We start from the raw sequence: 286,817 nt of genomic DNA on the forward strand, positions 1-286,817 counted from the left end.
GTTTTGTCCAGAGACCCATTAATTAGCTTCCTAAATAGTCTCCCTGACTTAGTTCTTCCCCAGTACATCCTAGACTGCCTGTCATGTTAATTTTCCTAAAAATAGCACTTTGATAACGCTTCTCTCCAACAACAAAAAAAAAAAAAAAAAAGAAAGAAAATCACAATGGCTCTGAAAGACGAGATTATGAGTGATGTTTATCTCCTTCTTTATACCTTTCTGGGCTTTTTTTCTGATTTTTCTACATTAAAGGTATATTCTTCTTATTATAAAAATTTATTGAAGATAAAACTTCCAAATGGTTCCCTCTTGCCTATAGGAAGGCCCTCCATAGTGTGGCCCCCACTGTCCTCTCTTCCCTCTAGACCATCCCCACCCATCTCTGCACAGACCGAGCCTAAACTCTGACCCACACGTTAGTGGGAAAGTCTCCCCTGGATCCTACGAAAGAAAACCAGATGGGCCGGGGCAATTCCAAGGCATGAGGGGCTACAGATGTAGTCGGATGGAAGATGTGTTAAAGTCGCAAATGTGACCAAGTAAGAATCCCCAAAGGCAGACACTTGAGTCTCCTCACATTCTAAAATTCCTTCTCCTCACTCTGTTATACTTAATTTGCGTTTGGAATGTTGCACTGATTTCTCTCATTGCTGACTTTTGTAATGCTAGCGTGGTCATTGTGCTTTCCTATTCAACAAACCATAAGAATTCTGAAATGCAAGCCCTCCTCTGATGATAAATGAAATTGATTTTTAAAAAAACATTTGGATTCACCAGAAACAACTGCCTCAACACTTGTCTGAACTCCTACCTAATTATTTTTGGGGCTTTGGGCTAGGAAGCAAATTGCATTATATTCTTCTAAAAGTATATACTTAACAGAACCATCTGTAATCCCTTCAAAGCAATCTTTGCAAGTCACTACTGGAATACATAATGTTATAAATTCTATTAGATCATAGAATTACAGGGCTGGAAGTGATCTAGAAAACTGCCAGATCATAGAGCTGACAGATCCCCGCTGTCTTCAAAAACCGCATCTTAACTAGGCCAGAAAATAAATGACCAAATGTATTTGTTCCAAAGTGCCTTCCTGCTTCCACCTCCCCAAAATGTAAAAAGATTTTCATGTTGAGTGAGACCAAGCCGTAAACATGTAAATTTCAAAAGGGAATTGGGAAGAACTTTCCAGTGCTACGATCCATGATTATTTCCCTTACTATGCACATTCGTAGGAATCACGTGTAAATACTCTGAGGCCAGCCCCACCCTTTCCTCTCCTTTGGTCACTAGGTTATCAGACGGGGTTAGCCGGGTAGCCGCCAGGAGCCAAATCTGCTCAACTGAGTTGACCCTACCACAAGTTCCCATGACAGAAGCCAGCAGAAGAGACAGACCGCTGTGTCATTTCTATTAAAACAATGGCTTCTTATCACCAAGGCCAGGTTCATTCTAATTTGGGCAAATGCTAAGAAGCATTAATAGGGTAAAGGCAAGTCAGGCCCTGTCTTAAAAGGAAACATTTATTAAAACTCCAGCCTCGCCTTTGTTGCCACCACTCTCCCCACCCACCTGCTGGCTTTTCCACCTCCCTCCTCGGACACCCAGACTCATAGAACCTTCCACCACCCCTCAGTCAGAACAGCCCCATAAGATGTATTCAGCGTTCATCACTCAGCACGTGTTTTCTGAGCACCTTACTGCACTAACCACTTCGCGAGGCTATTCTCTCTAGTCTTCACGTGGGGGCTCTGACGTGCGTGCTGCGATGATCCTCATCCAGCTGGTAACGTGCTGCACAGAGAAGTTAAGTAATTTACCCAAGGTCACAAAGCTTGTAAGTAGTAAATGGAGCAGAGACTTGAACCCGGCAAGTCTGACTTGGGTGGCCATCCTCTGAGGCTGCCTCATTCAGCCTCCTCGCAGGCCTGATGCCTTTCCGTTGCCAACAGCAGTGGTGCTACATGTTAGGAAGAGGTAGAACGGCCTGACCTAGTCTGGGGGTCGGGTATAGCTTCTCCGAGGGCGCGGCATTGGAATTAGGGCCAGCAGTTAGGAGAAGCAGCCGTAGAAAGGGGTACGGAGGAGCATTTCAGCCCAGAAAATGAAGTCATTCATGCATTCACTCATTCATTCAGGGTGTGATGCTGAACTTCTGCTTTCTTGGAGGCATTGGCGTCTGCAGCCTCTTCCCTGGGCAGGAAGCATTGGTTGATATTCACGTACTCATTAACCTGTAAATATTTATTGATCCCCATGCTGTGCCACTGTTAACCTAGGGAATCATCCGCTGCCGGAGGTTGTTTGGCAAATGGATAAGAACCTTTCCTTTCTTCCTGAGATGTTCATGGGAAGGTTACTTGGCAGGTGAGGCCAACTCTGGATGAAGGCCCTTGACTTGATTTACTGGTCACTAATACGCTTTTCAAGGGAAGAGGCCAAGTGCTAACGGGTGGTGCGCTCAGGGTGCAGAGCCACGGGCGAGCCAACGTGGAGGCCCCCCTGTGCCCCTGGGTTCTGAGGAGGAGGCTATCCCAGAGGACAGACAGAAGCGATGGCTCCGCCCCCGCAGCCTGGGACCGCCCAGTGTTTGATTCACAGACTCAAACGTCAGACCACGCGGGAGGCTTCTGCGACGTGTTCTGTGTTGCTCTAGGCGTGTTCACATGCGTGTGCTCATCGTGTATAAATGCATCCGTTGTGCACCTTCTGTATCTTTCTTACACTTGAATTTACAGGTTTATTTAAAACATCAGGCGATGCAATTTACTTTCTGGTTATAATAAGCATTACGGGAAAAGATCACATGTGAGCTGGCAGGGACCTCTGAGAGTGGCTAGTCCAGCATTTATCAAAGTGTGTTCCATGGAACCCTGGCCCCAAGAGATGTTCTACCAAGAAGAAATGGATTATGGGTTACGGGTTATGACAGATGCTGCATACTGTTGATTTTAGGGGTTTGAGATATCAGCTCCCAAACGGAGCTCACTGGTCTCCACACGTCCCTGTCACCCTCACCTCATAAATACTCTCCACGTCAATATCACTCGCTCCGCATTCCACGCACTAGTACCAGTATCCCTCAATGGCACAAACCAGAAACCTGGGTATCACTTCTGACTCCTCTCTTTCCCTGACTTCTTTCAATGACATCTCCAATTTTTTTCTCCAATCTGCCCACTTTGGCCCCGTTTTCACTGCCATCATCCAACATCACCAGCATCTCCTCTCTAAAACACTGCAGACCCCTAACGGTTCTGTCTCCATTAACCTATTCTCTCCAAAGCAGCCAGAAGAATGGATCTCTGCAAAATGTAAACATCACACCCCTAATTAAAATCTTCAGTAGCATTTTGCTCCCCTGGGATAAAGTCCCAAATCCCCCCAAAAGGCTTCAGAGGTCCATAGTGATCTGGCTTCAGGCTGGATTCTCACCAGTTTCTCGGAAGTTCCACGCACTGTCAGTTAGGAACATGTGCTTTTTTCTCTGCCACTCCCCACCCTTACCCTGGGCAGCTCCTGCTCACCCTTCAACTCTCAGCACTCTTTGTGGGCTCCCCCTGCCATGTGTTCTTGACACCCCTTTGCAACTTCTCTGTAACTGACCAGGGTTTGCTCAGGTCTGTCTTCTGCACAGTATGAATTCCACTGCAGAGACTGTGTCTGGGCTTAGGGGCCCTACCTCTTGTGATCATGAGTCACTCAATAAACGCTTCTGAATAAATAATAATATTAAAGGTAAGATAAAAGAAAAAACCCTTTCACACTTTATATAACACAGAACTTCCTGAACATAACTGTCTACAGAATTCCTTTCTCATTTAGCCCAACAAGATTGTACTCCTCAGAATACTCGGGGGGAAAGCAGATCCAGTCCAAGTTCCTCATTTTACAGAAGATTCTGAGGCCCAGAGAGGTGAAAACAATGACCCAAAGTCATCTAGCATGTTAGTTCTTGAAAGAGTGCAGTTTGTCCTCAGAAAATAACCTACAACATAGTAAAATTTAACTTTTTTTTAACACTCCCTGCAGGGGTTTTAAAGCCAAGAAATACCATAGAAATTAGAAATCTTAATTAAGATAAGAGGGAAGAGCCAGGCAAGGAAGATGAGAAGCTGGTCTCTCATCACTCACACTGAAATAAAATTGATTAAAGAGTTAAATGAAAAATAAGAGCAAAACCTAGTAGAAAACATAGGGGAATATTTAACTGAATTATCAACAGGAAGGACTTTAAACTTAAAAGCAATGGAAGAAACCATATAGGAAAAGATGTGACAATGGAAAATTAAACTGGGTGTGGGCCACCTGGCCGATTCAGGACTTCTTTCTCTACATGTAAACATAACTGGCTATATCCCACTAAGTAGCTTAAAAAGAAAAGAAGGTATCATTAGCATAAGTCCAGGAAAATACAAATGCTTTCGATGACAAGAAAGGAAAAGAGGGCACAGATGCAATGTTGGTCAGTTATCAAAATTATAACTCTTGAGAATCAAACTCGATGGTTATTAATTAATGAATTTAAGTGAACTTTTACTGAGTGTGCATGACACATGCCAATCATTAGATTACATGCCTTTGACACCTGCAGTAACATCTTTGAGGGAGAGAAAGATGCCTGGGGTAAGAAGCAGCATTTAGGCACCTGTTCTACCTTTTACAGGATTTGGCCCTGAGGAAGTTATTTACTTTCTCTGATTTAACTACCTGATGGAGTTGTTTCGAGGGTGAAATGAGATAATCCTAGTTAAAGCTCTTAGCACAGTGCTTGGCAGGGAGGTAAATCTCAATAAAATATTAAAGAGAGCCAACTTAAGTTGGGTTCTGCAGATCTAGGTCTAAGACCATTTCTATAAAGATCTAAGGTATACTCCTCTCCCCCATGCACCTCATTAACCTCTTTGATCAGTACTGATATTTCACGGTATTTCCTTTAGGTCAGCAGGGGAAGGAAAAAGTGTTCCTCCTGTCTTTCATGTTCAGTTTCTGGGGGCCTGTGAATTAAGCCCAACAAAAGACAGGACAGTAAGGGGGAAGAAAGGAGAGTTTCCTTATGTGTGTAGCGCTCATACATGCAGGAGTAATCAATGAGGAGTAACTCAAAGGGGTAGTTAGAATTTGGAGTTTATACACCTAACTTAGTAGGGGGAAGGGAGGGGAAAGAAAAGGCTACTATGGGAAGAACAGAAGGGTTTATTTAGGAAAGGCAAACAGGAGAACAAACAGGAGAGAAGGAAGTTTGTGATAATGTTTGTCTATGTGGGTTTGAGTAGTCTTTCTCTCTTCTTCAGGGCCATAAAACTCCCCCGGAGAGGACATTTATGAGTAGACCTGCCCCAAAGAGGGAATTTAGGGCAGCCTTATTTCCCCGAAGTTGCCGCTTTGGGTCAGATAAGGGAAACTCCGAAACGGCTTCTTTCTTCATCTGTTGACTCTCAATTGTCCTCAGCTCAAAATAATTTTATGCCGAAGTAGCATATCCTGATTCCCTTCAGGTCTGATAAGTATAACAAAAGGGGGGAAAAGCTGATGTGTGCAAACCAGTTACTAAAGATAAAGACACGAGTACTATAATATAAATGAGATAATATAAAGAAAAGTATAAATGATTATACAAACTGCAATGATTACTATTATGTAAATTCCCACCTCAGTCAAAAGACAAAAACCCCCAAATTTATAAGGATGTCACTAGGGCAATTATCCACATCTAAAATAGAGCATTTGACAGCATTCCTAATGTCTTTCTTAATCTATTAGCCTTTCCTAGATTATATGTATTTTTAAAAATCATTGAGTCAGCTAGCTTAGACTTTGGAAATCTCTAAGCTTCTTGTACCATCATTTTCTCTAGGACAATTTTTCAATATCTTGTCTTAAATTTGACGATTTCTCCATCTTTCTGAAATTCTCAACCCAGCCCCAATATTCCCAATTTCCCAAATTTTTCTCACTAATCATAATAGGTAATTAGGAAGTCAGCTTGGGCCTTTTTCTGAACAATTTCCTGGTTTTGTCTTTACAGGAAGAAAGAACAGTAAGTTACTAGGAAAACCCTAAGAAATATGTTGAATAAGAGCTTTATTTTGAGTAAATGCAAGAAATCTATCAAAGTTGCCCCAAAAGGAATTTTTTTTTTAACAACGACAACCAAAAAAAGCAAAACTATCCTTAGAAAAGATTCAGATGATGCCAATATTCCAAAGGGCTTATTTCTTAAATCTAGTTCATATTTTAGTTTCTGGGTATAATTCATATCTGACACATAAAACCGAGGTTCAGTCCCACTTCCTCAGCCGAAACCCTCTCCCTTAAGGAAAATAACTTCATGTTTTTGTTGGCAATGTTTTTTATGTGCAAAACACTTAAGTGTGGGTAATCTCTCAGTTTGTCCTTCGACTTCCATTATAAATATTTGAAGCTTCGAAAGTTCACCAGTGGTTTGCATTTTCCCAATCAGTTGTTGGAAATAAATACCCCCGCCCCCATGGTAGGTTGAGAAAAGGTGAGTAATTTATGGGTGATGTAAACCATTGAAGAACTCCCAGAATAGGAGTTTAGCACACACGGAGTTTCCTGGGTGGTATCTTTACCCGAGGGAAAGAGGAAGTCTTGCTGGAACCACCTGTTTGACTGCTGTTGACTCACTTTTAATCCCTAACCAGTAGAGACCGGGATGTAGACATCGGGATTTCTGGGGGAAGGGGTTCCTAATGATGAGCCGGAAGGTGGTACCCGCCAGCGCCGGGAGAGGGACCAGCAGACCGGCGCCCCCTACCTGCCTGCCTGGCCTCGGCGCGCTGGGCGACCGCACGGTCCAGACCGGCCGCGTGCTCCTGAAACTGACACGACACTGACAGGACGGCCTGCCAGGGCGCGCCCGGCACTGGGGCCCCAGGCAAGCGCGTGACTTGGTTTCCTCGTCATTCCGCGCGGCCCACCCGGTCGGGCGGGGCGTGGGCTCCCAGCCAGGTGGGCTGTCCTCACCCAGGCGAACCCGCCGCTCCCGGAGCCCGCGTGGCTGGCAGCCGCCCGCCCGGGTTTACTTTCATATTTAGCTAGGCGCTACCCACAATGCATTTGTAAAAATGAAATGCAAAAGAGGTTAGTGGTTAACATAATCCTTACAAACACTACTTTTAACAAGAGCGATTTGGGTTTTTTTACATCGTATTTAATCGGGAAGTTGAACGCATCTTATTTTTCATGGTTGTGACATGGGCCATGAAAAGTCTCCTTACTTAGAAAAGTCTCTGGGAAGGAACTATAAATAATCGGAGACCTATTCCCGCCCACAGTTGGTCCAAAAGTTGTGGGTTATCACTAATCTGTTTGACGTGGTCTCACGCCACAACTACGTCTGACTTTGTCTTTTGCTTTAATCAAGAAGCAGTAATTGGTAGTGTTTACATAAATTAACCAAAATGCAAATTTAAGGAAATTTTTAGTTTATGATGTAAAAAGGAAAAGACTTTGTAAGAACAGCTTGCTTAGGACTCACAGACATAGAGAATAGACTTGTGATTGGCAAGGGGAAGCAGGGGGAGGGAAGGGGGAACTTGGAGTTTGGGATTAGCAGATGCAAACGATATATTATATATAGAATGGATAAATGACAAGGTTCTACTGTACAGCACAGGGGAACTATATTCAATATCCTGTAATAAGCCATAATGGAAAAGAATATGAAAAAAATAAAATAAAATAGGCTGCTTGCTTACAAGTGTTTTTTTTTGTAAAGTTAACTTTCCAGCAGTATTTATGCATTCACTTTCAAAGTGCCTGGGGAAAAAAAAAACTAATGCAAAAAAAGCAACTTTGTTTTAATTAGCTTTAAACTTACCAAAGAATGTATCGGTTTTTAGAAATCTTATATTGAAAATCGTTAATTCATGGTTAAACAGCAATGCGTTTCTTATAAATCAGGAAAAAGGAGGGGAAAACCAATTAAAGAAGCTTCCTTTCAAAGCTGCATATGGCATGATCTCGTATGTCTGTGTATGTGTATATAAATACGTGTGTGTTTGTAGATGGATAGAAAAAACCTGGAAGGTACACAACACATTATTAACAGTGATTACATAACTCTAGGGAGTGGGATTTCAGGTGAGGGCATTTAAAGAAACTTTCAGAATGAAAAAAGGTACAGAACGTTTGTTGCCAAAAATGCAGTATATTTGTAGGTGTCTGTGAATGAGTAGATAATGAACTTTGGATTGTTTGTTTCACAACAAATATAATGTACATATGTTCACAGACCCAGATGGATACCCAATTTAACACCAGGTGGGAAAGGAGGTGTAAGTCAGTTTCTGCTCTATGGCAAGACTTCCTGACTCCACATCGTCCATCATTTCTGTCTGCGGTTGTCAGCCAGCAGATGTCATCTCTTTGCTTCAACTGTTGTGATGAGTTAGAGTTTATAGTCAGATTCAATCAACAGGTTCCAACACACTGGCTTTCCTCATTAGCAATGAAACTTGACTGCTTTGTTGATTAATACGCACCCTCTGCTGTAAACTTGTTTGGGAAAAAAATCGTGAAAAAAGTTGGAGAGAAGGTTCTGTTTACTAAATCTTGATAGAGGAAAAGGGCATCATTTGTCAGTAAGGATGGTTCTCAGCTGGAGAACACCCCTAGCTCACACTCTCAGGCTGGTGGCAGCTTGTTAAAAACGGGTGCTTTGTGTCAGTCAGCCTTGCTGAACTTAATATTAAGTTAATTTCTGAATTTAAAAGCATTAAGCCGACTGGTAGTCTAGAAATGTTAGAATACCAGAATCTTGTTCAGTGTTATAATCCTGATAGGCAGTTCCATATCTATTTCAGATGACTAAAAAAATCTCTCAGAGGTGAGGTCCATTATGAGGGAAATGGACTAGAGCTAACCTTATCCTTATATAATTTCAACCCATGACCCAGGCCCAAGATGGCAATTATTACGACCATGTTCTTAGCGTCAGATAATTTTTCCACAAAAATATCTGTATCACGGGGAAAAAATGTAGCATCCCTAAAAAACAATGAAATTTAAAAAAACAATTGGAGATACATATGTATGTGTGTATGTGTGTGTGTGTGTGTGTGTATATATATATATATATATATAGAGAGAGAGAGAGAGAGAGAGAGAGAGAGAGATAGAGAGAGAGAGAGAGAGAGAGAGAGAGAGAGAGAGAGAGAGATCTTATTGAAATGAGTGTTATCTTTCAACCCTACCGTCTCACTTCAGGGATTTATGCAATGATTCTGCCTCCTGGTATTCATTCCTGTGTAATCACCTCTCCAGGAGTGAGACCTGAACTTATTGATTCATTTCTAAGGAAAAGAATAAGGCAAAATTATAGAGTGTCACCTTCAAGATTCGTTTCAAAAATAACTGTAGATTCTACTAGGATTCTCTCTCCCCCCAGCCCCATCTCCACCCCCGCAATTGCTCTGGGGGAAGCCAGCTGCCCTGTACAGAGCAGCCCTATGGAGAGGCAAGGAAGGCTGTTTGCAGTCAACAGTCACTCAGGCCTGAGGACATGTGAGCCCACAGCCATGCAGAGGGCTTGGAAGTAGATGTCTCCCCAGTGGAGCACTGAGATGAACACGGCCCTGGCTAACACCTCCGGTGCAGCCTGGGGAGAGAGCCTCAGCCTGAGCGCCAGCTAACCATGCCCGGATTTCTGACCCATGGATAGTGTGAGAAAAATGTTAGTTGTCTTAGATTGCTGCGTTTGGGGTTAATCTGTTATACAGCCATAGATAACTAATATGTGTCCTTTACTAACTGCTGCCATTGCTTAAGCATCTTTGGAGCCCTTCTGTTTTGAAAGTTGCCTTCAGGGTCCAAGTGTGAGCCACACACGAAGATGGACTGCGTTACTTTAATTACACCTCGTGTTTGCCAGGAACATCCTTCCAGCCTTGTTCTCACCACATTCACCATCCTTGACTTTGACAGACTTGGGGCTGTTTTAAAAAGCAAATCTGCCTTCCAAAGAGGAAGAGTCACTGCCACAAGGAATACTAAAAACGAATATGCCACAGCTTCTGAAGACAATTTCACTTGGCTTCAGATACATTCTGACCAATGGCTACATCCCTGGAATAATTCTTCCAAGGTGATTATTTTGAAAGGGATGATACTTACTTTGGATATTTAATGCACAGATTACTCAGTGAAAGAGTTGTGCTGTGTTTATTTATTTAGTATCTAACAAACATGACACTTCCTACCAATAATTACTCTGTGCGGTAGGTGCTGTTATCTTTTTTATAGCCCAGGAAACTGAGGCAGAGAGAACTTGCCTGAGGCACACAGAGTAAGAGGCAGAGCAGGAGTGGAATCTGGGCAGGGTCTGGCTCAGGTCTTTGCTGTCCTGCTTCTGTTCATTCACTCTGTGTTCTAGTTGGATCTCACACCGTAACAGGGTCAAGACAATAACAAAGCAGAGTCAGATTCTTATTCATCGTAATAAAATTTCACCTCTACTCAGATAATATTCCAATTTGATGGGCTTAGGAAACGTACAAAGTACCAAATTGACGTTCCTTCATACATTCTCCTGTAAGAAGAAACCTTCATACGTTCTCCTGTAAAAAGAAAGGTTTCTTTTCCCTTAAAAGAAACCAGAACATCTGTCTTTGGTCAAATTTAGGAAGGTGCAAGTTCGAAAGAGCAAATTAAGATTTTGGTCTTTATGTAAAACCTGATAATTTTTTTAAAAAATTAGTAACATATCAGACTTTGGGTAGAACTTTCCACGCATTCGCGTGTGATGTTTCTGACGGAAACGCTGGCAAAGCTCACACCAGATTTGGAGTCTGGCTTCTGAGAAGAGGGCTTTTGCGGCAGCCACTCTGTCTTGACGACTGCTGGGTTACTTCAGAGAAGGTTCCTTTACTGATAAGCCTCCCTTTTCTTTTTCTTCTTTGGTCTCTGAGGGTGTCCAGCTGAGTGTATCTCCTCTAGCTATAACCAAGGGAAGTGTCCTTTCTGATTTGGCTTCCTGGAACGCATCTCTCCCTTCAGTCTGTTCCTCCTTCCTGAGAACCACCAAAGACCCTTGTTTATAGCTTTATTTTGTGTCGCCACTCAGCAGATCCTTTGTTGTCTTATAATAATTTGTAAATTTGTCCCCAGGTAGATTAGAACCCTTTTAGGGGTGGTTATGCAATTGTATTGGTTCCATTAGCCTCACAATGCCTGGAACACAGGCATTGCTTATTTTTAAAAATACTTAATGCTTATTTTTAAAAATGAATGAACTGTTTCCATTTCCAAGGAGCCATGTTATTACCTATAGACAGACAGGATCTAGGTTGGCTTCCGAAGTCATGCGAGCACCAGAAGATGCCCAGTTTCTGCTCTTCAAGCTGCTGCAGCCAACTTTTTAAAGATTCCAAACTGCTAGGAATATCAACGAAACTCAGCAGGACTGAGTAATGGTAGTGAACTTGACCACTTTGATGAGTTTCCAGACTACTCGTTATTGGAAACTATTGTTTAAGAATAGTTACTTGACTTATATACCTTTGTGCATTATTTAGCAATGTAAATAATTACCCTCAAGAACTTTCTGTGATTCCAGTGCACATTTTGTAATCCCTAAGAACTTGAATTCAGAAAGGATTCTGTGTATCCATGAGGTAACCCTCCTTTTCTCCTCTTTTTCCATCCTTTACATGGAGGCATAAACACCATCATTTTAATAAGGAGATTGTCAACAAATATTCACTGGCCCCTGCTATTGGCAAGCTCTGTGGCCAGAGACACACAAGAGAAACAACCTCTGTCCTTAAGTAGCCAAGTAAATAATGTATGTGATTTACCTGTACAAGGTAACACCAAAGTATGATGTAAGGTTCCCAAAGCACAGTTTACAGACAAGGAACTTCAGACTGGAGAGGTTGGGCGGCTCACCCAGAGATGCACAGCTGCAAAATGACCCAACCACGACTCAACTCTGGTTTTCTGATGCCAAGCCCAATGCCCCTGTCCCAAATGTGGATGGATATGTAGAAATATACATTCAGCCTGAGGAATGTTAAAGGAAAGAGTGAGACAATTCACGGCTTGGATAAAGAACTTTTATTGCATTTTAAAGAAAATTATAAGCATAATCCAATTTACAAGTAGGTTATTCAGTTCGTGCAAATGACTAAAGAGAAAGAAACTTACATAAAATTGTAGTAATATATTTAGTAAAGAATGCTAATGGCGAAAGAATGTATTTCCAAAAAAAGAACATATGCAACTTTTGGTCAACAACTGCTAATGGGAAACCCATGCCACTGTCCTGTGCTGCTATCAGGCTCAGTAGGATGTGCTCAAGGCTTATAGGTTGGCAGGAGGAAGCTGCAGTGGGGAGGGGGGACCCCCCCCCCTACAGCAGGGGACAGTGATCTCTGTGAGACCACACACAGTCACTTCAGCACCAAGAACAGATAGCTGGAGCATCTGGCAACAAGTCCCACTTTAGTGTTGCTTTCCTTGAAATAACTTGTCATTTCCATTTGCTCCTTTAGGAGGTAATAAGCAGGGATGAGGTCACATGCCTGTATCTTCCTGCTTGCAGTATGTACTCAATGGATATTTTTGATTAAATGAAAACCACATTCTACAGCACAGGTGCAGTCATGTTCGGATGACTTAACTGCTAATGTCTTGGTCTAAATGTCACATACAGAGAAAAGTTCTGAGCGCTAGGGAAGGTTGATAAGTTAAAACCAAAGGCTGTTGCCACTTGGTATTGACTGAATATTTGTGTACCCCCCCCAAATCCATATGTTGAGTCCCCAGTCCCCAATGTGATGGTATTTGGAGGCCATGCCTTTGGAAGGTGATTAGGTCATGAGGGTGGAGCCCTCATGAATGGGTTTAGTGCCCTCTAAGCAAAAACATGAGAGATGATCTCTCCCCCCACCATTCAAGGACACAGTGAGAAGACAGACATCTACAAACCAGGAAGAGAGCCCACACCAGGAATCAAATCTGCAGCACCCTGATCTTGGACTTCCAGCCTCCAGAACTGTGAGAAATAAATGTTGTCTAAGCCATCCAGTCTTTGGTAGTTCGTTATTGCAGCCTGAGACACGCCTCATCACATTCCATTTTTGCCACTTACTAGGAGTGTGATCATGCACAAGTTAGTATTTTGAGGCTCAATTATCTCATTGTTGTTAAAACGAGTGTAATAAAACATAGGTGGTAAGCACCTCCAAATCAGTCTTTTTTTGGAGTTGACACCAAAAGCAAAGGCAATAAAAGCAAAAATAAACAAGTGGGACTACATCAAATAAAAAAACAAAGGAAACCATCAAGAAAATGAAAAGGCAACCTACTGAATGGGAAAAAAATATTTTTAAATCATATATACGATAAGTAGTTAATATCCAAACTATATAAAGAACTCATACAACTTAGTAGTAAAAATACAAACAATCCAATTGAAAAATGGGCAGCAGATCTGAACAGACATTTTTCCAAAGAAGACATACAGACGACCAACAGGTATAGGAAAAGGTGCTCAACATCACTAATCATCAGGAAAATGCAAATTAAAACCACAATGAGGTATCACCTCACACCTGTTAGAATGGCTACTATCAAAATGACAAGAAATAGCAAGTGTTGGGAAGGATGTAGAGAAAAGGGAACGCTTGTACACTGTTGGTGGGAATGTAATTTTGTGCAGCCACTATGGAAAACAATATGGAGCTTCTTCAAAAAATTAAAAATAGAACTACCAATATGACCCAGCAATTCCACTCTGGGCATTCATCTGAAGAAAATGAAAAACTAATTTAAAAAGACATCTGCAGAACTACCCTGGTGGTGCAGTGGTTAAGAATCCGCCCGCCAATTCAGGGGACATGGGTTCGAGCCCTGATCCGGGAAGATCCCACATGCCGCGGAGCAACTAAGCCCGTGCACCACAACTACTGAGCCTGTGCCCTAGAGCCCCCGAGCCACAACTACTGAAGCCCGCACGCCTAGAGCCCGTGCTCCACAACAAGAGAAGCCACCGCAATGAGAAGCCCACGCAACGCAACAAAGAGTAGCCCCTGCTCGCAGCAACTAGAGAAAGCCAGCGCACAGCAGCAAAAACCCAACGCAGCCAAAAAAAAAAAAAAAAAACGCACCCCCATGTTCACTGCAGCAGTGTTTATAATAGCCAAGACATAGAAACAATCTGAGTGCCCACCAAAAGGTGAATGGGTAAAGAAAATATTATTCAGCCATAGAAAAGAATGAAATCTTGCCATTTGTGACAACGTGGATGGTCCTTGAGGGCATTATGCTAAGTGAAATAAGTCAGACAAAGACAAATACTGTATGATCTCACTTATATGTGGAATCTTAAAAAAGAAATAAGAGCTCATAGATACAGAGAACAGGTGGTTTCATGGGGTGGGAGTGTGGAGGGCAGGCAAAATGGGTGAAGGGGGTCAAAAAGTACAAACTTCCAGTTGTAAAATAAATTAGTCGTGGGGTTCTGATGCGCAGCACCGTGACTCTGGTTAATAATACTGTGTCGCATATTTGAAAGTTGCTAAGAGTAAATTCTAAAAGTTTTCATGAGACAAAAAAATTAGTAACTGTGTGTTGAAAGATGTGAACTAGACTTAAGAGTGGTGATCATTTTGAAATATATACTAATATCAGATCATTATGTTGTACACCTGAAAATAATGTTATGTGTCAATTACACCTCAATTTTTAAAAAATAGAAAAAAATGGATATAATAATAGTACTACCTCATAGAATGATCAGGAGGGTTAGAGACTGCATTTAGCACGGTCCCAAACAGCAAGAGCTCAATTAATGCTCTTTCACTACTATAATGATGATGATTATTCCCTGTTCTTTATTTCATAGACATGATATTTTTCTATATTGCAGCAATGACCATTGTTCTGGTGTAAATTAAATGTTTTAAATAATATTATCTGACTCTGCTTTGATGATCCTAGAGACAGATAAGGAACTTCTACGTAATCTGAGAGCCCAGGTACCAGGTGGGGCCAGCCTTATCGCTCTGCCAGATTCTGTTCACCTGCTCCTCATTGCTCCCAAGTCTATTCTCCCGTCAGATCCTCCACACCTGGCCAGCCTTGGCGTTTCACCCACCAACTCTGCTTTCCTCCAGCCAGCTCTGGGCCTGCGACCCGCCTAATCCGGCGGTTTCACCGTCCAGTCCTGAGGCCTCTGCCTGGCAAATGCCCTGAGTAAGCAAAAACTCACCTCCAACCAGCGCACCCCACCCTGGACCAGAGGGTCGGAGTCAAGGATTATCCTTGGAACGCAGTGTCCACATAAATGCCCCCCAAAATATACTTAAAACTTCCAGCAGCGACCCTTAACAATACTCACGGCCTTTGAACAAGGCCATTCCAGCTGGCTTTGAAGCCTCAAGGTGACAGGTGAGGAAGGACCGGGGCCACAGCGAGCCAGCGCGGCCAGCGCAGCAGCGGTGGGAACCGCTCCCCCGACGGCCGCCCCCTCCATCATTTGGGCCGGGAGGCGCTCGCATCCCATGTCACGAAGGAGGAAGGCGAGACGCGAGGGACAAACGCTTGCCCAGCAAGGAGCGGCAGGGCGGGGACAAGCCCAGATCCCGAAGCCTGGGTCCCTCCCGCCCCACCGCGGGCGCCTGCAAGCGGGAACCTTCCACGGGAGAGGTGTGTCCGAGGAACACAGGTTTGGGCAGAGAGAAAGAAACTAGCACCGAGGAGAAAGAAGATTTTTAAAAAGGAAAAAAGTTCCAGCCGGGGTCCACCTGCCAAACCAGAACACACAAAGCGCTCCTGTTTGGGTCTGCGGCGGTCCGGCTGCCTCACCTGACACCGGACGATTCCGCCGAATGGGTCACCTCCCGGGTCCGGATGAGCGCGGCCGCCGCACAAAGGCCGGCTGTTCCCTGCGGCCCGCGGCCCCGCGCCTGCCGCCCGCACCGCCCTCTCAGCGCTGGCCCGCCTGCCCAGCCCCGCGAGGTCCAGGTGGAACCTCTTCAAAGAGAAGCCTCTGGACGCTGGCACCCGAGGAGGCCGGTTTAAGCACCGCAAAGCCGTCCCACCTGCCCTTCCCCGGAGTTGCAGAGCCCGACTTGCCCGTCTCCTGGCCCACCTTAGCCACAGGTGGGCCTTCTGGAGGATTCCCCAGGCTGATGCCCCCTCCCCCCGACTGTGAATAACAAGTGCCGTCTTCAAAAACCAAGCCTTCTGCAACTAACACAACATTGTTAATCACCTATACTCCAATATAAAATAAAAAAAGCTTTAAAAAAAAGGATGAGGTAATCTCTATATATTGACTAAGATTCCCAAGATGTATTAAGCTAAAAATAAATAAATATTGCAAATAAAAGAAGCAACACACACACGCCTCCGCAGGAGTCTTGGAAGAAACACTGGGAAAAATATTTCAATGGATCTTTTCCTCTTTCAAGCTGGAAAAAAATGTTAAGAAACCTGCAGCTTCTTTGCAGAAGGCCAGGACGCTCTGGTTTCTTAGATAAAGTCCCTTTTCAGGGTCATTTCGGGTTGGGGGAATCCCATTTAGATCAGATATAGGGGTTATTATGGTGTTATCTACACCATGTGGGAATTTGTTTACTCAGCCTTTTTTTTTAAATTGAATGAAAGTCTTTAAATTCTATAGTGCTTTACAATTTTCAAAAGTTTCACACACATGATTTCATATAATCACATAATAACCCGTTTTTAATCCCCTATCTCTATATTGCCCCTCCCCCTTCCCTCTCCCCACTGGTAACCACTAGTTTGTTCTCTATATCTGTGAGTCTGCTTCTTTTTTGTTTAATTCACTAGTTTGTTGTGTTTTTTAGATTCCATATATAAGCGATATCATACAGTGTTGTCACTCAGCCTCTTTTATTCTAACTAGTTGAGCTTGCTGCAAGGAAGGGATGAGATTCCTAATTCTGATGTAAGCAGCACTATAATACTATCTAGTAAATATAGATATATAGATATAACAAAGGAAAAACAGACACTGTCCCAATAGATCACACTTTCGATTTTCAGTTTTCTTTGCTTATTCCCATATAATTCTCCAATAGGTGTGAGCACAGTATGATTTTGTTTTGTTCTCCTGCTGAACTGTATGTGTAAGTTTCCTTTGTACTACTCAGTCTTAATAATTCTCTGTTTTAAATCTGCATAACTTTCCATCTCTCAAATAGATGTATAAAAATATACTTAAAACATTTCCTATTCTTGGGTGTGCTCTGGGGGAATAAGGGTTTCTATGACTGGGAGGAAGGGGTAATTTTGGGCACTGCTTCCCAAGGGCAGCTCTGGGTGGGACAAGGGGATGTAGAAGAGAGTGGAGATAAGGATGGAGGAAGTAGACAAACGTGTCCTGGTTTTGCAGTTAGCCATCTGCATTCCTCAGGTTTAGATCAGACTTTCTTAACCTGGGTTCATGATTGGGCTTGGAGATCCATAACACCCTGACATTGTACACAGAATGTTTGTACATATGCAAATATGTGCAATTTTGTGGACATAGATGCATAACTTTCATCAGAGTCCCAAATAACATAATGATTTTTTAAAGATTTTAAGAACCACTGGTTTTGAGAGAAAAGATTCAAAGGGCCAAGCTCCTTTGAATCGCTAAGCTTCTGCCATCCCCAAAGATGCATCTGAAGGAGAGCATTGGGGGATGACACATTGGTGTGTGCCTTGGGCACTGGACATCACAGGCAACTTGTAATAATAATACACCTCCATAATTATGACACATTTAAGAAACTGAAAAGTGCTATGACTGGAGCATGTGAATAAAATTAGATTGGCATTCAGAGGAGAAAAGATTCCTTCAGATTGAGGGGAAAAGAGAAACAAGGGAGGCAGTCTTGCTGGGAGAGATGAAGCCTCAAAGATACTTTTAGGGAAGCATGTGGGGTGTGGTTTGATGTGGTGAGATGTGGAGGGCAGATCAAGTAAATGGGGGAGTGTGGAATAAAGAGGGGAGGTAGGTCGGGGCCAGGGAGTTTAAGATGTATCACTTAAAAACAAAACCCCAATGAAGGACTTCCCTGGTGGTGCAGTGGTTGAGAATCCGCCTGCCAGTGCAGGGGACATGGGTTCGAGCCCTGGTCGGGGAAGATCCCACATGCCACGGAGCAGCGAAGTCCGTGCGCCACAACTACTGATCCTGAGCTCTACAGCCTGTGAGCCACAACTACTGAGCCCACGTGCCACAACTACTGAAGCCCGTGCCTAGATCCTGTGCTCCGCAATAAGAGAAGCCACCACAGTGAGAAGCCCACGCATCACAAAGACCCAATGCAGCCCAAAAAACAAAAAATACCGACGACATTGTAAATCAACTATATTTCCAAAAAATTATTAAAAAAAAAAAAAGAACGAAACTGCTACCTCTGTGGCTTCACCTGTAGCTTCATCACCTCCTGCGTGATTGTTGTTTACGTAGTCGTGTTCTCCTCCTGCATTTTAGAAGAGACATCTGTTTATATCCTGCGCACAGAGATTTTTAGAGAGAGGAATCATATCAGAGAACTGCTTAGACGGAGCTGGCTAAAAATGCTTTTGGCCACAGAAAGATTCCACTTAAATAATGGTCTCCTTCCCTTCCCTGCCTTAGACGGCTGTAGTTATAAATCAGGCTGAAAGGGAGAGGGGAGGGCACAGAGCCACGAGCAGTTCTTGGGTCTGGTTGGAGAGCAGAGGTCTTGGGCCTTGGGGTGGGGGCGGCTCATGCCTGTGGAAGACAGATCCCAGGGAAATTAGGGAATTTAAACGTCATCAAAGGCAGCGGGGTGCCATGGAATGGTTTCCAGCATATTCTGAAGAAAAGCACAGGTTAGCACATGAAAAAAAGGGTTCTTCACTGGGAGCCCTGTGAACAAATGGCACATCTTCCTAAAGAATTGCTATTTTTCCAAGCAGGTCATAGCACAGCTGTGAAACAGATTAATCGTGACGTCTGTCCCTCCCACCTCCTCTTCAGACCTCCTTCCTGACTGCCCCCTGGTTCTTACCAGTGCTCATCTCCAGCCCCAGCAGCATCTCCTGGATGAAGTTTTAGGACCTTGACCTCACCATCTGTTAAATGCCTACTGAAGTTACATATATTCCTCATCTCAGCCATTTGAAACTCACTTCCTGGGTTTTGTGAAATTCAAGTATCACTTTAATGGTTATTTACACAATATTTTTCTTTAAATAAATTAATTTGTTTTACATAGATACTTCTTTATTTTTTATCTTTATTGAGGTATAATTTGTATACAGTAAGATGCACCCATTTTAATTGTGCTGTTCAAGGAGTTTTGACAAATGTATACATACATGAAATCACAACCAAGATGTAGAATTGTCCCATCACCACATAAAGTTCCTTCATGGCCCTTTGCACAGTCCCCCATCCTTAACCCCCATTCTATGCAACTGCAGATCTGCTTCTATTATCATAGATTAGTTTTCTCTTTTCTAGAATTTCATGTAAAGGAAATCATACTTTTTGTACACTGCTGTATCTGGATTCTTTTTTTCATTATTGTTCTTGAGATTCATTCATGTTGTTGCATCTATTAGTAGTTTTCCCCTTTTATTCCCAAGTAACTTTCCAAAAATACATTCTTCAAGAAAACTTTACATCTCCAGTAAAATTAGAAAATCAATATCAATTTCCATAAGTAAAAGGAACCATAAATATGAATACTATGGAAACAAAGTAATGTTTTAAAATTCTAGTGAGATACTGTTGCAGCAAGAGGTACTTTCCTTTTGCTTAAAAAAGAAGCTTAGCAAATGGGAGGTATTAGTGACATATCATCAGACTAAGATTTTCCCTCCTTGATGTAATCATAAGGATTGAAAGAAAGTTGGAAAGAAATAACTTTTCTCATTAGAGGGGTCAGTGCTATTTAAGTCTGTGTACAGTGCTACCTAAAGTTTCTCATACCTCACCATGATCTGGTGATATATATCCCATGCTTTGGGTATCCTCTTTCTACCAGTTAGGAATGTGTTGAGCTGCATGTAACAGGAAAGCCAAATAACAGTGGCTTGAACCCATGCAGACTTATTGTCGTCAGATCACAAGAAGTGTGGAGCTAGGCAGTGTCAAGGGCTGGAGCAATGCCCCACCATGTCATCAATACTCCAAGATCTTTTCTCTTTATCTTATGCCATCCTTTGGGAGGGCCTCTGTACTCAAGGTTTCAGGATGGCTTTTCCCACTCCAGGTACCAGTCCCCATTCCAGGCAGGAGGAAGGGGTGAAGTGTGTCTTCTCTCTCTTCTCTTTCCCCCTTTTCTGTTGTTTCACGCTAGTTTTAGTGGGATTAGAGAAGGAATTCAGACAAATGCATGTGTTCAGGCTACCATGTTAAACAGAAGTTGAATGCTTATATGTTGGTAAGAGATGTCTGAGACCAGAATGACCTTCCATACAAATGAACTGAAGAATCTTTCAAATGTGGGAGAGATGAAAGTAATTTTGGACTGGTCAGGCTTCCAGGAAATCCCAACTAGCCTACTTTGGCAAGTGGTCCCAATCATGCCTGAGAGATTATAAAGACGAGGATAGAGACGGTATCTTCTCTCTATTCTTCATCCTCCAGAAGGCTCAGCCCTTCACTTCTCTCAGCCCCAGATCCCAAGGAAATTTCATAATTCTTATTCCAATTACTTAAAAGAACTTTCTGTTACTGACTAAGCTCAATGAAGATGAAGTCAGCAAATGTTATGCCTTACAAAGTGGCATTTCCTAAGCATCCATATTAATCATAATCTTCACACGTTTTCTTCCATCCTTGAAAATTTCAATTCATTTTAACATTTAATATTTTAAACTACAAATGATTTAAAGCAGGAAAATTAAGATTTGACAGGCAAAGATAATAACTAAGATTTATTGATCATTTTCTAATCATTTTCATTCATTTTCTTCTGATTAATGTGGAATTTCTTACCTGGATTTTGGTGAGGGTGCTTATATCTAATCATTGAGTGGGATTTGGCCCCAACAACAAAACCATTGGCAAAAGACCATTTTCAGCATTTTATGGCAACTTCTACATCACAGCAGCAGTCTTTCTTAAGGTGAAGGATATGGTCATATTAAACTTGGCCTAACTATTTAACTTATTATAACTATCAGGGATTATTAAGAAAAGAAGAAGTCTAGAATATAACAAGTATGAACATTAAATGTATTCGTGGACGAACTGGGAGATTGGGATTGACATGTATACACTAATATGTATAAAATGGATAACAAATAAGAACCTGCTGTCTAAAAAAATAAATAAAATAAAATTCAAAAATAAAAAAAAACAATATGTATTCGTGGACGAGAAGTTCTCTAGTCAAAGCTCTAGATGGAAAGTGAATCTTCTGTGTAGTACTGCCCTCTGCTGCTGCCCTGAGTCAGGAAGGCATTTTGCAGATCATAGACAGAAAGACGATTAAAAAAAAAAAAATCAAAGCTCATTTTGTTGACATTAATTTTTTTTTTTGGCTAAACATTTGGCACAAATATGTTCATTATTCTTTTTTTCTGTGATCCCTGGATGTCCTAAAATATTTGTGAAGGACAAGAGGCTTCCATCTGGTAATTTGTTTCTATTTCCCATCATGCAACTATATTCATTTTGAATATCAGTTTGTGTTAAGCTGTTTAAAATCTAGGGAAAATCATCAGGAAATGCATTGCTTTCTGTAGCACTATATTGTATGGCTCATATAACATTAAAACTTTTTGAAAATTATTAAAACAACTCATCCTAAGTTATTTAGAGTAGCTACTTAAGAGATTTATATAATGAAAGTGAAAGTGGTTCTCTTGGCTGGTCCGATGGTAGTGGGTTACCAGAACTTATTAACGTTAGTGTCACTAAAGTTGGTATACAACCCCCCACTGCTAAATTTGACTAGCTTTTTACCTTTTGAGTTTGTATCCAATTAAAAAAAATAACTTTGCAAAATATTCATTTTTAAGGAAAAACAATCTAAAAAGTGCACTTATAACAACTAGGAACAATACCGTTCTTTTTCTAAGTTTCATAACAAGTGCATTTTTTTTTTTTTTTTTTAACCGGAAATGGACTTTTGCAGGTTTGAGCCTTTCATTTGTACTTAACCTGAATGGCAGTTTCCTATGGCTTTTGGGTCGGAGCACACTTCTCGTGTAGTAGCCCTTGGAGATGGGGCAGGTGCAGTATTACTGCCAAGGGTTAAAGCTTCCCTGGCAGCATGTCCAGGGTGCCTTTTTGCTCAGAAGGGAGGAGTTTTCAAGGGACCCGGTACAATCAGATCTGACTGTCTCCTCTGAGGACCAAGGCTCTCCTTGCCGTCATGGTTATCTATTGTTTGAGCTGCAAACCCTTGTCAACGATGAAGCTCTGTAAGCATCTCTCAGTAGCTCAGGCCTACCCACTGTGTTCAGAGGAATTTAGGGATAAGAGCTAAGGTGCAGGGCAAAAAGGAGAAATCCACAATTCTTTCCTTGACCCTTTCTATTATATTTGCTTTAGTTCAAAATAGTAATGATCATTTTTTTTAAATAATAAAACCAGCATAATCTGTCCTTTCTAGAGAACGAGACTGGCCATCAGAGCAAAGCAAAGAAAATAACAAGGGTGGTATCATTCCCCAAAGCTCCTGATTATGGAGGAAATAGTACATATATCTTTTTCTTTTTTCTGCAGTGGGGAAGAAGGGCGATGGTTGGCGGTTGAGTCACTGAAACAGAAATAGCCTGAGTCTCCAGAAACACCCCTTTAGATGATCTCTAGTCCAAACCCCATCATGATTTCAACTGCTAGACAAAGTTACAGGAAACAAAGAATTAAAGCAAATACGGATAATTGAGGCAGCCTTCCCATTGCTCCCCCAACCCTTTGCCCCTTGTATCCGACTAGTGTTTTCTCAGTTGCCTGGATCATGGCCTCTGCTCCTGGGTGTGTGGGTGTGTGTGTCGGATGAGCGTCCCAGAGACCAGTGCAGCAAGAGCGGTGTGCATGCCTCCGGGACCTGGGGTGAAGTGTGACCGTAGCAGCCACAGTGCTTCTCCTCTGCATGGTCCATTGAGGACTAATAATTGTGTTGAACTGGACATCAAACGTCTTGCTCTCCAGGGGCAGAATGGAAATTGATCCCTTGGAGAGACTATGCCTGTAGGGCCCACCTCTCTGATTCCCCTGCCCCATCTCTAAGCCCCTACCCACTGCCTTTGGCAAAAAACACCCTACCTTCCCCTCCAGGCAGAGTCCCCCATGCTGCCTTCATGCAGCTACTATTGCCTCGTATTCTCATTTTCCATCCCCTTTTCTGGCTCCCCAACTAGAGAGGGAGAGTGTCCTGAGTTCTTTCATCCGTGCCTTCCTTCTGCCTAGCACACAAACCCCCTCTTCACAGGTACACAATGAGTGTTTTGGGAATGACTGAAAAATTGAGTGAATAAGCATTTATTTAAAATTACTGACTGTAATATACAAAATTTTCCAGGTCTTGGTCTAGAAGTCAGTTTATTCCTAATGGGTGGGTGAAGTAAGTGGAAGGGCCCCTCTGGGAGCTGGAGCAGGTGGTAGAAGGTGTTGGCGAATAATGAGATTTAGGGGCTGGCAAGGAAAGCACAGAACGGAAACTGACGCTGCCGAAGACAACGCACTGGGGAGGCCTGGCGCTCTCTCCCCAGGCTTTGGGGCTGTAGCGATCAGAGGTGTGTTCACAAAGCCCTCCTCCTGACCCCACGCTAATCAGCAGCAGTGCAGAAGCACCTTCACCGGTTCTTCCCACCTTCTGGAAGTGGGGGGCAGGCCCCAACAAGTTTCCTATCAGCCCAGAGCCTCAGTTGGGGGCCATTTCCAGAAAGACGCCCCTGTTCACGCTGTGAGCTGCACCTTTCCACAGAGGGGTTCATTCAACAGCCCTGTGTCCACCGCTCTCACATTTACTCATTATATGCATTGCACTTTATCTCCAGAATAAAAGCCACTCAGAAAGTTTGTGTGTGCTTTAATTTTCAGCTCTGCTGTTCCATGGAGGCTCTGCAGGACACTCCTCAGTTAAGCTCTCAACAGCCTTCTTTCAGAATCAGTTCTTTTCCCTTTCCTTCTTTGCTTCTGTCTCTACAGAACGGAATCATTTGCTTCCCAGCGCACCAAGGAGTTAACAACAGAGGTTGCACTGGAAAGAGATAAAGGTGGCTCCAGAAAGCTGGATTCTTCTGTCCTGGCCCCAGGGGACAGAGGACACCTCCCCAGGAGCTGGGAGCAGGCCCAATCATGGTCACCACTAAAAAAGATCCCGAGACAGTAGCCTGAAGAACATTTGATTGGCTCTGTGTAGCCGCGACCAGCCCCTAGCCCCGCCCCACAGCAGACCAATCCTGTTTCATCCATTCATCCATCCCAGGATTTCATCCAATCCTGTTTCATCCATTCCCTCCTCGGATTATTTTGAAGCAAATCCCAGACATCATATTTTCTTCAACTGCAAATATTTCAACATAAAATTACAAAGGAAAATGACTCTTTTGAAAACATAACCACAATACTATCACTTACCTAAAAACTTAACAATAATTCCTTAATGTCATCAAATATGCAGCCTTGGTATTTTCCTGATTGTCTCATAATTTTGTCCAGCTTGTATTTTGAATTTGGATCCAAATAAGATCCAGACACCTTAATGGGTTAGCATGTCTCTTAATTCTCTGTAAAAATTTTTCTTAATTAAGGTATAATTCACATAAGATTCAACTTCCTAAAGTACACAATTGAGTCCTTTTTAGCATATTCACAAGGTTATGCAACCATCACTGCTATCAAATACCAGAACATTTTCTTCACCCCATATCCATGAACAAACACTCCCATTTTTCCCCTCCCACCTCGGTCCCTGGCAACCACTCATCTACTTCTGTCTCTTAATTCTCTTTTAATCTGTAGGTTTCTCCTCTTTCCGTCTTATGCAATTTACTTGTTGAGGAAACTGGGTCATTCGACTTCAGAGTTTGCACAGGTTGGATTTCCCAGACTGCCTCCCTGGGGTGTAGTTTACAGAGTTCCTTTGTTCTGTATCTCCTGTAAATGGATAGTGAGGTCTGGAGTCTTGATCAGATTCAAGTCGGATTGGGGAGGCATTCCTGGTGTTGTGAACGTCTGTAAAGAAGCACATGATGTAGGATTCTCTCTTTTCGAGGCGTTAACAGCTGTTGGTAACTGTTGCCCAGATCCATTGATTCATCCGAGGTCGCACAACAGTGCGGTTTTAACTCAATCTTCCCTTCTCTTCTGTGAGTTGGCATGACTCTATGAAGAGAAACTTTCCTTCAGCAACTATGATTTACTCTGAGGTGCAGCGTATTGCGTAAAAGCAGGATAAATGAGTCTTTTCCTCTATCTACAGTTTTGAAAATAATGAGTTTGTTTGCAAGCATTCTCCAAAGCTGATCAGTGAGAGTTGGTTGGTTGGGTTGTTTTGTTTTTTGTAGCATAATTATAAACTATGCGTTTAAAAATCTACTATAAATGTGGGAAAGGTAGAATGGGTCCAGATTCTGGAGGACCTTAAAATCTGGCAGAAGGGCATAAATTATGGCATTCAGAGAGCATTGTTAATTTCTGATTGAGGTGTTATTTTGCGAAATGGTGTTGAAGGAGTAATATTAGAAACGGCAACAGAGGAGAGGATGTGGAGAAAACCGAACCCTCCTACACTGTGGGTGGGAATGTAAGTTGGTGCAGCCACTATGGAAAACAGTACGGAAGTTCCTCAGAAAACTAAAAATAGAATTACCATATGATCCAGTAAACCCACTCCTGGGCATATAGCCAGACAAAACTCTAATTCAAAAAGATACATGCACCCCTGTGTTCATAGCAGCACTATTCACAATAGCAAAGTCATGGAAACAACCTAAAAGTCCATCGACAGATGAATGGATAAAGAAGATGTGATACATATAGACAATGGAATACTACTCGGCCATAAAAAAGAACAACCTAATGCCATTTGCAGCAACATGGATGCAACTAGAAATTATCATACTAAGTGAAGTAAGTGAGAAAGAGGACAAATTCCATATGATATCACTTATATGTGGAATCTAAAATATGACACAAATAAACCTATCTATGAAATAGAAACAGACTCACAGGCATAGAGAACAGACTTGTGGCTGCCAAGGGGGAGGGGGTCAGGGGAGGGATGGAGTGGGAGGTCGGGGTTAGCAGATGTAAGCTTTTATATGTAGGATGGATAAACAACAAGGTCCTACTGTACAGCACAGTGAACTATACTCAATACCTATGATAAACCATAATGGAAAAGAGTATGAAAAAGAATATATATATATATATATATATATATATATATATATATATATATATGTATAACTGAATCACTTTGCTGTACAGCAGAAGGTAACACAACATGGTAAGTCAACTCTACTTCAATTAAAAAAAAAGATATTGAGAAGGCAGCAGATGTCAGGACAGACTCAGGGTGAGGGCAGGGGATAAATAAACAAGAGTCACAAAGATCAGAAAGGATCTGTGGCTACAATTTGATGAGAGAGAATCAGCTGAACATGATTAGAAATGAGGAATAAAGGACACACATTTTGAAGAACAATTCAGACACTGCAAGTGATTGACAGGGTGTGGGAAACATGAACTCTCAAGGTTCAAACCAGGGGCAGAGAGAATGGTCATTCCTTGACTAAAAACAGGGAAGCTGGATGAGGGAGACAGTTCTGAAGAGAGAAGATCAGGATGATGGGGTGGGGGCCGGGAAGGTGGTTTGAGGTTAGAGTGAGACCTCTGTGTGGGAGTATCCAGGCATCGCAGGCGGGCATGGCTGAAGCCGGGAGTATGAAGAGAAGGATGTGAAGAGATTTGTCAGGGGAGAGACAGATACTCAAAGGGCTGGAGGAGGGAATAGGAGAGGATGGAGGGGGAGTTAAGGCAGGCAGCCCAGAGCCAGGGAGGATGAGGAGGGAGTCCCGGCTAAAGGTGCCACACAATTGGGTTGGGTTACGGAGAGTAAGAATTGAGACAGCCATTGGATTTGTCAAGACAAGGAACTGGAGACCCTGGAGAGAGGAGGGGGGTTTGGAGAAAGTTAAGGAAGGAATCTGTCCTGGATTTTATCTAGTGACGGACAGTCAGTGCACACTTCCATCCCTCTTCTATCTCACTCCAGTACCACCAAGGCTGGACACCAGGAAAGCGCACTTCACAGCCTCCTATGCCAGCAGTGGTCCAGGTGTAGTTTGGTTTCTGCCTGAGATGGACTGGAATGGGATCTGGAAATCATACAGGAGGTAGAAGCTCTTTGCCTCCTGCAATGGGGGAAACGCCAAGTTGGAAGGCTGTGCTTTGAGCAGCCACGCCCTGACCTCTAGGTAGCTTGGCATTCCTGGCTTTCTGGATCACGGCTATGGCCGTGAACCTGAAGGCAGCAGTGGTCCCACTCCCTTCCTGTGCTGTCCAGACCTTCCCAGCTCCCTCGGCTAAAGTCCTTCTGCTTGAAATTCCTAGCGTGGCCTGTCTCCAAGTGTCAGAGGTAAGGCGGTGAGTGGAGGGATTTAGGAATCAGCCTGTGGAGTTGGGAGGACCCAAGGCGATCGTCATTTTACAAGGTGGGGAAGACCATGCGTGTCTGCCGGTGGCAGGGGTGGGGGGAGGTTGAGGACGCACACAGGTGGGGGGTAAGTGGGGGGACCCGTGGAGTCAGGGACCACCTCGCTACAAATGCAAGGGAAATACACTTGAAACATACCTCCCACCAAGAAATAAGAGATTTGTGGGAGTTTTCTGATTACAAAAACGATACACATACATTATAGAAAAAAAAATAAACTGGAAAGGTGTTTGTTTTAAGTAAAAACAAACAAAAGAATCATGCACAATCAAACTCAAAGTCTTTGGCATCTTTCATCCTGGTTTCTTTTCTTGGCACGTTACTCCTGGTTGGGGCTGAGTGAAAGCACTGGTGAGGCTACTGTGTTGGCAGAAAAGCTCAGGTTTTCCTCTTGACTTCACCACAGCCCAGGGCTCTTTTTCATCCTCACAGGTTCAGGAACATTTTTGTCAGTCCCCGGAGAGGAAAGCAATAACGGTGCTCCCTGAGCCGGGCATGTGAGCCAGAATGCCAAGAGTTCCATCAACCATGGGAACTCCAGAGGTCACTCGGACCAGAACGCCATTAACTATCACAGCAACACCAAAATGATACACTCGTGGTGAGTGCACTAGTCTCCTAGGGCTGCCATCAAAGTGCCACACACGGGGTGCACTAAAACAACAGAAATTTACTGTCTCAAAAGTTCTGGAGACTGGAAGTCCAGAAGACGTGAGCAGGGCTGGGCTCCCGATAAGTCCCATAGAGGAGGGTCCTTCCTCGCCTCTTCCTGGCTTCTGGTACTGGTTGGTCAGCTGACCTTGGCCTTCCCTGCCTGCAGCTGCCCCGCTCCAGTCTCTGCCTGTCATTGCATGGTGGCCGCCCCATGTGTGTCTGGTCTTCATAGGGTGTTGTCCCCACTTCTTATCAGGACACCAGTCATATTGGATTAAGGGCCAACCCAACTCCAGTTCGATCGCATCTTAACTTGACTAATTACATCTTCAATGACCCTGTTTGCAAATAAGGTCACATTCACAGGTACTGGGGTTAGGACTTCAACATATTATTTGTGGGGGGGACACATTTCAACCCATAACGGGGAGCCAGGAGCCCCAAGCAAGTAAAGTGGCTGAATGACAAATACAGAGGTCTGGTGGCCAGGCGTCCTCTGCTGGTCAGCCCTTGGAGATTCACTGCCCACTCTGGGCTCCTCTGTTAGGCTCTGATCCAATCACAGTCTTTCCCCAAACAAGGAAGAGGACAGAGGCACAAGATTCCACTCAGCTCATTATAACCACAGCCTGGTTCTGCTGCCCTAAGTGGACACTCGAATTTTTCCATCATACTATAAGATAGTTCCTTAGTTTATGCTAATTGATGGGTTAATTTCTAACTGGGTGATTTTCTCTGACTTCCCTCCTTCCAAGAGTTTAGAAGACACCTCACTGTTACCCCTAGGTACCACTGACATCCATAACTCTAGAATACAGTTGACAGACGGAAGATCAGTGTCAATGTCACATGCATGGCGAACGGCTGGCTTTTTCAAGGAAACCAGCTTTGCAGCCAGGACCCTGCAGACAGCGAGCTTTATCGTCTTTGTTCCGGTTGAAACTCTGAGTAAATCCCTTATTCAAAATGCCTTGGTTTCTTAACTGCAAGAGGATGACTTGTGTGATACGCACTCACAAGTCATTTTATACCGAAAGTGGTCAACTTTGAGTGGGCCTGTTTTTTTGTTTGTTTCTTTGTTTTAAATAAAGAGATGAACTTTTTAGAACAGTTTGAGATTTACAGACTTATTGTGAAGATAGTACAGAGAGTTTCCAGATACCCCGCACCCAGGGTCCCCTATTATTAACATCTTACATTGGTAGGGTACAGGTGTCACAATTAGTGAACCAATATTGATACATTCTTATTGACTAAAGCTCCTACATTACTCAGTTTTCCCCTAACACCCTTCTTCTGGTCCAGGGTTCCATCCAGGACACCCCATTACATGCAGTCGTCATGTCTCCTTAGGCTTCCCTTGGCTGTAACAGTTTCTCAGTGCCCCTGTTTTTGATGACCTCAACAGATTTGAGGATTGCTGAGCAGGTGTTTTGTAGAATGTCCCTTCATTGGGATTTGTCTGATGTTTTTCTCATAATTAGATCAGGGTTACGAGTTTTTGGAGAAAGACCTCAGAAGTGATGTGCCATCATTACATTGTATCACCGTCACATACTATCACTATGACTTATCACTGTTGATTTAACCTTGATCACCTGATGGAGGTCGGGTTTGTCAGGCTTCTCCATGGGAAAGTTACTCTGTCTTCCTCTCCCTTTCCATACTGTCCTCTCTGGTGGAAAATCGAGTGGGCACGTTTCTGAATGCTGTTTATATTTTAATCCTTGCATCGCTCTGGCGGCCTGACTTCCCTTGGTGATAACAACCCACGTCTGCACACACACAGCACCTCCCACCCACACCCTCTCTGTTTGATGCCGCAGACACCTCTTCCATGCTCTTTCTCCTTTCCTGTGCACAGCTTGCTCTTGCGTCTTGCCAGTAAGTCTGTATTGCACTTTCAATGAATATCCTCATGACGCAAGGTCATAGCAAGTTTCCACGACCTGGGGTCATGAGGCTGTGAGTTGCTGAGGAAGGTTTGTTTGGTTTGTTTAGTGCTATCAGCTGTGACATATGTAGCAGCTAATTAGCACATCAATTGTCTGTAGCGTAATTATCACCTCAGTTAAATCATCAGAGCCTGCTAGCAAGTATCATTAAGTTTAAATTGGATCCCTGGGCAATGTTCTAATTACAATATTTGAATTTTTTAAATGAACTTGTAGAAAGATTAGTTTCATGCTGTACTTAGTGATTTCCTCCTATTGGACAGGAATATGTACAATGTACCCTTGAAGTAAATGATCATTCTTTCCTTGTAGCACTAAGGTGGGCTTATGAGTATGATTAATTAAAGTAATTACATCTTGCTTCTTACTAGAATATATTAGATTCTAATTATTATGTAGTACAGTACATATAATATCTAACATATAATAATATATTCATAAATATATTTAAATATTTATACATTTATAGGTAAGTATAATATATTATATAGAATATATTTTGTTATATTATATGTTTCATATTATATCTTATATTCTATATAATCTATTATAACATTCTATATTCTATATTATATTATACATTCTTATTGGAAAATATATATACATGCATATACATATATACAATATCGCCTTGGTTGAAAATCTGAAAGTTGAGGAATGGCAAGATGTCATTTCAGAGCAAGGTTAGATTACACTATGCAAAGGAGCAAAGGTACATAGGATATGAAAGAAATCAGACTACAGGGAAGTCATATTTTAGTTAAAATACAAAATGTAACCCTTGGTATTGGCCCTATGCTTTTTAGGTTCTTGCTGTGCAGGCGTGACAAACAGGGAGAGCCCGTTGAGAATGCGAGCCTTTCCAGGATGACCTTCCCCATGGCCACAGTGTATGGCTGGGCGGGCTGTGCACTACACAACTCCAGGGGGTGCCATTCATACAGAGACTGTAGTATAGACTACACTGAGATGCTCCAGGAGTTATACTATGAGGCTCTGGATCTCCCATACATTGTGCATGAAACAGGGAGCTTTTCTGAACACTTTCCTCATTCTCTCTTCCTTTTTTCGATTCATGGTACTCATGGGTTATTAAATTTTAATGATTTACCCATCTGGTATGGAATCTATTTGGATCATCCACACCTGAGGAGGGCAGTCTGACCATTTACCATCATTTGATTCTTTTGCACTACATCTTTGTTTTCAATCAGTCAACAAATAGGTATCAGCATTTCAGTCTATGCCTCCCCGTGGGCTATCCTTCTCTTATTTTGAAGAGCAGACGTGGAAAATCTTTTATCTCCTGCAATCTACTGACCCACAAAGCATATCAAGGTCTGCCAAAATAAAGAACCACTTAAATTCACACTGGAAACTTCTACATAGGTGTTCACAGCAGTATTAGTATAACAGTAAAACCCAAATGTCCATCAACTGCTGAATACAGAAACAAAATGCGATATGTCCACACAGTGGAATATCATTCTGCCATAGAAAGGAATGGATTGCCGATGCCTGATACAGCATGGCAGAACCCTGAAAACAGTGAAAGAAGCCAGACACAAAAGCCTACATATTGTATGATTACATTTATATGAATGTTCAGAATAGGCAAATCTATAGAGACAGTAGATTCATGGTTTGCCAGGGAGTAGGGGGAAGGGGATGAGGAGTGACCACTAGTAAATATGGGGGTTTTGGGGGGAGGGTGAATAATGATGTGTTCTAAAATTAGATAGTGGTGATGTTGCATAACTCCATGAATACACTACAATGGCCCGAATGTACACGTTAAAAGGATGAATTTTATGGTGTGCGAATATGTCAACAAAGCTATAATGAAGACTTTTAAATCATATTGGAATCACATAACTTTAGAGATGCATTTTAGAGGGCTCTAGACCAATTCCTCCTTTTACATTTGAGGAAAATAAGGTTCTAAAGCAGTTGATTGATTGCCAACAGTCACAATATGTTGATTGCTGCCTTGTGATTAAATTGTTATGGAGAAGGTGTTTTTGTGAGGGTCCCAATTACATATAAGTGGCTACCGGTGTATCCAGGAGATGGTCCTCACAGCAAACTACATCTCACAATTTAAAGTGCAGTTTTAATATACTCTCGAAGTTCTGCCATATTTATCGCAGTTACATACCCCCATCTCCCAGGAAGTTAGGATATTAAGTTGTTAGAATGTAAAACCCATTAACTGGCTCCCTTCCGATATTCCCTCCAGTAACTACACCGGCTCAATGGTTAGAGATAAATGTAAGACCTTCAGCTCATGCACTTTAAAAAGAATAAACCGTCAGAAACACAGAACTGTATTAAATTAATCAATACCATAAACATGTTAAAGGATACTTTAATCCCATTTCTAGGCCAGTAAAGACAAAGTTACAGAAAAAGGAGAGACCGAAGAAGGGAAATGAGACAAGAAGGACCACCAGGCGCAGTGGTTAAGAATCGCCTGCCAGTACAGGGAACATGGGTTCGAGCCCTGGTCTGGGAAGATCCCACATGCGGGATCAACTAAGCCCGTGCACCACAACTACGGAGCCTGTGCTCTAGAGTCCACGAGCCACAACTACTGACGCCTGTGCTCCAAAGCCCGTGCTCCGCAAACAAGAGAAGCCACCGCAAGGAAGAGCAGCCCCTGCTCGCCGCAACTAGAGAAAGCCCGCGCGCAGCAACCAACGCAGCCAAAAATAAATAAATTCATTAAAAAAAAAAAAAGACCACCAAAGATGGAGATAAAGAAAAGGGTCTCCTGCCTTTCAAAACCTCCTCCCCCTTCTGTTGAAGGAGCAACAGCTTCGAAACCCCTGCTGTGGCCCACCCCTCCCCCCATGACACGGGAGGTCTGGCCCAAGGTCATCTGGACCAATCCTCCTCCGCAGACCCTGGGGCCGTGACCTGCACCTTTGGCGATTTCTCTACTGTTCCTGCTGGGAGCATCGGAAGCTGAGCTGGAATGCCAGGGGAATCACTGAGGCAATTAACCCTGGAAATTGGGATTTATGGAGAGAACTCTCTTCCAGCTAAAATGGCACTGATTTTGTTAACCTTGGAGCAATCTTCTCCAAGGCCTCCCCAGTTCTAAAATTCCTCTCATCTAGAATCTTAAGAGCGGAAGGCAAGAGCAAACCACCACTTCATTGAGGAAAACTTGCTACAGGTTAGATAAGATTACAAGGCTCCCTGAGGACCTGAGGACCTTATCTCCACAAGGGCATAACATTTGTTTTTGGCTTTGTTTTTTTTAACTTTTTATTTCATATTGGAGTATAGTTGATTAACAATGTTGTGATAGTTTCAGGTGTACAGCAAAGTGATTCAGTTATATGTATACATGTATCTATTAAGGGCCTAACATTTGAGTCCAATAATCAAGGAGTCTATACTGGACACCTGCTGCGGGCCAGGCGGGGAAACTCATTGTTTACACTGATTTCAAAATATCTGAATAAATGAAAGGCTGGCATAGGGTGGGGTGTAGGGAAGAGAAGATGTTCCTGTTAGGATTGTGAGGTGGTTTTGTGGATGCCCCAGGTTATCAGTTACGCCTCCCCCACCCCTGCCCTTGTCCCTAACAGAGACCTCACTCAGCTCTCCACGTCTCCCTCACTGGGGCCCACTCACCTGGGGAAAGCAGCCCCCTCCCAGCTTTAGGGTTGATTTTATTTAGACCACTCCAATATGGTAATTCCAACTCCCTTACCAGGAACTGGTTCAGGGTCTCAGACCATCAGTGCATGGCCTTGACCTGGGTCTGGTGTTGATTGTGAGCTGGGCCCATGATCCCATCCTACTGACAAGAAAGATTTCTGCCCCATGGCCAGGGGAGGCACCTCCCTCCTGCCGGATGGGAACAAGTAAGCCTGTTGTCCCAGTAGCCAAAGAGGGAAGGCTGCCTGAGGACAAGGCCGACACATGAAGCAGAACTAAGAAAATTCCAGAGAAACTGAGCAAGGGCCCTGCCCAGACCATACCTGGAAACTATTATAGTCTCTAGACATCCTGTCACACGCATTTCTTTACTTCTTTGTTTTTTGTTTTTTTTAAAATTGTGGTAAGATATACATAGGTTAACTATTTTTAAGTGTACAGTTGAGTAGTGTTACCTATATTCACATTGTTGTGCAACCAATCGTGCAAAACTAAAACTCCATACCCATTAAACAACAACCCCTCATTCCCCTCTCCCCCAGGCCCCTGGCAACCACCATTCTACTTTGTCTCTATGATTTTGACGACTCTAGGGACCTCATATAAGTGGAATCATATAGTATCATCCTTTTGTGACTGGCTTATTTCACTCAGCAGACTGTCCTCAAGGTTCATGCATATTGTAACGTGTCAGAATTTCCTTCCTTTCTATGGCTGATCATTATTCCACTGTATATATATACCACATTTTGTTTATCCATTCATCCATCAAAGGATACTTGAGGGGTTTCTATCCTCTGGCTATTGTGAATAATGCAGCTATGAACAGGGTGTACAAATATCTATTCAAGTATTCCTCTACTTTTAAACATTTAATATTAGTTTGACTCTGATGGGCACGATTTGCTCCAGAGCTCAGTACTTGCTTGCTGGCTGTTGGGTCTGTATTGTAGTTCAAGTTCTGCCTCTAGCCAATCCTGTTCTCTCCCTTTCCTTTCACAAGTATTGATTCCTAATAAATATCTCACACCCCAGCTTCTTTGGAAATGCCCCAGATGAACATTTCCCTGCCTCTGTCCACCTCCCCCAACCTTACGCCGGCACTATGTTTGTGGGCATTGCGCTCACGGGGCTTTCGTCAATTCTCCACCTGAAGCTTCCAGGGACTGTCTCCTATGACTTTCTCAGAGTCTCTGAGAGAGGCAGGTGTTGGCACAACCAAGGCCAGCCCACAGCTTGTTTTGGCTGAATCAGCTCCTGTAGACCAGGGGTCCCCAATCCCCGGTCCACCTGGTCCGAGGCCTGTTAGGAACCGGACCATACAGCAGGAGGTGAGTAGTGGGAGAGCGAGCTCCGCCACTCCCCATTGCTCCCCATCACTTGCATTACTATCTGAACCACCCCCTCCCCCATCCATGGAAAAACTGTCTTCCATGAAACCGGTCCCTGGTGCCAAAAAGGTTGGGGACCGCTGCTGTAGACTTCCCATGTGAGAGCCAAAGCTTTTGACTCTACTTCCAACAGATGACATTAGAGGTCAAGAGGTCATTCCATCCATCCTTCTAGTCCACTTATGGCTGCCATGGTCCTTGTTTTAAGTGTTTTTTTTTTAAGCTTTTATTTATTTATTTTGGCCACACCACAGGCCAGGTGCGAGCTTAGGTGAGATGCAGGGAAAGCAATGTTTAGAGGGAAATTTATAGCATTGAATGTATATATTAGAAAAGAAGAAAGATCTAAAATCAATCAACTAAGCTTCCACCTTAGGAAACTAAAAAAAGAAGAGTAAATTAAATCCAAAGTAAGCAAAAGAAAAGAAATAATAAATATTAAAGCAGAAATCACTGAAATTGAAAATAGGAAATCAATAGAGAATATCAGCAAAACCAAAAGCTGGTTCTTTGAAAAGATAAATAAAATCAATAAGCCTTTAGCAAGGCTAACTAAGAAAAAAAGAGAGGAGATGTAAATTACTTATATCAAAAATGAAACAGGGGACATCATTACAGAGCCTACGGACATTAAAAGGAGTATTGTAAACAACTCTATGTCCACAGTTTGATAACCTACATGAAATGGACCAATTCCTTCAAAGACACAATCTGCCAAAACTCATACAAGAAACAGACAATCTGAATAGGCCTATATCTTTTAAATAAATTGAATCAATAATTAGTAACCTTTTGAAACAGAAAGCACCAGGCCCAAATGGGTTCACTGGTGAATTCTACCAAACATTTAAAGAAGAAATTACACCAATTCTCTATAATCTCTTCCAGAAGATAGAAGTAAAGAGAATACTTTGTAAGTCATTCTATGAGACCAGCATTGCCCTAATACCAAAACCAAAGATATCACAAGAAGAGAAAACTACAAACCAACATCTCTTATGAACACAGATACAAAATACTTCAACAAAATATTAGCAGATTGAATCCAACAATGTATAAAAATAATTAATCACCATGACCAAGTGGGATTTATTCTATGTATGAGAGGCTGGTTCAACATTTGAAAATCAGTTAACGTAATCTTAGGCTAAAGAAGAAAAGTCACATGATTATATCAATAGATGCAGAAAAAGCATTTAACAAAATCCATCATCCATTCATGATAAAAACTTTCAGCAATCTAGAAATAGAGGGGGATTTCATCAACTTGATAAAGAACAGCTACAAGAAACGTACAGTTAACATCATACTTAATGGTGAGAAACTTGAAGCTTTCCTGCTAAGATCAGGAACAAAACAAGGATGTTTCCTCTCACTAGTCCTTTTTTTTTTTTTTTTAATTTATTTATTTTCATTATTTTTGGTTGTGTTGGGTCTTTGTTGCTGTGCCTGCTGTGCCCGGGCTTTCTCTAGTTGCAGCCAGTGGGGGCTTCTCACTGCGGTGCCTCCTCTTGTTGTGGAGCACGGGCGCACGAGCTCAGTAGCTGTGGCTCGGGGGCTCTAAAGCACAGGCTCAGTAGTTGTGGCGCACGGCCTTAGTTGCTCCGCGGCACGTGGGATTTTCCCGGACCAGGGCTCGAACCCATGTCCCCTGCATTGGCAGGCGGATTCTTAACCACTGGACCACTAGGGAAGCCCTCACTAGTCCTTTTTAATATTATAGTGGGAGTCCTAATACAATAAGACAAGAAAAGAAATAAAACATACAGATTGGGAAAAAAGAAATAAAATTGCCTTTGTTCACAGATTACATGATCATCTATGTAGAAAATCTGAAAGAATCAACAAAAAAACTCCTGGAACAAATAAGCGATTTTAGAAAGGTTGCAGGATACCAAGTTAATATACAGAAGTCAATCACTTTCCTATTTATCAGCAATGAATAAGTGGAATTTGAAATTAAAAACATAATACCATTTACATTAGCGCCCCCCAAAATGAAATACTTAGTTATAAATATAACAAAGTATGTACAATATCTATATGAAGAAAACTATAAAACTCTGATGAAAGAAATCAAAGAACTAAATAAATGGAAAGATATTTTATGTTCATGGATAGGAAGACCCAGTATTGCCAAGATGTCAGTTCTTTACAACTTGATATACAGATTTAACACAATCCCATGAAAATTGCAGCCAGTTATTTTGTGGATATCAACAAACTAACTCTAAAGTTTATTTAGAGAGGCAGAAGACCCAGAATAGCCAACGTAATATTAAAGGAGGAGAACAAAGTCAGAACTGACACTACCTGACTTCAAGACTTACTATAAAGCTGTAGTAATCAAGATAGTGTGCTAGTGGCAAAAGAATGAACAAATAGATCAATGGAACAGAATAGAGAGCCCAGAAATAGACCCACATAAATATAGTCAACAGATTTTTGAATAAGGAGCAAAGGCAATACAACAGAGAAAAACAGCCTTTTTAACAAACGGTACTGGGACAGCTGGACATCCATCCATATGCGAAAAAATAAATCTAGACACAGTTTATGCCCTTCCCAAAAATTAGCTCAAAATGGATCCTAGATGGACCTAGAGATGATCATACTAAGTGAAGTAAGACAAAGACAAATATCATATGATATCACTTACATGTGGAGCCTAAAAAAACTGATACAAATGAACTATTTACAAAACAGAAACAGACTCACAGACATAAAAAACAAACTTATGGTTACCAAAGGGGAAAGAGGGGTGAGGGATAAATCAGGAGTTTGGGATTAGCAGATACATACTACTATATATAAAAAAGACAAACAACAAGGTCCTACTGTATAGCACAGGGAACTACATTCAGTACCTTGTAATATATAATAATGGAAAAGAATCTAATATATATTTGAATCACTTTGCTGTATACCAGAAACTAACACAACATTGTAAATCAACTACACTTCAGTTTTTTAAAGAAAGGATCATAGAGCTAAATGTAAAATGCAAAACTATAAAACTCCTAGAAGATAACACAGGAAAATAATCTAGGTGACCTTAAGGATGGTGATGACTTTTTAGACACAACATCAAAGGCATGATCCATGAAACAAATCATTGATAAGCTGGACTTCATTAAAATTAAAAACTTCTGCTCTGGGGAAGACACTATCAAGAGAATGAGGAGACCAGCCATAGGCTAGGAGAAAATATTTGCAAAAGACATTCATCTGATAAAGGACTGCTATCCAAAGTCCAACTCTTAAAGTGCAACAATAAGAAAGCAAACAATTCAATTTTTAAATGGGCAAAAGACCCAGACACCTCACCAAAGAAGATATACACATGGCAAATAAGCATATATGAAAAGATGTTCAACATCATATGTCATTAGAGAATTGCAAATTAAAACAGCAAGACACTACTACACACCTGTTAGAATGGTCCAAATCCAAAACACTGACAACACCAAATGCTGGTGAGGATGTGAAGCAACGGGAACTCTCATTCACTGCTGGTGGGAATGCAAAATGGTACATCAACTTTGGAAGAGTTTGGCAATTTCTTACAAAAATAAACGTACTCTAATTATGTGACCCAACATCATGTTCCTTGGTATTTACCCAAAGGAGCTGAAAACTTATGTCCACACAAAAACCTGCACACAGATGTTTATAGCAGCTTTATTCATAATTGCCAAAACTTGGAAAATGTCCCTCTGTAGGTAAATGGATAAACTGTGGCATATTCAAACAATGAAATATTAGTCAGCACTAAAAAGAAATAAGCTATCAAGCCATGAAAAGCCATGGAAGAAACTTAAAGGCATATTACTAAGTGAGAGAAGCCAATGTGAAAGTCTATATGCTGTATAATTCCAACTATACGTCATTCTGGAAAGGCAAGACTATGGAGACAGTAAAAGGATCACTGGTTGCCAGGAGTTAGGCGGGAGGGAGGGATGAATACTGGAGCACAGAGGATTTTTAGCGCAGTGAAATGACTCTGTATATTATAATGATTGATACATGTCATTAAACATTTATCCCAACCCATAGAACATACAACACCAAGAGTGAACCCTAATGCAAACTATGGACCATGAGCGATAATGATGTGTAAATTTGTGGGTTGTAACAAATGTACCACTCTGGTTCAGGATGTTGATAGTGCTGGGAGGCTGTACCTATGTGGTCGCAGCCAGTCCATGGGAAATCTCTGTGTATACTGCTCAATGTTGCTGTGAACTTAAAGCTGCCCTAAAAATAAAGTCTATTTTAAAAAGGGGGAAAAAACCCCAAAACACCACAGAACAGTGATTCTTCAGAAAAAAATACATTACTTGAGTTACTTCATTGTATGTCACCACTTGGAATTTTCATTTATTTAAAGTTTAATTGAAAATTAAATTAATTTAAATAAATTTTAAAGTTTAATTTCAAATAAATTGATTTAAATTGGTTTTAAATTTGAATTTGTTTAATATAAAATTTTAAACACACTATTTAAAACAGGGACACAGCAGGAACTGCACCGTATACTATTTGTATTTGGTAAGTGCAAATCTTAATTCATACATGAACTTATCTTACTGAATTTGGCGAAATCTTTAAAATGGACATTTCTTCCTTTTTTCAAATTGTTAATTGCTTGTTTTACAACTAAAGGACGAATAGAGGAAACTGTGATTATAACTGATTATTACATGAGTATTACTGAAAATAATTTTGACGCACAGAGAGAAGTGTTCACAATGACCCGCTCCGGGGGGTCCAGTAGTTGGTCCCTGATACTGAACCTGACAGTGACTTGCCCCAAAGCTGCCCTGCGCGCCCAGCTCTCACTGTTCGCTTCTGTACGACAAGACCCCCTCCCGCCCTCCTCAAAGCTACGGGGAAAAGGACTTGCACTTTGAAAAGACCGTGCAGCCAGTGGTGCGGGGCTGGAGGTCCAGGACCCTGGGGCCGCGCTGCGGGAGAAAAGCCAGGCAAGTTCCCAGCCCCGGTCTTCTGCCCGCAGTTACCACGCGCCTTATTTCTCCCAGGCATCATTTTTTAAAACTCACTGCTAATTAAACACATTTTTTGTTTTAGCCGCCGGGGACGAAATTCACTGTTTCCCTTTCTGTGAGGACAGGGAGGACCCTCCTCTCCCTCCAGGAGAGCAGACAGTCCCCAGTTCTAAAAACAAAAGCGCTTGCGGAGAACAGGAGGCAATGACCACGGAGACTGCGGGGCGCAGCGCGCCGGGAGCTCCCCGCCGCCCGGGCAGGAGGTCGGGAGCCCGGGGCGGCTCGGCTTCCTGGCCGAAGACCCCGGCTCGGGAGGGTGAAGCCCCGCAGCGCGTCCCGGGCGATTTCCCTGTATCCCAGCCCGAGACGCCGGGCGTGGGGTCCGGGAAGAGGACCGGGTCCGCGGCGTGGGGTCCGGGAACCCCGCGCGAGGCCGCCCCACGCAAACGCCCCGGCCCTTTGAGACTTAAGACAAACCGGGGGGCTCCCCACGCTTCACAGACCCGCCAGGACCCACCTTCGCGGTTCGGCGCCTTGGCCGCGGCTCGTTTTGCATGCAAATCACCCACAATGCTCTAGCAGGGCCGCCTGGAGCTGTTTGCATTCCACTGAAGAGGAAAAGCCTCCTTTCTTGACAAAGTTCATATGCTTAATGGTTTTATGTTTTAAATATACGGTTGATATATGAGGTGTATGTTTGTGCGTTTAAAAAGAAACCCCCGCCTATAGGTAATCACCATAAGCGTAGAAGAGATGGAATTCTAGAGCTTTATATAAGCAGCGGTGTGCTGTTTTACTTCGGCTGGTCCGCGTGCAGTGGTGTTTACAATTAATTGATCACAGCCAGTTACAGATTTCTTTGTTCCTTCTCCACTCCCACTGCTTCACTTGACTAGCCTTTTACCGCCTGGGGGAAATGGAGAATTAGTCTTAAAAGATTTTCTTTTTCTCTTTGTTTTTTTATCCTACAGGACAGCTAAGTACTAAGTCCGTTTCTTAAACACACCAGAAAATGCACTGTGCACGCCCGCCTGCCGGCGAGGATGACTAATGGACCGCAGCAGATGCCCCGTTCATGAGTCTGCACGGAGGACGCCGGAAAGGAGGTCCTCTTGTCTCCGGATTGTTCCTTGAGAAAAAGGAGAGCCAGAGGTTTGGGTGCCCTAGGTGTGAAGGAGAGAGAGCAAGAGGTTCATTGTACTGGCTTAAGCCCTGGGTCCACTAAGCTTTGCTTTTCTAAGAAAATGTAAAGATTTGGGTATGGGGGGGGGGAAAATGCGGGCTTTTGCAAATCAAGGATATTTTGGCTTCAAACTGTGGTGTCTGCAATGATAGCAGGATATACCTTGCAATACTGGGGGTATACTTATATACTAAGACTTGTTATCTGAAATTCAAATTTGACTAGGCATCTTGTATTTTATCTGGCAACCCTATCTTAGTCACACAAGTCTTACAAAAGAACTAACCCCAAACTCTTTCTTTTCTCGAGTTATTGTGTGAATCTAGGCTGGCCTCATTGTTTTGTTGGCCATTCATTATTGCTTTGCAGTTATTATCACCTGGTTAGGAATCTCCTGGAGACAGGATACATACGTCATCAAGACTGATGGGATTGTGGAGGCCGCTCACCTGTGGAATGAGAGCTTCCTAAGGTCGGAGGAGCTGACTCTGCTCTTAAGTTTCTTAGTTTCTCAATGTCCATGTCACACTATTCCATCAAGTACTTATCTCTCTCCCTCTCTCCTCGTCCGTCTGTCTCATTTATCATCTGTCCATCTATCTACCTATCTTTTTTTTAATTTTTCATTTTTTTGCAGTGCTTCTATTGACCAGGACACCACAGCAATTGGTTTCATGGATTTATTGCCATTGTTTTGTTGTCCGTTTTTCATCATGCGGTAGCGGGGAGAACTCTTGAAGAAGAAAGATAGGATTTTCTGGTCCTGCAAGTCATGAACTATGAACTCTGGCTGACCTTGAGCTGCCCGTGTGACCTCTCAGAAATTCAGTTTCCTCATTTGTAAAATGATAATGTCTGCCATACTCTCCTGAATGGGTTGCAAAGAATATTAAATAAAACAAATAATATTTGAAAATACCTTGCACCTTATAAAATACAAAACAAACGTAAGGGTTTTCTTTGGCACATACAGAACATTGACTGTGGCCATCGGCTGTTATTCTCTTGCAGGATCGCTTATTATCATTATTCCTCAGATACAACAGTCGTGTGTCAACTTCTGGTGTATGATCATATCATCATCAATTGGCTTGAACAGTCCACTGTGATGAAGGTGGTTCGCCTTCTAAGGGTATGCCCATTACCGAGGAAGCAGTCGGGTGCACAAGAAAGGGCATAGGATACAGACTTAGAACCCACACAGGGAACCCTGGCTTCCTGACCGTGGTACTCCTAACACCGCCTTACCTCTCTGTGAGGTCAACTAAACAAGATGGTTTTAGTGGAAGCGCCAGGGAAATCCAAGGTGTTCTCAACGCACCTTGGGTCGCCTGCACCTATAAGGACAAACCAAATAGTCTCCTTTATTATACACACATCTGTGACAGTTACACAGTACTACGCCTTGCTTCCGATGCTGTTAGGAATTTTCATTTCCATCTAGCAAAGGGCTAGGAAGATCACTGTTATGACCCCCAGTTTCAGATGGAAGAAGCTGGCTGAATGGCTTTCTCAAGGTTACACGAGAGAGTAAAGGCAGAACCAAGATGAGAAAGTGGCTCCAAGGCCCCACCCAGGAGTCCCACAATATACTCTGCCCTTCTCCCATTCTCTTCTCTATTTCCAGACTCTTGGACTGGTTTTTCCTCCTCCAACATGTTTTGAGAATGTTCATATCTCTATCTTCAGAACTAAAGAGTATTGTTGACTTTGAAATGTCTCCTAATTTTGTCTATTAAGTGTTGTATTATCAAATATTAATCTCTCATCCTGTTGATATTCAAAACATTTAAAAATCCTTACATATCTTTAAAGATGATTTCCTTTTTTTTTTTGCAAATGATTTAAAGAATGTAAAAATTAAATAAAACCCCACTCCACTAAAAAGTGGGAAAAATAAAATCCTTATTCACTCCCCACCCCATTACCCCATTTCCTTTCCTTGACCTCTTAGAATATATACTATCTTTACCATATCTATATATGTGTGTGTGTTGGGGCAGAGGAGGATTCTGTGATGGGTTTCCCCAAATTTATTGTTAGCTTCTGGAGAGAAAGGGCTATTCTAAAATTCTTTTTTTGTATTTCCAGCTCTTATCTCAGTGATAAGATAGTGTTAACTTTCAAATTTTTCACATTAAGATAAAAACAAGAGCAACGTATTTAATACCTATAAGGGGGGCGGCTCTACAAAAGACTAGTCAAGTGCAGTAGTGAGAAGGGGGGAAAGAGTAGAACAAGGAGTTCGATCTGTAACTGACTGTGAACAATCAATTGAGATAACTCACTACCTTCGGACCAGCCAAGACTAAAAGCAGCTGCGTACAGTATTTATAGCTCAAGTATTTGTTCATTTTTACCTTACAGTGATATTCCACTTGGCGTTTATGAATGACAACATTTACAGTATGTATGACATGCATCCTCTAACGATTCCCCCCCCAGGCATCTATTTATCAATAAATAGCATAAATGTATTTAACAAGAATCAGAAGCACTGCTGAGCATCCTGGGAAAGAGACATGCAAAATTAGCATCTCGTCACTAGGGCGTCTCTCCTCAGTCCGGTTTGTCTGAAGAGGCTTCGCAGGGGCAGGATCCGGGAGAGCTGTCCATTCAGCGCTGACCTCCTTTGTCTATTTACCACATGTGACCCTCGAGACAGCTCAGTGAGGTCTGGAGAAAACCCTGTGAGCTAGAGCAGATAAAGTCTTGTGCTTCTCCGCATCTGTAAACCCCGGCAGAGCCCCACACCCTGGAAGCTGCGCTCTCACATCTTGCAGTCTGCTCCCTTCAGAAGGGCAGAGGTGCCTCCTCATTGCTCAAGATCTTCTCCTCCTCCTTAAATCCCAACTGATAAAAAACAGAACCCACTACAGGAACGGGAAGATGAGTCATCTGAAACACTCAAACATCTTGGATGCTTCTGAGAATTTCAAAATTTAAAGAGACAAAAGACAGAAGCCGAAAGTCAGAAAGGAAGATGAATTTAAGTGAAGGCAAGAGGAACAGATTTCTGTAAAAGCATCAGAGAGACAAAGCTCAGAGAGACCTGAGGTTCACCCCCAATGCAAAGAATAGCAAAAGGACTGCAGGGCTGTGTCTGGGGCAGCCAGGTCAGGAATATTCCGGGGCAGAGGGGCAGCAGAGTTCTCAGCAGGAAGGCCACAGCAGGAGGGCAGGCAGCTGCGCCTTTGGGAGTTCACATCTCCAGGCCCAGACCAAACGCACCTGTTACCCATGATGTGAAAGCAGAATTGCTGGCTGCCTGTCTGACTCTCCCTCGTGCCTAGCCCAGTGCCTGGCACATGGCAGGTGCTCAATAAATGTGTTGAGTGAATGAGTGAGTGAGTGAAAGAGATGAAGGAAAATGAACAATCCCAGAAAACCAGACACAAGCAAATGTCCTAATTTTCAAGAGGGGAAAAATGAGAGTAAAATGTTCATAAATTACAATCTCTAAATAGATGTTGCTCTCCAGTAAAATTCTAGAATGGGTTATTTAGGAGGTGGATGTATATTGGGAGCCAATTGAAATTAACAAGAAAAAGTCACACATCAAAATAACTTAATTTCTTTTTGTTTCTAATTGCACTGCTTGACTTGACTAAATTGTTCCCATCTCTTCTTCTTCCTTTACGTCGTGGGCTGGAAGTCCACTCAACAACAGGATCAGAGGCTGCTGCTGGGGACTGAGGCCATCCTGGGGGGGGGGGGGGCGTCTCTGGTGCTGTCCCATGGGGCTGTTTCTTGGCCAGACCCTGTCTAACCTGTTTTCATCATTCACATGAACGAAACATCAAAGGCAGCTATTCAACTTTACTGAGGACACATTAGGTGATATGCTGTAAGAATCAGGAAGGCACCAGAGATTGACAGCGTGGGCTCATATCACATTATCTGGGCTTGAGTCCTAGTTTTCACCACCTACTAGCCATGTGTCTTTGGGCAAGTTGCTTACCTTGCTTGAGCATCAGTTTCTCCACCTTTAAAATGGGCATAATCAGAGTATCTATCTTGTAGGAGGTTGGGAGGGTAAGTGAGAAGCCATGGAGAGAGTTCACTCTGGCACATTAAGAAGTCCTGTAAGAAGGTTAGCTCTCAATGTTCAGAAACATTTTCCCAGGCTGAACAGATACAATCTAATGAGAAACTAATAGATACAAACTAACAAGACAACAGATGCAAATTAACAGCTGAAGTTTCCCTTCTCAGTTAAAACCAAAAAGAAAATCTGAGCAGGTACCAGATAAGAGAATCTCACATGGTAAAAATGCAAATCAGAGTGTCCCCCTGAGGTATGCTCTGGTCAGGTGGTACCCAGAGCCTAGGGCTCATTTTTTTTTAATTTAATTTTTATTGTTTAAATTGAAGTATATTTGATGTACAATATTATATGTTACAGGTGTACAGTATAGTGATTCACAATTTTTAAAGGTTATACTCCATTGATATTTATTATAAAATATTGGCTATATTCCCCCTGTTGTACAGTATATCCTTGTAGCTTATTTTATACCTAATAATTTGTACCTCTTAATCCCAGGGCTCTGTTTTTAAAAAGACATTGGCAAACTAGAGTGTACCCAGGGGAAAGTGACCGAGGTGGTGACATACATTTCCTCACACTTTCTTGACTTTGCAAAAATGCTTTCAACTAACAGTATCCCATTAGCTTTGGTCTTCGTGACAATCCTGTGAAGGGAGTAGGATTGACAATATTTTTCCTAGTTTTATAGCTGAGAAAAATGGGGCTGGAAGTGGATAGGGAGTTTGCCCTGTTAGTAAGCTCAGTGGTCCCACACAAGTCTGGAGGGGGGGAGTCTCCGATTCCAGGGCCAGCTCGACCCCCAATGTCCATCGTACTCCCTGCTTCCTGTCACCCCAGTGTCGAGGGGACCCTAGCTCCCCTGGCCCAGCTGGCTCAGAACCCTCCCCTGGGGCTCCCGTGGCCCTGGCGGACAGCCCTGCAGAAGGTGGAGGCGGCTTGGGGGCTGTCTGCCAAGGTTCGTGCCCCCTTAACCCTTGGACTTGTGGGCCTGGTCAACCACATGAGGTGCACACAATGCAGCCTGCAGGCCCTTCCTTCCCAGGAGGCCGTGTCCACAGGCTGGACCAGGGAGGGCCCACCTGCAGGGGCGCATCCACGAGGGTGATGCAGGGTTGCTTCTTAATGTTAAAGTAGACAATGGAGGTACTTTGTTGAAAACCTTTTTGACTGTGTCTGTCTTGAAGTTCTAATCAATTAAGTTATGGCAAAGAGAAGAGAGTTTGCCCTGATTTTATCAAAGATGCCTCTCCAAACAGTCCTAAAGTGCTTTACGAAAGCAGGATTTTCCCTTTTTCCTTTCTTTCTTTTCTTTTTTTCCCCATCTATGTGCCCTCCCAGGCCAGGTGAATTCTCTCAAACTTTTCTTCCCTCCCTTCACTCAAAATCTATCTGTGGTGGGTCCCATCTTTGCCACATCTCTTTCCCTCCCCCCTCATTTCCCAAGATGGGGCCCAACATCCAGAAAGATTATTTGTCCCAACAGGCAAGTAGTCGGGAGCCTGTGGTCACCACCACACACCTTCCCAGGTTCCTGGTTTTTCAAAGCCCCAAACCTGGGGCACGGAGGTCAGGAGACCTCCCTCACCGGGCCTCAGAGTTCAGGGAGGGCACAGCATCGACCCTCGTGTCTGAGCTGCTCTCACCCTGCTCACATGTTACAGCCCTGGATCATAGGGAAATAGACAGGGAACCAGAACAAACAAACAAACAAACCTGTGGAAATGACACTTAAAATTGTATGAATACCAGAAACTTGAGTAGAGAGAAATCATGTGTCTCCTGACTCACCGATATTCACCTGGGGAGTTAGCTGAAAATCAAACATCTCCCTTCTTTAGCCCCTCCTGCCTTTGAATTGTGAAAATAAAACTAAATAACAATTTTTTTTAAGTGAAATAGAAGACACCCCAGGCAGGGTTTCCACAGTCCCATGGGGGATCCATCTGACTTTGCACCCATCTGATGAGCTCCTGGGGTCTGAGTGACCCACTGCACGAGGACTGTGCACAGTCAGACCAATAATACTGGTTGTCTTAGTTGGCTCAGGAGCTATAAGAAAACACCACAGACTGGGTGCTTAAACAACAGACAGGTATGACTCACAGTCTGGAGGCTGGAGGTCCAAGATCAAAGTGCTAACCAATTCAGTTCTTGGTGAGGACTCCCTTCCTGGCTTGTAGACGGCCACCTTCTTGCTATGTCCTTACGTGGTCTTTCCTTGGTGAGTGCACATGGAGAGGAGGCTCTGGCCTCTCTTTCTCTTCTCATGAGGACACTAATCCCACCATGGAGGCCACACCCTCAGGACCACATCTAAACCTAATTACCTCCCAAAGGCCCCACTCCCAAATGCCATCACATTGGGAGGTAGGGTTTCAACATATAGATGTCGGTGGGAAACATTCAATCCGTAACACCGGTATCCACTTGGATTTGCTTTTTCTGTCCAGATAGCTGTAAAGGCTGGCGTGGTCCCAGGAGTGGGGATGGGCCCATCCGGGTGCTCCCTGCTCAGGCCCCTGAGATTGCAGCCCTCAGCCCCTCAGGGCACGTGTAACTGACACTCCCAGGCTAGAGCTGGAGCACTGGGTCCCCACCAGGGGGCCCTTCCTCCCCGAGAATCTGTGTCCGTGGGTTGGCAGCTTTCCTCTTAATCCCTCAAAACATGAAGGGCCTCCTTTCCCCCCAGTCCTACTCAAGGTGCTGCCACCTGCCAACCTGGTGACACTGGTGGGCACGGGGATAGGAATTTTCAGCGACTTCGGTGACTCCCTGATGCTCCCTAGGACGCTGTACCCCCCCTCCATCTCAGGCAGCCCTTCCTAACTCACACAGGAGAATTAAAAACCCATAAAAAATAGCCCTCCTTAGACTTCTCTGGAATTTGAATGGACTCGGGCTGGCCTTAAACACCTCCTTTACACAACCCCGGCTTCTGAGTCTTCTCTCCCTCACCCGTTTCATCCTTTTCATAGGAAGGCCCTCTCCTTTGTCCCCGCATATGTCTTCCTTAAAAACAGAGCCTCAGGGCTTCCCTGGTGGCGCAGTGGTTGAGAGTCTGCCTGCTAGTGCAGGGGACGCGGGTTCGAGCCCTGGTCTGGGAGGATCCCACATGCCGCGGAGCGGCTGGGCCCGTGGGCCACAACTGCTGAGCCTGTGCGTCTGGAGCCTGTGCGTCTGGAGCCTGTGCTCCGCAACAAGAGAGGCCGCGATAGTGAGGGGTCCGCGCACCGCGATGAAGAGTGGCCCCCGCTTGCCGCAACTAGAGAGGGCCCTCGCGCAGAGGCGGGGACCCAACACAGCCAAAAATAAATAATTAATTTAAAAAAAAGGAGCCTGTGCTCTGCAACAAAAACAGAGCCTCATAAGCTGGAGGGAAGGGCCACAGGTGCCAGCCTGGATGAACGGGGCCCCCTTGAGAGGTTCATGGGAGGTCACTGCCCTCCCTCCAGCCTGGCCCTGCCCATACCATCTTGCCTCCATTGGGGAAGTTTTCTCAAAGCCTTTCCGAAGAGCCAGGCCCACCTTTCTCTGACCTCCTATGTGGCAAGTGTGATTGTAAAAGCCCCTTTCTGAAAGCAACAGGCTCCTTCTTCACACCTTTGGTTTTCAAACCCAGAAGAGGGGAGCCAGGAAGGAGGGGCTGAGGGGGAGGCGGAGACCCCAGTCTGATCAGATCCTTCAGTCTGCAGGGCCCCATGAGGGGGCGGAGCCTGGCAGCCACGAGGTCAGAGCATCCGGAGCCTGAGACTGGGCTAATTCAGCGATGACATCGCAAGGCGCTGAAACAGGATCACTGACGGTAGCTCCGGACCCTTCGCAGTTTTGAATGATTGGAAGTGCCCTAGGCCAGGCCCGCCTCTTCTCTGGGCCTCAGTTTCCTAAAAAGGCAGGAGTTAGAAGTGCCAAGGCTCTGGTAGGAACAGCAGATGTGGGTGGGCTTGCCTCCAGCTAACCCCGCCCCCAGGGACCTTCCCTGACCTAAATCAGCCTTGGGGTGACCAAAAGGCAGTTCGGTGTGCTCTCGGGGCGGGTCAGAGAAATAATACGAAGGACTTTGACAAGTACAGCTGCACTGGGCACGTGCTGAGGTAATCCATGAAAGGGAGCACTTCTGCCCGGCCAGGTGGCCATTCTCATGTTCAAATGCCGTTGAAGCACAAACCATGTTGTGCACCTGGCAATCCACCCAAACCCTAAGAACTCAGCCCAAATTCCAACACCAGACTCAACTCTTCAGCTTTTCTAAAAGAACTCAATTTTTAAGCCTTTGTTACACTCAGGGCATCCTCCGTGCTAGTGATTTCTTGTGATTATAAAACAATCAGGAAAAAAAAAGTGTGTGGGGGGTAGGATTTATTTAGATCTGCAGTTTCTAACCAAGCCCAGCCCTCAGATGCCTTTTCTTTGGCCCACACAGTATTGATACAATAATCTGAATTAGATTCGACACTTAAAAATTAGGGGATTTCACGTTTAAAATGTCTGGCTTTTCTTGAAAAATCAGAATAGCACACCAGGCCCAGAGTCCTACAGGCAGCAAGTGCCCCCTTCAGGTGAGACACAGACTCTCAGGTGTGCCCTGATCACCACCACTCCCTATCGCCCGCATCCAGCTGCTTCATGCACGTAACTTACCACCCAGGGCCCTTGAACACTGGACTTTTCAACCTCTGAGCTTGAAGGCCTTTTAAGTCTCTAGAGGCATCAGTTTTCAATCCAACCTGAGCTGAGCTCACACTTCTTTTTTTGAGAAAAGCCAGAAGGAAGAGACAGAAGCTCGTTTTCCACATTTCTTCTCCAAGCCACAGCCACTGCTTTCTAAAAGGCCCTCTCTCAGTCTTTGCCAACAAGTGGTCCTTTGTTCTCCTCTCTCTGCCCCAGTATCTCCGTAATCTTAGGTGGGAACACGACGAATGTGAGAATCGTGCTCATTCTGTCTGGGGCTGAGCCACGTGAAGAGTGCAGTGAGTGGTGGCAGCTGAGGGGGACGCCGAAGGGGGAGGTAAGGGCAGCGAAGCCCTTCCCTGCCCGGCCGTCAAGCCTGTGGACCCAAGGATCTGAGGTTCTCCACCGGTTCATTCAAATGGTGTTTCATTCTGTGCTCGGCCCTGGGGGCTCCCAAATCTCACTTCAGCTTTCCCAAGTCCGGCGCTTAGCACAGCTGGCCAAGTGCCATGTGGGTAACAGGACAGACTTACAGTAGGAGCGATGTTTTACCTTAGTACAGGTGCCAGAGAATGCATTTTCAATACCTCTGATTCATCATAATAGGAATCAAGGAGTCACAGTAACGTGCCCCTCAGGGTTTAATTCCTTTGCTCCAGCTGAAGGCTGCTCTGAAGACGGGGGAAATACACCTGTAACGTTGCTACTGAAGTGCACCGAGACGGGCTCAAGGATCAGGCTTGTCCTTGGGCTCCTGGAGCACTTCCTGGCCCACATCCCCCACCCTAGGGCGGGTCCACATTGAGGGGGATGGATACAGAAGAGAAGGAAGGCACCAGTACTTCCTCGGGGCCTGGGGAAGGAGTCAAGGGCTCATGTGTTCTCGCAAAATGCACTAACGAGGCTTGGCACCAGGAGAGCGCGTCATGGTGGGGCCCTGAGGATCCGCGCAGGAGAGAAGCCAGGGCAAGTCCCGTCTGCTCCTGGAGCCTCCAGCACGCTGGTGCCTTACAGGCTCCAAGCTTCTTCAACAAGAACCCCATTGAAGCATCTTTTAGTTCCAGTATTTCCCAAGCCAAATTACCAACAGAATCCAATGTTAATGAAGCATGTATTAGTCTCCTTTATGAGTGTTCTGCCAACACATCTTGAGGGATGCTGGTGCTGTAGAAACAACACTGGTTCTGAGTTCTTGTTCTGGCTTCTCAATTTACTGTGTGACTTTGGGCAAATTATTATCTCTCTGATCTCCACTTCCTTTATTATGTGATGGAGGTCGTAATACCTGACCTGCCTATATTTCAGGTGAAATGTGATCATATTTGGAAGTTTTTGAAATCAGAAAGTATGCAGCAACCCTGCCGATCTGATTCCCTAGGCCAGAATTAGGGTTCAGGAATCTGTTTTATACACACACAGACCCACACCCTCCATTTGGGGTCTACCTGTGTCTGATCTATGGCTCCATCCTGGCCCATCAGAATAGGCGGGAGAGACAAAGAGATAAGCAGTCCCAACAAAAAGGGGAGAGGCCTCAGATTCAGCATTTCAGGGTGGCTGATATTCTGTGCGGAAACCTGTGCACACATTACGGCATTGGGTCCTCACGAATACCCTGCGAAGGAGGCTGTGTCTCTACCTTACAGTCAGGAAAACAAACTCTGAGAGGAGTTAAGTAACTTATGCAAAGCCACACAGCCTGAGAGTAGAGTCAGCCTGGGTTGCCGCTTTGATGACTCAGAATGGATGCTGGGTCCCAGGCACCTAGCAGGCACACGGCGAAGGCACCGATCATCAGTCTTATAAGACTTGCTACTGTTTCCTCTGTCCGGACCTCGCCAGTTTCCACACTTACTACACACACCACCAAGACAGCGACCATCGAACATTCCTCAAACTCGTGCAAAACACAAGTGACCCAAGAGACCTCTTTTTTTTTTTTTTTTTCTGAAACTGGGACAGTTGTGGGGGAAAAAGAGGTGACAGAACTGCTCTAGCTGAGATTTAAGAGACAAAACTAAAAGGCAGGCAGTGCTGATGATTCAAATGAACCAACTGCAAAATGATGTTTGAGAAAGTTGGGGGATCTGGACTGGGTACTAGATGAATTATGGCTTATTTTGGTGGCTGTGAAAAGGCACTGAGGCCCTGTAGGACAACGCGTTCTCCAGGCAGGGGTGAAACGACATCTTGGCTGTCATTGTGCGGGGGGGGACATGAGGGACTTCCCCAGCGGTCCAGTGTTTAAGACTCTGTGCTTCTAATGCAGGGGACACAGGTTCGATCCCTGGTTGGGGAACTAAGACCCCACATGCAGTGGGTGTGGCCAAAAAAGGGGGGGATACGAAAATGTAGCAAAATTTTGGTAATTGTTTTCGGTAAATGATGAGTAAAGGGCATCGAGTAGCCAATTCTCTCCGTTTTTGTGGATGCTTGAGATGTTTCATAATTAAATAACAAAAAGTTGATTCAGACACTGGATGTGATGATACCAGTCTTCTTGCATCCACTCACCCACCCTCAACCTCCCATCAGCACCGGCTGCTGCAGACCCCTTAACTGCTAAAGCCCACTCAGTACTCAAAATGCAGCCCACCCTCCTTGCAGCCGGCCCTGGCTCCCCTGCTTCTAGACTGGGTTGTCTACAAGGGAGATGCAATGGCACAACTGGGGTGGGGGGGAAGCACACCCCAGCTTCACATTTGCAGACACGTGCCCCCTTCCTTTCTTCAGCTGTAAAGTGAGCACAAGAGCACCTACCTTGCAGATCACTTACACTGGGATAATCGGGCAAACTGCTGGACACAGGGTCTGGCTTTTGCTAAATGCCCAATAAATGTTACCTGTTACTCCCATTATTAATCTTTCAATCTGATCACAGCACTTCCCTGCTTAAAACCGTCAGTGGTTCCCTGCAAAGTTCTAGAACAAGGTCAAACTCCTGACTCAGGGCACCCACCTCTTCCAGCCCCTGCTCCACCTCCTTTCGCATCACTGCTTCCCTCCCTCGCCTCTGTCCCTTTGCACCTGCCATGCCTCAACCTGGAAAGTTCACCTCCTCCTTGTGGCTCCGGGGTCAGCCTCTCTGAAGGGCTGCCCAGACTCCCAGGCTGGGCCAGTGCCTGCTCTCTGGGCTCCCACGGCGGGCACATCTTCACCCTGGCACTGATTGCACTGGACTGCCATCGGCTGACTCACCTGTCTCCTTTAGCAGCCTATCAGCTCCCTAACCAGCCTGGGGTAGATCCTCTCCCAGGGGCCTACTCTCTACAGTCAATATAGGGTGAGTTTACCTGACACTCCATTGGGCAACTTGGTTTCCAGACTGTATTTCATAAGAGGATACATTTTGACTTCTGCTTCAGGGCCTTTGCATTCACTAGGCATGAGTCTCCTGGGATCTTCTTAAAATGCATTCTGACTCAGCAGGTCTGGGGCCCAGCCCGAGATCGTGCATTTCTGACAAACATCCAAGTAGCGTCAAGGCCGCAGGTCCCGGGACACACTGAGAAATGACTCACTCCCAACCTCAGCCGGGCTCCAGCCAACTCATCCTTGGGTCTCAGCTCAAACATCACTTCAAAAAGGGCTTTCCCGACACCTCACTTCCAATGAGACCACACTGATCCCCTCCTAGAGCCCAGGCCTCACGTGTGCTGCGTGAGGTCTCCCAGACCAGCACGGGAGCCCCAGGCGGTGCCGGAGGGGTGTGCCTCTGGGTTGAAAAAAAAAGCCTCCAAGCCCCACACCCACATTTACTCCTGTGAGCTTCTGACACAAAGTCCCTGAGGGGGGCCTGCTTGTCCTCTGGAGGGAAGCGGGCATCCAGGAGGATGCAGAGGACTTCCTGCCACACTGGGGATTCTGAGGACTTGCCAGACACCTCCGCCCACCCTGGCCAGACTCAACTTGAAAGCAGATCATCTAGGAAGGCCCACCCTGGCTGCCCCTTCCCGTGGGGCTGCTCCTTGCCCCCCGCAACCCCTGCAGCAAACCCACCAGCCACTGCTCGAAGAGATGCCCCCAGCTCACGATTTCTGTTTCAGCAAAATTAGGAACAGTCGAGCGGGGACGGCACATCTTGGTGAATGAACTCCCGGAATGAAGCTCACATCACACAAATTGCCCAGAACCCTGAGGGCCGGTCCAGCTTCCCGTCCTGTCCTGTCCCCTCCTCCCAGCCCCCAAAAGTGCTCAGGGCCTTGCCCTCCATCCCTGCCCCCTCCCGACAGAATGCACCACTGCCCACCCACAAACAACCAAGAGCAGAGCCCATCGATGCCCCTACCCGGGTCGGGGTGCCACCCCACCCCTGGATGTTCGGGGTGGAGTGAGGCCACCTGCACTCTGCAGGCCGGGCAGGGAGCCTCCCCTCCAGGCCCGGCCTCTCCATCTCCAGCACGCTGAGGCTCCAGGGCGGGACCATGTGCTCTAGGACGGTGATGGAGGTTCATTTTCAATCCTTTCTTTATTCCATCACAACAGCCTACCCTATCCCCCTATCACCCTAAAGTCTCCACTTGTGCCCTAGCTCATCTCTCCTCGGCCATGGCGGTTCTGAAGAGGCGGGCGGCCTCCCGGAGGCTGAGCCTCGGAACCTGGCTCCAAGGGTCTGGGAGCACCTGGGAAACGCTCCCGCCTGCGGTCCTCGCTTTGGGAGGAGAAGGCACGGTGACGCCCAGGCCTGCAGAGATGCCGCTTCTCCCTGGACCGGGTGGCGGATCGGAGTCGGGCTGAAACGACGTCCTCGGCAGGGTGCTTGGCGACAGTTCTCACTTTGTGCCACAACAGGAAGAATAAAAACCAAACACCAACAGTCCCGTCTTCAGCTAACCATTCCTCAGATGACAATAAAATAAAAAGGAAAAGCCGACGTGATTTGGCAAAGGCTTCTTAAATTTTAAATTAAAAAAAGAAAAAAAATTCACACAGAAGAGATTCAACTTGTCTGCTTTGAAGAAATATATTAAAGAAGGTGAAAGGTTAAAAAAAAAAAAACCAAACCCCAAATAATGATAAAAATAGACGTATCCTCTGTAAAATTCTGGACTAATCTACTGAGTCATTCATATCTAATTCAGTATTCAGAGCATGAGGTGAAATACCAAAGTATAAAAAATTAAAACACAAGACAAACCAAAAACACCTTGAGAGACTGCCTTTGAGCAAGCCCACCGGGCTCGCAGCTGGCTCAGGCTCCACTGCCGAGTGCTGGAAGCTTCGCTGTCTGGTCCCTGCCGCACTTGCCCTGAGCAGACCCTCAAGGCCCTCAAAGTTCTTCCCTGGCCCTGCTCAGTTTTGTGGCATGTTCTTCTATAAACTTGCTCAAATGCTCCAGATCTCTGTTTCCGTCCTCAAATTTAATTGGGTTCTTTTTGTCCCCGCTGGGGGAGAAGTAGATGGTGGGGAAGCCCTCGACTTTGTAGCGGTCGTTGGTGACATCGTTGGCCGTGGCGTCCATCTTGGCGATGACCAGATTCTTGTGTCCCTTGTACTTCTTGCCCAGGGCTGTGTACACGGGCTCCAGCTGCTTGCAATGTCCGCACCAGGGCGCGTAGAACTCGATGAGGACGTCCTTCTTAGGGTCCATCACGATGGAGTCGAAGGTCTTCCCCACCACGACCTTGACCGGCCCCTTGTTGTTCTTGGGCACCGGCTGGGATTTGACAACTGGCTTCAGTTTTCCTGCCGAGGAAAGCAAGCAGAAGAGGAGCGTGAGAGCCGAAAGGCCCGGACCCTGGCGGCTCTGACCGGACCAGGCAGCGAGGCTGGCCTGACGTGCAGGACAGGGCACGTCAGACACTGCCAGGGCCAGGCAGGGCCTTGTCTCCAGAAGCCCACCCCCAGTTCTCTGACATCCTCTACTTTCCCAGTCCCTGCAAAGGCCAGAGAGGGTGCAGGTGGTGCCCCACAAGGCCTAGCAGACACTGGGTCCTGTTCAGTGAGGCCATCACAAGAGATGCTGCCGATGCAGAGGGGTTACTAGGAGGGTGGGCGCCGCGGGCTGGAAGCCACGGCGGGGAGCAGACTGAGCAGGGACGGACAAGGAGGTCTGCCCGCCAGCCGCCAGCGCTGGGGACCTGCGGCCACGTGCTCAGCCAGATCCGAAAGACACTCGGCTTGATGCCAAAGCAAGTTTCCCTCGTACGGGAAACTTACGTCTAAGTCCAAAAGCCTGTTGTACTTTACATATTTTAAAAATAAGGCTTCTTGAGATTTCCAAGACACCTGCCTTTTTTCTATTACGAAAAAAAAAGAAAGAGAGAGAGAGAAAGCAAAAGAACGGGGATTCTCCATCCCCATCTTCCCATCCCTCGGGTCCAGGAGGAAGCCTGGGCCAGGCCCCCGACAACAAGCCGGCGGGGCCGCGGAGGTGGAGGATGGGGGGGGATGGGATGGGGGGCCCACCTTTCTTGAAGGCGCTGACGAAGGCGCGGAGGGCGTCGGCGTCGAAGTCGTCGGGCTCCATGGCGAACCTGCGGCCGCCCTCGTCCAGGATGGCCGCGTTCACCTCCTCCCCACTCTCACTCAGCCCCAGGTCCTTCACCTCCGTGGCGAAGTCGTCCTCGTCGGCCACGGCAAAGGTGTACTCGGGGAAGTCCTTGGCCACCTCCAGGACCTTGTTCCGCCAGAACTGAGTGGCTGAAAGGGCACCGAGGGCCGTGAGCCGGGCCGCAGCGGCTGAGGCTCCAGATGCCGGGCGCAGATCTCGGACCAGCCTCGGGCCGCAGCCCAGGGCCCCCTGCCCGCAGGCGGGTCGGGGTTGGGGGCTGGTCTCGCCCGATCGCCCCCCCGCGTCTCTAATCTAAGAGGGCCCAACTCGACTCGAAGCTCCCCTCCTGCTCAAGCAGAGAGGGAAGGGGGAAGCGACACAGCCCGGGAGGAAAAAGCCCCTGAAGCCATAAGTAACCACACACCCCAGCCGCCAACCCGGGCCTCACCGACGCGGTAGTCGAAGCTGAAGTCCACGCCGTAGTACACGACCACCAGGGGGCGCCGCGAGTAGCGCTTGGCCTCGTTGGAAGACTTGCGGTGGCCGACAAGGGGCAGCGTGTGCCTCAGCACGTGCTCCTTGATGGCCGAGCTCTCCGTAGAGTCCTGCAAAAGGGGGCAGGTGAGGTGCAGCTGTCCGTTGCTGTCGACGGGAAAAGACATCTGCTCCAAGAGACGGGCACAGGGGCCCCACTCCAGTCCACCCAGTGATGCTGGGGCCCCTCCTCAGGGAACCCGAAGTGAGCCTCTCGGGCAACCGCAGAGGCCGCGTGCCCTTCCCTCTGGGTGGGGGCTTGTGGTCCAGGTCAATCAGGTTCTGCTGGGGGAAGGCCCGGCTCCCAGATGACAGCGGCGCTAACATGGGCTAAACTGGGCGCAGGGTCCCACCTTCCCCTGGTCTGATCCTCACAGCAGCCTGTCAGGGACACTGCACGGACGAGAAACACGGTGCCGTGATGTGAAGCGCCGCCTGGGCTCCGAGCTCCACCTGGAGAAAGCCTGCCCCTGACTAGCCGCTACACCGAAGCCGGGGGCAGGGGTGCGGGCAGTGTCTCTCAGGAAGACCATGGGGCCACACAGCTGCACGTGAGGGCGGCACGGCCACCCACTCTACAGGTGAGGAAACCGAGGTCCAACGAGGTGAGGCTGCCTGCCCAGCCGGAAGTGATGGATGACCACTGCTCTCTCCCCCTAGGGCCCATGTCCCATCTGCAGGGATGGTCAGGGAGGTGGCCCCAGGTGGCGCTGAAAAATGGCAGGCCGGGCCAGGTGGGAGGAGGCAGCAGGGACAAGGCAGAGGGCAGCTGGGCTGTGGCGTGTCTTTCATCTGGACGGCCCCTGGACCAACCGTCACTCAGGAGGTGAGCTCAAAGCCGAGGGACCCAGGACGAATGTGCTCCCGAGCTGAGCACCTGGCACCTGCGGGCCCGAATCTGAACTCAAGGCCAGAGCCCTCCTCGCTTACGTCTGCGGCAAACAGGCTATCCCCTCAGCACAGTGCTGCTTGTGCTGATTTTACACCTGGCTTCATCTTACCTGTCCTGCCCTTGTCTTCCCTTTGTCCTAATTTTTAAATCCATTTTTTTAAAATTGCATTTTATCTGTTGTGTCAATTTTTTACAAAGCAGCCTGAAATAATTTCTGCAACAAAGACGGTGTATAAATAATACCAAAAGAGCAAAGTAGCAGTGATGTGTACAACAGACTGTGGATCTCAACCTTTTCAGGTCAAGGACCCCTTCAAGAACCTACTGAAAGCTGCAGACAGCACCCTTCCCCAGGAGCACGCACACCACATAGAACTGTGCCATCAGGGCCCCTCTGTGGACCCAGAGTCAGTATCTCCGGATGCTAAAAAGAGAAGCTGGAGGGCAGGGGGCGAGATGAGACCACGCGCATGTGTCCTGGCTGGGGACGCATTTTCCCCTTAGTCTGCTCCTAACTGGTTGTGGGACCTCCAGCCTGTTAGCTCACTTCTCTGCATCTTTCTATCAAATAAAATATTTGGATTCAAGATGTAAGGTTTTTCCCAAACCTGAAGATCTGTTCAGTGGAGTGCAGGGCCCCTGTGAAGCACTTGGAACACCGAGCTGGACCCAGGCTCACCCTGGGCTGGGAACTCCCTCCGCCCCTCTAGAGGTGAGTGAGTCACCCCCTGAGGAAGACCGAGAGTGGGGGGGACACAGAGGAAAGAAAGGCCAAGTCCACATGCCATGTCCCACAGCGTCACCCAGTGAACAGAGAGGCCCGTCATCACTTCGTAGGCCTCAGCGCCCAAGCCACCTGGCGGCAAGTGAGGCTCGGCTCAGACCCAGCAGCCAGCACGTCCCGGCCAGGAGCCACACCAGCCACGCAGGCCGGTGCTGGCCTTCCAGGAGCTATAAAGACCGGGGGAACCCTTCTGGCAAAAGCAGGTGGAGCTTTGCCAGGGGCCAAGGCCCCACGACCCACCAGGTATGTGAGACCCCATCCCCCGACCACCATCCCTCCCGCGAACCCTGACCAAGAGACCTTCATGCCGATCGGATGCCCCGGGGCTGGCATCCCTCACCCACCTGGATGTCCATCACGTGGCTCTTGGGCTCATATTTGGACTGGAATTTCTCAGGCTGCATGATGACCAACTTCCCCGGGGAGACTTTCAAGAACTTTGCTATTTCAGTGCTGAAAGTGTGGTGGAATTTGTAATCCTCTCTCAGGTTGTTAGCTGAAAAATTAACACAACAATAAATACACAATTTACTAAATTGCTTAAATGATTTAGATTCAACTCACTACCCACATCAGTCAAAGCAAACGCCCAGAAAATAGTGTTATTAACCACGAACGCTGTGTGGACAATATCCAGAGCTTAAACACTTGAAAGGAGTCTGGATTTTAAAACTTGGTATAGATGTAATACCTTAAAATCTATATATCTTGGAATTTATTTTAAAAATAAACAATCTTCACAGAAAAACTTAGAGCTAATTTGTCAGGCGCTACGGTCGACTGTGGCCTCTGATGCTGAGAAGCACGTAACCCTAGACAGACAGCCCAAATCCTCCTGTGTCCGTCACAAGAACCCTCCATCCCCACAGGGAGTTTTCACACCCAGCACCCTTCACAGGGGTTTGACTGCTCCTCCTCGAGTTGCTGGGTGGCCTGTTTGTGGGCTGCGGTTCTTCTCCTACACATACTTTAAATCTTGGGAAACTCCCAAATGCAACCCCACTGTCTGAGGATACTCTAGAACAGGGGCTGACAATCTTTCATGGAAAGGACCAGACAGGAACTATCTTGGCTTTGTGGACCCCACGGTCACAACGACTCAGCTCTGTGCTGATCAGCGTGCAAACCATCCAGTGTGCTGTGTTCTAACGGGACTTACAAAACCAGGTGAGGACCGGATCTGGCCCGTGGGCCAGCTTGTCAACCCCTGCCCTGGACCCCACAGGGGGACCACCTCAGTCCCTCTGCTCTGTCCTCGCTGAGGCATCCAGACCCACCCTGAGCGGAGTGTGTGGTCCCAGCACTGGGTGAGGTGTCGCCCCACCCCTGAGGGCAGCCTCCGACTGGTTATAGGAACAGGCGGCTGAGGGCACAGCGCGTGTCTTGCAGGAGGCAGGGGGCAACCTGGACAAGCTCACAGCTTTTGGAATCTAAGACAGACTTAGACTGAAATCGTAATTTTCGACCTGCCAACTGCGTGACTTCAGGCCTGCCACTTACTCACCTCCCCGAGCCCCAGTCCCTCCTCTGTAGAAACAGGACAGGGCACCTCTCAGGCCACTGTAAGAATGAAACAAGGTGGCCCACCCAGAAGGCACACCCGTGCTAAGCCGCCAGGCGCCCCGGGTGTTTGTTATCAGGTGGCCCTGGGTGGAGAGACAGAATCGACTCAAGAACTTCCTGCCTGCCCTCCACGCTCACAGACCCCTTCCTCCCGCCAGCCTCCCGCCTGCTCCTGCCCCATCAGCTTCCCCGTCTGCATCCCCAGGACTGTCTCTGGCTCCTTCCCCGCAGTCTACACCCCAGGCCCTGTGCCCGTCACCCCTGCCTGGGCCTAACCCGACCGGCCACGTGGAGTCACACCTACGTCGGACTGGGAGTGAGGCAGCTGGACAGGCAGCACCCGGGCCCACCCAGATGTACAGCACCAGAACCCACGTTCTGACAAGATCCCCGGGGAGCTGCACGCACATACATGTGTAGGTTTGGGGACTCCGTGGCTGCCTGTGGCCCTGGGTGGGCTAGGGGACCCCTCTGCAAGTTTCTAGCACAACTGGGTGACAAGGTTACTGACAGAATCAGTGAAGACTGAGGAAGCACAGAGTTTAGCTCTACTGTAAGTTTTACAACGTTAATCTGCATTTGACAAACGCACGCCCGTGACTGCGCAGCACAGAGATTAGCGCTAAGTGGCAAGCAGATCATGATTACTCCTTCGAAGCAGAAGACCAAACTGTTTTGGCGTGTGCGACGTGGGGTGAGGGGTGGAGGGCACTCGGGAGGAGCTGATGCGGACCGAGAGGATCCTGACCGTCCCTGAAGAACCATCTTTTGTTCACGACCCAGGGACCCTCCGGGGAGCGAGGACGCCGGCCCCCACGGGACACCACTGACAGCTGCTGGGGATAAACTTTGCCTCCCAGACCAGCAAGACCAGCATTCACTGTGCGATCGGCATCCCCAGGCACTTTGCTAAGCACTTCCTCCACTTTATCTCAACTAACGTAACACCCTTCCACGTAGGACAGGTCACCGTGCTGGATGGGAGATCTCCGAGCTGATCAAGTCACTGACTGTGGTCACGGTGTTCTAACCACTGGCAGAGCCAGGACTCGAACCCAGGTCTGATGCAGAAACCCCCGCTTTCCGGTCAAGACCCTACCCCTGGCAGAGGGACTGGCTCTGGGAAGGGGCCCCTGGAAGGGGCGGGAGGTAGACAATGACCTTGGATGAACTTGACTGTGCCCCTCCCCTCCTCTCAGAGGCCAGGGGGGGGACTGCGCAGCCCTCTCATCCATTTAGTAAGAGAACATATCACCCACGTGCAATTAAAGCAACAGGGAACCAACCCCCAAGCCCAGAAAGGAAAGCCTGTTCCCACATATGCAATCTCAATTCTTCCATCAAGCCACCCCCTAAATCAATGCCCAGGAGTTTTATACAAAAGCAGCAGACTCCCCAACAACCTCAGGCGGCCCAGGCACGGGCGCCCCGCCCCGCCCAGAGGGCCACTCCTTACCGGCGTCCTGGTACTTCTGGTAGGCTGGGTCGCTCTCCGCCTTAAAGACCCCAACGATGATGACGTCGTCTCCATCCTTCAGGAACTCCTGGACCTGCTTCAGGGCCAGGATCTGCTTGGAGGGCGGCCCGGACTGCTCGATCATGTAGTCGACGATCCCTGGGAGCAGAGCACACGCCTGAGGGGCCGCTTGGGGCTGCAGGGCGCTGTCCCCACAGCTCTGCCGGCGCCCACGCGCCAGGAGCTTCCCTCCCCACTGAGGCCAGAGGACGCGGCAGTACCGTATTTTTCCCGTGGGCCGTTGTAATCAAAGGGCTTTCCCTTGCGGAAGATTTTCAGGGTGGGATAGCCGGAGACGTCGAACCTCTTGGCCAGGTCTGTCTCCGCAGTGGCGTCGACCTTCGCCAGAGGGATCGGGGGAGAGCGCTTGCTCAGCTCCTTGGCGGCCTTCTCATACTCGGGGGCCAGTTTCTTGCAGTGTCCACACCTGCGACAGGAAGCAGTTCTGTCAGGGGCCTGTTCTGGTGTGGATGCCACCTGCCAGGTAAGTGAAGCGCAGAAACCCAGCCTGCGCTCCCGGGTGACTGGAGAGATCCGGCCAACCTCGGGATGCCCCCGGGTGAGGGTGGGGCCCAGGCCTTCCCCAGGGGCCAGCAGGATGTGGCCTCCTCCTTCATGGGGGGTGGGGAGACGCACACAACACACACACACCCACACACACACGAGACCTGGGCGGACAGGGGTGTAACCGTGACATGGGGTAAGTCATGGGAAAGGCAAGACAATTTTCTTGGTTGGAGAGCTGGGGCAGGTAAGGATACCAGTCAGTGGTGACTTCACACAGGACGTGAGGGTGAGCTGGGACACGAGGAATGGGCAGGAAGTGGATGCAAGCCTGTGAAGGGGGGGGTGAGGGGAGGGGACAAAAGGCAGGAAACTGTAGGGACCCTGGGGCTCCGGCACAAGAAGGGAACACGTCTTGAGTGTAAAGCAAGGGTCAGGGTCAACTTCCAAGATTCACTCCAGAACAGTCGAGAGCAGAGACGAAGACAGAGAAAACCAAGGTTCAAACACCTCAGGAGGGAGGCAGCGAGGCTCGGGGGACAGCGGGCACTGCCCGGCGCACAGCCGTGTCCTCCAGCTCCCAGGGGCCCCAGATCGTTGGGTGGCCCCCCTATGTGGCCCACGTGGCTTACTCTCCCCTGCAGGCTCCACGCTTCAGGCCTACATTTTAGCCTCATCCTATCCCCCGGGAAAGACTCTGTGAAACCACTTCTCTCGGAACACGCAGCGCGCCACTCTGCCCACTTGTGCACAGCGAGGACTTTGCACCCGCCTGCTCTTCGGCTAGCCCTGCCTCACGTGCGGGGGTCTGTCCCTGCCACCCCCGGCCCGTGCCTGTACCGAATACAGGACGGGCCTGACCAGTACCCGATAACAGGAGAGAGACACCATCTTACCACGGGGCATAAAACTCCACCAGAATGATGTCCGACTCATTCACCACCTCATCGAAGTTATCTTTGGTCAGCACGAGCGTGACTTCTGGTGGAGGTGTCCAGGTGGGCTGGGAGATCTCTTTGACCTTGGCCACAATTTCTGGAAGAAACAACACAAGACTGAGCACATGCAGGCCCCCGCTCCAGGGGTGGCAGGTGGTGAGGGGCGAAGAGAGAGAGCGGGGCCACAGAACAGGACCCATCTGATTTCCTGAAATCCAGTCACGTCTACAGCCAGCACCACTCTGCACAATTAAGAGCCAGAGGCCCACTGTCTCCAACAGCCATCCGTCACATGTCCACTGGCACACGCACCCCCTGCAGACTGCTCGAGACAGGCCAAGCCCAACCCAACGAACGAGACTTCCGCTCCTACCACGCCGGGGTTCTAACTGCACTCGAACCCCGAGAGGTCATCTCCTAGTGTTTGACCACACATGCCTATTAATGGTTTTGGGGGCATCCTCTTAACTCGTACAAATACATATGTATTTAGACATGCACATCTAGCACTGGCACGTTACACGCATCATAAAATGTAACCAAACTGGAGAAAAATGAAAAGAGGAGCAGCGGCTCCCACGCCGCTCAGGCTGCACAGACCGCAAAAGGCCCACCTGTGGCCTGCTTCCCCGGAGATGGATTCAACGCCAGGCCTGGGACACTGAATATATTCTCGCAAAGCACTTTCCAAGTGGTTCTTAGGAGCAGCGGCTGCAAACTTTTTCTCTCCTTTTTTGCCATAGACTCTACCAAGGAGCCGGGTCTGAGACCCACGGCCGCAAAGCACGAGCTTTCAGACTGGAGCGCGCACAGCAGCACCTGCCGGTGCAGGCAGAGCCGAGGCCCTGGGGCCGTCAGCGCGGGCGAGCCCCATTATTAAGACGCACTGGGAGGGCTGGTGCCTGGGGAGGCCACTTAGGCAAACTCTGCTCTCAAGATTCCAAACTGGGCCACATCCCTAGCTGTCAGGTGTCAAGCGCAGACCTCCAAATATACAAGTCTGTCACGGGACAGACTCTCGCACCAATTCAAAGGGAACCTTGAGATCAAGTCCACATGACCTCACACTCTGTGATGAGGAGCCCAAGGCCCAGCAAGGGAGGCCCTTGGGGGGGGACACAGGGCTACGTGATGGCAATAAAGACCCCAAACCTATTCAGTGCTATTTCTACTATGCTATACTGGGAATGGAAAATGCAGCACAAAGCCATCTTTTTTTCTTAAGTGATTAAGAGATATGCTAAAGGCTACCACAATGTTATTTTCTCATTCATTTAATGAAACTTATTTAGTGTCTGCTGTGAGCCAGGCAGGGATCCATCGGGCCTGGTTTTAGAAACACTGGCTGTCTCCTCACACCAGTGGTTCCAATGTGGTTCCAATGTGGGGCTCTGGACCCGCAGGTTCGGCAAGCCCTTGGCGCTCACAAGAAACGGTTATTGGGCCAGACCTGAAACTTAGTGAATCAGAAGCTCTGGGCTGGGGCTTGACAGTCTGTCTTAACGAGCCCCCTCAACCCCACCCCACCCCACCCCACCCCCCGTGAGTCGGATGCAAGCTAGACATTCAGAAGCACTGCTCCAGCACACTACCAAGACCCATGACCTGTAACACACCGGCTCCAGACCTTGAGTTTCATGGTCGTCAATGGAAGAACATAGCCCCTCCTGTGCAAGGACAAGTTTATGTTGATCCAAGTTTCCGCGAACATTCCATCAGGGATCACTCTCTGTCCACTCAGCTTGGCTTCCTTTCTAATATCCAAATTCCCCTCCCATCACCCCCTCCACTTTCCCTTCCAGGGGGAGGGAACCCTGGCCCCGACTTCCACCAGCAGCTCAGGAGCCGCTCACCTTCCTGGGTCCTGGAGCCCTCGTAGTCGACAGCCTGCCCCTTCTTAAGGATCTTGATGGTGGGATAGCCACTCACGTCAAACCTGCTGGCCAGCGCCGATTCCGAGGTCGCGTCGATCTTGGCGACAGCAATGGGAGGGTCATTCTCCTTCAAGGTAGTGGCGATTTTTTCATATTCTGGAGCAAACTGCTTGCAATGCCCGCACCTGAGAATTAGATTTTGGGAAGAAGCAGCAGGTTAACTGTGCCCATGGAGACTTAAATCCAGCAACGCACACACAAACGGGGGCACTGGGACCAGAAATGTTTGCAGTTAACAAGAAACACAAAACAGGGGAGGCCAAGGCGGCTGAAAGTCAAACAGATCCAGGTTCGAAACCCAGCTCTGCTGAGGGAACATGCTTTCAACATCTCTCCACCCCAGTGTGAGGAGAAAACTCTTCCTGAAAGATGCTGTCTTTTCCACTCCTCTCAGAAGCATATGGCGGGGTTTTCCAGAGGCTACGTGACCGACGATGATGTCAGCATTCTGATGTTAACATGTAATAGGGCTATTGTTATTTAAAGATGACTTTGTCTATTTCTCAGTTTTAATTTCCGATATGGTAACTACTGATAAACATGACCCACGTAACAAGCTATTTGAGGTCCTCATTTTTTAAGTGTTAAGGGGTCCTGAGAACAAAATGTTTGAGAACGGCTGATCTATAAACCAGGAATGATGTAACCTCACAAGCCTGTCCTAAGGACTGTTTAGATACTTCTACGAAGCATCTCACACTATACTAGACAAACAACATAAGAATATCTTGACATTTTGTCTCCGAAGTGAACCAAGGAGGGCAGGAGAAAGGGGAAAAAGAAGACAAGATTATGAGATGGAAAAAACAGCAGAAGAGAGGTGGGGGGAAGGAGCCCAAGAGTCATGACTGGCTGCACCGTGAGGGTGAAAGATGGGAAAAGAGGGGCTGCTCCCCCAGGGCCCATGCACCTTTCCTATGGGAGGCCCCAGGGGCTGCACTGGGCAGCTGCCAGACTCCGGCAGGAGGAGGGGGTGGAGGGCTGAATCTGTAACGAGGGATGCGTCTGTCACCCACGCAGGTCTCTGTGTCATCACAGCTCGTTAGCCGCCCCCAGCTGTAACTAGCAGAGGACGTGTTCACATTTTTAAGCACTGGATCTGAAACGAGCGGGGCCCGCGGTCCGCGAGGGCTGGCTCGTTGGACGCTCGATGCAAACTGGCAGAATGCTGAGCTCCTGGCGCTCCCGAACCAGGAGTCTGGGTTCCTGCACCCGGACACTCCCACCCTGCGGGGTCTGGATGACTCTGAGGGGTCAAGCCTGGGACACAGAGGAACCCCTGGTACATCTGGCTGAGGGGGGCGGAGCGTGGGTCCTCACCACGGAGCGTAGAACTCCAGCAGCACCGTGTCTTTGTCAGCCACAAAGTTATCAAAGTTCGCGTCATTTAGGACCAAGACACCGTTTTCTTCCTTAACTTCCAAGTCGTCACCGTCGTCCTCCTCCTCCTCCTCATCTTCCTCCTCCTCGTCTTCCCCCTCAATGGCATCCTCTTTATTATTAGAATCTGTGCAGAAAATACCCAGACTGGTTAGGAAACTGGTGACCCGCCTCCTTAAAAATCTTCCTAGAGGGACTTCCCTGGTGGCGCAGTGGTTAAGAATCCGCCTGCCAATGCAGGGGACACGGGTTCGAGCCCTGGTCCGGGAAGATCCCACAGGCCGCGGAGCAACTAAGCCCGTGTGCCACAACTACTGAGCCTGTGCTCTAGAGTCCGAGAGCCACAACTACTGGAGTCCGCTGACCTAGAGCCCGTGCTCCGCAACAAGAGAAGCCACTGCAATGAGAAGCCCGCGCACCGCCATGAAGAAGTAGCCCCCGCTCGCCGCAACTAGAGAAAGCCCACGCGCAGCAACGAAGACCCAACGCAGCCATAAACAAATAAATAAATAACTTCATTAAAAAAAAAAAAAAAAAAAAATTCCCTAGAACCGAAAACCCTCAAAATGGTCATGAGTCCTGCGTGGTCCCTGGGGGCCACCACCACGCGACCTCGGGCCTCCCCGACCCCAGGAATTTGCATATTGGGTGGCCACTTAAGATTTCACTTAAAGGGAGGTCATGCCTAAAAGATGGTTGAAAACTAACTACAGGCCTAGAATTTAAAGTCTAAAAACTGCAGCAGGACTCGGAGGGCAGGACCAGCCCCCTCTCCAGATGAAGCTCTCCCTCCCCAGCCTTGCTCCGCATGCCTCCAGCCCAGGCACAGAGAACCGTCCCTCCTGCTCCCCACGCACAGATCTGACCCACCGCTCGGGGCCGCCCCGCAGCAAGGCTCCTCACCCACATCCACGCTGTGCGTTTCAGGCTCCTCACTTTGTGGGTCCCCCATGTCTGTGCTCAAGGGCCAGGCTACTATCACAGACGTGTTCCTCTTCCTCACCCTCTCTGCTTCCACAGGCAGGAAGGACTGCATCTAATCCCAACCCGCCCCCCGGAATGAATGACTGCCTGCCTGGGCCCCAGATCAGTACTAACAGGAAACAAGTACTGCTTCTCAACTTTTCCACCCTGGAGGTTACTCGGGCTGACTCTATAAGTAAAATATGATTCCCCACACTCTTCCCTTCACATTTCAACCTTTTGCTGAAGGATTATAACACCTGTGGGGCTATTTTTTATGTGTATGAGGTAAAAATGCCACCCCTTTCAGAAACGGATTAGGATTCCATCCTCCAGAATGAAAAGTTGAGAACCAGTACTTGTTTCCTGTTCGTACCTTTGTAGGACACGCTGCCTGGAAGCAAAGTACTCTTTCCAGAACGCAAGAATATGAGCACATCTTGTTATCGAGGTTCAACTGAATTTGTTGCTGAACTACAGGTACCAGAAATCCTGAACGGCCGTTCTCGTTACCCAGGTTCCCCAGCTGCTACCACGTCAGCAAACAGAAGTGCAGCCAGCACGATTTCATCAACTCCAAAGGCAGAATGTTTCAGGGCCAATTATTTATTTTTTGGAGATGCTTCCCAGGAGAGAAACCAACACTGACAGCAGGACTGAGGTCAGGGCTTGAAAACCTGCCCTCGGGACCCGGGAACCCCGGGACTTGCCCAGTCTTAGCCGCCCCTGAACGGATCCAGTGCTGGCTCTGCAGCTGCTCAGAAAAGCCAGGAGCTGGTCTGGGCAGGGTGGCAGCTTTGCTCGTTATCATGAAAATCTACCAATCTGCACACTAATTGTCAAAAGCAACCCAAAAACCCACCCCACCCCGCTGAGCCCCACTTTCCTCCACACTTGTCCCTTCAAACACCCACTGCTTTTTCCTTTCACATCCCCCTCTCCAACTTAAGGCAGAAGTCCCTCCATTGCGCGGGCAGGAGAAACGGCTCTAAAATCCAAAAAGAACACCCAGCAATTTGAGGAGTACATACCCAGCAGGCTCCCATGTTTCTTGGGGCAGGTTACCGGCCCTGCCCGCGGTTATCCTCCCACCCTCCCTGAGCTCCCCAGCCACCTCGCCACCTCCCTGCTCCACGTCAGGGACCCTGCAGGGTGGGAGGGCCTGCAGAAGCCCCAGGCCCCCGGCACAGTCAGCAGGAGGCTTGGGGAGAGCGGTGAGAACCAGGCTCTCTGGACGTGGAGGGGGCAGGACCCAGAGGAAGACAACCTGGGCTCAACCCCAATGCCGCCTCTCAGGGCTGTGGCCTCAGCTCGTTTCCTTACACTCACGTCACACTGAAACCCCTTCCACTGGTGACTGGCAGCCAACACTGTACACCCAGGTCCTCGGGAAGCCTAGGACCTAACACTTGAGAACCTCCGGGTTTACACCGGCCGGCTAGGGGCTCCCGGTACTTCTAGGAACACTGCCTACAACAAACTTGCAGGACAAGTACTAGCTGACCCATGCCGGCCTGCAGAACCCTGGTCACAGTGGCTTTCAAAAGGCTAGTTTGACCGCCCCTCACTTGAAAGTCCCACCCAAAATGACCCACATCGGGGCTGCAAACCCGGGGGCTTAATGTGGGGATGTCGTTCAGGTTCTCTGCTCCTGTCGGGGGCCTAGGAAGCGCCACACGCCTTGCCCCAGGTCTGGCTGCTCCCACGGCCCGGAAGGCCTGCTGTGGGCAGGCGGGTAGGCCCCAGGCAGGGCATCTCCACCCTCACCGCCTGCCTGCTCGGCTCAATCCAGGAATCAAGTTCACTTGCGGGCGGACGGAAAGACTGGAGGAGGGTTGGGAAGAAGGCTCGGGAGAGCTTCATGCTCTCTTCAGGCTAGGAAACACAGCTCGGGGAGGAAGCGGGACTCGGCTGTCTGCTCAACGCACAGGGATAAGGTGAATTTTACAAAACGGAAACGCAGAGATGCTTCCCTACCTACACACAGCCCGAAGTGGTCTGTAAGCACTACTCGTGATGGGCTCTCACGGTTAAATGAGGGTCCGTGAGTTATCCTGGGACAGAGCTCCTAACAGGGAACTCATTTCTTGATACTTTTTAAAAAACTGACTTTGAGTTTATATTTTTAAGGATCAACAAAATGGCAGAACATTCCCTACATAATTAAGGATCCTCAACAGCATTAAGGCGTGGCCCCCCCCTTTCCATTCCTCCCCAAGTTGCAGACAATCCCCAAGGTTGACTCCTCTGCAATTGGAGAACGTGCTGGCTCTATATTCCCACGGACTAAAACCCCACACATCCGGACAAGGAAAATATCTCAGTTTAATGGGGAGACCACTCTTCACTGGGCTTCACTTTTAAAGTTGGACATTCTAGGATAGAAATATATCCAAAGCGTTCCAGCCCCTTCTGGAAGGGTGCCATCCTCCTCAGCGTGTAGTCAGTGAAGCCTCTTGCATCATCTCCACACACTGCTTAGCCCACCCAGTAAGGCCACTCCTGAAATGTAGGCCCCTCCTCTAACCAGGTCACTGCAACCCCTGCCCACTCCCAGCAGGACATGTGACAACACGGGATGCTGCCCAGGCTGGACACCAGCGGCTCCTACAGCACGTCCTCATCTGCCTCCTCAGCTGGCCGGTCTTCCAGTCCCCACCAGGGAGGTGCCCATAAAAGTGGGGTAAATCTTTTTTTTTTTTTTTTTTTTAAGTATTTATTTATTTATTTATTTATTTATGGCTGTGTTGGGTCTTCGTTTCTGTGCGAGGGCTTTCTCTAGTTGTGGCAAGCGGGGGCCACTCTTCATCGCGGTGCGCGGGCCTCTCACTATCGCGGCCTCTCTTGTTGCGGAGCACAGGCTCCAGACGCGCAGGCTCAGTAATTGTGGCTCACGGACCTAGCTGCTCTGCGGCATGTGGGATCCTCCCAGACCAGGGCTCGAACCCGTGTCCCCTGCATTGGCAGGCAGACTCCCAACCACTGCGTCACCAGGGAAGCCCAAAAGTTGGTAAATCTTACCATTAGGTCAATACTGAATAGAAAAAGAGAAATTTGTTACCAGATATAACATCATTTAACTGATATTGTTTATGTGCCAGGCACCATGCTGAGCACGTAAGCACACTATCTCAACCCCCGAGGGAAACACATTACATGCACTTTACAGAGGAAGAAACAGAGAGCTTTAGTCACCTGCCCAAAGGCACAACGCTACTGAGTGGAGGGTCCTGACCGCTCAACTGCTATGCCATGTTGACACACAGGATTTTCTTCCCAGGATGCCCCAAGTTTTACATGGACTCGTTTGATAATTACTTCCCAGAAACGAAAAGATAGGGGCAACTGGACAGTTCCTCAGCACTGTACCCAAGTGAATTTCCACTTACTTTAAAATCTAAACCAATTCCAAATAAAAGCAAGCAAGGGACTTCCCTGGTGGTCCAGTGGTTAAGACTCTGCACTCCCAATGCAGGGGGCCCCGGGCTCCATCCCGCATGCTGCAACTAAGAGTCCACATGCTGCAACTACAAGAGCTCACAGGCCGCAACGAAGATCCCGCATGCTGCAACTAGGACCCGGTGCAGCCAAACAAATAAATAAATAAATAATAAAATAACTAAGATCCCGCATGCCCCACAGTGCGGCAAAAAAAAAAAAAAAAAAGGTAAAAAGCACGAGAGGCAAAAAAGGGGGAAAACCCCCTAAGGACTGGGACCATCTGGGGTAGAGGGAAGTGTGGCCCTAAAATAAATCGACGGGATGGGTTATCTGTGATAGAAGCTGAACGTGAAGAGCCAGGGATGGGAAAGAGTCAAGGTAACTACTAGAAGCCCCACCCTACCCAACCGCAGAGATTCCCGGGCTCACTCCAGAGGCGACTGCTTCCCAGGGTCTCCAGTGCATTAGTGACCTGGGACCCAAATGACAGACTCACTCTTCCTAACAGCCTTTGGTGTCCACCCATGTTTGCCACCCTTCCAGGCCTCTTAAGAATCCCCGCAAAACAGAATCACTGTATCAGAACCAAGACAAAGCTAGTTTGCTCTTTGGCTACGTTCCAGAAACTACCCTCCATCTCCACTGGTCCTCAAACTTTAATGTGCCTCCCAAAGTTTACTTTGCCCATGAATCAATGAAATGTTTAACATGCAGATTCGAGGGCCCACTGCTGCAGTCCGCTTGGGTGTATTTTGGGACTCTGTATTTAAATAAGCACCAGGTGATTTGGATAAAGGTCCTAAGACACTTGTAGGTGACACTACTCTCTAGTTCCTGTTGGCAGGTAGGTGTTCTTCTCACCAATCGCTGGTTTTTAACTTCCCTTTCTATGTGGGTAAAGACTCCTGAATCACTGACTTGCATCAAAGTTACTCAAGCTGTTTAAAAGAGTATAAAGTTCACAGTTCCTTTACACACTAACATTAGAAAAAGGGGTTTATTTATATTGGAACAAACTCAACAGGAAAAAACTCTAGTCACCTAGAGAAAGGCCAGAGAGAAAGAAGTTTAAGACCAGTAATGCGATGCCTTGTTCTCTAGAAATTAGCATTCTTTTCTTGACTAAAACTTTCTAATTTTCCAAGTTCTCTTACACCATTTGTTTTTAGATAGCCGATTTCAAAGAAAAATGCAGGAGTGATGACTAGTAGCTGCGAACCTTCCTCCCAGAGCGGGCGCTTTATGGGCAGGGGCCACACTCATCCTTAACTCCCACAACCCAGCGCAGTGACTGACACACACAGTAGGTGCTGAATAAATGCTCGCACAAGGAATGCTATCTCCGGTTTCCAAAAGATGCAAACCAAGCCATCCCTTTCTCCCTCAAACCAGAACCCTTGAGTTACTTATATCCAAACCTACAAACTACAGTTTTGAGACGTAAAATGCTTGCTGCCCGCGGTTGTCCCGAGAGCTCCCACTTGGGGCTTCATGCCCTCGCCCCTTCTCTAAAATCTGTTTTGAAACCAGAGGCCCCTCTCCCTTCACACTCCCTGGGCGTGTTAGCCTCAAATGCTGAACCAGTTCCCAAGCTCCCCTTCCCAGGAGCGGGCAGTCAGCCTGGACTCGAGGAAAATCTGAGCAGAACCAGGGCGAAGGAGCCGGCATGCAAAGAAGGCACTTTACATCCTCTCCGCGTTCAAGACTCGGTGGCAGCCCCGGCCGCTTCGCTGCCCTCCTCTCCCGGATCTCCCAAGCGATCCTGCCCCCGCTACCGCCCTCAAACTGCAGCACGTCGGCGGTCCGCGCGGCGCCCCCGGCCCACAGGCCCGGCCCGCCGCCGCTCACCTTCATCCGGGCCCTCGGCGCTCGCCGCTGCCAGCAGCTGCGCCAGGGCTAAGAGCAGAACGAGCAGCCAGGCTTTCCGGGGCCTCATCGCGACTGTGCGGAGCTTGGTCTCCTCGCGCCGGCGGCCGCTGGGCGATCCCGAACCTCAGGCTCCGGTCTCGCGAAGGGAAACGAGAGGTAAGGAAAGAAACCGCCCCTCCCGGAAGACCTAGCCGGCAATTGACTGGGGGCGGGGGAAGCCGCGGACCGGCCAATCCCAGCCCGACCGGGGGCGCGGGCCGCGTGCGCCGAAGTGCGCGTCCGAGCTCCGCAGCACCCAGATCCGTAGCACCGAGATCCGCAGCGCAGACCCTCCTCCCTGGCCTCCTCCGCAGGCCCCGCGGCTCCGGCGTTTAAAGATCAGAGCGCTAACGTGAGGTGCCCCCTTCTGATTGGCTGCGCCCCGGCCTCCAATCAGCGGCTGCCACTCGGTTTGCCTGGAGCGCACAGGCTGAGAGAGGGAGCGGGGGAGAACAAAGGCGGCGGGCAGGGGCCGGAGGGGCGGGGTCGGGCTACGCCTCGGGAGCGATTGGCCGGTGGAGCGGTGGGCGGGGCCTTGGAAATGCGAGGCGGGAGGGGCTCTAGGCTGCTGATCTGGGCAGGAAGAACACGTGTCCTTAGCAGAACGTTGGTGAGAGGGTACGTGTGCGCAACCCTGGGGGACGCTGGGGGGGGCTCAAGAGCGAAGCGGCGGAGGGGCCCGAACTAGTCTGTTGGTGGGAAAGAGAGAGAACGGGACTCCCGACTCGGCTTCATGTTCGTGGTCTTTTTGGTTTCTGCCTGCGCGAATGAAAGCTGGCGTTTCTTTCCTGGATTAAAACACAAATTGGCCTTGGGGACGGGGGTCGCATGCAGTAAAAGTGAATCTAGAACTAGGATTTGGGGAAGCTTCTCTCTAGGGTTTCATCTGTGAGCAGGCCACCAGGTGCGTGCCTAAACTTTGCTTCATGTTATCAATTTCTCCTGATTTTCTGCAAAAGTGAAATATCAGGCAATCTAAAGGTTTACACAAGTCTAAATATAGGCTTGAGGTTTTCCCTCTTGACAATTTAGGAGGAAAAAAACTAGGTTAAGATAGATAATGATTTTTGTACGTCAAGCCGTGATGTGTCTTAGGGTTTGAGATTTCTTTAACACCTGGGGATTCGTATGCCTAAAGAGCTACGGAAGACATATAGGTCAAATTAACAAAACTCGAGGGTCCAGAAGTATTTTTCTGTGTATACAGATTGTCAGGAAGAAAGAAAGCTAACTACTCACAGGCTTTAGTAATTAGAAAGTTTTTTATTTGATTTATTAAATTTAATAAATTTCTATTGAACTACTGAATCTGATGGTACTCCCCTCAGTTCTGTAGGGCAGGAAGACATTATTCAATTAAGTGTAACGACAGGGTGAGTATGCACTAAGTGATTTATCAGAATGCTCTGAATGTAGAATATCAAACAGTTGAATATCATTTTAAGAAACTCTTCAAAAAGATAGTGTGCCCAGCCAAAATTTTTATCTTTCTTGGTAGTTTCCTCTGAATCCTTATTAAACTGAGGATTGAGAATACCATTTGCCCAGATGTGGGACAAATACAACCAATTTCACTAAGACCCTTTGTTGATCCAAGGTATGAGAGGAAACCTCTCAAAATGCAGTATATATGTATGTATACACACACATATATATGAAGTCAGTATATATTACTTGTGAAATTAAAGTAATATTTTCTTTTTAAAAAACATTTAGAGCAATGAACAATGAATGAACAGTTCATTTAACAGCAAAAGATTAGTTTATCAAGTTGAAAAGCTCCTCATTTTTTCTTTATCCCCAAATATCACCAGATTTGGTTATATGGGTACAAGTAGGCTGGAGACCACTGTGTTCAGGGTCAGAATGGAGAGAGATATGTTTGTGATTATCTCCAAGATCTTCATAACTAGTTGTGAACATAGGAGGCTGCCTTTAAGACATAGAACTGGCCCCTGGCTTGTCCTCAGGGCTGCCATTTAACACTGTTAGGTTATGTTTATAGGTCAATTTGAACATGTGCTTCCCTCTTCTCCCAAACAGCACTCTCTAGAGAAGCGGCCTACGGGGAAATAATCTTCCCCATTTAGATAGTCTCCAGGTGGATCTGTGACAATATCATTACCCATCTTGGCACTTATGTCAGTTTTCACAAGCCAACAATATATGGTCAGAAAACTGTAAACTGAAACCGGGCAGCTGCACATCTGCATGCCCTGAATGCCTGAGGCTTATGATCAATCTTTTTGGGGAATTAAACCCTGTGGGATGAAACCATTTCTTCTATGTGCTGGAGAACTCAGGAATGGTCCTGACTGTCTTTCCCATGGTTCTGATATAGTCCCCTTCAGTAGAAAGGGGAAAGAAAAGCTGAAGTTTTCGGAAATAAAGGGATTTGTTTTCAGAAATCTCTGCCTCGGGGCTTCCCTGGTGGCTCAGTGGTTTAAGAATCCGCCTGTCAGTGCAAGGGACACGGGTTTGAGCCCTGGTCGGGGAAGATCCCACATGCCACAGAGCAACTAAGACCGTGTGCTGCAATTACTGAGCCTGCGCTCTAGAGCCTGTGAACCACAACTACTGAAGCCCACACACCTAGACCCCGTGCTCAGCAACAAAGAGAAGCCACCACAATGAGAAGCCCGCACACCGCAACAAAGAGTAGCCCCCGCTCACCCAAACTAGAGAAAGCCTGCGCACAGCAACGAAGAGCCAACGCAGCCAAAAAATAATAATAATAATAATAATCTCTGCCTCTTCAGGCAAACATTATTGTAGCCAGAGATACAATCTGCATGTACTTTTCTAGCTTACATTTTTAACTTAAAATCACATCATACTCATTTTCTCACGCTCTTACATTGTTTTCTGAAGGAATTGAGCTCTCCCTTGAAGGGTCCACCTTGACTCATGAAGATGAGAGACTGAAATGAGGTCCCATGCACACACTCAGACCTCCTTTAGCTGCTCAGGCAGCTGCCTGAGAATGCCTACCATGTTCGTTAACTCCATCCTGTTCATAGCTGAGACATGGTACTCAGACTCTATCCTTACCTTTTAGGATGTAATGATATTCAGCTACTGCAACTTTTATTGAATCTTCCAATAGCTTGGAGTATTTACTGCCTTTGATGTGATTCAAAACAGCAAAATGTTCACACTACAGGTGTGGCCAAACATTGAGAGTAAGACTAAGCCAGCATTTTTGCAGGAGATTGTCTGTGATAAAACATTCTTTCCAAGTTTGCAAATATAGGTAACTCGCACAGCCATTTTGTTTGTTTGTTAAGCCAGTGGTCTTGGCCACCATTTCTCATTGTTCTACGGTGAAAGAATTCTTGAGAAGATGTTTTAAGACTCAAACTGAAGTTATTTTAGTATTATTGTCACCAAATGCTAGGTTCCAGACATTTGGTAGCTGTTACGAAAGAGACCAATGCCCTTGTGGAAATTAAATAGTAAAACTTAAACACAGAATACTTTTATATTACAAACAAAAAATATTTACTGTGTTTGCTGTGAAAGGTTAAGAGGAGAGGCTCTGGAGTGAGACTTCACAGCCTTGAGTTTAGACCCTACCAACTTTTTACTCATTCAGTATTTATTGGGTACCTACTATGTGACTAGTGATTTTCAGTGTGCAATCTTGCATATATTTTGACGTATTTTTGCTATTTTTTAAAAGATTTATTTTTTATTTATTTATTTAATTCATTTTTGGCTGCATTGGGTCTTAGTTGTGGCACACAGGATCTTCATTGAGGCACACGGGATCTTCATTGAGGCACACGGGATTTTTCATTGTGGCGCGTGGGCTCTTCATTGTAGTGGGCGGGCTTCTCTCCAGTTGGGGTGTGTGGGTTTTCTCTTCTCTAGTTGAGGCGCACAAGCTCAGTAGTTTTGGCTTGTGCGGGCTTAGTTGCCCCGTGGCATGTGGGATCTTAGTTCCCCCAACCAGGGGTCAAACCTGTGTCCCCTGCATTGTAAGGCGGATTCTTTACTACTGGACCACCAGGGAAGTCCCTATTTTATGCTATTTTAAGTGACTCTTTAAATTTCACTTGAAATTAGAAATTTCAGATTCCTATTGTTCATTGAAAGTATGTAGAATACAATTGATTTTTGTATATTGACCTTGTCTCCTGCAACCTTACTAAACTCACAGCAGTTTTCGTAGCTTTGTTTGGATTCCATTGGATCTTCTACATAAATCATGTCATCTGCAAATAAAGACAGTTTACTTCCTTTTTGTTATGGATGCCCTTCACTTCTTTTACTTTCCTTATTTCACTGGCCAGAATCTCCAGTACAATGCTGAAGAGAAGTCGTGAGAGAAGATATCCTTGCTTTGTTCTAGATATCAGGGGAAGAATTCAGTCTTTCCCATTATTTGATGTTAGCTACAGGTTTTTAGCAGATGCACTTTTGAGGTTGAGGAGGTTCCCTTCTAATTCATAGTTTTCTGAGAGATTTTTTTTTTTAAATCATGAATACATCATATTGTTTTTCTTTTTTAGTTTGTTCATATAGATTAATATATTGGTTGGTTTTTAAAAGTTAAACCAACCTTGCATTCCTGAGACAAACTGCACTTGGTCATGACGTATTATCATTTTTATATATTGTTGGATTTGATTCACCAAAATTTTGTTAAGGGTTTATATATCTATGTATAAAAATATTGGTCTTTAATTTTCTTCTCTTGTTATATTTTTATCTGGCTTTGATAAATCAGTAATGCTGGCCTCACAGAATGAGTTGGGAAGTATTCTCTCTTTCTCAGTTTTCTGGAATAGTTTACCAATTCACTAGAGAATTGGTAAAATTCTCTAGTGAAATTTTCTTTGTGGGAAAGATCTTAATTATAAATCCAATTTCTTTAATAAATATTAAGGCTATTCAGTTTATCTACTTCTTCTCAAGGGAGCTTTGGTAATTAGTGGGAATTTGTCCATTTCACATAAGTTGTCAAATTTATTGTCATAAAGTTGTTAATAATATTCTTTTTTATGTTTTAAATAACTGTAGACTCTGTAGTGAGGTCACTTCTCTTACTGCTGATATTGATAATTTTTTAAAAAATAAATTTTATTTATTTATTTATTTATTTAGGCTGCGTTGGGTCTTCATTGCTGCACGCAGGCTTTCTCTAGTTGCTGCGAGCGGGGGCTACTCTTCCTTGCGGTGCGCGGGCTTCTCATTGTGGTGGCTTCTCCTGTTGCAGAGCACAGGCTCTAGGTGCGTGGGCTTCAGTAGTTATGGCACGCAGGCTCAGTAGATGTGGCTCGCAGGCTGTAGAGCACAGGCTCAGTAGTTGTGGCGCACGGGCTTAGTTGCTCTGCGGCATGTGGGATTCCCGGATCAGGGCTCGAACCTGTGTCCCCTGCGTTGGCAAGTGGATTCTTAACCACTGCACCACCAGAGAAGCACAATATTGACGATTTTTATCTTTTCTTTTTTATGATTAGTCTGGCTAGAGGTTTATCATTTTTTTTTAACTGGTCGAAGAGCCAGCTTTTGGTTTCGTTGATTTTCCTTATTGTTTTTCTGTTTTCTATTTCATTGATTTCAATTCTAATCTTTATTTCCTTTCTTCTGATTACTTTTTTTAAAAAATAAATTTATTTATTAATTATTTATTTTTGGCTGCGTTGGGTGTTTGTTGCTGCACATGGGTTTTCTCTGGTTGTGTCAAGCGGGGTCTACTATTTGTTGCTGTGCGTGGGCTTCTCATTGCAGCGGCTTCTCCTGCTGCGGAGCACAGGCTCTAGGCACGGAGGCTTCAGTAGTTGCAGCACGCAGGCTCAGTAGTTGTGGCTTGCGGGCTCTAGAGCACAGGCTCAGTCGTTGTGGCGCATGGGCTCAGTTGCTCCGCGGCATGTGGGATCCTCCCGGACCAGGGCTTGAACCCATGTCCCCTGCACTGGCAGGCGGATTTCTAACCACTGTGCCACCACGGATGTCCCTTCTGATTACTTTAGATTTCACTTACTCTTTTTTCCCCTAGTTTCTTAAAATGGAAGCTGAGGTAATTGATTTGTGACCTTTCTTATCGTCTAATGTAGGCATAAACTTCCCCCTAAGTGTGGCTTTATACCTTGAATTAGACAGGTGGAGATGGTGGATATAGGGGAGTCCATGCAAAGAATTGGAACATGAAGGATGGAAAACATAATATAGCTTGAATCTATAGTGAGAGATATTCTATGTAAGGGAGGCCCATGCAAATAACTGAAACATGGAGAATTTGGAGAAAGGCAGGTTATTTAGTAAACCTGAGATATAGTGGGAGGAGGTGCAACAAGGGATGAAGCTGGAGATGGGGGCCCAGAAAATAAAAGCCTTTAGCCTGAGGGCAATAAGAAGGCAGTGAAAATTTTTAAGTGGGGGAGTGGCATGGAATTATTTGCATTTTATAAAGATCACTCTGGTGGGCATGTGGCAGTGGAAGTTGACTGGAGTCAGGAACACTGGAGAGGAGATGGTCTATCCATGAGGAGATGGTCTATCCACGAGGAGATGCTCTATCCACGAGGAGATGGTCTATCCACGAGGAGATGGTCTATCCACGAGGAGATGGTCTATCCACGAGGAGATGCTCTATCCACGAGGAGATGCTCTATCCACGAGGAGATGCTCTATCCACGAGGAGATGCTCTATCCACGAGGAGATGCTCTATCCACGAGGAGATGCTCTATCCATGAGGAGATGCTCTATCCATGAGGAGATGGTCTTGTGCTAATCCAGGTAAGAGGTGGTGGTGATAGTGGGGATGAAGCAACGCAGGAATATTAAAGTGATAATAAGGAACTGGAATCAGTGTAAAAATTGGTGATTGACCAAGACATATGGGGAAGAGGAATGAAGGGTCAGTAGGGCAGCTAGTACTGCCTTTCAATGAGATGGGGAACAGACAAGGAGGAACATGTTACTGTCAGGCAGGGACGAGAGGAGGAGTGAAGCCGGGAATGATTTCAGTTTGGGGTGTGTTGAGTTTATGATGCCTGTGAAGCATCCAAGAAGAGAGCTACAGTAGGCAGGTGTAAACGTGGGTTTTGAGCTTAGGAGAAATGCCAGTATGTGATGGGTAAGTGAGCTGTGAGTGGATGAAATCACCCATGGAGAGGGTGTTGAGTGAGAAGAAAGTAGAGGATGAAAGTTTGGAAAGCAACATTTTAGGGATTGTCAGAGGATACAAGAGAGGTAAGAGTGATCACTTTGCTGCAAATGAGAAAAATTTCATGGAAGAGAGAACAAGAAGACAAGGAACAACAACAATGTATATTAGATTTATCAACAGAGAATAATATGCACTTTCCATGAGGTACTTAAAAGTAGTTTTTTTTATTGTTAAAAAGAGTTTAATGTTATTTGTGGAATATTTGGAAAGTACAGAAAGGTCTAAAGAAATATAAGAAGGAAAAAAATCCCAAAGATTACTACTGTGAATGTTGTAGTTCATCGCCTTCCAATCTTTTTTTCTATCAGTGTGCATATGCAGTACATATACCCACATTTTCTTTTACACACTGAGATACTACGTACCCAGTCTTGGGTGCTGTTTGTTTTTCTTTTTCCATTAACATATTTGAAGCATTTTCCCACTTTTGTAGGTACTTTAAAATAATTGGATAAAATACAAAAATAGAGATAAGATATGATTTTCTTTTTTTGGAAAGGAAACCCATTTTAGAGAAAAATAGGAAAAAAATCTTCTTTTTAAAGGTGTCAAAGGGAGACCGTGGGATCAGGTTCATTCTACATTTCATAACCGAACACAAGAAAGCTTTCTTAAGAGAGGACAGAACTGAGGGGGAGAAGTCTAGGAAAAGGGTAAAGGAGCTTCTTGAGTGAAGGGAGTTCACTGAGAAACTGCTCCATTTCCTAAGGAAGCCAGTATTGGCTGAGGCACGTGATATCTGGATACAGCCAGGGGCATTCTCAGACTAACAGATGTCAAGAGATGAAAACAACATTAAAAAAAAGAGAGATGAAACTGAGTTAGATGTTGAAGTAGCAAGTGATCTGTGCTATTATCGTGGCTCTTCGGGAACTCGCTGAATTTTTATTAAAGAAGGGCCTCGTCTTACAGGCTGGTATCACAGAATTCTACGTGCTGCCACTATGACAAGAAGACATAAGAAAAGGAATTCATGTAATCTCAATGCGCAGACTCAAATGTCAGTGCTCCAACTCTTTCTTACCCTAAAACAGCCACACTTTGATGCTCTTCAAATCCAAGCCTCCCAGAACGGGGGTAACTGCCCTTTCTGTCTTCTCCCTTTCCCCTCTGTCCTGGAAGAGTGAGCAGCTCTTGTCCCATTTCAATCTGGGATATATTGAGCCTGGTTTGGGAATAGTGTCGTTTTCTCACTTAGAAAGGTCACAATGAGGTGGATTCGTTTCCTTGAGCGTTATGTCTGAAAGCACGTCCAGGGGTGCCAAAATTCCCATATTTTACTAAAGGCACAAGATACTGGGAGAGAGAAAATCAAAACAAAACCCAAAAAACCTGAGGACCCTTCAATGCCAGGAAGGGGAAATAAAACCATCCACACTCCAGCACTGTAAGTTTTATTTGGAACTGGGGTACCCATCTTACCACACTTCTCACATGACTAAAAAGCCCAGTGAGGTGTCTATTTTCTGATAGTAGTAGAAACAGTACTCCAGGAGAAACGATGTCAGGAATATTGCAGGTAAGAGTTCTCATCAGCATCTAACCCAGATAATAGGGCTGGGCTGCTTAGAACCAAAGGGCTGTTCCAACTGTTCTCTAAGGGCCTGGACAACATGGTCCAAGAAAAAAGCAGAGCAGGTGGCTGGTTGTAGTTTAGGAAGCAGATGCCAGAAAGCGGGGAACCTGGCATGTGGTCCGGGAGCGGGGCGGTTGGAGGGGTATAGCTGTCCCACATGGTAGTGTTTTTTTCTCTATTCTGTTATAAATTCATGGATTTAATCCAGTATAAATTAAGAGTATTTGTTTTCTTTTTTAAAAGGAATGATAGAGGGAAGAGGTAAATGTTACACTTTTTCTGCTTACAAAAAGTGATGCCCTTATAAAATCTTCTCAGCTGCAGTAAACCTTTTATTTCTTCAAAATGCTTCTTCTGCCAACAGAATTTCAATTTCTCTTCTTCACAGACAGGAGCTCCTTCACAGTTCCAATTGTAATTCCGTCTGCCCTAGAGTAGGCACAAAATTCAGTGCAACTATTGCATAGTGTTCTTCTGGCCAGTTCCTGCATCTCCATTCCATGATGATCTTTTTTTTTTTTCTTCAAAGATGTACAACAGGGAGGTTGGTTGGACAAACTACAGTCCCTGATGCTACCCTGAGGCATGATTTTTTTTTTAATTAATTAATTTATTTATTTTTGGCTGTGTTGGGTCTTCGTTTCTGTGCGAGGGCTTTCTCTAGTTGCGACAGGCGGGGGCCACTCTTCATCGCGGTGCGCGGGCCTCTCACTATCGTGGCCTCTCTTGTTGCGGAGCACAGGCTCCAGACGCGCAGGCTCAGTAATTGTGGCTCACGGGCCTAGTTGCTCCGCGGCATGTGGGATCTTCCCAGACCAGGGCTCGAACCCGTGTCCCCTGCATTGGCAGGCAGATTCTCAACCACTGCGCCACCAAGGAAGCCCTCTACTACTTTTCAACATCAGCACCGTCAGCATGAAAACTCCAAGGGCATGATTTTCTATCCAGTTACACTTTCACCACTATGTGGACGACTTGCTGAATCACTGCTGAATCTTCAACTACAAAAGTGACTTATATTTAATATAAGTATCTGTGACTTTAAAAGAGACTGGATGGGTATGTCAAGTTTGCTGTCTCGTTAAAGGCTGACCAAGTAGCAAACAGAAAGTATGGGTGACCTGCTGAGACTTGCTTAGCCTTTGATTTCATGAATTCCTCTCAAATTTTCAACAGAAACATCTCATGCCTAGAGAAAGCAGTCTCATCCATACCCCTCATCACAGGCATGTAAAGCATATGCACCACGAGCATTCGTTCTGATGCTTACCCGGATTCTCCTAATCCTGGGCTCAGAAACAGATGACCACGTCATCAAAGGGCACTGCCATCTGGACCCCCAAACGCATTTCCTTCTGTCTCAGGATGGCTTCACACTTCTCATCAGTAATGTTTAAAAGCCTTCTACCTTTGTTCGTATCAGGCGAGAAGTTACGACATGGATCTTGAAAAGCCAGACTTTTCAATGTGTAAAATGGGCAAGGTTTGGATGATATAATTCCAAGAAGAGCTTGTGATGGTTTTGCTGGTCCTCTTTCCAAAACAACAGTTGCTGGCAACAAAGTAGATTTATACCCTGACAAAAGTGGAATACTGAATGTACAGGCCCTTGTTTTACAGGAACAGTAGCGGAGGTGAGGGGAACTCATAAAGAAGTCAGTCATTGGAACTGCCACAGACACTCATTTCTAACTGGAGAAACTTGACCTGAAACAAATAGTTTGATTCAATTAAAAGGACATTTGAGGGAATTCCCTGGCAGTCCGGTGGTTAGGACTCAGCGCTCTCACTGCCAGGGGCCCACGTTCGATCCATGGGTGGGGAACTAAGATCCTAGAAGCCGCGTGACGCAGTCAAAAATAAAAATAAAAAGCCATTTGAGCACATAGCATAAGACACAGTCATGGAAGTACCTACCGTAGGACACAGTCGTTTAAATGTGTTAAAATACTGTGTGATAAAGTATGCATAGAACTGTCTTCAGCATTTCCTGTGAGATATCTTTAAACCCATTCATGTGTTTTTAAGAAAGAAACACAAAGTTGCATTTACAGAGACTTCTACAATTGGTAGTTTGACTCCATTGAAATGAAATTTAAAATGAAAACTATTTGCCCCAAGATCATGTTACAAATGTCGGAAATGATAAATCATCAGTGATCTTTTTCAAGACCATTTGCACCAGAAAAACAAACCACTTTCTGTAGAAGATGACAAAGGGGAATAAGGAAAATGCCCTATAGCTTCCTGATAACTTGGAATATGTAGAACAGAAGCTTGACTAAGCAGCCACAACCCAAGAGAAACAATACTGTATTAATATTTATTGAAGAAGTTCCAATAAATATGTGTTGAAAGGAAGGAGGGAGAGCATAGAACTGGAACTCAAGAAACCTAGGCTGTATTCTCAGTCACTAGCTATATGACCTAGAGCAAGTCACTTCAACCTCTCTATAACTCACTTTACTCATCTGTAAAGTGAGGGAGTTGGATTATGACCCCTAAAGATTCTATTCTGAATACCATTTTGTGTGAGTGTGTTAGGGAAAAGGCAGTAAGAAATTAATTGTCATGTTTCTTGGGAAACATTGTTTCAATTTAAGCTAAGTATCAGGAAACTGAGTTACTGTCACCCCTGACAATCTCTGAAAGACATGAAACTAAAATAAGAGTTGCAACCGTCATTATCATTTTCTAAAGAACTACATGTTAAAGTGACAGTCCCTATCATTGTAATTTAGTATTATACTCTATGTTCCCCTATGGGACTCCTTTCCTTTTCTCAGCCGTAATTCCCTGTTCTTTCTCCCACTCTGTACCTTACTAACAGTACTCCCAGCACACAAGCTGAGCTTCAGAGAAACAGGAACACTCAGAAAGCCCTGGGCTGACTGTAAAATCAGTGGCTATGTGTAGATCTCTTTCATTCGTTAATTCACTGATTCAACAAGTGTTTGTAGAGCGCCCACTGGGGAAACACTCTGCATGGGTAACAAAGATTAAGAAAAACATCAGTCACTGCTTCGAGGAACTTAGTATCCACGGCTGAGAGCACGATTTCCCTGCACGGCCCCCTCTGGACTCCAACGCGCGAGCTCGGGTTAGACTGCTGGGCTAGGGCTGCAGATTTCACAGTCAGTCCGAGCATCCCGGACCGCGCCTCCTCCAGGCCCGGCTACCGCCCGAGCAGGCTTTTCTTCATGCCACCGCGGACCGCCCCCTCTGCCGGGCCGAGAGGTCACCGCTGACACTTGCAGAGTCTGCGTAGCCCGAGACCCGGGGCGCGGCCGCTGAGCCCACCCCCGGAATGGTCCCCCGCCGGATTCCAGGCCTCGGTTGGGCGCGGGGTACCCTTTTCAAATGCCCCGCTGGTGCTGCGGCGGACGACCAGACAATCTTACTGGCCGCTCAGGGGTGGGGCCTGCGCCCGTCAGCCCCGCTCAGCGGGGGCCGTTGCCATGGGGACACGCAAGGCATCCTGGGAACGTTGCCTTTCTGGCGCGGGGACTGGGCTCCTACGGCGCCGCCTGCAGGCAGGAGGAGCCAAGAGTCTCCAGAGGCAGGTCGTAGCGCTGCGCATCCGGTCCATATCTCCCAGGCTCTGGGAGGACTGGAATTTAAACTCTGCCCCCCCGCCACCGTTTTTTTTAATGGCTACGTCACATCTTACTTGTGGCACACGGGATCTTTGTTGGGGCATGTGGCCTCTCGTTGAGGCACGTGGGCTCTTCGTTGTGGTGCGCAGTCTCCTCTCCAGTTGTGGCCTGTGGGTTTTCTCTTCTCTAGTTGTGGCACGCTGGCTCCAGGGCGTGTGGGCTCTGTAGTTGTGGCACGCGGGCTCTCTAGTTGAGGCATGCGAGCTCAGTAGTTGTGGTGCGGAGGATTAGTTGCCCCGTGGCATGTGGGATCCCAGTTCCCCGACCAGGGATCGAACCCGAGTCCCCTGCATTGGAGGGCAGATTCCTTACCGCTGGACCACCAGGGAAGTCCCGCCCCTTCCTCTTTTGGGGGTTACACAAGGTTGGACCTAAAATTGATGGGCATATAAATCAGGGAATTGGATCATGTGTAAGGTTGCCTTTTTTTGCCTGAATTTTTGGTACACCAAACTTCTCCTCGACAGTGAAAAAAATTAATAGTCTCATAAAGATATGGAAATTGTTATTTGAGCCAACTTGAGGATTATTACAGGGGAGACAGTCTTGCAGAAAGCTCTGAAGACTGTTCCACCTATCAGAAGGCAAAGCACAGTTATATAGATTTTTGAGACAAAGGGTTATACATCAAAGTACTGTATTGACAGTTTACATAGTCCAACGAGGCAAGTAGTGGGTTATTGTGACCTCTTACAGGATTGAGAAAGGAATATTAACTTCTAAGGAGTTACTGGTGCCAGGAGGAAATTGGGTGACGTTTTTTTTTTTTTGGCGAGTAGGCATTCCTGTGTCTTCTAAGAGGATATAGTTAATGTATATGTAATGCAGATGCACAATGCACACTAAAAGGGAGACGGTAGTGGTTCAAAGGGACAGAGTCCCTCTCCTCCTCTTTTCCTATCCTCCAGTTACTGTGGGGAAAATGTCCCTCCCTCATCAAAAGCCAATTCCTCCACTTCCTCTATTATCTTTCCCCTCGACATCAATTTCCTCCTCTTTCAGAATCCTCCTCCATTAGCATGCAAACATGCTCCAGTATCAATAACTTTTCCCGCTACTGCCAAATTCTCTTTTCCCCTTCATGACCAAACTTCTTTCAAACTTGAGTTTTCTGTGTAGCCTGTCTCCAATTCCTTATTCACACTCCTGCACCAATCAACCAAGTTTTGCCTTTCTGCCCCAACAGCTCCCAATGAAACTGTTCTTGATTAGGTCAACATTTATCTCAATTGCCAATTCTACTGGCCATTTCCCTGTTCTCATTGTACTCCTTAGCAGCAGATCTGCTTCTTGGAATACTCTCCTTGCTTGGCTAGTGAGACACCATGTTCTCATGGGATCCCTCTCACCTCACTGTTCTCTCCTTTTTGGTCTCTTTTGCTTCTTCAAATCTGTTGACCCTCAAATTACTGGGGGTTTTAACCAGGAAGATGACATGATCTGACTTTTATTTTTAAAGGATCACTCTGGCTGCTCTCTGGAGAACAGACTGGGCAGGCAATGGTGGAAACAGGAAGATCAGTGAGGAGGCTATTGAAATAATCAGGCACCAGGTGATGGCAGCTTGAGCCAGGTTATCTTAGAGGAGGTGGTGAGAAGACTTAAGAGTCTAGATTTATTTTGAAGATGGAACTCTCAGGACATGTTGATGGATTAGGTGAGATTTTTGAGAGAGAGAAGTCAAAGACAATATCAAGATTTTTTACCTAAGAAACTAGAAGGTGGAGTTTCCATTTACTGAGATGGAAAGGACTACAGAAGGAACAGGATAAGGGAGGAAAATTAGAAGTTTGGTTTTGGAAATGTCGAATTTGAGAAGTCTTTTAGACATCCAAGTGGATGTCGTGAGAAGCTATCCTTTTATTCCCTTGATACACCACACAGGCATAATAGAAACTGTTGCCTCTCCCTCAACAACTTAAGTGTTTGGTAAACGCATCCTTTTCTGTACTTTTTACCAGGTGACTCTCATCAGGATATAATCACACTGGTTTCCAGGTGGGGGGGAGGTTATAGAGTGGGGTCACAGTTAAAAAGCCCTCTAGTTTCCATGAGAGTGATTGGTTTGTTCCTAACTTATTTTAAAACTTCTGATGACAAACTCCCCTTTATTTTGTCAATTATAACTAAAAGTTTCTGGATTTTTAGTTATTTAATAACTCCAAGCTTCACATTTTAGGTTGATGGAAACCTCCCCCCAGAACTATCGTGGTCAAGAGTGAAGTAGTGAATTACGTTCAGTCAGAAAGAAGATTCTATTTTATTCCTAAATAATCTCTTTGTCCCTAAAATCATAAAGGGTTTCCATTCATTCCGATGGCTTTTCTTCCCTATTTAAAAAAAGAATCCCTTTCATTAATCTTTTGGTCTTTTCCAAGATGCTGCTAATAATCTCCCTTTGCCTATGTGATTTTTTACACTGAATACCTGTGGTTTTCTCTGTTCTCTTTCTCTGTAATCTTCCTTCCCTGGTTTAGGTAACTGTGCTGGTTTTGTTTGTTTAAGCAGTTAGTATTTCTTATCCACAGAACATGCATTTCCTGGATTTCCAATTAAGTGTGGTGGAAGGATCCCTGCCCTGGACTCAAGAGACCCACAAGGTCTCAGCCCTGCCACTAAATAGGTATGAGATTGTGGATTAGACACTTACTGTGGCTTTGGTTTCCTTCCCTGTAATATTAGAGATTGGAAATTTAAAACTCTAAAATTCTAAAAAGAATTAAAAGGAGTGTCCAGCCCTCCTTTAGGACTGAGTTTTATATTTTATTTTTATATTACTACTTTTTAAAATTTCGAAGTTTCCTTGTAATCACATACATTTTTATATAGATGCATAAAGATAATCACACATGAGGGGCTTTTTGGTGTACTTTCCCCCCTTTATTTGCTTCTTTCTCCCACTCTCTTCCCCTCCTACCTCTATGTCATATATGTATATATGATTAAGATAATATGTATAGATACGCATTTTCTTCTATAGAAAAATGGGCAGAGGCTAGTATTTGCACAATTCATTTTCTCCCATTACTCTTATTTTCTATCTGTTGAAACTTGGTTCTGTTTTCTCTGAGATTTCTTTAATACTACTATGAGATTTTGTTTTGTTTTGTTTTGTTTTGGGTTTTGTTTTGGCTGTGCTGCGCAGCTTGCGGGATCTTAATTCCCCGACCAGGGATTGAACCCCGGGGCCCTGGCAGTGAAAGTGCCGAGTCTTAACCACAGGACTGCCAGGGAATTCCTGAGATGTTTTTATTTTAGCAATCACTTTTTTTTAAAGTTCCTAGAATTTGTTTTTCAGATGCTTCCTTTTTCATAACATTATGTTCTTGTTTTATAATAAGTGTTCTATTTTTCTGAATATTTTTATTAGCGATTTTAAAATATAGCTTTTATTTCCTGAATTGGCTATGGTTTGTCTGACGTACTTTTTTTCTTGCTTGTCTTGGTCCTTCTCTTTCATGTAAAAGTTTTTTCCAAATGTTTGATAATCTTGCCTGTCCACATTTGAGAATGCAACAGTAGACAAGTCAATTAGGATCTTTGTGTCCATGGGTGGGTCTCGTAGGACAGTTTACGCCAAGGTGACTGACTGCTTAGGAGTCATGCTAGAATGAGGAGGGCTTTTATCTCAGACAACATCCATATTCTAGTTATCCCCAGATGCTTTGTTCATTTCCTTTTTTCCCTTACAAGGTAAATACCTCGCTGCCAGACATACTTCCTGCTTCTGGTGTTGGTAGTGGTAGGGATGGAGTGGGGCTGGACTATTCACTGTAACAGACTTTCAGTTAACGCCCTGGTTTCCAGCCTCCATCCTGCCTGGTTCCCCAGGTTGAGCTTCTTCTGAGCAAATCAATAGTCCCCTCAGCTCAGTCCTCTGATCCTCTTCATTAGATACCGTTCTTTAATAACTTTCTGAAATCTCTTGAAATTTCTCATCTGGTGATGGTCTCCTCAGAATTCTGTTCTTTGTTGTGGATTTACAGCCTTTGAAGAAAAATCCCTTTACTATAATTTCAATGGGATACTGAGAGGCAGAAGACACAAACATAAGCGTGTGCTTAATTCCTATCTTGAATCAAGACAGTAACTGGACTTTTGTGACTAGGGTCATTTTTCTTACTCATAGTAGTTACCTAGCTGATTCTCTTGGATGTTCCAGGTACACAGTAATATGATGTATTCTATAATGTTAAATAATGGCTCAGCAGAGACCTTGTCTTCTTGACTTAAATGGATTTCTTTTTTAAACCATTCTGTCCCTTTAATATGATCTTCATTGTTGCGCCAATCAGAGTTCTTATTCCTTTGTAGGTGACAGGATACTTTTTTTTTTCCTTCTTCTTTTTTTTGGAAGTTCAGGGATTTCACCAGGATATCTCAGCAGTGATTTTTTTTTTTTTTTTAAGGAATTTTGGGCAGGAAAGGAAGAGAAGTTTTAGGAACCTGTGCTTATAATACCTTCTTTCCCAGAAATCCCTCTACTTGTTAAACACCACTCTGGTATCTTTTTCATTTGTAGTGTGGGCAGCCTAGGGTACTGGGGTTTAGTTGGGTCGTGCCCTTTTTCTCAACTTCCTCCAAAACCCTTCCAGTTTCTAACAAAATTCAAACACTCTGGATCTTTTACTATCTCTGAGATCCTCCAATTTTAACAGGAAATATGTGAGAACACCGAACTAGAGGCCCTGGCCTTCAGTCTCCCTCAAAGCCTCTACGTGATTCACTGCCACCTCCTCCTCCTCCCCTTCCCCCACCACAGACCCCCTTCTCCTCCAGCTCCTCCTCATCCTCCTGCTCCCTCACCATGGGCCCTCATCTGCAGCAGGGGCCGCTGCCCCTTCTTTCCTCATGCATTGTGAAGTCAGCTGCCTCGTGAACGCAGCAGACATAACCATGTGTGTCTAGTGATTATAAACCTGCCTAAATCATATCACCTCTTAATATCATCAGTCACCTCTGTTAGTGTCCTATCACATGAGAAAAAGGGATGCTCTAAAACCAATTAAAGATTTATTCTGAGTTAAAGTTCTGTTTTGTCACCTAAAACTGAGGGCGTTCATCCCCTGATATTCTGTCTTAGACTAAGGGCTATACTTGGCTGGAGTCAGGACTATTCTTCAGTAATATTTTCCAGAATGAGTCCTGTAGAACTCTATTGATGTCCACAAGATCATAGTGGTTTTTTTTGGGGGGGGGGAAGACAGAAAGGAATCCCAAGGTCAAAAAAGGTCAAATATATTCAGAATATACTATTATGTCTTCCTCTTGAGAGTCATAGACTCTGTGTGTGTGTAGGGGGGGAACTGTTTAACTTATTTATTTGAAGCTAGTGTTCCAGAGAAAATCATCTGTGAACTATTGCTTCATAGTAATGTCTATTACAGTTTACTGACATCTCATTTTCTATCATCCCTAGAATTTCAGGTCAGCCATTCTTTTAAATGAAGCATAAACCCTCTGAAAGTCAGGAATTCTCTGTGGAGTACAACTCTGTCCCTGGGGTATAAACATTCTGTGCTCACACAGCCTTCACCTAGTGTAACAAATGGGGTATTTTCCTTGACTTCTCTTTGTATGTTTACTTTGAACGTTTGCTTGAAAACTCTCTACACAAAACTGTTGTTGCCTGTCAGGCTCCCTAATAAAGCTGTTTAGCTTTGTTATTTTGTCTTAACTCAGACTTTAGTCATCTGCCTAGAAAGTCACTCTTGGGAATCTCATTCACTCTCTTAGTTGCAAACAGCACCTGTGTTCTGGAACGCCCAAATCTACCTCCTGTCCCAATCTGTTATCTAAACTCTAGCTACCCCCCTCCGTGGGGTGGGATAAATTAGGAGTTTGGGACACTATATATAAAATAGATAATTAACAAGGACCTACTGTATAGCACAGGGAACTATACTCAGTATTTTATAATAACCTGTATGGGGAAAGAATCTGAAAAAAAATATGTATATATGTATGTATAACTGAATCACTTTGCTGTACAACTAAAACTAACACATTGTAAATCAACTATACTTCAATTTAAAAAAACAAAACAAAACTCTAGTCCCATACAACTTAGCACCTTCGGTTTTATTTTCTTCAACCCAGATTAATCAAATTTTGCTTGAATTATCAGCTTTTCCTTAAGGGTAACGATGCATAATCACTATGAAACCTGCTGTGAAACTTCACCATTCACACAGACAAACCATGAGTCGGAGAACTCATTTTGTTGCTATTAGCTTCAAATAAGTCAAAACCAAATCCTATCATATCAGGCCTGCAACAAAAGTCGCTGGGTTAAACCCCCTGCTTATCATCATACTATGAAAAAAAGAGGAGTTGACATTTAACAGTCACCCCATCCTTTTAGCTTTGAGAACAGTACTGGAGGGATTTCCTGCTGTCTAAATTCAAGCTGGGATTTCAGAGTTAGCTTATTAGCACGCTGGGGAAAATCACCCGTTAAGATGGTGGGAAGAACAAACCTATCTATTGTTTCTATCCACTGTTTTCTATCAATGGATAGAAAACGTAGCTGGTGATGTTTTAAATGAGAATCTTTGTGGTTTCTCATATTCCTAACTTGTATTATATTCTTGCTCAAAAAAGGGCCCCTGTTCCTTCCATCTGTCTTACCAGATTTTGGGTTTGGCTGCGCTGGCTGTGGACTCCCTGGCAATACCGACTCTGCTGACCGCTTTGGGCGCCCTACTCGGTCTCAACTCCAGTCGGCCTCGATCATTGCAAACAGTTGGCTGAGCCTTTGCTTAACGTCAGGCTCACTGGGGGCACGACAGGACTTCGTGTGCACTCTGATGTGTTCGGCGAGTTTCGACTTATAAATGAAGCCCTTGCCGCAGTCTGCACAGGCGAACGGCCTGTCGGGCCTGTGGATGCGCTGGTGCCGAAGCATGTGGCCCCTTTCCCGGAAGTTTTTATTGCACTCGGGACAGCGGAAAGGCCTCTCACCGGTGTGCAGGCCCTGGTGGCTGAGCAGCTGCGCCTTCAAGCGGAAGCTCTTGTCGCACTGGGGACACTGAAAGGGCTTCTCGCCCGTGTGCGTCCTGATGTGCTCCACGAGCTTGGACTGCTTGGCGAAGCCTTTGCCACACTCGCAGGAGAAGGGCATCCGGCCGCCGTGCAGCAGCCGGTGCGCCTTCATGTCGGCCTTCACGCGGTAGCTCTTGCCGCAGTCGGGGCACGGGAAGGGCCTCTCGCCCGTGTGCAGGCGCTGGTGACTCCGCAGCTGCCCCTTGAGACGGAAGCGGCGGCTGCAGTCGGGGCAGCCGAAGGGCCGCTCGCCGCTGTGCACGCGGAAGTGCTCGGCCAGCTTGGATGGCCGCGTGAAGCCCTTGCCGCACTCCGCGCACTGGAAGGGCCGCTCGCGGCTGTGCGTGCGCTCATGCGCCTTCAGGATGCCCTTCAGGCGGAAGCTCTTGCCGCACTCGGGGCAGCCGAAGGGCCGCTCTCCGCTGTGCACCCGCAGGTGCTCGCGCAGCTTGCACGGGTGGGCGAAGCCGCGGCCGCACTCGCCGCAGGAGAGCGGCCTCTCGCCGCCGTGCCTCCTCAGCCGGAAGCCCAGGCCGCACTCTGGGCACGCGAAAGGCTGCTCGTCTGAATGCAGCCGCCGGTGGAGCCGCAGCCGCCCGCGCTGGCGGGAGGCCCGGCCGCACTCGGCGCACCGGAAGGGCCGCTCTGCGCTGTGCACGTGGGTGTGGTCTGGAAGCCCGCACTGCGGGGAGGAGCGCCGGCCGCACGGGCCGCAGGAGGCCGGCCTCTCTGCGCCGGGGCCGGGCTCGAGAGATTCCGGGCGCTCGTCGCCAGCCGGGCTCAGGCCTGGCTTCTCTCCCGAGCGCGGGAGCTCAGCCTGCTTGGAGGCGGCCCTGGCGCCCTCTCTCCGGGAGCCTGGCCTCTCCGCGCCGGGAGGGCCCCGGGGGCCTCTCTCGTCGCAGCCGGGGCACTGGGAAGGCCTCGGCCCCGCGCGCAGGTGGTGAGCGTACATTTCACACTCGCCGCCCGGCAGCTGGCTCTCCTCGGGGTAGATTGCCAGGGGTCTAAGCAAACACGACTTCCGGCGGAAGCCCCGCCCACATTCTGGACAGCGGAAGTGCCTCTGTCCCCGAGAGATGCTCAGGGGCTGTTGTACCTCGGTTTGGTTGCGGAATTGATTCCAGGCCTTGTGTGGCGGGTCCTTCGAGTGGCTCCCCTGGTGCTGCTCTGAGAGGTTCTTCCAAAAGCCTTCCCCACAGACGGGGCAAGGGTGCTGGGGGCCCTCCCCGGAGGTTTCCTGGAAGCCTGGGAGACCGAGGGTCCTGGGACTTACGATTCTGTCTCTTCGGGTGGGTTCCCTGGAGCTGTGGACTGGTGGACCTAGAGCCCGAGTATCATGTCTGTGTGGGTTCAGGAGGGCGATGACTTGGTCAGGCCTGAAGGAAACAGCTTCACTTTTTCCTAAAAAGGGTTCAGAGGAACGCTGGCTCTGAAGAGGATCTACTTGGAAATGGCAGTGGGCTTCTCCTGGTTTCACAGCTTGCTGGCTTCCTGAAATTGAAAAGAAAACTTCAGTCAGTATCCCAGCCTATGACATGACCAAGGCTTATGTGGCCGTAGCAGTGACCTGAGGTGGCCTGGAAGCCCAGCTTCCGCTGAACTAAACCGGCAGCTCCTTTCAGTGGGGGTCAGTTTCATGACCAGGAGTTTGGTGAGAGTCTGCTGAAACTAAACTGAACAGACCTATCTTAGAATAATACTGAAAAGAGAACATGTAAGTCACAAATGTAGGGCCTAAGCTCTGGAATCAGACTGGGTTCGAATCCCATTTGTCCACTGTGCAAACTTTGTCAAACTCATCTCTGGCTTCAGTTCCTTCTCCTGTACAAATGGAAACAGTACATAAGATTGTTGTGAGAACTGTATGAGTTAACAGGGCCACCAGACTTGTCACATTTGGATGCGCAGACATTCCTGGAGTCAAAAAATAATGACAGGGACTTCCCTGGTGGTCCAGTGGTTAAGACTTCACCTTCCAATGCAGGGGGTGTGGGTTCAATCCCTGGTCAGGGAGCTAAGATCTCACATGCCTCCTCGCCAAAAAACCAAAACAAAAAACAGAAGCAATAATGTAACAAATTCAATAAAGACTTTAAAAAAGATAAAATAAAATAATGAAGGCAGTGTTACTGACAGGCCCTGGCTAACACTATGATTCCATATACTCCAGGAGCTGTCCTAAGACCAGATGTTCCTCCCTCCTCGTCTCTATTCCTACCAACGTTGTAAAAAGGTTTCTTGGAAGAATTGCTAACAGACAGAAAAAGTGAAATAATTTGTGAAGAAAAACTCTTTCTCTCCTGTAAGAAGCAGCTAAAAATTAAATAAACTACTGACAACATTTCTTGGAATGATGCTCCCATTTGACTTTTTTTCATACTTTAATACTGACCCTTAAGAATCCAAAAATCTCAGACTCTCCCATCATGACAAGAAACAAAAGAGGAGTCTCTATTCCTACCCCCCCCACTACTAAGAATACTTCATATTTGCTGAACTCCTACTGTGTTGCCAGGTATCTTTGTAACAGTTTACATACATTAACCCATTTAATCCTATAATTTAGGTACTTTTATTATCTTCATTTTATAGGTCAGGAAATTGAAATACTATGAGGTTGAATAACTTGCCCAAGGTCACCTGGAAAAGGCAAGATCCAGACTCAGGATCCAGAACCCACAATCCTAAGTACTATGCTTTACTGCCTTTCTCTAGAATATACCAGGTGTTAAGCCTCAGTCCAGTCAAACAGGAAGTCAAGGTCAGAGAATTGGAACTAAGAAACCTGAATGGGATGTCTTAAGGACAGGGCGCTGATTTCTTAATACTCACCCCCAAACAGTTGTCCCTCAATAACTGGATCCAAATGCAAATCAGCAGAGGAGCAAATTATGTTTCCTGATTTCTGTGATTCTCCCCAGTTCCTGAAGAGTTCTCTCCCCTGTTCAAGCCAGGATATTAGTTCTGGTTTGGGAAGTCCATCATCTGTACAGAGAAGTCAAACAGGGTAGTTTGGTTTCCTTGAGCACTAAATTTAAAGCACAATGAGCTGTTTTTAAATTCTCAAATTTACTCCTGGGAAAATGTATGAGAAGAGATTTTTTAAAATAGATTATAGGTTTACACAAAGAAAAGCAGAACTGCCCACATATTATAACAGTGGTTCCTAATCTACCTGGACCTGTTAGATGACTCTGTGTTTGATTTTGTCTTGGTCCCAATATATCTAGCAATGCTGCATTTTGTCATAGGTTTCTTAAAACGCACCAGTATTGTGCTTTGAGAATCGTGGGACAACCCCTGAGACAACTGGAGATATCTTGGGAATAGGGGGTATATGAAAATAAGAACTGGAGCTTCAGCTAAAATATTCTGAGAAGAACTTCCAGTGACAGTGCTAATCATAACCTAAAACACAGTTGAGTTCTGCTAGAATAGAAGGGGGTTGCAATGAATGAAATGAACAAATTAAAATATTACAAGATTCCCATTTCCCTGTAAAAAATGTTTACTCTGTGTATTTTCAAGTATAACTTTCTTTCAGTAATATATATATTTAAAAGAACCAAAAGTATGCTTCATGGATTGCTAAAGGGAGATTAGCAGATGGTCCAAATCAGAGAAAGGATAAGCTGGGCAATGCTGAGGGATTTTAGGGATAAAATGTCAGAGTGACATAGTAAATTAGCCCTCTGAAATCTGACTTCAACCCCAAAAGAATTCCAAGCCTGCTCTCATGAAAAAAGGAATCACTATCTTTTATTTAAATCCATACACCTAAAACAAATATCATATAATATCGCTTATATGTGGAATCTAGAAAAAAGGTACAGATGAACTTACTTGCAAAGCAGAAATAGAGACACAAATGTAGAGAACAAACATGTGGATACCAAGGGGGGAAGGGGGGGTGAGATGAATTGGGATATTGGGATTGACATATATACACTACTATATATAAAATAGATAACTAATGAGAACCTACTGTATAACACAGGGAACTCTACTCAGTGCTCTGTGGTGACCTAAATGGGAAGGAAATCTAAAAAAGAGGGGATATATGTATATGTATAACTGATTCACTTTGCTGTACAGCAGAAACTAACACAACATTGTAAAGCAACTATACTCCAATAAAAATTAATTAAAAAAATAAATCCATACACCTATTCTCAGTCTTCATCTGGGTTGAACTCTCAGCATCTTTTAAAATAAAACTATTTTTCAAAAAAAAATTAAGAAAACAAGTCCATTTATAAGACCATCAAAAGGAGTAAAATACTTAGGAATAAATTTAATAAAAGAAACATAAGACTTGCACAATACAAATCATAAAATGTTGTTGAAAGTAATTTTAGAAGTCCTAAAAAAAAAGTATTAAATAAATGAAATGATATCCCATGTTCATGAATTGGAAGACTTAGTACTGTTAAGATGACAATATTCCCCAAACCCCATCTGCCTTTTTTTTTTTTTTTTGGCAGAAATTGACAAACTGATCCTAAAGCAATGGTAATTAAAACAGTGTGGTACTGGCATAAGACTAGACATATAGATCCATGAAACAGACTCAAGAATCCAGAAATAAACTCCGACATTTACGGTTAATTGGTTTTCCAAAAGGGTGCCAAGATAATTCAATGGGGGAAAGAATAGTCTTTTCAACAAATGGTGTAGGGACAACTGGATATCCATATGCAAAAGAGGCTGGATCCCTATATCACACAGTGTGAAAAAATTAACTCAAAATGGATCAAAGAAGGAAAAAAAAGGATCAAAGACCTAAATATACGTACTAAAACTATAAAACTCTTAGAAGAAAACATAGGAGTGGATCTTTGTGACACTGAATTAGGCAATGGCTTCTTAGATATGACACCAAAAGCTCAAGAAACAAAAGAAAAAATAAACTGGAATTCATCAAAACTTAAAACTTTTGTGCTTCAAAGGACTCCATCAAAAAGGGAACAGGTAACCCAAGAAATGGAGAAAATATCTGCAAATCATGTATCTGATAAGGGTTCAGTATTCAGAACAAATAGAGAACACTTATAACCCAACAATAAAAAGACAAATAGCCCACTATAAAAATGGGCAAAGTATTTGAATAGACATTTCTCCAAAGAAGATACACAAATGAAAAGATGCTCAACATGATTAGCCATTAAGGAAATGCAAACCAAACCCACATTGATACACCACTTCAAATCTATTTGATCTTTTGTTGGGTCTTCACTGCTGTGCGTGGGCTTTCTCTAGTTGCGTCGAGCAGGGGCTACTCTTCACTGTGGTGTGCGGGCTTCTCATTGCAGTGGCCTCTCTTGTTGTGGAGCACAGGCTCTAGGAGCATGGGCTTCAGTAGCTGTGGCACGCGGGCTCAGTAGTTGTGGCTCGTGGGCTCTAGAGCACAGGCTCAGTAGTTGTGAAGCACGGGCTTAGTTGCTCCACGACATGTGGGATCTTCCCAAACCAGGGATCAAACCCATGGCCCCTGCACTGGCAGGCGGAATCTTAACCACTGCGCCACCATAGAAGTCCACGTCCATTTGATCTTGATGCTTGGAACATTCTTTTTGGGTGGCACAGGATTCATGACACAAGATTATTTTTCTTTTCTCTATAGATTCAATTACTTTAATTGGTTCTTCGCTAACAATGAAAAAAATGTAATATCTTGTATTAATATTTTAGAAACACTGTATAGAAACTGGAAATCTTAATTATGGTAATGGAACAGAACATAATTATTAGAAACATTGCAATATAAAAGAAGTGGTTTGGCTGTCAGACACTGGCAAGAGAAGTGGAGGGAATATAGGAGAACTAATTACCTTCATAGACTGAAAGAATAACGAGATATAATATAAAGTTCATGAAACATGATCTAGAAGTTTATTATTTAAATTATAAAGGTGGCCAACAGAGGCATTAAAAAACTGTCAAGGGCTTCCCTGGCGGTCCAGTGGTTAAGACTCCACACTGCCAATGCAGGGGGCATGCATTTGATCCCTGGTCGGGGAACTGGGATCCCACAAGCCACGCAGTGTGGCCAAAAGATAAAACAACAACAACAAATGTGTGTGTGTGTGTGTGTGTGTGTGTGTGTGTATGGAACAAATTGGAAAGAAATATTTGTAACATAGATAATAAAAATTTTTTTTAAAGTTAAAAAAATTTTAAAAAAACTATCAAAATTTCGGAAGAAGGGGGAAAAAGGAGATAGAAGAGGGATAGTATAAGTGAGTGAAACCCTCATTTTTCACAGTAAGGAGTTAAACTCGATAAACCAAGAAATATAGGTGTAAGCACAATAGACTGAAGTAAACTGCAGTAAAAACTAAAACAGAAATGATTAACATGGTTGCCTTTGGGGAATTAACTGAGTGAGGGGTGAGGCAAGAGACTTTTATCATTCATTTTGATGCTTCTCCAAACAGACTGATTTTTTAAAAATCATATTCAGTAGTAAAATACAAAGACTAAGTAAGCAAAAAGACTAAAAAGAACACCATTACCGTAACCATGCAGAAACAACTGCGGTTAAACACCTGTGTATAGCCTTCTGAAATCTCATTGCAGGGAAAAATAACATTAGCTTTTTTGAGGTATATGGACACCACTGTAAAAGTTGACAGGTAGGAACATTCTAGGTTAAAGATACAGGGTACTTTATGGATATGGGCAAGGTATGTATCCATGTTGAAAAGTCATGGCAACCTGTGAGTAAGTATATAGTGATTAAAAGCCCTGACATATATTTAGTCATCTCTGACCACCTTACATTACATGCTGTCACAAATATTCTTATGTAGCAACGTCTACCGTTGAGTAAGGATTAGCAATGCTTACAGATATTAACAAAAGACTCTGCATAAAAATGCCTTTCTGAGTTAATTTCTGAGAAATCTGGCTACCTGACAGACAGGAGTATGGAGTGACTGAAACCCCTAACAGGACCCAGTTCCATGCCTCAGCCACAGTTAAACACTTCTTACCTAGAGAAACAAGAATCTCATAATTGGTTCTCATTACTTGCTTGTAAAGCTCCTTCTGCCATGCCTCTAGGTTCCGCCATTCTTGCTCGGAGAAATAAACGGCCACATCCTCAAAAGTCAGAGGTAACTGAAATTATAGGCATAATACATATACAGTTATAATGGCTTCAAAACTCCAGTTCCTTTTCATCAATTTAAGAGTTTTGCAGTGGACAGTGTTTTTGTGCGTTAGGCAGCTTCTTCCTTGGGAACTGCTCCTTCCCTGACTCCCATCATGTGGTTCTGTTGGTGACCATGACCACCCCCTTCCACTTGTTTCTCTATGCCTGTTCCAACTACATATGCATATGTATAGCATGGAACTCTTTCATTTTTCTTCTTCTTTTTTTAAACAAAAATGGGAACAAGTCACTGTGTAACTTCACTTAACATGTCATCTTTCCAGGTCAATTTACATAGGCAAAATCGTTTTTTTCTTAACTGCATTATATTCCATGGGTACACATACTCCACTGATAACACATATATTGTTTCCATTTCCTTTATAAATTACCAACAATGCTCTGATATGCTTCCTTATATATTAGTGGTTTTACTTCTGCAGGAAAAGGCTAAAAAGGAGAACTACTAAATCAAAGGATAGAAACATCTTCAGTTCATGAGATACCACTAGATTGCCTTCCAAAAAGAATCCAGCACTTTTACCCTTGCTAATAAGAAGAGACATTTCTTTACACCTTTGCCAGCACAGGATGTTCTGAAACCTTATTTGTTTGTTTATTGGCCAACATGATAGGTAAAAAATTCTATTTCATTGTTTTATTTATTTTTTAGGCTTCTCTGTGAGCCACGCGGGATCTTAGTTCCCCCACCAGGGATTGAACCTGTGCCCCCTGCATTGGGAACGCGGAGTCTTAACCACTGGACCACCAGGGAAGTCCCTTGTACTTATTTTAATTTGCATTCATTTGTGAGGCTTAGTAACATTTTCATATTTGGCGGGGAGGGGGGGTTCCACTTATCTTTGTGCATGCCTGTTCACATCCTTTGTTCAACGTTTTAGTGGGCTCCTATAATTTGAATTAACTTTCTTACATTAGGGTTAATAATCCTTTGACTAGTTAACAAACATTTTCTTCTAGTTTATCATTTGTATTTTGACTTTCTCTTCTGCCAAAGAGAACATTTTTGACCCTTTTATTTAGTTAAAACCTGAGTCTTTTCCATATTGTTTCCAGCTTTTACTTTCGTTTTTTGTATTTGTCACAATCAAAAAATTATACAAATATTCTACTGAATTTCTTTCACAATTAGATTTGCAGCTTAATTCTACAGATGATATTCTTATCTTTATTTATGTACATATGGACAGCCAATCACAGAACACTAATAAATGCACCACTCTTTCTCCTTAGATTGAAATCCTGACCTTCACTTTTGCATATATTAGATTTTCATATGTATGTGAATCTACATATTGTTATACTATCTGTACCTATCTGATTACAGTACCTATGCAATGTTATAAGTGCCCCCCCACGCCCATTCTTTGTCAAGCTACTGCTGTTAATTTCTGGAATATTTATTCTTCCTTACAAATTCTAAAATAATTTTTTATTTGATCTTGCTTCCTAGCCTTTAATAAACTTAATGATTTTCTTCATAAATGTTCTGAATCTTTTCTATGAACTTTATTTCTAGTATTGTGTAGTTTTCCCAACAATTATAAATGGGACCACCTCTGCCACTTCAAATCATTCCTACTAGAATTTTTTTTAAATTGATTTTTGTAAACTTATCTTATATCCAATTAATGTACCATGTTTGTTTATCAATTCTAATAGTATTAAGTTTTTGGTGGAAACAATCATAATTCTCAGATAATTTCCCCATCTCTTTTCAAAGTACGTACACTGCTTTTATCTCATAGTGTTGTACTTACTACAACCTCTTTTGTGGCTTCAGGGTTTAGTACCTTGATTTGGAAGACTTTCCCTATTCTAAAATTATAAAAGATTCTGGTATATTATAACAATCAGGGACATAATTCTTTTTCCAAAGAGATATTAATTATCACAAAACTTATTGACTATTCTTTTACCATTGTGTTGGGATCGCTTTTTCATAAACTAGTTTTCCATTTATACTTGGTTATATTTTTGTTCCACTGGTGATTTTGTCTATTCTTGCTCCAATACTGGACTGTTTAATTCTTAAGTTTTATCAAATGATTTGCTATTTAAGAGGATATGGCCATCTACCACCACCTTGATCATTTTTTTAAAGGAAACTGTCTTGACCTTCCTGGTCTATTTTCTCTTCAAAATAAACAGGAAAAATATTTTGTCAAATTTATATAAATTCTATTGGGATTCTGATAGGAATATACTAAGTATATGAATTAATTTTGAGAGAAGTGGGTCTCTGAATTATGGGATCTTCCCATCCAGAAACATCTTTTATTTATCTAGATTTTTAAATTTTCTTTAGTAAAATTTGTTTTCTTCATATAGAGCTTATATAATTCTTGACAGATTCATTCCTAGGGATTTTAGAGTTCTGGTCGCTACTATGAGAACTGAACTGAATAGGAATATACAAAGCACACACATGCATACCCTTCAAGCACCAGCTGCCTCAGATTACCCTGTGGCGAGCCCTACCTATTCACACCCGGTGTTACAGCTTTCCATCTAATTTCAGATAATGTTCCTTCCACTACTTCACAATAACTCAAAAGCTCCATCCCTTCTTACACCCACTTCCACAAGCAAATTTCAGATTGTTTTTAAGGTAATTATTTCTTAATCATTTAACATGCATAAAACTGAGCTGTTTTTATTATGTTTCTATCTTTTCTTTTTAACTTGTCACTGACAAACTTTTTGAGTGTTGTATACCTAACCCCATTTCTCCCATAAGCTCTGTGGTTTTTACTGCATGATTTTGCATTGCACTGTGATTTTTAGAAATGCATATGATGCATGATGGCAGAACTGAATGCATGTTTTAATTTCAGTGTTAAATATACTTATTGTCCTCTTCTGATTAAATTCATTACTTTTAAAATGTTTTCCAAAAATGCTCAAAAAGCCTTCATTGTTTATTTCTTTAATCTTCAGGAGTTTGAAAGATCCAGAAAATTACAGAGTACATTATAACAACCATCTGAGTATTTACCACTGATTTAACAAATTTAACATTTTTTCTTCAGATTTCCTTCTAAAGAAATAGAATTTGACAGATAAAACTCAAAGCCCCCCTTGGTCCCCACTTCAATCTTATTCTTACACTCAGTCCTATTCACCTCCCTTCTGACACACAAACATGATGATGCATGTGGTAAGTTTTCAGCTCATGTTTTTACTTTTTTTAATACACATATGTATCTATGAACAATATAGTATTGCTTTATCTTTTATACACAAATGCTTTATTGTACTGCAACTTGCATTTTTCATGCAACATTTTGAGATCTGTCCATCTTGATATACATAGAACTGATTTAATTTTGTATAGTGTTCCATTGTCTGAATGTCACAATTTTTGATTCATTCTTTTATCCATTGACCATTTGCTTTTAGTTCTGTGAACTGCCTGTTCATATCCTTTGCCTGTATTTTTACTGGGTTATTTGTCCTTTCATTTCTAAGATTTCTTTATATAATTTGTGTATTAACTGTTGACTACATTAGTTTACAAATACTTTCTCCTAGTGTATCTCTTACCTTTTATTTTTACTTAAGCTGTCTTATACTGTACATAAATTTTCAATTGTAATGCAATATATCAATCTTTTCTTAGTTCATTTTGCCCTTTGTGGTTTGAGACATTTTCTTCTACACTAAGATTATGAAGATATCCTACATTTCCTTCCAAAAGACTGAAGTTTTACTTTTCATGTTTAGATTTTTAATTTATCTGGAACATAATTTTTTTATGGTATACAGCAATGATCTACCTTTGTGTTTTTTTCCAAATGGAAAAGTCAGTTGTCCCAACACCACTTCTGAAGTTCTCCGAATTAGATTCCTAGGGCTGCTGTCACAAAGTACCACAAACTTGGCAGCTTTAAACAATAAATATTTATTCTCTCATAGTTCTGGTAGTTAGAAGTCTGAAATCAAAGTGTCAGCAGAGCTATGCTCTCTCTGAAGCCTTTAGGGGAGAATCTGTTCCATGCCTTTCCCTTCGCTTCTGGTGGTGGTTGTTGATACTTGGCATTTCTCAGCTTGAAGCTGCATAGTTCCATCTCTGCCTCCACTGTCACAGGGCCTTCTCCCTTTGTGTGTCTGGGTCTCTGTGACTCTGCTCCTCTTCTTATAAAGACACCACTCATGATGGATTATGAACCTGTCCTACTCCAGTATGATCTCATCTTAACGAGTTTCATCTGCAGCAACCCTACTCCTATTTAGGTCACAATCTGAGGTTCTGGGAAGGACATGTATTGGGGGAGACACTATTTAACTCAGCAGTCTGCTCTGGGGTCCTCTTTGGGTTTCCTCTGCTCCATATGTCTACCCCTGCACAAAACAGTACTGTATTAATTCTATGGATTTACTGTAAATTTTATTATCTGCTAGGGCAAGTCCCCCTGTTATTCTTTTTTTCAGCATCATATTTTGACCTATATTTTTCCAAATGAAATTTAGAATCCGTTTATATAATTTACAAAAATCTTACTGCCATTTTGATGAAGTTGCAGTAAATTTATATATTAACTTGGAAGGAAAGTATCATCTTTATTATATTTAGTCTTCCCATTTATGGGCATGATTTACCTCCTGTTTACAGGCATATCTCATCTTACTATGCTTTGTGCTTTGTAAAAAATGCAGATACTGCATTTTTTACAAACTGAAGGTCTGTGGCAGCCCTGTGTCAAACAAGCCTATTGGCGCCATTTTTCCAACAGCATTTGCTCACTTCATGTCTCCGTGTCACTTTTTGGTAATTCTCACAATATTTCAAACTTTTTCATTATTATTGTATTTGTTATGGTGATTTGTGATCAGTGATCTTTGATGTTACCATTTTTTTTTTTTTTTAAAGATTTATTGATTGCTATGTTGGGTCTTCGCTCCCGTGCTAGGGCTTTCTCTAGTTGTGGCAAGCGGGGGCCACTCCTCATCGCGGTGCGCGGGCCTCTCACCATCGTGGCCTCTCTCGTTGCGGAGCACAGGCTCCAGACGCGCAGGCTCAGCAGTTGTGGCTCACGGGCCCAGCCGCTCCGCGGCATATGGGATCCTCCCAGACCAGGGCTCGAACCCGCGTGCCCTGCATTAGCAGGCAGATTCTCAACCACTGCGCCACCAGGGAAGCCCCGATGTTACCATTTTTTAAAAATTTATTTATTTATTTAGTTTTGACTGTGTTGGGTCTTCGTTGCTGCGTGTGGGCTTTCCTAGTTGTGGCGAGCGGGGGCTACTCTTTGTTGCAGTGCGTGGGCTTCTCATTGTGCTGGCCTCTCTTGTTGCGGAGCACGGGCTCTAGGTGCGGCAGGCTTCAGTAGTTGTGGCACGTGGGCTCAGTGGTTGTGGCTTGCGGGCTCTAGAGCGCAGGCTCAGTAGTTGTGGTGCACGGGCTTAGCTGCTCCACTGCGCTACCAGGGAAGCCCGGATGTTACCATTTTAATTGTGTTTGGGCGCCAGGAGCCGTGCCCATGTAAGATGGCAAACTTAATCAATCCATGTATGTGTTCTGGGACTTCCCTGGTGGTGCAGTGGTTAAGAGCCCACCTGCCAATGCAGGGAACATAGGTTCAAGCCCTGGTCCGGGAAGATCCCACATGCTGTGGAGCAACTAAGCCCGTGCGCCACAACTACTGAGCCTGTGCTCTAGAGCCCATGAGCCACAACTACTGAGCCCGTGTGCTGCAACTACTGAAGCCCATGCACCTAGAGCCCGTGCTCCGCAACAAGAGAAGCCACCTTAATGAGAAGCCCACGCACTGCAACCAAGAGTAGCCCCTGCTCGCTGCAACTAGAGAAAGCCTGCGCGCAGCAACAAAGACCCAACCCAGCCAAAAATAAATACATTTATTTAAAAAAAAGTTATTAAAAAAAGATGTGTGTGTTCTGACTGCCCCACGGACTGGCCCATCTCTCTCCCTCTCCTCGGGCCTCCTTATTTCCTGAGACAGAACAATATTGAAATTAGGCCGCTTAATAACCCTACATTATTAAGTGTTCAAGTGAACACTTAATGGCCTCTAAGTGTTCAAGTGAAAGGAAGAGTCACACATTTCTCACTTTAAATCAAAAGCTAGAAATGATTAAGCTTAGTGAGGAAGGCACGTGGAAAGCTGAAACAGGCTCAAAAGCTAAGCCCCTTGTGTCAGTTAGCCAAGTTGTGAATGCAAAGGAAAAGTTCTTGAAGGAAATTAAAGTGCTACTCCGGTGAGCACACAAATGATAAGCAAAACAGCCTTACTGCTGATACAAAACAAGTTTTAGTGGTCTAGAGAGAAGATTAAACCAGCCACAACATCGCCCTAAGCCAAAGCCTAATGCAGAGCAAGGTCCTAACTCTTTTCAATGCTATGAAGCCTGAGAGGTGTGAGGAAGCTGCGAAGAAGTGTGAAGCCAGCAGAGCACAGTTTATGAGGCTGAAGGAAAGAAGCCGTCTCCTAAACATAAATGTGCAAGGTGCATCAGCAAGTGATGGTGTAGAAGCTGCAGCAAGTTCTCCAGACCTAGCTAAGATAATTAATGAAGGTGGCTATACTAAACAACAGATTTTCAATATAGACAAAACAGCCTAATATTGGAGAAAGATATCTTCTAGGACTTTCATAGCTAGAGAGGAAAATCAATGCCTGGCTTCAAAGTTTCAAAGGACAAGCTGAGTCTCTGTTGGGAGCTAAATGCAGCTGGTGACTATAAGTTGAAACCCCTGTTCATTTACCATTCCAAAAATCCTAGGGCCCTTAACAATTATGCTAAATCAACTCTGCCTGTGCTCTAGAAATGGAACAACAAAGCCTGGGTGACAGCACAGCTGTTTACAACATGATTTACCAAATATTTTAAGCCCATTCTTGAGACCTACTGCTCAGAAAAAGATTCCTTTCAAAATATTACTGCTCATTGACAATGCACTTGACCACCCAAGAGCTCTGAAGGAGATGTACAAGATTAATGTTGTTTTCATGCCTGCTAACACAATATCCATTTTGCAGCCTATGGACCAAGAAGTAATTTCGACTTTTAAGTCTTATTATTTAAGAAATACCTTTCATAAGACTATAGCTGCTATACATAGTGATTCCTCTGATGGATCTGGGCAAAGTAAATTGAAAATCTTTTGGAAAGGATTTATCCTTCTAGATGCCACGAAGAACATTCATCATTCATGGGATGAAGCTGAAATATCAATGTTAACAGGAGTTTGGAAGAAGTTGATTCCAACCTTCATGGATGACTTTGAGAGGGTCAAGACTTCAGTAGAGGAAGTAACTGCAGATGTGGTGGAAACAGCAAGAGAACTAGAATTCGAAGCGGAGCCTGAGGGTATGATTGAATTGCCGTAACCCCATGATAAAACTTTAACAGATGAGGAGTTGCTTCTTATGGATGAGCAAAGACAGTGGTTTCTCCAGATGGAATCTACTCCTGCTGATGCCATTTAGATTGTTGAAATGACAACAAAGGATTTAGAATATTACATAAACTTGGTTGATAAAGCAGTGGCAGGGTTCAAGAGGACTGACTCCAATTTTGAAAGAAGTGCTACTGTGGGTAAAATGCTATTAAACAGCATTGCATGCTACAGAGAAATAACTCCTGAAGAGTCAACTGATGCAGCAAACTGCACTGTTGTCTTATTTTAAGAAATTGCCACATGCCAATCTTCAGTAACCACCACCCTGATCAGTCAGCAACCATCAACAAGGAGCCAAGACCCTCCACCAGCAAAAAGATTACAACTTGCTCCAGGGTCAGACAATGATTAGCATTTTTAGCCAGAGTATTTTTAATTAAGGTTTGTACATTGTTTTTTAAGACATAATGCTACTGCACACTTAACACGCTACAGTACAGTATAAACATAACTTTTACATGCACTGAGAATCCAAAAAAATCGTGACTTCCTTTACGGTGATACTTGCTTTATTGCAGCAGTCTGAAACCAAACCCAAAATATCCCCAAGGTATGCCTGTTATTTATAATTTTTGCTATAAAGGTGTTACATATCTTTTATGCATTTAGCCCTAAGAATTATGGTTTTTGCTGAGATTGTTAACGGTATATTAAAAGTAATGATCTCATGAATTCATTTAGTAATCTGAAAAAGTGCTCAATATGTAAGCTTATAAAACAGAGAAAAACATAAAACCTCAATTTCAACAAAACACTAAAAAATCAAATAATGTGTACCCTACTTAGGTTTTTATACCCTCTTCCTTCCAACGTGTCCTCCCACTCAACAAAAACTTCAACACGTTAGCGTTAAATTCTGCCATTTAAGTCCCTGCCAACCATCATTTCAACGATTCAGAATCTTAAATCTTTTAAAACACTTGTTCTAAATTCAGTAACTATAATGTAAAACTAGCTGAACTAGTTAACACGCATTGCCGGCCCCAGACCAATTTCGATCCTTTCCCTCATCCGCCCGCCTCACGCACAGGCGCCCGCGGCCCAGACTCCGCCAGTTCCACGCTCGGCTTTGTTTAGGGCTTTGGACACGGACGAACCCCAGGGGCGGCGGTCACCAGCTCCGTCCAGGGTCCAGACCCCACACCAGGCGCTCAGCGCGACCCTCAGACCCCGCCCCACCCGTTCGCCTCCGCCCCGGGAGGACCCCAGGATGCCGGCCCGCCGAGCCGGAACCCGAGGACCCGCCCAGATCCCCGAGCCGGACGTCCGCGCGGGGAGCCCCTCTTACCGGAGCCGGCTCGGCCATGGGCCCTCACGGTCCCACCCGGCCCCGCACCGGGTTACGGCCAAGCCAGGCGTCCCTGCTGCCCGCGGCACCTTCCCTGCGGCGGCAGCTCCCCCCCTCTCGCTCCCCGCCGACCTGCAGGCCCAGCCCAGGCGCGGTGCACGCTGGGACTCGCAGCCGCTCCGCCCCACAGCGCCCCCTGCGGTCGGGAGGAGCGAGCGCTGTCCGCCGGGGCAGCCCGCGCCTTGCAGACTGGCGTCAGTCGGGTGACCGATCCTCGCACTCTCTTGGGGGACCCAGAAGAGGGAGACGGAGATGCAGACGGAAAGAGGGGGGAAATGCAGCGTCAACTGCAAATGGATGGATAGGATACTCGCTATTTACTGAGATAGAAACAATGAGAGGGAGTGCAGGGGTTTGATTCCTCCCCAAAGCCAACCCCAGTCAAGGATTAGGTTCAAGGGGTCATCTGTGAGGTGATCTCAGGAACCAAGTGAGGGAGGTGAGAAATCAAGGGGCATTAAGCATTAACGAGCAGGTCCCCCCGTCGGCAACTGGGAGTCCATTCTGCTGGGGACTCAGAGGGTGCAGATCATCCCTCAGAATGGTCCTGCCAAGGGTGAGGAGGCTGGGTATTCATCCTCAGGAAGTCAGGCAGAGTCATGACATCGCTGGCCCCATGGACTTACATTAGGAACATGACTCATAGTCTATAAAATTCAAGAAATGGTCTATAACCTAAATATGAAATAGATCTTAAATTTACTCTGCCTTTCACTCTTAAGCAGCCAATATGGTTGAACTGCTTAGATATATGTAATTGCTATCCCTAACTTAAAGGTTTTTTTAACGAACAATATTGTATATATACAATTTAGCAACAATAAAGCAAATTTTAAAAGAAGTGAAAGTTGTCCATAATTCTGGTATTCTAATGTAAATGCTCGATTTTGTTTCATATAGACTTCGTCTCTGTCCACAGACATGTTCTTTTTATATGGTTCGGAGACACACATAATTTTTTGTCTTTTTCTTTTGTCTTTCACTTACCATATCAAAGTTTTCCATATTTCTCATAATCTCATAATTATACTTTTAAATGGCTGCAATTTAAGGTAGTATATTAATCTGCTAGGGCTGCCATTCCAAAGTACCACGGACTGGGCAGGTTAAACAACAGAAATTAATTTTCTCACAGTTCTGGAGGCCAGAAGTCCAAGATCAAGGTGTCAGCCGTGTTTGTTTCCTCTGAGGACTCTCTCCTCGGCTTGCAGATGGCTGCGCTTCTCCCTGTGTCCTCCCATGTTTGTCCCTCGGTCTGGGTGTTCTCGATCCCAATCTCCTCTTATAAGGACACCTGTCACATTGGATTAGGGCTCACCCATAAGACCTCGTTTTACCTTAATTACCTTTTTAAAGGCCCTATCTCTATAGTCACATTCTGAGGTACTGGGGGGTCAGGACTTCAACAAATGAATTTTGGGGGACTTCCCTGGTGGTCCAGTGGCTAAGACTCTGCGCTCCCAATGCAGGGGGCCTCAGGCTTGATTCCTGGTCAAGGAACTAGATCCCACGTGCCACAACTAAAAAGATTCCTCATACCACAACTAAAAGATCCCACATGCTGCAGCAAAGATCCCGCGTGCTGCAACTAAGAACTGGTGCAGTCAAATAAATAAAAAAAATTTTTTAAAGAATTTTTGGAAACACAATTAAGCCCATAACAGGTAGGGTAGTGTGAAGTATTTAGTGGCAGTTAAAAAATTTTGTGGCCGTAAATAATATTGCTTGAATATTTTTATACACACAGTCTTAAGATACAAAAAGTACAAAGTGCAAAGGATAGACCAATACATTAAATTAGATTAAAATTTAAAACTTTGCTGAAAGGGAAAAAACCTGCAACCTAGCATACTCTACCCAGCAAGATTATCCTTTAGAATTGAAAGAAAGTTAAAGAACTTCTCAGACAAGCAAAAACTGAGTTCATCAGTACTAAACCTACCCTAAAAGAAATGTTAAAGGGTCCTCTTTAAGTGGAAAAGAAGAGTCTATAACAAGAAGCAAGAATCTAGAGGAAAGGAAAAATCCCACCAGTAAAGACAAATATATAGTACAGGCTGAGGATCAACCACTTAAGCTAGTATGAAGATTAAAAGACAAAAAATTGTAAAATTGACTATAACTACAATAATCAGTAAAGGGATAAACATGAAGATGTAGAAGGTGACATCAAAACCACACAATGTGGGGTGGGGGGGAGGAAAAATGGAGATCTTTTAGAATGTGTTTGAACTTAAACGACTACCTGGTTAAAACAAATAGATATTATTATAGGTAAACATATATGACTCCTGTGTAACCATAAATCAAAAACCTACGATACACAAAAAAGGAGAGAGAATGGAACACAAGCATACCACTAAAGAAAATCATCAAACCACAAGGGAAGAAACTAAAAGGAGAAGGGAAGAACAGAGAAGAACTACAGAAACAACTGTAAAACAAGTAACAAATGGCAATAAGTACATACTTATCAATAATTACTTTAAATGTCAATGGACTAAATGCTCCAATCAAAAGACATCGGGTAGCTGATTGGACAAAAAAAACAAGACCCATCTATATGCTGCTTACAAGAGACTAACCTCAAAGCTAAAGAAACACACAGACTGAAAGTGAGGAGATGGAAAAAGATATTTTAAGCAAATGGAAATGACAAGAAAGCAGGGGTAGCAATAACAGTATCAGAAAAAATATACTTTCAAACAAAGTCTGTAACAAAAGACAAAGAAGGATATTATATAATGATAAAGGGATCAGTACAAGAAGAGGATATGATACTTGTTAACATATATGCACCCAATACAGGAGCACCTAAATATATAAAGCAAATATTAACAGACATAGAGGGAGAAATTGACAGTAATACAATAATAGTAGGGGATTTTAACACCCCACTTGCATCAATGGACAGATCATCCAGACAGAAAATCTGGAGATGCTCAACATCGCTAATTATTAGAGACAGGCAAATCAAAACCACAATGAGATATCACCTCACACCTGTCAGAATGGCTATCATCCAAAAGTCTACAAATAGCAAATGTTGGTGAGGATGTGGAAAAAAGGAAAACCTTTTACGCTGTTGGTAGGAATGTAAATCGGTGCAGCCACTGTGGAAAACAGTATGGAGACCCCTCAAAAAAACTAAAAATAGAACTACCATATAATCCAGCAGTTCCACTATTGGGTATATATCAGAAGAAAATGAAAACACTAATTGGAGAAGATACATGAACCCCAATATTCACAGCAGCACTATTTACAATAGCCAAGATACGGAAGCAGTGTAAGTGTCCATCAACAGAAAAATGGATAAAGAAGAAGTGATACACACCCACACCCACACCCCCCCACACACACTGTAATGTTACTCAGCCATAAAAAAGAATGAAAATCTGCCATTTGCAGCAATGTGGATGGACCTAGCGGGTATTATGCTTAGTGAAATAAGTCAGACAGAGAAAGACGAATACTCTCTGTATTATCACTCACGTGTGGAATCTAAAAAATAAAATAAGTGAATGATATAACAAAACAGAAACGGACTCACAGATATAGGGAACAAACTAGTGGTTACCAGTGTGAAGAGGGGAGAGGGGAGGGGCACGATAAGGGAATGGGATTAAGAGGTACAAACTACTATGTATAAAATAAATAAGCAACAAGTATATATTGTACAGCACAGGGAAATATAGCCATTAATTTGCAATAACCTTAAATGGAGTATAACCTATAAAAATATTGAATCACTATGTTGTGCACCTGAAACTAATATAATATTGTAAATCAACTGTACTTCAATTTAACAACAAGATTTAAAACTTGAGATCAAAAGACATGATAGAATAGCCAAAACTAGGTCACAGATTGGGAAAAAACAAGGAATTTATTTACAACAAGGAATAGCATATAAATAAACATAAATAACTGCTAAAAATCATAGACTACCCTAGAGGAAAATGTGCAAAATTATGAATTCACAGAAAGGAAAAAAAAAACCGAATAGGCGATAAACACACGACAATGTTCCATCTCATTGTTAGGCAAATGCAATATCTGTTTATGAAGATGCGCATACCCTATTATCCAGCAATTCTTATCTCAGAGCTATTTTGCATATCAAAGAGCCATATCCTAGAATCTCTAAAGCAGCACCGTTTTAAAAGTAAAAACAGGAAAATAATTTAAATGTCCAATCACCCAGAGGATGGATATCTTGTGGGTTTTTTCCATATACACTGAAAACTAGCAGTAAAGATTAATGAACTAGAGCTAAAGGCAGCATGAATGAATAGAACTAACACAATGCTGAGTGAAAAAGCATATTGCAGACTACACACAGTATGGTACCATTTATAGAAACTTTAGGACATATAAAACAACACTACACATTATTTAGTAGTAATACATATGCAGGAAAATGATAATGAAATGTTCAGGAATAAACACCCAACTTGGGATAGCGGTGACCACTGGGAACTGGGGTGGGGGAGGAGTGGTGAAGAGGAGATGACAGAAAACAGGGCTGGCCACACAGGTGCTCCATCAGTATTACTAATGCCTTACGACTCAAGTTGAGCCAAGGGCACACAGGTGAACATCCTTTACACCCTTTAAATAGTTTGAATGTTTCAAGACACATTTAAATAAACTAATCAAGTCATCACTATTTGCTATCTTGCGGGGAGGACACAGGCTTGTAAACAGAAACAATGTCAAAATAATATTTGATAATTGCTATTAACAGAGGAAAATACAAATGCTATGGGAGCATCAGAGCCAGGATTGGCTACCTATCTCTAGAGGAAAAGTTCACTGAAAAACTCCCCTTGACCTAGCTTTTTTTGATCATGAATCTCATTTTTTCACTATGTATTTTAAAATATACATATATACACACATAATATGATTTATCTCTGTCATTCTAACTTCATCTCACATATTTGAAATATAGAAATGTCAATGCCTTTCAGTTCTAAAATTGCATCGTGAGTTGTCTTCAAACTATCGAGATCTTCAGTATACTTTTAAAGTTTCCAAGATTTCCTTTTCTTTTTTTTTTGCTGTGTTGGGTCTTCATTGCTGCCCGCAGGCTTTCTCTAGTTGCGGCGAGCGGGGGCTACTCTTTGTGGCGGCAGGCGGACTTCCCATTGCGGTGGCTTCTCTTGTTGCGGAGCAAGGGCTCTAGGTGCACGGGCTTCAGTAGTTGCAGCACACAGCCTTCAGTAGTTGCGGCTCACGGTCTCAGTAGTTGTGGCTCCTGGGCTCTAGAGCGCAGGCTCCGTAGTTGTAGCACACAGGCTTAGTTGCTCCACTGTGTGTGGGATCTTCCCGGACCAGGGATCCAACCCACATCCCCTGCATTGGCAGGCGGATTCTTAACCACTGTGTCACCAGGGAGGTCCTTCCTAATATTTTAAAATGTTACAATTCAGGGCTTCCCTGGTGGCGCAGTGGTTGAGAATCCGCCTGCCAATGCAGGGGACACGGGTTCGCGCCCTGGTCTGGGAAGATCCCACATGCTGCAGAGCAAGTGGGCCCGTGAGCCACAACTACTGAGCCTGTGCGTCTGGAGCCTGTGCTCCGCAACGGGAGAGGCCGCTACAGTGAGAGGCCCACGCACCGCGATGAAGAGTGGCCCCTGCTCTCCGCAACTGGAGAAAGCCCTTGCACAGAAACGAAGACCCAACACAGCCAAAAATAAATAAATAAATTTTTTTTAAAAAGTTACAATTCATTATATTGTAGTGAATCAAAAAGTTTTTAAAAAAATATTTAATCACCATGTTGTATACCTGAAATTAATATAATATTGTACATCAACTATACTTTAAAAAGACAGTGTTTTATAATTAAAACATAAAAAGGACATGAAAAAATACTGTTTTAAAGATACTTTGCAGACTTCTCTATTATTTTAAATTTATCTGGAGTAAATTCTTGATTTGGTTGCTGTTGGTTTGTACAGACTTGGATCTCTTCATGGGCTTTGCAGTTTTGGTTTACAGGATCATTCTGAATGGGGGGAGTCAGTTCCGTGTATGTGTGAGATGTGTGCACAGCTAACTATTCCTGTCCAGCTGTTTTGCAGTGTCCTCTCCTGGGACCCTCAAATCCACAATTAAGTACTGTCAGCGGTTCAGTGCTTCTCCACCACGGTGTTGTTGGGTATATCACAGATCCACGCATTAAGCCAGAGAATGTCTTGGTTTGGTTGGAGAAAATGCAAAACCAAGATCAAATCCATGCCCTCCGGGGGTTCAGTCTGTGGGGGAAGCAGGCAGGCTTCAGTTGAATGTGGGGAGTGCTATTAGAGAGAGGTATTTAGAGGATGCTATGAAGAGATGAGCACGTGCCTAAAATGTTCCTGGTGTTGAGAGTGAATGGTGGATATGAAGAAGTTCAGAAGAAGAGAGAGGAAAGGCATGCCAGAGGAAGCAGTCATGAGGATATGATGCGTTTGGGAAAGATGAAAGTCATCTGGTATGAGTGAAATTCATACTGTGAATAGGTAACAAGATTAGGCTGAAAAGGCAGGTCCAGTTCAGCTCAGAGGTTCTTTTATGTCATGTTAATGAGTTTGCACTTATTTTTAAATTTTTATTTATTTTTTGGCTGCACTGCGAGGCACATGGGATCCTAGTTCCCCGAACAAGGATGGAACCCATGCCCTGCCCCAGCAGTGGAAGTGCAGAGTCCCAATCACTGGAAGTCCCTAATTTATTTTTAATTTTTAAAAAATTTTATTGAAATAGTTGGTTTGCAATGTGTTAGTTTCAGGTGTACAGCAAAGTGATTCAGATATATATATCTCAATATAAATATATAATATTCTTTTCCATTATAGGTTATTACAAGATACTTAGTGTACTTCCCTGTGCTATACAGTAGGTCCTTGTTGGTTATCTATTTTATATTTTAATCCCAAACTCCTAATTTATCCTCCCCCTTTGGTAAGCGTAAGTTTGTTTTCTATGTCTGTGAGTCTATTTCTGTTTTTTAAATAAGTTCATTTGTATCATTTTTTAGATTCCACATATAAGCAATATCATATGTTGTCTTTCTCTGTCTGACTTACTTCATGATAATCTCTAGGTCCATCAATGTTGCTGCAAATGGCATTACTTCATTCTTTTTTATGGCTGAGTAACAGTCCATTGTGTATATATACCACATTTTCTTTATCCATTCATCTGTTGATGTACACTTAGGTGGCTTCCATGTCTTGGCTATTGTAAGTAGTGCTGCTATGAACACTGGGGTGCGTGTATCTTTTCAAATTACAGTGTTCTCTGGATATACGCCCAGGAGTGGGATCCCTGGATCACATAACTCTATTTTTAGTTCTTTAAGGAACTTCTATACTGTTCTCCGTAGTGGCTGCACCAATTTACATTCCCACCAACAGTGTAGGAGGGTTTCTTTTTCTCCACACCCTCTCCAGCATTTATTTGTAGACTTTTTGATTATGGCCATTCTGACTGGTGTGAGGTGGTACCTCATGATAGTTTTGATGTGCATTTCTCTTAATAATTAGCAATGCTGAGCATCTTTTCATGTGCCATCCTGTCTTCTTCGGAGAAATGAGTTTTCACTTATAACAAAATTGGAAACTTCTTAAAAATATCTTTTGAGAATAACATTAGAATTGCATTTTAGAAAAACCGATTTGTCACAAGAGTGATAATGTATTACTGGAAAAAGCCAGAGGCAGGGAAATCTGTTAGGAAAAACACTTGAAAAAAAAAAGTTTTTCAAAAGTGAGCTTAAATGGTGGCAGCAGAGATAGAGACGGGTTTTTATTTGGGAGAAATTTAGTAGATTGGGTGTAGGAAAATCTAGGATCATTATCAAGTTTACAGCTCTGGAGATTAGTTATAATTTTGAGGTGAGAATAACAGAGGACTGTAAAGAAAAGAGGTATAGAGTGAGGGCTGGTACTGATGAGGAGTATTATTCTGGGCATTTTGTGTTTGAGATGTCTGTGGAAGTCAGAAATAATCAGGAGGAAGCTGGAAATGTGAACATGGATTTATAGATTTAAAAGTCATCAGCACCTCACAGAGAACAGAGGAAACTGCTGCACAAGGTGTGGCTCAGGAGAGCCAGGCAGACAGGCGAATGCACAGGTACAGCTGGCTGTTGGATTTGGTGGGGGGCACGCTTCTTCCCCATTCTTGGCATTTCTTTCCATTTAGAGGAGGCTCCACCAGCGCATCATTCCTAGTCTCTGCCTCCTCATTCACTTTGTTCAGGTCTAGGGCTATACGGTCAGGTTCTCCAAAATTAATTCATTATGGTTAAATGAGGTCACAGGGTTGGGGTACTAATCCAATAGGACTGGTGTCCTTATTAAAGGAAGAAATACCAGAGATATCCCACCCCCGCCCAGAAAAAAGCCACGTGAGGACACACGGGGAAAGTGACATCTGCAAGCCAGGAAAAGAGGCCCTCACCAGACACCAACCTTGCTGGCACCTTGATCTTGGACTTCCAGCCTGTAGAACTATAAGAAAATAAATTTCTGTGGTTTAAGCCACCCAGTCTGTGTAATTTTCCTATGGCAGCCCCAGCAGACTAAAACACCCATGATGTAAGGAACTTTTGTCACAAGAAACTTTATTACAAAAAAGAGGAGAAAAAGGCTAAAAGAGGAGCTCTAACCTGACTCTCACCTCAGGATGACTAGTGCCTTTCACCAAAAGCCTGCTTTCCTCCAGTCTCTAGACGCTGTCCCTGGATTATCTGGAACCTTCGTCAAGCAGCCCTCACGACCGCCTGCTCCGTGCTGGCCAGTGTGGCTGAAGCATGTTGGGTGAGTTTTTTGTCCTGCCTCAGCCAGAGCCAACAGAGCCACTGGCCCCACCGCAGAGCTGTCACTGCTTTTGGAGTCGAGTGACCTCGAGACTGAAGGGCTGCTCGCTGGCGTGCACGGCAATGTGGGTGTTGAGCGCCCCCAGGTAGGTGAAGCCCCTTCCACACTGCGCACAAGAAAAAGGCCTCTCCCCGCGGTGACGGTGCAGATGGGTCTCCAGGCTTCTCTTCTGTAGGAAGCTCTTGCCGCACTCGGGACACCCGAAAGGCTTCTCGCCGCTGTGCGTGTGCAGGTGCGCCTTCAAGCTTCCCCGGAGGCAGTAGCTCTTGCCGCACTCGGGGCACCGGAAGGGCTTCTCGCCGCTGTGGACGCGCACGTGCTCCGTGAGCCTGTACCGCTGAGCGAAGCTTCGGCCACACGTCGCACAGGGGAAGGGCTTCCGGCCGCTGTGCTGGAGCAGGTGGCTCTTCAGGTTCCCTCTGAGCCGGAAGCCCCTGTCGCACTCGGGGCATCGGAAGGGCTTCTCCCCGCTGTGGACCCTCGCGTGCTCGGCGAGCTGGGACGGCTGAACGTAGGCCTTGCCGCACTCGCCGCACGCGAAGGGCCGCTCGCCCGCGTGCCGCCGCCGGTGCAGCTTCAGGGAGGCCTTCCAGGAGAAGCTCCGGCTGCACTCGGGGCACCGGAAGGGCTCGGCCCCGCCGTGGAGTCGCCGGTGCTCGGCGGGCTGCGCGCGGCGGCGGAAGCCCCGGCCGCACTGGGCGCAGGAGAAGGGCTTCTCCTCGGTGTGGACCTGGAGGTGCCGCGTGAGCCCCGAGCGCCGGGGGAAGGTCCTCCCGCACCGCTCGCAGGGGAACGCCGTCTGCCTGGCGTGGACGCGGCGGTGGCGCGCGAGCTTCGAGGGCCGGGTGAACCCCCGGCCGCACTGCCCGCAGGAGAAGGGCTTCTCCTGGCTGTGCAGACGCTGGTGCGCCTTCATGGCATTCCTCCAGCAGAAGCTCCGGCCGCACTCGGGGCACCGGAAGGGCTTCCTCCCGCTGTGCCGACAGAGATGGGCGGGCCCGCAGGCTGCTCTTGAGGCGGAAGCTTCTCTGGCACTCGGGACACCGGAAGGGCTTCTCCCCCGTGTGAACTCGGACGTGTTCGGTGAGCTTGCTCCGGTGGGTGAACTTCCGGTCACAGTCGTCACAGGAGAACGGCTTCTCTCCGCGGTGTGCCCGCTCGTGGGCCCTCGCGGCCGCCTCCCCCGAGGGGCCTCTGCCGCCCTGCGGGCCCTGGAAGGGCGTCCTCCCGCTGTGCACCCGCAGGTGCTCGGCCAGCTCGTCCTGCTGGGTGAACCCCCGGCCACACTCCCGGCAGGAAAACGGCCTCTCCCCTTTGGGCGAACACACATGCTTGTTCAGGGCGGCTTTGGACCGGAAGGGCCTGCCACACTCGGGGCCCGGGCGAGCCACCTGGTGCAGGGCCAGGCTGCCCCTGACACAGCCGCTTTGCTCGCGCGCGCCGCGCCGGAAAGGCTGCTGCTTACACGGGACCGGCCGGGGCCACCTGAGCTCCGCCTTCCCCCTGGACTTGTTTTTGTGCTTCGGATATTGACAGGACTGGCTCTCGCGGTGGTTCCTTTTGTGCTTCACAAAGTCTCTCTTTATCTGGAAGACCTTCCTACAGACAAAGCAGGAATAAAGTCTCAGCCCTGGTGGAACTTCCAGGTGATCTGGGGTTCCCATTGGCTTATGCCGTGGATCATTCTTGTCCTGATTAGATGCTGTGATGTCGAGGTTTTTATTTAGAATCTCTGTTTCTTGGAGACTTGGGTGTTGTAAGGCGGCTCTTTGATCTGATAAAATCTTTCTTTCCTCCTTGGATAAGGGAGCACAGAAGCCCTGCTCTTGGAGACCATTTAAATGGCATTCCTCCTCTTTTGCCCGGAGAGTTCCCTGGTCACCTGGAGAGACAAAAAGGCCCACCCTCATCAGTGATGGGTCTGCGGGGTCAAGGACTATCTACACATCACTGACAACGTGGGAAAGGGACTCCCGTTGTCCCCATGACTTTGTGAATCTGCCTGCCACAGGTGAATTATATTGAAGTTTAACTTGGATGTGCAAATCCTTTCATCATTTGTTAACAAAAGGCTTAGCGTGAAAAAAATGGCAGGCAAATACATTTTGTGAGCCTATGAGGACCCTCAGAGGCTAAGCAGAACTTGGAAGAAAATAAAAATGAGTTACTCTGAGAATCTGACCATTTCATTATAATATTTCTTTAAATCTGTGAAATAAATAGCACAATATTTAAGTAGGAAGGCTTCGGGTCATATTCTTGCACCCTTCCACCACAGATTTCAGGAAAAGTTTTCTGAAGAAATGCTAATAGGAAGTATCTTTCTTAGGAATGTCAAATGGCAATTTACTGAATTCACAAAGAACACTGTGGAAATAATTCCCTTTCCCAAGGAACTCCGAATTATAAGAAAATCACTGCTGTTCCCAAAGTAAAAGCCATGATGACAGGGAACAGAGGGAGCTGAGCTGGCACCTTATTCTCACCCGCCACACCTGGAGAGGACAATTCCCAACAATCACCTGAGCTGCTATATTCCAGAACACCTTTTTCTCCCTCATCCTGTTGCAGTGGGTCACATAGCTCTCCTTTTTTAAATCTCTTAACCTGGGAGCAAGCCTCACCTATCAGGCTTGCCCCAGAGCAGGACTCTGATTCTGCTCTGAGGTCATCTCAACAACAACACAGATGTTTCCAACTAGATGACATCATTTACTAAGTTAGCACCCACAGCTTTTGCCTGGACCATGAGAAGAGCATACTTGCCTGTCTCCTTGAATCCTATTTCTCATCACTTACTGTTTATCCCAGGCAGGGGAGTAGTTGTGTTACTGGGTGAGTACCACCTGGTACAAAGGAAACATTTGTTTTTAGGGACAGCCACCAACGTTGTTCATTCTTTGGTACTCAAAAACCTTTCCAGGCCCTTTCTGAAGGATGAAATTAAACTCCCACCATGGCATTTTTGGTCTCTGATACCAATTATGTGCCACCACTGCCATCCCCCCCCATCTTCCACTATGCCCCACAAATAACATTCAGCTATACTCAGCGCCTTCCATTTTCTAAATATAACAGGCTTGTTCCCACCTCTAAGCCTCAGCTCATGTATGACCCCTGTTGAATCTTCTTTGCCTTACCAAATATGCCCATTCTATGCTATTTAAATCCTAATTCCTTTAGAAGTCCTCCTGGGATATTGCTGTCTCTCCTCTGCTTTCTCCTCTAAATCCCTATAGTGCTTTATTATCATTGCCACTTACTATTTATAAGTTGTATACAGTCTTATTTTATAGTTGACTAATCCAATAGTTCAATATAATTGACTAACCTAACTGCCATGTCAGTAGGTCAGTAAGACAGACAATAAACTCTTAGAGTGGGAAAAGATATATATATATATATTTCTCCCAACCCCTGGCCTATGTAATACGTGACATAGTCCTATGAACATGGTAGGGACAATACTGATTAGATGAGTGAATTAATAGGTGGTAGCAGTGAAATGAAGCCCTGGGGAATTCTTTTATCCTCTGATGGAGCTAGTCACACACTCCCTGGGTTTAAATTCCCTCTTTTTCAGGAGAGTCCTTGATACCCAGAGACTTAGTAGATCTCCAGTTAGTAAAGCATTAACATACTCTAAAAAATGGCACATTCTCTTAAATACTTAAAGTATTAATATATTTAAAATGTTTTCCTTATGATACAAGGAATTAAAAAGTAATCCTTCAAAAGGAATAAAAAAATCCCAAGTTCTAAAAATCTGAACAATAAAAAAATATATTGTACAAAATTGGAAGGCTTCTCATTTCTCTGTACACAAATGGACATGATGATGTGATGGGGAAGACGGTTTTTCCTCAGGACTGGACAAGTGGATCCTTTACTGTTCTCTTAAAGGCAGTTCTCATTTTCTGTTGTTTTTTTTTTTAATGAAATATATACAATTTCCTTCTTTATAAAAGTAAGACATTCTTATATTTGCTACCAACTTGAGTGAAAAAAAAATAACATTCTCCATCAAAATAATATTTCTTATTCACTATGTCCTGCTGACTCTGCAGAAAGATTAGCAAACAAGGCTAGGAGAATAAACGAGCCAGGCCCTCAAATCCATCTACTCACCAGAAAGGCCAAGTGTCATTTGTGTTTTCTCTAAGTGTCCTTGGTCTCTGATTAACAGCATTCTTCCTTGTTCCATCCAGGTGATCAAATCTGGCTTTGAAGAAATACAGCCTGCAGAGAGAGTCCACACAGACTCAGTCTGGGTTTCCTGAGTACTTAACTAAAAACAATTTCAGTTTTTAATTTTTAATTTTAATTTTAGTTTCATGGCTGACCTTGATTCCTGGAGACATGAGATCAATGTTACATTAAAAAAATGGAAACCCTTGAAATTACATGAATAACTGTTAAATGTTCCCGACAATATTTCACAAAATTAAAGGAAACAGAGAGGCTGGGGATGATGAGGATCCAGGCAGAAAGTATTCAAAAGGGATCATTATGAGAACAATGTGAGTAGAATAAAAAGCAGTCAGAGGGGGTCAAGGAGGGAACCCAGATGACTAAACTTTTCTGATTAGACTCTGCACATCTAAGGAACTAATTACTGAGGTGCCCACATTCCTTCTAATATTTTATTTATTTATTTGGTTGTGACACATCTTAGTTGCAGCAGGCGGACTCCTTAGTTGCAGCTTGCGGGCTCCTTAGTTGTGGCTCACCAGTTTCTTAGTTGTGGCATTCGAACTCTTAATTGCAGCATGCATGTGGGATCTAGTTCCCTGACCAGGGATCGAACCCGGGCCTCCTGCATTGGAAGGAGGATTCTTTACCACTGTGCCACCAGGGAAGTCCCGCCCACATTCTTTCTTGATCAATGTAATGAAGAAACCAGGAGGCTGTTAAATGACAGTGATTATGAAGAGATGGAGAGTAATGTGTCTAATGACATCAGCCTGAAGGGAAGAGGGGTTGTTACAAAGTAGTGGAGGGATTTTAGAAGATGCATCAGATACCCTGCAGTGGTGTCACCTATGGCTCAGCCCTTGGATCAGTGTTTCTCGAAGTGACCTAGTTACCACCAGCATTAGCAGGACCTGAAGTACTTGTTAAAAACGTAGATTCCTGGGCCTGAGCCTGGACCTGCTAAATCCTAATCTCTGGAGTTAGGATCTGGACATCCTGTAAAGAAAATCATTTGCAAATAATACTGTTTGGTTTTTAAAATTTGGGAAAATCAGACTGGATTCTCCAAGCCCAAGGATTGTGATAACTCAAAACTCAACACTGGATCAGCACAGGGCTGTACTTTCTCCTACCCTACTGGCCTCAGTCTTCTTAGCTTGACCCTAACTGTTGGGGTGTCCTGGGGACAGCTGGGGTGTCCTGTCCTATTGACATATTCTCCCTAGATGATCCCAACTAGCCCTGTGGTTTAAATGTCATTTATACAATGACGCCAAATGTGTGAATCCAGTCCTGATCTTCACTGGAATTCCAGCCTCGCATACTCAATTATCTACTTTATATTTCCATATAAATGTTTAATAAGCATCTCAAACTTAATGTGGCCAAAACCTGCTCTCTCCCAAGCCTTCCTCATGTCAGTGAATAAAACCACTGCCATCGGGGCTTCCCTGGTGGTGCAGTGGTTGGGAATCAGCATTGCTAATGCTGGGGACATGGGTTCAAGCCCTGTTCCAGGAAGATCCCACATGCCGTGGAGCAACTGAGCCTGTGCTCTAGAGCCCGCAAGCCACAACTACTGAAGCCTGCGCACCTAGAGCCCGTGCTCTGCAACAAGAGAAGCCACCGCAATAAGAAGCCTGCGCATCGCAACGAAGAGTAGCCCCCGCTCACCGCAACTAGAGAAAGCCTGTGTGCAGCAACAAAGACCCAACGCAGCCAAAAATAAACAAATTAAATAAAATAAATTTTAAAAAAACAAAAGGCATTGCTCTTTAAAACAAAACAAAAAACACTGCCATCAAGATACTCAAGCCAAAAATCTAGAAGTTGGTTCTTCTTTCACCCGACTCCACTGCAAGCGACTGGCAAAATCTGGGATGCTACCTCCAAAGCATATCTGGAGACTGCCTCCTGCTCTCTGTCTTCATTACTACATACCTGGTTCAGCTGCCACAAAGATTCACCAGTACTGCCAAGGCTCCTGGTTGGTCTCTCTCCTTTATTTCTACGCACTACAATTTATTTTCCACATAGCAACCCAAGTAATCATTAAAAAAAAAAAAGATATCATATTATTTCTCTATTTAAATCCCCCTATGGGAATTCCCTGGTGGCCCAGTGGTTAGGACTCTGTGCTTTCACTGCCGAGGGCGCAGGTTCAATCCCTGGTGGGGGAACTAAAAGCCCACAAGCTGTGTGGTGCGGCAGAAAAAAGAAAATCCCCCTATCATCTTCCCTTTATCTTTAGAATAAAATCCAACCCTGCACCTCAGCCTAGAGGCCCTTCACAATTCGGCATCGCTGCCCTTGCCATCCTCTTCTCCCATCACTCTTGTGCTAACTCTCCGTGCATATGCCACAACAGCCTCACTGAGGTTCCCACAATGTACTGAGCTCATTCACTCCAACCTTTGGGCCTTTGCACTAGTTCTTTCTCTGCTTAGAATTTTCTTCCCCCTGATTTCACATGGTTGACTCGCTCTTGTCATTCATATCTCAGACAGAATAAGTTATAAACCCCCAAAGACAGAAAGAATTCTTCAGGTATACTGAGATCACCTATTAAATTGATAAGAGGAGAAATATTCTTAATGATACAAGACTGAGTTAGAGCAAGATGAGTAAGCAGTGAGGCCCAATCTCCCCAAATTTCTCTTCCAATCCACTTCCTGAGTACTTCCCTGGAGATATCTAAGTATCCCATCCCCCTGCTCTCTTCTCTCTCCCTTTACCAGGGAAACTTTCTTCCCTGTTGTATCCACGTTCTGCAATGTGTTGGGTCCTCAGCTTATTCTAATATAATAACTGTGTCCCCTTCATGAGAGCCTTAGTTCTTATAAGGATGCATCTCATTCAGGCAACATAAGCAGGCACTAAAGTATCAGTTAAAGAAATAAAACAACACACTTAAAAAAGAGAGAGGCAATTAGATTATTTTGTAATTCTAACTGTGGGAGAAATGGGGGAGGGTTGGAGTGGGAGATAGAGAATTCAGAGTGTTAACAAGGCTGAGGGGCACAGATATCACTGGATAAAAAGGGACAAAATTCCCAGGCCATTACAGGAAGTTAAAGAGACATTCTGAATGTGAATTGGGCACAGTATCATATTCAACCAGCCAACAGCCAATAAAGGGAAGAAAGCCTATTAGTATTAGGTTGAGTCCCAAAAAGCGATTCCTTAGAAACCCATCTTACCCAGGGAATCAAGGGTCTCATAATTGGTCTTCATTTCTTGCTGATACATTTCCTTCTGCCACTTCTCCAGGATTTCCCACTCTTGCTCCAAAAAGTATAAGGCCACATCATCAAATGCCATGGGTAACTGAAATCATAAACAGTACATACATATATTTTCATTTCAAGGCTACTGTGTTTTTCAACATCCATGTCTTTAAGAGACAGGAAGGAACAGTATTAAAGTAGTTATCTCTGGATGGTGCCATGAACATAATAAAGGGGTCACAGAGGTCTATTGGAACTAAGTAAAGTGAATGAATGAACAGCAGGCCTTTGAGCTCATGTACCATCTAAAGGAGGATACTTAACATAGCAGCAAACAATTACTGCAACGTAAGACTGGGCCAGTGTTGCCAGATATGTCAATTTTTAAAGTAACTTTTTAATTCTGAAACGATTATAGATTCAAAGGTCGTACAGAAGGGTTCCCTGTACCCTCCAGTTTACCCCAGTGGTCACATGGTACGTTATTATAGTACACTGTCAAAACCATGAAACTGACATTGGTAGTGTGTGTATAACTCTACGTGATTTCATCACATGTGCTGATTCATATAACCACCCTGCAATCATGAACAAAACTATTCCATGACCAGAGATCTCCTTTGGGCTACCCCTTCATAATCACACCCACTAATCTATTATCCATCTCTGTAACTTTGTCATTTCAAGACTGTTACAAAAATGAAGTCAGGGAATTCACTGGCGGTCCAGTGGTTAGGACTCCGTGCATCCACTGCAGGGGGCACGGGTTCAATTCCTGGTCAGGGAACTGGGATACTGCATGCCATGTAACGTGGCCAAAAAAAAAAAAAAAAAAAAAGTCATAGTATGCAACTTTTTGAAATTGACATTTTTCAGCCATCATAATGCTCTTGAGATCCATCCAAGTTGTGTTTATTGTTTATCAATATTTCATTTCCTTCTATTGCTGAGCAGTAGTCAATGGTATGGGTATACCACAGTTTGGTTAACCACTTACCTATTGAGGGACAATGTAGTTGTTTCTAGTTTTGGGCTATTACCAAAAAAACTGCTATAAATAATCATGTACAAGTTTTTGGTGGGGATACATTCCATTTTTCTGGGATAAGTGCCGAGGTCTACAACTGCAGGGTCATATGGAAAGTATATGTTTAATTTTCTAAGCAACTATTTTCCAGAGTGGCTGAACCCTTTTACATTCCTACCAGCAATGCACGAGAGATCATTTCTCAGCATCCTCACCAGCATTTGGTAATGTTGCTTTTTTTTTTTTTTTGGCCACACTGTGCAGCATGTGGGGTCTTAGTTCCCTGACCAGGGATCAAACCTGCACCCCCTGCCTTGGAAGGGTGGAGTCTTAGCCACTGGACCGCCAGGGAAGTCCCAATGTTGTTATTTTTTATTTTCATTATTCTAATAGTTGTGCAGTGATCTCATCGTGATTTGAGTTTGCACTTCTCTAATGAATAATGATGATGAGCATCTTTTCATGTGCTTATTTCTCATCCACATATCCTCTTTGGTGAACTGTCTCTTCCTGTCTTTCGTCCATTTTCTAATTGGACTTTTTTGTTGTTGTTGTTGTTGAATTTTGAGAGTTCTTTATACATTCTAGATATAAGTCCTTTGTCAGATATGTGGTTTGCAAATATGCCCTCCTCCATCCGTAGCTTGTCTTTTCACCCTCTTAACAGAATTTTTCCCAGAGCAAAAGTTTTTAATTTTGATGACATCCAACTCATCATTTTTTTCTTTTATAGATTGTGCTTTTGGTGCCACACCTATGAACTTTTCACCAAGCCCTAGGTCCCAAAGGTTTTCTCCAATGTCATCTTAGAGCTTAACATTTTACATTTGGATGTGACAGTTCATATATATATATATATATATATATATATATATATATATATATATATTATTTATTTATTTATTTATTTATTTATTTAGGTTGCGCTGGGTCTTAGTTGCGGCAAAACAGTCTCCTTTAGTTGCGGCTCGAAGTCTCCTTCGTTGCGGCTTGAGGGCTCCTTAGTTGCGGCACGTGGGCTCCTTCATTGTGGCATGCAAACTCTTAGTTGCGGCATGCATGTGGGATCTAGTTCCCTGACCAGGGATCAAACCCGGGCCCCCTGCATTGGGAGTGTGGAGTCTTAACCACTGCCACCAGGGAAGTCCCTGGATGTGACAGTTTTATGTGAACTCTCCTGATTTTGACATTTTGGCAACTAAAATTCACAATTTTAACAAGGAATGGTTAAAAACAAACAGACACCCAAAACACACAGCTGTGAGCCACAATTTGTTCATGGACGTTTAATCTACAACCTCTGGTATGGACTGACTAACCAGGACTGCTCTTCCTGGAGGTTCGAAGGACAGATGCACTGTGACGATAGGGAAGGAAGAGAAGATACATAATTTAGCTTGTGAAGATTCCATTTCACTCCTTTCAAATTCTGTGCTACAAGTGTAGATGAGAGCCTACCAAGGCAAGTGCCGGGCAACTCACAAGACAGCTCGGGCTCTTCGCAAGCATATGAAAAATGTTGGTCCCAAATGCTACAAAGTAAACTCTCCCAATAAAGGAATCTAGGAAACTCCACAACCAGGGCCACTTGACACTTTCTGAAGAGAAAAGTTGCAGAGATAAAATTCCATCATCAAAACTATTACAGGCGCCCAAAGCTGAAGTATCAGCTAGTATAACAAACAAGTTTAAACTTGGTGTTGCATTTAAGGTGGGACTTTCGAAGAAATTCCTCTACTGTTTACTTGCAACTCACCCACGTGCTTTCCACTTACAAAAGACTTTTCTGTGAGCATTCTCACAATTAGCACTGAACTGCTCCAGTGAAAAGGAAAATCAACCAGAAAATGCTGATTTCTCCCTGCCTACCCCCAATAATACAACAGCCAAGAAGCTGACATCACTTGAGCTTTCTCTGTGGACTCAAACTTATAGCCAAAGAAGAACTATTACAAACCACCAAGTTTCATAGAACAGAGAGAGATATTCCAGGACGTTGAAGAGAGGCGGCCTGAAGAAATCTGAACAGAATTGGTACCTGCCAAGGAATGCTGGGGGAGAGGGGTGAGAAGCAGAAGGAAAGAAAATGCATTACATTAGTGAGATTATTAGGTAGGAAATCTCAGTGGAGATACAAGGAGAACTTGCATACTTAGGCAGGTTATACTTAATTGAATGTAGAGTTTCCTGGATTAGGCTTGGGATATGTCTTTCAAACTCTAAACCAGTGTTCAAATTTTCTATTAAATCACTAGAGTATTCGTGGTAAATCCGAATTAGGATAACCACCCAAGCTGGTTAAGTTTTCCGTCTTTTCCTAGAGGAAGCAGTCTCCAGTCTTCTTCCAACTTTTCCTCATTTGCTGATGAAGATGTGCTTCTCTGAAACTCCATCTGTCAGCAGAGCTCGGAATGTGAGCCCAAGAGAAACCAGGACGTTCAGAGACCCCCGCACAGGACGGGAACAGCAGGGGAACTGAACGGACCACGAGCGAGACCCTGGGTTTCTCCACGGGGCCCCTTTCTCCCAGATCAACCTCACAACAACTCGAGCACCTAGACCGAGCCTTCTCCGGCCCGGGGTCGGAGCGCAGTTCTGCTTACAGACAATCCCCGGCCGGGGCTCCCACCGCCTCGCTCCCTGAACCAGGAGCCCACTCCAGATCGCGAAGGGGCCCGCATCTTCCACGGCCCCTCTTACCAGAGCCGGCTCGGCCATGTCCGCTCGCGGTCCCGCCCGACCCCGGCCCCCCAGCCACCCCGGCATCCAGGCGACGCCGCAGCACCTCCCCTACGGCGGTCCCGCGCTCCGCCCAGACCAGCCGGCCCTGCCCGGGCGCGGTGCACGCTGGGACTAGCGGCCGCTCCGCCCCCACAGCGCCCCCTGCGGCTGGGAGGAGTGAACGCCGGCCGCGGGAGGCGCCCGCGCTGTGCCGGCCTCAGGAGTGGATCTCGAGCACATTTTCATGTGCCTCATTCTCACCCACAGACCCTCTTCGGTGAAATATCTCTTCACGTCAAATAGTCTTATTTTAACTTTGTTCTGATTTACATTTCTTTAATTACTATTGACGCTATAGACTTTTTTTAATTGAAAAATTTATTGAAATAATTGTAGTTGTATATGCAGTTATAAGAAATAATGCAGAGAGGTCCCATGTTTCACTTCTATTAGTGTGTGTGGATATTTAGTTCCATGAGGCTATAGGCTTTTCTATGCATTAATTTGTTTTTCCTCCTTTGTAACGCTTTCTTCATTCCCTATTTGATCCTAGAAAATGATCTTACATATTTATATAAATTCCATATCACATTACGGTCACATCACATAATCCAGTGATGTTTCTCATACATTTCTTATTCAGTAGCTTGACTTATCAGATTTTTCAAATGTATATTTTCAAATTCACTTATTTTTGTCTTTGATGCAATCTGATACTTCGGTATTTAGAATTTCTCTGTATATACAGTGAGTAGTAAATACAAATTTATTTTGATAAACCCTTTAACTATGTAAAACTATCCAGTTTATGGTGTTAGATATGGATCTAAAGTAGTTCTTATTATTCTAATATCCATCTGTACTACTTGGACAGCCTTTGCTCTATCACGGTGAAATTTGCTTTATGCCCTTAATTAGTAGTGTTCCTGAGACTTCAAAGCCACTGGAACCCCTTCCTCTTTATGTGTGTCTGGAGGGCTCACAAACTTCCTTAGTGACTCTTATAGTGTCTCCACTGTTGTCCCTCTGCTGCTGCCAATGAGCACGTCACTGTTGTGGTGGTAGCCAGTGATTATTTCTCCTAAAGCTGCTGCTGGGGCCTCAAAGTTGGGGGTATGGATTTTCCTCAAGTGATTCCAGTTTTCAGCCTAATTAAGTTTCTGGGCTTACAATGTCTTTTACTGGGACATTCAAATGATATTCCCAGGAGACCAGAAAGGTGAGCACCTGAAGGACACCCCCATCTATTACACACTTAGTGTGTAAATGGCAGCCCAGTCTCTGGATGTCTCTTACACGGAAGGAAAGAAATCACAAATAGGCATGAATACAGCTATTTTTGTAAAATTCTGCTTAGTTTCCTAAACCATCGGTACCAGGTCAGCCCTTCTGTTCTCCATGAATGAGGAAGGTATTTCCACACATGGCCTCACAAGAATCCTGCCCCAAGATTTAGGCCATCCCAAACCAACTTTGCACATCTCCATTTTCCCCAGAGTTCATTCTGGCTGACTTCAGGGAGTCCTATTCCACAAGGAAGCCAGCTATGGTGGAAGGAGCTTGAGTTTAAAGTGAGAAAGACCTGGCTTTGGATATAGGCTATACCGTCCGCCATCTTTGTGACACCAAGGAAGTCACTTGACACTTGGAACCTTAGTTTCCATATCTGAAGGGTTGCTGTAATAATTAAGTGGGAAGCAACTTAAATGTTCATTGACAGAGGAATGAATAAAGAAAATGTGGTACATACATAAAATCGAATATTACTCAGCCATAAAAAAAAAAGAACAAAATAATGCCATTTGCAGCAACATGGATGGACCTCAAGATTACCATACTAAGTAAAGTAAGTCAGAGAAAGACAAATATCATATGATATCACTCATATGTGGAATCCAATTTTTAAAATGATATAAATGAACTTATTTACAAAACAGAAACAGACTCACAGATTTCAAAAACAAACTTATGGTTACCAAAGGGGCAATGTTGGGGGGGGGGGTTGGATAGGGATAAATTATGAGTTTGGGATTAACATACACACACTACTATATATAAAATAGGTAACCAACAAGGAAGTACTGTATAGCACAGGGAACTTTACTCAATATTCTATAATAACCTATATGGGAGAAGAATCTGAAAAAAAATGAATATATGTATATGTATAACTGAATCACTTTGCTGTACCCCTGAAACTAACACAACATTGTAAATCAACTATACTTCAATAAAAAATAAATAAATAAAATATATGTAAGCAAAAAATTAAAAAATAAAAATTAAAAAAAAAAAAAACTAAGTGAGAGAACATAAATAAAGCAGTTTTACCACAGTACCTGGCATTCATTCCTCCTGGCCTCGCCCCTCTCCCACTTCCCTCGGCCTCAGATTGTCTGGTATGCGGAGAGGCACATCCTTCACCCTACCTGGAAGTCTCCTTGGCTCTCTTCTCTCGAGTCTTATTTTTCTCTCCTAGCCTGAATCTCCCAGTCCTGTGTTATTTCCCTGCTAACAATTCAGCATAAAAGCCAGCATATTAGGCAAAAATCAGATATAGTCAAAATTACCCCAAACATCTTCCAATTTGCTCCTAATTGTTGTACACATGGTTTTATACAACTCTGTACAGCAGTTCTTATACACACTAATGTTTCAGAACCAGTGACTTAGACCAGAGGCAGGAAGGAAAGGAAAGTCCAGTTATAGATGTCTGCACATTCAAACCATCCTGTCTCTGAGATAATCATCAAATCTCTGGAGGTGGAGAAGGAACGAGTGGGGAAATGGAAAGCATTGCTGCATGACTGTTGGGACTCCTCTAGTCCTCTTTAATATTAAACCTCTATAACCTTTCCACAGTCAATAGACTTGTTGAGTGCCATCATTCCACTAAGTACATACTGGAGGCACACAAGATGTGAAGTATCTGCCACATGGGGGCGCTATGAGAACTAAAAGCTACAATGTGCTTATTCCAGCAGCGCTTGGTGTATAGTACGCACTCAGCATAAGTCAGCTGTTTTTATTACCTTCTTTAAAAGGAGCAGATAAAATATCTAAAAATCCCAGAACCAGATGGAAAACTGCCTTTCTCATTTCACTGAGAAACATCATATACACTTAAATGAAAATATATGAACCAGTTCTTTTAAAATATCTGGTTAGAGAAACCCAAGATTCTGAAAAATCACACACACACACACAGGAAGAACGTTACCTATAATATTCTGTTTTATTTTTACTTTTTCTTTCCTGGGGCTAAGCCAGGATCTGTTTAAATTTCCGGTATTCACTGTTCACTGTTCTTTTTCTGGTACGGTGCTGGAAATGAGGAGGAAGGTGCCTGTCAACCCCCAAAGAGAAACCATATCCTAACCTGCAGCTTAGATTGTAAAGTTGCATTTGTCAAGTTTGAACTCTGATTTGAATCACTATTTACAAGCAAACGCTGATGTTTCCTCCTTAATAAGCAGGAGAAAAAAATCTTGTTTTTCAAGCAAGAATGAATGGGGGAGGCTGTATTGAATCTAGGAATTCCGGGAGAATGTGGCAGTCTGGTCCCCAGCTGCATATTAACAGATGCCTGGCATAGAATTTTGTTTAGGAATCATATTAGCCACTCCTACCTGCCGTATGGGGCAAAATGCATCACCTAACAGATTACCCTTTCCCTTCTTTTTTTAAAAAATTTATTTATTTTATTTTATTTATTTTATTTTTGGCTGCATTGGGTCTTCGTTGCTGCACGCGGGCTTTTTTCTGGGTGCGGCGAGCAGGGGCTACTGTTCTTTGCGGTGCACGGGCTTCTCATTGCAGTGGCTTCTCTTGTTGCGGAGCGTGGGCTCTAGGGGCGCAGGCTCCAGTAGTTGTAGCACGCGGGCTCAGTAGTTGTGGTTCACGGGCTCTAGAGTGCAGGCCCAGTAGTTGTGGCGCACGGGCTTAGTTGCTCCATGGCATGTGGGATCTTCCCGGACCAGGGCTCGAACCCATGTGCCCTGCATTGGCAGGCGGATTCTTAACCACTGTGTCACCAGGGAAGTCCACCCTTTCCATTCTAAAGATCTGGCCCTCCTAGTCTTACATTGAGGAAACGTTTCCATGAGCTGTAGTGAACTGAGGAAAAATATGTTCGAGGCTCTCTACCCCCATAACAGCTGGAGAAAGTGTAACAATGACACAGATGGGGAGTTCCTGAAATAAATCCCCAGGAGGCATCTATAAATTTATAAAATGTGGATTCAGGGGAACTAGCCATGGGGAAGGCTTGGGACCCTGTTGCTTACTCATTGTCTTGTCAAAATTAAATGTTCTGTGGTTGCAGTTATACTGTGTTTTGGTGATGGTGACCATTTCTATCTCTTCGGGAATGAAACCTGGAGAAATCCAGTGTCATAGTCTCACTTTGGAAACGATAGAGCGAGCTCCCCTGGGACTTGCAGCACCCCAGACATACGTCAAGAGTTTCCTCTGATGCATCTCAAAGTAGTCTCTGCAGTGTCCATGCTGAGAAATCCCACAAGTGTGCCAAGTTAGTAAGTGCTCTGTGCTGTGAAAGTGTCAACCTGCTGTATAGCACAGGGAACGCTACTTCACTTCGCTGTACAGTAGAAACTAACACAACATTGTAAAACAACTATACCCCAATTAAAAAAAAAAAAAGAGAGATCAATGTAGATGTCCTTCTCCATAGGGACAGGAATTTGTTTTGTTCCCTGCTGTATTGCCAGGGTACAAAACCTGATACAGAGTAGGTACACACATCTTTGTTGTATGAAAGAATATTAAAATCAAAATATGTTGCCACTTTAAGCAAGACTAGAAAGAATAAGTAAAACTCTTCTCTTTAAATGACTTGGGACCTGGATCACCACTGACACTTTCCATAATGAGTTTTACCAAAAGCTTTAATCCGAGAGCATTACAATTATCTGCAAATTTGCTTGGGAACAATATAAGAAGGAAAGTTTTTTGTGTGTCAGAAAACTCTGTATATCCCACACAAACAAAAATATTTTTTATCATAAAAAAGAAGGTCTCTGTAAATAAATGCAAAAGTATAAAGAAAATAAAGTCATACCACCCAGGTAAAAAAAAAAAAAAGAAAGTGTCAATGAACCAAAAGTCCCCCAGAGATGATAGCAAAATGCACAGAAAGCGAGGCTGAAGTTTTGAGTTATTATTTATTTATTTATTTTTTAACATCTATTTATTTATTTAGGCTGCTCCAGGTCTTAGTTGCAGCATTTGGACTCTTAGTTGTGGCATGCATGTGGGATCTAGTTCCCCGACCAGGGATTGAACACTGGCCCCCTGTATTGGAGGCGCGGACTCTTACCCACTGGACCACCAGGGAAGTCCCTGAGTTATTGTTTCTTTCATGAAGACTTCTTCCAAAAATGTGAGGGATTAAAAAAAAAAAGAAAGAAAAAACTCAAGAGGGGGGAGGGCCTTCCTAAGCAAGGTACCAAACCCCAAAATCATAAAAGACTGAAAATGTCAATTACATAAAAATAAAAAATTTCTGTTTTGCAAGATGCCAAATGGCAGATGTCAAACTAGGGAAAGTATATATAACATACAAAAAATTTCTGTGTTATATAAAGAGTTTGTGCAACTCAACAAGAAAACATCAGCAACTCAACAGAAAAATGATATTTTAAATGTGAACAGTTCACAGAAAAGGAAATTCACAAGGCTTTTAAGCTTAAGATGTTCAACTTTACTCATAATAAGAGAAATACAAAGTTAAATTAAATGAGATTCCACTTTTTACTTAGGTTGGCAAAGATCAAAAAAGTTCATAATACATTGGGCTGCAAATATGGAAGAAAAAAAGCTCTCTCATACATCTTGGTGAGAGTTTGTGAACATGACCTCTATGAAGGACAATTTATTGATAGACTTCAACATTTTATTTTATTTTTTAATTTTTTTTGGCTGCACCGTGCAGCATTTGGGCTCTTAGTTCCCCAACCAGGGATCGAACCAGCGCCCCCTGCATTGGAAGTGCAGAGTCTTAACTACTGGACCGCCAGGGAAGTCCCTACTTCAACATTTTAAATGTACACACCTTTTAACCCAGCAATTCCACTTCTAGGAATTTTTCCAACAGATGGTTTTGTACCTATGCACAGAGAATTATGTTCCAGGATATCTGTTACTATATTGCTTAGAAAAGCAATATTATCTATTTAGACTAGAAATAATCTGTGTGCCTCAATAGGGGATTGGTGTCAAGTAAGGAACTACACAGGGTTTTACCCTATTTGCAAGTTCCCAAGTTAGCCTGCCATAGTTTCCACGGATGCTGGACAAGACAGGAGATTCCTGGGTCAGAGACAAAGGACTTTGTTACTCACAGAGCAGGGGGCAGCGTGAGCTTCGTGTTCCGGTCAATTCACTCCTGGGGGTGACACAATATGGCCCAGGTGGCTAAGGCACACACAATGGACCTGTGCCAAGGAACAGCGAGCCTAGGAGCCCCCAGCTGGGGCTGCCAGATTTAGCAAGTAAAAACACAGATGTCCAGTTAAATTTGAGTTTCAAATAAACAACAAATAATTTTTTTTGTAATTTATTTTTGGCTGTGTTGGGTCTTCATTGCTGCGCACGGGCTTTCTCTAGTTGCGGCGAGCGGGGGCTACTCTTCGTTGCGGTGTGCGGGCTTCTCACTGCAGTGGCTTCACTTGTTGCAGAGCACAGTCTCTAGGCACACGAGCTCAGTAGTTGTGGCTCATGGGCTCTAGAGCTCAGGCTTTGTAGGGGTGGCACATGGGCTTAGTTGCTCCGTGGCATGTGGGATCTTCCCGGACCAGGGCTCGAACCAGTGTCCCCTGCATTGGCAGGCAGATTCTTAACCACTGAGCCACCAGGGAAGTCCCCCCAAATAATTTTTAATATAAATGTTGCACAGGATACATTGACACTAAAAATTACGTGTGGTTTATTTGAAATTCAAATTTAACTGGGCCTCTTATATTTAATCTAGCAATCCTATGTTAATCTTGTAAGGGGGATGTTAGTCGACTTGTCCAACCTCTGACCTGGAGGAAGACAATATCTTTACTATCTTTGTCAAGAAAAAAATCTGCCTTCTCCCCCAGGGGGAGACATGGTCTCTGTCCTCCGAGGTTGTTTGAATTTCCCTTGAAATGCCAGTCCAGGATAAAAACTGTTGCAAGACATGTAGAAACACCATGGAGAATTGCCCACCAAAAATTCACATAAACTATGGAGTAAAAAACATGTATGTCATATGGTAGATGTAAGGATTAAACTGGATGGTTGTGCAAACAAATAATAATCGCTAGTTCATTTTCGGTTTCCTTACCTAATTGCTGTTTTAAATTTTTTGCAAGCTTCTTTTATGATTTCATTTAGCTTGCCAACCTCTCTAACTTTCTGCATCTGTGCTCTGCTCCCCACGTCACCACATTTTAAGATCCAACAGCACTGCCCCTCATGTACTTTTCTGAATATCCCATGCTGAGCACACCTCTGGGACTTTGCAGGGCTCTTCACTCTGATTGGAATGACCATCTCCCATTCCCGGGACAGCTGACAACTTCTATTTTCCTTCAAGACTCAGCTATCATGTCAACTTCTCCAGGAAACCTTCCCTGAAACTCCCAGGACACAGAAAAAGTTTCTTTCCTATATGCTACTTACTATAGCTGCTTTTATTTCATGTTTATATCTGTTGTGGGTTGGACTATATCCCCCCTTCCCCCCACCCCAAAAGATATGTTGAAGTCCTAACCCCTGGTATCTGTGAACGTGACCTTATTTGGAAATAGGGTCTTTGCAGATGTGATTAAGATGTTAGTTAAGATGAGGTCATATGGGAGTAGGGTGGGCCCTTAATCCAATATGACTGGTGTCCGTATAAGAAGAGGAGAAGAGAAGCAGAAACACAGAGGCACAGGGAGGACACTGTGAGTTGACGGGGGCAGAGATTGGAGTGATAGTGATGTCTCTACAAGTCAGGGAACACAAGGATTGCCAGCAAACCCCAGAGGCTAGGTAGAAGCAAGGAAGGACTCTCCCTAGAGCCTCAGAGGGAACATGGCCCTGCCGACACCTTGATTTCAGAATTATAGCCTCCAGGACTGTGGGAAACTAAATTTCTGTTGTTTTAAGCCACCCAGCTTGTGGTACTTTGTTATGGCAGTCCTAGGAAATGAATACAATGTCACATAATTACACATTATGCATTGAGTTGAAATTATTTGCTTTCTTGCCACCTCCCACTGCTAAGTAAAGCCACAGCTCCACGAGGAAAGTTTGTCTTATTCTACTCTTTATCCCCTGTACAATATCTGGCACATGGAGGCACTCATAAATGATTGTAAAACGTAAAAGAAACGTTATAGTGTCAATGATCATTGTTGACTTTTCCAAAACCCAAACGTTCTTAATCAGTTTACACCTGGCAGTGAAAAGACAATTTTGCATATCACTGAATGTTTCAAATTGTAATGTCTTCTCAGTGAAAAATCTATAACCATCTTCAGCCATCTCTGATTGGTGGGCTCTCTCCTCTTACCTCATTCAGGTAACAATTTCACATTAATATTTGGTTTAAAGGCAATATGGGGAGTTCCCTGGTGGTCCAGTGGCTAAGACTCCACGCTCCCAATGCAGGGGGCCTGGGTTCGATCCCTGGTCAGGGAACTAGATCCCACATGCCGCAACTAAGACCCTGCACAGCCAAATAAACAAATAAGTAAATATTAAAAAAAAAAAAGCGGGGAAGTAGTGCAGTAGTCAAGAACTTGGGCTGTGGATAAACAACAAGGCCCTACTGTATAGTACAGGGAACTGTATTCACTATACTTTTATAAACCATAATGGAAAAGAATATGAAAAAGAATATATATATGTATAACTGAGTCACTTTGCTGTACAGCAGAAATTAAACACAACATTGTAAATCAACTATACTTCAATAAAATTAAAAGAAAAAAACAACTTGGACTGGGAAGTCAAAGGAACTTGTATTTGAAACCCTACTTGTCCACTTTAGACCTGTGACCTTGGGCAAATTATTTGACTTTTAAGGCATGTTATCTCTATTATAGAATAGTTGAGAAGATTAGATCATATAATACATGTAAAGAGTGTAGCATGGCCCCTGACATTTGGTACTCAATAAATGTTAGTTGTTATTGCTATAAAGAGACCATGAAGGGGAAAGACTTTAATATATTTTTTCCCACAACTAGAAGAAAATGTAAAACTATTTTTGTAGTTTTGGAGTAACATGGCAAAACACAAATTTAGAAGGCATAAAGGGAAACACACTGACAGATTTGACTACATAAAAATAAACTTGGGGAATTTCCTGGTGGTCCAGTGGTTAGGACTCCACGCTGTCACTGCCGAGGGGCCAGGTTCAATCCCTGGTTGGGGAATTAAGATCCCACAAGCTGCATGGTGTGGCCAAAAGATAAAAATTAAAATAAAAAATTTAAAATAATAAATAAATAAAAGCTAAACTTTGGAACATTAAAAGACACAACAACAGCAACAAAAACAAAAGTGAGAGTTATGTATTGCTGGTGGGAATGTAAATTGGCATAACTTCTCTGGATAGCTACATATCTCAAGAGTCTAAAATAATCATGCCCTTGCCCGGTAATCTCTCACTCCTGGCAACTGCATCTAAGAAAACAATCAAAAAAGCTTATAAAAATTATGGATAAGCAGAATCATCTTAAATTTATGTTGTGGTAAAAATTAGAACCTAAATGTATAAATAAATTATTAAACACGTACAGTGAAGTAATATGTAAACATTTCATTTATGTTTTAGAAGAATATTTAATGCTAGGGAAGATATTCAAGTGTATTAAGTAATAAAGGCAGCTTGCAAAACAGTACTTATGGTTCTAACTATGTTAAACAAACAAACAAATATACATAGAAGAAAGAGGCCTGGAAGGATAGACACCAAAATGCTGAGTGATTATCTCTGAATAGTGCAGTTATATGTGGCTTTTGTCTTCTTTATACATCACTGTATACTTCAAATATTCTGCAAAGCACAGAAAAAGAATAATAAACGTGAATGGAGAAAGACAAAAAGAAAAAGTAAAGGTGTCAGCCTCAGAATTCTGGTGCCCACTGGTAGTAAAAATAGAAAATATTTTCAACCTATTTACATCATATAAATATAAAAATATTTAAATAAAAAATAACATCCATACTTTCAACCGAGATGGATAATAGACTTGGAAATTTCCATCTACAATCACAGTAATCTGGTCACTGCACAACTGCCAGGCCTTTCACATATGCCCAGATGAGAACTACATGCACATGTACTGGGGGTGCACTATTTTCTATTTGGCTTCAAGTTCAGAGTTTGGCCAAATTCTGCTGTTCAGCTGTGGTGTTCAGCCTTGGCCACTGCAAAGTGGAATAGTTGAATGCTTACTCAATGCCATTTCTGGCATCCTTAAACTTGTACATGAGTAAGACTGTGCTGTTGTGTAGATTTCCATCATAGCCCATCAGTGCATCAATCTTCAGTAACATAAACATGGCATGTCATGGACCTAGAGACTGTCATACAGAGTGAAGTAAGTCAGAAGGAGAAAAACAAATATTGTATACTATCGCTTATATGTGGAATCTAGAAAAATGGTACAGATGAACTTACTTGCAAAGCAGAAATAGAGTCACAGATGTAGAGAAAAAACTTACAGTTACCAAGGCGGGAAGGGGGGGATGGGACCAACTGAGAGATTGGAATTGACATATATACACTACTATGTATAAAATAGATAACTAATGAGAACCTATTGTATAACACAGGGAAATCTACTCATTGCTCTGTGGTGACCTAAATGGGAAGGAAACCTAAAAAAAGTGGATATATGTGTAGGTATGATTCACTTTGCTGTACAGCAGAAACTAATACAACATTGTAAAGCAACTATACTACAATAAAAAGTAATTTAAAAAGAACATGGCATATCAGTCATTGTTAGTATATGAATATCTGCTTTCAAATTTAAATATTTGAAATTCTAGATGTAACTAGAAGTGCAAAATCCAATGATGTGCTTTATATGTTGAAATGCTAACAGTTGAGGTATATATGAATGTATTTTTAATATTGCAAAAGTAAAATGCTACAATAATTATTGAGGATTATGAAAGGTGCTGATTTTATGTAATAAATGAGAACTTTCAGATGGTGAAATATTAACAGTTAATGTGAATACTGAGAGAATGTCATCCAGATAACTTAAAAAAAAACATTATATACTTTTTGAACCTACAGATGTCCATAAAAATATAAATATGATCACAGGGCAAAAATAACAAAGATTAGATTGTATCACAATTCTAATTACTGTAGAATTATTTGGTGCAATTGCATTCATAACACTAAGTAATCTTTAGAAACTAATGTTTAATTAAATTCCATTTGGTCTGTTAATCCTAAAAAGAAAAGGCCCTATTTGGTAATTTTTCACATATTAGGAGGGTAAAATTTAATGCAGAATGTCAACATGACTACCTCAAAATTTCACAAGGACAAAAAAAGTCATGTACAAGACACATATGATTAATCACCTTTGATTGAGACATGATTAAAAATATAGAGAGAGCCTGGAAAAAAAGGAGAAAGGAGATAAAATGAGACACCCAAAATACATTTCTTCTCTCTAAACAACAGACTTTATAAGAATGCTTTTAATTAGACAATGCCTTGTGGTTTGGGATCTGTGAAGGGTAATATTTTTTAAAGCTTGTAGAAATAATTACTGTAGACTGATAACCATTTTAAGCTGTTGAAGAGAAAGGATTTTTTTAGATTTGCCCAAGCTATGAATTCTAAATATTGATTCATTTTAGAAAAATTCCTAAAAACTTTTTCCTGATTTATATTTTGTTGTACACAAAAAGGTTATTGAAATTATGAAATATGCTACCACAGTATGTATATGGTATGTGTGACATTTGGACATGAAGAATCAACCTTAATTTTTTTAGGTTTGACCACATAGAGGATTAATGATTAATTCAACTATGTTTCCTCTTTCCTTACTTGATGAAAGATTCCCAGGTCTCACACACATAGTGAATTTGACTTTGAGAAACATTTATGGAATGTAAAATCTGTAAAGAGAAATGCACAAAATTATTGACTACGGAACAAATATGGTAAAGGCTATGGGTAAAAGCATATAATTTGTTTACTCCCTTCAGTTCTATATTCAGAAAATGGTTATAGCTTAAAAAGATGTAATAGAAAATAAGTGGCTTCAAGCAGAAAGACTGTAGACCACTTCCACAATTTTTCTTCAACCAATAACAAATTTTGTTAAACAAGAACCTTTGAAATTGTCTTGTCGTGTACATATGCAAAATATTTAAACAAGATAGAACAACAGCTATTACATCCGTCAAAGGCTTATAGAATAAAGAAGGCCTTAATTTTGTATTTTCCAGAGAACGTTACCAACGTAGCAAGACTTACTAACAACCAATGATGATTTGCATGGAAAGCAGTTTGTTTGCTGGAACTTGCTGAATAAATTGATGTGCCTTGAGAATGCAAGTATTTCCTACATGATTGCTGCTGAAAAAAAATTTCCTTTTGATTCTACTCCAAGGAAGATGGTGAAATTGACGTGCATACAAGGAAAGCCAAGATGCAGATGGAAACTTCAATTATTTTCTTAACTTGAAAACCAGTTAAATTGCTCCATTGTCCCATTTCTAGATCCAAAGTTTAAGAACAAATTTTTCTCCAGTGAGTATGTATAGCCGCAAGAACAGGCTAAAATATTAGAAATTAGAAATTAGGGTCTTCCCTGGTGGCGCAGTGGTTAAGAATCCGCCTGCCAATGCAGGCGACACGGGTTCGCGCTCTCGTCAGGGAAGATCCCACATGCCGCGGAGCAACTAAGCTTGTGCGCCACAGCTACTGGAGCCCCGTGCTCCGCAACAAGAGAAGCCACCGCAATGAGAAGCCCGCGCACCGCAAGGAAGAGTAGCCCCCTCTCGCAGCAACTAGAGAAAGCCCATGCACAGCAACGAAGACCCAACGCAGCCAAAAATAAAAAATAAAATAAAGTAAAAAGATATTAAAAAAAGAAATTAGAAATTAAAAATATGAGGATGGCCATCTTAAATCTGCTTCTGAAAATATGTATTTTCTTGAAACAGTGCACAAAACTTCAGTCAGTGAAATTGCTTCGATGAAATGCTATCACCATCCCCCCAAATTTTCAAGGCTAAGAATTAAAAAAGGGAAAAATCTTTACCTTAATAAGCTCCTATTAGAAGAAAGAATATTTAATGGTAATGTTACCATATTATACTGGCAGAACTAGACCTATGCCCCAAGAAGCTCAGTTGAAAGTATCTTATTTAGTAATACAATTGTTTCTAGTTAATGGTCATAGGAGTGTCCAGCAGTTACTGTTCTTGCCTTAGAAGTTCAAACTTTAAATTTTTTAAAATTTTAATTACTACATTTTTAATAATAAAATTACAAAAATGAATTTCCTTTCCAAGAAAATTCAGATTTCCCCCCTCTTTTCTGGAAGTTCATTTGGTTATGGTGATATTCTGATTCTGAGAATAGCAATCTTTTTAAAAACATCTTTATTGGAGTATAATTGCTTTACAATGACAATTTTTAACCATCATTCACCATTTGACCAAAATATATATTAATTTGAGGTAGACCTCAAATTACATACTGCAGGTGTAGCTACAGTCTAAAAATAGCTTAGTAGGCTCAAGAGCAGGCCCAACAGGACGGTTCTCATACTTTTGTGATTTATAGCTTCTTTAACTGTTATGAGCATTGACTTGATTCATTTGCTGAAATACAGGTTCGGGAGGACTTTGAGTCACGTTCAGCCTGTTTGAAAGGAGGGCCTTGCTGGAAACTCAGGGTTATGTGGTTGTCTTACCGTAACATACGCTCTGTCAGCCTTAGATACACAACCTCCGTAGATAGCACTTGGTTCTTTGCTGTCCTTTAGCGCAGACCCAGCAAACCCCAACTTCAATAATCCGAGATGTAAGGACGACTGTAGTTTTGGTCCTAACACCGGCCACGTGGGATGTGAACCGCTTCCCCTTGGGAGCCACATTTGCAATTTCTGCAAGTGATGGACGTCGTCTTCATCACAGATCTGTGCCTCATGGTCTCTGATTCAAATCCACTGTCTCCCTACGCCCTGTCCGGCACCTGGCCCTCGCAGTCCGCCCATTTCCACCTTCCTGCATCGGGCTGCCCTCCCCCTGGCGCCTCCCTTCAGACGGGGCCTGCTGATTGGGCCTCCAGGAAGAAAAACACTTCCCAGAATGAGCCCTGGTTTGCGGCTGGGCTCTAAGCACCAATCTGCTGAGCACTCTCGGGGTGAGTGAGAAAACAAGACCCACTTAGCTCCGTAGAACAAACCATCCGCGAGCGGAGCCGAGCGAAGCCCAGCCAGCCTGTGGGGCGCAAGTGGCCGCCGGGGCCGGCAGGGGGCGCGCTGCCGCGGCGGGCGGGCGGCGCGTCTAGGCCCGAGCGGTCCCGGGGGTGCGCTCGGTGCCCACAAAGCGCCAGCTGAGGGGCCGTTGCGGGCTGAGCGCGGCTGAGCCTGCCCGCCACCCGAGCTCCACCGGCCGGCCGCCCCGCGCCTCTGCCGCGTCCCCGCGCCCCGAGCAGCCGGGCCCGACGGCAGTGCGACAGCCGGGTCGGGAAGGCAGGGCCGGGCGGGCGCCGCCTGCGGAGAGGCCGGGGGCCGGCCTGCGTGGGGCAGCGCGGAGGCGGCGGCGGCGGCGGCGGCGACTCCGGCCCGGGCCGGACAGCGCAGGACCATGGCCGAGGCAGCCCCGGCTCCGGTAAGGGCGGCCCGCGGGCCGAGCGCAGTGAGCCTGAGAGGGTCGGGGCGCCTCGGGCTCTGCGATCGGACTCGAGGGAAGGGAGGAGGGCGGGGAGCCCGGCCTGTCAGGCGCGGGGCCCCGGAGCGGGGCGCAGCCCGGACGGCCGAGCACAGACACCCCCCCGGGGTCCCGCCGGCAGGGGAGGGGCCTGGGGGGGACCCCGACGCCGAGAGCGGGTCTGGGACAGCTCGCCCTCCCCCATCGTTGGGTCCCTGCGCCTGGGTGTGAGGCCCCGGCTCGCCCATCCCGTTTGGAGGTTTACAGCGGAGAGAGCCTCTTACACCAATGAAAGAGGAATGAGTGAAGCGATCCTCGCCTGGTGCCAGCCCCGCTCCTGCCTGCCGGACGGGGGGCAGTGGGGTTGACTTGGTTTGGGGTTTTCATCAGCCATTCTCCAGCCCTGGGAGCCGACCCCACAGTCACCCTCGCTGCCGCCTCCGTGAGCCTCGCGCAGCCACAGATGCCGTGGTGACGGCAACACTTAGGTGTGTTGAAGGAGCGCCGGAGGACAGGGATCCCCAGTGCCCAGCCCGTGACGATGCCGGACACGCAGGAGGCCCTCCGTCGGGATTGCAGAGTGAACGACTGGTGCAGGTTCCGAGGGCGGGATTACCTTCTGCGTGTTTTATTCATTACGCGGATGTTTACTGCAGGCCTGCCGCGTGCCAAGCCCGCTCCGGCAGTTGCTAAGCCTGCAGAGCTGACCGAGACAGTCGCTGCACACAAGAGCCGTGCAGAACCAGCAGGGACTAGTCAAGTAACAGGACCGGAAACGATGCCTTGGATTTGCCAGCTAAGAAGCCTCTGCTCACGCCAAGGAGAGTCATTGTAGTGGATCAGGAGCCAGACCGGCCTACAGAGTAGTGACCCGAAAGTGAGAGGGGGGGGGAAGAGGAGGAAAAAGGAAGAAGCAGCAGCATTGGGGTGGGGGATCGAGCAGAGGGACTGTCATCTGTGCCCTCAGACCTATTTTTCCCTTTTGGATCTTGTTTTTCAATATGGTAGAGATGATCATGTGTCTATATGCCAGCCCTGTCCAATAGAAACATAATAGAAGCCACATATATAACCTTAAATTTTCTAGCAGTCACGTTTTATTTTATTTTATTTTATTTATTTACTTACTTATTTTTGCCCAGTGGCCTGCTGAGCCCTTGGCAGTGAAAGCGCGGAGTCCTAACCACTGGATGTTAGGGAATTCCCAGTAGTCACATTTTAGAAGTAAAGAGAAATAGCTGAAATATACTTTAATGATATGTTCTGTTTAACCCAAGGCTTACAAAATATTTCAGTGTGTAATTAGTATTAAGAAATTATCGATGAAGTTTTACATTTTCTCCCCATACTCAGTCTTCAAAATCTGGTGTGTATTTTTTACTCAACGGCGCATCTCAATGGAAATAAATGCATCTCAAGTGTTCAGTAGCCACATGTGGCTACCATATTGAACAGTGCAGGTCAGTCCCATGGAGAAGACCCAGGAGAGATTGAAACATTGACCATAAACAAGAGAAAAGATCCGTGTACCTAAAACTGTGGAAGGAGGTGGCATTCAGAGCATAAAGTGGAGAGATTAGTTTTAAACAGGATGAACCTTTTTCCTGAGGGAAGGAAAGAAGAAAGCATGGACTAAGCTACTGATGCGTTTGAAGTGGGAAGGAGTGTGAAGAAAACGAAGAGAAAGAGGAGAACGTTGAGAGAGTTGAGGTCTAATAGTTCGAACCCTCTTCTCAAAGTAGGAGGCCGCGTCATCGCCTGAGAGTGAGGGGCCCACAGCGGACAGGGGTCTTCCTGCCCAGCCTGCGCCCCCTGAAGCAGCAACAGCAGCATCACCTTGTTTTCAGTGCAAACTCCCGGTTTTCCTCCCAGACCTACTGAATCAAGAGTCTTGCATTTTAGCAGGACCTCCAGATGACGCTGACGCCCATTAGTTTGAGAGGCGCTGTACTAAAAGCTGGACAGGGCCAGGGGCTTGTAGTGGCCACTCTGTGGCATGGGAAGAGGAGCATGGGGGCACAGGGCAGTGCTGAGTCCCTGCTGAGCTTAGAGACCACGGGTGTGTGGTGACACCAGTTTACCCGGTTGTGTGACGTCATTTCGTAGGGCTTACCAGCCTGCTTCCAGGAACAGAGAATGAGAACAACTGAACTGATTCAAAGCTGGAGGTTAGCCGAGCAGGTGAGGCAGAAAGGCAGACGAGTGAGGGGGTTGAAGTTAGCTGAAATGATCAGCCAAGGAAGAGAGCAAAGCCCGGAGCAGGCCAGTAAACCGGGAGCAAATGGAACAGTCAAGGGTTCAGTGGGATTGCAGAGCAGGTGAAAGGAGAAAAAGGTAGTGGGAGAGCTGCAGAGACCGGAGGTTGTGGCCAAAGAGCCGGTTGTTGAACTCGTAGAGTCAGAAGGCTTTGCAGAGGTCATCCTCATCCAACCTCCCACTTGTTGTAGGAGTTTCATTTTCTATACACTCTTTGTTCCAAGGTATGTTCAGTGAGGGGGCAGCCTGTTATGTTCTTGGAAAGATCTAGTTCAGAACGTATTTATATAGGCCAGAGTTTACGTTCCTGAAAATTTCATGTTGGTTCTAGTTCTGCCCTCTGGAGTAACACAGTATAGGAGTAAACAAGTCTGTCCTGCCTTCTGTTTTATAACCCTCAAATATTTGAAAATAGCTGTCATGCTTTCTCCACACTCAACATTCTCAGCTTATTCAACTACTACTGAATGATATGGTTGTGGCTTGTCAGCAGGGTGATGGATGGGGCCAGAGCCTAAGTCAATAAATAAGGGGTTTATCAGAAGGGCACTGAGCTCACTGAAACCTGGAAAGATCCTGATGCCCTTAGAGCTTTTCCAGAGACAGAGGATGCAGCAGCAACCTGGCCTCTGGGTGATTGGCTCTGTGCCAGGCTGCTTCTTGATCCAGTTTCACCTGTTCACTGTCTTACCTACTCCATCCTTCAACCACCAAAGCAATTCTCTTGGCTTTTTATGTCAATGAGCTCCATAAAGATGAGGCTTATGCAGGCACTACTAAAACTATATTTAATCTCCGCTGGCCACTTAAGCAGCACTTATCTCATTTTAGTTCGGATTAGGGCTCCTTCTAACACTCAGTGTCTCATCTCCTCTCTCCACTGCACACAGACTTCTGAATGGGACTCCGAATGCCTTACATCCCTGCAGGCGCTTCCTCTTCCCACACCCCCAGCAGCAAATGAAGCACACCTGCAGACTGCGGCCATCTCCTTGTGGACAGTAGTGGCGGCCGTGCAGGCTATCGAGAGAAAGGTGGAGGTCCACAGCCGGCGACTCCTGCACCTGGAAGGACGGACAGGGACGGCCGAGAAGAAGCTGGCCAGCTGCGAAAAGACAGTGGCTGATCTCGGGAACCAGCTGGAGGGCAAGTGGGCGGTGCTGGGGACCCTGCTGCAGGAGTACGGGCTGCTGCAGAGGCGTCTGGAGAACTTGGAGAACCTTCTGAGGAACAGGAACTTCTGGATCCTGCGGCTGCCCCCTGGTATTAAAGGAGATATCCCAAAGGTAATACCTCCACTTCTGCGTGCAGAGTGCTACCACTAGACCTTAGACTATTAGCAAGGGGTAGTCTTGGTCAATCAGTTTGGCTGAAGGAACCAAGAAGTTGTTTTGTGTTTTATCTATTTTGGAAGCATTCCATGTTCAATTTAGTGATCATGTGAAGTGTCAAACTTCAGATTGGAAAAGTCTTCCCAATCCAAAGTTGGCTATCCGGCAGATGGATTTTTTTCTCTTTTGCTTTCTCCTGCCCATTATCCCCAAGTTACTTTTTTCTTTATTAACCTGTCTGCTACAGTCTTGGTTGGAAACAAAAGTAAATATTATTTAAATCAGTCAATTTGAATTTGTTGGAAATTCTGGTAAAAAAAAAAAGAGGACAGAGGAAGGGATGTGGAGTTAAGTGGTTAATATAAGGTTTGGGGCTGTCTGTGGGTCTAGGGTCCACATGGGTCCTGTCCTGCAGCATCCTTTCCAGAGTGCGCCACAGTGCTAGGACCTGGCCCTTCTGAAGGGAATAGTCCCTAAAACAACAGGAAATAAACATCATTCTTGAGCTATGGAAGACAGCCTTGAGGCAGCTAGTTTCCAAACATGCCCGTTTATTTATTCGTTTATTCAACAAATATTTCTTGAACACTTACTGTTTGCTTGATATCTACTTCCTGAAGGCACAGCAGTGAACAATTCTTGTAAGCTCCCCTGGAGCTTAAATTTTAGGGGGAAAGATAAAATAAACAAACAAAATAAATCCATTTAAGTACTTTGATAAAAATAAAAGTGCTATCTGGTGATTTATTTTTTAGATTGGATGTCACAGAAGGTCTCATAAAGTAGCTAATTTTTAGGCTGAGACTAAATGACAGGAAGGAACCTACTGGGAGAAGATCTGAGGAAGAGCTTTCCAGGTGTAAAGAATACCTGGTGCAATGTCCCAAAGGCACAAACAAACTTGAAACACTGAGGGGAAGGAAAAAGACCAGTTGGCTGGTGTGCAGTGAATAAGTGGAGCTAGAGAAGCAGGGGGGCAGCTCATTTAGGGCAGTGTTTTTCAGCCCTAGCTGTACAGGAATCACCTGGGGGGGCTTTTAAAATTTTGATGGGCATCACATCTAGAGGTTCGGACTTAACAGGTTCAGGATGGGGCCTAATCATTAATCTTAAAACTCCATAGTTCAAAAAGAGTCACGTACCAAAATGTTCATTGCAGCTCTATTTACAACAGCCAGGACATGGAAGCAACCTAAGTGTCCATCATCGGATGAATGGATAAAGATGTGGCACACATATACAATGGAATATTACTCAGCCATAAAAAGAAACGAAATTGAGTTATTTGTAGTGAGGTGGATGGAGTTAGAGTCTGTCATACAGAATGAAGTAAGTCAGAAAGAGAAAAACAAATACAATATGCTAACACATATATATGGAATCTAAGGGAAAAAAAAAAGGGTCATGAAGAACCTAGTGGTAAGACGGGAATAAAGACACAGACCTACTAGAGAATGGACTTGAGGATATGGGGAGGGGGAAGGGTAAGCTGTGACAAAGTGAGAGAGTGGCATGGACATATATCCACTACCAAACGTAAGATAGATAGCTAGTGGGAAGCAACCGCATAGCACAGGGAGATCAGCTCGGTGCTTTGCGACCACCTAGAGGGGTGGGATAGCGAGGGTGGGAGGGAGGGAGATGCAAGAGGGAAGAGATATGGGAACATATGTATATGTATAACTGATTCACTTTGTTATAAAGCAGAAACTAACACACCATTGTAAAGCAATTATACTCCAATAAAGATGTTTAAAAAAAAAACTCCATAGATAATTCTAATATGCAACTACGGTTGTGAACCACGGACATAGGGCATTGGAGACTGAGGTAAGGAATGTGGACTTTATCTTGGGTGTAATGGGAAGATTGGGGGATTTTTTAGCAGAGGAGTTATATCTGGTCTGTATTTTGAAAGAATCTCTTTGGCCGCTCTGGGCCGAATGGGTCTTGGGGGTAAGAACAGAAGCAGGGAGAAAACAATAAGGCAGCTGTAATAGTAGGAGGGCCGAGAGTGGCTTGAGTGAGGGTGGCAGCAGTGGAGATGGAGACAAGTGGACAGATTCAGGCTGTTTTCATGGTAAAATTGACGTTAGGACTTACTAATGGGAATTAGGGAAGGAGGAATTAAGAACAATAGCTGTAAATTAACTGTGATAATTTACTGAGCACTTACTGTTGTAAGTGCTTTAATTACTTTCATAAGACTCCTAACTTGCCCAAGATCATGCAGTCAGTAAATATAAATAATGGAGTTGTACTGTGACCCAGCTGGCTCCAGAGCGTATGCTCTTAACCACCGGCTCTTAGACTTTTGACTTGAAGGACCGGATGGATGGTGTTGGCATTTACAGAGGTGGGGATGCTTCAGGGTGGGAAGGAATTAGTTCTCCTTTGGCAGCATTGGTTTGAGATGGCTGGGATACGTTCAGGAGAGATGTTAAGTGATCTTTGAAGCTCAAAGGTGAGAAATATTTGGAAATCATTGACGTACAGATTGTATTGTAAGTCATGAGGCCGGAGGTGATTACTTCGGGCGAGAATGTGGAGAAGCAGCAGAAAGATTCCAAGGACCAAGCACCATGGGTGGGAGTGGTGGCCAGTGAGTGTGTGGGTCACAGGGTCAAGGGACAGTGGTCGTGTGGGTTAATGTGTTACTGAGAGGGCTAGAAAGATGAGGATGGTGAATACAACTTGGCAACACAGCCTCGCTGGGGACCTCGCAAGAGTTGTCTTAGTGCAGTGGCGGGGATAGCAGGCTGGGTGCAGCAGGCTGAAGAGTGAACGGGAAGAGAGGCGATGGAGGCTCCTTTAAGACTTGCAGGGGAGGGGAGCGGAGGTGAGCAGGAGGCCGGAGGGGTCAGAGTCAGCATCTTAGAACCTTCCCCACAGTGTGTTTTGTTTGTGTATCTGGAGCGCCTCCAGAGGTTTTTTTGGGTAATTTAAACTTAGTATTTGCCATAAAGTTACTTACTGTCTTACCTGGATGAATGGATAACATTTAAACTGTCCATCTTAAACTCCAAAGTCATATATAAAATAATGTGATTTCTCTCAAAGATTTCTTCATGAAATTGAAATATATCAAAGATTTACTAGATTGAAACATGGGCCACAAAGAAATTTTGGTCCTTAATTTGTTGAAAATGCTCTTATTCTGCCCTTACTTTTGAATGCCAAATTCAAAATAATTTTCCCTCAAAATTTTTTTCTTAATTTTAATTTTTTAAATTGTGGTAAAACATATATGACATAAAATTTACCATTTTGGGGGGGAGGGGAAAAAAGAAAAAATATTTACCATTTTAACCATTTTAAGTGTACAGTTCAGTGGCATTAAGTACATTCATATTGTTATGCAACTATCACCACCAACCATCTTCAGAACTTCCTCATTTTGCAAAACTTTAATGCTGCACCTATATAACCCCCCCATTCCCCCCTCCCCCAGCCCCTGGCAACCCCACTTCTGCTTTCTGTCTCTGTGAATCTGTCTGCTCTAGGTCCTCATCTAGGTAGGGTCATACAGTATGACATCTGTCCCCGTATGACTGGCTTATTTCACTGAGCATGACCTCTCCCAGGTTCATCCATGTTGGAGCAGGTGTCAGAATTTCCTTTTTAAGACTGAATAATATTCCATTTCTCTCACAGTTTTAAAGGCATTGGTCCTTTGTCTCATAACATCAAATGCCATTGATGAAAAGTTTAATAACAAATCAATTCTCGTTTGTTTGTAAGAAATCTCTTTTTTTTTTTTTTCCTCTCTGGAAGATTTTATCTTCTATTTGTACTTTGTTTTTCTAAAATTTGTTGAGGATGTGTCTGGGTGTAGGTCTTTTAAAATTTTTGTTGGGCACTCGGTGTGACCTTTCAGTCAGAAGACTGATATGCTTTCCACTCTGGAAAATTTTCTTCTGTGAGTCTATTTTTATAATTTTTCATTTCCCCCTTTCACATTTTTTTCTGTTCTCTTTCTGGAATTACTGTTTGACAGATGATGGATTATTGTCTTTGTGTCTTTAACTTTTCCTTCATATTTTTCACCTTTTAAACTAGAGTTCTGTGACGTTTCCTTCCAGCCTTTCTTTTATTTTAACAAGTATATATTTAATTTTCCAGAATATTTATTTTCTCCTTTTTTAAAGCAGCCTGAATTTTTTTTTTAATGGATGCAGTATCTACTTGAGTGTCTCTGAGAATATGTATTAGAGCTTTTTTTTTTTTTTTTAATTCTCTAGGATTGTTTGTAGTGTGTGTTCATCTTGATGCTGTTAGTTTTACTTTTTCAATATCGAATAATCCTTGGTTGTTTGTAGGTTAATTAAGAGGTTAATTTGAGGAAGCTGGTGTATTTTCTCTGCCACCATGTAAGTCTGTTTAACCAAAGGATCTTTCCTTTGCAGGAGAGGCTCTCTCCATAGGTGCCCGATATAGGTGGGCTTCACTTTAAGGTGCTGTGCAAGGAGCAAACAGGCAGTGCGGGGGCCACCCAGAGGCCAGGAGTAAGGTGGTACTCTAAGTTGTCAGCACCGCACTGGGACCGGGTGCTGTCTCCAGGCAGGTTTTTTTGTTTTTTAAAAATATTTATTTATTTTTGGCTGCGTTGGGTCTTCATTGCTGCGCACGGGCTTTCTCTAGTTGTGGCGAGTGGGGGCAACTCTTCGTTGCAGTGTGCAGGCTTCTCATTGCGGTGGCTTCTCTTGTTGCGGAGCATGGGTTCTAGGCCTGCGGGCTTCAGTAGTTGTGGCTCTTGGGCTCAGTAGTTGTGGCTCGTGGGCTCTAGAGCGCAGGCTCAGTAGTTGTGGCGCACGGGCTTAGTTGCTGTGCGGCATGTGGGATCTTCCCGGACCAGGGCTCGAACCCGTATTCCCTGCATTGGCAGGCGGATTCCTAACCACTGTGCCACCACGGAAGCCCTCCAGGTGGGTTTTTTAATTTCTTTAGAGTTGAGGTCTGGGTTTCAGCTTTGGGGTAAATGCTGCTTTACCAGGGCTGATGAGGACAAGGCAGGGGGGCCCCGCTATTCCAAAGATAGACCTCCAGACTGCAGTTTATAACCAGTAACCCCTACTCAGCATCTCTGCCAGCTTTGAGCTTGGAATTCTCTGGATTCGTCACTGCAGTCCTTTCCTGTGTGTTGTCAGAGATGCAGCTTCCTCGTACCTTAGGCCCCAGCACAGGCGCATCCTCTAGGTCTCAGTGAGAAACTCATCAGAAATTCTGATCTAGTGACGGCCTCTCCTTCTCATTCTTGGTACTGTTATTTAATCCCTCCTGATCTTATTTACTGTCATTTCAATGGAACTCTGGGTGGAAAGGGAAGTACATGTGTGTTTAGTTCACAATCTTGAACCAGAAGCCCATCTCAATCCTTTATTTTTGTCATTATTTTATCACATGTGTTTCTGTTGTAAGCTATCACAAATCTTTTCTGTAGTGAGATTAGACAAAAAATTAACTATTGAGCATCTACATTTGCCTCAGTTGGTTTTAGATGCTGAGCAGGATATAAAATGAGTAATTTATGGTTCTAGCTCCTAAGGAACAAAATTTATGGTTGGGGAAAAAAAGATGACACAAATGAAGCAATTAGAGAGAAATTAATTGCCTCATAGAATTGTATAGACCTTTGTATTTTAAAGGATATGTTAAGTTTATGAAGATGAGTATCTTTTTATTGAATTTTTTAATTTGGGGAAAAAAGTATATGTATATATATTAGTTACCCAGAGTCTTTCTTGCTCTTGGATATTTCTTTTCCCGTAGCATACTGTTTTTATTTTATGGGTTTAATATCTCTCGAATCTTTATGGGATTACTAATTAAGGTTTTTAAAAAAATTCTGTTGCCTAGGTATTTCTATTTTTTCCACAGTTATTTTTTTCCCTCCTTTTATTTTAGTCTTTCTTGATCATGTGGCAGGATTTCTCTAAATGGTCACTGATACTTAGAAATAAGCTCATATTTAAGAATAAAACTGTTGAAAGCTCTCAGGCAGGAAAAGGAAGAGCTAGCCATTATGATGATGGCAGAAGGAGAAGAGCTTTACACTAGGGGATAGTGCCCATACTTGGTGCCTTAATTCCCCAGGCAACTCTTGTATTTCTTTCCAGAGAAACATATCCATTTGCCTGTGGATAAGCTCCTAGCTTTAGACAGAATTGTGCTGGAAGGTGGGAGGATTCTGTTCTGTATATGACCATTTCCTTCATGAAACCTTGACTCCAACAAGGCAGAATCCATAATTGTTCTCTGAATGCACTCTCCATTGTCCCATGCTTAAATGTTTTTCCCATTCACATTAGGCCTGTTTATAACCTACCTGTCTTTTAGGACTGGCCAAAGTTCCGTCTTTTCTAGACTCATCCCAACCCCATTATAGCTCTGTTTCCAAAATTTCTTGTCCATGTCATTAATTTGAATATAGTCATATGCTCCTTTTAGGCAGAAACGATATATTTATAATCTTGGTGCTTAGGATAAGCCTTGTACTTGATGGATATTCACAATATGTAGAGTTCTGTGAATTAAATCCTGCTTTGCATTTGTACCTACCTCTATGAGTGACTGTTTACACTCTCCTAGAACTCATAGCCCTAAAGTTTATCACAGTGAAAACACTGTCAACTCTTGGAGGTTAGATCTGTGTCTTAAATATTGCCTGTATCCTTTCAGCATCTCACATAGGTTTTTTGTAACTAGTAGGCATTTAGTAGAGATTTATTGAATGGTTAAATTGCAGTGAGAGAAACTAACCCCAGTGTTGTAATTTCAGGTGCCTGTGACATTTGATGACATCTCCATCTACTTTTCCACTCCAGAGTGGGAAAAATTAGAAGAATGGCAAAAGGAACTTTACAAGAATATCATGAAGGGCAACTACGAGTCCCTCATTTCCATGGGTGAGGCTAAGTTGGCACCTTTTGAATGAGGTGACAGCAGCTCCAAGAAGTCTCAGAATGGTCCCTTTTCCTCCAGTGTCCTCATTTTCACTCTGTCCTCACACTTCTGGTTCCAAGCGAAAGATTTCCAGTTCACGCTTGCTAAATAGGAAATCATGATCTCTCCTTCTGCCAAATCATGGGGCAGAGAATGAAGTTCAAGGTTATGGGTTATGGGTGTGCCAGCTGCAGTGGTTTCCATGGTATCCTTCACTTTGAAAGGGCCTTGCCTCTCCTCCTCGAGGCACACTCACTCTTACTCCATGGAAGTAGCAGGCCGTGCCCAAGTAGCACATGTGCCTTTCCCACACCTCACCTCTCCTCTTACCTGTTTCCTAATAGATACCGTCCATAGTTGGAGGTGAATGGATGGGGGGAGGTGATCTAGACTCTAAAAGAAATTCCCTGGGCCTGTGGACCTCACAGCCTTCAGTTCAGCTTTTATGGCCATTAGTTGTCATCCTCATTTATCACTTTGTCATACCCTCTTTCCCATTTTCCTCTCCTAGATTATGCCATGAATCAACCTGATGTCTTATCTCAGATTCAGCCAGAAGGGGACCATAATACAGAGGACCAGGCAGGGCCAGAGGGAAGTGAGATTCCCACAGATCCCAGTGAAGGTGAGTGAGAGAAGAGAGTATCCACTCCTTGTCTCCCTTTCCTGGTCAGAGATGATGGCTCAGAACTAAGGTAAGCAGGGCTTGGGGCTTCTAGAGCCTCTCAGTCCTAAAGCAAGTAGACTGCAAATGGGTCATCAGGCATTTAAATAGAGCTTAGAGATAACCTTGTCCAGGGCCTTCGCTCATCCGTACCACACACCTAAGGGCTATTGAGGGAATGTGTGCCCAGCTGTTCAGAAGTGCTAAGGGGCTGGGAGTCTGCCTGGTCCCTCGGGGACGCACTTAACTGGCAGACCCTGATGGCATCCACCTGGGCAAAGTGGATTTTGCCCAGTTTGGGAGCCAGCTATCATTAGTTAACTCTCCCTGGTTTTTTTGGTTGGCAGCTCCTTGATATTGTGTGGGAAAGACTGCTAGTCAAAGTCCAGTATTATTTCTCTCAAGTCCCACCTCTGTTATCAGAAAAATCTCATGCAATTTTTGTTCTTTGATAGATAGAAAGCTCACAGAAAATTCATCCTCCAGACATCTCTATTAGATGAACTTCTCTGACAACCCACCCCCGCCCCATACACTGTTATTTTTTCTAACATTTTATTATGAAAATTTTCAAACAATCAGAACATTTGAAATAATTTTACAATGAACACCTAGATACCTATCACCTAGATTCTATCACTAACACTTTACTGTACTTCCCTGTTACATATATATCCATCCCTGCATCCCTCTATCCCCGCATCAATACATCTTATTTTTCATGTATTTCAAAATCAGTACAGATATCAATACATTGCCCCCTAATTAGTTCAGCATGAATATCATTTACCTAGAGTTCAATATCTGTTTATATTTTTTCTTTTGATGTAAATTTTTCTTTTTAATTTTATTTATTTATTTATGGCTGCGTTGGGTCTTCGTTGCTGTGTGCGGGCTTCCTCTAGTTGCGGCGAGTGGGGGCTACTCTACATCAGGGTGCGCGGGCTTCTCATTGCGGTGGCTTCTCTTGTTGTGGAGCACGGGCTCTGGGTACGTGGGGTTCAGTAGTTGAGGCTCGCAGGCTCTAGAGCGCAGGCTCAGTAGTTGTGGCACACGGGCTTAGTTGCTTCGCGGCATGTGGGATCTTCCCGGACCAGGGCTCGAACCCGTGTCCCCTGCATTGGCAGGCAGATTTTTAACCACTGTGCCACCAGGAAAGTCCCATTCTCTGAGTTTTGAGGAACATATATATCTGCTACCCACTATTTTTAAGAATGTGTAGGTGATTGTATTTAGGCAGTGTAACAGGTTGAATTTTATTTATCTCTATATCATGGATATAAATAATGAGTCTAAAATCATATCACAAATAAAGATGGGTTATTTGATTGCAGAAAAATTCATTATTGGAAATGGCTCCTTGGTCACCTTTGTTAGTTACATGACATAGTCCTCAGTGAGAAAAAATGAGTGTATCATTTTATTGTTTAGGGATGAATGGAAAAGGTATAAATAATTTGGTTTTGAGATTATATATGAAAGTTTGATTTAGCTTCCATCTTGTCAATTTATTTTTACCTTGGTTTTTAAGACTCTATTTGTGGGGGACTTCCCTGGAGGTCCAGTGGTTGAGACTTTGCCTTCCAGTGCAGGGGTGTGGGTTAGATCCCTGGTTGAGGAGCTGAGATCCCACATGCCTCAGGGCCAAAAAACCAAAACATAAAACAGAAGCAATATTGTAACAATTTCAATAAAGACTTTAAAAGTGGTCCACATCAAAAAAAAAAATCTTAAAAAGAAAAGACTCTATTTGTGGGTAGTTACCCTTTATACTTTAATACATTTTTATTTAGAATTAACAGTGTAAGCATTGCATTTATTTAGTACTCTGGTTTTATTCTTTAGAGTTTTAGCTTGCATTGGTGATTACCAACCTAGATATTTACCAGAACTTGAGGATAGAAGTCATATAATTTGGACTGATCAATATATAGCCTTTAAAAAATTCATATGTTTCTAACCTTTAGAACCCTTAAGATTTTCCTCCTTTTAGGTTTAATTATATTTTAATGCCTTTTTATTCGTTTAATTCAGTTGTTTTCTTTTGGTTGCTCAAATTGTCAACAAGTGAGAGGACTTTTAAACTATCTCCTGTGTCTCCTGTGTCCTTCTAGTACTGCCTCAGTACTCGTTTTCTTAAAAAAATATGTTCCAGGCTGTGTTGGGATTTCCAAGACTTCTCCTAGGCCCAGTAATTTGCTGGGAGGACACACAGGACCCGGCATATAGTCACGCTCAGGGCTGAGATTTATTACAGTGAAAGGACACAAAGCAAAATCAGCAAAGGTTAAAGGCACTCAGGGCAAAGTCTGGAGGGAACCAGGGGCCAGCTTCCAGAGTCCCCTTTCAGTAGAGTCTCATAGGACACACTTAATTCCTCCAGCGATGAGTTGTGACAACATGTGCAGTGTGTTGTCTCCCAGAGAAGCTCTCTGGGGACTCAGCACCCAAGGCTGGTCACGTAGGCACCCTCTGTCTGGCATGTACCAAGATTCCAGACTCCCAGAAGGAAAGTGGATGTTCAACATAAACCACACTGTTTGTACAAACAGCTTAGGCCCAGTGAGGCACTCAACATATAGGAAAGTTTGATATCAGCTTAGAGGGCTATTTGCCAGCCAAGCACCAACCTTGCAAGCAGGCCTTCTAAGGATAGGCAGTCTCAGGCCTGCTGTGTTAACAGGAGCCTATTTTAGATTTTCCTTCTCCTAACACATTAAAAAAGTCCTGTTTCCTTTCTGTGGAGAATAGTATTAACTGTCTGGTCATCAAGGTGCATAACAGACTGTCCACACGGATGCCAGGTAGATACTAATGCTGGGCCACTTTAGTGACAGAACTAATAAAGTATTTTTTTCGTAGATTATTCTTCACTTTAACCATTTATATCATTTTTAACATCTTGTTATTATAAAAAAAGGAATCAAAACTTTTCATTTTTCAGCAAGCAGCTTCTCTTTTCTTTAACATCATCACGTTTGTTTAATTTTTTTTTTTTTTTGGCTGTGCTGTGGGGCATGCAGGATCTTAGTTCCCTGACCAGGGATTGATCCTGGGCCCCCAGCAGTGGAAGCTTGGAGTCCTAACCACTGGACCCCCAGGGAATTTCCCATCTTTGTTTAATTTTAATACACCTTGTAATTTTTATTAGACCAGTGTGTTTACATTAAAATTTTGATGTACTTTTAGAAACAATTTTCTAAAATTATGTTTGGATTTATCCATATTTCTTATAAAATAACACCCATAATTTATTATTGTATTCCATTTTAGAGCTTTAGGAAGAACTATGCATTGTAATTAAATAAAAATATGCATAGGTAGACTAGATTTGGGGATAGCAATAGTGCCATGTGGCACCCCCTCTTTTTTATGTCCAGATATCTTAGAATTAATTTTATGCTCTGTCTCCATCACCATCATCTGAATCTGATGAAGGAAAAGAGAAATTATTATTCCTCCTAGGGAACAGTCATTGATGTCTAGTATCTTAGATAAAACTGCTTACAATGAGTACAAAATAGTAGTGAATGGGAGAATACAGAAAAATATAAACCTGAGATTTCTGAAATTCTTCTTTAACTCTATTACTAGGGCCAAAATACAGACCAGCTCTGTGTGTGTGTGGCCATTATTTGGTTGCTGATAGTTTTAATACTGAACTCCAATATTTTAGAATTCTTTGGAGAAAAGCCTTAACTAAGAAGTTCAGATGGAATAATTACCAAAAGCCCATTATCTAGCCCTTCTTCTAGTTTGGAAGCCATGGACTAGAGCCAAGATTCTAGAATGACCCATAAGTAAAATAAATTCATTCTCAAACCTTGTAGTCCTGAGGAGACTTCTTTGATCATCATTGTTTTGGGTGCATCACCCTTATCTCCTTTATCACTGTTCACTCCAATCCAGCAAGGCCACCTTTTCCTAAACAAAATCAGCGACTAAGGCACATCCAAATATGATAATCCTTTTATTTTATTTTAGCCTATTTGCAAACAAGAATTATCCTGGAAATAAAACTTAAAGGTTTTAACTTATTACACAAATACTCAATATATTCACCTGCTATGTTACAGTTCCATACCTATTTCACAAAAGGTGCAAAAAAAGTTTTTATATCTTTACCAATGGTAGTTTCATGTGTCAAGTATATTTATTGTCTGCTTAAGAATTCAAATCTCAGCACCAGTTTTTGTTTTAACTGAAGTATAGTTGATTTACAATGTTGTGCCAGTCTCTGCTGCACAGCAAAGTGACTCAGTTCTACACATACAGACATTCTTTTTATATATTCTTTTCCATTAGGTTTATCATAGGATATTGAATATAGTTCCCTGTGCTATACAGTAGGACCTTGTTGTTTATCCATTCTAAATGTAATAGTTTGCATCTACCAACCCCAAACTCCCACTCTCCCCCTCCCCTCACCCCTCCCTCTCCCCCTCCCCTCCCCCTCCCCTTCCCCTCTCCCTCCCCTCCCCTCCCTCCTCCCCCTCCCTCCTCCCCCCTCCCCCCTCCCTCCTCCCCACCCCCCCCTTGTCAACCACAAGTCTGTTCTCTATGTCTGAGTCTGTTTCTGTTTTCTAGGTAGGTTCATTTGTGCCATATTTTAGATTCCACATATAAGTGATATCATATGGTATTTATCTTTCTCTTTCTGACTTATTCTACTTAGCATGATAATTTCTGGTTGCATACATGTTGCTGCAAATCTCAGCACCAGTTTTTTTTTGTTCTTTTAATTTTATTTACTTGTTTATTTATTGGCTGCATTGAGTCTTCGTTGCTGCGCGTGGGCTTTTCTCTAGTTGCAGTGAGTGGGGGCTACTGTTCATTGCGGTGAGCAGGCTTCTCATTGCGGTGGCTTCTCTTGTTGTGGAGCATGGACTCTAGACGTACGGGCTTCAGTAGTTGTGGCGCGTGGGCTTCAGTAGTTGTGGCTCGCGGGCTCTAGAGCACAGGCTCAGTAGTTGTGGCGCACAGGCTTAGTTGCTCCGTGGCATGTGGGATCTTCCCGGACCAGGGCTCGAACCTGTGTTCCCTGCATTGGCAGGTGGATTCTTAACCACTGCGCCACCAGGGAAGTCCCTCAGCACTTGTTTTAATTCACTTAGTTCATAATACCTTTGTATACATCCCAGAACCTCAAGGTTCCAGCTCCTTTTCAGACAGCCTGGGGCCTTACCTGTTTAAAACATACGCACACACACACATACAATAAGATTTCCTCATAGTTAAAATAACATTCAACCAGTGTAGATATTAAAATTTTATACTTTCTTGGGATCAGCCTTTCTATTTGAACTACCCCTCAAACCTAAAACCTCAGCATTTATCGACTTCCTCTTACCTGATCACCATTTTCAGTTTTTCTGTCTTCTCTGGCTTTCTCCAAAGCCTGCTGCTTGCAGGAACCAATGATTTTACTTTCATTTGTGTCTCTTTAAGTATCCACTGTTGGGATTCCTCAGGCCTGTGCAGATGTACTCTGAGTGCTATTGTGGTGACTGGGCCAGTAGTTGCCCTACTGTCACCAGGCAGGTGACTGCATGAGGCCACCTTAGTATTCCAGTACTCCTGCTCCTTTTATTTCACTTCCAAAAGGTCCTCAGTTATACACTCCCACCACTCCCACCAAATGTAGTAGACACAACCATATTACATGCATTCAGTGACAACAGTGCTAAGACCCAATTATTTGATAAAATAAATGTTTACTTAGTTTTACTGATCTAGTTAGTTAAATGACCAGAGGAACTTTAGCATCATTATTCAAAAAGAAGGGTTACCTTCCTGGGGTTCCCCAAGTTCAGTGAAGACATACTGAGCCAGTGTGTAATAACAATAGCCACTCGCATTTCTGTAGAACTGGCTTGTTCTTTTAGTCCTCCATAGCTTTTATGGTTGGCTGCTGACTAATATTGTAACAAAAGATTGGAAAGAATCCAAATGCCTATCAGTAGGAGACTCTTGAATAAACAATGGTACAGCTACAAAAAGGAATGAGAAGGATCTCTGTATACTGCTACAGACAGATGTCCAGAATATATTGTTAAGTAAAAAATGAAGGTACAGAACAGTTCGTGTAGTATACCTCATAAAGAGGGAAAATACAAAGATGTATATATGTTTGCTTATATTTTTCCAAGAAACAATGGAAGATTAAAACAAAAACCAATGAGAATGGCTGCCTATACAGGGAGGGAGAGATTAGAGATGGAAGCTAGACCTCTCTGAATGTACCTTATTTTATAGTTTTGATTTTGGAGCTTTGTAAATATTTTACATAAAAATATAAAATAAAAATCAAACACATACTGAAATAACTAAACTGTATACCACAAAAAAATCTTAAATTGAGTCCATATTTTTGTTAATAATATTGGTATTATTTTGAAATGTACATTCAGATAAAGCAAAGATTATGTAGTGTCATTAGGAATCAAGATTCTCAGGATAAGAGAGAAAAGATACAAGCATAAAATCAAAGGATTTAACTAAAACCCTGTAATCTTAAATATGAATCATAAGTATTAATATAAACTCATGACACTTTCCTTTTTCTAAAAGGTATGTATTTTATGCTTTGTCCATTGGAAAGACCTAGAAGCAGTGACCACCTATTAGCAGTTAGCGTCCTGATCATCCAGATTGTTGTCTCTAAATTCCGTTTCTCGGAGAGATTATTGATTGTGTGCTTGGAGCCGGAAATGTACAAGATGAACCTGGTCTAGTTTGTCATACCAGAAATAAAGGAAACTAGATGTTTGATGATGTGAAGAGATATAGAACTGACCTGAAGGGGCTCCCGCTGGCCAATAAAGGGACAATTTGAGCGTTAAAAAGAATAATGACTTGAACTTATTTACAAAATGGAAATAGACTCACGGACAAACTTAAGGTTACCAAAGGGGATAGCGGGGGGAGAGGAGGAGGAGATAAATTAGGAGTTTGGGATTAACATATACACACTACTATATATAAAATAGATAAACAACAAGGACCTACTGTATAGCACAGGGAACTATATTCAGTAATAACTATAATGGAAAACAATCTGAAAATATATACATATATATGTATAACTGAATCACTTTGCTGTACACCTGAAACGAACACAACATTGTAAATTAATACTTCAATTTAAAAAATGGTTAAAAAAAATAATGACTGCAATGGATTGAAACTCATCCAGTGTATAGTATTCTATGAGTTCATAATGATAAACTAAAGAAAAAAGTCAAAACCACTTGAATCACATTTGGAGGTTCTAGAGCACTAACTCATTATTCAGAAAATTGACTAATGAAGCAATTAAGCATTTTAAAAGTCTCATATTTTTGATGAATAGACAGTTCATCCTTTGGATGTCTGTTAAAAGATCCACTTCCTTACACTCAGTCTCTCACTGCCTGTTTATATATGTGTGTGTTTATAAAGTCTTGGAGAAAAAAAGATAAGGTTGGATTATGGTTAATACACTTCAGCCTTGTAGCTCAAAGTAGGAAGTTGGAAAGACAAACTGCCACATGTGCAAAAACCTGTATTTTTCCGTCTGTCTGCATAACCTGACAGTATTTTGGGCCTTAGTCTTGTCCAACCTCTTATTTCTCCTTTGGGTGTGACTTTAGATTTCAGTGGTCTCTAACTGATTTGAAAGGCATTGAGCAAAACACTGAGTTCTAAAAAAAAAACAAAAAACAAAACACTGAGTTCTGTTCATTTGCTAGGAATAAAACCATAACCTTTGTACAAGGCTTTTTTCATAAATAATATAGAGAGCTTGAATTTACTCTCTGGACCCTGTCAGCGTGCCAGCTTGTCCTTTTAGGCCAAAAAAGGCTATATAGACCTCGGCTGGAATAGCAAGCACAGCTGTTTCTGTACTGACCAAATGAGGCATGTTATGTGCAAAGCCTTTAGAGGCTGTTCTTTTTTTCTTTCCAAAAGAATCCCCAAGGCCTGAGGGACTTGCAAATACTATTCTCCCCACTCCCAGTGTTCAGGAAACAATAACCTATATCATTAATAAGCAGAAGTAATATGATCTCTTGGAAAGAACCCAGAATTGGGAACCTGAAAAATGTTCCTGAGCAGTCAGATCTGTGCTTAAACCTAACTTTGTAATTCTGGAAGTGTATTTTTTTTTTTAAAGGATCAATTTTATTTATTTATTTTTGGTTGTGTTGGGTCTTCGTTGCTGTGCATGGGCTTTCTCTAGTTGCATCGAGCGGGGGCTACTCTTCGTTGCAGCACGCAGGCTTCTCATCGTGATGGCTTTTCTTGTTGTGGAGCACGGGCTGTAGGTGTGCGGGCTTCAGTAGTTGCGGCACATGGGCTCAGTAGTTGTGGTTCGTGGGCTCTAGAGCGCAGGCTCAGTAGTTGTGGCGCACGGGCTTAGTTGCTGCGCGGCATGTGGGATCTTCCCAGACCAGGGATGGAACCCATGTCCCCTGCATTGTCAGGTGGATTCTTAACCACTGCACCACCAGAGAAGTCCCTGTATTTGTTTTCAAATTAACATTTTTTTTAAAGTTTTCGGTTCATCTTTTTTTTTTTTTTTTTGGCGTATTTTAAAGCAAATCTTTGATAATATAGCTTTTCACTGTAAACACTTCCTTACTGGCAATTTACTTAACCTCTGAGGGCCCCCCCTACTTAAATGGAGAAAATATTCCCTGCTTCATTATTTCATAAAAAAGCTGTGTGAGAAAAAGGTGAAAATACTTTGAAAGTAAGTGTGCTAATGAAATGAAAGGTACTATTGAATCTAGATTATTTCAGAGTGTCATCTCTAATATAAAAATTTTGATTTGTTTTGAAATGGGCTCACTGAAAATAGTGAATCAACGTGAGTCTATCATGTAAAGATTCATAAATTTGGTTGCATTTTGAACTGGTTCTCTAGATGTTATATGCATTTTTTAAAAGGCTAGTTTCATTTTGTTGTTATAGTTAATTAGAGATAAATATTTGGGCAAAATGTAATATTCAGCAAACCAACATGATTATTTCCACTTTCTGAGTCAAGCCCTGAAGGCCATTCTCTTCCCCCACAAACAGAGCCTGGCATTTCAACATCGGATATTCTGTCTTGGATTAAACAAGAGGAAGAGACCCAGGTCGGCACCCCACAGGAGCCCAAGGAGAGTGACATGTGCAAAAGCACCTATGCCGGTGAGTACTGAGCCGCCCAGACCCGGCTTATGCCAGGACCACTGAGAAGAAACGGCAGAGGAAGTGGGGTTGTGGACGCAAGGAAGTGGGTGAGGAATGAGGAAAAGGGGAAAAGAAAGCATGTTCAAGTAAGTTAGAAATGAAACGGAAATCAAACCAAGATACATTTTTAAGTGAGAAAACATACTCTTAAGTGTAAAGACAGATTAGAAGAAAAAGAAGTGCATACAGATGGACCAGAAGGTTGAGGATGGGGAAGGACAGGACATGTGAAGAGCACGCAGAAGGGACAGAACAGAGCTAGGGGGTGGGAGAGGCAACCAGTGCAGACAGCAGGGTCTTGGGAGAGGCGCAAATGGGAATGTTAATGAAGAGCTCTCCCTCAGGAAGAACAGTGACATGAGAAGAAACACGCGTCTTCTAAGACATTTAGCACCATCTGTATTTTGCCATCTGAACCAGAAGAGAATCTCAAGGTCAGAAGAGACATGATCGTTTATGCAACTTAATGCAACCTGTTTATCTTCTATGCTCTGTGCTTAGACCCTGGGGGGGAAAAAAAAAAAAAAGACAGTTTCTGCTCTTCAAGAAGTTTATATTGGGGCCACACATATCAGTACCAGGCATGCCTATTATTAAATGTCAAGGGTGAGTGGGATGGATGACTTATATACAAGAAATAAGAAGTTCGGAGAACATCACATCAGTTTTAGTTTGGGTATTTAGATAAGGCCTAAAGAAGGAGGCGAAGGGACTTCCCTGGCGGTCCAGTGATGAGGACTCTGTGCTTCTACTGCAGGGGGCTTAGGTTCCATCCCTGGTTGGGGAACTAAGATCCCCGCAAGCCAGGATGTGAAGCTAGAATTGGCCTTAGAAAATTGGTCCTATGTGGTTGGGTATAATCTGGGAAGATGGGAAGAGAGGAGATGCATTCTACAAAAGGGAGGGCAGAATGATCAAAGACGTATGAGCAGAAATGTGTACTTTATTTTCCAGGAAAGTAAAGAGACAGCTAACTATAGTGAAGGACTTACCTGGCAGAATACAAGGAACAGGATTAGATAAATACATGAGTTTAGGCCTAATCACAATAGGCAACAGAGAACATTTCAGAGCTTGTGAGCAGAGGTGAAACATAATGAAAGTAATGCTGGGGAGATTGATGCCAGGGTTTTTCCTGTCCAAACGGGGAGCGCTGGAGAGGTTCAGTAGTAAATTCTCTGATGATTGGCCTCAGGGACTACAGACACCCTGGTTATTATCTCAGCCCTCCACTGCCTTCCTTATCTGGGCCAATGAGGAGCTCAGAGCAGCCTGTCAGAGCTGGGCAGGGACACAGGAGAGTTGCTGGGACACCTGTTGTTGACAGGTGTGACTCTGAGTCCTTTCTTTCAGACGAAGAGCTTGTCATCAAAGCTGAAGGCCTTGCCAGAGCCTCCCTGTGCCCCGAGGTGCCCGTCACCTTCTCTTCTCCACCGGCAGCAGCAGCTAAGGATACGTTTCCAGACGTGGCCTTCAAAAGCCCGCAGTCTGCGCCCATGGCGCCGTTTGGACGTCCAGCCACCGACCTGGCCGAAGCCTCTGAGGGACAAGTGACTTTCACTCAGCTGGGCAGCTACCCCCTCCCGCCTCCGGCCGGGGAGCAGGTGTTCTCGTGCCACCACTGCGGCAAGAGCCTCAGCCAAGACATGCTGCTGACCCACCGGTGCGGCCCCGCGGGGGAGCGCCCGGCCCCCTGCGCCCAGTGCCCCAGGCACTTCCCCCCGCACGCCGACCGCGGCCCCCAGCCGCCCGCCGGCGAGACACCACCCACCTGCCCGCACTGCGCCAGGACTTTCACTCACCCGTCCAGACTCACCTACCACCTTCGGGTCCACAACAGCACCGAGCGCCCCTTCCCCTGCCCCGACTGCCCCAAGCGCTTCGCCGACCAGGCACGCCTGGCCAGCCACCGGCGAGCCCACGCCAGCGAGCGGCCCTTCCGCTGCGCGCAGTGCGGCCGGAGCTTCAGCCTGAAGATCAGCCTGCTGCTGCACCAGCGGGGCCACGCGCAGGAGCGGCCCTTCTCCTGCCCTCAGTGTGGCATCGACTTCAACGGCCACTCGGCCCTGATCCGCCACCAGATGATCCACACGGGTGAGCGGCCGTACCCCTGCCCTGACTGCAGCAAGAGCTTCATGCGCAAGGAGCACCTGCTCAACCACCGGCGGCTGCACACGGGCGAGCGGCCCTTCAGCTGCGCGCACTGCGGCAAGAGCTTCATCCGCAAGCACCACCTCATGAAGCACCAGCGCATCCACACGGGCGAGCGGCCCTACCCCTGCGCCGAGTGCGGCAGGAGCTTCCGCTACAAGCAGACGCTCAAGGACCACCTGCGCTCGGGCCACGGTGGCGGCTGTGGTGGGCATAGTGACCCCTCTGGACAGCCGCCGGACCCCCCGGGCCCCCTCCTAACTGGGCTCGAAACCGCTGGCCTGGGCGTTAACACCGAAGGTCTAGAGGCCAATCAGTGGTATGGGGAAGGGACTGGAGGCGGGGTTCAGTAGATCTCTCTCCTTTCAGGGTTAGCCGTGCTGGCAGCGGGGCAAGAGGCAAGCCCAGAAGCCCCTGCACCCCGCTAACCCGGTGGTAATGCCTGCCTGGCACGTCAGTGAATTTGGGGTCCTGTGCACTTGACTAGAGCCGTGCTTGAGTTTCGGAACTTCACAAGAGCAGCACATTGTGAAACCCAGGAAGACCCAGAAGAGAGCCCAGCTTCCCCATCTTTTCAAAAACATCACCTAAGCAGAAGTTATAAGAACGTTGCAGAGAGGTTGGAAAGCAAGATTCGGCCTCTGGTGGTCCATCACTAGGTAGAGTCAGGTGCGTGGAAGAGCCTCCAAGGCTTGAAGCCCATTCTGCAGCAGAGAATGTTTAACTGAGCCTTTCATCACCTCCTTGATGGTAGGATGGTTGCTAGAAGAAAGTGCCCAAGCCTGGGCACCACTCCTGTTCCTCCCAGACAGTGGCTCCATGCTTGGGTACTGTCTCTCCTGAAATGATGACTCAAGACTGCCTTCCTAGGTCTCCTAGATTAATTCTTCTAATATATTTTGTTTAATACTGGATGAGCAAAAAATCTGACTTTAAAAGCTTCTTAAGGAGAACAGTTCTTTCACTAGCTTAATTTGAAGCATTCAGGCTTTTACTGCCATTTAAACTGCTAGAAACTTTTGCCGGGGTCCTAGTTAAAAATTTGGGAGCAGGATTCTCAGCCCCAGCTTTAAAAGCTAGAGATCCCCGAGAAGTGACAGAACAGCCTAGATTTTGTGCCTGAACCCTGCTTCTTAGAGTCACTTATGTCATATTCTTCCTTATTGTTTCCAAGCAAGTAAGCTGGCTTTTCCATTCCCGGTGTCTGATATTCTGACGATCATCAGCAGAAAAGGTCACAGCACTTTCCAGAAGCATTACAGAGTTTTGGAAGGTGCCAATGGACTCTCACCTTTCACTTCCTCAGTAGTGAGATGATAGTTACAATGCCACTTTCTTGAGCCAGCAGAGTGTCTGTTCACCCCCCCGGCGATGGGCAGATTGAGGGACTTCGTAGGCCCCTGAGAGCTAAGCACCAGGTGTGGATGAGGACAGCCTCTTCCTGCTGGCTTTGCTTCTGGGGACCTTGGCTACCGTGTGTTCTTTTGTCAGGGTCGGTCAGTCAGTCACCTGGGAGCATCTGAGCCTGGTCCCATTCCCAAGTGGCTTTGCAGTTGGGCCAGTTTCCCTTTACAGATCTCAGGTTTTCATCTGCAAAATGAGGCTGGTGAAAGGAAAAAAAGTGAACCTTTAGAATTAAAAAAAAAAAAATTTTGTACATTCCTTCTCCTGCCAAAATCCTGTCTCTATCTCTGGCTTTTATCCAGGCAAAGCAAAATAAGACAGCAAAATCAAAGCAGCGACATTCTTGCTGAAACTTGACTGAAATCAGTTTGATTTGTTGTTTTACTCTTGCTTGGAGACTGAGGTAGAAGACAGAGAATGCAGAAGTCCTAAGTCTTGGGCAGAAAAGTTGTTTGTACCTGTACTCTCCTGTTTCCCCTGAATCTTCCTGAGATGGCTGTGACAGGGTCTGCGAGTATTTAGACAAGACACTTTCTTGATGAAATGATAAGGGAAGGACCCATTTTTTCCCTTATCACTCAGCCCAAACCTCACCCTTCCTAGTTATGTGTAACTACACTAGGAAAAAAGTGTCACCCCAGCTAGCTTTGCTCCTGGGAATGCTCTGTCTGAACATGCTGCTCTTTAGGATAATCACATTTATAGAACATCTGTGACATTCTTAACACCAAGCATCATGGGAGGCCTAAGAAATGTGTATGAGACCTATTCCACGGTCATAACTTATAGTCTAAAGGCAAGGGTATCGGACAAACCAAGAGGGATGATAAACAGAACCCTGGCATATGGGATTAAGAGTTTTCTAGCTAGAATCTGGACCCATACCATGGAAAATTGGGGGGTTCTGGGGATCCCAAAACCAGGGTTCCAGCTTTACTGGTGACCCACTAGGAACTTGAGTGTGAGATCCAGCTCTGGCTGCATCCTGATCTTCCTAATGAAAAGGAAGAAGAGTCAGATCTTTATGTGGTGAGGTCCCTTTTCTGAACAGATGGATTTGAGCATTCGCCAGGGTTTGCTGGAGAAGGCACTCCTACACTAGGTGTGATGATGGATGAGATAACATGGAAATTCTTTTTTACTCAAAGGTTTACTGAGGACACAGAGCTTATTAATGAAAGAGACCTGTGGATTAAAATGCTGCAGATAGGTCCCACAGTCCCTTTTGCAAGGAACTGTAGCCAGCAGGGACCCACACTTTGGCAAGAAGTGAACAGAGTTCAAATACCAGTGAGGCAAGAGCCGTGAAGCTGAATGAAAGGGAATGGGCAGCATCATGCCAGAAAGATGGAAGTAGATGTTATCCAATCCTCAGCCCTAGAACAAACTAGGGGTTCAGCTACTGTACTTTCTGGTCTCCTTTCCCTCCACCAGTCCTCTACCAGGTAGAACTCCAGGCCAGCTCTAAATTCGAGTTTGTTTGCTTAAGATTCAAAAGTGGATAAGTAAAATAGACCAGTGGAAAAGATAAGTCCAACAGAGAGGTTCCAGTGTGTGGAGAAACGTGGTCCATCAAGGGCTCCTGAGACAAACCATACACTTAACAGTAACTGAGGATTGGTCTTCCTGACCAGACACAGTGGGAAAGAGGAAAACCTAGAAACGTGCTCTTCATCAGTCTGCCCGCTGGGCTGGGAAGTCTGTACTATCACATAAATAGGCACCATCTCCTTGGAGTGGATCCAGCTGTTGACTGTAACCAGAGTCACTCTTTGCTTACTAGATTTTTCATTATCACCGTAAGATGAACCTCTGGCTCAGCCACAGATGTGAACATAAATGGAGTTGATTGTCCAGAAAGTGAAAGAAGACTCTGATCTTTTCTGCTGGATATTTGTTACTGGAACACCATGACTGGGCTCTAGCTACTTTACATAACTTCCCAGCAGTGCTTTACATAACTTCCCTCATCATTGGTAATAGTCTGCGGACTTTCTGTTGGGGGACTCTGCTGGGCTTCTTTTTGGAGCATTTTTAAATATTTGGGTGTCCATGCCTATCTCAACCAGGACCAGACCTTATGGCTTACTAGGGAGTAACAAATGTTCACTGTCTCAGTCGGCAACAGTCTTGTTGATAAAAGAGGGCCCGAGTTCCTTTATCTGTTCTTTCTGAATGGGATGGAGAACCCAAACTTCTGCTCAGATTTCCTCTTGAGGAGGGGCAGGGCATGCTGTCCCATAGCCACATCCCACATTGTAGCTTCTTAGACAGTAAAAAGCATCCTCCTCAGCTGTCTGGGGGCTGCTGAGGAACGATGAGGAAAAGCAAGTCTCCCCAAAAGGTTCTCACAGACCGGGGACTCTGTTATCATCAGAGATATGTTCTTTCTGTGTGCTCGGTGGACACCTTTGACCCTGTTCCCTTCACTCGACAAAGGAAGCAGTCTTCTCGCAGGGTTTTACACAGAGGACATTCTTTGACTTGGGAAGTGTCAGGCTCTTACAAGCAAAAGATCCTCAAGTTAGGGCAAATTGGTGGGTGATGGGAGTAGGGAGTGCTTGGGTCTTGTAAGGACACGTCATGTGGGTTAGTACAGCTTAATGGCTTAAAGCAGGGACTAGATTCAGACCTAGATTCAAGTCCTGACATCATAAGAAGTAACATAACTTATATTATTTAGCCATCCTGAGCCTAGTTTCCTTATCTGTAAAATAGAATGTCTCGGAGGTGTCAGGGTTTGGGGGCAACCTGTGAAAGTGCTTAGCACAGAGCCTGGCACACAGAGGCGTCAGGGGGCAGCCGTCAGGAAAGGTGCAGGCCCAACCAGAGAGGGGAAAGTGCAGAGAACTGAGGTCGCTCTGCAAAACACGTGATTGCTTGATGACGTAGCTTTTGCCTTCCATCTTTTGCTTCCATTTAGCCTGTTCGTTTACTCTGTCTTTTCTGTATCTCCTGGCTCCCAACAGTTTGTGTGTGCCATGACACCAGGTGGTTCTGATTCTCTTGACTTTTCTTAGTTCACATTCTAACATGTGGGATCTGGCCCAGCTCCTCTTTCTATACCAGGCCACAGAAGTCTCCATCCAACCCTTGGACTAGCTGCCCTTGGGTTACATGCTCATCTTGGTTCAGTCAGCTGTAGTCAGGAGGGAAGGTCCCAGATCCCAGGATCTGTGGGCCTGGTAGACTGACTTGGGAATGGGCCAACGGTGGCACAGTGGGGCATTTCTAGTACTGCGAGGAGAGGAGAGACTCTGTTTCACCTGTATCAGGCTTCCTTGAAAGGCTTTTACTTCATCAGCACATCCAAGACCAGAGCTCATGGCCCCTGCATAAAGGACATGGAAGGTGCTGTTTCTGTATCTTGCAAAAGAAGTGATTTGTTACTTTCTAGGGTGTTATTCCTCCTTTCTATCCCAGCTCCACTTTCTTTTTAAATATGTAACTCTGGCCATAATTCTATTTATACACACATACACAATGACTTCTGTCAGTTTGGTCAAATTGCCTCTTCAAAACAAAACATAATTCCACCCCTTAAGACCAACCGCCCACTGAAGAATGCAGAGAGATACAGTCAAATCAGAGAGGCCTCAAAAGTACTGCGCTGCAATGCTCTTAAAATTGCCAGGTTACATTTCAAATAAAATATTTGGTAAAACCTCATTGGGCTACGTGGCTTTGTGTCTGCTATTAGCAAAGCCAGTATTTACTGTAAAATCCTGAAGCTGGTCTAAAAATTAAGCTACCCAAGAACTGGGGCCATGTCTTATTTTGTATTCCTCCTGGTGCCACATGCTGTCAGGGACGTGGATGCTTGATGAATGATCGTGCAGTGGGAAGACCACCTGAGTAGGGATTACAAACGATTCTGGTTGTAGCTTAACATTCTCTACCTGCTTGGTTCAGAGCAAGCCACTTAAACTGTGTAGATCTCATTTTCCTAATTCTAATGGGCAGATTGAACAAGGTGGTAGTAGAAGGTCCCTTCCAACTCTAAAATCATAGAATTTAAGATTTTACTTCCTGGTCCTGTTTTCCTTGTCTGGTTTCTCCCCAGATTCTGCCTTATTGAGTGATTCCTTTGACACAGCAGAATCAACACCTTGGAGAGGTATGCATTATTACAGATTAAAGAGTCTCATTCTAACCATATTATGATTACTCCAAAACCACACAAACTGACAAAATTCTAGCAAAACTAAAATTTCGTTTGAATACACAGTATGTATTTGACTGCACTTTTAAGCATAGGAAGACACACCAAAATAATTGTTGTTCTAGGGTGCTGGGGTCATTCAGTGGTTACTTTTTCCTGTATATTTTGTGTAATGTAAAACATTTTGTATATAGCACTTCTAATGCTTTTATAAGAATAAGGATTATTATAATGAAAGAGGTCCTGGAAAGGAAGTCAGGGAGCCTCTTGCTTTGGTTTTCTCACTCACGGTGTGAGGCTAGTACACACTTTACCAAGTTTACCTAAGGTGTTGTGAGGCTCAAATGAGGGAAGGTCTTAAAAAGTGCTTTGAAACATACTGCAAGCCTAAGAAGAAAGTGTTGATATAGTAGGTGCAGGAGAATTACTTGTTGATCAGTTACACAGTTTCCTGTATGTTACTTAAATGATGCTTCTCTTCAGTCAAGACTGGGCAGTGGTTGTTTCTTCACTTCCAGTTTGCTTGCCTGTGCTGGGGGGAAGCTAGCCTGAGATTGCAATTTGGGAAGCAGTGAGAGAACAGAAGTACGTGTGGGCAGAGACTGAAAAAAAGTTTGATGCAGAAAATATCAGGGTGACATATATAATGTGACCTATATAATGTGTTGACTTCTAACAGCAACTCAGGCGAGATAACCAGTTTTATGTATATGAGGAATTATAACAAATTGGAAAGGCAGGCATATTCCTGGAGAGATTGGTTTAAACAGAATTCAAAATTAAGGATGTATGTAAAGCTATGTACATCAAATCAGTTCTTGGCTTTGAGGTTATAGTTTTAAAAAATTATATAAGAAAAACAATATCTGCAAGCCAACCTCAATGAGTAAACAGCAGAATAAAACAATGAACAAGAAAAGTTAAGTCAATCATTTTTTATTATTAGTCAGTAAGTAATAATTTGGGATGTTTATGCCCCCAGGGAGATCTTGTGGGGCTGAGACAAGGACCTGAGAAACAGCAGGGAGCCCTTCTTATGCTGCTTTGTTCTTGGCCGGTCATTAGAATAACCTGGGGAGCTAAAAAAAATATTTATGTTGGGGCTCACCCTGGCATGATTTGATTCATCTGGGATGGGGCCTAGATGTTTTGTTTTTTAAAGTTCCCCCAAGTGATTCTAAAGTGCCTGCAAGTTTAGAAGATCATAGAAAGAGAAAGTGAATTCTTGGACTGGAAATGACCAGTTAGCCTGCTTTCCCAGAACAGGGAGCTGTGGATTGAAGATGAATAAAAGGATTTTTGAATCCACAATGGGAAGTCCTAATTTGATTCTAGAGGCAGGACTCGGAAGGAAATAAGGCTATGGGAATGGCTGTTGAAAAAGTTCTGAGTGATCTCAGCAGTTAAGTTAGGAGCTCCAGAGACAGCATCCATTGCAGCTGTGCCCACGGCAGGCTCTGTGCAGAGACCTGGTACGGACAGGCCGCTGCGCGAGCATAGGTGGGAACAGCACCAGCGCCTGCGCCGCCGTCCTCGCTAACCTTCGTCGTGGTGAGGCCAGCACCTCTGTGTAAGAGCAGCTTGCTGGAGAACCGAAAGGGACTGTGGTGATGTCATTACCAGCTCAGATTTAACAATAATACACGGTTTTAATAGCTTATTGGTTGCTTTTAGAAAAACCAGTATTATCCTGCATGAGCACTAGACTATTTTGAATGAATTTTGACCTTTTTTTTTTTTTAATTTTTATTTATTTATTTATTTATGGCTGCATTGGGTCTTCGCCTCTGTGCGAGGGCCTTCCCCCGTTGCGGCGCGCGGGCCCCTCACCATCGCGGCCTCTCCCGCTGCGGAGCACAGGCTCCAGACGCGCAGGCTCAGCAATTGTGGCTCACGGGCCTAGCCGCTCCGCGGCATGTGGGATCCTCCCAGACCAGGGCTCGAACCCGTGTCCCCTGCATTGGCAGGCAGATTCTCAACCACTGCGCCACCAGGGAAGCCCAATTTTGACCATTTTTAATAATCAGCCCAGGGACTTCGCTGGCGGTCCAGTGGTTACGACTTGGCCTCCCAATGCAGGGGGTGCAGGTTCAATCCCTGGTCAGGGAGCTAAGATCCCACATTCCTCGCGGCCAAAAAACCAAAACATAAAGCAGAAACAATATTGTAACAAATTCAATAAAGACTTTAAAAATGGTCCACATCAAACAAACAAATGAAAAAAACCCCAAAAACAAACAAACGGAAAACAAAAAACCCAAAAAAAATAGTCACCCCACACTTAAATGTTGAAGGGTTGCCCACTGAGAAGATTCGAGAGGATGTACTGCACTTATCACCAACATAAAACGTGTCTTCTGCATGAAGGGTTTCTGAGCCCTGGCGCCTGTGTTTAGGACTGTCGAGTAGCTTACTCAGTCACCAAGCCGTCACATATCGAGGAAAGTGCCACAGAGTCATTAAGGACTGAAGAGAACTTCACTCATCTACTGTGTCGAGACTTGCAAAGAAAGTGATGGAATGCCTATTTGAAGTAGGCTGAGAATAAATTCAAGAGGGAAAAAGTAGTATTTTCTCCAAACTTTGCATAGGTATAAAGCAGAAATTTTCAGAAGTCACTGAGAAAGAGAGGGAGAGGGAGAGAGGGAAAAAAAAAAAAACGTGTGTGTGTGTGTTTGGGCATTTAAGTTTGAATTAAAATGTTGGCAGAAGGTGGATCTGAAAAAGGCAAGGATATTGAAAACTCATTAGCAAGAGCAAATTGACCTTAAAACTGTATAATACAAAATATTTGACTGTGTTCCTCACATTAACACTTTCTGCCTCTTCTAAGTAGTCTTGGAGCTTTATCATCTTACCCCCAGCGACCCTCCCCTTCACATAGTCTTGCCTCTGATTTTTAGTTATACTTAGGATTTCAATGACTATGAAACCTAAGGTGTTATCCTTCCTTGGAGGTTGGCATAAAGTGTCCTAAAGTGAAGATAGGAAGTTGTAACCATGGACACGTCAGTGGGTGAGGAGAGCTTGAGGATTACATTGCAGTCCTTAAGCCTGCTCTTTAAACTAAGCAAGGAGCGACACTGAGATAGAAGTGCAGATCTGGTTACCCTCTTCACTTGGCTAAGAGTGAATCTAGAGGGTTTCTTCCTCAAATAAAGCTTGTAGTTGTTGAAAGGACACGGAGTGCACAGCACCAGGAATTAGGGAGTGGTAGACACGTGTGTTAGGGTTCCCCAGAGAAACAGAACCAAAAGGATATATAGAGATATATAAGAGGAGATTTATCAGAGGAATTAACTCATGCCATTATGGAGGCCAACAAGTCCTATGATCTGCCAGCTGCAGGCTGGAAAACCAGGAGAGCAGTGGTGTAATTCATTCCGAGTCCAAAGCCCCAAGAACCAGGAGCACCGATGTCCCAGGGCAGAAGGAGATGGCTGTGACAGCTCAAAGAAAGCAAATCTGCTCTCCCTCTGCCTTTTTGCTCCACTCAGGCCCTCAACGGATTGGATGATGCCCATGCACACTGGTGAGGGCATCTTCTCTCATCAGTCTGGGATTAAATGCTAATTTCTTCTGGAAACGCCCTCACAGACACCCAGAAATAACATTTTACCAGCTCTCTGGGCATCCCTTGGCTCAGTCAAGTTGATGCATAAAATCAACCATCACAACACATAAATGTTCTGGCATTTTTGAATGCCCTCTCCTTTGGCCTCTCCTATATCCTTTAGTCCAATACCCTGTCCTGAGCAGAAGCTATCTAATTCCTAGGTGAGGAGATGAGAAGCAGCCCATTCCCACCTGAGAGACTGAGGGCCCAGCCCCGGGTCCTTCCCCTACAAGAAATGTTTATTAACAATGATACTTGACATCTATAACCCACTTCATCCAGTCGCTCATTCCACTCCTCAGAAAGTTAGATAACTGCCTCATAGTTACTCAGTGACTCAGAAACAAGTCTGAGGACCGGACACCTCTCCCAGTGAGGGTCTCTCCCACCCTCGCATCTCTCAGCCCCATCAGCCCGTTGGTCACTGGAGTCCATGGTCCATGGACAGCAGCCCCCTCCTCGTGCCCTTCTTGTTTTCCTTCTGGGACGTGTCCCCCAATCCCCCCATTCACCACGCATCTGCTGTATCCACTACTGGTTTTTGTGACCTGTGGTTGCTAGGGTTGGCAGTAATAAGATAACGCTAGTACCACGAAGCCTGTGCATTTAAATTCTGTTTGAGTTGAGTAGCTTTGCTCATATCTCATGACAGTGAACTGAACTCTGGCTGCCAGGGGTGAAAGTACGATGGCTCTGTGTGTGCGAAATTCACCCTCTGTGAAGGAGAAACGTAAAGTGGATATACTATGTGGTATCTTATTGTGTAAAAAGACAAGTAGTTATAAGTAGTTTAATGCTTAGGAAGGGAAGTAATTTTAACTACTTTATATTGAAAAGATAGCTTAAACCCTTGGGACTAACCTAGCTTCTCTTCCACCTCTAGGAACGAGGGAAGATGTTGATGATGTATAGGTCAGAATGTGTGCTCTGAAATGTGTCTCACTGGTGGAAATGAGTTTACTTGGAGCTTCTCAGACTCTACTTGCCAGTTTCCTCTAATAATAGTGACATGATATTTACAATCAGGGGGCAGCCTATGGCCAGGGAACAGAGGGAAGAAAATCACTGACTTCTGGGAACATAACCTTTGCTAACCTGTAAGCTCCTTGAGAATAGTATTAAGTCTGTGAGATACTCATTCTTTATCCTGGAAGTATGCCTAGCAGAGAAAGTACTTGATAACTGTCCTTCTGAGTACGGTGCTCTAAGCACATGTCTCACTTGGACCAATAATGCCCTTTCATATACTAAATGCAGTGGAGCAAAAGAGTACTAGTCTGGGGTGGCTCTCTGGAAGGTCTGCCTCTACACAGGGCGATAATCAGCCTTGGAGATCTCTGTCTTAACAAGATAGGGACTAGTCATTTAGGAAGACAGAGTAGACACCATTTTGAGGATAATTACAAGGACTTACCTTTTGGAGGTAATTACCTTTGTTGAGTGCCTATAAGCACTGTTCTCATTTGATTTATAACTGTGGAATAGACATTATTTTCGTCATTTATATATGAAGAGACCAAGTGAAGCTCAGAGAAGTGAAATTGCTCACAGTTACAGCTAATGAGCGGTGATTTTGGAATTTAAACTCAGGTATATCAAACTGCAAAGCCCACCCGCTGCCCAAGCAGCACCTGGCACATAGTAGGCGCTCAGTAAATATTCGTGGAATGAGTGAATGAGTTTTCCCCTTCCCATTTCTTCTCCATCAGCTTATCTTGTCCTCTCCCCCGCTCCTCCTCTGACTTGGCCTGACGTTTCAAAGTGACGTTGACTTACATTTAAAGGTTCTGGAAGAGGCTGCTGTTAAAATGCAGTGAGCGCACCTTACCTGGGAGGAAGAGTTTGGCCCTCTTCTGACACAGTCCAGGTCACTTCTCTGTCATCCAGGCCAATGCGAAGGCCTGGAGTTGATCCAGGTAAATTTGGATTGAGAAGAGGGAGAGTGGGGAGGTGAAGGCTGCAAAGGAGTGAGGTAAGAGGAAAGGCCGGAACAAAGAGTCTGGAGACAATTGCCAATTTTTCAAAAGGGTCAGGTCCTTTGGGATGGGATGCCCAATAAATATTAGCTGAATTAACAGAAATCCAGCCCCAGGGCTCCCCTGCCTTGTTGGGGACTCTAGGGCAGGCCATCCCACACTGAGAGGCATACCCGCGCAGGGCCACTTTGGGGGCGGCGGTGGCCCCCTGGCCTCGGAGCGGCCCCGTTGGTCCCCGCAGGCGGGCAGGAGCTCGGAGGCCATTGGCTGGCGCGCGGGCGGCGGAGGGGCGGGGAGCGCCGCCGAAGGGGACTGTTTGCTCCTACGGGCTGTAGATGGAGCTGTCCGGCCCCGGCGAGGGGGAAGGCGCTTGGAAAACGTTCTTCTTCTCCCTGGCCGGCCCGAGCGGGGAACAGCGCTCCCAGGATGCAGTTTGTGTCAACACGGCCGCAGCCTCAGCAGCTGGGCATCCAGGGCCTGGGGCTGGACGGCGGGAGCTGGAGCTGGGCGCAGGCTCTGCCCCCGGAGGAGGTCTGCCACCAGGAGCCGGCGCTGCGCGGGGAAATGGCCGAGGGAATGCCGCCCATGCAGGTGGGTGCACCCCCGCCGGCGCCATGGCCGCCCGCCTGCCGTGGGGGCGGGGCGGGGCGCCGGGCAGTGGGCGCCGGGCGGCCGGGGGCCCGGGCCGCGCGGGGCGGGGACGGAGGCCGGGTGGGCCGGGGCGCCGGGGGCTCGCGCGGCAGGCCCGGCCCGGCGCCCTCGCAGGCCCCGCCCGCGCCCCGGAGCGGAGGGCGCCCGAGGCCGCGTGCCGGCAGGGCCCAGAGCCGGCGCCCGGGGAGGCCCCGCGGGGCGGGGGGCCCGGAACGCGCGGTCCCCGGGCCCTGGCGGGGCCGTGACCGCGTCACCCACCCCGGCCTGGGCTCGCCGAGGGGCTTGCCGGCCGCACTCGCGCCGGGCCGGCGACGTGGGCGCGCAGGGTACCTCGTCAGGTCACACTGCGGCCACTCTGACGAAAAGATGTTTTAAGCGGTGTATGGCCATCTTTCACCGAGCATAACGAGCGATTCACCCTTCCCCGGCACCGGCTGGGACGGAGGGAAGGGGCCGCTGAGAGGTGATTCTGCCCTCCTTCCAGCGGTGGGCAAACTTGGTTGCACATTAGAAGCACCTGAGCAGCTTGAGACTCCTGACGCCCAAGCCTCGTCCAGACCGGTTAAATCAGCGCCTCTGGGGTTGAGAATAGGCACCAGTCATTTCGTGAAGGTCCATAAGGATCTCAGTTCCGGAGTCAGAGCTCCAGAGCGGTGTGTAAAACACGAGGACCTGATGCTGAGAGAGGCCTGGATAGCTTTGCCGGGAGGAGAGTGTGGGAGCTGACCCTGGGCTGGACCCCGCGGAGCCTCCTCTGTCCCTGGCCTGGTTCTCAGCCAGCCGGGTTCTGACAAGTCGGCCAGGAGTTGCTGTGTCCTGTTTGATCATTTTTCAGCTTTAGGTCTGCAACCCTGTGTAGGGGAGCAGAATTTGCCGCCCCAAAATATGCCTCTTTGGCATAAGGATTATTTTAAGATGGTTATTTTAGAGAAGCTGCAGGCACAGGAGAAGCTCTGAAAACCAAGTAGGAGTTCCTTCTGTAAAAGAGAAATCTCCATCACTCTACCAGGAAGAAGAGCATGACTTAATGTCTCTAAGAACTCTTACCAATGGAGAAGGCAGGGACTTACACCTGCATAAACCCGTACACCCTTGTGTCCTCTTCTTCTCCTGGTCACCTCCTGTGACTGACTCCTCCACCCCCCAACATCATCTTCTGTCTTTAGCTGAAGATGGTATTTAAGGTAGTGGCCTGGGCCATTCTGGCGAGTAACTCAGTTTTCTGGGTCTCTCCCAGGTATACAGGAGGTATACGTGTTTTTGTTTGTTTGTTTATTTTATTTTATTTATTTTGGCTGCATTGGGTCTTCGTTGCTGCATGCAGGCTTTCTCTAGTTGTGGCGAGTGGGGCTACTCTTCGTTGAAGTGTGCAGGCTTCTCATTGCGGTGACTTCTCTTGTTGCGGAGCACGGGCTGTAGGTGCGCGGGCTTCAGTAGTTGTGGCTCACGGGCTCTAGAGCGCAGGCTCAGTAGTTGTGGCGCACGGACTCAGTAGTTGTGGCTCGCAGGCTCTAGAGCGCAGGCTCAGTAGTTCTGGCACACGGGCTTAGTTGCTCCACAGCATGTGGGATCTTCCCAGACCAGGGCTCGAACCCGTTTCCCCTGCTTTGGCAGGCAGATTCTTATCCACTGCGCCACCGGAGAAGCCCCGGTATACATGTTTTTAAACTTCGTCTTTCTCATGTTAGTCTGTCTTATGTCAATTCGCCTGTTAGACCAGCCGAAGAACCTAGAAGGGCAGAAGGAAGATTTTTGTTCCCCAACACCTGCAAAAAGTAAACCAGGCCCGGTGACTCTCTGACCTTCCACCATCAGCCCTTGCCCCCTTCTGTAGGCCAGGCTGGAATGATGCCTGAATGAGCCCCAGGACACGGCTCTGCTGGAAATATTACTGCCTCTTGTGGAGCAGGGTCTGGGGCCCAGGCCCTGCTGCCCTTTCTCCCGTGTCAGGAGTGATTCCCTGGAAGCCGAGTGATGCTCCTCCGTGGCTGTCACAGCTGCTCTGAGTTAGAGAGGGCAGTGAGCATGCCTGTCCCTGCCTGCCCAGCTCACCTCTAAGTAACAGGTCTCCACTTCGCCCAGCCTGAGGGCCTCTTCAGCAGCAACGGAGAGAACAGAAAATGACACCTCCTCCTGTCCCATGTGGCAAGCAGAGGCCATTTCAGCCCTGCTGTCCAGTAGGCCCTGGGTGCTGGTATGGTATGGGGCCGGTTCCCAGGTCACCAGTGCACAGTGACCACCCCGCTCTTGGTCGTAGGGCTCGGCTCCTAACTTGCACCCAGGGGACCTCGCCCTCCAGGGTAAGGACCCAGAGCTGGGGGAGTACCAGAGGGCCGGGACCATCAGGTACCCCTCCCCCCTGGGAAGCAGGGGGGGATTGGAGGTCTTCTCTTCCTCTTAGAGATGTCACCTCCTCCTCTCCTCAGTGAATGACATTTTTTGGCAAACCCACTTTTATTTTGGAAAATATGAAGACGTACTTACGTAAGGAGACAGAGCTGCTCGTCTGCTCTCTTGCTCGGGCTCCCGGTGTCTCCCTTGGCCGCAGCCCTGCTGGGAAGGGTGGCGGCCCAGTTACCTGAACTGTGTTTTTTGTCACCTGCAGCGCCTAGAACTACTCCAGTTGACAGTGCAGCGAGGTGCTGTGGAATGACCGGCCACTTCTCTGTGGCTCTGTTTCATCATCTTTAAAGCAGAGATAGATAATCATTCTTGCCCTAACCTGCTTAGAGATCGCTGGGAAGATTAGGGGCAGATGACTGACATGAAAATTTTTACTTTGAAACAGCAAACAGTGGGCAGCTCTAGAGTTCATCATTAAGTCTAGCCCATGAAGAAAACAGATGGGCTCGCCAAGGAAAGTGGTTCGTGACATTTTAGGCTGGGGTCCACAGCCTTGACCTGTCAGGGGTCAAGGTGGGGTGGTAAACTAGTGGCCAGCTCGACTCCTGCAGGTGGGAAGTGGGAAGATTGGGTGGGTGGCTGCCTGAGCTCTTGCTGGCATGTTAGGAACACCGTAGCCTGAGAGGCAGGGGCTTGGCAGGAGAGCGAGACTCTGCGGCATTTGATGAGTTGTCCCCTGCTCTCAGGCCACCCTGCCTCCTCACACAGGGTCTCATCCCCGCTGTCACTTTCTCCCTCCTCGCACAGGCTCAGGAATGGGACATGGACGCCCGGCGACCAATGCCTTTTCAGTTCCCACCCTTCCCAGATAGGGCACCCGTCTTCCCCGACCGCATGATGAGAGAGCCCCAGCTGCCCACGGCAGAGATCTCTCTCTGGACCGTGGTGGCCGCCATCCAGGCCGTGGAGAGGAAGGTGGATGCTCAGGCCAGCCAGCTGCTAAACCTGGAGGGCCGGACGGGGACGGCCGAGAAGAAGCTGGCCGACTGCGAGAAGACGGCCGTGGAGTTCGGGAACCACATGGAGGGCAAGTGGGCCGTGCTGGGGACCCTGCTGCAGGAGTACGGGCTGCTGCAGAGGCGGCTGGAGAACATGGAGAACCTGCTGAGGAACAGAAACTTCTGGGTCCTGCGGCTGCCCCCGGGCAGCAAGGGCGAGGTCCCCAAGGTAAGTGGCGGTCCCCAGGGGCAGGGATGGCGGCGAGGACCAGCCCACGTGGACAACGCTCTTCTTGTCAGGCCTTCTCACAGGCGTCTCTGGCTCCCTGTTGCCTGACTTCAGTGTCTTCTTCCCAAAGCCTGCCTCCACTCTAACCACTTCGTCTGGAATGTTCCACCAGAGCGAGGCTGGCCTCCAGCCGTTCCCCACGGAGCCCGCAGGCCCTGCCTGTGAGCCTTTGCCCTCACGGTTCCCAGTCCCTCCCCAGGTGTCTGGGCGTCCGCAGATTCCGACAGCGCCTCATGCTTGGGTTTTCCCCTTGGCGCCTGCAAATGACCCTTTGTCATTGGTTATCTTTGTGTCTGCTCCTCTGAATGGTTGGGGACTGACCCAGACCACGCCAACCAGAGTCACTTGAGTCCTGACCACCGCCCTCCGGCGGGCCCTCCTCACAGCTCAGAATTCACGCTCCATTTCCTGTTCCCTTTTCTCTCCTGCCGTCCCCGGCTCATCAACCCTGTGGGCTCAGTCAGCACGCCCCTGAGAAGATGGGGTCACCCTCCGGAGACTCCACGTGCAGCTGCATGTACTCTGCCTTCCTGTTACTGTGGGCTCGCCACCCCACCCCTTCACTTGCTCCGGGAAGTCACGCAGCATCTCCCCTTTGTCCCCTGCGTCGTCACCGCCTCCCTCTCCACTAGCTCATCCCCACCAGCTCGTAGACATTCTGCAGCGTCGCCCGTCTCTGTAATAAAGAAACCTCCCTCCAGTCGTGCCTCATTTCTCTGCTCCTCTTTAGAGTGGTCTTTCCCTGCTGTCTCCGATTCCTTCTTCATTTTCCCTCTCTCCCTTTTTTAACCTTTTTATTATAGAAAATTCAAACCTAGACAAAAGTAGATCGAATTGTGTGATGAACCCTCATGAATCCATCGTCCAGCTTCTGCAGTTATCAGCTCTTGGACAATCTTGTTTCCTCTGACTCCCTACCCACATCCCCCTCCCATTTTATTTTGAAGCACATCTCAGACAGCAGTCGTTTTAATTGTAAATATTTCAGTAGGTAGCTCTAAAAGGTAAGGACTCTTTTTTTAAAGTAATAATCTCAAGATTATCACTACCATAACAAAGATCTCAACCTACTCAAATATCCAGTCAGTGTTCAGACTTTCAGTTCTTCCAAAAATATTATATATTTTTTCTGTTAGTTTGCCTGAATCAGAACTTGAATAAGCCCACACTCTGTGATTCCTGTGTCTCTTAAGTCTTTTCAATCTGTAAGTTCCTCCTTCATCTCTCTCATTTTTCCTCGTAGTTTATCTGTGGAAGAAACTAGGCCATCTGTCCTGTGGAATTTCTCACTCTCTGGATTCTGCTGCTGCATCCTCTGTGGTCTCATTTAACATGTTCCTCTCTTCTCAGTGTTCCAGTAAATTGGTGACTGGATTATTCTCCCTGGAACCCACGTGGTTGAGGCTTTTGCTGCCACTTCTCCATCCTAGTGGTCTTGCCAGGGCTCTAATGACATCCATGGTATTAAAGCCAAGGGTTGTTAAAGCCATGGTATTAAAGCCTCAGTCTTCACCTCCCTGCCCTGTCAGCAGCATTTCATGCAGGAGACCCCTCCCTCCTTGAAACACCTGTTCGCCTGCCTTCCAGGATCCCCGCAGCCCCTTGGTTCTTTTCCTGCGTCACTACCTGCTCCTTCTCAGTCTTCTTCGCTGCTTCCCCCTCCTTTTCCTGACTTCTAGTGTTTGGAGTGGTCCAGGGCTCCGTCCTGACCTTCTGCTGGCTCCCTACACTCCCTCCCTCATGATTTCCTCCAGGCTCAGCGTTTTAGATGCTGTCAGCTCTCAAAGGCAGTCTTCCCCTCCCGCTCTGTCTCTGTATCCTGCCCAGACTTCCTCCTTGAATGCAGAGTCACGTTCCTGCCTGTTAATTCAGCATCTCCATCAGGATGTCAGTAAATATCTTAGATTTAACTCGACCAAACTGAACCCCCGATTTCTGCCTGAACCCTGTTCTACTCAAAGTCGCCCTCCTCTCCGTCGGAGACAAGAGCATCCTTCCAGCTGCTCAAGCCACAGGCCTTAGGCCCATCCTTCTCTCCTTTCTTTCTCACACCCAACTTCCGCCATATTAGTAAATACCATCTGATTTTTCTTCAAAATATACGCACAGCCCGGCCACTCCTCCCCGCCTCCACGGCTCCCGCCTTCGTCTGTTGAAGCCATCATCACCTCCCGTCTGATTATTGCCATGGCCTCCTCCCTGGTCCTCTTGTCTCCATCCTGGGCCCCCCCACCCCATACAGTCTATTCTCAGCAGAGCAGCCAGAGTGATCCTTTAGAAATATCAGTCAGTCATGACTTCCCTGTCAGTCCAGTCCAGTGGTTAGGACTCCGCAGTTCCACTTCAGGGGCCGTGGGTTTAATCCCTGGTCGGGGAACTAAAATCCCACATGCTGCACGGCGAGGCTAAAAAATAAATATTCATAGCTTTCTTCCCTGCCCCCGTACCCCCAATAAGGAGGAAGAAAAAATACAAATCAGTCATATTACACCTCTGCTGAAAACCCCCCAGATGGCTCCCCATCTTATTCAGCATAAAAGCCCCCATTTCGTCAATGGCCCCCTCCCTCTGGCCCACCCATCCGACCTCATTTCCCCCTCACCCCCTCTTGGCCACTCCTTGCTCCCCACGGTCCCATGGCAAGGACTTTCCTCCACTGAAGGGCCCCCGCCCCGTCGCCCCCATCAGGGGTTCTGCTCAGCTGTCACTGGATCGCTGTCCCTTCCTGGCCACCCAGTCCCAGCACACTCTTTCCTCGGTCCCTGCTCTCGTTTCCTCCAAAGCACTTATGACATCAGGCTTCTTAAGTACTTTTTTCTTTTGTCTCTTGGTTGGTCTTCCTCTGCTTGGTTCACTGCAGTGTCTCCGTGCCTACAACAGTACCTGGCTTACAGCAAAAAGTGTTTGCCGAATGACTCTCCAGCTGGAGGGCTCACGCTTCCACGTAAGGGACTGGGTCTTCTTAGTCTTGGTGTCTGGTAACCGACCCAGTGGCTTTGCCGGAGGAGGTGCTGGACAGGGATCCATTGAGGCCACGCAGAGCCGAGTTCTCACAGTGGCTTTGGTTCCTCCCTAAGCCACCCCCAGCACTGCAGCCCCCAGGGGCTCGTTTTTGTAGAGTTTGGCTTATATAACACATTGCCGTGCGGCATAGGTGGCATCTCCTCCCACGCTGCCCTTTGCCCTTGTCTGCGCGCTGCATTTTAACTCGGTGCTGCGTCCCCGGCCCTGCTGTGCGTCCTGTGTGTTGGGCCAGGCGTTGGGGGTCTTGAGTTGACACGTGCCCTCACGGAACAATGGAATGGTTGTGGGGTCCAGAATTAGAAGGCTTGGGTTTGAATCTTGGCTTTGCCACGTGCCGGTTTTCCTACCGCAAGTCAGCCATGTTTTGTGTTGTTTCTGAGCCTCCTCAATTCCTCTTTGGAAAGAAGTGAAGTATAAATAAGTAATTTAGTGAGTAAATTCCCAGGTGGTCTCTCTGAGCTTCCGTGTTCTCATCTGTAACATGAAGATGATAATATGCCTACTTCGTGGAGTTGTGAGGATTAACTGATTTCGTTGATGGGACAACACTGTGTAGTTCATTGTAGTAGTTATCTATTGCCATGTAACAAATTACCCCAACCCTTAGCAGCCTAAAAAAATTATTATTTATCATTTTACAGTTTTCGTGGGTTAAGAATTCAGGAGCCACTTAGCTGAGTGGTTCTGGCTCAGAGTCTCATGAAGTTATAGTCAAGCTGATGACTGGGGCTACAGTCATCTGAAGGCTTGACTGAGGCTGGAGGATTGGCTTCCAGTATGCTCAGTCGCCTGTGTTGGCAGGAAGCCTTAGCTAGTTCCTCACCGCTTGGACCTGCCCCACGAGGCTGCTTGAGCATTCTCACAACATGGCAGCTGGCTTCCCCTAGAGTGAGTGATCCAGAAAGAGAGACCAGGATGGAAGCTGCAATGTCTTTTATGACTCAGTCTTAGAAATTGTACACCGTCACTTCTTTATTTATTTGTTAGGAGCAAGTCACTCAATCCTGCACTCAAGAGGAGGAAAATTAGGCTTTATTTTTTGAAGGGATTCTCAGAATTTGCAGACATACTTTAAAACCTCCATAACCATAAAGCACCATGAGAATGTTAATTAATGTTGCTGGCAATAGTTTTAATTCATTGTAGACTCTTGGCCTTGCTAGATGCATTCTCTTTGTCAGATTCAAATTTAAGGCTGCTGTCTCTCAGCTTCTCTGTGCCTCGTGGGTTCTATTAATTGGTGAATTGTTCATGGATAATTCATGGATATTCTGTCCTGTCTGGCTAGGCTGTAGGTTCCCTGCAATCTTGGCCCATGTCTCAGAGTTCTGCTGTATCCTAGCAGAGTGAGGTTTTTGCAGAGTGATGTCTATTTCCAGTTGTGGGACTATGATTGTGGAGTTTTGACTGGTGAAGGGGGGGCAGAGGAGTTGGTGTGTTGGAAAAGATAACAAACTTGGTTTTGGATACATTTAGTTTGAGGTACTTAAAAGATGAATAGGGACTTCCCTGGCGGTCCAGTGGTTAAGACTTCACCTTCCAATGCAGGGGGCGCGGGTTCGATCCCTGGTCGGGGAGCTAAGATCCCACATGCCTTGTGACCAAGAAAACAAAACATAAAACAGAAGCAATATTGTAACAAATTTAATAAAGACTTAAAAAAAATGGTCCATATCAAAAAAAAATCTTAAAAAGAGAAAAAAGATGAATAAATGAAGCCACTCAGAAGGCTATTGAAATGTGAACTTTGAAGGGAGGAAGGAAAGCTGAAGAGTGTCGTCTGCAAAGAGGTAACCACTGAACCTGTGAAAAGAATGAAACGGCCAAGGGGAAAGTGAGGAAACAGGGCAGGGTGAGGGCAGAACCATGGTCCCGGGGGGAGAAAGAGGGAGCAGTACAGAAGACGTGAACCAGGTGGGCAGAAGGCAGCGTGGTCATGGAAACCAAGCAGGAGGAAATTCCAGGAAGGTGGTCTGACCTTTCAGAGAGGTCTGAAGGGGTGAAACCTAACAGCAGGAGGCTGATGACCTCCCAGGATGTGGTTTCAGAGAGTGGGGGATGCTCATAGAGAGATTTCGGGGGTTAAGGATGCCTGGATTGGGAAGAAAGCACAGAACGTGTGTCTTGGGATGTGTCAAGTGAAGGGGAAGAGTAGACTCATTTGTGGTGGCAGAGTTGAGTGGGGCTCCTCTCGGGTTGGGGGTCCTGAAGGGGGAACCGAGGGAGACGGAGGGACGGAAAATGCCAAAGGGAAAAGGTGGTTTGGGTTGAGTTTCACAGGCAGGAGGAGGAGAAATGAAGGGCACATGTGGGGGTTGTGGGGGGCTGGCTAGGCAAGAAGAAGGGCAGAGATGGGAGTTTGCCAACAGCCACCTGCCATCAAGGGGAGACCAGAGGAGATGGCGGAAGGCCCGGGGAGCATTGGGGAGAGGGAAGAGTGCAAAAGAAGCCTCCCGGGGAACACAGGGAGATGTCAGCAAGATCACCAAGAGGCTTCCGAAGCAGCCTGGAGCCAAGAGGCCTGAGTGTGTGGCGGTTGTCACCTGCAGAATTTTGTGACTTTTATCTAGAGCAGAGAATTAAAATGAAGAAAGTGGTCTGTATCTGTTTTCCCAGGTTGGGGATTTGCCGAAATCTGGTGGAAGGTCCAGGGAATTAGGAGTTCTAGTTCCGTTTCTAAAGATGGGAGTGAGCTATCAGTCAGTGGGTATGCACATGGCACCTGTCCAGTCACCCTTAGGGTGATGAGCAGTTGATGCCAGGGCTGGCATTTATCATTTGTGTACGGGCACTGCCCACTTACCAAGCAGTGCACCAGCAGGCCTGACACCAAGAGTGCTGCTTTTTTTATTCACACAAAGGTGCCATGTGTCAGGTACAAAGACCGATGGACTAGGGTTAGGGCCTTGGGGAGAACTGAGGGCTTGGATTTCAGAGTGAGAGGGAAAGGCTGCTCCAGCACGGATGGGAGTGGTAGGAGGTAAGGCTATGTGGTCAGAGAAGTGAAGCTCAGATACTGAAGTCTTGGAAGTGAAACCATCTTGAACAATTCTGTCCGAGATGAGGCCATGATGGTGAGTGACTGAAATGAGTACAGACAAGAGTCCTTGTCGAACTGAAATAACAGCTTTATGGAGCAGATTAGATGACCTTGAACACCACGTGACTGACATTGGATGCTGGATGACTCAGGCCACAGTGGGACCTTCCTAGTGTTGGCAACAGCTATTCAACACATTCAACAAATATTTATTGACTCCAAACTACATGCTTCTAGACGCTTGGGATATAGCGGTGCACGAAACAGATCAAGATTCTGGAGCCTTAGCACGGGCAAGTTTTAGTGACAAAAATGCGACTGTGTACCTAGGGGTGACCTGACTGAAGTACAGGTTCTATAACAGGGTTTTATTGTTCTTGGCTCGCTGATACGCACTCCAGGAACCTACTGCATCTCTGTCACCCTGAATGCCAAAAGCTTTACCTTCAGGTACCCAGTTTACCTAAAAGTGAAGTTACAAAGGATGTGCTTAAATGCTTAATTTTTAAAAGGTAGTGGTGACCATCATTGTTACTGGAGGCACAGGAGGATCAGGAACGGAGTGGACTGACTCCGCTGAAACGGGCCGGGCAGGATGGGGAGGACAGGGGCCATGGATGGAGTGGGCCTGGTGCCTCTGATGAGGAGTTGGTGGGGGGGGGAGGAGCCAGCAGGAGGTTCCAGACTAAAACTCTTGTTGGCCCAGGTTCCGGTAACTTTTGTAGACATTGCCGTTTACTTCTCTGAGGACGAGTGGAAGAACCTGGATGAATGGCAGAAGGAGCTTTACAACAACCTGGTTAAGGAGAACTACAAGACCCTGATGTCCCTGGGTAAGGGTGCCTTCCCTCCCCTGTGGCGAGCACCTTGGGAGTGGGGAGTGAGATGCTTCCCGACCCACGGACCCACGGTGCACCACCCCCGGGCAAGGTGTTTCATGTTTATACCTCACGGAAACTCAAGAAACGATTTGCTTGCCTGCTAGGAAGTTAGAATGATTTATAACAGAATGGAAAGTAAAAACAGGGCCTATCACTGCAGGCCTGAACACTGTGCTGCTACCATTCTGGAATTACAGCCAAATAGCATCACTACGCGCTACCTCCCAGCAGCCTTGGATAAGCCACAGTCGCTCTGCTGCTGGCTTTCAGAGACCAGCTGTTTCCACACCAGAAACTGGAGAATCTATTGACTTGTTTTGATAGTTCCTCGTGAGAGATTACCACCTAGAGGACTGCTGGGGTGGGGTGGGGGAGGGGAGAGCTCCGCATCGCCCTTGATCGGGGCCCATTGATCAGCTTCACTCAGCCCTTCCTTCCCTTCCACCTCGTTCCAGACTCGGAAGGTCCAGTGTCCAAGCCAGATGCTCCACCCCAGGCCGAGCCCCGGGAAGAGCCTTGCGTGTGGGAGCAGCGTGACCCAGAAGAGAGAGAGATCCTGATGGATCCAGACACAGGTGATGGCAGTCGAAGACAGCCCTAGGTCCAGGGCAGGGTGGGAGAGAAGCACCGCCATCCCTGCATGAATTCCAGGCGGGCTTCTCCTGAGTTGTTTGCGGGGCCAGTTCTGCTGCCCTTGAAATTTGGCAGTCACCTACAGGAAGAGTTTCAGGGCCAGAAAGCGCACCACAGATGTTTGTCTTTTGGGTCAGAACCGTGTAGCTCGAGATGCCCAAGTAAGCTGGAGAGAAGAGGAAGGGGGGGTGGGCCTTGCAGCCTCCCAGGCCTGATGGGGGCCCTAGACCTGAGTGCAGCTCCAGCCTAGGGAGGTGGGCAGAGGGGGCTCTGCGTGGCGCGTGGTACACATGGGGTGCATGGCCGACTGCTTCGTGCCTGGCTGTCTTCTTCAGTATCCTCACCCTGTTCTCACAGACGCCCCATCACAGGCAGACTTACCCTCCAAGGCTTTCTCCTCATTCAGGGAAGATCTTACGTTCTGAGGATCCAGTTCCCCGAGAACATCACACCTGGCGATGGGAGGTGCGAGGCTTCTCGGGACCTCAGCTCTCCTGAGCACTGTTGGGCCAGGTGAAATCTGGTCCTTGAACTGTATTCTCTGCCTTATCCCAGGAACCTTCACCCGTTGGGGCCCTCTGCCCTTCCTCCCTTTTCAGTGGAGGGTGTATTCACCGAAACTTCCCTAGAAGGTAGCTCAAAGGCAGCCCCCTCCCCCCATTCTGCTCTCTTTACTGAGATATAATTCACATGCTTTAAATTCACTTTTGAAGTGTATCATTCAGTTCACCAAGTTGTGCAGCCATCATCACTATCTAATTCCAGAACATTTTCATCATAGGGAACCCCACGCCCATGAGCAGTCACTGCTGTTCTCTGTACCCCCCAGCCCCAGGTTGCTATGGATTTGCCTATTCTGGACATTTCGTCTAAATGGCTCCTTCCCTGTCTTAGGAACCACAAATGTTTGAGGGCAGCAGCTGTGGTAACCTTTCACAGTAGAGCAATGTAACCTCAACCGTTTCACTGAGTTATCCATCCCTGTGCCAGATAGAACAGGGACCACTGTGGCCTTTTTATGGAGGGACCGAGCAGACTGAGAGCCAGAGAGGGCAAGTGACTCATCCTCTGGGCTGGGGGCAGAGGTGAAACCAGGATCCGTGTCTTCCACTTCCTCATGTAGTCTCTTTCCTGCTGTCTCCTGCTGGGGCTAGTGTTATACATCACACCGTAGACCCTCATAAGAGGAACATGCCCCTGGGGTCACGTCATGGGGTCTGCATGGAAGATATGTTATTGTCTTTTATCCATCCAGGAATGGGGCTGGGTTGCTTCCCTTTGCCCAGTCTAACTTCGTGTGTGTGTGTGTGTGTGTGTGTGTGTGTGTGTGTGTGTGTGTGTGTGTGTGTCTGGCCCACTCTTCCTGACTGGGGTGCAGAACAAGGACGAATGTGTCCCACACGGAGGGAGACCTGTGGCCTGTCCTGATTAGCACCCACCCAGGGTGGGCTGTTCCTGGAACCCTCTCCCAGCCTTATCACACCTCATTTTGTGGCTTGGCCTACCCCCTTGTCCTGAATGCCGATCGCCTCTCTGCTCCCAGGACCTCCTGCTCCTCGGGGTTCCCCATAGTTGCCCATAGAAACCCAGGACCCCTGTGCTCTTCCCTGGCCAGAGCTGTCAGCCGTGCTCCTGACCCCGAGAACGTCCAGCTGACGATCATTCACGCAAACGGCACCAAACGATGTGATTCTCTGTCCCCAGGAGCAGAGCCCCTGGTGTCTGCACAGGACACGCCCTCTCAGGTGAAGCGGGAGGAGGCCCTGTGTGCCCGGGGTCAGCGGGGCCTGGAGGAAAGAGCCATCCCCACGGAGTCCATTACTGGTGAGTGAGCTGACTGGCCGCCCAAGCCGGGTGGCAGAGGAAAGGTCCAACGTGGTCTGCAGGCGCCCAGCGTTGTCTGACGTGTGTGCCAGGCCAGAGGCCTGAGCTGAAAACGGAAGACTGTGGGTCCAGGATGGATGGAGAGACAGGGTTTCCCACGAGGCACAGACCCGGCACACGACGTGCACGAGTTGCCAGCACGTCTGGGCTTAGCCGTTCTGTTTTCTCTTCTTTGTAATATCAGTTTTTAACTATTCCTTTCTTCCCTTGGAAAGCAGTATCTGCAGAAGTACTGAGTGTGAGGCATTTCACAGGTCCCGTGGGTGGGGGAATCTATGGGTCCGTAAGACCGGCTCCCGACTGGGAAGAGCTTTCGTTGTTTTAACCAAGCACTTACGGCTGCTGCCTCTGTGTCAGGCCCCGCACGGCCGCCGTCCTGTCAGGTGGTCTGGATAGCTCCTCTTCGATGGCATTCCGGGTGGACTTTGTACGTGAGATCCCTGTTAGAGAAGATATGTATTTATTAGTCAGAGTTCTCCAAACAGTCAACAGGGTGAGTGTGTGCGTGCGTGTGTGTGTGCGCATGTGTGTAGAGGGATATTGATTGAGTGAGTGAATTTAAGGAGCTGGCTTCTGCCAACTGGAGCGCCGGGGCGGTCTGCCGGCAGGATTCCCTTTTCCTCGGGATGTCAGTCTTTTTCCATTAAGGCCGTCAGGGGGTGGGATGGGGCCCACCCACTTTATGGAAGGCAGTCCACCTTACTCAAAGTCTAGTTAAACTCCTCAAAACAAAAAAACAACACAGAAACATCGAGAATAATGTTTGGCCCGGTCTCTGGGTACTGTAGTCTAGGCAAGTGGACACGTAAAATTAACCGTCACAAGATATAGTAACACACTGTAGCTCTTTACTTATCCACAAGTTAGAGCTCCACAAACCTCATCCCCCTTCGTCAAAGCCTCACACTCATAGGTAAGTGATAGCAGCCTCCAGGCAGAGGAAAGCCGCTTCCCGATTCATCCAGCCCGAGAGCATCATGGTGCCTCAAAGGGATCTTTAAGAGATAAGAAGGCAATAAAGGGTAAATGAGGTTTAATAGACTCTGCAGAGGAAAGAACGTGTAGGATACATCTTAGAAAAATCCCGTTAAGATGGTTAAGATAAAAGGCTTCCTGGAAGGTGTCATTTTCCTGGACGGTCCCTGCAGGAGGAAGACCTCCTTCCATGGTGGTGCTCAGGCCTCAGGCGTGAACCTCGGTTGAAGGAGTTAAGTTCCTGAAGGACAGGAATGCTCTCTCGATGACATCACTGTTATGTCACCCCCCTGTAGTATCCACTTATTTGTGGCAAAAGCTCCAGCAACTGAGGCCAAGCTGACCTAAAGCTTTAATTAACTAGAATAATTACTGTTGATGTTTAGGGAAGAGAACTAATTGCATGACAGGAGAGACTTAAAGCACCACCTTGCGGGCGTGTCCCCTGACACCTTTGCTGCTCTGTTCCCGCAAGCAGACTCACCAGCTTCTGCCCATGACCTCCTGTCCCGGATCAAACAGGAAGACCCCCCGTGCGTGTGGGATCAGCACGAGTTGGCGGAGAGGGACATCCCAACGGACCCCAACTCAGGTGAGCGAGCCGTCGGAGCACGCGGGGGATGACTTTTGTCACTGCCAGAAAATCAATCCGACTGAGTCACTTTGGTCAAAGGCCAGTGAAGGACTCGGAGTAAACTACAGTGTGTTCCTCAGGTGGCGACTTTGTACACATTTTGGCATATAACTATTAGAAAAGTGGGGGGGATTTCTCTAAAGGAATCATTACACTGATAATTTGTACTGTCAGTGAACGGATACTAAAATGACTTCACTGATTTCTGAAATATAATTAAAAAGCCTTTTAAAAGTTGTATGTATTTCTGTGACAGAAAGAAAGAAAGTAATTTACATTTCCTGGAATTTTCCTTGAGTGAATAGTAGTTAGAGGTCTCCCGGGAAACTTCTGGGGAGAGTCCAGGCATAAAGGGAAGCATAAAAGAACACTAGGGAAGCTCTGCCCGCCCAGGCCCCACGTGCGTGTGCGTGCGGGCGTGCGTGTGCATTTGTGTGCGTGTGCGCTGTGTGTGCGCGTGTGCCTGTGTGTTCACATATGCTTGCAGAGCTGGAGGAGGCCAGTGTCATCTTGTTTGCTGGTTGTGACCCCGAAGTCTCATGCAACCCCGCACACCAGGAAAAGAAGCAGCTGTAAAATCTAGGGTTCCGCGTCGTTTGTCAACTCTACAGCTTCACAAGGGGGGGAAGTTGAAGGGGTCCAGGGCGGAAGAGAAAGCAGCGCCCTCCCGACAGGGAGGCGGCAGTGTCCACTGCAGTTCCGATTAATGACCTTTGTCCACCGCTTCTGCCGTTGCCGATCTGGAAGGCCGGCCTCTCCTCCCTTGGTCCTGTGGGCCGTCAGAGGCCAGGCTCCCCTCCGGCCCGGCCCCGCAGATGGCCCTGGGGCTCCGAGGACAGAGCCAGAAGACCTGGGTTCCCATCCTGGCTCTGCCGCCAAGCAGCCTCCTCCCTGGCAGCTGCACCAGTGAGGTCCCATTTGGGGAGGCTGTTGACGGGGGGACAGGGATACCCAAACTGCCACACGCCCTCTGAGCAGAGCAGCGGCCTCTGCACGTGGCAGTGTTCGAACTTTTGGTGGGATGCTCGGTGGAAGGGAACAGGCTCTAAGACTGCCTTCTTTCCCCGAACAGAGTCTCTGATCTCCGCACACGACATCTTGTCATGGATAAAGCAGGAGGAGCAGCCGTACCCGTGGGGCCCTCGCGACTCCATGGAAGGAGAGCTCGGATTAGATTCTGGCCCCGGTGAGTGGTGCACCCAGCGGGGCCCCTGGGCATTTTGTCCAGAGGGATGGTTGCTCACCCAGCCTAGCCCCTTACAGGGTGATGTTCTGTCATGGCAGCCTTTCGAAGGCCTGTATCAAAGCACTGTCCCCTTTCCTTCTGGAGGATGGCCGGTATGTTAGTTTCCTAGGGCTGTCTTAACAAAAATACCCAACTGGGTGGCTTAAAACAGCAGCAATTCATTCTCTCTTAGTTCTGGAGGCCTGAAGTCTGAAATCAAAGGGTCGGCACGGCCATGCTCCCTCTGAAAGCTGTAGGGGAGCCCTGCCTTGCCTCTGCCTAGCTTCTGTGTTTGTTGGCGATCTTTGGTGTTCCTTGGTCTGTGGATGTGTCACCCCAATCTTCTATCTTCACACGGTCTGTGTCTTATAAGGTCACGAGTCACATTGGATCAGGGGCCTGCCCTCCTCCAGTATGACCTCATCTTAACTACACCTGGGAAGATCCTATTTCCAAATAAGGTCACATTCTGAAGTACTTGGGGGTCCAGATTTTGATGTATCTTTTGGGGGGATACAATTCAAGCCGTAACAACAGGGAAAAGCGAGCAGGCTGGGAGCGAGCTGAGGCAGTGGTGTCTGAGCAGCGGGTGATGGCAGCAGGTGGCCCACACACTAGGAAACACTCACCAGAGCGCCCAAGGCAGCTGACATCCCAGAGTAACTGGGAAGATCCTGAAGCTCAAATAGGAAGGGGGGACTTTTTTCTGCCGACAAGTATGAGGCCAAATATCTCCCCTGACTTGGGTCTCTTGGGTCTTTTTGGAAACTCCCCTACTGGCTGAGGACCTTTGGCATGTGTTGGTGGATTAGGTAACACGTAGCGTCAGGCTCACATTCCTTGCCAGGGCCAGTACCACTGAAACAGCTGGCTTAATGTCCTCTGGGTGATAGGGGTGGTGAAGGGAGAGTTAATCATATGTCCCTTGCTCACGTTCCTGACACCCTCTAAGAGCTCTAAATCCATGTCAGAGCTGAGGACATGGGTTATTTCTGAATCTGAAGGGACATTTAAAACCCAGGTGAGTGGATCTCACTCTCTGTGAGACAAACTTAGTTCAGTCTGGAAGAGCAGAGTGGGGCCGGAGGAATGGGCAGGGGATGGCGGAGGAACGGTGCCCATCCTTGTCTAAAACAGAATTTCAGTTGTCCTCTTTCTAACCTGCTGGTGGGGTGGGATGTGACGGGACATCCAGGGGACTGCCTGTGAGGGCAGGAAGAAGTGATAGCGGTTGATGCTACCCCATCCTCTGCAGCGCTCAGGCCACCATTTCTAGCCCTGGCCCTGAAGGCAGGGGTACCAGATCATCAAACATTGTGCCAGGAAACTCTGCCCAAATCTTTGTCCCTCAGCGCTACCTTCCGATTTCTCCAACTTGGCTAAGAGCGTGTGGGCTTCAAGGAGCCTTTTCCTGGGACCTCTGTGGTTGTGAAAACAATGTGAGAGACTCGTGCAGAAATCGCCAGGCTTTGCAAATTACCAAAACGCTTTCCTTCTCCAGTTCGAATATGCTGAGCGACTCATAGAACAGTTTGCCTCGTGTTGTTTTGTCTCTGGGAGGCCTTAGAAACTTTGCATTTGGGAAGAAATGCCCAGAATTGGGAGAGAGGGGTATCTGGAAATGCTTCTCCTGCCCGCCCAGTCACTAGAGCCTCTTATCAGAGCCTCTTGTCTTTCTCCCAAAATGAACCTGCCTTCCGCTCATTAACGTTGGAATGTGAAATTAGTATCTCACTGTGATTTCTCTGAGGTTTAAAACCCACCTAGTGCTGTGGTTGCCAAGGACAACCAGGTGGACTTTTGGTAAGACATGGCATCATGTGGCAGTCTTCTGGAGGGGGCTTGGAAGGGGAGAGGGGGCAGGGCTAGAGAGTAAAACGCAGAAATATATACATGTTCATGCCAACCCCCTTCCCTGGCCCTGCCATAAACAGGAGAGAAAGACCTGGTATCCTGCTTAACTCAGAGTCAGACGTCAGCCTAACTGGACATTACATTTTAGTAAAAAGGATTCCTGGCTTTATATATTAATGAGTGGGTATTACTCTCTGCTCTCTGACAGTTAGTGTAAGGCAGGAAAAAAGTCTGGTTCACTCAGAGGTAATGTGCATGGGGCTCCACTGAAGCAGGAAGTATGAATAGGAGTTTGGAGTTCAGTGGCTCCTGGGTGCTTCTGGAGAGAGTGGGGAGCCTCAGGCCAGACCACCCTACCCAGACGCCAGCACTCAAAACACACTCGCAAATCACAGGATACGATTTGAAAGCACCCTCCTGAAATTCCCACTTACTGCCTTGGGTTAAAACAGTGATTCCAGCCTTTTTTAGTCTCTGTTACTTAACAAATATTTACCTCGTGCCTGCTCTATGCTATGTAGTACTGCAGGCACTTGGAATAAGTGGTGAAGAAGGACCAGGGGCCTTTCCTTTTGTGGGACGGTGATGGGCAATAAGCAAGCAAACAAGATAAAGTCGGGGCGGTAAATGCTCTGAGGGTAACGACTCAGGGAAAACAGGAGGATGGGAGTCGGGGCAGGAAAGGAAGAAGCACTTGAGTGTGTCTAGATCATGAGAAGGAGCTAACCATGGGGCTGCTGGGGAAGGGAAGACCACAAGAGGGAAGGCCATAAGGAAGGCCATTTGGGGAATGAGGTTGGAGCAATAGACAAGGAGGAGTCTGACCACGTATGACCTATGGGCCAGGTTAGCGTCTGGATTCTATTCTAATATGAAAGGAGACTAACAGAGGGTTTTAAACACAGTGGTGACATGATCTGGTTTACATTTTTAAAACGTAAGTTTGGGAATTGACTGGAGTCAGGTGGGGAGAAAGAGCCAGAAGCAGGGAAACCATGTAGGAGCTAATGTAGTGGGTAGAGACCAGGTCAAGAGGTGATGGTTGGAAATATAACTGATGGATTGTCTGTGGCGGATGAGGAGACAAGAGTGACTCCTAGGTTTTGATCCGGAAACACTGGGCGAATGGTGGTGCTGTTTGCTGAAATGGTGAGTCCTGGAAAAGCAGCAGATTAGCTGTGTAAATTAGGTGTTCTCTTCTGGACCCGTTCAACTTGAGATGACATCCAGGTAGCAATGTCAAGTAGACAGATGAACATAGGAGTCTGAAGTTGGAGAGCCTGGGGCTAGATTGATTGGGGAGTTACAGGTTGCAAGGACTTCTGACACCAACTACCTGGAATTAGGCCAGACTTCACAGGTGAAGCACCTCGTTCTCCACATGACTGCTCTCACCTTACACAGCAGCTGCAAGTTCGAGGGTCCCCAGCCCACCCACACTTCTGACCAGCTGGCTGCAAATTCAGGGGTTTCCATTAATGCCTCAGGTGCAGTAATTCCCTAGAACAACTCACAGAACTCAGGAAAGTGCTATACTTACAATTAGTTTTATTAGAGCTAGAGGATTCAAATCAGAACCAGCTGAAAGGGGAGGTCCGCAGGACCAGGTCTGGGAGGGTCCTAAGCATGAAGCTTCTGTTGTCTACTCCCTGTGGAGTTGGGAGTGTCACACTCCCCTCACAGTGATGAGTGACAATATTGCCTACCAGAGAACCGCACCGGAGCCTCTGTATCCAGAGTTTTTACTGGGGTTTCTTTACATACGAACAATTGATTGAATATTCAAACTGCTTTAAAGAATAAAGACATTTATTCTCTTACGTAACTAAGAGGTAGTCCAGTTTTAGCCTTGTTTGGTTCAAGGATGCAGCTATATTATCAAGGACCCAGGTTCTTTCCAACTGCTTGTTCGGTCATCCTTGGTGTGGATGGAGCAAGCTGGCCACAGCTGTTCCAAGCGTCACCTCCAGACCCAGAGGGAAAGGAAAGCCCGTCTTTTTTCCTGCACTGTCTGCAAGGAGTGAGGACGCTTTCCTGGCAGCCTCCCAGCAAACACATCTCATCGGCCAGAACAAGGTCCCGTGCTTGTATCTGAATCAATTACTGGCCAGTGAGTTCTGGAGTTAAAGTCCTCATGTTAGAGGCGGGAGGAGAAGGTGTGACGTAATCCCCATGGAGAGTGGAAAAGTGGGGTATGCTGAGTCGTGGGGTAGGATGCCAGGGTTTGAGGTGTGTGATCTTCTCCAGCAGTCTTCAGCTACTTGAGTGCTGTCACTGCATTGGGGTCCCCCAGGCAAGCCCAACAGAGGAGAGAGGGGCAGAGGGACCACAGGAGCTAAGCTGGGTCAGGAAGGGAGAACAAAGGCGGGGGGCGGGGGGAGCAGGAAGGCAGTTGACAGAAGTGGTCTGGTGCTCACTCCGAGTTTGAAGAATGATCAGAGTAGGATTAGGATTGTTTGGGGTTGGGTTTCCTGGGAAACAGTCCCTGAGATGGAGGTTTACGTGCACGTGGTTTCCTTGGGGTCCTCTTGGGAATAACACCCACGAAGGGGTGAGAGTAGCCAATCGGGTAGAGGGAGAAGCAAGGCCCACAGTGCAGGTGTGACAGAGGCCACAGCCAAACCTGCAGTATTGACGGCATGACATCCTGGATTGAGGCTAGGAGAGTTACGGTGGCCCCTGCCCCTGGCCAGTGTCCTGTGGAAATGGTTCTCTGCCTGCTCAGTGTTGGTTGGGATAGAGGGGGGCAGGCTGGGCCCAGTCTGTTTAGGAGTGTCACGTAAGGAACACATGTCACGGGGAGGGGGCTCCTGCAGGAAGAAAGCACTGTGAACTGGGGATCGGGGAGGTGATGGAGGGTGAAGGAAAGAGAAGACTCCTAAATACAGTCAGCAAACCCAGTCGTGCCTTGGAAGTCGGAGTCCTGGGCCTAAGCTCGCTGCTCTGATGCTCAGAGCCTGGGCTTTGTGCCCCACTGACCCCAAGATAGTGCGGAACCATGAACCCTGGAGACTCAGGGATGCAGGAAAGGGCATCATCGCAGGAGCGAGACAGGCGCTTCCTGGGGAGGCGGGCTGGGCAGCCACTGCCACACGAGGATGCGGAGAGCACCAGTCACATGTGGTCCGCGGCCAGGTGGGGTCAGGCGCCAGGGTGGGACTCATATCAACCCAGCTGACCCCGCCGCTGTACAAGGCCGAAGGCTGCCTGCTTAGTGGAGACAGAACTGCACATCGCAGGGTGGTTATGCGCCCGGCTCCCTGCCTTCCCCTCCTGTAGGCCTTCCCCTCCTGTAGGCCTTCACCTGGGATAGGTTCTGGCAAAGTCTCTCCCTCCAGTCGAGAGATTCTCCGTAGGTAAATTAGCACTGAACATCAGAATACAATTAAGTCTTATTATTTCCAGGCGATTCTGCCTTCCAAGGGGACTTCCGCAGACCGCCGCTCCTCCGCCCACCAGCTCCCAGCATGTGGGGGTGTTTCCTATCCTAGCTGCGTGCCACCTGCCTGACCCGCTTCAGGTGCTCTCCAGCTGGGGGCTCTGTGCGGCTCCGAGGGTTGGGGAACCCTCGAGCACAGGGGACGTGATCATTTGCCTTGATCAAACCCCTCATCCTTTAGAGAAGCTGAGGCCCGGCCAGCCTGTGACTCGCAGGAAGCCGCAGAGGAACTAGTTAAGGCCCGGGGCCCCCTTGCAGGGACGGCGTCAGTCCTGGACCGAGCAGTGTCAGCATGTCGCTTCTTCGTGTCTCCCCCCCAGGTGACAGCCTGCTGATGGTGAAGAACCCGCCCCCGGCCCCGCCGCAGCCCCCGCCCGCCCCGCAGAGCCTGCCCCCGCTGCCGGCGCCCCCCGAGGACGCGGGCGGCCCCCCGAGCCGCGGCGGGGGCGCGCTGCTGGACGACGGCTTCCCCGCGCTGCCCGGGGAGCGGGGCGCGGGCGGGGCGCAGGCGGGCGGCCAGGCGGGCGGCGGCGGGGCGGCGGGGGGCGCGGGCGGGGGCCCGGGCGGGGGCGGCGGGGGCTGCGGCAGCTGCTGCGCGGGCGGCCTCCGCCGGAGCCTCCTGCTGCACGGCGCTCGCAGCAAGCCCTACGCGTGCCCGGAGTGCGGCAAGAGCTTCGGCGTGCGCAAGAGCCTCATCATCCACCACCGCAGCCACACCAAGGAGCGGCCGTACGAGTGCGCCGAGTGCGAGAAGAGCTTCAACTGCCACTCGGGCCTCATCCGCCACCAGATGACGCACCGCGGCGAGCGGCCCTACAAGTGCTCCGAGTGCGAGAAGACCTACAGCCGCAAGGAGCACCTGCAGAACCACCAGCGGCTGCACACGGGCGAGCGGCCCTTCCAGTGCGCGCTGTGCGGCAAGAGCTTCATCCGCAAGCAGAACCTGCTCAAGCACCAGCGCATCCACACCGGCGAGCGGCCCTACACGTGCGGCGAGTGCGGCAAGAGCTTCCGCTACAAGGAGTCGCTCAAGGACCACCTGCGCGTGCACAGCGGCGGCGGACCGGGCCTCGGCGCCCAGCGGCCCCTCCAGGCGCCGCCAGAGCGAGACTAGGGCTGGGCCGGGGGAGGGGAGGGCCCGGCGGCAGGAGCAGGGGGCGGGGGCGAGCCTGTGGGCGTCCTGAGGTCCCACGACCCGATCCTGCCCTTGGTTCTCGGGGCGCCTTCCCTCCCTCTACCCGCCACCTGCTGGAAATCGGGAACAGGAATTGCACTCCAGACGGGGTCCCCTGAGTGTGGGGCAGGGGTCCCCTAGACCTGTCCGGCCCGAATGGACAGCCCAGCCCTTCTCATAGGGTGGACCAAGGGGGCCGGCGCAGGGAAGGTGCCTCTTCCGGCACCTCCCCCTCAGACACCTAGCGTGCCCATTGGGCCTCTAGGGTCACAGATTGTGATCAGGGGAAGCCACCAGGGAGTCTCGGAACCCTTCTGAGATAAAGAAATAGGTCCTAAAGTTAAGAGACCCTAAAAAAGGAAGCGAAGGTGTCCCAGTGAGAGGAGGGACGTGCTAAGGGATGGATCTCCGGGATGACAACACTGCCTCGCGTTTGAATAGCGCTTTATACTTTTTTAAACACGTTTTCTATCCGTTATCTATTTTCACCCTTAGCCTATCCCTCTGAGGTATGTGGGGTAGGATTTTCCTGACTTGATAGCTGAGGAAAGTGAGACACAGGTGAGATGGTTTGCCCGAGATCACACAGAAGAGAGTGGCAGGGCTGGGACCAGAGCCCTGCCCCCAGCGCAGTGTCCCCACCACACACACTGCCTACCTCTGGCATGTGAGAGACCTCCCCGGCCTGGTCTCTCTCCTCTCTCTTTCCCCTGACCCACCAAAAATAATCAGAAGCAACAGGGGCCAACTCGTGGGGTTACTGGGAATGGGGAATAGATTGACTAGAAAATGCCCGGGGTTGTGCTTCCAGAAGGTTCTTCCTGTGTGGGCACCGCTGGGCGGGCGGGAGGGCCCCCGGCCCCCGGCCTGTCCCTCCCGCCTCCAATCCCTCTACCTGGTGCAGCAGCATCCTTCCACTGCACAGCAGTGACCCGGCCCTCCAGAGGCAGCTAGCACCCTGGCTCAGACCTCATCCTGATGATTTATTCGTTTCCCAGGGCACAGGGGTGAGGGAGAGGCTCTTGCTGCAAGAGCAGCCATCGAGGAAGTGAGTCTCTTCCCAGGAGGGCCAGGGCCAGTAGGTGCTAGCGTCCGAGAGCCTCAGTCTCTCTCCTGCCCTGAGCCTCCCAACCGGTGCTGTCTGTTAACCGACCATGCTCGTGGACATGGACACAGACCCTCCTCTGCTCCAGACCCTGCAGGCGCCTCGGGAGGCGCCCAGAGGACTCCCCGTGTCAGTACATCTGCTCTGTGGTCCTGATGGGCCACAGCCTCCAGTTCTGCATCTTGCATGGCCAGGCACTGGGGTGGGGTGGCACGCCCCAGGACCCTTGTTTGTGTCAAGAATGACTTCCACTCCTGCCATCGATCCCACTTCTCTCCCAGCTGGGGAGCACATGTGTGAGCGCTCTGCTTCTGCCCTTCCCCTCATCTGTGCCGCTCTGCTTTCCTCAGACCCCTTTTTGCCGTGCAAAGGGAATTCTTGAAATTAAATAAAAGGTGTCCAGATTGCAGACTGCATGTTCACAAGGCCGGAGTGCTCTCCAGCGTGGCTTCGTACAGTAAACCCTCAATGAACTGGAATCCAGCTAACTGGGATTTTTTTCCCCCCTTTATTCTGCTTTTTGAAGGAGGCAAATCTTAAGAAAATGAGAAGCTAAATATAGACAAGCTCAATGGAGTTTTGTTGGAGCAGAGGGGGACCCTCTAGTCCATTGTACTGGTTGGGAGGCAGCAGTATTCTGCTTTTCAAAAGCACGTGGAGAAAATCAACACTTTCATAACCTAAATCATGGGAAGTAAGGCCAACAGGGTTTTTTGTTTGTTTGTTTGTTGCTTCTTTGGGCTGTTAAGAGTATGAAGGAGGGGGAGAAATCCCTACTGAGACATGGGTTTGAAACATTTGAGCCCACAGCTCGAGTCTGTCCCTTTATTTTAACTTCGAGGAGCTGATTCCCAAAGAGGTTTAGTGACGGATGAGTGAGAGAGCCAAGGCCAAGTTTCTGGTTTCTTGCGTCCTAGTCTGGTGGACCCCACGCACCAAGTGCCCCTCGGTTATGCCACAAGTCAACCCAGCCTCCAGCACCAGCCCCTGGGGGAGTCCTAGAGTGAGCTCTAACGGCCCCCCCCCGAACTGAGCAAAGGTGGTGACACTCAGTGTGGACCCTGCAGTCCGCTTACCGAAGCAGGACGGCGGTCCTACTTTGGGGGTGGATTTTTATTTTCCTTCCGATAATGTGTTAATTAAAAGTATTTTAATTAAAAGATTAATGCATGCAGTAAAAATCGGTTTAAAAAAATAAGAGTAAAACTCTTTCCTACCAGATTCCTGTTGAGAAGCATCCACTGCTAACAGCTTCTATGTCCTTTAGACCTGGAGGAGTCGGGGCTTAAAGGATGCATTGAATGGAACAGGGGAAGGAGGGAGAGGCAAAGTTGGATGAGGATGGAACATGTCGGGGAGGCAGGAACTGGGGCAGTAAGGCAGGAGACTGGCCTGGCTAGAGCCGGGGTGTATAAAGTTGTAGGTGATGTAGATGCAAGGTGAGTCGTGGCTGGGCCATGGAGGGCCTTCAGTGCCAAGACTCTTCCACAGACAGGCTGCCAGTTAGTCTGCGATCTGCTGTGCCACAGACACCCTCACCCCCACTTAGAACTCCTTAGAAACAGTGCATACCTTCCTCAGAGAGGAAGTCTTGAGACGGCAAGTTTAAGCTAGACGCCACTGAAAATGAAGAGCCACAGGTGGACAAAGTTATCTCACCATCAAGGATTTGGGCGCTATAACTGGCTCTCTGAGATCTGGTCCCGGAATATTGGGTGATGGCAGAGGGTAAAGGAAAAATGAGTAAACACACCAGGCGCAAGACGAACCAGCCTGTGTCTGTGTTTTACAGTGCTGGCCCATCGGTTTGTTACTGCTAGAAAAACATGTAACAGCATTTTATCATCCTGGGACCCTAATAGTTTGGGGGAGGCCATGGCCGTCATTCCATCCAACACTGACTCGCTAGGGAGCCATCATGGAGGGACACCTCTAAAATGGTTATTCTCGAGAAGAGGCGTCCTGGATATAAGAATCTCACATCCCCCTACCCCGTCCAGTGAGGTTCCCGTAGGTCTATAAATCTCCTAGTGAGATGCTGGCAGTGTGTGCTAAAGGCTGCGAACCTCTGCTCAAACCTCCTTAGACATATTTTAAACTCATATCATTCCTCAGCATTATAATCGCTATAGGCTTACTATCTCCTATTATAAAAGAAGACTCCCACTTAAGAGTACAGGGAGGGACTTCCCCTGGTGGCGCAGTGGTTAAGAATCCGTTTGCCAATGCAAGGGACACGGGTTCGAGCCCTGGTCTGGGAAGATCCCACATGCCGCGGAGCAACTAAGCCCGTGTGCCACAACTACTGAGCCTGCGCCCTAGAGCCCGCGAGCCACAACTACTGAGCCTGCGTGCTCCAACTACTGAAGCCCGCACACCTAGAGCCCGTGCTCCGCAACAAGAGAAACCACTGCAGTGAGAAGCCCACGCACCGCAACGAAGAGTAGCCCCCGCTAGCCGCAACTAGAGAAAGCCCACGCGCAGCAACGAAGACTGAACACAGCCAAAATAAATAAATTTACTTTTTAAAAAGTGTTTGTTTGTTTGTTTTTTAAAGAGTCAGGAGAGAGCCTATATCCAGTCTTAGAAGTGTAAGCCAGCGTTGTTTACCCGGGTGTCCCCACACCTTCGTCCCAATGGGATCGATATCCTTTAATGGTAAAGGGGCTTGAGTCCCCAGCATATAGTGTCAAAACCAGCGGCCCTGCCCCCCATCTCAAGGATCTGGGCATGAGGAGAGGTTTATATTCCTTAGTTACTGCGTGCTTTCTGGACTCCCCAATTCACGTATATCTGCCTTCACACTGCGGGTCTTGCCTCTCAGGTCTGCGTTAACCCAGACGGTGGAGCTCTGTGCCTTTTCTTTGCCTTCCACAGGTAAGACACTTATGCATAGTAGACTTTTATATTTTGAAGTTCATAGAGAGGGTCTCATCTCAGCCTAGCGCAGGACCTTGCCAGCCTCTGAAGAGAAGCTCCCCTTCCCCTTCTCCGGTCCCTCACTCCCCAGGGAAACCCCCAAATCCCAATTTACTCTGGAGAGCAATTTAGTTTTATCTTTGTTCACCTTCTGCCTTCCAAGCCCTGCCCGGGAGCCTATTTTTCCACAATTAAAATGGCCAACAAAACTCTTTTGCTAAACAAAACACTTTCCTCTCCCTAAAAGGAACTCTGCACTAGTTTTTGTTTTTGTTTTTAAATCCTGTTTTTTGTTTGTTTGGGTTTTTTTGGCCACGCTGTGCAGCATGCGGGATCCTAGTTCACAGCCCAGGGATCAAACCCGCGCCCCCTGCAGTGGAAGCGCCGAGTCTTAACCACTGGACCGCCAGGGAAGTCCCATCTGCACAAGTCTGATACATTCAAAATGGGTAAAAGGCTGTGCAGTAAAAAATCTCCTTGTCACCCAGACACCCAGTTCCCCTACCTGAGGCTGACTGGCCAACCACGAGGAAAGGGGAAGTTTCTGGAAGGAACCTGGCATCATTCACAGACTCAAAGGAACATTTGAATAACCAATCCTGGGCAGAGACAAAAATGTGTCATCTCTTCTTCTTTCTGTGTGTTGGGCTCATTCTTTCAAATTAACTTACTCCAAAAAAAAAATGGGGAACAAGACTATTCCTGACTCACATCTACAGCTACAGCTTCACCAGAGAGAAAATTAACCTGTTCCCTCAGCTCCAGTAGAAGAATCCAAGGGAAGAGCTTAAGTCCTATGCCCACCACTGGCTCAACTACTGTGGCCAGGAGGCTGGGTTGCTATGATTGGGCTGGCTTGAGTCAGATGCCTGCTTTTCAGTCACTGTGACCAGGCTGGAATTGTCACGGAACAAGATGGGGGCATCCATTTGAATTACACGGCTAGAGCCCAGAAGGAGCCATCCCCAAAGGGAAGGAGGTATATATATGCCCAGAGGAAGGGAGAAGTGCTAGGCTGACAAGGTTAACAGGTACCTACTACATACATATATACAGTGGGGGTCGGGGGTCAGCTTGAGCCAAGGAGTGTTCATTCTGGGGTTCTCACTGACCCAGAAGCTGAGTGGAGCGTGCTCCCCAGGGGGTTATTGATGGGAGTGGAGCACAAAAGACATGGTCCCTGCCATCTAGAGACTTGCAGGATAGTAAGGGGAACAGACTAGAAAGGGTCTCAAAGCCGTGGTCTATAAACTTTCTTGAGTTAAAAAAAATGTTTGGGCATACATATATGTACATAAATGTGTTAATATGTATGCTATAAATCATATGATAGAAAATTAAAGGGACAAGATAAATATTTTAAAGCGTTATTAAACTTTATATTATTTGTAATTCAAAGAATACTTTTTTTCTGTCACTGAAAATGAGGGTTTGGGTAAGATGATGTCTAAGCTTGCTCTCAGCTCTGCATGTTACGTTCATAGTGTACAGATGTGGAGATGACAGGATACAAGTACTAAGAGTATATTTCGTTCATTCCTCTAATACCACTGCCACCAATGGGAATAATTGTGAACTGCATTTAAGTTTATTTAAAGGCATGTGTCAAGATCTGAGTGTCATTGGGAAAGGACAAATGGGTGGCATCTAAGAGATGCAACAAGGTGACATTTATCTTGGTGAATTCATTGCAGTTCAAGGCTTGGACCTTGCCAAAGCAAAAACAAACCAAAATGAGAAATTGCTTGTTACTGAGTGCTTGCTACGTGTTAGGCATTCAGCTGCACAAGCACCTTACTTACATCTGTTATCTTGCAATGAGTAATAGGAATCGGGAGTGCTTCTTGAGCTCCTAACCCGTGACAGGCACTGTTCTAAGCACTTGATTTGAACTAACTCATGTAATCTGCACAATAACTCTGTGAGATACGTGCTACTATTATCCCTCACTAATAATGAGGTCATGGAGGTGCTGATAAGTTCATGACTTGCCCAAGGTCCACATCTAGTAAGTGGCAGCGCTGGGCTAAGGACCCAGATGCTCTCACTCCTCAGCCCACTTTCTAAATCACCGCACCATCTCTGCAAGCCCGTGAGACTGCAAACCAGCACCTGGTGCTACCTCCCTTGCACACTGGGAATTTGATCTAAATATTTTTCCAGAGTTCCAGGCAGGGATGCTAAATCATGCTGACTCTCAGAGCCTCATGGATAAGCCAGAGCATCAGTTTAATAATTTCCAGGGGTGGTCTGGACATTTGCATCAGTCTGACCTGCATGTTGTCTCCCAGAAGCTACACGGAAACCTGCATCATCAGAAGTTTGCCTGGTGGACATAGAAACAGAATAGAGAGCGTGAGCTCTATAACTGAACCGTTTAATGACCTCAGTATCCTTTGTCCTGATATGTCTGCCTCCACAATCATGATACTTTGTTTTTTCTGTATCTGACAGTAAGTTTTTGTTGGCCTGAGACATATCTCCAAGGCTGACTAATTTGGCCTGAGACATATCTCCAAGGCTGACTAATTTTCTCAGCCCGTCCCATTTTTTCTTTAGGTGTATTAATGATTCAACCAATCCCCTGTCAGTCTGGTTGCCCTGGACATCATGCCTTCTCTTGGAGCTGACTTTTCCTATCCTTACTTTCTGATTCACCATTCAATCATCCAAAAATATTCATGAGCATTTCTATGTGCAAGAAATGGAGGATAACAGTGGAGATATTTTAGTGAACCATAATTACTATGCAAACTAATGAAAAAAATGAGGTTATTTCAGATAGTGATAAATGCTATGAAAAATTTCGAGTAGGGTAACAGGATTGAGTGTTGGGATGAAGGAGGGTGTTGGGCTGTAGACAGGGTGGACAGGGAATGTCTCTCGGAGGAGGTAAAGTCTGAACTGAGCCCTGCACACTAAGAAGGAGCCAGTCAGGTGAACATACTTTCCTGTTGATCTTAAGAGTTTAGCTCTCAGGGGAATTGCTTCATGCCTATCATTCGAAGTGGAAATTCATCGCCTGTCTCTATAGAGACAATGTGGCACAAATTACATAATTACGGTTGCATTAGTGTTGTGTGTTGCGTACTCAAATGGTAAGACAACCATGCTTTTCAATCCAAAACGCAGAATGCATGGTTTAACGTGTAGCGTGTGGGCTGGGTATGAAATCAGGGCTATCTTGGATTTTCCAAGGCATGATTACTATCCTTGATAGACTTCAGGGTGTTGGCCTGGGCACCTAACCCACTGCTGATATGAGAAGTGTATTTCTAGTTTCTAAAAAGCGAAATAACAGGTGTACTTTTGGAATAAAACTGCTTGCCATTTGGGACCGTATCTCTTTTCCCCAACCAGATTACACGTTCTTCCCTCAGAGCAAAGTCTGAGTTTTATACTTTTTTGAATCCCTCAAAGCACCTACCAGAGTGCTGGGCACGTAGAAGACACAAAAAGGTCCATGGGTTTGCCTTAAATTCCGAACAGGCACTTGACTGGGAAACACCGAGTCCTTTTGTCCCTCTCGGGCTCGGAGCGCCGAGGTGCTGTTCACCCTCCTGCCGCATGGGGGCGCAAAGGGAATGCCGCCCGGTGAGGACGAGCGGCTGGCGCCGGTATTGGCCCGGGAGGGCCGAACTCCCATAATGCACCTTGTATCAACACGGCGCTGGGGGCAGCTTCGAGGAGGGGTCCGGGGCGCCCAGCGGACCCGCACGCACCCCGAGGCGTATCAGGCGGGGCCCGGGTGTTGGGGGGCGACTGGCAGCCATGGCGGAGTCGGCGCCTGCTCGGGTAAGAGTCCTCCTGGCGCGGACCCGAGGGCGCGATCGGGACGGCGGAGCCCGGCCGGGGCGGGGCTTCGAGGTGCGGGGCTGGGCGGCCGTGGTCCGCAGCTGGCGTGGGTCAACGCCGACCTCCCCGCGCAACCCCAGAGCTCTGCCCTCCCCCTGTCGGTTTCCTCCGCGTCGGGCCACAGCCCCAGTGCCACGCGCCTTCGCCGAGAAACTTCTCGGAGGTTTGCTTCATGTTCTTGGATTTGCTACCGTTTCTACACGTTTTCGTCGCGACCTAAGAGAGCCCGTTTCCAGGCTGGCGAGGGGGCGCGGATTGGAAATCCTGGGTCCCCGTCACTGCCAGTGAAATTGCCCGGTGCTTCGGGGACCCCAGGACTCTGCCTCTCTGCGACCAGCTCGTTCTCGGGCTGATGGGTTTTCCTCGTTCCATCTGCTGTGCTCTCCTGCTACAGACTCTGCCCTGGGTTGCAGCCGCAGGTTGAAGTCAGGCTGGGCTTCCTCTCCTTGGGACAGGTGTTATCTCACGGTGTAGTTGTAGGCTTTTGTCTGTGAAGCTGTCGATCTCTTTCCCTCTTCCCCTTCCCCTTCCCCAAATGTCCCCATTCAGGGAATGGCAAGACGCGGAGCTTGGGCACGGTGTCGGGAAACTAGGTGTCAGCCGTAACTCAGCTCTCAGCTATCCACTTTAGTGATTTTAGGCAACTTTGTTCACTTGAAGCCTCCTTTTCCTTAGCTGTAAGTTGAGAGTGTTGGACTAGATACTAGATGATCTCTACGGTTTCTGGTAGCTCTGACACTCATTACAAAGTGGTGGTTATTTTGATGATACAAGATGATTTGTTATAGGAAGGGTAGATGGAGTTTAATTGGTTTTTAGTGCAGCATTTCTCGATCTAGAAACACTTTCAAAATCATGTGAGACCTTTGTGGGAGTAGAGGGCTAAGGAGATCCTGTAGTGAAAACTTGGCCATGAGCTGGGTGCGTTGTATTTGGTTCTTGTAGGAAGTGGGTAAGAACTAAGACGGGAAGGATTGGAAGACTTAACACAGTGTTTGCTTTCAACAAATTATGGAAACAAGACACAAATGTTCATGATATCACGATATTTACCTCGTTTGATTCCTTTAAGTTAAGGTGATCCAGTCAAAGACTTGCCTTTTCCCCAAGATCAAATTGTAGTACTAAAGTCAGGCAGGAGGACAAGTTACTAATTTCCAGAGTACTTCTTGACTGGTCAGTGCGGTTACCTACATGTCTTCAACAGACCTTGTTAAAAAGAAGTCTTAAAGATCCTCCAGAATCCCCAACTATGCTTTAAGTAATTTATGGATCTGTCATTGCAGAACGTATTTAAATTGTCCTCGAGCATATTTCTTTTCTCATCTTCAGATGAAGATTCTGTACCTCTTATTTGACAGTGTGGCCAAGTGGGTGCCCTGATGAAAACAACTAAAAATGCTGAGGGGGAAAACCAAATATATTTGAAATGTAGCTAGTAAAGAATACGTGGAGCCCAAAGACTAAGTGAAAGATGGAGCGCTTAAGAGGTAAGCAGAGTTCTGAAGCCAACTTTGAGGGCATTTGCTGAACATTCATCTGTAGTGTTTATGACCTCAAGGGGCCTGGAAAATAGAAGACAAAACTCAGAGCCTACGGTGGGGAGTCTAAGACGCCTCCTACTCCAGTCTCATAAAACTGAGACTTCAAAGGGCAACATTCAGCGTGAACTGGAAGTAAGCTCTTACCCCCAAGGAGTGATTGCAGAGAAAATCATGTCAAACCTTGGTGCTGGGAGATGGGTGCAAGGTGCCCCTTGAGAATTCATGTTGACTCTCAAGTGGGTTTATTGCCTGAATTCACATGACCTTGGTGTCTGGGAAACCTTAAGCCAAGAATTTAGTTTAAAGTAGAGCCTCCAGCCGTCTATAAGAAATAAACACAGATCTTCTCCAGAGGAGTCTACACTTAACTCAGACTTCAGATAATTCTCAGATAAAATTCCAAGAAAAATGAATTCACAATAAAAAGTTATCCAAAAAGTGATGAAAAACTATGAGAAAAAGCCAGTAAAATTAATGGGCAACAAAATTAGACCTTCAGAGATTTCAGATATTGCAATTCCAGAAGAAAAACATATTGGAATTCCAGTAGGAAACACACACACACATGCACACACACAATCTGCGCTGGAGGACATATTTGATGACTAGCTAATGGCTGAGGATATTGTAGGACTGATGCAAATACTAATACTTAGAAGTCCCGTAGATCCCAGTCAGGATAAACATAAAGAAATCTCTACCTAGACACATAATAGTGAAAGTACAGAATACAAGGCAGAGAGAATTCTTAAAAGCAGCCAAACAAAAAAGATTAACTTCAAATGAACCATTGTAAGGCTGATGAGGTTCAGCTTCTCAGCAACAGTGGAAGCCAGCCAACAGTAGAATGGTTTCATTAAAGGGCTAAAAGAAAATAACTATGTAATCCCATATTTTAAAGCTGTGCAAAAGTATCTTTCAAAAAAAAAACAGTAAAATAAAATATTTTCAGACGAATTAAAACTGACAATTTGGGGCTTCCCTGGTGGCGCAGTGGCTGAGAATCTGCCTGCCAATGCAGGGGACACGGGTTCGAGCCCTGGTCCGGGAAGATCCCACATGCAGCGGAGCAAATGGGCCCGTGAGCCACAATTACTGAGCCTGCGCGTCTGGAGCCTGTGCTCCGCGACAAGAGAGGCCGCGATAGTGAGAGGCCTGCGCACTGCGATGAAGAGTGGCCCCCGCTTGCCACAACTAGAGGAAGCCCTCGCACAGAAACGAGATCCAACACAGCCATAACTAACTAACTAAATAAATAAATTAAATAAAATTAAAAAAAAAAAAAACTGACAATTTGTTACCAATATACTCTCATTAAAGGGAGTTCTAAAGGATATACTTCAGGTACAAGGAAAATTATCTTAAGTGGAAAGTGTAAGTGTAAGAAAGTATGATGATCCATTAAAATGGGTAAATCTAAACAACTATTGGCTGAATAAAACAGTAATAATCTCTTGTGGGTTAAAAACAAAGGCAGAATTAAAATACATGGCAGCATTGATGTAAACATTAGGAAGAGATGATCAGAATTCAGATATTTAAAGGTCTTTGTAAGTAATTTCTAGGATGGTTGCTAAAAGACTAGAAATTGGCTGTATAACTTACAATTTAAAAGAGGGGATATTAGAATAAGAAAAAATCATCTAAAAGAAGGCAAGAAAGAAGATGGGATAAATAGCACAAAAAAGGTAAAAAAAAAAATAAAATAAAATAAAATAAACAATTACAATAAATGTAAATGGACTAAATGTTCTAGTTAAAAGGCAAAGATTGATAGGATTGGTTAAAGTTCAGCAAATGGCTTATAAGAGATACAACTGAAAGATAAAGCTATAGAACTGGTTGAATATAACAGGATATGAAAACATGTACCAGGCTAATACTAATCAAAAGAAAAATGGCTTAAATGTATTAATATTGCTAGAGATAGAGGGCTACTACTACTTTTATAATGGTAAAAGACTCAATTTACCAGGCTGATAGGACGGTTCTAATCTTATGTGCACCTAATTATATTGTCTCAAAATATATAAAACAAAAATTGATAGAACTACAACGAAAATTCATTATCACAGTAGAAATTTTAACACAACCTTAGTATTTTATCAAGCAGAAAAAAAACTAGTAAGGGTGTAGTGCATTCAATAGTACTTTCTGAGATGATGGAAATATTCTCTCTGTCCTGTTCAGTATAGTAGCTACAAAGTACATGTGGCTATTTGAGCGCTTGCAATGTGGCTCAGTAGCTGAGGAACTGAATTTTTAATTTAATTTTAATTAAATTTAAGCATCCACATGTTTCTAGTGGCTGTTATATTGGACAGCACAGATATAGAGGATAATACTAATTTTTTTAATCCACATATCAATATATAATTTCAATGTTCAGAGAGATTAATGAAAAAAGAGAGAAGGCAAAAATACCCCATTAGAAATGAAAGTGCGTTCTGGTGGCTGATGCTGACTGTAGACTGGGACCTTAGGTAGGGTTGTTGAACAGAACATCACCATCACCACCAACAACATCCCTCTCCATGTGGCTTGGGATTCTTCAGGTGATTCCAGCACCTACATGCCTATGATTTGCTCTGCTTGACATGGAGTGGGGCAGACACAAACTGTCCCTGACAAACCCTCCTTTAATTGCAGATTCGTGAACAAAATACATGTTGTTGTCTTAAGCCACAAATTTTGGAATTATTTATGATATAGCAATTGATGATTGGAACAGATACCTATGGAATATATTTAAATACAAAAAGGTATTTAAAAATACCTTACAAAAGGAGTATATACTGTGTGTGTGAATTGAAACATTTTATCCTAAAGATGTCACTTCTCAAATTTATCTATGGATTTGATGCAGTGCCAAACAAAATCTCTAAAGATATTTTTATGAAAACTTTCGAGCTTGTAAACTATCCACAGGCCAAAATTAGTCAAGATACTCCTGTAAAATAAGGAGGTGGGACTTGTATCAATAATTATCAAAAAGCTGTGGTCATTAAGATGGTAATTTTGGTAAAGCAGTAGAAAAATTGACCCATAGAACAGAACAGAGATGCCAGAAACAGACTGACTGTATGTATGAAAACTTGATTTATGACAGAGATAGCATTAAAAATCAGTGGGTAAATGATGGATTTTTCATTATATAGTATTAGATCTATTGACTTTCCATATGAAAATCGAGGCTTGCACTGTACACAAATACTGTCTCAATTCTAGTTGAGATAAATACTTAAATGTGAAAGTCAAAACTATCAAGTGTTTAGAAGACAGTATTGTGGGATATAGATTTTTTTTTACACCTGACACAAAAGTTCAAACCACAAAAGAATTAATACTGGTAAAACTCAACTACATTAAAACTAAGGACTTTTAATCAAGTGATAATAAAGAGAATTTTAAAATGAGGCACAAATAAGGGAAGTTATTTGTAACACATATGACTGATAAAGATTAGTATACAGAATTTACAGAGAAATTGTATGAGACAACCTCATAGATCCTATGAGAAGTCAGATAACCCAAAAGATAAAGGGATTAAAGATTTCAGCACTGAAGGGGAAGTTTGAATGGCCAATAAACATAAAAAAGATGCTTATCCCTTGTTAAAAATCAAGGAAAATGCAGGTTAAAACCATGATGAGGTATCATTTCAGATCTACTAGAGGGACACAAATTTTAGTTTGACAGTAACAAATGTTGATGAAGCTGTGGAACAGCCAGAATACTTATAGACTTCTGACAGGAATGAAGTTGGTATGACTGCTTTGGAAAACATTTGACAGTATCTGCTTAAGTTCAGGATGTGTACATACCCTATGAGCCAACAATTCCCCTCCTAGGACTATACCCTTGGGAAACTTGCCCATGTCCACTAGAAGCCAGACACAATTCTATTTATCATAGCACTGCTTGTAATGACAGAGATGGGGAAACATCAATAGTGGAATAGAAAAATAAACTCTGGTATAGTCACATGATGGAATATTATACAGCAATGAAAATGAATTAATTAAAGCCACCTGCAACAACAGGAGTTGTAGAAGAGCGACTTGTTCATATAAAATCCTAAAACATGCAAAATTAAAAGAATATATATATATATATATATATATTTTTTTAAGATATGTGAGGTACATCCTTAACATTTTTTTTTTAATTTATTTATTTATTTTATTTATGGCTGTGTTGGGTCTTCGTTTCTCTGCGAGGGCTTTCTCCAGTTGCGGCAAGCGGGGGCCACTCTTCATCGCGGTGCGTGGGCCTCTCACTATCGCGGCCTCTCTTGTTGTGGAGCACAGGCTCCAGACGCGCAGGCTCAGTAATTGTGGCTCACGGGCCCAGTTGCTCTGTGGCATGTGGGATCTTCCCAGACCAGGGCTCGAACCCGTGTCTCCTGCATTGGCAGGCAGATTCTCAACCACTGCGCCACCAGGGAAGCCCCAAAAGAATATATTTTTCTGGGAAACAAACGTTAAAAAAAAAACAAACATGAAAAAGGGCAGTTAATAGTAAAAACCAAATTTGGGATAGTAGTTACTTCAGAGAGTTGCACAAAGGACTGTAAAGGTGATATTTATAAAACACACACATACACACACAGGCATACCTCATTGTATTGTGCTTTGCTTTATTGCACTTGGTAGATACTGTGTTTCTTAAAAACTGAAGGTTTGTGGCAACGCTGTGTTGAGCAAGTCTGTCATCCACCATTTTCCCAACATATTTGCTCACTTTGTGTCTCTGTGTCACATTTTGGTAATTCTCAAAATATTTTGAACTTTTTCATTGTTATTATATTTGTTATGGTGATCTGTGAACTTTGATGTTAATATTACAGAAAGAAGGCTCAGATGATGGTCAGCATTTTTTAGCTGAAAAAATTTAATTTTTTAATTAAGGTATATACTTTTTTTAGACGTAATGCCATTGCATTAGACTACAGAATGGTGTAAACATAACTTTTTCTATGTACTAGAAAACCAAAAAATTCATGTGACTTGCTTTATTGTGATACTTGCTTTAAGAACCCACAGTATCTCCGAGGTATGCTGTGTGCATGTGTATATGTGTGTGTATGTGTGTATATACATATATATTTAATTTTAATTAATTATTTTTTTAAACTGAGTGGTGGTTACGTGGAGATTTGTTGTCACTACTTTATATATTTTATGTATTATGTAAATATTCTTTTTTTAACTATTCAATATTAAAATGTCATGGTATCTCAGAGTTAGAAGTGACCTTAAATATCATCTAGTCCAGCTTAAGCAAGTATCACTTTAGAGCGTTATTTAATTGTTTAGTGTTTTACTCAAGCAGATTGTAGGTGTCTTAACAACAGGGGCTGTGTCTTGTACTTAATGGGTTTCAGACCATGGCTGCAGGCCCAATGTATGATACATGATCTGACACTATGATACAATGTGCAAGCAGGACTGTCCCAGAAAATCTAGAAATACAGTCAGTGTAAGTATACTTTTAAAAAATTTCTCACTACCTTCAGGAATATTCTTATATATGGAATTTAAGAAAAAAATTATGGAGGAATATGTGTTTATTGAAAAAGTCAAACAAGCAATAGTTTATAATCAAAGATTAAAATTCCTCTCTCTCATATCCTGAGGCTGACTCGTGTTAGTATAGTTTGGTGAATATCTTCCCAAACCTTTCTGTGTGTGGAAACATATACACATATCTTTTTTCTTCTTTGGGAAAATGAAGTCATAATAAATATATTTCCCTAAAAGTTGACAGCCTATCAATGTATGATGAACAGTCTTCCAAACCATACATATAGCTCTAACTCATTCTTTATAACAGTCGTATAACATCATCTTTTGTTGTGCCATAATTTATTTAATCATCCTCTAATTAATAGACATCTAGAGAGAGTTCCCTCGTGGTCCAGTGGTTAGGACTCGGTGCTTTCACTGCCATGGCCCGGGTTTAATCCCTGGTTGGGGAACTAAGATACCACAAGCCACGCGGTGTGGCCAAAAAAAAAAATTAGACATCTAGATTATTTCCAGTTTTTGGCTATTCCAGAGAATGTTGCCAGTAATCATCTTTGTATGTATGTCACTAAACAATAATGCCGTTTATTTTTGAAGATTCCCATAGTAGTATTACTAGGTGAAAGGGTTTTTAATGACTTTCTGGATATTTTCTTTCCTCAAAGTTTGTAGTATTTTTCATTCCTTCCAGGAGTGTTATGAAAGTGCCAGTTTTACTACGTCATAGTCAGCTCTGAATGATGTTCCTGTCCCTTTCTTTCATATTTCTCAACCTCGTGAGTGAAAAGTGGTTTCACTTGGTTGTATCTGCATTCATGACTGCTAATGTGGCTGTCTTTTCATTGGCTTATTGACCACCTGCATTTCCACTTTCACAAATTATTTATAGTTGCAGTTTTATCTTTGGGTTGTTTATCTTTTCTTTGCACTTCATATCCTGTTTACAAATATTCTCTCCCTGTTTGTTTTTAGACTTTGTTTATGGTATCTTTTATGATAGCTAATATTTTCTCCTTCCTTAACATTCTGAGTGCTGTTTACTGAGATATAATTTACATACAGTAAAATTCACTCCTTCGGCATAACTGTAGTTAAGTGAGTTTTGAAAAATGTGTAGCCATCATATTACCTAGTTATAGAATATTGTCATCATCCCAGAAATTACCCCTAAGTAATTAATTTCCCCCAGTCCCAGCATCTGGCAACCACTGATCTCTGTTTTGTGTCTATAGTTTTGCCTTTTCCTCAATGTCATGTAAATGGAATACAGTATGTAGCATTTTGTGTCTGGCTTCTTTCACGTAGCCTAGTGATTTTGATATTTACCCATGTTGTTACAAGTCTCAATAATTTGTTCCTTTTTATTGCTGAGGAGTATTCTGATATATGATATGTCTTTCCTAGGGCTGCTGTTAAAAAAAAATCCCACCAACTAGGTGTCTTAACCAAAAAATGTATCGTCTCACAGTTCCGGAGGCTAGAAGTCTGAAATCAGGGTGTCCACTGGGTTGGTTCCTTATGAGGACCGTGAGGGAGAGTCAGTTCCATGCGTCTCCCCTAGCTTCTGGTGGTGCCAGGTGTTCCCTTGACTTGTGGCCGCGTGACTCCGACCTCTGCCTCCCATTTGCACGTGGGTGTCTTCTCCCCGTACGTGCCGTCACATTGTCTCCTCGCTCTCTGTGTGTTTGTCTGTATTTCTCCTTCTTTATTAGGACACCAGTCACACTGGATTAGAGCCCACCGTCATGACCTCATTTTAACTTGATTACTCGGTAAAGACTATCTCCAAGTAAAATCACATTGTGAGGTACTAGGGGTTAGGACGTCCACATATCTTTTTGGGGAGGCACAATTCAACCCATAACGTATGAATGGACACAGTTTGTTTGTTTATCCATTCACCAGTTGATGGACATTCAAATTGTTTCTGTCGTGATAGATAATTTAAAACAAGAGAAAAGAGGAACCTTGGCTTGCCTGCTCTTTTTAGCCTTTTGACTATGTGGAAGAGAAGGGATGATATTTCTCTGCTCAGATCCCAACCCACCTTCCTGTTTGGAAAAAGTGCTAGAAAGCAACACAGTGCTGGCCACAGAAAGGAAAGAGGAGATTCCAAAAAACTAGAGACTTAGAGACCTTAAAGTTAAAAGCAGAACATGTGATGAAATGAATTTACCCAGCAATCTAATTTTTTTTGTTTCATTTGTATTTTTCTTTTACATTAAACTTTTCTTTAAATCTTTTTTAAGGGGGATATTTAAGCTTTTGACTTGTATGCTCAATAATGAACTGAGTTGGTTAACTGGAGTAGGTCATGGCCAAACTTAAGTGTTCAGTTCTGTGCCGGTTGGTTTCATCTTGTCCCCTCTTTCTCCAGACCATAAGCTCTGGCCCTAGCAGTTCTTTCAAAGATATTTCCTTTCAGTGCCTTGTTCTCAGTGTCCTTATTATGGTTAGAGAAGCAGCCTTGAATCAAGTGTATGCTGTTACACTTGAGAATATGAAGTTTCAGGGGTTTAGGACTGAAATGAACATGCAGTGGGGCAGTGGGAGCAAGAGGGCAGTTCAGGAAGACTTCCCAAGTATTGGTTTTAGTAATTTTGAGGTTCAGCCACAGTGATTTTTCTACTGTCAGGGACAGACCATAAAAATGTGAAGTCTAAGGACAATGTCCGAGGACTTAGTCAAGTCATTTAAGTAAATGTTTATGAAGGATTTAGTAGGTGTTTTCACTATACTAGTTGCTAGGGTGCAAAGATGAATGAGGTGAGTCTTGTAGGTCCTGCTAAGGAATTTTGTCTTGATTGTGGGGAGCCACTGAAAGGTTTTTAGCAGGGCTGACGTGATCAACTACGAAGTCAAGCAGGAATGTGAAGTTGAGTGTGGATGTAAGTTACATCATTTATCATAGCAAAGTATTAGAAATAGTCCAAAATATCAAGTAGAAAGAAATGGGCTTAAAAAATGAATACTGATGCAGGAAAGTCTTACGGAATATGCTGACGGTGAAACACAGGTAACAAAACATGTACAATATGATTGCAGTTTTGTTGAAAAAGAAATAAGTTAAAAGATGAAAAAAACTTATAGGAAATACACCAAAATTCCAACAGCTTATTTCTGGATGGTGGTATTTTACATACATTTTTCTTTCTTTCTTCTTTTCAGTTTTTTCTTGTTACAGTATAGATGTATAGTTTGCAGTATCAGAATGTAAAAGCACCTGCTTTTTATTTTTATTTATTTTTATTTTTTTATGTTTTTCATGCTTTTATTAGTTTACTAAGTGGTATATGCCTCTTAATCTTTTTTTTTAATATATTTATTTATTTATTTATTTATTTATTTATTTATTTATGGCTGTGTTGGGTCTTTGTTGCTGTGCGCGGGCTTTCTCTAGTTGCAGCGATCGGGGCTACTCTTTTTTGCGGTGCGCGGGCTTCTTATTGTTGTGGCTTCTCTTGTGGAGCACGGGCTCTAGGCGCACAGGCTTCAGTAGTTGTGGCACACGGGCTCAGTAGTTGTAGCTTGCAGGCTCTAGAGCGCAGGCTCTGGTTGTGGCACACGGACTTAGTTGCTCCGCGGCATGTGGGATCTTCCCGGGCCAGGGCTCAAACCCGTGTCCCTTGCATTGGCAGGCGGATTCTTAACCACTGCGCTACCAGGGAAGCCCCGCACATGCTTTTTAAATTAAAAAAAAAAAAGAAAAGAAGTAGAAACTAGGTGCTGTAAGCGCTCCTGGACCCACTGGACCCATTGTGTTTTTTCACCTGTTGTTTGGAAGTGACACTGACTGCCTGACCCCGTATCTGGTTCTTCAGCACAGGAGGAAGCGCCGCTGCACCCCTTTGACTTCCTCCACGCTGCCCCCACAAGCACCAGAGAAAAGCTCCTATTTGCAGACCACAGATATCTCACTCTGGACAGTGGTGGCCGCTATTCAAGCTGTGGAGAAGAAGATGGAGTCCCAGGCCGCCCGGCTGCAGAGCCTGGAGGGCCGGACGGGGACGGCCGAGAAGAAGCTGGCCGACTGCGAGAAGACGGCCGTGGAGCTGGGGAACCAGCTGGAGGGCAAGTGGGCCGTGCTGGGGACCCTGCTGCAGGAGTACGGGCTGCTGCAGAGGCGGCTGGAGAACGTGGAGAACCTGCTGAGGAACAGAAACTTCTGGGTCCTGCGGCTGCCCCCGGGCAGCAAGGGCGAGGCCCCCAAGGTTAGCCTCGAGGCTTGAGAGTCAGACCAGATGGGGTGGGCCCAGCCCTTTGTTAGTGAAGATTCTCAGTGGCTGGCTTTTCCTTCGTGGCTTTGATGGGGGACACTCACTGTGTGACGTTTGTGATTTCAGGTGTCCAGGTCACTTGAAAATGATGGAGTCTGTTTTTCAGAGCAGGAGTGGGAGAACCTGGAGGACTGGCAGAAGGAGCTGTACACGAACGTGATGAAAAGCAACTACGAGACTCTGGTCTCTCTAAGTAAGTAGCGGTTTTCTCCCTAGAACTCGCTCTCAGGCATCCTGCAATTCTTGGCCAAGTAGCTTGTGAGCCAGGCTGCACCTGTGATTCTAGTGGGCTGTGCATCCTCTCTTGGCCTCAGCCAGGTTGAGAAATGGGAGTCTCCAGGCCCTCAATTTATGAAGACTTTTGGAAAGGTCTTGGTGTTGTGCATTTTGTATTTCTTCTCTGTGTTCATGCAATCAGTTCTTTTTTTTTTTTTAATTAATTAATTAGTTAATTAATTTGGTTGCACCGGGTCTTAGTTGCGGCAGGCGGGCTCCTTAGTTGTGGCATGTGAACTCTTAGTTGCAGCATGCATGTGGGATCTAGTTCCCTGACGGGGGATCAAACCCAGGCCCCCTGCACTGGGAGCTTGGAGTCTTAACCACTGCGCCACCAGGGAAGTCCCAGTCAGTTCTTGATAATATTTACTAATAGATAAGATGTCATCGTGTGCCTTAGAGTATAACACGGCTAGGGTTCCTCATGCTGCTTTTAATACTTAGGACTGCTTGACAAGAAATCCTTTGTTACCTGGGATGGGCAGACAGCATGGGCTCACCAAACACTGTTTCTTGGCGTTTACCTGGAATTACAGACGGTCCTTGTGGTCCCAGTGTTCATTTTGTGTTGATGAGAAGTGCTGATTGATAGATGTACATCTTTATATGTAAAATATAGGCTATTACATAATAAATGCATTTTGTTTGGTTGACAAAATCTTTTAGAACCTAGGTCCATGGAGGCTTGTCAAGAAGGCCAGCGTGCCTGGAGCGAAGTGAGAGGGAGGGAAGTAGCAAATGGGTCAGAGATGGGACTGTGTGACCTCGACTGGGTCATGTGTTCTGCTAGTGGCTGTTTCCTTGTCTGTCATAGTGGGGGATAGCGGTGCTGACCTTACCTTGCAGTGCTGTAGCCCAGATGAAGTTAGATACCCGGAGAGGAGCCCATGTCTGTGGGTGGCAATGGTGGTGTTGGAAGGAAAGCAGTGGGCTCTGAAGCCTGACCACCTGCGCCTCAAGCGGCTGAGAAGGGGCGTTGAAGGCAGCAGTTAGCTGAATGGATCACTCGAATTTGCCATAATTTTCTAATTGTCCCAAACTGCTAAGGGAAAGTGACTTTGAATCTTTTGAAGTTTTAATATCAGCTCCTTGACATTGGTCACCTTGTTCATCGGCAAATGACCAGTACTCTCTCCTGGGCTCACACTGTGCCGTTTCCAACCCAGAGGTGCTTGGCCAGCCAGAAGGAGAAGCGGAGTTGGGTACGGAGATGCTGGGTGACTTGGAGGAGGAAGACTCTCGTGGTGTCCACCCAGGTGAGTGGCTGCAGAATACTCCACCCCATGCCCGCTCCCTGCAGCCTGCAGTGAGCTGCCCCACTGCTCAGCTGCCAAACACTGATTGTTAGTAACCTCATCTGGCACTTATTTGTTCTAAAGTCCTTTATGACTATCATCAGTTCACCTGTTATACGTGTATCTTACCTCCTTAACTGCTGTGTGGAGCCCCTAAGGTTCACGGCCGTGTCATACTTCTGTATGCCCTGCAGACAGTGTAGAGTGTCTAACAGGCCTTAGTCAAAACCCGCTGGAGATTGAGAATAGGGTTGGTCAGATCTTCGGGAGTGAAGCTCACTGGGTAAGGGGCAGGAGAAACCGTTGTAAACCAGGTAATTTGGGGGGAATATGCAGGAAGAACAGAGCTGGATACATGAATTTTTAAGCTATAGGTTTAGTTGTTTGGTTTTTTAAAATTATTCACATTTATTATTTTAACACTCTGTAACACTTAAATTAGCTTAGGTGTTACCTGTGTATATTTCACCATTTTCCACAGAGTTGAATACAAATTTGTGGACAAGCTTGGAGAATTTATAACACTGTTCTGTAAGAATGACATGTTCGGATCTCCGATCAGTATGTCTCCACCTGAGTGTAGGTTACTCTTTCAGGTCTTGCAGCCCAGTCTGTCTCATCCTCTTCCAGATTATCCTGACTCCCTTGATCCTGGGGTACTTTGATTTGAGCCCTTCTGAAATTCACAGATGTTTGTTCAGCTCTGAAAAACCCGAAGGTGCTAGAATGTGATCTTTTTTGTGGCTCTTCTTTCTCTTGGCAGTGGAAGGGGTTATGATCAAGCAGGAGATACAGTACACGCAGGACGGCTCTGCGGATCTTCCTGGAGAGTTCTCGGGCATTGCCGAAGAGCACGCTTTCCTGAGCCCGGAGCAGCCTGAGCTCTGGGATGGTCAGGGACGTTCTGTCCTCTTGGAATCAGGTCCCAGGGACACTAATCCAGAGGAGCCCATGGAGGGCAGTAGAGACCCTAGCGGTGGCAAAACTCTGGGCTGCCCCCCGAAGCAGAAGTCTAACAGGCAGCTGCAGCTGGGTCAGCAGTGTGGGCAGGGCCTGAAGCTGAAAAGGGACACTGCTGGCCCCTACGGATGTTCCGAGTGCGAGGCCATCTTCCGCTGTAAGCAGCAGCTGGCCGCACATCTGCGGACCCACTCAGGATGGGAGCCTTACACGGCCTCGGAGCCAGAGGAGAGCCTTCGGCCCCGGCCCCGGCCCCGGCTTAAGCCCCAGCCCCGGAAGGCGAAGCTGCACCAGTGCGATGTGTGCACGAGGAGCTTCAGCTGCAGGGTGAGCCTGCTGACCCACCAGCGCTGCCACCTGCAGGAGGGGCCCGGGGCCGGCCACCGCGTCCAGGAGCGCTTCTCACCCAACAGCCTGGTCGCCCTGCCCGGCCACATCCCTTGGAGGAAAAGCCGGAGCGCCCTCATCTGTGGTTACTGCGGCAAGAGCTTCAGCCACCCGTCCGACCTGGTGCGGCACCAGCGCATCCACACGGGCGAGCGGCCCTACAGCTGCCCGGAGTGTGAGAAGAGCTTTGTCCAGAAGCAGCACCTCCTGCAGCACCAGAAGATCCACCAGCGGGAGCGGGGCGGGCCAGCCCTGGAGCCCGGAAGGCCCAACGGCCTGCTTTAGGGGTGCCAGCCCCTCGCCCGACTGGGGGAGGCGGAGGGGGCTGGCACTGTCCCCCCGAAGAGACAGTGTAGCGTCAGGGACTGACTTCTTTCTGCGGGGAGTCACTTTGATTTGCTTTCCCTTGACCAGGCGCCAGGCCGAGCCCAAAGGCTGTCCTGAAAACCGCGGAAGAGGAAGAGTCGGGGCCAGGCCTCTCCTGCTGCCTTTACCCTGCTGCCGAGCTTGCCATCTCTGTGGCACCGTCAAGTCTCTGCTTTTCCCATCCGAGCTGATAGTCGTGGGCTGGGGTTGGCTCTCTGAGCCCGCAGGGCTGGTGGCCTGTTCCAGGGCCCGTCCTGGCATTCAGGTCTTCCCGAGGGTTGAGTCGGGCCAAAGGAGCGAGCAGACGTGTGGAAGCATAGCCCTCTCGTTGCTCTTCTTTTGTCATCTCCTTGTTAATAACAAGTAGAAGAAATAATTTTAATGAACTGCTTACCCTGCTCTGAAGAACCTTTTTTCTTGGAATTAGATTTTAGTTGGTTAAAAAAAAAAAGTCTGAAAATTTTTAAATTTCCAGAGTTGTAGAAGTTGTTCCTAACATGGGGACTGGGCCTGCCCTCTGGGAGGGGATCATTTATGGGGCTCTTTTAGCCCACCCACATTCAGTTAGGCCAGAGATCAGGGCCGTAGTGCTGGGCTCCCTCTTGAGCGGGTGCTTGGCATTCGGAATAGGGCTACCTGACCGAGAGGAGGAGAGTAGTAGGGTTAGACCCCAGAGCCCCTGCTGGGAATGAAGGGTCCTGTAAAGGAGCTGAGATATGGTCCTGCTTCTCTGAGTTTGGGTTTCTCTCTGCTCTTCCATCCCATCCTTGCTGCGGTTCTGCAGCCTCCCAGTGTAGAAGACTACTTTTTACTTAAGATGTTCAGCTTATACCAGTGGTTACTTGAGTTGGTTTTTATTATACCAGTTGTTTCTTGAGGTTGTTCAGATCACACGCTTTCCACAGTAGTTCTGGGATTGACTATTCCTGAGATGATGGAAAAAAAGCACACAGATGCCCATCTCTCAGGAGTGTTGAATGCCTGCCCCACTGTTGTTTGGGGAGATGAGAGTGGGCTCCTGGGTCCTATGTGAATGTCCCCTTTGATGTTTGCAGTTGCCTAGAATAAAACTTACTACTAGCAAAACAAAAAACAAAAAAAAAAAACCCCACAAAACTCCTATTTGATGTTTTTCTGCATTTGTCAAGAATACCCTCCTGGGGCCAAGATGGAGGCGGTGCCTGACCTGGAGCAGCGCCAGAGGCCTGATGGCGTAGCCTGAGCTGCATCCTTCCTTAAACCTGGGGAGATGAGAAGAGGCGTGTATGGGAATAGTCACCAGCACCTGTGGTAGTCGAGGGCTGCAGGCAGTCTGAACGTTGGGAGGTAGAGAGGGCAGGTGAGACACGGTGGGTGCACCAGGAGTCCTGGGGAGCAGTTAGGGGTCTTGGCTTAGCTACACATGTGGCCGTATGGGTCCATCTTAAACATGGTGCTGAGTGGCGAATGTAAGAAGTTGAATGAGATCTATAACACAATACCATTTCTGTAAATTAAAAACATGTACACAAAACAAATCACTTTGTAAGAACACATAGAAGCGAAGAGTTACATACAGGCATTACAGTTGCCCATGGGAGGAGTGAGTGGGATATGGGGTTGAGAAGAAACAAATAAATAGATAAAAATGAGCTTGGTCGCTGTAAGGTGAGGGATCATCTCGGTGTAGAAACGGAACGTGGAGGGAAGCTGTCGTAGGGCAGCGCCGTGAGAGGAGCTCAGCTTCACTGTACGGAGGAAAACGTCTGGAGCATCTCTCCTAAATCCCTTCTCCAGTCTCCTGCCTGCGAGTCTTTGCATTAGAGATACCCCCTATCCCATCCTTGACTATTCTTACCTCCCAGTGAGTGCTTTAACGTGACCAGCCTTTGCCTCGCATCATGGGGAGAAAAAGTACAAGATAGGGTCCTGTTTCTCCAGAAAAGTTAGGTTCTTCTTGAGGCAGGGAAATGATTGTCTTAATCCATCCGACTAGTGTCATAATGGCTAATGTTTACTGAGCGCTCATGTGCTAGTCACTGTTTTAAGTTCTTCACATAAAAATGAACTTAATCCTCACAAGACCCTATGTGGTGGGTATGATCATTACCCCGTTTCACACGTGAGGTGCGGGAAGAGACCTGAAAGGTGACGTAGAAGCAGAGGTGACGTAGAAGCAGAGGTGACGTAGAAGCAGAGGTGGCTGTGAACCAGGCCGTCTTGCCTCAGTGCTCGCGCACTGCACCACGGGCTCTGTTGCTTCTGGTTGACCACGATTAAGTACCTCGTGTCTGGGTTGGATTCTAAGTCCTTGTTGCCCAAAGTGTGGTCTCTGCACCAGCAGCATTGGCACCCCCTGGGAGCTTGGTAGAAAGGCAGGCTCTGAGACTCACTGAATCAGAATCTGCATTTTTAACAGGATCTCCAGGTCATGCTCTGCACACACAATACACTGTTTCAAGTGATACAAAATATCTTGCCTGCTTCAACTGTCCTTCATTGAAAGTCTGCTCTGCTGGGTGATGAGAAGGAAACAGACTGTGCAACTGCCTGAAGGACAGGGATGATCAAGTGAGATGAAATCAACATACAGTGAAGAGTGAAATGCCAAACATCAGAGACTGATCTGTCCAATCTTCTTCCTATTCCGCCAGGTAAGGGCCTCATCATCGCCCACCTGGTTTTCACTCAGTAACCTAACTGGTCTCCTACCCTTAATCACGTCCTTTTTGCTACCAGGGTTGTTGTCCTGGAACACAGATTGGACGTGGGCTTTCCTCAAAGCCTTGCCGCGCACTCACTGGCTACTGATAAACAGCAAGCTTTAAGTGTAGAGCTCAAGACTTGGACAACCTAACCTACTCTGGGTTGGTTCACTTTTCACTCTAAATTCTCTATGGTGCTGCCACAGTGGGATTCCCGTCATTTAGTCAATAAGCCGTACTTTCCCACGACCGAATTCAGCTCAGGCTTTCCCTCTCTGGGGAATGCCCTTCTCTGTGAACCGAGGACTATTTATTTTTCACTATTCAGTTCGTAGGCCCCCTTTTGTGAAGGCTTCCCTTGTTCATTTCTTTTATTCAACAAATATATGTTGAGCACCTATTATTTAGGTATTGTTTTAAATACTTGGGGTATGTCAGTGTACAGAACAACAGTCTTTGCCCTAGTTGAGTTTACAGTCTATCAAAATACATTTCCTTTAAAAAAAATTTTTTTTAATTGAAGTATAGTTGATGTACAAGTAAGTTACAGGTGATTCACAATTTTTAAAGGTTATACTCCCTTTATAGTTATAAAATACTGGCTATATTCCCTGTGCTGTACAATATATCCTTGTAGCTTATTTTATGCATAATAGTTTGTACCTCTCAATCCCCTACCCCTATGCTGTCCCTGCCCCCTTCCCTGTCCCCATTGGTAACCACTAGTTTGTTCTCTATATCTGTGGGTCTATTTCTTTTTTGTTATATTCACTAGTTTGTTGTATTTTTCAGATTCCACATATAAGTGATATCATACAGTATTTGTCTTTCTCTGTCTGACTTATTTCACTTGCATAATACTCTCCACATCCATCCATGTTGTTGCAAATGGCAAAATTCCATTCTTTTTTATGGCTGAGTAGTAGTCCATTGTATATATGTACCACATCTTTATCCATTCATCTGTTGATGGATGCTTAGGTTGCTTCCATATCTTGACAATTGTAAATAATGCTGCTGTGAACAGTGGGGTGGAAATCTGTTCTCTTCTTGTACTGTACCTTTGCATAGCCTTAGATTTTGTGAATATCTGAGTAGCCTCCATGTGCAGAGTCTACAGAGGGAGGGATAAAAGGTTAAGTCAGATTTTGTTCTTGGGCTCACAGGCTGTCAAGGGACTTTAATAGAAGATAGAAAGTGCAGCTAAAATTCTGTAACAGAACAATTACTTTCAAGTTGCAGGACATTGGGAAAGGCTTTATGAGAGATGACATTTGAGCTGGACCTTTAAGGATGAGATGAAGGACATTCTAAAAAGGAGAGACATGACCAAACGACCTTATGGGGCATGTACCAATAAACACCAATTCATTCGACTTGGCTGGAGGGTGGGGTGGGAGGAGGGGAGTAGTGGGGGACGTGGTTGGAAAGAGAGGTTGGGGTCAGACTAAGGAGTTTGGATTGTATTGAGTTAGTAATGGGGAGCTGAGAGTTTTGAGCAAAAGGGTGACCTGAATCTAGCTGCGATTTGGGACTATTAACCTAAGAAGAGGTACAGCATGCTTTTGTTGTTGCCGGGGTCGGGGATATGTTAGAAGGTTTTTGAGTGAGAACAGCAAGAGCCAATGAGGATCTGACTGGGTGCAGCTTCAGCGGGAAGAGAGTGATGGACAAGATCACCGAGGTAGAGTCAACAGGAGGCGATGCTCTTTGAAGGCAGGGACCAGGTCTTAACTGTATCCAGATTCCACAGCTCTGAGCATGGGGGCTTCCCACATAGATGGTCACCTCACGTTTACTGAATGAACAGGTGTAACAGGAATTCACAGGATAGGGAGCTCAGTGCTGTCTGAACTAGGGAGGGCTTCGTGGAGGAAGGGGGACTTGGTTATACTTCTGGTCTCCCTCTGCTAATACTTTCCCTCCTACCACTTTACAATTCTGGGTGGGTCCACTTTCTAATCTTAAAGGTAAGGTGAGGGGCCACAGGAATTCTCTCTCTGAGCTGCCCCATCTCCTGGCTGAGGGCACTAGCACTTGAGTATCTTGACCACCCCCCAACCCTACGTGACCCTAAGGTGTTGTTTTAGTGGCCCTCACCTTGTGACCAGCCTACCTTCTGCAGCACAGGCCGATGGCCAACTGTGTCAGAGTGGGCTGCACCTGGGTGGAGTCACCCTTGTCCCTGCAAGGTCTGTGCCTCTACTTTGGAAATCCAGTGTTGTCAACTCACCCAGAGGTATTCAGGCCCTGGAGACCTGATCCAAAAAAGAGCAAATCCACAGGAGACAGATTAATAACGAAGGATGCAAGTAATTTTAATTTATATTAGAGCTACACCTGGCCTGACACCCAGGCTGGTCTGCTGTGGAAACCACATTATGGTGTCAAGTTTTTGTATTTTTTGTTCAATATATTTATAAAATCAGAGCATGGGAATGAGAGGCAGCTTTGGGAGCTAATGCACAGGGCAGTGTGATCATTCAACGAGTAGAATCAGCATTTCATGGCAACTAGTTAGAAATGAAATTCTGGACTCCTACCCACTCCAGCCTCAGGCCTAGAAACTCTGAGACCGGTGCCCAACAGTCTGTATTTTAACAAGCACTCCAGGAGAGCATGATGCCCACTAAAGTTTGAATACTGACTTACAGAAACTCTTCTAAACAACTCAGACCAGCTGTCAAAAATTAGAGCACTCTTCCCTGAACAAAGCTTGTTTAATACATCTTCCTCTCCAATCCATTTTCCAGACTCTTTCTGTTTGCCTTGGACATTAACTCTTACTTTAGGAGATCACAACTTATAAATTTATAAGAAATTTATAATCCATAATATATTGGTCTTACTAACCCCTGCTGAGAACCGAGGGATGCTCTTCCTGTCTTCAGCACAAGTTTGCAAACTGTCTTTAAGGTCAGGTTACTTCAACAAGGATTTCCACAATAAACAACGCCATATATTGATTTGACTTCTTGTTACCTTAAAGTAACATTTCCTAAGCTTGCCCCAGATGCTACAGGTGCACCTTACTTGGAGAAGGTATCAATTTATTTATGTTCTTATTATATTGATTGACCACACTTTTGCTTGGATCAAATACATGGGCAAATCATTTTCTCCCTCCCTCCCAAGAGAAAAATACTAAGAAAAGAAACAAAAACAAAGCATACACACAAAGAAACAAAACTGCAGAGTAATTTCTAGTGGGAAGAATTTCCGGGCTTGTTGGACAAAGAGTGAGATGATTGGGAAATGCAGAAAAGACAGAAAATAAAAGTTAAATGTCATGCAGCATATTTTACTTTATACTCAGTGATTAACTGGTTTTCCAGAGCAAGGCTCGTGGGTTGCAGATGAGGAAAATAGGTCCTAGATTGAGTCGTTTATTCAAGATGCCTCAGGGCCTGAATTAGTGATGCATTTACTCTTGCTGCAGAGGATCCCCAGCTGGTGGCTGACGGGCAGGTGAAGACCGGGCGTGGCAAGGAGGGCTTCCGAGCACTCTGCGGAGGATGCTTGAGCCGCGTGTCTGCTGGGAAGGTGGGCCCCAGGGAAGGAGGAGGAGACCCAGGGTCCCCAAAGGGAGGTTTGCGGAGGGAGGCGGGGCTTTTTTTTTTTTTTTTTTTTAAGGAAATAAAATTTTCCTGAGGTCTTTCTATTTGTTCTGGAAAACTAATAAAGTTTAAAAACCCTTATCGATCCCTCCCACCACCCCCCCTGGCTTTTCCCGGGCAAAATGTATAGTCACTTTGGGTCCATTAGAGGTGTTCAAACGTAAAATCAAGTGCATACAGTTGAGATTACGCGGCAATGACTGACCTTCTTCCCCCAAAGCTTCGAAGTTTCCTGCGCGTTTCCTTTATTAGCTCCCTGGCTGGATTCCTCCAGCACCCCGGAGAGGGGTTAGGGTCCCACCGTGCCGGCCCTGCGCGTGGCCCGCGCCGCCCGGCCCAGGCCCGAGGGTCGCCACCGCCCGACGGGAGCCCGTCTGGAGGGCCCCGCGGCGCGTGAGGCCCGGCGTCGACTCCCGCGGCCCAGGAGAGGGCGGGCACCCCGCTCCCCCCGGGACACCCCCGCGGCCGCCGGGGCGGGTGGGCGCGGAAGGCCGCAGGCCGCGGGCGTGCGGTCCTTCCGGCTGCAGGGGGCGCTGTGCGCGCCCTCGGGCCGGGCCGCGAGCGCAGCTCTTGTTTAAAGGGCCGGCGGGGCACGTGGCTCGGACGCAGCTCGCGGCCGCCCGGCGGGAGCTCCGAGGCTGGGCGGCTCAGCTCCGCCTCCGCCGCCGCGCCGCGCAGCGCCGCGCCGGGCCCGACAGGCCGGCCCTGAGGAGAACCGCCGAGAGAAGGACGCGGGCAGCCATGGCCGAAGCGGCGCCTGCCCCGGTAAGCGCCCCCGCGCGGACGCCCAGTCCGGCCAGGCCGCCGACTCCGCCGCCGCGTGGGCCCGCGAGGGTCTCGGCTGGGCGGCCCGAGCGGCCCGCGCGCTGCCTCCGCCCAGGCCCGCGCGCTGCCTCCGCCCAGGCCCGCGCTTCGGGCCCGCTCGTGCCGCCTGGCCGCCCTCGTCCGGGCTGGGCTTTGAGGCCGAGCGGCCGGGCGGCCCAAACGCGAGGCCGGGCGCGGCGGGCGGACGGCCCCGACGTCGGGGGACAGGCCGGGCTTTCTAGTTACACTTAAGATGACAAGCCCTCGTCTTTGAACCGAATGGCTGTTTCCCCGCCCCGTCCATTGTCTCACTGGAGGTCCGGCGGCCCCGGAGGCAGGCAGGGGGGCAGGGGCGCCGGCCCCATTCGGTTCTGATAACCGAAGTCTGGGGCTCTGGGCGGGGAGCGGTCCGAAGTCGCCCACCTAGTAGAGGCCAGAGCCTGACGCCCACCTGGGACTCCGGAGTTAACACCCCCCTTAAGGTGCCCAAGTGTTCTTCTGACACCTAAGAGGTGTTGAGTGCTGTTTACTGGCGGGATTGTAGGTGTGGTGCTTTTGTTGTTGTTTGGTTTTTTTTTAAAGATTAGTTTAGCAGATGTTACAATGTTGGCTGATAATGTGCAGTGTGTCCAATTCGGAGAAAATAATCTTCTGTCCTTTTTTGACATACTCGAAAACCATTTGTAAAGAGCTCAATAAATGGTATCTACTATTACTAATACATCTTAATAAAGTTTTTGAAGCCGTGATTTTTCTGGATGCTGATTATTGTGGATGATTTTTAAGGAGGAACTTTCCTCTTTAACTAGTGAGTTTGGTGTGTGCTTTTTTAACGGTCCTCTGAGTGCAAGGGAGAAGAGGATGGGAGTTCTTGGGGTTTATGGCCCCCAGGAAGGCCTTTCTGTAGGGGGACAAGTGACCTCTTCAGCTCCCACTTAGCCCAGGGCCACTTTCTCAGTACTCCTTCTGACCATTCTTATCCACCCGCCCCTTTTCCTCTGCTGTCTTGTAGTACCTGAGATCCCAAGAAACTCCTCAAACAGGACAGATTTGCCCTCAACTTTCGTTAACCCATGGTATCACACTGTTATTTAATTTATTATGACTATTTTTGTACAAAACTTTTCTCCAGGAGAAGGAAGAACCACATATTTTTTTCTGCATCCCCATTGCACCTTTACTATGACAGATGTTCAGTAATTGATATTGAATGAATGTGTTGTTTAATTGTTTAGTCAATCGCTCATTCAGTAGGTATTTATTGAGCGTCTTCTATGAATGAGGCAGTCTTTTAGAAGCTTACGTCATCATGGAGCTTATGTTCTCATGGGGGAAGCAAACCATAACACAGGCATACACATGGCACGATCATAGATTTTTTTTTTAAATTTATTTATTTATTTATTTATTTTTGGCTGTGTTGGGTCCTCGCCTCTGCGCCAGGGCCCTCCCCAGTTGCGGCGAGCGGGGGCCACTCCTCATCGCGGTGCGCGGACCTCCCACCACCGCGGCCTCCCTTGTTGCGGAGCACAGGCTCCAGACGCGCAGGCTCAGTAATTGTGGCTCACGGGCCCAGCCGCTCCGCGGCATGTGGGATCCCCCCAGACCAGAGCTCGAACCCGTGTCCCCTGCATTGGCAGGCGGACCCTCAACCACCGCACCACCAGGGAAGCCCGATCATAGATTATTAATGCTGTGAAGGAAGGGACTAGCAGGGGGCCTATGTTAGATGTGTCAGTCGGTGAAGGTCTCTTTGAGGCAGTGTTTAAGCTGGAGCCTTATACGAGGGGGAGCCAGGCGTACAGAGAGGTGTGGGAAGAGCTAACACAAAGGTGGAGGAGAGAGCTGGGTGCATCACAGGAATCCAAGGAGACCGGGGTAGCTGGAGTGTAGTTGATACCCAGGAGGATATAAGGTCAGGGAGGTAGGCTGGGATACGATAAGAAGTTTAGGTTTTATTTTGGGTACACTGGGAAGCTGTTGATCGGGGACTAAAATGATCTAGTCTGTGTATTTAAAAGATTACTGATCACCCTGTGGAAAGTGTATTGTGGGGGGAGAAGGGCGAACTGGGGAAACCAGCTGGGCAGGATTACAGTGGTTTGGGGGAAAGATGGTTGGGACTTGGACTAGTCACGGCAGAGAAGGAGAAAAGAGGATGGATTTGAGATAGTTTCAGCAGTTACACGGATACGACTTGATGGTGATTTGACCATGAGGATGAGTGCAGTGAAGGGATGAAGTGTCAATTCACCTTTCCAACAAGGCTTTTAGCGAGATGAACTGGGACTGAGACCTTGTCATCACGCACCAAGGTAAGCTGAGGCACTGCAGGAGCTCTTTCCCGAGATGCTGAAGGACATTGTAATGAAAGAGGTGGAGGAAAAAGGCCATATGAACTGCTGCATCCCTGAGTCAGAACCACCATCGTCATCAACATCTTCCTCATGATCAACAACACAGGGCTCACATTTATGGAGTATTTGCCATGTGCTGGACATTGTTAAGTGCTTTTTACAAAGATTGTACCATTAATTCTCACAATCCTATCATGTAGGCACTGTTATTACCCCCGTTTTATAGATGTGGGATTGAAGCTGAAATGCTTAACAAACCTTGCCAAAGTCAGCCAGCTCGTGAGTAGTGGAGCTGCCAGCTGCACTCGGGTTGTTTGCCTGCAGAGCTTCTGAGTTTCGGAGGAGGAGACTGAGACCCGGGAGGAAGTCACCTGTGTGAGGCCACAGCTGCTTTCCCGCTTGGGCCATGCCTGTCCTCCTGTTTCCCACTTGCTAACACCCTGGTCCAGCCAGTGTTTCCTGTCCTAGAGGCTGGATGTCTCCCCTCCCCATCCCCGGCTGCCTGACTGGTCCTCAGGATCCCAGATGGGGCTTCACCTGGGCAGGTGCCATTCTGAGGTTTCTTTTAGAGATGGACATTTTGACTGGATAGTTCTGATAACATCTCTCTTTTCTCTTGTGGACAGGCTCGAGAGAGGGACAAGCAAACAGGGGATGAAAGGCCTTCGACGCCTTCTCCATCACCCCAGCTGGCTGCTGAGAAGAGCTCATACCTCTACTCCACGGAGATCACGCTGTGGACCGTGGTGGCCGCCATCCAGGCCTTGGAGAAGAAGGTGGATTCCTGCCTGGCCCGCCTGCTGACTCTGGAGGGCCGGACGGGGACGGCTGAGAAGAAGCTGGCCGACTGCGAGAAGACGGCCGTGGAGCTGGGGAACCAGCTGGAGGGCAAGTGGGCCGTGCTGGGGACCCTGCTGCAGGAGTATGGGCTGCTGCAGAGGCGGCTGGAGAACGTGGAGAACCTGCTGAGGAACAGAAACTTCTGGATCCTGCGGCTGCCCCCGGGCAGCAAGGGCGAGGCCCCCAAGGTTAGCCCTGGGCGCGGGGGGGTGGGACAGCCCGTGCCCGTCAGCGTGCGGGTGAGCGTGCGTGACGCTGTGGTTCCAGGTGCCCGTGACCTTCGATGATGTGGCCGTGTATTTCTCTGAGCCGGAGTGGGGCAAGCTGGATGAGTGGCAGAAGGAGCTGTACAAGCACGTGATGCAGGGCAACTACGAGACGCTGGTCTCCCTGGGTAAGGCTGTGTAGGTGGCGCTCTGGGCCTCGGTCCACAGATGGGCCTCCTGCAGTCTGGGTCTTGGCTTTGGCTTCCGTTCCTCTGGGGGTCTCTGCGTCTCCGTGGGCAACTGAGTGGCGGATGTGCAGTCCTGACCCAGCTGCCTCTGTTCTGTGTGCAGATTATGCCATCTCCAAACCAGACATCCTCACCCGGATGGAGAGGGGAGAGGAGCCTTGCCCGCAAGGCCCGAGGGGCCGGGAGGAGGCGAGTGACAGAGAGGACGCATGCCCAAGGAGGCTGGGCGCTGGTGAGTGGGGGCAAGATGGGGGCGTGGCTGGGGACAGTCCATCCGTGTCCCCAGCCTCTCGCGCTTCCGAGCCGTGAGGCCAGGACGGAGCGCAGGCCCTTAACCCAGGGTGGGCCGCGCCCTAACCCCCTTCACCCGTTTCACCTACCTCCACCCCTCACCTCTGGCAACCGCCAATCTGTTCTCTGTATCTATGACCTCGTTTTTGTTTCTTTGTTCGTTTTTAATAGATTCCACATATGAGTGAGATCATACAATGCTTGTCTTTCTCTGACTTATTTCACTTAGCATAATGTCGTCAAGGTTGTCGCCAATGACAAGATTTCATTCTTTTTTGTGGCTGAATAATATTCCATTGTATGTATATGTGACATTTTCTTTATTCATTCATCGATCAGTGGACACTTCAGTTGTTTCCATATCTTGGCTATTGTATATAAATAGTGCTGCCGTGAGCATCAGGGTGCAGATATCTTTCTGAGTTAGTGTTTCTGTTTTCTTTGAAAGAATACCTAGAAGTGGGATTGCTGGATCATATGGTAGTTCTATTTTTAGTTTTTTGAGGAACCCCTATACTGTTTTCCATAGTGGCTGCACCAAATTACATTCCCACCAACAGGGTACAAGGGTTCCCTTTTCTCCACATCCTTGTCATTTCTTGTCTTTTTGATAATAACCATTCTAACAGATGTGAGGTGATATCTCACTGTGGTTTTGATTTGCATTTCCCTGATGGTTAGTGATGTTGAGCATCTTTTCATATGCCGGTTGTCCGTCTGTATGTCTTCTTTGGAAGAATGTCCATTCAGATCTAATGTCCATTTTTTAATTGGATTTTTTTTGCTGTTGAGTTGTGTGAGTTCTTTATATATTTTGGATGTTAACCCCTTATCAGATGTATGACTTGCAAATATTTTCTCCCATTCAGTAGGTTGCATTTTCATTTTGTTGATGGTTTCCCTTGCTGTGCAGAAGCTTTTTAGTTTGATGTATTCTCTCTTGTTTATATTTGCTTTTGGTGTCAAATCCAAAAAATCGTTGCCAAGACTGATGTCGAAGAGCTTAGCGCCTATGTTTTCTACTAGGAGTCTTATGGCTTCAGGTCTTACCCAGTTGCCTTTCTTTTTCTGATTGTGAGCCTTATCCTTCTGTTACAAAGTTCCCCATCAACTTTTCACGTAATGATTTTATTAGCCATTGAAGATTGTTGCCTGGATTCATTATTTTATTAGGGGTTGCAAAATGGTGAAATTTGGTCATTACTTTTGCACCTAATAGCTGAAATTCTTTTATAAAGAATTTCCCTAACTATCTCTTTTAGTTACCTTGAAATATAGTCTGTACAGAAAAGGCAGGATAGGTGCTTAATTCTTTCCCTTCATCAGTTTTTAGAATGAAGAGTTGCTTCCTTAGACGCCTCCAAAGGTGACCAGTACTTGGGCTTTTCTTTCTTTTTTTTTTTTGTTATTATTATGACTTCATAGATTGTTGAGTATTTTATACATGCAGTCCTTTGCAGCCATTATTTTCATGCTTAAGTTGTCCCATTTTTAGCTCTTGGGAGCCCCTTCAAGTTGACCTATAGGTCATTTTGATGTAACTTTGATGGCGTTCAGACACCATAAGATGTTCTAGTTTCATCTTGTACATTTCCTTCCCCAGACCTGGAATAAGAGTTTCTCCAAGAAGTTTTATTTCTTTCAATAAGGAATGGTATTCAGAGACTGCAGTATGAGTGCCAGTAGTTGCTAATTTTTGGCATTATTTCTAAGCCTTCTCAGAAAATATGTATTTTTGAGAAGAAAAAAGTCATGAGTTCGTAATGATATTTCTAATTCAAATTTAATGTCCTTTGATTTTATACTTGTATGTCACTTTTACATGGACATCTTAAATTCCTCACTATATTAGCATAATTACTTATTTGTATTATCTTATATCCAAATCTTAACATTTCATTATCCTATAATATCTTATTTGGAATAATAATAATTTGGAAATAATGTCAAATAATTGAGTCAATATTACACTAACAATTACACTTCTAATTGAAATTTGAGATTTCTTTGCAGCTCTTTTTGTCATCTGAATGCATATTTCATATAGGACTTAATAGACAAAATAATGCCTTTTAAAGTCGCTTGAAATAATTATTTTCTCTATGTGGTTATGCCACCAACTTGATAAACAGTTAAGTTTTTTTTGTTTCTGCTTAATTTTACTTATTTATTTTTATTTATTTATTTATTTAATTTATTTATTTTTGGCTGCGTTGGGTCTTCGTTGCTGCGTGCGGGCTTTCTCTAGTTGCAACGAGCAGGGACTACTCTTCATCGCGGTGCGCGGGCTTCTCATTGAGGGGGCTTCTCATTGCGGTGGTTTCTCTTGTTGCGGAGCACGGGCTCTAGGCACGCGGGCTTCAGTAGTTGTGGCACACAGGTTTAGTTGCTCCGCGGCATGTGGGATCTTCCCAGACCAGGGCTCGAACCCGTGTCCCCTGCAGGCAGATTCTTAACCACTGTGCCACCAGGAAAGCCCCTGCTTAATTTTAGATTTTTAGCGATGGCTCTTTTTACTTTTGATTTAGTTTAACTTTTTGAACACGTAAGACATGGTTGCAAAGTCAAAATGATTTAACAGGATACACTCAGGGAGGTCTCATTTCCACCCTTGTCCCCTCCCTCTCCCTATAGATAACCATTTTTATTAACTTCTTGTTTATACTCCAGTGTTTCCTCTTGAAAATATCAGTAATACGTAGATACCTTTGTATTCCCCCATACTATTTGTCTTCGAAATACTTCATAGCAGTATGTAGAGATCTTCCTCATTTTTTGTGTGAATATGAAATGTTCCATGGTGTGATATACCATAGTTTATTTAACCAGTCTTCACTGATGGATTATTTGGGGAATAGCCAGTATATTGCTGATATAAATAATGCTGTAGGGAATATCTTGTGCATAAATCAGTTCATATTTTTGTCAGTGTATCTTTGGGATAGGATCCCAGAAGCTGGACTGCTGGGTCAAAGGTAAATGAATATGCAATTTTTAAAGAATTTATCACCAAATCCCCCTCCATAGGGGTTGTATCATTTACATTCCCATCAGCATTGTGAAAGAGGGCCTCTTTCCCCACAGCCTTGCCACTAGAGAATGTGGTCAGACTTGTAGGATTTTTGTCTGCATAATAGGTAAGAAGTACTTCAGTGTAGTTAAAAAAAAATAGATTTATTAGAAATAATTCACAGACCATACAATTCACTCATTTAAAGTATACAATTCAGTGCTTTCTATCATATTCATAGATAAGTGCAGCCAACACCACAGTCAATTTTATAACATTTTTGTCACCTCAAAAACAAGCTCTGTATATTTCAGCTATCACCCTGAACCCCTTCCCAGCCCCCCAGCCATAAGCAACAACAAATCTGCTTTCTGACTCTGTAGATTTGCCTATTCTGGACATGTCACGTAAATGGAATCATATAGTATGTGGTCTTTTGTGTCTGTCTTCTTTCACTTAGCATAATGTATTCAAGGCTCATCTATATTGTGCTGTGCATTAGCACTTTTTTTTTCTTATTTTAGTCAAATACATATAACATAAAATTTACCATTTTAACTGTTTATAAGTATACAGTTCAGTGATATTAAATACATTCACCATGTTGTGCAACCATCACCACCATTCATCTCTTTTATTCTTTTACTGAAATTCTGTACCCATCAAACAATATCACTCCCCCCCTTTCTCAGTCCCCGGCAACCACAGTTCTACTTTCTGTCTCTATGAATTTGAGTACTCTAAGTACTTCATATAAGTGGAATCATACACTGTTTGTCTTTTTGTGACTGGCTTATTTCACTTAGCACAGTATCATCAAGGTTCATCTATGTTGTAGCATATGTCAGAATTTCCTTCCTTATTAAGGCTTTTATTATATTGAGGTAGTTTCCTTCTACTCTTAGTTTTTTGAGTAGTTTTTTCATAAACAGGTGTTGAATTTTGTCAAATGTTTTTTCTGCATCAGCTGAGACGATCATGTGGTTTTTTTTCCCCCGCTTCATTCTCTTAATGTGGTGTATTCCATTGATCCAGTTTCACATGTAGAACCATCCTTGCATTCCAGGAATAAACTCCACTTGGTTATGATATTTAATCCTTTTAATATGCTGGTGAATTCGGTTTGCTAGCATTTTGTTCATATTGGGATATTGGTCTGTAGTTTTCTTGTAGTGTCTGTCTGGCCATGGTAACAGTGTAGCTTTGTTTATGGCCATTTTAATTTTTTATTCTGTGCAATATTCATGTCTTTGCCCGTAGGAAGCTTTTTTTTTTTAATACATTTATTTATTTTATTTATTTATTTTTGGCTGCGTTGGGTCTTCGTTGCTGTATGCGGGCCTTCTCCAGTTGCGGCGAGTGGGCTACTCTTCGTTGTGGTGTGCAGGCCTCTCATCGCAGTGGCTTCTCTCGTTGCCAAGCACGGGCTCTTGGCATGTGGGCTCTGGAGTGCAGGCTCAGTAGTTGTGGCGCATGGGCCCAGTTGCTCTGCGGCATGTGGGATCCTCCCGGACCAGGGCTTGAATCCTCGAATCCGCGTCCCCTGCATTGGTAGGCGGACTCTCAACCACTGCACCACCAGGGAAGCCCCCTCCCCTAGGAAGCTTTTTAAAGATGCATACTTCCTAGGCCCACCCCGAACTAACTGATAAGAATCTTGGGGGTGCTTCCCAGGGGATCTTTATATACCAGCCTGGTGGAGGACTTGGGATTGGGAACTACCGTTGAAATGTTCTGAGCCAGGAGTCCTTAAAAAGCCAGATCTTTGGTCCTGCTGTGTCATGACCTGTGTGGTACTATCGGATAACTTAACAGGCTACATATACCATTTCCTTTTCTCAGACATGGAGACTTTAGTCTAGAATCTAGTTACTAGACGATCAGTAAAGTTCACTTAATTATCATACCCTGTGTTTGACCTGATGCTCCAGGTGACTGCATTTAGCCACTCCCCAGAGGCTCCTGGGAGACCTGTGCGTTGTCCGTAGTGTCACTGATTTGCATTCCCCAGGCCTTCCTCCATACCCAGAGCACATCTCCAGCCCAGTCAGCCCTGCCCAGAAGGAGCCAAAAGAAGGTCAGGCCTCCAAGCACCAGCAGGACTCAGAAACAAGAGTGACCCCACCTGAAACGAGCACCGGTGAGTGAGCCCCGGGCAGCCGTGTGGACAGGACCAGACAGGCGGTACTGAGCATGAGTGCTGCAGCTCGAGGCGGGGAGAGATGGCTGGGGGCTGGGCCGGGCCGGGCAAGGCTGGACAGGCTTCCTGGAAAAGGGGCCCCTGAGACAGGCCTTAGAGGTAGATTTTGCTGGGAGCATAGGGTATTTTCAGCAGGAGAAAACAGTCTAAGCAAAGGTATGGGTTACTTAGGTATGTTGGGGGCCAGGTACACTGATCGGGCTGGAGTGAGGGGAAGGGCACAGGAGGGGGACATTGGGTCTCTTCAGGGTTCTTAAGACAGTCCCGTTAATGGGGCAGTACGTGTCGTATGCCTAGCAGAGTGCCAGCATGTGTGTTCCTCGGCGAGTGTCCTCTTCTGAAGACCGGTGAAGCTCCAGTCACCGCTTCCAGTGTTCTCTGCTTTTGTTTAAAGGAAATTCTTGCCCATCCTGTCACAAAAATGGAGTATATTCAGGGGGCATTTAGCATAGCACTTGGCAGGTAACCCAGAGCCTTGTTTTCTGTCTCCAGACTGCTCTGTGCTGGCTTGGTGTCCCCCTCCTGCCGGCCCGACCGTTCAGTCTCTGGGTTGCTTTCTATCCAGTTACTTCTGTGCATCTTCCCCACTGAATATGGGCCCCTGCAGTTGGAGGTGACACCCCCATCCCCGCTTCCCTGTGTCCATCCTTCCCAGCCGGTGTGTGAGAGGACTAGGACCTTCTCATTGTCCTTGCTCTGTTGCAAACCTGGTGCTGTGCCCTGGGGCCTCCCCAAACCCTCTGTCCTTTTGAGGCCCATCAGGGTGACCCCCAGGTGCAGAGGGGCCAGTTGTTAGCACCACCTGCATGGGAATTGGGGGTGTGGCCTTCCCTGGTCTCCGCCCATCTCTGAGCAGAGGCTGCGGGGTGGGGCACCTGCCACCCTTGGGACAGAACCCGGCGCTCCCTCTTCCTGGGCCGCAGGCGCTTGAGCGTGTCCTGGGCCTGCTAGGGAATGGCTGGGTCTCCCTGTGGGAGCCTGCTGTTGGGAAAGGCCCTCATGGGACTCTCTCTCACAGGACCGCTAGCCAGCACTAGCGTTTTGTCCTCGGTTAAACGGGAGGAAGAATCTTCAGATGGGGAGTCACCCACCTCCCCTCCCAGGGACATCCTGCCCGGCATGGGGCCAGGTGAGTGAAGGGAAGAGGCCCCGTGGCCACAGCAGAGCCCCAGAGGAACTCGGGGGCCCTTTGGGAGTGGGTAGGGGTTGCATGATGGACCTGGTGAGGGGTTTCCTCCTGAGGGCTCCCTCCCTCACCCCCCAAGTATTACTTCCCTGGGGCTCTGGGGACCCAGATCACCTATGGTCCTGTTCTCCCCCCATCGTGGTCTGGTCTGGCTGGAAAGGTGCTGCTTAAAACAAGCTGTGTGCCACCAGGCGTGGCCTCCTCGCAGCCACCCTGTGAAGTGGCCCAGCCTCACAGCCTCTCACGTCTTGCAGCTGGAGTGTGGAGGCCTGTGATTTAAATTTAGCTCTTCCTGCTTAGAGTCTGTGCGTTTTCTATAAACCGGGCTTACATCCTGATAAGCAGGAAAAAAGAAAGCGATTATTGCCTATTTTGGCCCAATAGAAAGGGATCCAGCTCTCCTCCCATTCCATCCTGGTACCTGCTTCAGTGGGAGGCAGGCATGAGATCCGGGCCCGCCTTGGGGTTGTGGTGTGGCTGCAGATGGGCTGCAGATGGAGAGATCTGGGAGCCTTGACCTTCACAGAGGAGAGGGCCTGAGACCCTCACTAATTTCTAAGCCCAGGACCACCATGGGGGCCTCTTCAATGCAACAAGGTTTTACCTCAAAGTTTACATGATTCTTAGACTTAACGATTCTGTAGCTGGAGGACTGAATTAAAAACAGTGGGTCATTTCTGACATAGAAAGAAAGTTCTGCCATGAGTTAATTTGTGAGGATTACTGGGTGAGCGGTGAGCAGAGAACCCAAGGTCTTGCTGTCGGGTGCTGCCCTGGAGGTTCACCAGTTAAGGGCTCTCTTCCTCAGTGGCCTCCTGGCTTGCGGTTTAAGCTCAGGCTTCAGCAAGAATAGAAATCACTCTTGTCTTGGACCTTGGAAGCTGCCTAATGAGGGCTGAAGGTTTTCATTCTAATAAGCAGCGGGCAAGGTTCTCTGTCACCGTTGAGCAGACTGTGTGACTAGCAGACTGTGTGACTGTGAGGCTGCCGGATCCTGGGGGATGGTGGGCGCTGGTGGGGGGCTGGCTCCAGAGGAAACCAGAGGTGAGTGGCAGCTGGAGGGTGTGGGAGAATGCCGGGTTCCAGGCAGGGCTCTGAGGCCAGGACCGGCCTCCTCAGCGACCGGGACCCCCGGAGCTGCTGCTGAGACCACCTGTCGCTGCCTCAGCCCCGCCTCAGAGTCAAGTGTGACCCACACTGAGGCCCAGCCGGGAAGCCCAGGACTCGTGCCTGCTTTGCGTCACCTGAGAGCATGGTGCCGGGCAGGTGGTGGACGCTCGGTGTGGATTTGTTACTTGGCTGCGTAGCTCTGATGGGGGCTAAGTCACCCACCACCTCCAGGCCCGAAGCCTCTTACTAGTCTGGGGGCAGTCATGGCCCTCAGGGCTCATCGTCATCCATAGATCAGAACTAAAGTCGTCAGAACTTCGGGGCTCCCGCATGGTCAGCATGCCTCAGGGCCCGGGACATAGGCCTCCCTTTGTCTGCCTTTCATTTTCCCCCCCATCTGCCTCCCCGGTCTGACCCCTGACCCCAGTCCTGGTTTTGCAACAGTGTTTCCCTGCTCTGACCGGGAGCACTGCGAGGAGGAGGGGCCCAGGGAAGGCGGGGGCGGGCGGGGCTGGTGTGGCTGGAGCCACGCCGGGAGGACAGGACTGGGTCTGTGGCCCGGGTGGGGGCCGGGCCGGTGTGGCCCGCTTGAAATCAACGCAGACTCCATTTGCCAGGTGGTGGCGGCATGGTCATAAAGACGGAAGCACAATCTGAGGAGGAGATGATGCCTGAGCAGCTGTACCTGGGGAAGTCCCCGAGCCAGCCAGACTGTAGACTCCCCAAAGGGCCCAGGAGCAGGACCGGGGCTTCCGGCCGGCCTCACTCGGGGGCAGTGCCCAGGGCGCGGGCAGGGGACCCTCTGCCACCGGGGGCACCGGGGCCGGGGGGCGAGCCGCCTCGCATCCTCCCCCGCCGGCGAGAGCGGGCCTTCCCCTGCCCTGACTGCGGACAGAGCTTCCGCTTGAAGATCAACCTGACCATTCACCAGCGGACCCACGCGGAGGAGGAGCAGCAGCGCGGCGAGGCCCGGGGCGGCTCGGCCTCCGGGGCCGGGGCACGTGCCCACCCCGCGCTGGAGCCGGGGGAGGTGGTGGTGCCCGGCCCCGTCATCCGCTGGCTCCCAGAGGGGCCCGAGGGCCGCCGCTGCTTCGTGGGGCGGAGGCCGGCGGCCACCAAGGTGTACCACTGCAGCGAGTGCCTGCGCTTCTTCCAGCAGCGGAAGAGCCTGCTGCTGCACCAGCGCCTGCACACAGGCGACAGCCAGGGCTGGCCCGCCTGCCCCTACTGCGGCAAGGCCTTCCGCCGGCCCTCGGACCTCTTCCGGCACCAGCGCATCCACACGGGCGAGCGGCCCTACCCGTGCCCGGAGTGCGGCCGCGCCTTCAACCGCAACCACCACCTGGCGGTCCACATGCAGACGCACGCGCGTGGCCAGGGCGGCCCGCACGTTCCAGTCACCCCCGCCCGCCTGGGCAGCCCGCTGCTGGCAGGGCCCAGCCACTCCGAGGAGGGCTGACCGGGCAGCAGCCTGCGGGGCACCTCCTGCAGGACCACCTCTCCGCCGGCGGAGCCTTTCCACTTGTGCCTGATGCTGGTTCCTCCTTCTGGGATGGCTTTGGAGAGATCTTTTTTCCCTTCATTCAAATGGGAAGCAGTGGCCTTTTTGATGACAGAGTGTATGCGTGCCAGATGCCTCAGTTTCCTAAGTTTGTCACTCTGCTGCCTTTTCTACATTCCTGACTTATACAGGAGCCACTAAGGCTTAGGGGATGCCAAGCTTTGGTGGGGGCCTTTGACGGGTACCATGGACAGGCAACAGGACCAGAGGCCATGGCCTTTCTAGTAGGTGGTGTTCGAGACACGGAGAGCCTGGGGTTTGACTTTATACACAGAGGTCTTGGCCTTCTGTCAACACGAGAAACAGCAGAGTGGACAGCCTGAAGAATAGGCACTGGAAATTTGAGTTTCCTACTGTTATTTTGAAACTTTTTTTTAATGGAGATTTTCTAAGTGCTTCTGTAAGTATTGTGTGTGGTTGTAAAGGGGACCAAGAACTCCTGAGGGGCAGGGATTATTCTGCGACCTCCTTGTGTGTGGGGATGGCAGAGGGACTGTCCAGACCAGCCTGGGAATGCCTTTTGGCTGCTGCCCTGGAAACCAGGTGTCTTCCCAGGTGTGTGTTCCTTGGCCTAGACTGATTCCCAGTATTCCTGGTCCTTTCCGCAGTGGGTGTTCACATCCATGATTGACTTTGGTAATCAGCTGAGAGCGGGGAACTGCAGCCTGGAGTGGATGACATTTCCCCCAGGGTCTCAGTGTTCACGGGTGTGTGCGCTCCATGGACTGGACCCCACCCCGACACCTGGGGGCGTGGGGGAGGTCAGGTGCAGAGCGGGCCCAGGAAGTTCCTCCCGAGAGGAGGATCCTGGTCTGAGTGAGGCTGGTCAGCCCACATGGACTGTGGGGTTGCCAGGCCTGATTTGTCACATTAGAGGAGAGGGTTGTCTTCTAGAACTTGGGGCTCATGGCAGAGTTAGGCCAGGAGATCTAGGTGAATCTTTTAACCACCTCCATCCTCGTGTTACTTGTCTGTCGAAGGTGGTAATGACCCCAGTGCATCCTACCTCACCTTAGAGTTGTCAGGGTCATAATAGATTTAGAGGCAGCCGGACAAATAGGAAGCCTGATTTCGACCTTCCTTTCAAGTTCAGGGCCCCCTTTCTCTTTCATGTTGATCTCCAGCCCTCTTCCCAGTCAGAATCACTCAAGAAGGACCTTTATTTTCTGGAGTGAGTGGAAGGTCCCATGGGTGCAGAGTGAGGTAAGATTTTCCCTTTGGGCTATATCCCCCAGGAGCCTTTTGTACCTCAGTGGAACAAATTCTCACCAAAGCAATGAGGTTCAAACTGTGGAGGTTCGGGCAATAGCATTGGGCCCCATGGAGAAGTCTTGATGGCAGCTAGCTTCTTGTGCCTCTTAAATCACACCACTTTGGGTGCTCCCTATAGACCAGCCCTTGGTCTGGGTGATTTTGAAGCTGGAGTGATGGGTCCTCAGCACTTCTGATTGTTGTCTTATTTATCTGGCACTATGTGAAGTGTCCAGTGTTCAGGCCTGCTTCCAGGTGCCTGGGTCCCTGGCTGTGCCACTTCATCTTGCCCCCCTCTGACCCTCGTACCTCTCCTAAAGTCCTGAACAGGGTTGGGGGCAGATGGAAACATTGCTGTCATCTCTGGGGCAAGAGTATACACGTCAGTGACCGCTCAGCCAAGCTCCTCTGGGCTTGGGAGAGGTGCCACCCTTCCCTGCCATAGATTCTGTTTGTCTGCTCTGGTATCCCCCAGCCCTTGCCAGGGCCCCACAGTCAGGGCTGGGCTGTCAGCAAGTGCTCAGACAGGATGTGGTGCTAGTGAAGCTGCTGAGAGCTTAGCCCTCAGCTGCAAGAGCTAGTCTCAGGTGTTTCCTTGGAAGGCCTCAGGGCTCAGAGTTTCCAGGCTTTTCTAATGCTTAATGCCCTGTGTAAATACACAAACTCTAACAGAAGCAGCAATCACTGTGCAGTGGTGCTCCTCTTCTTCCAAAGCATTCAATGTGCCAGGCTCCCGGCTAGGCCCTGTGAGTTTGCCTGGCACTCAATAGGTGTTCAAAGCACATTCTTTACTCTAAAATGAGTCAACGGAGGCTGCGTGACCTGGGAGGATGGAGCCTGGTTTGACCCCAGACTCACTCCCAGCTCTGGGTCTCGGGTTCCTCATTTGTAAAGCAAAGTTGGGGTTCTGGTGTTAAAGGCCCTTAAGAACTGTGAGGGTGGTGGAACCTTGGTGGCCCCATCAGTGCTCAATAAATATGTTGTACTCCATACGTGCACGTGACCTGGTTCCTGCTCTCTGGGAATCCGCGGCGGTGCGGGAAGTCCCCGCCCACCACGTGGGTGGGCTGCTCGGCACGAGCTAGAGTCCGCATTCGCGCTTGAAAGCGGCCCTCGCGCCGGGCGCTCCCACGGAAGTGGCGCCCACCCCTGCCCCGCGCCCACAGAGCCCTGGCGCTCGCCGCGGGGGCGGGGTCTCCGGGCCGGCCAATGGGGGGCAGGCTCCGGGCTGCCGGGGTCGCCCGCGCAAGGGGCGGGGGCGGAGCTTCCCAGTCTGGCCAATGGGGAGCCGCCTCCGGGTGGCGGGGTGGGGCCCAGCTCGTGGCCTGAGGCAGCGTGCCCCGCGCCCGCGTGGTTCCGTTGCTGCTGCTCGTCCGGGTCCTTTAGTTCCCGCGCGTCTGGAGCAACCCGGCCCGACGGCCGCGAGAGCACGGGAGAGCTTGCAGAGAGGCCGGGGGCTGGCCTGCGTGGGCCGCCCGGCGGCGGCGGCGGCGGCGGCGGCGACTCCCCGGCCCGGCCGGACAGTGCCGGGCCATGGCCGAGGCGGCCCGTCTCAGGTGAGGGCGACACTCAGAGAGGATGTCCTGCCCTCACCCCGCCCCTCCTGGAATTGGGGAGGCTCAACCTGGGTAGAGGGTCTAGGAAAAAAGACGCTTGAGGCCGAAGGGCCTGAGGGGAGCTGTCTGAGGTCACACGATAAAATCCCTTCTCCTTTCTTGGCCCCGGTTTGCTCGCCTATAGACTAAACCACAATGTTTCCGAGGTTTCCGCCAGCCTGACGTTCTGTGACCCGGCTCAGGGGCTCAGGATGGGTGTGTGGGGCGGATGGACCGTGACCATCCTCACTCCAGAGACACTCCAGGCCCCCCCTCCTGGACCTGTCTTCCAGCCCCCATCCCCTGAAATGATCATCTCAGGGAGACCGTGACCCCATTCTCATCCCTTTCCCAAGCTAAGATCAGTGCTATTGTCTCGTGACCTTATTTCCACTCCAGTCTAGACCCTTGGCTTCCTCCTGTCAGCAGTCTTGCCTCTGGCTGTGAGGGTCGTGTAAAGCTCTTCTAGGTCTGAACTCTGATTCCTATCAGAATGTATTTGGGTGCCTGCTCACTCTTTTCTGAAATTCCCCAGAGTGTCCCTCCCATTGCTGCTAAGAGGGGGTCTGCGTCATAGAGGACTTCTGGTTAGTGTCTCAGGCTCAAGTTTGAGGCCATCCCTGGCCTGTGTGACAAGAACTATCAAGATGAGATTTTTCTATGTCTCTGAAGGCAGAGGAGTCATCTCCTGGTGGACATAACTTTGAGATGGTTTTAGATACATTCCTGGATGCCAGATTTGTGACAGGGCACTGTGGGGAGATAAGCTGTTTTGTCCCTCATCTGTGGAAGCGGGGTCTGCCTCCTCTAGGCTACACCTTATACCGGTCAGAGACCAGACTCAGAGGTGGCACAGTTATGCTGTGAAGGAAGGAAGGGACAAGTGTGTGGTGACCAGTCCCTAGCACGTGTGGGACACTTGGCTAAGTGATTTTATGGAGGAGGTGTTGGGGGGACCTCAGGTGCACAGAATTGGACACAGTCTTTGGTTTATAAACATTATGATCCTTGGTCCACAGCCTTGATATTTGTTTTAGTGATGTAATACGTGCCAATATAATGCTTCCTGAGTGCTTTCCCGTACCTACAGTGCATTTCATCCTCGCAAAATGCACAGGATTCAAGTGGCAGGATAGGTGTTGAGTCAAGTTCTAGCAGAGTTCCATTTCCAGGAATGTTTCCATTAAATATCAGCTTTCCCCACTGAGGCATTCATGAATTTCTTATTTTATTACTTCTAGTAATACATGGTACATTTTCCACCTCCCGTGGCAGGATATTCTTTGAAATATTTCTTTCTTCTGACTACGCTTAAATGCTGGCTTTTGACTTTCTCTGGCTCCATCTCCTGGCAGCTAGGACCTGGCCTCCTAGTGTGGAGACAACCCTGAAGCTGGTTGACAAGGCACCTGGGTCACGGGGACCTGACATCTCAGGCAGGTTAGGAGGTCACGTGCTAGTAAATGTCAGGGTGGAAGTGCCGTAGAAATCACCAAGGCCAGAACAACAGGGCCTCGCTCACCTCTGTGCCCAGGAATGCGGGCAGTAGGTTTGCTCTAGAACACCCAGGAACTGAAATAGCAATCTCTGTGTACATTGGTCCCCTGAGAAGTTTTCTGGGTCTCACTCACTTCCTTTCTCCTGCTGGGCTGTGTTCTTGGGTGAAGAAGTGGTTGGTTAAATAATTGACTAAGCTTATACCACTATTATGTGGTAGGGCTGGGATTCAAATTCCTTATACTGACTTTCCATTTATGATAGTAATGCTTTGTCATACCGTTTACCATTACCCCTGGGTCTTGGTTCAAGATTCTTACCACAGGAGCTCTATGGGGTCAGTGTCTGCTGTCTTTGACAGTCTGCCGGGTGGGGTCTGTTTGGAGGTCTGACCAGTGAGGCCTTCTAGCACCTGGAAGAAGTTTCCCCCTATTCCAGGGGATCCTGACCTTTCCGTAGCTGGGAATGGCTCTGGGCCCCTTTCCTGGTGGCTGACGCACCTCCCTGTGTCTAGTTGCAGGAGTGGCACATGGGGACTGACCTCCAACGAGAGGCCCAGATCCAGTCTGCAGAGATTTCCCTTCTGGCCATCTTGGCTGCCATTCAGACTGTGGGGAAGGTGGAACGCGGGGCCATCTGACTTCAGAGCCTGCAGAGGTGAACAGAGACAGCCGGGAAGAAGCTGGCCGACTGTGAGAAGATGGCTGTGGAGATAAAGAACCAGCCGGAGGGCAAGTTGGGGCCCTGCTGCAGGAGCACGGGCTGCTGCAGAGGTGCCTGGAGAACATGGAGGGTCTCTGAGGAACAGGCAGCAAGGGGAGCCCCGCAAGGTACAGGAATTGGGTGTGGGTGGAGAGGGCCTGCTTGGACTCATTGGGGTCCTCAGACTCATAGTGGAGGGAAGCCCGGTGGCTGCCAAAGCCTGACCTCTTGGTGCCTAATGCTGTTCACCAGTTGACTTTAAAGGGCTTGAAAATCGTCAGGAGGAAGGTGTGACACAGCAGAGATGTCTGCTGTGGCGGGTGGCGTGGAGTTGGTTGGGGAGGGCGTGGCTGTGCAGTAGTGGCCTGCCTGCTACTCCAGAAAGACCTCTGAGCGTGGACTCAAGTAGGGGAATTCACAGGACATGTGCGTGCACTTAGGAGAGGGGATGAGCACCTAGGAGCCCTGGTCTTGAGTCCTTTTAGCCACTGGCCTCTGCCCTTTATCTGAAGTAAACATGATGGAGATGCCTTTGCACTTGCCCAGTGGTTTGGCCAGGGATGCCCCGTGGTTTGGAGCGAGAAGAGAGGAGACTGGAGCTGGTTTTAGCTGTTCTCTGAAATGGCCGGTGACTCACGTTGGCGCAGGTGACCTGTACTTCCAGGTGTGGGCGACTGCAGAAGATGGGGCCACGAGCTTCTTAGAGTCGGAGTGGGGCGGCCTGGGAGACAGGCAGAGGAGCTCTGCAAGCACGTCATGAAGGTGAGCCCGGGTAAGGGGCCAGCCCGGGCGACTTCCAAGCCTCAAGTCCTTGGAATAAAATCCTTTATTGAATCAAATGAGCCTCTAGGATCTGAGAGCTGGAAGCACTTTGAGATAATGTGACTGGCCCTCTGTCTTCAGGCAGGTAGAAGGTATCCTTGATTCTCGTTTTTAGGTTTTATGAAATGAAACGCAGGGAGGTTAGCTGTCTTGCCCGAGGTCTCGCGGAGACTAAATATGAACTGGCCTCTGCTTCTCACTGTTCTGCCCTTCGGGTAGCACCAGAGGCAGCTCTTACACACGCATCTTCTCACTTGCTGACGAGCTAGGGCCTCTCGTTATCTGTATTTGCAGCCCTCGGGCTCACTGGGCTGTACTCTGCACACTGTGAGTACTCCAGAACAACTCCTGAATGAAGGATTCCTTGTGGGCCCCAGGCCCAAAAAAGGAGGTTCAGCCCTGGAATAGTAAGTTCTTCAGGCTGTGGATTAAGAATAAGTGTGCATGAGCACGCGTGCTTGTGTAAGACACAATTAGATCTAAGTTTTTGAAGCTACCCCGCCCCCATTCCGTCCCAGCTTGCACACCTGGCTTCTCCCACTGCTTTGAGCAGGTAAGCAGCTGGCTTTTGTCCACTCTCCCCTCCTAAGGGGGCTGAGGCCCAGAACAAATGACTTACTTGCCTTCACCTGGCCGCCAAGGTTCCTCTTCCAGAAGGGCGTCCAGCATGCTATGAGGCCATGGGGAGGGGGAGGATGTGGCCTCAGGGGAGGCGGGGAGGATGCGGAAGGGGGGACGGCGGGAGGCCCGCAGAGTGGACGGTGCACCCAGCTGAGAGCTGACTTCCAGGCCTGCCTGACTCCCCCTCCCGGACCTGTTTCCCCGTCTGTCGAGTGAGGTGGCTGGGCTGTGACTTTGGGCTCCTCCTGTCTCTCTTGGATTCCACTTCTTCCCTTGTGAGGGCAGCAGGATGTGCCTCCCAGCCTCGTTACCTGCACTGCGGGCTCGGGGAGCCCGGGAGCACTTCTGCTCTGCCTCAGACGCGGCGCTCTCCCCCGCACATCAGGAAGAGGGGCAGATCCTGCTCCAGACCCCTGGCTGGGGCGCGCTCTCCCTTCCAGGCTTGCAGAGCTGAGCCCCGTCACCTCGCTTACGGCAAACGGGCCTGTTTTCCTCTCTCATAGACTGTGCCGCCACCAAGCCTGAGCTGCGGAGATGGGAGGGGAGGCCCTCGGAGCCTGGCCGCCCACCCTTGCCTGCTGAGGGCAGCCTGGTGTCAGGGTCCATGTTTCTGGAGAAACAGGGAGAGGAGAGTGGGATGAGCTGCACGATGTCACGCAGCTGACGGGTAGGGCAGCCCAGGCGTTCTGGTGCCCAGGGAGCGCCTGTGCCACCTCCTGCACACATGTCACTGCGGCCTGAGATGCCCTGGGAGCTTGGGGGAGTGGCAGAGGGCAGACCAGACACCCAGTCCTGAGACTGAGAAAGTTGTCGTAGAACAGGCAGAGTCCTGAAGGCAGACGTGGGCGGGAGGGTGGCCTCCTTCTGAGACCTTCTCTGACCAGTATCTGCCCCCACGTCTCTCAGCACCTGCTCTCAGGTGCCCCTCACTCTGCTCTCCAGCTCCTGCTTCCTTCTGTCTTCTCCTTGGCTTCATTCTCCTTGTGGGAAGGCACTGAGTCTTTCTGGAATGTCCCCAGCACCTAACACAGTGCCTGGCACGTGTGTAAATAACAAATAATGAGTGATTATTAAATGAATGATGAACCAAATAGGAGCTCAGTTTTCTTTATCTTTCAAATAATAGCACTGGATCTGATATGCAGTTCTCAAGCCTTTTTAAAGGTGAGGAACCCTTTATTTAAATGACAGCTAGAAACAACACAGGGCAAAGTGGGACCACCCTGGTTGAAGCAGGGGACAGGAACCCAGGAGCCCTATTCTCTTAGGACATAAAGGATCATGCCAAGACACCTGTTCCTTGCTTTTTAGACTCTGACATTTTACTTGGGGAGAAAGCCTTGCCTTTGAAGCAGGTCCTTCGAGTAGGTAAATTAAGTTACCATGAGCTCAGAGCTGGGAAGAAGGTAGGTATTGAGCAGGGTATTGAGTGGCTGGCGTGTAAGACTGGTGCTAAAAGTGGCATTTTCAGACTCCCGCCGGGACGGGGCACGACAGCAGGACAAAAGAAGCAGCGAGTGAGAGGCTGGCAGGCAGGGTGGCTCTTATGGTTTCTGACCTGTCTCTGTGAATGCCGTTACTGCAGGAACCTGGGAGTTGCTTCCTCCTGTGTGGGGCAGGGAGTGAGCTGGGCCCAGCCCTGCAGTCAGCCTGTAGCCACCGGGGCTGGGCCCCTACAGCAGACGTGTCAGGACTGGGCTGTTCAGAAGGTCCTAGGGAGACGCAGAGCATACAGGGCCTGGTCGAGGCGCCCCGGGGCCAGAAGCCCCCAGCCCTGGCTCAGCTCTGCCATGGAGCGGGGGTTTGCTCTTGAGTGGGGCTCGAGCGAGCATCGGGAGGCGGAGGAATGAGGTCTTCGGGGGACTCGGGGTCCACCCTGTGGTCTGGGAGGTTCCTGATGTTTCAGCAGTTACTTCCTTGCATTCCACCCTCTCTGTAAGCTTTTCCAGATTCATCAGGAGAGAGCTCTGCTTCCTGTCTACCCCCCAGGACAGGCCCTGCTCCTGGGAGCTGTTTCCACACACTCTGGCTCAAACCTGCGGGCTGACAGAGTGTGTGCAGATTGCTTTATTTACTCGTGTTGCCAGGGGCAGGCTCCTCTTACTGGACTTCTAGGAAAGGTGTATTCTGCGTTCTCCTTCAGGAGGTCTGGGCACTGAAGTTCCAACATGTTCCTCAGGGGATTCGGAGGCAGGTCCACGTTGGAGGACCAAGGTTGGAGATCCCTCTGAACAGACTAACCAGCCTCTAACCTTTGAAAGTGTTTGCTTTTTGACTCTGCAAACGTGTTCTTACAAGAATACATTCTCACCAAGAAAATGTATGCACATGAAGCTGAAGGGCTCTCTGTGCTAGCCACCCTCCATCCCCAGCCCTCTCCCCGGGGTCCCCACTATTGTCATTCTGGTGTGTAGCCTTTCAGCCTCCTTCCTTATGCATTTTCATACGTGTAGGTAGTGCGGAAAGGGTTTAAGAGGGGTTAAGAACCACGCATACCATACTGTGTGTATCATTCTGCAGCTTGCTGTTTTCACTGAGGAGTATGTCTTAGGGACCTTTTCCCCTTGGCACATTTTGATCAGCTGCACTCTGAGAGCCTGGACTCTGCTGCATGATAGGAACTTGGTTTCCAGAGCCCTGACTAAATGTGGCAGCCAGTAACAGAAAACTACTAGAGCTCATCAATGAATTCAGTAAAGTTGCAGGATGCAAAATTAATACACAGAAATCTGATGATTTCTATATACTTAACAATGAAAGATCAGAAAGAGAAATTAACAATCCCATTTACCACCGTGTTGAAAAGAATAAAATACCTAGGAATATACCTACCTAAGAAGGCAAAAGACCTGTATTCTGAAAACTATAAGACAGTGATGAAAGAATTTGAAGATGGCACGAACAGATGGAGAAATATACCATGTTCTTGGATTGGAAGAATCAATATTGTTAAAATGACTATACTACCCAAGGCAATCTACAGATTCAGTGCAATCCCTATCAAATTGCCAATGGCATTTTTCACAGAACTAGAACAAAAATAAACTCAAAATGGATTAAAGACCTAAATGTAAGACTGGATACTATAAGACTCCTAGAGGAAAACATAGGCAGAACACTCCTTGACATAAATCGCAGCAATATCTTTTTGGATCTGTCTCTTAAAGTAATGGAAATAAAAACAAAAGTGAACAAATGGAACCTAATTAAACTTAAAAGCTTTTTCACAGCAAAGGAAACCATAAACAAAACAAAAAAGACAACCTACAGAATGGGAGAAGATATTTGCAAATGATGCAACCAACAAGGGTTTAATTCCCAAAATATACAAACAACTCATACAGCTCAATATCAAAAAACAAACAACCCAATCAAAAAATAGGCAGAAGATCTAAACAGACATTTCTCCAAAGAAGACATACAGATGGCCAACAAACACCTGAAAGGATGCTCAACATCGCTAATTATTAGAGAAATGCAAATCAAAACTACAATGAGGTATCACCTCACACTGGTCAGAATGGCCATCATCAAAAAGCCTACAAATAATAAATGGCTAGAGAGGGAATGGAGAAAAAGGAACCCTCCTACACTGCTGGTGGGAATGTAAATTGGTGCAGCCACTATAGAAAATGGTATGGAGGTTCCTTAAAAAACTAAAAATAGAGTTACCATATGATCCTGCAATCCCACTCCTGAGCATATATCCTGAGAAAACTCTAATTCAAAAAGATACATGCACCCAGTGTTCATTGCAGCACTATTTACAGTAGGCAAGACATGGAAGCAGCCTAAATGTCCATTGACAGATGAATGGTATATATATATATATATATATACACACACCCACACATATATATACATGTATATATTATATACACACACCATGGAATATTACTCAGCCATAGAAAAGAATGAAATAATATCATTTGCAGCAACATGGATGGACCTAGAGATTATCATACTAAGTGAAGTAAGCCAGACAAAGACAAATATCATATGATATCACTTACATATGGAATCTAAAAAGATGCAAATGAACTTATTTACAAAATAGAAATAGACCCGCAGAAATAGTAAACAAACTTACGGTTACCAAATGGGGAAGGGGTGGGGAGGGATAAATTCGGAGTTTGGGGTATACACACTACTATATATAAAATTGATAACCAACAAGGGTCTACTGTATAGCACAGGGAACTATGCTCAATATTATGTAATAACCTATAAGGGAAAAGAATCTGAAAAAGAATATATATGTGTGTGTGTGTGTGTGTATAACTGGATCACTTTGCCATACACCTGAAACTAACACAACATTGTAAATCAACTATACTCCAATTTTAAAAAGACTGTGGCAGCCAGGAGCAAGTGGCTAGGCTGGCTGTCCCCGAGCACGATGGTGTCAGAGTTGCCTGCATGCACCACAGAAACAGAAGAGCTGTACCCTGTAGTCCTGGGGACAAAATCTGGCATGGTGTTGTGAGATGTGGGCAGCCATTAGATATTGGTGGTCTGGAATGTCCTACATTCATTCATTTAACAAGAAGTGTGCTTCAGGGAGATTGGCTCAGTGCTTTGTGACCACCTAGAGGGGTGGGATAGGGAGGGTGGGAGGCAGACGCAAGAGGGAGGAGATATGGGGATATATGTATATGTATAGCTGATTCACTTTGATATAAAGCAGAAACTAACACAGCATTGTAAAGCAATTATACTCCAATAAAGACGTTAAAAAAAAAAAAGTGCTTACCCTGTGTCAAACCCAGGCAGGGAAAAGGAGCAGTAATTATTCCTTATTCTTAAGATGGGTTTTAGAAATTGGCGCCAATTGGTGAGGTCACCCATTCCACCAGCCTTGCCATCTTAGAATGTCAGTGCTGGATAACAAACTAACAAACAAAAAACCAAAAACTACAACAAAATGTTACCGATCAGGAGACGTTTTTGGAAGGCAATGATGTGACCAGATTAATTTTGTAGATGTTATGGGCTGAATTGTGTCCCCCACCAAAATTCGTAGGTTCAAGTCCCAACCCCCAATACCTCAGAATGTAGTCATGTTTGGAGATAAAGCCTTTAAAGAGGTGATTAGGTTAAATGAGGCCATTAGGGTGGGTCCTGATCCAGTAGGACTGGTGTCCTTATAAGAGGAAGAGACACTAGTGAGGCACATGCACAGAGGAAACAACCTGTGGGGACATAGTGAGAAGGTGGTCATCCGTAAGCCGAGGAGAGGGGTCTCAGAAGAAACCAACCCTGCTGACACCTAGATCTTGGACTTGCAGCCTTCAGAACTGTGTGAAAATCGACTTCTGTTGTTTAAGCCCCCAGTCTGTTGTACTTTGTGATGGCAGCCCAAGCAGACTAAGGCAGCTGGTAAATTGCTGGTGGCCGTGCAGAGGGTGGACGGCTTAGTGGATGGAGGAATGAGCTGAGGCTGGCAGGCTGAGGCTGCAGGCATGGCCCCCAGACCTCCTCTCTGTGGATGCGGCACCAGGATCTGCATACGCTGCAGGTGCCGGAGGTGCTCACCTCCCCCTGCTGCTGAGCTGGAGAAGGCGCTCTGTCAGGATTGGCCTTTGTCAGCGCAGAAAGGTTCTCTCAACCTGAGTTACGTACCAGGTACTGCGTTCGACGATGGGGCTTCAGAGGCAAATATAACATAGTGGTTGTTCTCAGGCAGCTCAGTCTAGTGGGGATGCCTGTAAATAAACAGATTATCACACTAGTGCTAGAGCCAGTGGTCTGTAAAGTTAAGGTGCTAGAAATTGCAAGTATGCATCCTTTTTTATTTGCATTTTATTATAATTTACACAAACAACTGGGTTTGGGAACTGTATCACTCCTAGTATCTTTATTGTGAATGTTTTAATAACTTTTACATTTATTTTTTGTACGAAAATATGTACATGTTTATGTGGAGGATAGATGCCCAGTGGGAGGGGGTGGAGGTGAGGGAGAGCATCACAGAAATGGTGACACTTGGGCTACATTGTGTTTCTGTTCTTGTTACACTTTCTTTCTTTCTTAGATGGGTAATGAAATACTGAAATAAAGACTGCATTTGCATGGTTCAACATTCGAACAGTAGGAAAGGGTGTGCAGGAATATTCCATCTAACCTCTGCCCCCCCCAACTTCCCCCTCCCTGCAGGCATCTAATGTTGGCCGTATATCTTTCTAGAGAATTTTTATGCATATGGAAGCAAATATATTTTCTCCCTTCCTTTGTTCCTCACTGATGGTGGCGCTATATGGTGTGTACATACATTGTTCTGCAGCTTGCTGTTTTGTTTCTTCTTTGTCCGTCTTTCCGTATCAGTGCATAAAGAGAAGAGCATCACCGTTTTTTATGGCTGTCTATTAGTGTTCGACTCTAGGATGTTCTGTGACTTATTTAACCAGTCCTCAGATGAGGGACAATTGGGTTGTTTCCAGCGTTTTGGAATTACAAATAATGGTGCAGTGGAATAGCCTTGCACAAACATCATTCCACAAATATGTGCATATGTCTTTAAGTTTCTAGAAGTCTCGTTTCTGGGTCAGAGTTATGTGCTTTCGTCATTTCGAGAGTCATGGCCAGATACCTGCCACCAGTGTAATCAGTGCGTGCTCTTTGAGGACGCGTGCCCACCCCTGTTCCTGCGCGTTCACAACGCCCCAGCGAGGAGCAGTTGGTCAGCTCTAAGTAGACCTGGGGAGAGGAGGGAGCTGGAGCTGATGATGCCCCAAAGTGAGGGAATCAGAGACCGGACTCCCCAGTGAACGGTGTTTGCCCACGGCTGTAATAATACCGGCAATAGCTACTTTTTATTAAGTATTTGCTCTGCATCCGGCAGAACTCTATAAAGACTCGAAGTCAGGAGTCAGCACATTTTATTCTGAAAAGGGCCAGAGAGTACATATTTTTAGTTTTATGGGCATTTGGTCCCTGTTGCAACCACTCAACTCTGCCCTAGTAGAGGAAAGCAGCTGCAGATGGGTGAGAGCGGCTGTGCTCTGATAAAACTTGATGGACTCTGAAATTTGCATTTCATATAATTTTCACAGGTCACAATATATTATTATTATTATTATTAGAAATAACAGCTAATGTTTATTAAGCACTTACTCTGTACCATTTCCACCCTCCAGCCATTTGAAAATATCAAAACCATTCTTTGCTCCTGGGGCTGTACCCTGGCTGTGGGCTATAGTTTGCTGACCCCTGCTCTAAAGGATCTCATTTAATCCGCACAGTTGTAGGGCCTTTTATAATCCCCACTTAACAGATGAGGAAACAGAGGCATAGAAAGGTCAAAGGTCTTGTCTGCCAAGTGGGCTGTGATGTGGATAAGAGAGGACGTTCAGAACATGGAGATGGCATCAGGACTTGAACCCCAGCTTCTTGCCCTGCCGTCAGTGCTCTGAACTCCAGCCTCAACACATTGGTGGGTCTGACTATCCCTTCTCTCTCCCTGGAGTTACACCCAGGGCCCACGTGGCTCATCAGTTCCCGTGGAGGTCCTGCTGCCCACAGACTGTGCCATCTCCTCTCCAGGACCCCCTCCCACCTCACCCAACACCAGCTGTGTGCACCAGCCGTTCTTGAACCTGGTCAAGAGCTTCACCTGATTCCTTAGTCCTTAGTGCCATTTTCACCCAGAATTCCTTCCCTACCTCCCCTGTTTATTAAATAAGCCCCTCAGAGTGCACAACCCATTTCAAATGGGGAGCATGCCATGACCCCCGCCTCTGGTCAGGCTTCTAATAATGAATGCTCTCTCCCTCTCTGTGTTCGCATAGCATCCAGTTCTCACCACGTTCGTATCACTTGTTGCCGTGTCAGGCATCTCCTTTAGGCTGTCCGCTCCTGAGGCCAGGAACTGTGCGGTTGTTAGGGTCAGGCACACAGTAGCCACCTACGAAGTACTTGCTGGATAAACGGGTGAAAACCATCAAGGAATCTGGCTGTGGAGGGCTTCTGAGGACTCCGGGCAGCAGAGGCAATAGGTTGCTCTCCTGCTTAGTATGGGAGACGCGACCGGCGAGGCCCAGAGCTGCAGAGGGGGCCCCCTGGGGCCGTGTCTTGGCTCCCCCTGACTTCTTTTGGGGGCTCACCCTCGCTCCCTGTACTATGGACGTGCATTCTGAGTGGGAGCAGATACATTCTTATGTGACGTCACTCCTGAAATGGTTATACCACTCAACTGCCCTGTCCCCTGGTTGCACTAGAACCCAGCCAGGCCAGGCCTTCTCTAGGATTTTTCAGAGTTAAGCCCTTTTCTCTCTGGCAACCAAGGTGTGGAGATGTGAGCCTAGAGGTGCTGGAGGTGGGATCTCAGCTGCGTGGAGAGATTGGTTTGAGAGATGAAAGCTGATTTGAGAAGGAAGCAAAGAAAAGGGAGAGTTCTGATAACTTTTGAATTTCTGGAAGTTAGTTTCTTCTCTGATCTAAATTCCTTAAAAATTTTTTTTATCAGTTGAAATTTAATCTCTGCCACTGACTGTCAGTGTTAATGCAACATGATTCTGGACATGAAATGATATTAGCAGGACAGTTGTAACTGGGGGTATAGCTCAGGGGTAGAGCACTTGACTGCAGATCAAGAGGTCCCTGGTTCAAGTCCGGGTGCCCCCTTGTTTTCTTCACTCACATGACCAACCTTAGAGCTCATCTCTCAGGAGAGAGTATTTGGGGGAAAAGGTGAGAAATGGGGGATTAATAAAGAGCTGGAGAGATGGATGCTGGGTAAACAGCATGCACCGTGTGGCATGAGGGATCCTAGTTCCCCATCCAGGGATCGAACCCACGCCCCCTGCATTTGGAGCGCGGATTCCCAACCACTGGACTGCCAGGGAAGTCCCAAGATTTGAGGTCTTAATCAGCCAGGGGTCCCCAGCACCAGGCACAGATGGGAACATGGTAGGGGCTCAGGAAATGTCTGTTGAAGGCATGAACTAGCCCTGGGCTCCTCCCCCACTCTCCCCTCCTGTGTGTCTGACCTCCACAGGCCCTTACACATCCTCTCTCTTCTCCCTACGGCCCCCTGCCCCAACCTTCCCCAGGTGCAGATGTGAGAAGGAAGCCCTTACTGAAGCAGCTCAGGGAGAGGGTGGGCACATGGAGACAGTCCTGTCTGTCAGCACTAGGCTCTAAGGAATAAAAGCTTGTAGAAAAACATTTAACTTTTAAGGAGGTACCTGGAATTTTTTGCTTGTGGTTCAGGCACCTGGCCTGAGTTCTGTCCTTTGTTCTGCCCTAAACTCAGAGGAACTCATTTCCCTCTTTGAGGAGGTAGGGACACTTAGCACAGCTGTTCATACAGGATTTATTTCCCTTTCTTTCATTCAACAAATATCTATTAAACACTTACTATGTACTAGATTCAGGCTCAGGGCTGAGCATCATTAAGAAAAGTGAGGCAGGATCCCTGTTCTCAAGGGACACATAGACCAGTGGGTGGTAGGTGGCCCTAATCTCAGCACTGTAGTGTAGAAAGTCGGCATTTGAGATGCACATCTTGTGATCATCAGTGATACTTCCACCTTTGAGGTCTTGATTTCAAGCACAGTATCTGACCATCACCTCTATCTTCTGACCTTGTCAGGTCTTCTTTCCTGTTCCCGTAGGCTTTTCATCACCCACCTCCCCCTCATGTTCTCTCCTCCTGCCCACACAGCTTGGATTCCATGACCCAGCGCATCAGCCACTCTCTTGCAAATCTCTTACCTGTTTGGCCCTCTCTCCCTGTATTGTACGCACCTGGCAAAATCACAACAGAGGTATTTGCTTATTCCATGCCCACATTTGAGCAGCCTAACATTGCTGGGGAAAACCATACAACTGTGCTGACAAACTTCACCTGTGACCAAAATCTCAAGTCAGCATTGAACGTAGCTAGGCAGTCTTGTATACCTTTGCTTTCTCACTTTCTGAGACGGCTACTTCACCTCTTCTATGCTTTTTTTTAAAAATTAATTAATTAATTAATTAATTAATTAATTTTTGGCTGTGTTGGGTCTTCGTTTCTGTGCGAGGGCTTTCTCTAGTTGTGGCGAGCAGGGGCCACTCTTCATCGCGGTGCGCAGGCCTCTTACTGTCGCGGCCTCTCTTGTTGTGGGGCACAGGCTCCAGACGTGCAGGCTCAGTAGTTGTGGCTCACGGGCTTAGTTGCTCTGCGGCATGTGGGATCTTCCCAGACCAGGGCTCGAACCCGTGTCCCCTGACTTGGCAGGCAGATTCTTAACCACTGCGCCACCAAGGAAGCCCTATGCTCTTTTCTAAAAAGAATTTTTCTTAACTTTTTTTCTTTGGCCACACCACATGGTATGCGGGATCCTAGTTCCCTGACCAGGGATCGAACCCATGCTCCCTGCAGTGGAAGCGCGGAGTCCTAACCACTGGACCACCAGGGAAGTCCCTCTATGCTTTCTTCAAATCCTCAACCCTCCCTCCCCATCTCTATTGTAGCTGAGTATCTTAACTATTCAGAAAACGGATACAATCAGATGAGCACCATCTCCACCTTTCTTCCAGTTCCAAGCAACCAGTCTCCATGTGTATTCATATCAGCTGCCTTCCCCTCTGTTAGGAAGAAATGTTTTCGTTCTCATCTATCAAGGCCAATCTATCACTTGTGAATTAAATTTGCTTCTTGCCTCCTCAAGGACCCCACTGCAGTTCTTTTCTTTCTCCTGCATCAACGTTTTCTTCCTCTCCATGGGATTATTGTCATCGGCGCACAACATGCCTTAATATCACTCACCTTTTAAAAAGCCTCTCTTGATCCCATGACCCCTCTAGTTCCTGCCCGGTTTCTCTACTCCCATTTTCCAGAAGATGGCTCAGAAGAGTTGTCTGTACCCACTGACTCCACTTCCTTTCATCCCACTCCAATCCAGCTTTTGTTTTACTTGGTCCCTAGAAACAGCCTTGGTCAGGGTCATCAGTGACCTATATTTGGTCAATATTTTGCTGATGCCAGAGGCCAACTCTCTCCCCTCTCTGTACTTGGCCACTCACGCTTTTGCAAGGATGACCACTCCTTCCTTAAAACTCGTGAAGACTAAACTTTGTAGACATCACACCTTGCTTCCATCCTACCCCACGGGATGCTATTTCTCAGCCTTCTTGTCTGGTACTCCTCTTCCACCAGCCTCGAAATGTTAGCGCACCCAGGGTGGTGTCCTGGCCTCGCTTCTCATGTCTAACTCTTAGTCCTGTGGCTTCAGATTCCTGTTACATGCTCATGACTGCCAGACTCACATCCCTAGCCTGGACCACCCCTTACTCTCCAGACTTGAATATCTACCTCCCCTTAGATACCTAATGGGAATCTCTGTCTTAATCTATCCAACACAGAACTACTGATTTCCCACCCTCACCCAAATCTGCTCCTTCCTAATGCTACTCCAGCGCAGCAAAGGGCCGCCACCCACCCAGCTGCTCAGGCCAAGAGCCGAGCGTGCCTCCTGCCTCTCCTCCTCACGGGTCACACCCAGCCTGTCAGTAACTCCGATCTGCTCCACCTTCAAAACGCTTCTTGCTCCTGACCATTTCTCATCAGCTCCGCAATTCCCCAACAATCTCCAACGTGATCTCCTGGGTTGCACTCTTCTCCCCTCTAATCAATTCTCCCCGCAGCAGCCAGAGTGAGATTCTAAAAATGTGGATCTTATCATGTTCCTCTCCTGCTCCAAAGCTCCAACAGCTTCCCCTTGCACAGACTGAAAGAGGAATTTGACACGAGGAGCTTGACAGCACACGTGGCATGCTGCAGGGCGAGCAGCCCTCTGAGGGGTCTCCTGGTTCAACTGCACTGTCACCCACCCCTTGCCACCCAGGTATCCCAGGGACATCCCTTCTTTCCTAGAGCAGAGCTGCAGGTGCCCAGGGCATTTTACCGCCTGCCTCTCCTCCACCTCCAGCTCAGGCAGTCACCACCGGGAGCCGATTGCCCGCAGCAGGCTGGGCTGCATCCTGCACTGCGGCTCCAGAGGGCTCGGACGCTCCTGCACGAACCACCAGGTCCTCCAAGGCTAAGGCCCAAGTGTGACTGCGCTGAGACGTTGTTTGCCGTGACACATGCTAGTTGTCCTGGGCCCTGCCTTTCTTCCCAGCACGCAGTCAGCCATCAGGAGTGTAGAGACGTGTGCGATGACGAAGGTTTGCACGAGGCCCCAGGGGAGCCAGAGCAGGAGGCGGTGGGCTCGGGGGTCTCTACAGATGCAGCGATACGTGAGCTCGGCTCAGTCAACCAGTAGCTTCGGTGCAGAAGCACCTGGTTTGCCGAGTCTGGGGGTAGAGTGTGGAACAGTGCTGCCAGGCCAGGGTCGTGGAGGTGGGCCAGGAAGACAGAGAGGGGCTTTATTGTGCTTTGACATACCTGGACTTGCACTGTTCCCCTAAGTTTGGATATTTAGGTTGTTTCCAATTTTAACATTTTAAGGAGCGTTGTGATGATCAGGGAGTTTGTCAAAGAATCTTTGCTATTGATGCTGTGTTTGTTTTTTAATTTTGTAACATTTTTTTAATAGTACTGAGAGCTAATGTTTATTGAATGTGTACTTTGTTCCAGGTACTTCTAAGTGACCTATTTCATTTAATATCCACACAACCACAGGAACAGGTACTACTGTTTTCCCCACTTCAAAGATATGGAAATAGAAGCTCAAAAAGGTTAAATGACTTAAATGTGATCCCACTGCTAGTAAGTGGTAAAACCGCGATTAAAACTCATGTGTGGAGTCAACCCCAGTTCTCTCGGACTCCAGGGCCCTAGGCACTGCTGCGGCTGCTGTTGATGTTGTTACTATTACAACACGCTCACTTTGTTCCCTTGCTAGGAGTCCATTTTGTTTTCACAGGATAACTCAGGTCCCCCAGAGAGCAGAAGTCACAGCAGCTTCATTCCCACCCTGCTCCCCACTGCCCCGGGTGCCCTTCCCCGAACAGGATGACAGAGGTGGGCTGAGAGGGCAGAGGCCCGACCAAAGATCAGCAGAGGGAGGTTTGGTGAGAGGCACTGGCCAGCGGGTGAGGTCCCTGTGGGGTGCCTCCCAAGGACAAAGGCACCCCATGAGATCTGGACATTGGGGTGCAGACCTCAGTGCAGGGCAAGGTCTCTGGTTCTAGAGCAGGCTCACGTGAAGCTGGGCCCCAGAAGAGGGGTTACCAGTGACTGGCCCTGGGGGTGCCTCACCCCTAGAAGGAAGGCAGGGAGCCTGATGACTTGTGGGCCGAGGTCCCGCCAGGGAGGTATTGGGCTCTGTAAGGAGGGGGCTCTGTCTTACACCCAGGGCACCCATTTTGGAGGTTCAGGAATGCTGAGGGAAGGCAGGAGTCCTGGGTGTGACTGTCGTGATCAGCGGGTGACCAGACTGAGCGACTGCACAGGGGCTGGAGGGGGGTGACCGACCTTGGCATCTGAAAGGAAGCCAGGAAGAGCGGAGCACCTGCGGGAAAGACAAGGTCAGAGGGAGGAGCAGGGGGTGGGGGCGGAGGGAGGGGCAGAGACTGTAGTGAGGTGGGGACCGTCAGAGGTCACAGTTTGGGAGGGGCGGCCGTTTCTAGCAGTGACCAGTCCTAGCTGTGCCCTCTGGTCAGCGAGGGGCTGAGGTCAAGGCACTGAGGAACCAGGGGTGGGGGAGGCTCATGAACACGGAGGCAGAGGTCACCCAGCACAACCCAGGCCTGGAGCAGGAGAATGGAGGAGCAGAGGCCCACGCCATCCGAGCCGGCGAGGGAGCCTCTGGGGGTCTCACAGCAACAGCAACGGGGCTAGGAAGTGGGTCGCGCCAGCGGGAAGCGTGAACTTTCCAAAAGAAGTTCTTGAAAGACAGCGCGGCAGCCAGAAGGAGATGAGCGGGTGGGGACCATGTCTTGGGAGTGAGGGGTAGTGAAGACTGGCAAATAGCTTGACAGGCAGTCAGAAGAGGGGGAGGCTGATGTCCACTGCTCAGCTGGCCTCGGGGAGCTGGGACGGCCTCCCAGAGAGGCTCAGGGGATGAGAAGGGGTGAGTCACCGGATGCCCAGAGCGGGGTCTGTGCGTCCCAGACCGCCAATGACTCCAAGGGCTTGACTGAATCCCTCCTGCTTTCTTTTGTTTTCCTCATAAGATGAGTTGACCAGGAGCAGCCAACGCCCCTTCCAGGTGTGAAAGCAAACGCTCTACCTGGTGCTGGCAGCCGCTGATGGAGGGCAAGGGAGTGGGAGGCCGCAGAGCTTAGGGGAAGGAGGGACAGTGGGAGAGAGATGAACTGGCCTGTGTGTCCAAAGTGGAGCCCAGAACCTCCCACCCCTCTGCTTTTTCTCTCCAGGTAAAATACTAGTTCCTTAGACTATTGCCAATACCCCAGGCAACCACCAATCTCTCCACAGATTCGTTTGATTTTTTTTCAGATTTTCTAGAATTTCATATAAATGGAATCGAACCATCCATACTCTGTGTGTGTGTGTGTGTGTTTTCTTTCTCTTTTCTGGTCTGGTTTCTTTCACTCAAGATAATTATTTGAGATCTATGCTTATTGTATTGGTAGTTCATTCATTGTTATTGATGAAAAGTATTCCATTTTATGCATACACCACAATTTGTGTATTCCCTTGCCTGTTGATGAACGTTGGAGTTGTTTCAGTTCTGGGCTTTAACAAAAACGTTACTGTGACATTCGTGCCCAAGTGTGTGGGTAGATGCTTCCATTTCTCTTCACTAAATGCTTAGGAGTGGCACAGCTGGATCATACGCTAGGAGTGTGTTTCACTTTTTAAGAAGCTGCCAAACTGTTTTCCAAAGTGGCTGCACCATTTTACGTTTGCACGGCAGTGTATGAATGTTCCAGTTGCCCACGTCCTCACCAGCACTTGTTATGGTCAGTCTTTCTGATGTGCGTTCTAATGTAACATAGTAGGATCTCATTGTGGTTTTAACGTGCATTTGTCCAATTACTAATGACGCTGAGCGCACTTTTAGGTGCTTATTGCCATCATATATCTTCTGGGTGGTTTGTTTTCTTATGATTGAGCTGTGAGCATTCTTTATATATTATGGTGCAAGGCCCGTATCAGCTATGGCTTTTGCAAATACTTTCTCCCAGGCCGTGACTTGTATTTTCACTCTCTTAACAGTGTCTTTCAAAGAGCGAAAGTTCTTACTTTTGATGACGTCCAATCTATCAGTTGAGCTTTTGGCATCATATCTGAGAAATTCTTGCCTAACTGAAAGCCACACCACCAGCCCTCCATCTCAGAAAGAAACCACTTTTCTTTAACTGTTGAAAATATGACCTAACAATTAAACATTTTATGAAATTTGCTATGTAAAAGTCAGAATATTTGTTTTATGGTATGACAATGTAAAAATTGCCAGTTTTTCCTCAACATAAAGCAGCACTAAGAGCATCCTTTGAACATTTTGTGCAACAAGTGGGTAGAGGGCCCTCCGGCTGGTCCTCTCTCCTACCTCTCCCACCACTGGAGCACTTCCTGTGATTGCTGCCCAGCGAGAACTCTCTTCGCCCGGCTGAAAAGCCCTAGTTTCTTGCTTTCGTGAGTCACTGAAAAATTTGACTATGCTTAGTTATGGCTTCTTTCTTGGTAACGACAATTAACTAAAACAACGTGGACGAGCTGTGCCTTCCCCATCCCCAGTGTCTCCGTGGGTTGGTCTCTCCCACAGGCTGTCCTCAGTGTGTCTTCTCTCGCGGTCTTCCTTTCCGCCCCACCTCCCAAGGGCCTGTCCCTGCGAGCCCGGAGCGCACGCCCTTGGCTACTTCAGCCCCTCGGGCCTGTTTCCTAGCACAGCTGCTCAAACAAGTCCTCTTCCCAGGGGGGCCTGGAGTGGCAGCCGGTGTCATGGGGTGGAGACTGCGGGCCGGGGGTCCGATACGAAGCAGGAGCCGCCGGTGGAATCCTGCCGGGTCTCTGCCAGGGAAGGTGCCCACCAGGCTGGGCCGACCTGGGCTCGCCTGGTGAGGGAGAGGGTCCATATAGGCAGGTGGTGTGCCCCAGGACACTGACCTGGTCAGGGACCAGTTCCAGCTCCATCAGCTGTGCCGGGGGGCTGGTTGCCACCCTCTTCCCCCGTGGTCGCTGAAACTGAAAATGTCACCCCCTTGGGTCAGTGAAGGGAGGCAGGTCACAGCGGCCTCGAGAGAAGAGGAGGGCCCAGTAAGTGTGCGGTCACTTCAGGTGTCAGGAAAACTGGCCACCAACCAGCCCATGGGGACTAGGTCTCCCCTCAGTATTTCTGGACGAGATAGCTACTTCCCCAAAGCCCATGAGCCTCGTAGACGTGCTGGAGACCGCCTCCGTGGGGAGAGGAAGGGGTGATGGGGGAGTCGAAGCCTGCTTTAGCGTCTCCCGCAGTGGCCGGGAGGGGGCGCTCCGGCTCCGTTCCACACCAGCGCCCAGCCTTCCTCGTGAGAGGACAGCCTCCTGCCTGCCTGCCTCGCCCTTCCCGCTGCCCAAGCAGGGCTGCCCGCCCTCGGCTGCGGCTGTGGAGCTTGCCGCCCGCCGTCTTCCATTCCCCGGGGGCTCACAAGCAAGTCATCATGGTGTTCCACCCCCTCCCCAAATCAGGTTTCTCCTTGAGATGAAATTCGGAGCTGGTTCAACTTACTTCTCCACAATATTTGCAGGTTGAGTGGATGAAGGGGGTTGAGTGAAGGAAGCGCGTGGGGAAGGGAGGGGGGGGTCATCTGTGTCCCAGGGGGTGGTGTCCTGGCCAGGTTCTTGTCCCCGCTCCCCAGCCTGTGCACGGCCCTCTCTGCTCCTCGGCGCCTTAGTGCAGGAGGGGAGGAGGGGACCACGGTCCTGTTGGGTGGGGAAAGCCAATGATGGCCCATTGCAGGGCAGACGGAACTGGGGTGGCAGAGGTAGGCGGAGCCAGGGAGAATGGAAGGAGAAGGAAGGATGTGTCTGGCACATAGAAACTGCTCAGTAGGTGTTTGGAGGTGGGCGAGTGAGTGAGTGATGGTAGTGAGAGCAGGCTGTCGCGGGGCAGGCTGCCTGCGCCCAGGGCTGGGCTGTTAAGAGGCCAGAAACGGCAGTCAGGTGCCCAGATCAAGAGGTGCAATTAACAGCAGAGGCAGGCTTGTGGGTGTAGCTCAGGGGTAGAGCATTTGACTGCAGATCAAGAGGTCCCTAGTTCAAATCTGGGTGTCCCCTTGCTAAGGTCACTTTTAACTGGGATAAGAAGTAAATATAAATAAATAAGAAATCGAATAAGAAGGAGGCAGTTAGTTGACACCCACAGCCCTGGGGCACTCCATTACCATGTTCTAGTACACACGGTGTTCTTGATGTTACCTGGGCAAACCTGTGTACCTCCTCGTGTCTACACTTAGACAGCTGGGGTTTTAATTAATTGAAGTTATGGCTAGTTGTACCGTGTGTCACAAGCCTTCCTCCAGTGACAGTCGTGGTGGGTGAGTCCTACTCATCAGCAGGAATCCAGACTTCCAGAGTGTCTCCTGGGTTGACGAGCACACTTTATGTGTGACATCAGTGTCAAGCCTCACTGCGTTCCAGACACACCTGACCCACTTATTTATCTGTGATTTTATTCCTGCCTTGGCTGGAAAACCTCTCCAGCTGCTTCTTCCAGCAAACTCCTTGCCCATCACCTCCAGAAGCCCCTCCTGACTTCCCAGGCGGGGTAGCTCCGACTCCCTGCTCCCAGAGCTCTCTGCTTGGGCTTCTGCCACCCTTTGGAAATCCTTTAGTTCATGGGCTCGTCTCCTATTTGGACTAAGACTCTGAAGAACAGGGACAATGTTTTGTTTGTCTCTGTGTCCTCAACATGCATGATAGGGCCTGGCACCTAACATGTTCCATGAGTGTTTGTTGAGTGAATGAATGAATGAGTGAAGCAGTGAGCACCCTCCTTGAGGCCTCGGAGTGTGGAGGAGGCTCTCCCTGCGCTGAGTCTGAGGTTCACTAAAGACCCGGAACCAGCGGCTCTTGTCCTGATAACTATGTGCCGGCTGAAGTAGAAGCAGTAGTATAGACTCAAATGACCAGGTGTAAAGGGTGGTGCCATTACCACGACCTGAGGAAGAGGCGGGCTGGAGAGGGGAAGACGGGAGAGCAGACTACAGTGGAGAAGACCTGCCACCTCCTGGGACATGTGGAAAGAGCAAGGAAGAATAGGCAGGGAGAAAGCAGCACCATGGGTGAAAAGGTGCTAATGAAAAGCTCAGTATAAGGGGGGGGTGTGTGGCTTAGGGGTAGAGCATTTGACTGCACATCAAGAGGTCCCTCGTTCAAATCCACATGCCTCCTGCTTTGCTCACATTTTCAATTACTGAAGCAGGGGCTGTAATTTCAGGCCCTTCCTTCCACATTTGAAATTTAAATTAATGTGCTATGTCTTGTTATAAAAATTTAGGGTCCAGACTAGGACCAGCTCCAAGTATCCTCCCTTGACTGTCACCCAGACAAGAGGTACTGAGGTCACATTTCTCTGAAGAGGCTGATGAAGTTAACCCAGCCCACCCCCCCCTCCCCCTGGGAACTCGTCCTTCATGGCTGGTGTGGAGACTTCAGTTTCTCATTTCCTCAACCTTACAGTAATCTCCAGAAAGAAGGCTATCTCTTTGCTCTTGCTGCTACCACTTGAGAAGTATGGAGGGTGTATATACATCTTCCTTCCTAATTTCCAGAAGTGACTGTAAAGATTTGAAAACCACGTCAAAAGTAAAACCTCTTTGCTCCCCCTGGGAATTTCTCAGGGTGTTGCCTCTACCACAGATTCAGACCACTTGATTCTCCCTTCTCCCTCCTTTCTCTCCTACCACTTTTTCTTTTTTGAACCTCAGTCGGTATTTCCTTAGTTAGAATGCCTAAAAGTAGACCCTACTTTATATAATAATATCTAAAAATCCAGATAAAATAGTTAAGAGATATAAATGGTAAAAAGAAACCTGCAAAAGAATCTCCACATTCCTTAATGGACAAGGTGATTTGAAACACTCTTTCCTGTGAAGACAAATTAAAAAGCTGGAATTAAAAACATCTCATTAAAAGAATCAAAGAACTAACTTTAGACAGAAAATACTAGGTGGAGATTTGAAAAGGATGGGAAACAGAAAGTTAAAGCTCCATACTACAGGCTGTTTTGGCCCTGAGTGTGTTTGTCAGTCCAAAAGAGGCAGCTGAGAGGCTAAGTGGAACTTTTGGAAGCCTCTCAGGACTAGGGGGATAAAAGTCAGAATTCTGGGCCCACCTGAATAGGGACACTGGTAAAACTGTCTCTGGCTTTGGGCTTGAATCCTGAGGAGTAAGGGTGAACTGAAAGAAAACAGCCACTGCAAGAATTTGTGACTGGTCTTTGTGACATCCGAAAGGCCCAGAAAACTCAAGCCTTGACGTTATGTTGAGGTCCCTTGACTGCTAGAGCTGCTCAGGTCCCTGGAAAAAGCAAATGAAGGAAGATATTATTATCCCCAGCCTCGAGTTAGTTCTACAAATAAAATTTTGAATACAATGCTCAACACAACAGTCAAGGATAACTATGTGCACAGGAAAGCAAAATGCCATCAGTGAAAATCAATAGAAACAACAGATCACATAACTAAACACGGGGACTTTTTTATTAGAACTGTCAGAAACCCACTGTAAAATGACAGTGCTTGCTGTGTTCAAGGAGAGAAAAGCCAAGCTTGAATATTTCAGTAGGAAACTGGAAAGCATAAAAAGTGGCTAAGAAGATTTGAAGAGAGAACAACCTAGAAAAAATTTTTTGAGTTTTTAGAAATTTTATATCTAAAAATCAATAACTAAAATTAAACACTCAATGAATATGTCTATGTTCTACCCAGTGAACTGATTCAGCTAAAGAGAAAATCAATGAATTGGAACATTGGGAAGAAAAACTATCCATAATAAAGCATGGAGAGACAAAAGTATGACAAACACAGAATAGAGAGTAGTAAATACAGAGGCTACAATGAGATGGTCTAATGTCCATTTAAATGGAGTCCTGGAAGAAATGAGTGAGAATGAAGTGGATGCAATATTTGAGGAGACAGCCATTGAGATTATTTCACAACTAATGAAAGACATCAGTTCTTACATTCAAGAACCCTAATGAATCTCAAACATAATAAACAAGATGAAATCCATACCTAGAGTTACTGTAGTAAAATTGCAGAAAATCGGAGAGAACAAGATACTCTTAAAAATATAATAAAAAAGAAGACATATTACTTTCAGTGGAGTGCCAATTAAATTAACAACTGAGTCCTCAAGAGCAACAATGAAAGCCAGAAGGCAGTGGAATTGTGTATACAGTTGGCCCTCAGTATCCATGGGTTCTGCATCTACAGATTTAGCCAAGTGCAGAATTAAAATATCTGGAAAAAAATTCCAAATAGTTCCACACAGCAAAACTTGAATTTGCCTCACACTGACAACTATTTATATAGCATTTACATTATATTAGGTGTTATAAGTGATCTAGAGATGATTTAAAGTATATGGGAGGATGTGCATCTGTTACATGCAAATACTATGCCATTTTATATAAGGGACTTGAACATCCATGGATTTTAGTATCTGGGGTGGGAGATCCTGGAACCAGTCCCCTGTGGATACTGAGGGACTGTACTGAAAATACTGTAACTGTTAACATAAAATTCTGTACTCAGGTAAAATACCCTTCATGAGTGAAGGTAAAATAGACAATTTCAGACAAACCAAAACTGAAAGAATTCATCAACAACAGGCATGCACTAAAGGAAATTCATAAGGGGATATTCTAAGTAGCTCGGAACTGATCTGGATGGAAGGATAGAGATGTAGGAAGGAAGAAAGAGGCAAAGAAATAGTCAGTATATGAATAAATCTAAGCGAACATTGTATAAAACAGTAACAATAATGAGGTTAAAACAACATATGGAATAACGTAAGATGGGAGGAAAGTAAGTGGAGTTAAAGTGTTCTAAGATGTTTGTATTACCTAAGAGGAGGGTATGCTATTGGTTAACCACAGACTTTGAAAAATAACTATGCATATTGAGTTTCTAGCATAATCACTAAAACAGAACAAATAACATTTATATTTTTCAAACTAACGGGGAAATAATGGTATTACAAAAATCTCAATCAATCAAACAAAAAAAGGAAGAAGGAGAGAAAAACATAAATAAGTGATACATATTGCAGCAAAAAATAAGGTGGTAGATTTGAATACAAAAACATCAGCAATTACATTAAAATTAAAGAAATTAAATGCCCCAGATTAAAAGACAATGATTATCATATTGAGTTAAAACAACCAACTATGTTTTATTTACAAAAGACACATCTAAAACTTAGGCATACAGAAAGATTGAAAGTAAAAGAATGAAAAAATATATGACTTGTAGAACATTAACAAAAAGAGAGTGGGTGTATATTATCAGACAAAGAGACTTGAAGACCTGAGATATTATTAGAGATAAGAAGATCACGAATTTATGATAAAAAGCTGAATTTACCAGGTAGATATAAGAATTCTTAATTTTTATGTTTCTAATAATATAGCTTCAAAATATGTCAGGCAAAAACTTGACAGAATAACAAAGAAAACAAATCTAGAATTAGAGTGGGAAATTTTTACATACTTTTCTCACTAACTAATAAAATCAGACAAAAGCATCATGAATAATTTAGAATTTTTTGTTTAGTTTCTTTTTCCCTTCAGCTTTATTGAAGTATAATTGACAAATAAAACTGTAATGTATTTGAAGTGTACAATGTGATGATATGATATAAATCCACTGTGAAATGATTACTGCGATCAAGTTAATTAACACAACAATCACCTCACATAGTTACCTTTTCTTTTCGGGGACAGGTGAGAGTGCTTAAGATATACTGTCATAGCAACTTTCAAGTATACAATACAATATTATTAACTGTAGTCAGCATGCTGTACAGCAGATTCTCAGAACTTCTTCATTATAACTGAAAGTTTGTATCCTTTGACCAATATCTCCCCGTTTCCCCCTCCCCCCAGCCCCTGGCAACCACCAATCTACTCTCTCTGTGTCTATGAGTTTGACTTTTTTTTTTTTTTTCCAGTTCCATCCATGTTGTCACAGATGGCAGGATTTTCTTCTTTCTAATGGCTGAATAGTATTCCATTTTATATATATATATATATACCACATTTTCTTTATCCACTCATCCATTGACAGATACTAAATCAGCATTTAAAGGAATACTTATAGCTTTGAGCAATATACTAGAAAAGAAGAATAAATATAAATAAACAAAGGATCCATCTCAAAAGTTAGGGAAGAAAAACTGGATAAAAGAACACTACGAGGGCTTCCCTGGTGGTGCAGTGGTTAAGAATCTGCCTGCCAGTGCAGGGGCCATGGGTGTGAGCCCTGGTCCAGGAAGATCCCATATGCCGCAGAGCAACTAAGCCCGGGCTCCACAACTACTGAGCCTGCGCTCTAGAGCCTGCGAGCCACAACTACTGAGCCCGCGTGCCACAACTACTGAAACCCGCGTGCCTAGAGCCCATGCTCCGGAACAAGAGAAGCCACCGCAATGAGAAGCCCTCACACCGCAACGAAGAGTAGCCCCCACTCACTGCAACTAGAGAAAGCCCATGTGCAGCATCAAAGACCCAATGCAGCCAAAAATAAATAAATAAACAAATTTATTTTAAAAAAAAAGAACACTACGAGAAACAAAGGAAATACAAGGAAGAGCAGAAATCAATGAAATGGAAAACAAACACACAACAGAGATGACTAACAAAGCCAAAAGTTGGCCTTTGAAAATCAAAATAAGTTTGATTAACTTTTGGTGAAAATAATAAGAAAAATAAGAAAGCAGACAAAAATAATCAAAAGCATGAATTAAAAAGAAAAGCTGCTTGGGAGATTGGGATTGACATATATACACTAACATGTATAAAATAGATAACTAATAAGAACCTGCTGTATAAAAATCTGCTGTATAAAAAATAAAATAAAATAAAATTCAAAAATTCAAAAAATAAAGCTGCATTGGGACTTTCCTGGTGGTCCAGTGGTTAAGATTACATGTTTCCAATGCAAAGGGTGCGGGTTCAATCCCTGGTTGGGGAACTAAGGTCCCACATGCTGCGTGGCATGGCCGGAAAACTTTTTTTTTAAATTAAAAAATTAAAAGAAAAAGAAAAGCTTCAGGGCTTCCCTGGTGGCGCAGTGGTTGGGAGTCCGCCTGCCAATGCAGGGGACACGGGTTCGAGCTCTGGTCCGGGAGGATCCTACATGCCGCGGAGCAACTAAGCCCGCGAGCCACAATGACTGAAGCCCGCACGCCTAGAGCCCGTGCTCCGCAACAAGAGAAGCCGCGGCAATGAGAAGCCCACACACCGCAACGAAGAGTAGACCCTGCTCACCGCAACTAGAGAAAGCCCGCACCCAGAAACAAAGACCCAACTCAGCCAAAAATAAATAAATAAATAAATAAATAAAAAATAAAAAAAGATTCCATCATCTCTTCCTTTAAAAAAAAAAAAAAGCTTCAGTCTTTAGGCTTTAAAATAATAATCATAGAACATTATGAAAAATAATGTACAAAAATTTAAATCTATTTAACAAACCTGTACAAAGAACTTACCACATGGCAGGCACTATTCTATATACTTTTAAAATACTAATTTATTTATCCTCACAACAACTCCACAAACTAGGTACTATTATTTCGCTCATTTCTATTATCATGCCCATTTTATATATGGCAAAACTAAGGCTGAGAGAGTTAAGCAACTTTGCCAAGGTCACTCAGTTACGATCTAGAATCTGAATCCATGCATCATGTTTTAAGAGTCCAAGGACTTTATGACTATGTTATGTGGAAATTTAGCAAGCACTTTTTTTTTTAATAAATTTATTTATTTATTTATTTATGCTGTGTTGGGTCTTCGTTTCTGTGCAAGAGCTTTCTCTAGTTGCAGCGAGCAGGGGCCACTCTTCATCACGGTGCGTGGGCCTCTCACTATCGCGGCCTCTGTTGTTGCAAACAGGCTCCAGACACGCACGCTCAGTAGTTGTGGCTCACGGGCCTAGTTGCTCCGCGGCATGTGGGAATCTTCCCAGACCAGGGCTCGAACCCGTGTCCCCTGCATTGGCAGGCGGATTCTCAACCACTGCGCCACCAGGGAAGCCCTTAGCAAGAACTTTAAAAACACTACAACTTACCAAAGCTGACACAAGAAGAAACAGAAAAGATGAATAGTCCTCTAGTTTTAAACAGTAATTTTATTAAAACAGTTATTTGAAAGTTTCCCCCCAAAATTCAGATAAGGTGGTTTCACTGGTGAGTTTTATCACATACTTAATGCAAAATAACTATTTTTGCATAAAAACCTTCCTAAGAATAGAAAAGATGTATACATTGTACAACTTCATTTGTGAAGCTAGCACAACCTTGATACCAAAACCGAACAAGGATAGTATAAAAAAATGTATAGGCCAATCTCACTCATAAATAAAGGTACAAAAAATTAAATAAATTATTATATAACTGAATCCACAAATATATGAAAATGATAGTGCTTCATGACCAAGCTAGTTTTATATCTGGAATGCAAAGTGTGTTTAATTTTACAAAAAGCAATTAAGTGTAATTCACCATGTTAATAGACTAAAGGAGAAAAATTATATTATTATCTCAATAGATGCAAAAAAGGGGTGGTTTTGAGAACATTCTACGTTGATCCATGATAAAAAAAATTTTTTTGCAAACTAGAAATAGACGGAAAATTCCTTAATTTGATAAAGACCATTTACAAAAAGTGTAACCCACAACATGTTTTTTTTTTTAATAAATTAATTTTATTTATTTATTTTTGGCTGCATTGGGTCTTCCTTGCTGTGTGCGGGCTTTCTCTAGTTGCAGCCAGCGGGGGCTACTCTTCATTGCAGTGCATGGGCTTCTCATTGCGGTGGCTTCTCTTGTTGCGGAGCACAGGCTCTAGGCACGTGCGCTTCTGTAGTTATAGCACACGGGATCAGTAATTGTGGCTCACGAGCTCTGGAGCACAGGCTCAGTTGTGCACAGGCTTAGTTTCTCTGCAGCATGTGGGATCTTCCTGGACCAGGGCTCGAACCCGTGTCCCCTGCTTTGGCAGGCGGATTCTTAACCACTGCGCCACCAGGGAAGTCCACACAGCATGTTCTTAATGGCGAAATGTTGAAAGCTTTTCATTTGAAATCACAATAAAACAAGATATCTACCATCAACACCTTTTTTCAACATGATCATGGTGGTTCTAGCCATTACGATAAGGTAAGAAAAAGGATAAAATAAGGATTGGAAAGAAGAAATAAAAATTTCAAATTTCTTAGATGACATGGTCATCTATGTAGGAAATCTAAAAGAATCAACAAATAAATTATCAGAATTAATGAGTGTTTAGCAAGACTATCAGCATATACCCTCCATTCCTGTACCTCCTTTTTCTCGGCAAAACTACAACTTTTAAAATGATACACTAGAAATTTCTGCATGCAAATTTTAAAACTCTAAAGTTAATCAATATCTTCATCTTCTTTCCCAACTACATAAAGACATTTTAATTCTTATGAGCCCTTTCCTAAAATATTATTGTTAGCTAGTATTTTAGTTCTTTTTTTTTTAATTAATTTATTTATGGCTGTGTTGGGTCTTTGTTTCTGTGCGAGGGCTTTCTCTAGTTGTGGCGAGCGGGGGCCGCTCTTCATTGCAGTGTGCGGACCTCTCACTATTGCGGCCTCTCTTGTTGCAGAGCACAGGCTCCAGACGCTCAGGCTCAGTAGTTGTGGCTTACGGGCCCAGTTGCTCCGTGGCATGTGGTATCTTCCCAGACCAGGGCTCGAACCCATGTTCCCTGCATTGGCAGGCAGATTCTCAGCCACTGCGCCACCAGGGAAGCCCAGTTCTATCTTTTTTTAAAAAAAAAAAACCTTATAAATTAGACATTAGCACTGAGTTATATGGACAACGACTTTTAGATCTACTTGCGTATCTACCAACTTCTTTGTTCAACATTCCTTCTTGCATCTCAGACCTCCTATATGGAATCATTTTACTTTTCTCTAAAGTATATATTTTAGAATTCTCTTTAGTGAGCATCTGTTGGCCATAAACGCTCCGACAGCTTGTGTCTGTTCTCGAAGAATGGTTTGGCTGGGAGTAGAATTCTAAGTTGGCTGATATCTCCTCTCAACATATTGCTTGTGTTACTGCACTAGCTTCTGGCTTCCTTTGCAACTGTTGAGAAGTCAGCCAGCAGTTCAACTATTCTTCCTCTGTAGGTGATCTCAGATTTCTCTCTGGCTACCTTCTAAGGACAAAGTCCTCATCCCCAACCGGGAGATCAACGTACACGCTGGATTGCGTGGTAGACCAGGGGAGGGGAGAGTGGGAAGATCAGAGGAGTGGGACAAACACATCATCTGAGCAGAACTGCCTTGCTTGGGTCCGAAGGGTCTTCTCTGACTCTTTACCTGCTGCAGGAGCCAGATTCAGCAAGAGGAGAGGAAATTGGAACTCCCTTACCACGTTTAGTGACTAAAAGGGTAGGGGGCACCCAGATTTGAATTGGGGACCACTTGATCTGCAGTCAAATGCTCTACCCCTGAGCTATACCCCCTGCCACGTCAGTAAGGTCCAATTAACACCATTCCATGTGCTGCCCCAGTTGCCCCTTCACAATGGGTTGGCTGAGTTGCCAGACCTGCTTTACTGCTAACTCATCTCCCTGCCTTAGTAGAAGCAACGGGCTGTTTTCTCCCACAGCTCACAGCCTCTCTACTGTCAGTGCTGGAGGAGGTATAACCTGGGGAGCATTCCCTGAAAGCTGGAAGGGTCTATAGTGACATCTCCATTGTGGTTTTTGTGCTGAGCACCTGAGACTCAAAGTCCCCACTGGCCTGGCCAAGCATGCAACACCTCGAAGATAGGACACACATGGACCGGATATGGGTCAGAGCATACAATGCCACACCCTAGGATGCAGGCTGGCCTCTCTCCCGTTGCCCCAAATCTCCATATAGTCAACCCTTTCACTGTTGCGTGAGATGAACTGTCTGAAGAAATGATTGTCTCTAAGCCCCCAGTTCGCCTTTCTGTGCTCTGCCCTGTGCTGCTGGGTCTGGGAATCTGTAAACCTCTCTTATCCTTTGCCAGGTGGCTTCCTGGTTGGTCCTGCCAGCAGGGCTCTTGGGGGACACTGTTGGGCAGGAGCAGGAAGAAGCACTGTCCTTCCTGCCTACTGGGTTCCTGGCCGTGTCACCTGGCTGTGACAGTCCATCCCAGGGGATTGCCACCTGCAGTTTGGTGCTCATAGGGCCAGCTTTGTCATGTCACCTCAGGGACACTAGCACCTCCTTAGGGGTTGGGGTCCCGAATCCACAGAGACCCTCCCCAAGTTTGTAAGATTGAATAAGTTCATCCTCCTCCAGTTGTGTCCACAGCCCGGGAGTCAGAGCGGTTTCTTGCAGGTACTCCCTCCATGATGCTTAATCTTCCCTTTTACCCTTTCAGTCCTGTGATTTCCAATTGTTGTGGGTTAAATTGTGTCCCCACCCCCCAAAAAAGATGTGTTGAATCCTGGCCCCCAGTGCCTCGGAATGTGACCTTACTTGGAGAGGGGCATCAAAGATGTAATTAGTTAAGATGAGATCACAATGGAGTCAGGTGGACCCTTAATCCAATATGATGGAGTCCTTATAAGAAGAGGAGACTCACAGGGAGAATGCAGCCCTGTGAACTTGGAGGCAGAGATTGGAGTGATGCATCTACAAGCCAAGGGGCGCTGAGGATTGCCCGCAACCGCCAGAAGCTGGGGAGAGGCCAGGAAGGACCCTCCCCAAGAGCCTTCAGAGGGCGCCTGGCCCTGCCCATACCCGGATTTCAGACTTCTAGCCTCCAGAACTGTGAGACAATAAATGTCTGTTGCTTTAAGCCATCTATTCTGTGGCACTTTATCACAGCAGCCCTAAGAAACTGACACACAGATTAACAATTATTTATATTAAGTGCTTTCTGTTAAAATGACCAGTGCAATTTTTGTCTCTGGACTGGACCCTGAATAATACAGAAATTGGTACCATTGGGATCCCAGGAAACAGACCCTCAAAGAGGGTACTGGGGATGCATTTGGTCTTGTTCTTCATCTTCAAGGCAGAGCCGAGTGTCTGACAGGACCCTGAATCATAAGGGGTGGCCATCTAACGTGCTGTAAGCTCCAGCCAGGCTCTCCTTTTGAGGGTGGTCTCTATAAGACACAATATTGTCAATTCAGCCCAAGGAGGAAAAAGGAGCTTTCAAAGGGGGCACCTGAACCTGAACCAAGGACCTCTTGAGCTGCAGTCAAATGCTCTACCACTGAGCTATACCCCCAGCTAGCAATGGAAGGCTGTAGTTAACAAACTTCTTTACACTTCCACTCACACACAGCCTGCCCATTCTGACTCAGCAGAGAGCTGTTAGTCCCACTCAATTGTACCTGTACCCCTTTATGCCACAACTATCCTCCTTTTCCAAAAAACACCATCATTTCTTGGCACCAGCTTGGAAGGTCACTGAAGGTTCTGTTTGGGACAACAAAGTCTGTACCTGGCTTGATATACAGGCAGAAGATGAAGCTCAGAGACTCATCGGCAGCTTTTCAGTTGAGACCACTTTCAAATAACCTATAAAGTGGGACGGAGATAAGCATCTCTCCCAGCTCACCTCCAAATTCCCCATCTGTTTAAGGCACTTGAACTTTCACATTGTTACTTTAGCCTTCTGCCTCACGTGTATCCTTCCCCACACTGCTCACTTCTTCCTGTCTTTCCTTTGGCCATCCCCTGCCATCCACGACGACATCGATTTTCTAAATTTTTTGTTTCTTTGGATTTCTCTCTCATCGCCCAATCACTGTCTTTTGTGTCATTCCCCAAAGTGGTCCAGAGGCTTGGTTGATTCTAGGGCAGGTGTCAGGTTGATGGCAGAAGGACTCGGCATTAGTTAGATGTTGGTGCATAACAACATACCCCCAAACTCAGCAGCTTAGAACAGTAAGTCTTTATCATATTGTGCAGTTCCAGAGATTCTGGAATCTGGGGGTGGCTTAGCTGGGTGGCTCTGGTTCAGGATCTCTCATGAGGTTGTGGATAAGATGTCAGCGGGGGCTGCATCATCTAAAGGTTCCACTGGGGTGGGAGGAGCCACTCCAAGCTGGCTCACTCACACAGATGTTGGCAGGAGGCCTCTATCCCCTGCTTGACGTATCCTCATGACATGGCAACTGGCTTCCCCCAGTGTCAATCTCATCCCAAAACACCCTCACAGACCCACCCAGAGTATTGTTTGACCAAGTATCTGGGCACCCCATGGCCCAGTCGAGTTGACACACAAAATTAACCACCACATATATAAGCGTATAATTAGTTTTGTAAGATCTTACCAAACTGTTTTGCAGAGTGGTTGTACCATTTTACATTCCTAGCTGCAATATACAAGTGATCCATTTTTCCTGTATCCTCACCAGCATCTGGTGTTATCACCTTTTTCATTTCAGTCGTGCTGATAGGTGTGTGGTGACATTCCATTGTGGTTTTAATGTGCATTTCCCTAATGGTTAATGATTTTGACATCTTTTCAAGTGCTTATTTACCATCTGTATATCCTTTTCTGTGAAATGTCTGTTCATATTTTGTGCCCCTTTTCTAATTGGTTTTTTTGGTTGAATTTTGGCAACTTTATGTATTTTAGATACAAGTCCCATTTTTAATACTTTCGCATTCAGTAACAGTATTTAGTATTGTTCTGTGTATCTTTTAAAAACCCAAATGGCATAATGCAAATGTATAGTTTTGCATCTGAAATTCTTTTGCACATGACATCATATTTTTGAGGGTTATCTATGTTGTTCTTGTATCTGGTACATTGAACTTGTGGGACCCAAGAGATAATAATAAAAGCAACTTCATTTTTGCCTTTCACTGTCCCTTTAAATTTTCTCAGTGAGATATTTCTCTTGCCCAAGTGACTTTAATAATAACACTTAGGTAACAGTCTGAATTTGTAATTAAAATGTCCAGTCTCATGTAATAATTAATACTCTGAAATTGACTTCACTGTTTTTGGGGGGGGGGGGCCACACCGCACCGGACCTTAGTTCCCCGACCAGGGATCGGACCTAGGCCTTCAGCAGTGAAAGCGCAGAGCCCTAACCACTGGACCACCAGGGAAGTCCTGTGAAATCGACTTCAACTTCTCTCCACCCCTAGAAGTTGGAGAGTTGGGACATGGTCCTTCCTTTCTCTCCTCCATGGGCACTCATTCCCAGCACTTAGGGTGGGGAGGAGGAAGGGAGGGAGGAGAGCATGAGGAGAATAAGAAAGCTTCTCCTTGATCAGTACTGTCGTAAGGTAGGTTTGCTTTCCCTGGGCCTGGCAAGTGTTGGAAATTACTCCTCAGGCATTTCCTCGGGTTTCCTCCGAGGTCTCCATCGGGAACATTCGACTGCTCCCATGACCTGGCAAAGCATTTTTCTCCTGGCTTTCCGGGATCTGTGTCACACAAACTCTCTCTGTTGGGGTTCACGACCCATCCTCTTGTGCAGAGTTTGATTTGCTCCAAAATGGCTGTGTGGCCTGCGGGAAATACTCATGTGCCCTTTATTCCCACCCACTCTGGTAGCACAGGCCAGTTCCAAAGAGCGGCCGGCTCCTCTCCACCTGCAGAGTTTTGTGCTGGACACACCTCACTGCAAACCCCAGCTCCAGGGCACGTGGACCAAGGCCTTCGGTGGACTCCGTGAAACCCCTTTGCTAGACTTGAGAGTGATACTCACAACACATCTCTCCAGAAAAGTATTCCTCACCCATACTCTGATCTCCAGCAACCTGACCCTCTTATACCCTCGAGGTGGGTGACTCATCTGGTTATCAGACCTGACTTTCAAATTTCCATAGGACTTTCAAATTTCACTCCTGCCGTTGGTACCTGATACCTATTTTATCTTGGACACTCAGTTAAAACTTCCTTTTAATTGCTTTATTTTATACATTATAAGACTCCAGGAAGTTTTATTTATCTATTCCACTATTAATGGACATACTAAGAATATTTCCTGTTTTTTGCAAATTAACAGTAGTGCTGCGACGAACATCTCCTGATGCATTTATGCTAGAATTTCTCAAGGGAATATACCCAGAAATGAAATATCTGGATTGTATGCACACTTTTAATTTTAAAATTACAGTTTTAAATAATTTTAATATTTATTTTACTATTTTGATTGCCAAGATTTTCTCCACAGTGAGTGTACCAATTATACTCTCATTGTTAGCAAATGAAAATACTATTTTCTCCCTCACCGACTTTCTAGTTAAATGTCAACTTAACTTTTGACAGGGGGGTGAAAATAGTGCCTCTTTATTGTTTTAATTAATTTTCATTTATTTGATTTCTAGCAAAACTGAGCATCTTTTCATATGTTTATTTGTCATAAAAAGAACCTCTTCTGTAAATTGCTTATTCTGTCTTTGTCCATTTTTTCTGTTGGGTTAACTTTTTTTTTTTCTGATTGCTCTATAGGAATTCTTATATTTTAATTTTTTTTATTTTAAAAAATTATTTATTTATTTTTGGCTGCGTTGGGTCTTCGTTGCCGCGCACGGGCTTTCTCTAGTTGTGGCCTTCGTTGCGGCGCGTGGGCTTCTCATTGCGGTGGCTTCTCTTGTTGCGGAGCACCGGCTCTAGGCGCGCGGGCTTCATTAGTTGTGGCTCGCGGACTCTAGAGCGCAGGCTCAGTAGTTGTGGCGCACGGGCTTAGTTGCTCCGCGGCATGTGGGATCTTCCCAGACCAGGGCTCGAACCCGTGTCCCCTGCATTGGCAGGCAGATTCTTAACCACTGTGCCACCAGGGAAGTCCCCTTATATTTTTAAATAATTAAAAATTTTAATTGTGGTAAAAAGCACATAACATAAAATTTACCATCTTAGCCATTTTTAAGTGGAAAGTTCAATAGTGTTAAGTATATTCATGATGTTTTGCAGCAAATCTGCAGAAACTTTTCATCTTGCTTATATTCTGGTGCAAATCTATTCTCCACCATATGTGTTGCAAAATTCAGGGTCTCTTGCTAAGGAATTTTTGTCATATAAAACTTTAAATTTTGATATAATCAAATTTATCTTTTATAGTTTGTGATTTTGGAGTTGTGTTTAAGAAAGCCTTCCCTGAGTTATACATATTTTATAAACAATGTTTGTGTCCCCACCCAAATTCATACATTGAAACCTAATCCCTAATGTCATGATATTTGGAGGTGGGGCCTTTGGGGGGTGATCAGGTCATGAGGGTGGAGCCCTCATGAATGGGATTTTGCCCTTATGAAAGAGATCCAAGAGAGCTCTCTTGTCCCTTCTGTCACATGAGGGCACAGCAAGAAGACAGCCATCTATGAAACAGAACACAAATGCACCAGCACCTTGATCTTGGATTTCCCAGCCTCCAGAACTGTGAGAAATAAATTTCTATTGTTCATAAGCCACTGGGTCTATGGTATTTGGTTATAGCACCCCAATGGACTCAGACAATTTTATTTTGTATATTCTTCTAAAAGTTTGAGTTTATATTTAGGTCTTTAATCCATCTGGAATTTGTTTGTAATGGAGTGAAGTAGGGATCTTATGTGACTTTTTTTAGGAGTCAATTATCCCAGCACCATTTATTATATAGTCCACCCTTTCCACATTGGTAACATTGTCTAGGTCTTATATTCTGAGGTCATGCTTCATCCAGAGCAACACTCTCCAATATAAATATAATGCAAGCCCCAAATGTAATTATATATTTTCTAGTAGCCACATTAAAAAGCAAAAATAATTATTAAAGTTAATTTTAAAGATCTATTTATTTAACCCAAAATATCTAAAATATTATCACTGCAACGTGTAATTAACACACAAAATTAATAATGAAATTATTTGCATTCTTATTTTTGGTACTAAGTATTCAAAAATCTGCTGTGATTGCAAAGGATGCTTTCATGTTTTCTGACTGTGCAGAACATTTCAAATGCCCTTGTTGTGTATGGGGAATTTCTTTCCTTGCAAGACCCTCAAAAGAGAAGCTAGAAAACTCTGTTCTCCAGGCTCCTTTGAGTTTCTGGAATAGGTCCAGGCTCCAATAATGAGAGGTACCTGTGTAAGGTTTGAAGAGAGAAGAGGGAGGTGTAGAGTCTGTTTTGCTCGCAAGGATGGTGTCATTGTCCAGTGTTCAGGGCTTGAGTGTTTGGTACAGATGTAGTGCACGTGCTGGTTTCTGGGAAGGAAACTGGCACCTCCAGCTGGGCGGCACCAGTGCAGTGGTGGTGGTTCTTCGTCGGGCCAGTTCTGCAGCTTAGCTTGGGGCATTGTTCCTGGAAGGCTAGTCTGCAGACTCTTTTTCCACCACTCCTACCTAGTGATATATATATATATATATATATATATATATATATATATATATATATATATATATGGATATATATTTTTGAGATATATATTTTTAATAAATGTTTACAGCTTAATCTACCTTCTGTGGCAGGCACCCAAGGGCCCTGATGGCCACAGCAGACTAAAGCCTAAAGTGCTTTACTGCTCCAGCCCAAGGATGCTGGGAAACATACCTGCAAGGGCATGAATTCAAGCAGTGAGTTTCCAACTATCTTTGGTCAAAGACTAGCTTTATTTTTAGTTTCTTAAAAAGCTGTCACAGCTCAATACTAGTACATCAGACTTGCGGACTTTGAGACCCACCACAACCAGAGCTGGCCAGGGTCAGACTGTAGAATTTCTAAGCATCGACAAAGAGGTCTTGGGCTGGTTCCTGGACCACACTTTGAGCAGCACCAGTCTAAGGGTCGTGATGACCACGAATTCCTCTGGAATCTAGGGATGACTTTATCACTCTGCCAAGTTAGTTATGCAAGACCTCTGTAGAACTGCCTTTTCCAGCTGCTAGAAGAATCATACTCCACCAGTTAGGAACTGCATTCGGCTGCTGGTAACCAATTAGAAATGAGAGTGGCTATTGTGCTCCTCGGTACAGACTCATTCACCGTAGTACCATGCATTTCTTTTTTTTAATTTATTTTTAAATTTTATTGAAGTATAGTTGATTTGCAATGTTGTGTTAAATTCTGCTGTACAGAAAAGTGACTCAGTTATACATATATATATTCTTTTCCATTATGGTTTATCAGAGGATACTGAATATAGTTCCCTGTGCTATACAGTAAGATCTCATTGTTTATCCATCCTGTATGTAATAGTTTGCATCTGCTAATCCCAAACTCTCAATCATTCCCTACCTCCCTCCCCCCACCCCCGGGCAACCACAAGTCTGTTCTCTATGTCTGTGAGCCTGTCCTGTTTCATAGATATGTTCATTTGTGTCATATTTTAGATTCCACTTATAAATGATATCATATGGTATTTGTCTTTCTCTTTCTGACTTACTTTGCTTAGTATGATAATCTCTAGGTCCATCCATGTTGCTGCAAATGGCATTATTTCATTCTTTTTAATGGCTGAGTAATATTCCATTATATATATATATACACCACATCTTCTTTATCCATTCACCTGTCGATGGACATTTAAGTTGTTTCCATGTCTTGGCTATTGTGAACAGTGCTGCTATGAACATAGGGGTACATGTATCTTTTCGAATTATAGTTTTGTCTGGGTTATAGTTTTGCCCAGGAGTGGGATTGCTGGATCAAATGGCAACTTTATTTTTAGTTTTTTGAGAAAGGGCCATACTGTTTTCCATAGTGGCTGCACCAATTTACATTCCCACCAACAGTGTAGAGGGTTCCCTTTTCCCCACACCCTCTCAGCACTTATTATTTGTAGACTTTTTAATGATGGTGTGAGGTGGTGCCTCATTGCAGTGTTGATTTGCATTTCTCTAATAATTGGCAAGGATGAGCATCTTTCCGTGTGCCTATTGGCCATCTGTATATTTTCTTTGGAGAAATGTCTATTTAGATCTTCTCATTTTTTGATTGGACTGTTGTTTTTTTTAAATTGAATTGTATGAGCTGTTTGTATATTTTGGGAATTAAGCCCTTGTTGGTTGCATCACTTGCAAATATTTTCTCCCAGTCTATATGTTGTCTTGTACCATGCATTTCTGATGTGAAAGAAAGGAAGTTCTTGGGGGAACTTCCAGGCAAGGAAGAATCCAAATGCACACGGTCCCCTGGGCTCTCTTTAACCTGCAGAGAGGTGGGCTTGAACCAGGTAGAGCTGGGCGCACCATGGAACTAGCATCCATAGAAAGACTTTTCTCCTGCACTGCTTTACCTTGTTACAAGGGAGCTGAGAGTAACAATGGGACGTTGACTGTAACAATGGGAGGTTCCTGGTGTAGGAAATGGCCTTGTTAGAGAAGCCTTTTTTAAATGAGTAACTCAGATCTACTGAGCTAGGTGCTTGAAAAGTTGTTGATGGGGAAAGGGCATGAGTCTCAGAATCATCTGGATTTGTGTCTTCTCTGAGGTATAAACAAGCTAGAAATGTCTGTCTTTCTTTTGAAAAAGAGTATGTGGAGGTGAGCAGACCAGGGCTGGCATGGTCACTCCAGGGTGTCTTTAGGGACACAGGCTCTTTTTATCTCTCTGATCAGCCTTCCCTTAAATGTGGGTCCCATTCTCAAGGTTGACTCATGGTCCAAGTTGGCAGCTGGCACTCCAGCCATCACATCTATGCTCCAAGTAGGAAGCATGAGTTAGGCAAAAAAAGGGACATGTCATGTTTGTCCTTCTTTTAAGTTTTCCCAGAAATCTTGTCTGATGACTGCTTCTTATCACTCATTTACCTCCCCTAGCCAACGAGAGGTCAGAAAATGTGGTCTTTTAGTTGGGAACATAAATGCTCAGTATAAAATCAGGGTTCTATTACTAAGCAAGAGGGAAGAATGTATTTTGGGTAGTTAACTAGTGAGCTCTGCCCCCTACACACACACACATATATTTATACACATATGAGTGTGGAGCACAGTTTATGCTTATTTTTGTAAAGGGGATAAAATATGGACAATATCTAGGGTCTGTATGTTGCATAACTCCAAGGACTATGTGATTGGTGGAGCTGTGTAATATACAACCTGTGTGACTGTACTTGGCTGCCCTGGCAATAATCATCATCTGCCCAACCTTCCATCTATAAAGACCTATCATATGAATGCCTGCTGTTTTTCAGAGCTAATACAATATTTTGCTCTGTTGATGAATTGGTATGTTTTCACTTCTGTTTGATTACCAGGAAACTCAGAGATATGTTTTGTATTCAGCAGCAGTAGCTTCTCCTAACCTGGGCTCTCGGGAATAATAAATTTACATCCTCTCCCAAATGTTCAGTTCTTGCCTTATTTTTTCCCTTGAATTTTAAAATTGTGGTGAAATACACATAGCATAAAACTTATCATCTTATCCATGTTTAAGTATACGGTTCAGTGGTATTAAGCACATTCATAACGTTGTACAATGATCACCACTATCCATCTCCAGAACTTTTTCATTTGCCAAACTGAAACTCTTCTTTCTGTCTCTATGATTTTGACTACCTCATGTAAGTCAGCCCTTGCCTTTTTTTAAAAAATAAATTTATTTATTTTTATTTATTTTTGGCTGCGTTGGGTCTTTGTTGCTGCACGCGGGCTCTCTCCAGTTGCAGCGAGCGGGCTCTAGGCGCGTGGGCTTCAGTAGTTGTGGCTCACAGGCTCTAGAGTGCAGGCTCAGTAGTTGTGGCGCACGGGCTTAGTTGCTCCACGGCATGTGGGATCTTCCCAGACCAGGGCTCGAACCCGTGTCCCCTGCGTTGGCAGGTGGATTCTGAACCTCTGCACTACCAGGGAAGCCCAGCCCTTACCTTTTAATACTTGCTCCATTGGTGGATTTTATTGCATCTTTTATTGCAAGCTGCCTCAGATCCTATTTTTTTGAAGCTAGCTTGGTATAAACAAATAAAATCAGGATGGTAATAATTAGGCACAAGGGAAACACAGAGAAAGCTTAGGGCAGACTTCCTCTACCCCTCCAGGAAAGGAGTATGGCTGAGGAGGTGAAAATGTAGCTCATGAGAAATGTCACAGGAAGAGTACTGAAGTCTTTACCCCTTGTTGGAAATTTAGATTCCATGAGGCTGGGCCTCCACAGAAGAAGGAGGTATAAATAACTTCCACTGGAGTGAAAAAACAATCATGACAAAGGGGGCACCTGGATTTGAACCAGGGACCTCTTGATCTGCAGTCAAATGCTCTTCCCCTGAGCTATACCCCCAGCTGTCTATATCTTTTTCACAAGACACTTCCATAGTTGCAGTCTTTCCTAAGCTGTGCTCTCACCATCCTGTGTCTCCCTGGGGAGTTTCCTGAGCTGCTTCTCTGGGCACCTACCTGCACACCTGTCAGAACTGCTCCGCTTCCTCAGAGTCTGCGTACCTATGCCCACCCGAACATCCCTCTTCCCAGAGCACGTCTCACCCCCTTCCCTCATTATTATTATTATTA

General features: G+C 46.0%; 7 protein-coding genes and 2 long non-coding RNA genes across 13 annotated transcripts; 6 read left to right on the forward strand and 3 right to left on the reverse strand.

Annotated features, from left to right (window-relative positions):
- Positions 1-15,744: 15,744 nt before the first annotated feature.
- On the forward strand, positions 15,745-55,296 carry LOC309632028. The gene is made up of 2 exons (XR_014246702.1): positions 15,745-48,594; positions 48,932-55,296. It is a non-coding gene; the product is annotated as an uncharacterized lncRNA (long non-coding RNA).
- On the reverse strand, positions 54,674-73,426 carry PDIA4 (protein disulfide isomerase family A member 4). The gene is made up of 10 exons (XM_082399045.1): positions 73,015-73,426; positions 66,703-66,889; positions 65,302-65,507; positions 63,407-63,545; positions 62,228-62,433; positions 61,947-62,105; positions 59,272-59,423; positions 57,166-57,322; positions 56,633-56,866; positions 54,674-55,909 (listed from the first exon to the last, which is right to left on the reverse strand). Exons 1-10 carry the CDS (start codon positions 73,100-73,102, stop codon positions 55,494-55,496), a joined length of 1,944 nt encoding a protein of 647 aa, XP_082255171.1. The 5' UTR covers positions 73,103-73,426; the 3' UTR covers positions 54,674-55,493.
- Positions 73,427-73,605: 179 nt separating this feature from the next.
- LOC309632027 lies at positions 73,606-89,910 on the forward strand. The gene is made up of 2 exons (XR_014246701.1): positions 73,606-79,819; positions 83,005-89,910. It is a non-coding gene; the product is annotated as an uncharacterized lncRNA (long non-coding RNA).
- A 1,636-nt stretch (positions 89,911-91,546) lies between these two features.
- On the reverse strand, positions 91,547-108,597 carry ZNF786 (zinc finger protein 786). The gene is made up of 4 exons (XM_082399032.1): positions 108,417-108,597; positions 99,524-99,650; positions 95,361-95,513; positions 91,547-94,019 (listed from the first exon to the last, which is right to left on the reverse strand). The coding sequence occupies exons 1-4, from the start codon at positions 108,432-108,434 to the stop codon at positions 92,197-92,199; spliced, it is 2,121 nt and encodes a 706-aa protein (XP_082255158.1). The 5' UTR covers positions 108,435-108,597; the 3' UTR covers positions 91,547-92,196.
- A 4,924-nt stretch (positions 108,598-113,521) lies between these two features.
- LOC309632019 (uncharacterized protein) lies at positions 113,522-128,667 on the reverse strand. 2 transcript variants are annotated; one of them, XM_082399031.1, is made up of 5 exons: positions 128,503-128,667; positions 124,749-124,875; positions 121,483-121,593; positions 117,155-119,236; positions 113,522-113,887 (listed from the first exon to the last, which is right to left on the reverse strand). In XM_082399031.1, exons 1-4 carry the CDS (start codon positions 128,566-128,568, stop codon positions 117,237-117,239), a joined length of 2,304 nt encoding a protein of 767 aa, XP_082255157.1. In that variant the 5' UTR covers positions 128,569-128,667; the 3' UTR covers positions 113,522-113,887; positions 117,155-117,236. The 2 variants fall into 2 exon arrangements, with proteins under 2 accessions (XP_082255157.1, XP_082255156.1); XM_082399030.1 differs by having other exon boundaries at positions 128,406-128,518.
- A 14,578-nt stretch (positions 128,668-143,245) lies between these two features.
- On the forward strand, positions 143,246-171,063 carry ZNF398 (zinc finger protein 398). The gene is made up of 6 exons (XM_082399046.1): positions 143,246-143,388; positions 146,574-146,969; positions 153,793-153,919; positions 154,468-154,581; positions 163,684-163,797; positions 165,193-171,063. Exons 1-6 carry the CDS (start codon positions 143,365-143,367, stop codon positions 166,341-166,343), a joined length of 1,926 nt encoding a protein of 641 aa, XP_082255172.1. The 5' UTR covers positions 143,246-143,364; the 3' UTR covers positions 166,344-171,063.
- A 6,381-nt stretch (positions 171,064-177,444) lies between these two features.
- On the forward strand, positions 177,445-201,706 carry ZNF282 (zinc finger protein 282). Of its 2 annotated transcripts, XM_082399044.1 has the most exons (9): positions 177,620-177,739; positions 180,588-180,663; positions 180,950-181,369; positions 188,200-188,326; positions 188,830-188,949; positions 190,712-190,831; positions 192,345-192,458; positions 193,573-193,686; positions 199,339-201,706. In XM_082399044.1, exons 2-9 carry the CDS (start codon positions 180,643-180,645, stop codon positions 200,130-200,132), a joined length of 1,830 nt encoding a protein of 609 aa, XP_082255170.1. In that variant the 5' UTR covers positions 177,620-177,739; positions 180,588-180,642; the 3' UTR covers positions 200,133-201,706. The 2 variants fall into 2 exon arrangements, with proteins under 2 accessions (XP_082255169.1, XP_082255170.1); XM_082399043.1 differs by lacking the exon at positions 180,588-180,663 and having other exon boundaries at positions 177,445-177,739.
- Positions 201,707-204,145: 2,439 nt separating this feature from the next.
- Positions 204,146-223,097, forward strand: ZNF212 (zinc finger protein 212). The gene is given in 6 exon segments (XM_082399050.1): positions 204,146-207,983; positions 207,985-208,011; positions 218,965-219,354; positions 219,487-219,613; positions 220,863-220,952; positions 221,755-223,097. Coding segments are annotated over 6 exon segments (1,686 nt in total). The 5' UTR covers positions 204,146-207,800; the 3' UTR covers positions 222,624-223,097.
- Positions 223,098-225,200: 2,103 nt separating this feature from the next.
- ZNF783 (zinc finger protein 783) lies at positions 225,201-245,059 on the forward strand. Of its 3 annotated transcripts, XM_082399048.1 has the most exons (8): positions 225,201-225,337; positions 228,828-229,770; positions 232,793-233,194; positions 233,274-233,400; positions 233,564-233,692; positions 238,773-238,901; positions 239,980-240,090; positions 241,875-245,059. In XM_082399048.1, exons 2-8 carry the CDS (start codon positions 229,747-229,749, stop codon positions 242,714-242,716), a joined length of 1,764 nt encoding a protein of 587 aa, XP_082255174.1. In that variant the 5' UTR covers positions 225,201-225,337; positions 228,828-229,746; the 3' UTR covers positions 242,717-245,059. The 3 variants fall into 3 exon arrangements, with proteins under 3 accessions (XP_082255174.1, XP_082255173.1, XP_082255175.1); XM_082399047.1 differs by lacking the exon at positions 225,201-225,337 and having other exon boundaries at positions 226,338-229,770; XM_082399049.1 differs by lacking the exons at positions 225,201-225,337; positions 239,980-240,090 and having other exon boundaries at positions 226,338-229,770.
- Positions 245,060-286,817: the final 41,758 nt, after the last annotated feature.

This window comes from Balaenoptera borealis, assembly GCF_965194805.1.
Source record: "Balaenoptera borealis genome assembly, chromosome: 7".
In the NCBI taxonomy this organism is placed as follows: Eukaryota; Metazoa; Chordata; class Mammalia; order Artiodactyla; family Balaenopteridae; genus Balaenoptera; species Balaenoptera borealis.

Coding starts and splice junctions, on each gene's coding strand:
- LOC309632019 (XM_082399030.1), bottom strand. CDS start 128,483: ATGCGGGCCCCTTCGCGATCTGGAGTGGGCTCCTGGTTCAGGGAGCGA. Junction 124,876..128,405: donor GCCCCGGCCGGGGATTGTCT/GTAAGCAGAACT, acceptor TTATGATTTCAG/TTACCCATGGCATTTGATGA. Junction 121,594..124,748: donor TGAGACCCTTGATTCCCTGG/GTAAGATGGGTT, acceptor CTCTCTCTGCAG/GCTGTATTTCTTCAAAGCCA.
- PDIA4 (XM_082399045.1), bottom strand. CDS start 73,102: ATGAGGCCCCGGAAAGCCTGGCTGCTCGTTCTGCTCTTAGCCCTGGCG. Junction 63,546..65,301: donor GGGCTCCAGGACCCAGGAAG/GTGAGCGGCTCC, acceptor TGTTTCTTCCAG/AAATTGTGGCCAAGGTCAAA. Junction 56,867..57,165: donor CAGCTTCGACTACCGCGTCG/GTGAGGCCCGGG, acceptor GTGCCCTTTCAG/CCACTCAGTTCTGGCGGAAC.
- ZNF282 (XM_082399043.1), top strand. CDS start 177,575: ATGCAGTTTGTGTCAACACGGCCGCAGCCTCAGCAGCTGGGCATCCAG. Junction 188,950..190,711: donor CCTGATGGATCCAGACACAG/GTGATGGCAGTC, acceptor CTCTGTCCCCAG/GAGCAGAGCCCCTGGTGTCT. Junction 193,687..199,338: donor CGGATTAGATTCTGGCCCCG/GTGAGTGGTGCA, acceptor TCTCCCCCCCAG/GTGACAGCCTGCTGATGGTG.
- ZNF786 (XM_082399032.1), bottom strand. Junction 95,514..99,523: donor TGAGATTCTTGTTTCTCTAG/GTAAGAAGTGTT, acceptor TTCTCTGTACAG/ATGATGGACTTCCCAAACCA. Junction 94,020..95,360: donor TGAGGGACAACTGTTTGGGG/GTGAGTATTAAG, acceptor TTTCAATTTCAG/GAAGCCAGCAAGCTGTGAAA.
- ZNF783 (XM_082399048.1), top strand. CDS start 229,747: ATGGCCGAAGCGGCGCCTGCCCCG. Junction 229,771..232,792: donor CCGAAGCGGCGCCTGCCCCG/GTAAGCGCCCCC, acceptor TCTTGTGGACAG/GCTCGAGAGAGGGACAAGCA. Junction 233,195..233,273: donor GCAAGGGCGAGGCCCCCAAG/GTTAGCCCTGGG, acceptor CTGTGGTTCCAG/GTGCCCGTGACCTTCGATGA.
- ZNF398 (XM_082399046.1), top strand. CDS start 143,365: ATGGCCGAGGCAGCCCCGGCTCCG. Junction 143,389..146,573: donor CCGAGGCAGCCCCGGCTCCG/GTAAGGGCGGCC, acceptor CACTGCACACAG/ACTTCTGAATGGGACTCCGA. Junction 163,798..165,192: donor GTGCAAAAGCACCTATGCCG/GTGAGTACTGAG, acceptor CCTTTCTTTCAG/ACGAAGAGCTTGTCATCAAA.